At 37.7% G+C, this 288,358-nt stretch overlaps 3 protein-coding genes and 1 pseudogene across 6 annotated transcripts; 3 read left to right on the top strand and 1 right to left on the bottom strand.

Moving 5' to 3' along the window:
* Positions 1-53,891: 53,891 nt before the first annotated feature.
* Positions 53,892-72,866, top strand: MMD2 (monocyte to macrophage differentiation associated 2). Its single transcript, XM_074203425.1, has 6 exons — positions 53,892-53,975; positions 57,926-58,086; positions 61,359-61,433; positions 63,345-63,446; positions 69,961-70,030; positions 72,597-72,866. The coding sequence occupies exons 1-6, from the start codon at positions 53,898-53,900 to the stop codon at positions 72,798-72,800; spliced, it is 690 nt and encodes a 229-aa protein (XP_074059526.1). The 5' UTR covers positions 53,892-53,897; the 3' UTR covers positions 72,801-72,866.
* Positions 72,867-94,117: 21,251 nt separating this feature from the next.
* LOC141498847 (large ribosomal subunit protein uL16-like) lies at positions 94,118-94,760 on the top strand (annotated as a pseudogene).
* Positions 94,761-116,025: 21,265 nt separating this feature from the next.
* RADIL (Rap associating with DIL domain) lies at positions 116,026-249,860 on the top strand. Of its 3 annotated transcripts, none has more exons than XM_074207002.1 (15): positions 116,026-116,087; positions 123,577-124,163; positions 161,282-161,598; positions 163,284-163,952; positions 166,578-166,615; positions 185,610-185,770; positions 192,449-192,561; positions 210,930-211,167; positions 225,570-225,742; positions 226,635-226,785; positions 228,847-229,034; positions 229,317-229,719; positions 232,349-232,488; positions 233,559-233,698; positions 244,140-249,860. In XM_074207002.1, exons 2-15 carry the CDS (start codon positions 123,611-123,613, stop codon positions 244,243-244,245), a joined length of 3,390 nt encoding a protein of 1,129 aa, XP_074063103.1. In that variant the 5' UTR covers positions 116,026-116,087; positions 123,577-123,610; the 3' UTR covers positions 244,246-249,860. The 3 variants fall into 3 exon arrangements, with proteins under 3 accessions (XP_074063103.1, XP_074063104.1, XP_074063105.1); XM_074207003.1 differs by lacking the exon at positions 244,140-249,860 and adding an exon at positions 235,929-237,578; XM_074207004.1 differs by lacking the exon at positions 163,284-163,952.
* On the bottom strand, positions 242,361-273,157 carry AP5Z1 (adaptor related protein complex 5 subunit zeta 1). Of its 2 annotated transcripts, none has more exons than XM_074207005.1 (17): positions 273,040-273,157; positions 265,817-265,954; positions 265,074-265,260; positions 261,579-261,723; positions 261,089-261,201; positions 258,532-258,700; positions 257,683-257,826; positions 256,634-256,671; positions 256,393-256,555; positions 254,631-254,809; positions 253,834-253,976; positions 250,978-251,118; positions 250,196-250,307; positions 249,270-249,367; positions 247,645-247,777; positions 247,288-247,502; positions 242,361-246,743 (listed from the first exon to the last, which is right to left on the bottom strand). In XM_074207005.1, exons 1-17 carry the CDS (start codon positions 273,078-273,080, stop codon positions 246,428-246,430), a joined length of 2,475 nt encoding a protein of 824 aa, XP_074063106.1. In that variant the 5' UTR covers positions 273,081-273,157; the 3' UTR covers positions 242,361-246,427. The 2 variants fall into 2 exon arrangements, with proteins under 2 accessions (XP_074063106.1, XP_074063107.1); XM_074207006.1 differs by having other exon boundaries at positions 257,683-257,823; positions 273,040-273,156.
* Between the last annotated feature and the right edge of the window lie 15,201 nt (positions 273,158-288,358).

The raw sequence follows: 288,358 nt of genomic DNA, 5'->3' as shown, positions 1-288,358 counted from the left end.
ACCAGAAAAGAGTTGCTATAATTTTGTACATATATGTCATTTTTTGTTGTCGTTGGGTTTTTTTTGGCAGGGGGATAGAGAGCTAGTAGTGGCAATGCTAGGTCAAAGGCTATGTGTTGTTTTTTTTTTAGGTTTTTGCAAGGCAAATGGAGTTAAGTAACTTGCCCAAGGCCACACAGCTAGGTAATTATTAAGTGTCTGAGGCCAGATTTGAACTCAGGTATTCTTTTCTCCAGGGTTGGTGCTCTATCCATTGTGCCACCTAGCCGCCCCTATGTGTGGTTTTATAACCCTTTAGGCATAGTTCTAATTTGCTCTATGGAATGGTTGAATTAGTTCACAACTCCACCAATAGTGCATTAATGTTCCATATATCCCACATCTATACCAACAGATGTCATTTTCCTTTTCTTTTCTATTATCCAATCTAATAGGTATGATGTAGTACCTCAGAATTATTGTAATGTGCATTTCTCCAATCAATAGTGAGTTATAATATTTTTATATGCTACAGATAGCTTTGATTACTTTATCAGGAAATTGTTCTTATCTTTTGATCAATTATCAATTGGGGAATGGCTTTTGTTTTTAAAAATTTGACTCAGTTCTCTGTATGTTTGAGAAATGAGGCTTTTATCAGGCAACCTGGCTTCAATTTTTTTTTCACAGTTACTAATACCTACTGTATTTCTCTCCATCCTATTCCTCCCCTATTTATTCCATTCTTTCCTTCCTTTTACCCTATCCCTCCTCAAAAGCATTGTTTTTGACTAACCCTTTGCCCAATATATATATATATATATATATATATATATATATATATATATATATATATATATGTAATCTTTTAACTGCTTTAATAATAAGAAAATCCTTGAGTTACTAGTATCATCTTCCTATGTAGGAATATAAAATGTTTAACCTTAAGTTCCTTGTGATTTTCCTCTCCTGTTTACTTTTTTATGCTGCGTTTGAGTTTTGTATTTGAAAGTCAACTTTTCTATTCAGCTCTGACCTTTTCGTCAAGAATGCTTGAAAGTTCTCTATTTCATTGAATGTCTGATTTTTCCCCTGAAGGATCCTCCTCAGTTTTGTTGGGTAGGTGATTCTTGGTTGTAATCCTAACTCTTTTGCCCTCCAGAAAATCATATTCCAAATGTGATCCTTTAATTTAAAAGCTCCTAATTCTTTTGTTATCCTGACTGTAGCTCCAAGATGCTTGAATTATTTCTTTCTGTTTACTTGCAATTATTTTCTCTTTGACTTGGGAGCTCTGAAACTTGGCTATAATATTCCTGGGAGTTTTCATTATAGGATCTCTTTCAGGAGGTGATAACTAGGTAATTATTAAGTTAATTAACAATTTCTAACTTACCCTCTGCTTCTAGAATTCCATGGCAATTATCCTTGATAATTTCTTGAAAAATGATGTCTAGGCTCTTTTTTTTTGCTCATGACTTTCAGGTAATCCAATAATTTTTTTTTTAGTTTTTGCAAGGCAATGAAGTTAAGTGACTTGCCCAAGGTCACACAGCTAGGAAATTAAGTGTCTGAGGCTGGATTTGAATTCAAGTCCTCCTGACTCTAGGGCTAGTACTCTAAGCACTATGCCACCTAGCTGCCCAATCAGTTGCTTTTTAAAAATATTTAATATTTATTTATTCTCATTTTGTACAAATAATTTTTTTATACATTAATAAAATATTCTTGTTTAAGAGTAAACAAAATACCCCCTCCTCCCAAAAAATATAGACTCGCTTGAGCGATAGAGTAAAGGGGAGAGAAAAAAATGAAAATTAAAAAAATAATAGTAATAATTGTGGGTATGGCCAGGTGGTGCAATGGACGGAGCACCAGCCCTGGAGCCACGAGCACCTGAGCCCATATCCAGCCCCATACACCCAACAATCACCCAGCCATGTGACATGCAAGTCACCCCAACCCCACTGCCCTGCAAAAAACAAAAAAAAAAGAAAAAAAAAGACCCAAAATAAAATAAAATAGTAATAATAGTAGGGGTGGCTGGGTGGCCGAAAGAATATTTACCCTTGAGCCAGGAGCACCCGGGTCCAAATCCAGCCTCAGACACCCAATGATCTGCTATGCAGCCCCAGGCATGCCACCCAGCCCCATTTGCCCTGCACCCCGCCCCCCCAAATAATAATAATAAAAAATGTGCTTCAGTCTTTGTTTCAACATCAACAACTCTGTCATGGGTGGATCACATTCTTTATGATAAGTCCATTGCAAATGTTATTTCCATATTTTTCCACCATTGCCATTGCTGATCGCAACTCCCTCCCTTCGCATTTCTCCACTTTCATGTACTATATTTCCTCTCTCCTTTCACTCTGCCTCTGCTGTAGGGTATCTGAGTGGTGCAGCAGACAGATCCCCAGCACTGGGGCCAAGAGGCCCCAAGCCCCCTTACCACCCCTTAGGCCCAGCATCCACCTGGCTCTATGGTCCCAGACAGGCCATCCAATCCCAGTCCCTTGCAAGAAGTAAAAAAGAAAATGTGTTATATCTGACCACTCTCCCCCCATGGGCCATCCTCTCCTCCATCATTCACATCCCCCCTTCCCCCTGTCCCCCCCCTCCTTCTTACTCCAGATGCCTATACCCCATTGAATATATATGTGGTTTCCTCTCCTAGCCACCTCTGATTAGAGCGAAGATTCCCTCATTCCCCCTTGCCTTCCCTCCTTCCATATCATTGCAATAGCTCATTGAAATAAAGAAAAATCTTATTATATGAAATATCTTGGCTTATTCCCCCTCTCTTTTTCTTTCTTCCATTACATTTCCCTTTTTTTCTATTGACTCCATTTTTACACCATATTTTATCTTCAAATTCAGCTTTCTCCTGTGCTTCAACTATAAAAGCTCCCTCTACCTGCTCTATTAACTGAGAAGGTTCATATGAGTATTATCAGTGTCATTTTTCTATGCGGGAATACATGCAGTTCATCATCATTAAGTCCCTCCTATTCTCTCCTTCTCTTCTAATCTCTGTGCTTCACCTGAGTTCTGTAATTGAAGATCAAACCTTCTGTTCAGTTCTGGCCATTCCAACAGGAACATTTGAAATCCCCCTGGTTCATTGAAAGTCCATCTTTTTCCCTGGAAGAGGACATTCAGCCTTGCTGGGTAGTTGATTCTCAGTTTCATTCTAAGCTCTTTTGCCTTCCAGTATATTATATTCCAAGCCCTACGAACTTTTAATGTAGTTGCTGCTAAGTCCTGTATGATCCTGACTGCAGCTCCACGATATTTGAATTGTGTCCTTCTGGCTGCTTGTAATATTTTCTCTTTGACTTGGGAGTTCTGGAACTTGGCTATAATATTCCCAGGGGTTGGTTTTTTTGGGATCTCTTTCTTGGGGGGATCAGTGGATTCTCTCCATTTCCATTTTGCCCTCTGCTTCTAGGATATCAGGGCAATTTTCCTGTACTAATTCTTTGAAAATGATGTCAAGGCTCTTTTCCTGATCATGACTTTATGATCATGAATTTATTTAGTAATTATTTAAAGAAATTTGAAGAGTTTATGGGGAGAGCTTAGATAAATCCCTGCCTCTACTTTGCCATCTTGGTTCTGTCGTCATCAGTGGGTTTTCTACCACAATGTTGCCAACCTCTACTTTTAGCCTTATGTTCTTATCCTAATTTGGTTTATTTGTAAAAGAATCTAATTTCTCTTGTCTGCTTCAATATAAAACTACCTCTAACATTAGTGGGTCATCCAAATGACATGCCTATTCCATGCAAATATCTAGTTATCTGGGACTTTCATGTATAATGATTCATTTTCCCAAACTAGCCCAAAGTGGAGCTCACTAAAAACACTGAATTTCTTATCCTGTTTTTGTGTGAGTACATATATTATATTAGTTTGAGATCAATTAAGTTTAGGGTTTTGTCTAGATTTTTTAAAATTCCTGAACCAGACTATTCACAGCAGTGAACAAAATGAATTGGCATATAATTTTTTAAAAATTATTTTTTAATTAGACCTAAAAACAATTTTTAATATTCATTTTTTAAAAATTCGAGTTTTAATTCCTTCCTCCCACTTCCCCCTCTCCCCTTATTGAAAAGACAAACAATTTGATATCAATTATACAATTCTGAAAAAAATTTCCATATTAGTCATACTAGGAAGGAAAACAAAGAACCAACCCCCCCCACCCCAGAGAAAAATAAAGTTTAAAGAAATATATGCTTTGATTTCTTGCAGACTCTGTCAGTTCTTTCACTGGAGATGAATATCATTTTTCATCATGAGTCCTTCAGAACTATCATGGATCTTTGTATTACTGAGAATAGCTAAGTCATTCACAGTTGATCATTGTACAATATCATTATAACTGTGTATAGTGTTCTGTTGGTTGTGCTTACTTCATTTTTCATCAATTCATGTAAGTTTTTCCAGGTTTTTCTGAAAAAGCATCTTGCTCATCATTTCTTGTATCATTTTAGTATTCCATTACAATCCTATACCAAAATTTGTTCATCCATTTCCCCACAGATGGACTCCCCCTCAAATTCTTTTTTTTCTTAGGTTTTTTTTGCAAGGCAAATGGGGTTAAGTGGCTTGCCCAAGGCCACACAGCTAGGTAATTATTAAGTGTCTGAGACCAGATTTGAACCCAGGTACTCCTGACTCCAAGGCTGGTGCTTTATCCACTACGCCACCTAGCCACCCCTTCCCCCTCAAATTCTAATTCCTTACCGCCATAAAAAAGTTGTTAATTTTTGTAGTATATGATTAAGAGATAAATTGTGCAGTAGTGCTGTTGGTCAGGGAATGGAGAGATCAATGGAACTGACATATTAGGGAGTTCATGGAGAAGTAGAACATAAATAAACTAGGATATGAGAAAATGGGTAAGAATTGATAGGTAGTGGGAGTGATGAGATATAGTTGGATGATGAGCAGTCGTTCTGTAACTATCAATAGGTTTTTTTTTTTTTAGGTTTTTTGTAAGGCAAACGGGGTTAAGTGGTTTGCCCAAGGTCACACAGCTAGGTAATTATTAAGTATCTGAGACCAGATTTGAACCCAGGTACTCCTCACTCCAGGGTGGGTGCTTTATCCACTATGCCACCTTTATCCACTAGCCGCCCCCCTATCAATAGTTTTAACCTTCTATACTTTCATGAAGCCTACTGTGAACTTTATGTATGTAATATGTAATATTATGTAATAATATATAATATGTAATAAATGGAGTAATATGTAATAATGGAAAGATCACTGAGTGGATAGCCAGGATTCCTAGTTTTGGTCATGTCTTGGTAACTAAGTGATGGATAAGGCATTGTAAAAGAAAATTGACTATGAAGTCAGAGAAACTGGATCCCATCTTTTATGATTATTGCCTCTGTGACCTTGAATGAATCATAACTTCCCTGGGCCTTAGTTTTGTTATTTGCAAAATTGAAGTGTTAACACTAGATTGATTATGAGACTCCTTTAAGTTCTAAATCTATGATCCTATCAATTTATTTATTTAAGAAGCAAGGTGATCTTGGCAAAGTTACTTTTCTCTGGGTTTTCATTTTCCAATCTATAAAATGAGGGGATTGGCCCATTTTGGCTGTAAAGACCTGAATTTATTAATACCAGTTGGTCAACTACAGCTTTGACATAAATATAATTTGTCTGGCCTCTTACTGATTTCTACCTGGAAGACTTGAATCTTTAAGAGCAGAGTTGAATGGAACTATGCATTAGATTTGAATATCAGATTTCTCTGCCAGAAATCTAATCACAAAGCAAAATTAAACAGGGAAGTATGATTTATCATTTCCTTCTCTAGCTAATTTTACAGATAAAGGAACTGAGTGACTTACCCAGGGTCTCACACTAGGCTAGATTTGAACTCAGAAAGATGAGTCTTCCTGCCTGCAGGCCCAGCACTCTATCCAAGATGTTCTGTCTATAGGCAATTAATTCATTATGATGAAAAAGTCCTCAAGCAAAAATCAATTGGTTCTAATCCCAGTTCTGCCACCAACTCCTGTGTAAGCAATCTTAAACGAAGTATTTCTGTACTATGGGCCTTGATTTCCTTCTATGTAAAATGAGGCATTCATAAGAAGGGAACTTTGAGACGAGGCTAGATGGCGCAGTAGATAAAGCACCGGCCCTGGAGTCAGGAGTACCTGGGTTCAAATCTGGTCTCAGACACTTAATAATTACCTAGCTGTGTGGCCTTGGCCAAGACACTTAACCCCATTTGCCTTGCAAAAACCTAAAAAAAAAAAATTAAAAAAAAGAGAACTTTGAGATTGCCTGGAAGGAGGTACCAATCCTGCTGAGTGCTGCCCAAACCAGATTAAAATGTAAATAGGAAATATTTGAGACAATAAATTAAAATGCAAACACAGGTAGTGTTAATATGTGGTTTTTAAAGTCAATATGAGGCCAGTTGGGATCTATATGTAGGATATAGTGGCTCCCATTTCTTTTTTTTAAATTTAAGGCAATGGGATTAAATGATTTACCCAAGGTCACACAGCTAGGCAATTATTAGATGTCTGAGTCTGGATTTGAACGCAGGTCCTCCTGCCTCCAGGGCCAGTGCTCTATCCACTGTACCACCTAACTGTCCTGTGGTTTCCATTTCTATAAGTTAAAGAGTTAGCTTCCTTCCAGCTCCTATATTTTAGGATATGTTGAAACCAGAAGCCTTCTCTTCATCGTGGCTTCAGTGATGCTTTAACAGATGTTGAATAGATGGTGAAACATCTCAGACCTTCTCCAGAACACCCACTGGTGTACTGAATGCAGGATATAATTAGAAGATTTCATACCCAGATGGATCCGGACAGAAACAAGAGGAAAAAACAACCCCTTTTGTCACTGATTGACTGAGGGTTCTGGAGTGAGCAGCTAAAATCTGCCTAAACTTTTGCCTTCTTTAGGATGTACAAATATCCTCTTTCTTGGAGTTCATTTGCAAGCTCGGTTTTAAAATTCTGGAGGGATGTTTCAGCTTCTGGGGATATTTCCTTCTGTTTTCTTCTATAGTTAGGAAGATTCTTCAATAGGAGAGAGCAATAAAATTAGAATTTGAGGAATCAGGAAGACTGCTGTTTGAATTTTGCCTGTGGCTAACTGTGTGACCATGTTTGAGTTTCTCTCTGACCCTCACTTTCCTAATTTATAAAAATGAAGATGATAATAACAATTATTACATAAATATATAAATGTTCCTTCTTGATAGGATTGTTATGAGGATCAAATGAGATGACATATATAAGTGGATGTGTCAAATAGCTGCATGCAAGCTGAACGCAGCCAGAACAAAATTACAGTGTATTTGAGAAATATCTGACAAAATAAATAAAAACATAATACAACATAGATAATATTAATTTGTGGTTTTCTGAGTCAATATGCAGCCCACAGAGATCTATTTCTAATTAGAGTTTGACATTACTTATGTAAAACACTTTAAAAACTTTAAGCACTCTATAAAAGTAGCTATTATCATTATTATTATTATTCCTTTGGTGTTTAAAAATGTATCTTACTGACTCCTATAAAATATTCTTCATCTCCTCCTATTCATAGCTTCATAGTTCTAGACCGGAACAGACAGTTTATCATCTTCTTTTCTTTTTTAAAGTTCAGTTTAATTTTATTTTCAACTCCCAATTATTTTCTCCCTTCTTCCTCCTCTGTCCTTGAGAAAGCAAGAAAAGAAAAACCTATTATAAATATATAGCTGAGCACAATAAATTCTTCCATTGACCATAGCCAATAAAAAGTCTCAATCTGCATTCCATCAGCTCTCTATCTGGAGGTAGGCAGCTTGTTTCAAGAGTTCTCTGGAATTGTGGCTGATCTTTGGGTTGTTTATCTTACTCTTCTAGATCCTCTCTCCCTTTCTTTCTCTTTTTGATTTTTTATTTCACCACCCCAAAATATACATTAAAAAATCCAAATATTTCACCAGTTCCTCCCAGGAAGTGAAATGAAGATGATTTAATGCCCATCTCTGACATTATACTGTATCTCCTTTTTTAAAACTTCATTGAAATTTTATTTAATTTTTCAAATTACATGCAAAAGTAGTTTTCAACATTTGTCCATCTGTAAGTTTATGAGTTCCATATTTTTCTAACATCCTCCTTCTCTTCCCCTCCTTCTCTTCCCCTCCATCACGAAGTGATGGAGAACAAACTGGTAAAAATTGTGCATATTCAATCGTGTTTAACATAATTCTATATTAGTCATGTTGTGAAAGAAGAATTAGAATGGGGGGGTGAAACATGTCTTTTCTCTCTTAATATTCATGATCCTGCTCTCTCCTGATTCTCCTCCAAACTGTCTGATAATTCCTTGTAAAATGAAGATGATAATATCAATTATTACATAAATATATAAACGTTCCTTCTTGGCAGGATTGCTATGAGGATCAAATGAGATGACATTTATAAGTGGATGTGTCAAATAGCAGTCCACTGGCTGCATGCCATCTGTAGCAACCTGAATGCAACCAGAACAAAATTATAATGTATTTGGTTTTCATCCTTTTCATGACCATTAACCCTAGATTTCTCCTAAAGCTTTGTACGGGGTTCTTTTCTCTTTTTACAATATTATATCTTATATTTAGTGATCTTATTGGCTCCCATGGATATAATCCCATGGATTCTGTTATCCTCTGTAACTCAGATAATTCCACAGCTAAGTGATATAGTGGATAGAGCACCAGGCCTGTATCAGGAAGACCTGAGTTCAAAAACTGCTTGATACTTATTAGCTGTGTGACCCTGGATGAGTCACTTGGCTTCTGACTGATTCTGTTTCCTTCTATGTAAAATCATACCTACATCTCAAGGATGTTGTGAGGGATTAGATGAAATAATATTCTTAAAGTACTAATCACAGAGCCTGGATCATGATAGAAGCCACATAAATGTTGGCTATTATTATTATTATTGATATTATTATTATTAACTATATTGTTGATCCTGGTCTCTCCTGAGCTGTTGCAGTTCCTTATCAGCAATTGCTTTTTATATACCTAGAATTAGATGTCCTTTAGGCATTGCAACAGATCCAAAATAATATTCATTATCTTCTGCTCTGAAACCCTAGACTCCTCAAAACATCTGTAACTGTTATGTACATAACCATTCTCCTATAACCCAAGCTTATAACCTCAGTGTCATCCACAACTCACTGCTCTGATTCACCTTACATCTATTGTATCACTAAAACTTTTAGTTTCAGGAGTAGCTAGGTGGTATAGTGGATAGAGCACTGACCCTGGAGTCAGGAGGACCTGAGTTCAAATCCTACTATCAAATCCCCTCTTTATCATATTACATATTACATATGCAATGTGTGTGTGTATATATATATATATATATATATATATATATATATATATATATATATATATATTCTTCTCTATCTATTTTGTCTTTCTTTGTATTACTGGTACTAAGCACAGTACTTGGTCCATATTCCAGATAAGGAAACAAATCTTTGAGAAGGCAAGCATAGATAATGATAGTTAATCTCAAAGAGATGGAAATTTCTCAATAGTTTAGAATTCTAAATAATAAAAGAATATGCAAGGTATTATGGAAATCCTCATGTGACCTTTCTAACCTGGGACCCACCAAACTTGTATTTGGTTTTATCAGCAAATGACTTTGGATCACCTATGTATACAGGCAACTGAGCTGAGTATGCAAAGTTTTAAGATGGGGTCTTTACCTGGAGTCAGGAGGACTTGAGTTCAAATCCTATCTCAGACACTTAATACATATTTAACTGTGTGACCTTGGGCAAGTCACCTAACCCCCATTGCCTTGCAAAAAATATGAAAAAAGTAAGTTTTCAAATTTAAATACAAAATGAAGGGGGGGGGGAGAAACACTGTCATGTACACAGCACAGTATTGGAGAGGATTCAATATAAAATAATAAATTTCTATATCAAGAAACCTATGTAATACATACCACACATTATTTTCAATGCTGTACAGCTTTGCTTCCTTATAGGTTTTCTTTTGTTATCTGCTGGGCACTTTTTACTTGATTATTTTCCTCTCCCTTCCCCCATCCCCAAGAAGGCTACAATTAAATGTGCCTATATACATACATACATGTGTATATATATATATATATATATGTGTATATATATATATACACATAAACACTTATATACATACATATAAGACTGTATAATGCTTATTTTCATTTGTCAGCTATTTCTTTGAAGGTGGATAGCATCTTCATAAGCCCAAATCTTTCCATGTTTTTCTAAATCAACCAGTTCATCATTTCCTAAACCACAGCAATATTCCAATCCAATACATTTTGAGAGATTGCCTATGAAAATGTTTTCCCCAATTTTCTGCATTCCTTTTATTATTGACTGCAGAGGTTTTATTTATAAAGAATATTTTAATTTAAAATATATATTATATATATTTATAATAAAATTATCCATTTTATACCTCAGCAATGCTCTTACTTCATAATACACTTTAAGATCTGATACTACTGAACCTATTTCTTTTATGTTCCCCCCCCCTTTGCTTCTTTGAAGTTTCTGACTTTTTGTTCCTCCAAATGAACTTTTTATTATTTTTCTGATTCAGTAAGTTTATTTTTAGTATTTGGTACAACATTAGAAAAATAAATTAGGTAAAATTGTCATTTAAAAAATTATATTGGCTTTACCTACCCATGAACAAAAAATATCACTCTAATTATATCTAATTCTATTTGTATAGAAGTGTTTTGTGTTTATGTTCATTTAGTTGATCTATCTGTTTCGGCAGATATTTAATACTGTCTAGTTATTTTAAATAGTCTAACAATATTGTATAAAGGGGTCTTTATTTTCTAGAGGCTCAAGTATAATTAAAGAGCACTTTAAAAATAGAGCTTTATTGACATATTTTTTACATTGCATATATTTATCCTTGTATCCTTTCCCTTACACCCCTAGAAAGTCATCACTTAAAACAATTATTTTTTTAAAAAAGGAAGAATAGAAAAAATTCAGTAAACAAGCCAATACATCAAAAAAAATTCTGACATCAATTTCAGTGTTTCACATACATCAACCCCAGTCTAAATAGGGAAATAACACTGTGGAAGTTTAAAAGATATAAGAAAAGACAGGCTGCTTGATTAGACTGGACAATTTGTTCTGGAAGCCTTGGGAAATCAGTTTTTTTCAGCCTATCCTAAGGTGATCAGGTCAACAAGATTGGTTGAAAAATCAGGGAAGCAAATTTATTCAATTTACAGTGGAAACAACCTGAACAAAGGTCAAGCCTGGACAGTGAGTTGGTGGGGTCCAAAACAGAAAAAGAGGAAGAGAGAAGGCTATGAGATATTATGAAGTGATTTTAGTTACCCTGAGCTTCTCCCCAAAACAAAAGTCCATTTTTTCTTAACATTAATGATCTGATGGTGCTATTATATGACTGTAATGGAATGCTATCATCTCTGAAGGATTCCTGTTGAAGATCACTTAAAGTACAATGGGAGAGGAACATGGTGGGTATGAGATGATAATATCACATGTCACCAATCAAGAATTAATCAAACAGAACACAATAAAGGAAGCATTCTTAATCTGAGGTCTGGGAATTTTAAAAATATTTTGATTATTGTATTAAATATAACTGGTTTCCCTTGTAACCATATTTATTTTAATATAACAATTAAAACTATTAATCTGAGAAGGGATTCATGGGGTTCATAAGACTGAATATATATGAGGGATATATACCTCTGAGAAAAAGGTTAAGAACCCTTGCTGAAGGGATATAGCTGAGAGATGGAAGCCTTGAAAAGAAGATGGGCCAATTACATGACAAAGGCAAATGATAGACAATACATTTCCACATAATTTAAAGACTAGTGGAAAGTCTCTAGCATGTTGGACCTACCCTGGAGAATTTTCATAGGAGGACATAAACATCCTTTAGGATAAAAAAACCCTGGATGATTTACATCATTGGAAAGAGGAGTCATACATCTTGAGCAAGTCACTTAACTCTGTCTCAGTTTCCTCATCTGTAAAATAAACTGTAAGATGAAAATGGTAAAACACTCCGAAATCTTTGCCAAGAAAACTCCAAAAGAAAAATTTTTAAAAAAAGTATAAAACTCAAATGGGGTAAAAAAGAATTATACATAACTGAAAATGACTAAACAACATAGAATTCCTAGTACCTAGGAAATGAATGAATGAATTCAGTTAAAACAACAAAGTTTTCTGTAGATTGTAAAACTTTATAAATATAAGCTATTCCCCCCCCCCCCCCCCATTTAATCCAAGTGTTTATTAAGCCTGCAATCCACTTAAGGCACTTTTTTTTTGCAAGGCAATGGGGTTAAGTGGCTTGTCCAAGGCCACACAGCTAGGTAATTATTAAGTGTTTGAGGTTGGATTTGAACTCAGGTACTCCTGACTCCAGGGCTGGTGCTCTGTCCACTGCACCACCTAGCTGTCCCTTAAGGTACTTTTTTTTTTAACTTTTAAAATTTATTTTTTATTCTCATTTTGTACAAATTTTTTTTAAATTAATAAAATATTCTTGTTTACAAGTAAACAAAATACCCCCTCCTCCCCCATGAATATAGATAGAATTGCTTGGGCAAAAAAAGTAAAGGGGAGAGAAAAAAATTAAAATAAAAAAAATAATAGTAATAATTGTAGGTATGGCCAGGTGGCGCAATGGATGAAGCACCAGCCCTGGAGCCACAAGCACCTGAGCCCATATCCAGCCTCGTAAACCCAACAATCACCCAACCGTGTGACATGCAAGCCACCCGATCCCCGCTGCCCTGCAAAAACCAAAAAAAAGAAAAAAAAAGACCCAAAATAAAATAGTAATAATAATAATAAGGGTGGCTGGGTGGCAGACAGAGCATAGGCCCTTGAGCCAGGAGCACCTGGGTCCAAATCCGGCCCCAGACACCCAAAGATCACCCTGCTATGTGGCCCCAGGCAGGCCAGCCAGCCCCACTTGCCCTGCACCCTCCGTCGAATAATAATAACAAAAAATGTGCTTGAGTCTTTGTTCCAACACCAACAACTCTGCCATGGGTGGATCACATTCTTTATGATAAGTCCATCACAAAAGTTACTTCCATATTTTTCCACCGTTACCATTGCTGATCACAACTCCCTCCTTTCTTATTTCTCCACTACCATGTACTCTATTTTCTCTCTCCTTTCACTCTGACTCTGCTGTAGGGTCATTGACTGGCTCAGCGTACAGATCCCTGGTCCTGGGGCCAAGAAGCCCTGAGCCCCCACACCACCCCTTAGGCCCAGAATCCACCTGGCCTTATGGTCCTGGGCAGGCCTTCCAATCCCAGCCCCTTGCAAGAAGTAAGAAAGAAAATGTGTTATATCTGACCACTCTCCCCCCATGGTCCATACTCTCCTCCTTTATTCACATCCCCACCCCTTCCCCCTGCTCCCCCCTCCTTCTTACTCCAGATGTCTATACCCCATTGAGTATATATGCTGTTTCCTCTCCTAGCCATCTCTGATGAGAGCAAAGGTTCCCTCATTCCCCCTTGCCTCCCCCCTTCCATATCATTGCAATAGCTCATTGTAATAAAAAAAAATCTTATGTGAAATATCTTGGACTATTCCCCCTCTCCTTTTTCTTTCTCCCATTACATTTCCCTTTTCTTTTCTATTGACTCCATTTTTACACCATATTTTATCTTTGAATTCAGCTTTCTCCTGTGCTTCAACTATAAAAGCTCTCTCTACCTGGTCTATTAACTGAGAAGGTTCATATGAGTACTATGAGTGTCATTTTTCTATGCAGGAATACATGCAGTTCATCCTCATTAAGTCCCTCATATTTCACCCCGCTCTTCCAATCTCCATGCTTCACCTGAGTCCTGTATCTGAAGATCAAACCTTCTGTTCAGCTCTGGCCATTCCCAAAGGAACCTTTGAAATTCCCCTGGTTCATTGAAAGTCCATGTTTTTCCCTGGAAGAGGACATTCAGCCTTGCTGGGTAGTTCATTCTCGGCTGCATTCTAAGCTCTTTTGCCTTCCGGTATATTATATTCCAAGCCTTACAAGCTTCCAATGTAGCTGCTGCTAAGTCCTGTGTGATCCTGACTGCAGCTCCATGATATTTGAACTGTGTCCTTCTGGCTGCTTGTAATATTTTTTCTTTGACTTGGGAGTTCTGGAATTTGGCTATAATATTCCTAGGGGTTGGTTTTTTGGGATCTCTTTCTTGGGGGGATTGGTGGATTCTCTCCATTTCTATTTTGCCCTCTGCTTCTAGAATATCAGGGCAATTTTCTTGTAGTAATTCTTTGAAAATGATGTCAAGGCTCTTTTCCTGATCATGACTTTCAGGTATTCCAAAAATTTTTAAATTATTCTTTCCTAAGTCTGTTTTCCATATCAGTTGTTTTTTTCAATGAGATATTTCACATTTTCTTCTAATTTTTCATTTTTTTGGTTTTGAAGTATTGATTCCTGATTTCTGGTAAATTCATCAATCTCCCTGAATTCTGTTCTTTGTCTGAAGGATTTGTTCTCCTCAGAGAGTTTTCTTATCTCTTTTTCCATCTGGCCAATTTTGCTTTTTAAGGCATTCTTCTCCTCAATAACTTTTTGAACTGTTTTATCCATTTGACCTAAGCTGTTTTTAGCATGCTATTTTCTTCACCATTTTTTTTGGATTTCCTTGACTAAGCTGCTAACTTCATTTTCATGTTTTTCCTGCATCGCTCTCCTTTCTTTTCCCAGTTTTTCTTCCAATTCCCTCATTTGATTTTCAAAGTCTTTTTTGAGCTCTGTCATAGCCTGAGCCCAACTTCTGTTTTTCTTGGAGTCTTTAGATGCAGGAGCTTGTGCTTCCTCATCTTCAGACTGAGTATTTTGATCCTTCTTGGGCTCATTTGCAAAATATTTCTCAATAGTCTTCCTTTTGTTTCTCTGCTTGCTCATTTTCCCAGCCTGGGCCTGGTTTTGGGGTGCTTCCTGAGCTTTTGGGACACTCCCACAAGGGTCTCAGTGTGTGAGGTTCTGTCCTCCCTCCTGGTCTGTGAATGACCATAAGCGCCCCCCTCTGCCACGGGGCCGAGGTGGGGGGGGGCCCTGCTGTTCTATGGGGGGGGGCCTAGACTGTGATCAGGATCTGAATGTGGTCAGAGCCCCTGAGTCCTGTTCCAGAGGCAGAGGACAGAGCTCTGCAGTCTCTCTCTCTTCACTCCCCTCCCTCAGCTCAATGGGCTCATGCCCTGGGGGCTCCTTCTTACTGGCTCTGCCTGCTTCTGTTTCCAGCTCTGGGCTGCAGAAAGACCAAGCTGCTCTCTGTGTGCCCTGAGGGCTGGGCTTCCACGTACTTGCTCTGACAGAGGTCCCCCGCTGTTCCCCCAGTTTGTGCCTGGTGCTCCTCAGGGTGCAGCTCAGGAGACTCCCCCACTGCTGTGAGCCGGGGCTCCCAGTGTCCTGGAGCTGCCTCCGGGAGACTGAAGTTCTTTGGCTCTGGCGGGCCACCCCTCTGGTGGGCTGCCTCTCCGACCCCAGGGAGCAGAGACTTTCTGCTCTTTCACAGGTTACCTTGAGTAGGAGAACTGCCTCACTGGGTCCCTTTGTGGGTTCTGTCTCTCGAAAGTTTAGTTAGAGTCCTTAGCTGATGATTTTTATCAGAGAGCTCCTAAGACTTGGTCCCTTCTTGTCGCCATCTTGGCTCCACCCCTAAGGTACTTTCTTAAAGAAAGATTTTATTTATTTTTAATTTTACAATTTTTCCTCTAATCTTGCTTCCCTCTTCCTACTCCCTCAAAGAAGGCAGTCTATTAGTCTTTACATTGTTTCCATGGTATACATTGATTTAAGTTGAATGTGATGAGAGAGAAATCATATCCTTAAGGAAGAAAAATAAAGTTATAAGAGATAGTAAAATTACATAATTAGATAACTTTTTTTTTTAAATTAAAGGCAATAGTCTTTAGTCTTTGTTCAAACTTCACAATTCTTTCTCTGGTTACAGATAATATTCTCCGTTGCAGATACCCCCAAATCATGCCTGATTGTTGCACTGATGGTATGAGCAAGTCCATTAAGGTTGATCATCACCCCCATGTTGCTGTTAGGGTGTACAATGTTCTGCTTCTGCTCATCTCACTCAGCATCAGTTCATGCAAATATTTCCAGGCTTCTCTGAATTCCCATCCCTCCTGGTTTCTAATAGAACAATAGTGTTCCATCATATACATATACCACAGTTTGTTAAGCCATTCTCCATTTGAAGGACATTCACTTAATTTCCAATTCTTTGCCACCACAAGCAGGGCTGCTATGAATATTTTTGTACAAGTGATGTTTTTACCCTTTTTCATCATCTTTTCAGGGTATAGACCCAGTAGTGTTATTGCTGGATCAAAGGGTATGCACATTTTTGTTTCCCTTTAGGCATAATTCCAAGTTGCTCTCCAGAAAGTTTGGATGAGTTCACAGCTCCACCAACAAAGTATCAGTGTTCCAGATTTCCCACATCCCTTCCAACGTTGATCTTTGTCCTTTCTGGTCATATTGGCCAGTCTGAGAGGTGTGAGGTGGTATCTCAGTGATGCCTTAATTTGCATTTCTCTAGAAAGTAGTGATTTTTGAGCAATTTTTCAGAAGACTATGGATCTCTTAAATTTAAGGCACTGTTCTAGGGGCTGAATCTGATCTAACTGCCAATATGAGTACCAAAGATCCCAAACTCTACACATTGTTCATATGGTCAAGAAAGAAGCTCAGGAAGCATATACCTTTGTGATACATGGGAAAGTGATGCATTTAGAATCAGAGGTCTTAGATTCAACTCCTTTCTCTACCACCTAGATATATTTCACTTAACATCCCTGGGCCTCAGTCTCTTCAACTGTTAAAACAAGTGGACTAGAAAAGATTTACCTTAAGGTTCTTTCTAGCTCTAAATTTTTCATCCTATGTACAAAAATAAACTCAACATAGAATGTGAGAAGGGCAAAGATGAGTTTCAAAGAACTCTAGGAAAATTAGAATAGATTACTAACCAGTTAGTAGCACCCTGGTAGAATACTGAGCATAGAGTCAGGAAGATTTGAGTTCAAATAAGACCTTAGACCCTTTGGGACCCTGGTCAAATAATTTGACCTGTTTGTTTTGAAGGCTGCTAGGTGATTTGGTGGCTAGAGCTGACTGGGAATGAGAAAGACCTGAATTCAAATCTGGTCTCAGACACTTATTGTCACATTATTTTACTCTATCTCAGTTTACCCATTTGTAAAATGGAACTGGCAATAAAAACATCTAGCTCTGAGGATTGTCATGAGGATAAAATCAGTGCTATTTAAATGCTAGCTAGTCGTCAATGAAAAGGCAAGTACAAGATTCAGTGGACTTGAGTTCAAATGTAACCTTAGATGCCTACTGGCTATGTGACTCTGGGCAAGTCACTTAACCTCTGTTTGCATGGGAGGCAACTTGGTGGTTCAGTGGATAGAGAGCTGGACTTGTAATCAGGAAGAAATAAGTTCAATTATGACCTCAGAGGTTTACTACCCCTGTTTGCCTTAATCTACTGGAGAAAAAAAAATGGTAACCCACTCCAGTATCTTTGCCAGGACAATCTTGTGGACAGAATTGGCATGATATTGTGCATGGGGTTATGAAGAATCAGATGTGCCTGAACAACTGAACAATAACAAGTGTTCAATGAAGTCTCCTAATTTTAGGTCTAGCATTTTTTTCTACCCCAACCTCCTTCACTTGTCAGCAGTCCATAACTTTGTAATGATAGATTGTTATAGTTATAATCAGGGCTAAAGCATTTATCTATTGTGATTACTCTTTGGACATATGGGAATTGTGAAAGAAAATTCAGATCCCTGTTCTTGTTAGAATGAATTTTAAAAGGGTCAACACACATTGGGAGAGTGTTATAAGAATGGGATAGGATGAGACCATGATATAGAGAAAATAATACAGGACAAGGAGTCAGGATCCTGGGTTCTTCAATTAACTAGCCATGTGACATTAGACAAGTCACTCTACTTTCTAAAGGTTTTAATTTCTTTCTCTGTAAAATGAGGAAATCAGTACTAGATAATATCTACCATCTCTTCCAGTTCTCATTTCCCAAGTTCTTTGTTGTGGAGTTTCTTCTAGTTCTGACATATTATTTTCTATTTTCTAAGGCCCTTTCCAACTTTTAACATTGTGTTTTGTGTTCTAAGGTTTCTCACAGCTATAACATCTTATGTTCAATGATTCAGTACTTCTGAGGCACTAATGATGAGGCATCAGCTTTGCTTGTTCATGTTATCCTTCCAGATCTGACACCACACTTGTCTTTACTTGTCATATGGACACAATGCTTTCTTAATCAATTGTCCCATTCCTTCCTCCCACCTGGCAGCTTAACTACTGTACCATTGTTCCCAAATTATTCTTGGCTGCAGTTCAGATCCTTACTTTGATATTTATACCCAGTAAGTTCAAAATCCCTGTGCACCATGCTGAATATCTTGTGCCTCCTAGACTAATAGATTTAGCTCAGATCTCAATCACTGACTGGCAGGACCCTTGCTAATGACTTAGCAGTTTTTGAAATCATGTTCTGGAAATTTTTATATTTTTTAATTACATATAAAAATAATTTTAACATTCATTTAAAAAATTTTTGGCATTCCAGATTTTCTCTCTCCTTCCTTCTTATTTCCCCTCATTGAAAAGACAAGTAGCTTCATATAAATTATACATATGCAGTCATCGAAAACATGAAATAACAGTAACTCACATTTCTTCAGTATTTTAAGATTTAAAGGTAAATCAGTTAATACAGTGAATAGGATGCTGGGCCAGAGTTAGAAAGATTTGAATTTGAATCTGACCTCAGCCACTTACTAGCTATGTGACCTATCCTAAACTAAAAAGTCATATAACCTCTGCTATCTCAAATTGTCTCATTTATAAAATGGAGATAAAAATATTTCTCAGGATAAGCAAGCTATGTGTGAAAGACGTTGCAAACATTAAAGTGCCGTATAAATGCTAACTATCACCATCATTATTACTAACAAAGCACTTTTCTCACTTATGGGAGAGGTTGTGCCAGTATTTTGTCATCCTTGTTTTTCCTCCCTAAGATGAGAAAATGAAGACCTAGAGAGCTTATGTGACTTAACAGCTTCAAACAGGTAATAATAACCACATTTTTCTTGACTCCTAGATCCAGAGTTCATTCCCATTATACAATGTAGTCATACAGCATCTATGATGTCTTGGGGTCAAATATTTTAAGATCTTTGACTAAGTCATTCCTCAGAAGAACAGAAGAATAAGGGTGGGGAAGAAAGAGGGAAATCACTATGTTTCCTCTCCCCCAATCCTTTCCCCCAAATCTTGCCATGGTTATTCAAGTGAACTAGATTTAAATAAATATCAGAAAATAGTCTTCTAAGGTGAAAGAAGTCAGAGAAGGTATAATGTGAGGGGCATGAGGGACAGGAGAGGAGATGTCTCTAGCCTGCTTTTTTTTTAAACAAAGATTTTATTTACTTTGAGTTTTACAATTTTTCCCCCATTCTTGCTTCCCTCCCCCCACCCCTTCTAGCCTGCTTTTGCTGTAATAATTGTGATGCTATTTAGTGTTATGGTGCCATAACCCTATGGGGGTGTGTGGACAAAACATGGGCTTGAGTCTTGCTTCCTAGATATGTGACTATGGGCAAGCCATTTAAGCAATCTGAGACTCAGTTTCCACATCTTTAATAAAAAAAATACTCAGATGGATCTGTGATCTTATTGAATCAGGAAATTCCCTCCAGTGATTCAGATAGCAAGTCAGCTGTGTCTGGGCATTCTGGACCACTCATCTGTGTTCTCCCAAAAGGTCACTCCTGGAGAATCCATCCCCCCCTTCAACAAGCTAGTGGTCTTCCTCTTCCCAAACATCTCAAGGGTGCCAGTGAAACCTCCTGGATTTTCATCTCCTGCTCTCATATGTAACCCAGTTCATCTTGTCTTCATACCATACAATTTCTCAGTAAATGTACTTTATTCCCATTCCTCTTTAGTTACATGCTGTAGCCTTTTCACACCCACCATATGCTTCTCCATGGTCTTTTATGGAATGTTCATTTTTAGGTGTCTGAAAGCAGTGGTATTTGATGTCACAGATGTAAAGACATAGTACCTGTAAAAATGGGAACTAATTCAATAATTCTTAGATAAGGGTTGTTGTGAGGAATCCCTTTTTAAACCCTAAATTGCTATAAGAATATAAAACTTTTCTTTTTTAGGGACTGGTAAGACATAGAAGGACCTTATGTTCTTGATTTTTTTTTGTTTTTTTTGTTTTTATTTTTGGTGGAGGGAAAATTGGCTGCCACACTAGCAGGAGGAAGGGGCCCCCTGAAGCTTGAGGTCCTATAGTATTCTCCCAAATTTGTTTTACCTTAAAGCAGGGGTTCTTGATTTATGTGTGTCATAGATACTTGTGTAGTCTAGTGAAGCTTAGAATGTTTGTAAATGTATGAAATAAAAGACGGACTTATCAAGGAAACAAATTATATTGAAATGTAGTTACCAAAGTCTTTTAAAAAACAAGTTCACAGATCCCAGGTCGAGAACCCCCTGCTTGAGAGAATGGCTTTGAATATTTGAAAGAAGGAAAGGGAATGGTTGTGTTTCAGATAGCCAGCTGGGGCCTCTTCACTCTGTGTGGGGGCAGCTAAGTGTGCAAAAACAGACACAGCTAATTGCAGAAAAATCTAAAATGTCATCTGCCAAAATATAGGTTACAGCGGAAATGTTCTCCTTCAGAGTCCTACGCAAAATCAAACAAAAGAGATTTTCAGATGGAATTTAGACCTTTGTGTTTCTTTTTCCTCACTATTTCTGTTAACCCAGGGTTGAGGGAGTGTCATCCAGCATGGTCCCCTTTCCAGGTCCCTCCTTTTTTTTCATTTTCAACTTTGATGCTCTTTGACAAGCAAGCATATCTCAACTTTTCATTCCTATTCCAGGCTCTCTCTAGTCTCCCTATGGCATCCTCTCAAGAATTTGGCTTTAGCTTTAGTTTCCCAAAGAGAGAACCATAATGAACTCTAGACCTGCTTGCTGATTAGGGGAGGAGATTTTCATTTGTGAATGAAAAAAAAAAAAGAGTGTGAGATGCTGAAAGATGAAGGAGGGGTTTGGGCTGAGGGAAAGTTCGACTTTGGGGCTTTCTTTGATTCATGAGACAGAGAGGCCTTTGTATGGTAGCCCAGTGGGTTTTCTTTAGCTCTCTGTCTCAGGGAAATGGGACTGGCATAAGACAGGCACCAGCCCAGGCCTGGAGGGGAACCCTTTAGCAGTCTTCAACAACCTGTGCATGTTAATTCCAGGGAGGGCTCTGAGCCTTTTTTCTAGTTTGACAGCTTCACAAAACCCAACAAGCTCAAAGGCAAGAGAGAAGAGACAGGGAGCTGGGTTGAACCACTCTCTCCTCAGCAAGCTGCATCAGTAACTGTCTGCTAGGGCAGGTTGGAGCATCAGGAGACAAAAGTCTGCCTACGCAGTGGGGGGAGGTGGAAGAAACTGTTCCTCATTGTGCCTAATTAAGCTTGTGCCTTATACTAAACCTGGTAAATCCTTACTCACAGACATCTGTCGGTTCCTCGGGAAGCCACTTGATTGAAACATATTTGTTTTTAGACATATCCAGTGCAGTTTGGATTTGACTAACTATGAATATAGGTTAAATGGATTTTATTTTTGTTTTCATTTTTCAGGGGGTGGGGGGGACAATAAGATTTGAAGGAGAGAAAAATTGATTTTTGTTAAACCAAGGGAAGCCACTTACTAGGAGTATCTACCTAGACAAATCACTTAACCTCACTTCACATCTCCTTTGTGAAACAGGGATGATTAATTAGCACAAACTTAGAGTGCAGTTGTAAGGATCAAATAAAATAATGTATGTAAAGTGCTTTGCAAACCTTTAAACATTGTGTAAACTCAAAGTACTATTATAAGCATGCCACATAATAGATAGAAAACTGCCTTTGGAGTCTGGAAGACTTAGATTTCCATCCTGCATTTGACACTGACTGTTGTTGTTTAGTAGTTTTTCAGTTGTTTCCTACCCTCTGTGATCCCCATTTGGGGTTTTCTTGGCAAAGATACTGAAGTGGTTTGCCATTTCCTTCAGTTTATTTTACATATGAGGAAACCGAGGCAAATAGGGGAAAGTGACTTGCCCAAGTTTGCACATCTAGTAAGTGTCTGAAAAAGAAGAATCTTTCTGACTCCAGGTCCTAGTGCTCTAGTCACTGTACCACCTAACTATATAAAGGACTATACCTTTAGACAAATCATTAACCTTTCAAAGTACCCAACTAACTCTCTAAGACTATAACCTACAGGGCAAGTGCTGATTTGCATTGGTAAAGGGAATTTTATCCCTGAAAGTTCCCTAAACCAAGAAATCACAGAATTGGGCCAAATAACATAATGACAACAACAATTGTATAATAGTGTCTAGGGGGTAGAACTTGAAATACCAGCCCTAATGTATGGAATGGAAAGTAAGAAGAAAGATGCACTAAAGATAGATCTATTGATTGAGGTTCCTAGGATATGATATCATCTAACACATATTGGCCAGCTTTGGACCAGACTGGAGAAGTGTGTAAATGCTGTGGGATGAGGGAGGAGGATGGGAAAGGGCATAGTGAACAAAACTGGAGGCTTCCAAGTCTTTACTTGTGGCTGCCTGGTCTAAGAGTTTTTCTCTTAGTGCTTATACTTAGGAGATGGTCGTTCATGCTGAGTAGGAAGGCTCTGTAAAAATGATTCTGGAAAGAGACCATGTGAGTGCTGGGTTGAGAATTTGGTCCCTTCCTTAGCTGATGCAGAGCACTAGGGCAAATCACAGCTAGGGGAGGAGATGACTAGGGAGATGGTAGGGAAGATAGTCTGTTACAATGAACAATAGGGTAGGAATGGCAAGTGGGAAGGGGGAGTTTGCTGACCTTTGTTCCTCATCCACAATTGCAGAACTGTTCCTTTGGGTTATAAAGGCTTCTCTTTGGCAAGATCTGGGTTCAAACCTTGATTTTGACATTTAGGATCTGTGTGACAGGTGCTTTCCTACACTGGGCTTCAAATACTTCATCTGTAATTTATTCTAATCCAAAAAGCATCTGCTAAGCATCCACAGTATATAAGTCACTGTGTTAAATATGAATGATAAAAATAAAATAACCAAGGTTATAAAATGAGGGGGTTAAACTAGATAATTTCTATGATCCTATCCAAATTTAAAGCTCATTTCATTCATTCATTTATTCTAGCTAATTCCAGAATTTCCTTCATATCCCATCCATAAGGATCTCTTGTCATCTGCTCTTCTGTTCTCTTCTTCTACCTCTTTGCTTTTACTGTGGAAACATTAATCAAGTCATTATTTCAATATTTATGGGAAGAGTTGCAATAGTCTACTGCCCTATGACTCATAATTCCTGTGTCTGTCTGGACCAAACTCTCTTTGTTGACCACCACATTATATGTGTCTGTATTGCATTCTCTTATTAAAACTGTAAGCTAGGTATGGCTAGGTGGCACAGTGGATAGAGCACTGGCCCTGGAGTCAGGAGGACTTGAGTTCAAATCCAGCCTCAGATACTTAATAATTACCAAGCTGTGTGGCCTTGGGCAAGCCACTTAACTCCATTGCCTTGCAAAAAAAAAAAACCTAAAAAAACCCTGTAAGCTACTTGAAGGTAAGAGATTTCTCAGTTGGGTATTTGTATCTTCACAAAGTGCCTGGCATATGGAAAGTGAGTGATAAATTGATCAAATAAATATTTATCAAATAAATATGCCAAGCATCTTGAAGGATACAAAAACAAAGCTAAAACAGTCCCTGCCTCAAGGAACTTACAGTCTATTGGATATATAGCTATATATCATAGCTATGTAAAAAGGATTACATTATAAATTGAGGAGGAAAGAAGAGGATAGAAGCAATCAGAGGGATCTGAACAGGTCTTAGAAAAGAATATGATAGCAAGGCAAATTAATGCTTTAGGAAACTCTCTAAGCTTGTTGTTATTGATTCTTCATCTTGAAGAGGACTAGTGACATCAGGAGGGTAATGTCTTGACCTGGATGTGAATTGGATTAGGACTGTGAGTTACAGAGGTGGTACTGACCTGTATTGGTAGAGGAGCTTCCTGAAATCACCAATCCAGTTCTTATTCCCCATATACTGATGGAACAACTAGGTAGATAGAACAGTAGGAGCTGGAGTCTCATCTCTTTCTCACTAGGAGGAAGACTCATCTTTCTGAGTTCAAATCTGACCATAGTTACTTAGTGTGTGACCCTGGACAAATCATCTAACCTTGTTTGCCTCACTTTACTCACCTGTAAAGTGAGCTGAAGAAGGAAATGGCAAATTCAGTATCTTTACCAAAAAATTCTGAATGATGTCACAAAGATTCTAACATGATTGAAATGACTGAACAATATTCCAGTGATAGGTAAAATAATAGACATGTTAGATAAATTATAGACAGACAGAAAAATAATACATTATAAATAGATAAATGATAGCTAGATGACAGATAATTGATAGACAGATGAATGGATGATTGATAAATGCTAGCTAGCTAGCTAGCTAGATTAAACTTTAGGTCTTATTTGAATTCTCAGAGAGGAGCACTAAATCTCTAACTACCAATTCTACTCCAACTTCTGGGGCCTTCATGAAAGGTAGGAAAAGGGAGAGGAGAATTAAGAGATATAGAGAAGAAATTCTGTACCTATATAACAGAGTCATCTTTTCTCATATCTATACTCCAAGTTGGTCTCTACTCTTACTGTACATGTGAATGAATAAGCATATGTGAATCATTTTCCATTTTCCTCAACCTCTATTATATGGGCATCTAGTTGTGTGACCTTGGGCAAGTCACTTAATCCTGACTGCCTCACATCCAGGGCCAACTCCAGTCATTCTGATCTATATCTAGCCACTAGACCCAGATGGTTCCAAAGGAGAAAATGAGACTTAGCATTATGCCCCCTCACTCAAATCCAATTCACTTGCCTATCATGGCATCACCTTTCATAGTCAATCTCATGATTCAGATGAAGATGCCACAGAAGAAACTAAGAGTGATCAGATAGGTAGGAAGAAGACTGGGATAGAGTAGAATTAGGAGAGAAGGGTGTATGACCTGGGGGGGGGGGAGGTCATTTACCTCCAAATGTGAGTTTGCTCATATTTCATATACATATATAGATAGATAGATATAGATATAGATATAGATATAGATATAGATATAGATATAGATATAGATATAGATATAGATATAGATATAGATATAGATATAGATATAGATATAGATATAGATATAGATATAGATAGATTGGATTAGATGACCTCTGAGATCCTTTCCAGCTCTACATCAAGGATCTCTAAGAGCTCCTCTAGCTCTCAGATAGTATAGGTATAAATCCTGATTCTGACTGCTGAAAGGAAGGTTTGGTGATTATCTTCTAGAGGAAGATAATCCCTCAGCAAGTGATTGTAGGTAAAGGGAGACTCCTAGGAGTAGTATTAGTGTATTGGAAAACAATTCTACTGACCTGACATGCCATAGAGTTTGAATAGAAATGGCTTGGCCTCTGGCTTGACTAGAACTCAGGAAGATACAGTTTCTTGAATCTGGTTCACAGGGATAAACCTTTAATCCTATCCAAGACTCTACCCTAGAGCCTTGAGTCAATGCTTTGGGTGAAGAGGACAACCAATATCTTCTTTTTTTCCCCCCCTCTGAAAGTAAAGGAATTAAGTGACTTGGCCAAAGTCACACAGCTAAATAATTATTAAGTTTCTGAGGTCACATTTGAACTCAGATCATCCTGACTTCAGATGCTCTATCCACTGTGCAACTTAGCTGCCCCTCAATATCTTCTTTACCTTCTGGGGCAGGAGCAGTCAGGGAGCTTTGTGTATATGAAGCAGTTAGGTAACACAGTAAGTACTGAATTTGGAAACAGGAAATCTTGAGTTCAAATCTGGGTTAAGACACTCCCTATCTATCTATGGGACCCTGAGTCACTTCCCTTTGCCTCAATTTCATTATTTGTTAAATGATAATGATAATAGCATCTACCTCCAAGGGTTGTAAGGATAAAACAAGATAACATTTATAATTCTCTTTGCAAACTTTAAAGTCCTAATTAAATGATGCTGCTACTGCTGCTGGTGGTGGTGGTAGTAGTAGTTGTAGTAGTGGTGGTAGTAGTAGTAGTAAGGAGAAACTCCAGACAGAGAGGGTTTTTAAAGTTTTTTAATAAGGTAATGGGGGTTAAATGACTTGCCCAAAGTCACACAGCTAGGTAATTATTGTCTGAGGTCAAATTTGAACTCAGGTCCTCCTGACTAGAGGACCAGTGCTCTATTCACTGGGCCACCCAGCTGCCCATCAGAGGGATTTTTTAAACTCAAGACTCTACTTGTCATAAGAAGAAGGTGTAAGAACTATTAATTACCATTCTTGAAAGGATCCTAAAGGTACAGAGACTGATATGAAGGGTTAATGGCACAAGTGAAACTTTTGGGATAATGGCAAAAAAAGGGAGATTGAGCAGATTTGTCCTGGAATGATCCCAGCAAAGGGTAAGAAAGGTCTGGCTTTCTACAAGGGATAAGAACTGAGAGTTAGGTGAGTTTACACACACACACACACACACACACACACACATTTTATAAAGCTCAGCTGACAGAGGGTCCACTAGTGAATTGGAAGATTGCCTTTCATCCTTTAATTAATGCAATTAGAGTTTCTGGGGCAGGTTCCTTCAGGCATCGTCTAGAGATAGGTGTGAGGCTCAGACAGAAGCTGTTGAGCAAGATATTAGTGATTCTGCTGTCCAGGGTCCTGGCAGCTTTTCAATGTTGTAACTCTAGACAGGTTATCAAGATACAGCACAGCGGGTTGAAATCACAGAAACCTCAAGTCTACAAGTTAGGTGGCAGTGGGTTGGGAGGGGGCAGGTGCTGTCGTACTTCTGTAATAAAATCATTCCTCTTGCCTTCATTTAATATGATGCTTTGAGATGATAGCTCAAGGAAGAGAGTCTTGAAGAGCTGGTTTGAAGAGGTGATGGTGGGAAATCATCAAATTACAAACTGTTAGCACTAGCAGAGATCTTAAGGATCACTTTCTCCACCACACACCCACCACACATACATACATACATATACACATTCATTTTACAGGAAAAGAAAGTGAGGCTCAGAATAATGAAGTGATTTAGAATTAGAAGATTATAGATTTGGAACTGGAAAACACTTTAGATGTCACCAAATACTAACCCTCTTTTAAAGATGAGCAAACAAAAGCTCACAAGGAGCTCACAAAGTCACAAAATGACTTACAGCAAACCACACAAGGAGCAGATCTAGAATTTAAACCTAGATTCTCTAACTCCAAATCCAGTGATACTGCACCATAACTCAGACTTTCTGATGCCCATTCTAGGGATTTTTTTTCTATTAGCCTATAACATGACCTTTTGGACTAAAATTGAGTTTTGCCACTAACTTTAATTTTAGACATGTCACTTTTCTTTGGACTTCAGTTTTCTTCATCTGTAAAATTAAGAGGGTTTGTCTAAATTAGAAATTCTTAAATTGGGATGTATAAGTTTGTTTACCAAAATATTTTGATGATTGCATTCCAAAATGACTGTTTTCCTTTATAATCCTATGTATTACATTTTATGTATTAAAAAAACTTAATTTGAGGAGGGATCCATAGATATCACCAGCCTAAAGGGTTCATGATGCAAAAAAAGGTCAAGCACTAACTACATGCCAGCCACTGTGCTAGATCCTGGGGATATAAATATAGAGAATGAACTAATCTCTATTCTAGGAACCCTTCTAGCTCTAAAATTCTATAACCTTTCAAGGTCAGGTCTGTATCTAACTTACTTTTTGAAGTTTCCTCCCATTTACAAATGAGCTGGGCACCTTATGAATGCACCTTTGGTAATCTGGCCCTAAATCTCTATGATCCTGTGAGAATGATGGTAATGTGGAAGAGGAGAAAGAATAGGAGGAAGATGATGGGGTCATTTCCAATACATGAGAGAAGTCACAGATGTCAAAAATGGGAGCAGGGATAAAGGGAACAATCCTTCCTGGGAACCTAATGCCATTTGGCCCCTTCCAAAGAAGTTGCCTTGAAACATTTGTCCTTGGTCTTGGCAAAAGGAGGCTCTGCTCATTGGTACTTCAGAGCTTGGCCCACAGCCCATGAGAGCTGCAGTTCTTGGCTCTGGCATATTTAGATGAATGAATCTCTGAGAAGGGATGGACCAAGCCAGTGACTAGATGAGCTGCAACAGTTTCCTAAGAAATCCTTTACAATTAGAAAAATTCTAATGCCTGTAGAACCTGTGGTCTAGTTTGGTCTGACAGTGAAAATAGTTGGCTACTTGTTGCTTTTATTTTTGGATTTTGGAAAGGCTAGAAACCTGGGAGTTGGAAGTTACCCCAACCTGCCTGTTCTTCTACTTGTTAGTTTAATCTTGAAATGTTTATTTCAAGCTTAGAGTCTATCAGGTTTGTCCCCATCTCTCATTTGAGGGGGGGAGATGAGGACATATATGCAGAGAGATATTAGTGGACTGACACAATATCACACAGTTAATGTGTATCTGAGGTGGAATAGAATTTAAATCTACCTAATTCCAAGTCTAATGCAGTCTGGACAATATCATGCTTCCTCTCAAAGATATGATTTATAGATTTTGGTTTTTCCTTAATTAGACTCACAGAAACTCAGAACCGAAAAGGGACTTTAAAGGTCATCTCGCCCAACTCAAATAGAAATAAGATCCCTGTGGACCTCATATAAACTTAGAAAACTATAACTTAACATTATTTATATTGTATTGTATTTTTACTTATTTTGTTAAACATTTCCCAATTACATTTCAATTTGGTTGATCCTTGAGCTGGAGTTTGACACCTGTGATATAGTCCAATTGGACCACCTGATAGTTACAAGGCATTTTATGGTCACAAAACATTATATATCTTAACTGATCTTCACATCCCTATAAGGTTGGCAGTTAAGGGACTATTATCCCCATTTTACAGATGGAGAAATTAAGACCTTGACAGATTAAATGACTTCTCCAAAGTCAAAAGCCTAGTTAGTTGCACAACTAGGATGCCTTAAAATGCAGATAACTTGGGAGAAAATATGGATGATCTAAACTCAATCCAAGATGTAAATAATTGATTTAAGGACCTCTGTTAAGAGCAAAGTTTGTTAGAGAGAAAGCAGGAAGGGAACTAAACATGGAAAGGAAAATTGGACCTGAGGAGGCAAATTGTCTACATAACAGATTGGCCCTGGACATCAACCCAGGTTATCAATTACCTGGAGTAAAGATTGTTTTAGAGGAGGATTCATGAGTTTTTCTCTATGCTAGTGAGTGGTGACCTGAATTGAATCTTCTTACATGACAGAAGTCACATTGCTTATCAAGAAACATTGTGATATGGTTGGAAGACAGTCCAGGAAAAAAAATCATCAGTAGATTTGATTTCCAATCTTAGCTCTTCTATTAGTACTGTGTGACCTTAGGCAAGCTGTTGTGAAATTCGAATAAGACATAAAATGCACTTATAAACCAGGATTTTATATATATATATATATATATATATATATATATATATATATATGCACATATATAAAATAATACTATATTATAATATATAATATAATAATATAATATTATTACTGATCAAAGACCCTTGGACTCTGGATTCCAGAATATAGAATCAAGGCTTTAAATAGTCAATCAAGAGACATTTTATTAAGTAACTGCTACTGTGGGCCAGAAATTGTCCTAAGCACTGGGGGATATGAAGAAAAGCAAAAGACAATCTTCCCTCTCAAGGAACTTACATTATAATGTGAGACAGAGAAGGCAAATTTTGATGGAGGAAAGGTAGGGGTTTTTTTGTTTGTAGTTTTTTTTTAGATAATACATTTAACATTTAAGTATATGTCTGCTCCTTCCTGCATACACTTAACTCCAGTCAGTTCCAAAGCTCCTAGTACTAACAAGAGGGTCTTTTCCACAGAGAGATTCCCTTACCTATTCCTTGTTAGAGAAGTGTTGTCTTCTTTTGAACTCATTTTACTCCTTCCTGTAAATTTGCCTAGTTTGTACAGATTGTAATCTTAAGAGTACTATCACTGAGTTTGAAGTTAGCTCTCATACATAATATCCATATGGTCTCTGGTAAGTCACATCACTGGACCTAAGTTTTCTCAGTTGAAAAATGAAGACATTAAAGCTAATGATCTTCAAAGACTCTTCCAATTCCAAAATTTGTGATTTTAGAATAGTATGGGCTTTCCCCCATTTTTAGGAGGTTGCCATCCAAGAAAAGATTTGAGTTAGACTTGTGCAGCACAGAAGCATCACCCACAGGTGTCATGTCAGAACATATCCACTGTTCTGTTATATATAATCAATCTTAGCCTTGTGGATGATTTTCTTCAAGCCTGTAGGCCTGTAGAGATTTTAAAAATATGATTCTTTTTCCTTAGAACTTCCCCTTCCTCACTAAACCTTCCCTTTTAACAAAGAAAAAAGCAGCGAAACAAAACCAATCAAAAGATAAAACCAGTCTTAGAGTAGATGCAATATTAACCCACTTACTTTCCCCACATCTCTTTTGAAAGGAGGAAAATATGTTTTACCAATAATTCTCTGATTCAAGATTGGTAATTGAAATTAATTAGTTTTTACAGCCCTGTAATTTTCAACTTATGTTCATATAGTAAATGTATATTGCTCATTTTTCTCTTTTATCAGTCTATCTAAATCTTCCTATATTTCTCTGAATTCCTTATTTTCATTGATTTTACAGGGCAATGCTGTTCATCAATTAATTAATCAATTAATTAATTAATTAATTAATTAATGAGAATTTATTAAGCACCTATTATGTGCTCCTGTGCCAGATGCTGGAAACATAAAGACAAAGAATGGAAAAATCTCTCCTTGTGAAGAGTTAACATTCTAATGATGGAGACAATTACATGTATAAGCAAAGATAGAATAAGTGTAAAGAGAATCAGTAAAATGTAGTTAATTATAATTGGCATATATGTGTATATATTTGATTTTTATTAAATCATATATATATTATATATATATGTATGTAATATATATATATTTCCCTTAAAGGTCCTCAAAGCACTTTATAAACATTACCACTTATCCTTGGTACAACCCTGGGAAGTAGATCTTTTTTTTTCTTATGGTTGAAGAAACCAAAGCAGACAGAAGCTAAGAACCTAGTAGGTGTCTGGAACCAGATTATAATCAGGTCTTCCTAATTGCAACTCTATTTCTTCATCCACTCTGCTAACTAGCTTGGAAGAGAGTACATTAGCAAGCTGTTTGGGGTAGGGGATAGAGAGTCCATGGGCACTCACTTTATTTCCAGTATTTTGCTAACTCAAAAAAAGTTTGTTTTTTTATTATATATGGAATCATCTCATTTTTTGATTGCACATATCTTTGATGAAATCATCTACTCAACTTCTCCTTGAAATTCCTTGTTTAGAATGTAATATGACCTACTCTCATTCACTGTATTTCTTCATTGTCATAGGAACATAAATGTGGAGTTGTAAAACACCTTAGAAGTGACATCAAGACAATTCTTCTCATTTTACAGATGAGAAAAGTTCATAGTAGATATAATGTTAGAAAAAGACAGACAGTATGGTAGAGGGGATAGATAGGCAACTTTAGAATTAAGGAAGCCCAGGAACTGCCTCTGGCCTGTATTCACTGTCTATTCATTGGTAAGACACTTAAACTTTCAGTACCTCAGGAAACCTTCCAACTTGCAAAAAGTTTGCTCGTCTGCATAAGTGGAGGGAGTGTTCACACTCAAAATTTCCCTGCTATGATATCACAGATCTTGACTGGTTCCCTTTTCCTCAACGTAGAAGAGATTTTAGAAGTTGAATAAATTAGAGCTACTCTGGATCTCTAAAATTCAGTCTCAATCTTAAAACCAACTTTGTATAGTTTATTAATTCATATACAAACCATCACACTAAAAGAAGTTATGTGCCTATCAACTCCTGCAGTCCCCTAGTTCTCACCCATTTATTCTGATCTATGAGAATCAAGACAGTACATTCTCCAGTATCTTATTCCACTTCCTCCATGATGGTACCTCACCTACTATGCTGTGCCCATGCCACCCAAGCACATAGTATGGCAGATCCTACCCTATCCACTACCTACCTAGTGATCCTTGTGCTGTTCATGATAAAGGTGGGGTTATGAGCTGTGGCTATGGTTGGGAATAGAGCTATTCTATATTCAGGAGGGCACCTTTTTCAAATGCACCAACAGAACTCATGGGCATCCTCTGGGTACATGTATCATAAGTAAGATAGATAAGATTGCACAAAGGGAAAGGAAAGGTCTTTAACGTATATGGTGAACAGCGGAATAGGAAATTGGTATCTATAGTATCAATTTGTTAATCATTTTTCAGAAAATAACTTTATAATTATAAATCATTTTCAATTTTTTTTATTTTTCAAGGTAGTGGGGTTAAGTGACTTGTCCAAGGTCATACAACTAGGTAATTAGCTGAGGGCAGATTTGAATTCAGCTCCACCTGACTCTAGGGCCAGTGCTCTATCCACTGCACCACCTAGTTGCCCCAATTATAAATCATTCTTCAGAAAAATTCCAAGTTACTTAAAATTATTTAATATATCTAGTGATCACAAATGAATAGTTTTCTTTAAATAAAAATCTGTTATCAGAGGGAAATTCTTGTATTTCAGTAAGTCCAACAAGAATATATTATTTGACATCATTAGAGTCTTAGGCATAAGACAGACTCTTACTTATCTGGCTGTTCCTGTGAAGAGAAGGATATCAACTTCTTTGAAATTCCTTGTTCAGAATATAATATGACCCACTCTGACCCAATGTATGTTTCTCCATTGTCATAGGAACATATATATAGAGCTGTAAAGCACCTTAGAAGTGACATCAAGGCATTTTTTCTCATTTTACAAATGAGAAAAGTTCATAATATATATAATGTTAGAAGAAGAGAGACAGTATGGTAGAGTGGATAGATGTGAGAAAATGAAGTTCATTTTTCCCTTTCTAGTTTGACTGGTCATAGTTTAAAGGCTGGCTTTGGAATCAAGACCTGGGTTCAAATACTTTCTCTTCTGCAGATTGGCTGTGTAAGCACAGACAAGTCACAAAATCTCTCAGTGCTCTGGGAAAGTCTCCATGACTCTAAACTGCAGATTAGGTACAGCCTATCACTACATCAATAGCTCATTAATTCACTATTTTCTCTTCCAGTCAGTTATATTGACAGCCAAGGAATGCTTTCCTATCAAATGACTAGGGAATGGTTTTTGCAAAATTTGAACTCTGCTTATTTCAATTCTTTGTTTCCGATTCTTTGCATCTATTCCATATCCTGAATCAGACAAAGAAAAGGCCCTACTCAAATACTGTGCCACGTTGACACTGAGCTCCAAACTGATTCTATATATCATGAAATCACAGGTCTGTTTCTGGAGCACATTAAAGGGGTTTTTAAAAGTTATTTTTATTTTTGAATTTAACAAACATCAACAAATGAATATTTTAATATACAAATAACAGAAAGTGGTGCTGTAAATCTCTATCATATATGACTTTTAAAAAAAAGCATATGTTCAATTTAACATGTTATTTCCAACATGGCCCCTTCTGAACTTCCTTCTGTTCCTTCTGTGCATGTTTTTTTTAATATTATGGATGCCCTTTTTTCTTTTTTTGATGTAACTATCATTACCATCCCACCCTCCCAACAAATCATTATAATACATATACAGTCAAGCAAAACTAATCTAGCCATTGACTGTCCAAAGTCACCCATTGGTTGGGTTTGAAGATGTCTCCTCTATCTCTACTCCATTATTTTTTCTTTGCCTAGAAGTTTGAATCATCTTAAGCCTTCTTGAACAGTGGTTGGTCATTGCTTTGATCATAGTTTTTAATTCTTTCACTATTTTTTCCTTTACAATGTTGTAATCATTGTATAATTTTTCCCCAGTTCTGCTCACTTTACTTTTTATCAGTTCAGTCAAGACCTCTTAGACTTCACTGAATTGATACCTTTTAAATTTTCTTACAGAACAGTAATATTCCATTACATTCATATGCTTTATTTTATTTAGCTAGTCCCTTAACTGATGGGCATTTCCATTGTTTACAAGTTCCATTCTACAACAATAGTCACAGATCTTTAATTGCTATTTAAGTGGCCATTCAGAAAGCAGTTAATAATCTAAGGATGTAAACTTTTCTCTATTTAGGACTTCACTTCAGGAGTTCTATTGCCAACAGAGTTTCAAAAGTTTTCAAGGTTACTGAAAAGGGTCCCAACATGGCATCTTGTGATATGGAGCAGTCCACTAAAGTCTCTGCTGAAGGATGGATAAAATCTTATATCTCTTTGGTTGTATTCTTAGTAGTAGTATTGTTCAGTCAGAAAGTATGCATTTTAGAAATAGTTCCAAATTGCTTTTTAGAATTGCTGGATAAATTCTGAACAGTGTACTAAAGTTTTCTGTTTTCCCACAGCCTCTCTAGCAACAAACATTTTCTTTATGAGTAATATCAGTGCCTAGCAGGTAATTCTATTTACCCTCACACCTCAGGGGCGCTCCAAGGAAGGTCAGACTCACTGTTAACAGCAGAGGCCAAATGACAGTTCCAAGTGAAGCTATACTTCTCTGCGCCTTCTTTATATGAATCACCTTGAGCTCCAACAGTTTGCCCAGAATCTTGATACCCACCCACCATGGCAGCTTGGAGCTCAATGCTGACATGATACCTTTCTTAAGTAGTGTCTTTTTCTTTTCTTTATCTGATCCTGGACATAGAATAGATGATACTCAACCAAGAGCAAAGAACTGAAATAAGTTCGAATTTTTCAAAAATCATTACCTTGTCACTTGATGGATCAGTAATTCATACCTTCAGGGAGTATCAATAAAACAGCGAGGAAGGAAATGGTTTCCTGTTTCTAGCCATAAAATAATACTAGATCTGGTAGAGATCCTGGATACATTATGAAAGTATTTACTCTGTATCAGGCTAAGAAGTTTGCAACTGTTATACCATATGATTCTCCTAACAATATTATTATAGGTGTTTTATTATTACTCTCATTCACAAATGAGGAAATGGAGGCAGGCAGAAATTAAGTCATATAACTACTAAGTGATGTGAACTCAGATTTTCCCGATTCCAGAGCTCTAATCACTATACCACAAAGTTACCTGTGAGTGAGACAAATTGTTATTCTTCAGAATCTTTTTATTTTGTCTTTATGATAGTGAGGACTGTGTCCTACAGTCCCTTTCAGTGCTTCAAGAACTTTTATAAAATGCTGAGCTCTTTATCTTGACCCAGGTCTTCTTCCAGAGTAGACTTATCTTTACCTCTTCTCTAGTCCTATTCCCTCTAACCTATTTATCTTTTACCCTATACTTTCTATTTATCATGACATTTTAGGCTTCTTTTAAAAACTACATAGCATATTAATAAAGTGCATGATTATGTCTTGCTTATGTAGTTATTTGTGTCTTATCCTTCCTATCATGTTCTATTAAACATTAAATCAATCTATTAAATCATACATGTCTCAAAGGTAGAAACCATATTTTATTTATCTTTATTGTCATATTCCCTACAGTACTCAGTGAAAGGCCTTGCATATAGCATATAGACGCAACCATTAAGTAGTTACTAAATGATGGTATTTGGGGGACCTTGAGTGGCCTCCTGAATGTTTAGTTGTTTTTCAGTAGTGGCTAACTCTTTGGGACACCTTTTGGGTTTTTCTTGGAAAACATACTGGAGTGGTTTGTCCTTTCCTTCTCCAGCTCATTTTACAAATAAGGAAACTGAGGCAAAAAGATTAAGTGACTTGCCTAAGGTCACATAGGTAGTAAGTGTCCAAGGTTGGATTTGAACTCAGCCTTCCTAACTGCTAGTCTGGCATTCTATCCACTGAACTCCTTAGCTGCTCAAAATGGATGCCTGAAAAGGTAGGTGAATTGTGATGAAAAACAAAGGCATAAATGGGAGAGAAATATCCATTTTCAGAGATTGTTGAGGAGTTCCTTTATAACCTTACATTACATTCCTTGCACCAAGAATGTATTACTTCAAATGTTATGTTTTATAGTTTTCAAAGAGCTTTTATGTCCAAAAAGTTCATAAAGTAGGTAGGGAGAATATTATTCTCTCCCTTTTGAAAGACAAAGGAAGAGGTCCAAAGGGAACAGTTAGTATGGAAGAATGACAAGAGCACTGAACTTGAGAGTCAGGAGGCCCAGATTCAAATACCATTCTTGTTCTTTGTATTTGTGACCCTGGACAAAGCATTTCATCGTTATTTCTGAAACTTCATTTTCTTATCAATTAAATGATTATAATACTCTAACTTGCTTATCAGACGGGGGTTGTGAGGAAAGTGCTCTGTAAGCTTACAGTGCTTTCCATAAATGTAGGTTAGTTATGAAGGTGCTTGCCTCTAATGTCACTCAAAGGTAGTAAATGGTTATACTATTTCTCTAGAACCTCTGGTTTTCCTTGTTTGCATTGGGGGAGGGAGTCATTTCATGGAAAATGTGACTCTTAGAAACTGAGCTTTGAAGGATGGGTTGAAATTGAATAAGTGAAGAGTGAGAAGGAGTCTATAGTTTAAGAATGAGGACAGCAAAGTTACAGAGAGAGAAATGTATGTAGTGTTTATGGAAGGAGGATTTCCTTTTTCTGGGTACAGGAAGACAGGAGCTGGTGGTGGGTTCTGATCCCAGCTCTGCAACTAACTTTCTATATAACCCTTTCTGGGACTCAGCTTCCTCTGATATAAATTTGTTGTGTTTCAGTAATGTCCGGTTCTTTTTGACCCCATTTGAGGTTTTCTTGGAAAAGAAACTGAGGAAAGTAAGGCAAAAGGTTTAAATGACTTCCATAGGATCACATAGCTGGTATGTGTCTGATGCCATATTTGAACTCAAGAAGATGAGTCTTCCTGACTGATAAAAATGGGGGCAGCCAATTAGATCATTTGGAAAGTCCCTTCAAGTGCTAACATTCTATGATTCTAGGCAAATGTAAAAGAAGATTTAGCTCTATGAATACAAATAAAAATAAATGATCCCCACAGAGCTTAAGTATCTTTAGCAAAGTGTTTTCATCCCTGATCCTCTTTGTCAAGTAAGACCCTAGTAAAACCCTGCAATTTGACTCCAGTCTATCTTTCCAATCTTATTTCACATAGCATACCAGGCACACTCACTGTGTTCTAGCCAGATTGTCACACTTGATGTTCCTCCTGTACATCATTCTATCTCTTATTTGGTCCATTCTAATTTTCAATGTGTTTGTGGTTTGGACAAAGTTTTGTCCCTCATATGCCAAGCTGTTAATTCCCTTTCAAATACTTCTATAGTATTATAGCATTATATACTATAGTATATAGTATTGTAGTATTAAATTTTTTCATTTCTTTTCCAATATTTTCCTCTAGACCCTCATTTTATTTATTTAAAAAAGTTAACCTTTTAAAAAAAACTCTTTCAGTAATTTTTGTGCCTGAGATGTGTATTTTGTTGTTGTTTTTTTATTAAAGATATTATTTGAGTTTTACAATTTTCTCCCAATCTTGCTTCCCTCCCCCAACCCCCACCCCACAGATAGCACTCTGTCAGTCTTTACTTTGTTTCCATGTTGTACCTTGATCCAAAATGGGTGTGATGACAGAGAAATCATATCCTTAAAGAGAACAGAATTCTCAGAGGTAACCAGATCAGACAATAAGATATCTGGTTTTTTTTTTCTAAATTAAAGGGAATAGTCCTTGTACTTTGTTCAAACTCCACAGCTCCTTATCTGGATACAGATGGTACTCTCCTTTGCAGACAGCCCAAAATTGTTCCCAATTGTTGCACTGATGGAATGAGCAAGTCCTTCAAGGTTGAACATCACTCCCATGTTGCTGTTAGGGAGTACAGTGTCTTTCTGGTTCTGCTCATCTCACTCGGCATCAGTTCATGCAAATCCCTCCAGGCTTCTGTGAAATCCCGACCCTCCTGGTTTCTAATAGAACAATAGTGTTCCATGACATACATATACCACAGTTTGCTAAGCCATTCCCCAATTGAAGGACATTTACTGGATTTCCAGTTCTTTGCCACCACAAACAGGGCTGCTATAAATATTTTTGCACAAGTAATATTTTTACCCTTTTTCCTCATCTCTTCAGGGTATAGACCCAGTAGTGGTATTGCTGGGTCAAAGGGTATGCACATTTTTGTTGCCCTTTGGGCATAGTTCCAAATAACTCTCCAGAAGGGTTGGATGAGTTCACAGCTCCAGCAACAGTGTAATAGTGTCCCAGATTTCCCACATCCCTTCCAACAATGATCATTATCCTTCCTGGTCATACTGGCCAATCTGAGAGGTGTGAGGTGGTACCTCAGAGAAGCTTTAATTTGCATTTCTCTAATAATTAATGATTTAGAGCATTTTTTCATATGGCTATGGATTGCTTTGATCTTATCTGTAAATTGCCTTTGCATATCCTTTGACCATTTGTCAATTGGGGAATGGCTTTTTGTTTTAAAAATATGACTCAGTTTTCTGTATATTTTAGAAATGAGTCCTTTGTCAGAATCATTAATTGTAAAGATTGTTTCCCAATTTACTACTTTTCTTTTGATCTTGATTACATTGGTTTTATCTGTGCAAAAGCTTTTTAATTTAATGTAATTGAAATCATCTAATTGGTTTTCAGTGATGTTCTCCAACTCTTCCTTAGTCATAAACTGTTCCCCTTTCCATAGATCTCACAGGTAGACTAGTCCTTGATCTTCTACTTTGCTTATAGTATTGTTTTTTATGTCTATGTCCTGTAACCATTTGGATCTTATCTTGGTAAAAGGTGTGAGGTGTTGGTCTAAGTTTCTTCCATACTAACTTCCAATTATCCCAGCAGTTTTTATCAAAGAGGGAGTTTTTATCCCAGTGGCCGGGCTCTTTGGGTTTATCAAACAGCAGATTACTATACTCCTCTCCTGCTTTTACACCTAGTCTATTCCACTGGTCCACCACTCTATTTCTTAGCCAATACCAAACAGTTTTGATGACTGATGCTTTATAATATAATTTTAGATCGGGTAGTGCTAAGCCACCTTTTTTTGCATTTTTTTCATTAAGCTCCTGGCAATTCTTGACTTTTTATTTCTCCATATGAATTTACTTACAACTTTTTATAAATCATTAAAGTATTTTTTTGGAATTTTGATTGGTAGGGCACTAAACAGATAGTTTAGTTTTGGGAGAATTATCATTTTTATTATATTAGCTCTCCCTATCCATGAGCAGTTGATATTTGCCCAGTTATTTAAATCTGATTTAATTTGTGTGAGAAGTGTTTTATAATTGTTTTCAAAAAGATTCTGAGTGTGTCTTGGCAAATAGACTCCCAAATATTTTACACTGTCTGAGGTTACTTTGAATGGGATTTCACTTTCTAGCTCTTCCTGCTGTTTCTTGCTAGACATATTTAGAAAAGTTGAGGATTTATGAGGGTTTATTTTATAACCTGCAACTTTGCTAAAATTGCTAATTGTTTCCAGTAGTTTTTTAGATAATTTCTTAGGATTCTCTAGGTAGATAATCATGTCATCTGCGAAGAGTGAGAGTTTTGTCTCTTCCTTCCCAATTCTAATTCCTTCAATTTCTTTTTCTTCTCTAATTGCTGATGCTAACATTTCTAATACAATATTGAATAGTAGTGGTGGTAATGGGCACCCTTGTTTCACCCCTGATCTTATTGGGAATGCCTCTAGCCTCTCCCCATTGAGTATAATGCTTGTTGATGGTTTCAGATAGATACTGCTCATTATTTTAAGGAACAGTCCATTTATTCCTGCACTCTCTGGTGTTTTTAATAGGAATGGATGCTGTATTTTTTCAAAAGCTTTATCAGCATCTATTGATATGATCATATGATTTCTGATAGGCTTGTTGTTGATATAATTGAGTATACTAACAGTTTTCCTAATATTGAACCATCCCTGCATTCCTGGAATAAATCCTACTTGATCATAATGTATTATCCTAGTGATGACTTGTCGTAATTGTTTTGCTAAGATTTTATTTAGGATTTTTGCATCTATATACATCAGGGAAATAGGTCTATAATTTTATTTCTCTCTTTTAACTCTTCCTGGTTTAGGTAACAGTACTATATTGGTTTCATAGAAAGACTTAGGCAGAGTTCCATCTTTCCCTATTTTTCCAAAGAGTTTATATAGGATTGCAACCAGTTGTTCCTTAAAGTTTGGTAGAATTCACTTGTGAATCCATCAGGCCCTGGAGATTTTTTTTTTTAGGGAGTTCAATAATGGCTTGTTGAATTTCTTTTTCTGAGATAGGGTTGTTTAGGTATTTAATCTCTTCTTCATTTAACCAGGGCAACTTATATTTTTGTAAATATTCATCCATTTCACTTAGATTATCAAATTTATTGGCATAGAGTTGGGCAATAATTTAGAATTATTACTTTAATTTCCTCTTCATTGGTGGTGAGTTCACCTTTTTCATTTATGATACTAGCAATTTGGTTTTCTTCTTTCTTTTCTTTTAATCAAATTGACCAGAGGTTTATCAATTTTATTGGTTTTTTCATAATACCAACTTTTGATTTTATTTATTAATTCGATAGTTTTTTTTTGCTTTCGATTTTATTGATTTCTCCTTTAATTTTTAGAATTTCTAATTTGGTATTTAATTGGGGATTTTTGATTTGTTCTTTCTCTAATATTTTTAGTTGCATGTTTACTTCATTGATTTCCTCTTTCTCCAATTTATTCATGTAAGCATTTAGAGCTATTATATATCCCCTGAGAGTCGCTTTGAATGAATCCCATAGGTTTTGGTATGTTGTTTCATTGTTATAATTATCTAGGATAAAATGGTTAATACTTTCTATAATTTGCTTTTTGGTCCACTCATTTTTTAAAATGAGGTTATTCAGTTTCCAATTTGTTCTGGGTCTATATCTCCTTGGCCCAGTATTGCATATGACTTTTATTGCATTGTGATCTGAGAAAGATGTATTAACTATTTCTGCCTTTCTGCAGTTGATCATTAGGCTTTTATGTCCTAGTTCATGGTCAATTTTTGTATAGATTCCATGTACTTAAGAGAAAAAGGTACATTCCTGTCTATCCCCATTCAATTTCCTCCATAAGTCTACCATATCTAGATTTTCTTAACAATCTATTTACCTCCTTAACTTCTTTCTTGCTTATTTTATGATTTGATTTATCTAGATCTGATAGCAGGAGGTTGAGGTCTCCTACTAGTAGAGTTTTGCTGTCTATGTCTTCCTGTAGTTCTTTCAGCTTCTCCTCTAAGAATTTGGGTGCTGTCCCACTGGGTGCATATACATTCAATATTGAAATGACTTTATTGTCTATGGTACCTTTTAGGAGGATAAAGTTTCCTTCCTTATCTCTTTTAACGCTATCTATTTTTGCTGCTGCTTTGTCTGAGATAAGGATTGCTACCCCTGCTTTCTTTACTTCAGCTGAAGCAAAATATATTTTGCTCCAGCCTTTTACCTTTACTCTATATGCATCTCTCTGCTTCAAATGAGTTTCTTGTAATCAGCATATTGTAGGATTCTGGTTTTTAATCCACTCTGCTATTTGCTTATGTTTTAAGGGAGAGTTCATCCCAAGGTTATGATTACTAATTCTTTATTGCCCTCTGTGCTATCTTCCCTCTGTTTGTATTTTCCCCCTTCCCCCCTTTTATCCATATTCCCCAGTATTTTGTTTTTGAATACCACCCCCTTCAGTATGTTTGCCCTCCTATATCACACCCTCCCCTTTCTTTCCCCTTTCCCTTTTTCCCCTTTTCCCTTCCCTTCCTTTTGTTATTTCCCACTTTTTCCCCCCACTCCCCTTCCCTTTCTCTGTCCCCACTCCCCTTTTCCCCTTTTAACACTTGAAAGGTTAGATGTTTTATAAGTTAACTGAGTATGTATAGGTTGACTTTAAGCCAAGTCTGATGAGAAGAAGATTCAGGTGTTTCTCCTCTGCTCCCTTCTTCCCCTCTATTACCATAGGTTTTTTTGTACCACTTAGTGTAATGAGATTTGTCCCATTCAATCCCATCCCTCCTCCTGTCTCCTTCCTTTCCCCCTTTTTAGGGAGGTATTTTTTTTTAGATAATTCTATCTAGGTCATAGAAAATTCTGAGTGTCTGTCCCTTCTAGTTCAGTATATTCTATTGGATAGAGTCAAAATTCCTGAGCATTATTAGAGTCTTTCTCCCAAGTGGGGTTAAAGCCAGTTACATCCCATTAGATAGCAGTCTCATGGATAGGTCATGGATGTCCATCATTTCTGGCTAGGTGTATTCTCTCTGTTAGAGTTACATTTCTCAGGATTTATGAGAGTCTCTTCCCCCCCCCCCCCCATGCTGGAATATAGCCAGCTTCAACTTACTGGATTGCATTTTTTTTCCTTTTACCGCCCCCTTTTTTTTTCTTTACCTTTACATGTGTCTCTTGAACCTCCTGTTTGATATCTAAATTTTCTGTTTAGCTTTGGTCTTTTCATCAGAAATTTTTGGAATTCTTCTATTTTGTTAAATGTCCATCTTTTTCTCTGGAAGAGAAGGCTCAGCTTTGCAGGAAAGTAGATTCTTGGCTGCATTCCAGTCTCCCGTGCTCTTCAAAATATCTCATTCCAGGCCCTTTGATCCCTTAACGTTGATGCAGCCAGGTCCTGCGTGATCCTTACTGTGGCTCCTTGATATTTAAATTCCTTCTTTCCGGCTACTTGCAGGATTTTCTCTTTTATCTGATAGTTCTGCAGTTTGGCCACAACATTCCTTGGTGTTTTCATTTTAGGATCTTTTTCTGGTGGGGATTGATGTACTCTTTCAATAACTACTTTGCCCTCCGATTCCATGATATCAGGGCAGTTTTCCATCACTAGATCCTGTAATATTAAGTCCAGGCTTTTTTTTCTCTTCAATGTTTTCAGGAAGTCCTATAATTTTCAGGTTGTCCCTCCTCAATCTATTCTCGAGGTCAGTGGTTTTGTTGATGAGGTATTTTACATTTGCTTCTATTTTTTCCATTTTTTTATTTTGTTTAACTGACTCTTGCAGTCTCATGGAGTCATTAGTTTCTGTAGACTCTGTTCTTTTTTGGGGGGAGGAGTTTTCTTCATTAACCTTTTGCAACTCCTTTTCCAATTGGTCAATTCTACTTTTGAAAGAGCTTTCCATTTGACCAATTGAAGTTTTGAGAGAATTAATTTCTTTTTGCATTTGTTCATTTGAGGATCTGAGAGATTTATTCTCCTTTTGTGTTTGTCCAATTATACTTTCTAAGATTTTGTTTTCTTGTTGCAAGGTATTAATTGTCACTTCTAAATTTTTTAGCTCCTTCCTTATTTCTTCAAGGAAGTCTTTCTGTGCTGGAGACCAGATTGTATTCTCCTCAGAGGTTCCAGGTCTCTCTGAGTTGGGGTCTTTCCCTTCCAGGAATTTTTCTATGGATCCACCTTTCTGCTGACCCTTCTTCATTATGCTAAGACCTTGAGTTGGGGGGGGGGCTGGTTCACCTGGGCTTGGGATCACTGAAGGCTTTACTGAGTGCAGTTTCTCTGGCTGTCCAGTAGGAGGTTCTGGTTGCCCTCTCTGGAGTGTCTGTGACCTTGGTTGGGAGGCCTTCTCCCTTTGCCAGAAGGGAGGAGTTGGAACTATTGAATTCTTTTGCCTTCAATCAATGGTGGGCTTTACCCTGGCCTGAGGTCATTCCTCAGCTGGGCTGGTTCTTCTGCTCACACACCTGGGCCTGAGGCAGAAGTAGTTTGCATTTGTTTGGGAGGAGGCCTCTGTGTGCAATGGAGGAGACTCAGAGTTTCTCAGACCTGAGGAGCCCAGGGATGGCATGCAGCTCTCCTGCACCAGACCTCTCCCTGCAGCCCCTTCCCCAAGCTCCAGGGGGACAGCACCAACACCAGCGCCTCTGCTTTCCCGTGGACTCAAGCCCCCTTTGTACAGCCCCACCACTGATCCAGCAGGTCCAGCTCTCAGGCCCTCAGACTCCTGGTTCCAATTCAGCTGTTAATCTGGCTGGTCCTGGGTTGATCTTTCCTCGGAGTCCAGACTCACCCGCCGGTACTCAGCCAAGGCTTCTGCTGGAGACAAATCCTGAGGTAGATTTTCCTCTCCTGGCTTTTCTTTCTGGGTTTCCTGGTTCAGAATTCTTTTAAGAGGTTTGTTTCATGTGATAGATGGGGAAGAGATCAGGAGACTTTAGAACTGTGCCTGTCTTCTCTCCGCCATCTTGGCCGGAAGTCCCCTGAGATGTGTTTTTGAGGCTTTGTATGTTTCAATCATTCTTTTCTGGGTTTGTGTGTTAAGGATCCTTGTTACCTTAATAAACTTTTTTTTTAATGGTGGTAGGCTTTTTTTTTTTTGTTTGTGCATCTTTTCAGCTTAATTCTTGAATTCACTTAGGTCCGGAATCTACTACACTTTTTTTTTTTAGGTATTTTTTTGCAAGGCAACCAGGTTAAGTGGCTTGCTCAAGGCCACACAGCTAGGTAATTATTAAAGAGTCTGAGGTTGAATTTGAACTCAGGTCCTCCTGATTCCAGGGCTGGTGCTCTCTCCACTGTGCCACCTAGCTGCCCCTCTATTACACTTCTGAAAGAAAGATTTGGGCTTGTCCTGTTTCTCCTTTCTTGGGGTTTTGAATGTTGTGTTATTCCAGGATCACAGGGCTAAGTTTTTAGTGCCCTCAGATTGTTCTGATTCAGGGCAAAGTATAGTTAGTGCCCCCCTGGTCTGAGCTCTGAGTTCCTGACCTGGCTTTGGATCTGGGAAATAGCAAGCTGATATTGAATCCAGCCTAATCATCTTTAGGGGAAGCTATGTTGATTCAAAGCAACAGAATTTCAGGAGGTCTGTGATTCTTGACCTGGTTATTCTTCTACATCAATCTGGTTTAAAAACTAGAATTGAGTGTCCATTCTGTTCCTGGGATCTTAGACATACTGCTAATGCTTGCTTCTGATCTTACTCCTTGCTCCATATGCAGCTTAGGGTCTATGACTGCTCCTTCTCCTGGAACCCTACCCCTGGCACAGATCTGCCTTAGAACTGTGTAGTGACAACAGGTCAATGCTACCTTTCCTTCTTTTCCTGATGCATATCCTCTCCCTGAGTTTTCTATGCAGCATGCTCCTGGCTAGATCCCTTCCTCAGAGTCCACAGATTTCTCTGTTCCTCTCCCTCTGCTGTCCTAAGCTGGAAAAATGACTTACTGTAACTTTTTCTTGAATTTCCCCATGAGGATTCCATCTGGTGCATTTTAAATATGTTTGGAGGGTTTGAGGTAGGGAAGCATACCATACTATTTCCTTCTTCATTATCTTGGCACTGTATCCCAAAATTCTCAATCTGTTTGAAAAAACCTCAGGTCATTCTCCTCATGGCTACCTTTGGGGAAAAAATCATTCCTATTTTTTTAAACTATGCATATAGTATATAGAACAAAAAAGAAGTATAGTATGGTGATGAAAAAGTTGTTTTCAGAGTCAGGAAGGTTTGATTTCAAGATCTGCCTCGGATATTTACTGTGTGACCCTGGGCAAGTCACTTAATATTTTAGTGGATCAGGTAACTAAGACTATAGTAGAGCCAGGTCCCAATCTATATTATTGGAATTAATAGAACCCTGATGTTTCCTTATGCCATAAGACTTGAGGATGGTGGCTGGCTCATATGTATGAAAAGGTGACTGTAGGCTGATTGGATGTTTCAGATTGGGCTTCCCAGGGTGACTGTATCTTGGTGGAGTCACCAGGATTGAGGGTTTGGTTTTCAGTTTCCTGTATGTTCAGTAACTTAATTATTACCAGTTTTCCTCAACAATGAGCAAGGAAATAATAGGCTTGATTTTTTAAAATTATATTACACATATGTGTATACATATCCACATATATATCCATACATATAATATGTATATGCACATATTTACAGAATATTATGAGTTATGACCCTGAACATAGGCATGTTAAAATCATATTTATCTAAAACATCTCACAATAATGCTGTGAAGTTAAAACTTGGGAGGAAACTGAGATGTTGATCTTTAGAATGAGATTATTGTAGAGCTGACATGAAAATTCAAAGTTCCAAGTTCCAGTCTCTACTTACTCCACTGAGCTAACTTGTCTTTCTCTTCTATAGCCATTTAGTGTATGTATAGTTTGGTGAAGAGTGCTCTGAGATTGAAGTAACCCAGCATACCAGATTTTTTCCCAATCCCAGACCCCTTCATATGAAGTGAACAATTGTTTTAAACAAGTCCTAGGATTTGGCCTCCGAATGGAATTCACTCCTCTAATGAGAAGGGGGGAAAAATGGATTTCCCTATTTCAGTTTCAAAGGAATGTTCTCAGTTCCTTAAGGTTATGGGAATTATGTTACCAGGGATTATTTCTCTACTTCATTGTTTCTGTAACTATCTCCCCTTTTTACTCTTGGATCTCTCTTTCTCTTTCTCTCCTCAATATTCCTTAGTGCCAACATTGGGTTGAGACAAGCAAGGTTTTGTGGAATGAATGAAGGAGTGAATGAACAAATAAATAAGTTAACTATCCTTCTGTTACCATGGAAACCATGATATCACAACAAAACCCTTAACATCTGACCTGTGTGAAGAAAGAGGATTAAAATTTTGTAGGAAAAAAAAGAATAAGTCCAAGAAGAAGAGTGCAAGAAAAAAAAAAGAAGAGAAGCCCCAAATTGAGTTGCAGGGAATGCAGGGTGGTTGCCTGGCAACCAGTCCAGTAGAAAATGTCCTGTTGCATGAGATTGTTCCACCAAGTTGGAAGAAAATGTTAACAAAATCTGTTCTCCAGCTGAGTCTTAGCCAGGTCTACTCAGGCTTTGTTTTCTTGGGTCTGACTTGGGAGTTTATTAAAAAAAAATATGCCTGTTTTTCTTAATACTCTGCTAGTAAAAAAGACCAGTGAAGGTTTTTCCCCCCTTTAAACATATTTCCCCGGCTTCTGCCTTCCAACTTCTAGCTAGATCCAAAAGGTTTTAGGAGGGTGACTGTAAGGTGGTTAGTTGTTTCAGTCCAGGTCTTCCAGGGTGACTGTACCTCATCATGTTAGAGAGTTGGTTGTTAGCTTCATCCATGTTCAGAAAATTTAATTATTACCAGTTTTCCTCACCTGGGGAAACAAGTCATATTAATCAAGTTTACAAGAGATGGGTTTATAAACATGAATTTCCTTTGTTATTTTGCAATGAGAGATATACATTACAGGTTAAGTGATGCTGATTCATTTATATAGAGCAACCCTTTTCTAGCAGACAGGTCCACTCAGGAGAGGATTTCCTGGCAAGCAAAAAGGTAAAGGAAATAATTTTCTGAAAAGATATTCACATCAAGATATGCATATATGTCACTCCTTCCTTGGGGAACACAAGATCATAGGTTAGGACTGGAAAGGACCTTGGAGACCATCTTAGTTCAGTTTCCTAACAAAAACTGGGGGTCAGGGAACCTGAGTAACTCAATCAAGGTTGAATTGACAGGAAATAGCAGAAGTGGAATTTGAAACTAGGGCAGACTGCCCTTTCCATTGTACTATACTGCCTCCCTTTGACTGTAAATAATTAATACAATCCTCTAGAAGCAAAGCATCCTGCTCCCCGGATAGTGCTAGAAACACAATGGCTAGATTTGTTTCTCACAGCTCTCTTTTCAATATTCCATAGTGATTGTCACCATTAACACAAATGGTATCTATTGGTATCAGTCTTCAAGGATTTGAAAGGATCTCAGTATACCAGGGGTTAGACTTATTCTGCTTGATTCCAGAGGAAACCACACAGGAAAAATAAATGCAAATTACAGAATCAGATTTAAGCTTGGTATCCTGAAGAATTTCCTTACAGACATAAAATAGATGGAGCTACCCTCCCTAAGTGGATTACCCTTCTCTAGAGGTCTTCAAGCAGAAACTGGATGATCATTTGTTGGGGGAGATTGTACAGAAGGGTTCTTAACTTTGTTTGTGAGTCAGATATGATGATAATATGCCTGCTCTCTCCGTTGCTGAGGTGAAGTCTGGTGGATTTCCTGAGCTCGGGAGTTATGAGTGGCAGTAGTTAAAATTGATTGGCTATCTACATTAAATCTGGTATAGTAAGTCCCTAGGAGCAAGGGGACCATTAGGCTGTCTAAAGGGAGTGAGCTGACCTAGTCTAGAAATGGGGCAAGTCAGAGCTCCTCTGATGATCACCAGTATGGTTGGGCTCATGATTAATAGCAGCTACCATGAAAGATGGAGACTGAATCTCCAAAAAACATAAGATTCCTTAAAATTCTAATCCAAGTGCTTTCACTTGGATCCTTTCTCAGTGTTTTGGATTTTTTTTGATCAACATTAATGACTGAAGGAAATTATAAACTTCAGTAAGAGGTAAATAAAAATAAAGATTCTTTTTTTCTTTATCATCTAAGTTCATGTACACTAAAAATCCATGAACTCTAGAGTAAGAACCCCATGTTATAAAAGGAATTTTTGCTCAGTAATAAAAATGCACATGTCCTGTCTTCAAGAGGATTATTTTATTTTATTTTTAGTTTATTTTTAGTTTTTTGCAAGGCAAATGGGGTTAAGTGGCTTGCCCAAGGCCACACAGCTAGGTAATTATTAAGTGTCTGAGGCCAGATTTGAACTCAGATACTCCTAACTCCAGGGCCAGTGCTCTATCCATTGTGCCACCTAGCCACCCCCAAGAGGGTTATTTTAAAAGATTAATAATATAAAGTAATAGGTGCTAAGAGACACATGCAGTAAGGGCTATAGCTTCAAAAGGATAGCTTACTTTTTATGTCACTTTCTTCACGACAACTCTATAAAGAAGACAGTACAAGTTTTATTATTCCATTTTACAGATTAATATAATGAGTCTTTGATTAAGTGACTTATTCATGCAACCTGTAGTATTGGGGTTAGATTTTGAATGCCAGTCTTTTCTGATTTCAATTTAAGTGATCTTTTCACCATACCACACAAACATACTACTTCTCAATTCAGGAAGAAATCTAACTTGGGTCATGGAACACCCAAATCTTCATTCTTTACAGTATCATTCCTTAAGATGTCACAATTCCAATATTAGTTTCCCATTTATTAAATTACATTACAAGCACTGTGGTTTAGTGGAAAGAACACCAATTTTAGTCATAAGACTTATATTTGAGTCCCTGGTCATATGTTACCTTTGTAACTATCAGCAAATTAACTTCTTTGTCCATTTGTAAAATGGGGATAATGATACTTGTTCTACCTCTCCCAGAATGGTTTGTGGTTTGTTTTGTTTTATTTTTTGAGACTGAATCTCTCCCTTGCTGGAAGTGAAGCAGCCTCTCAGGAACCAATATCCTTACTAATTGGCATGGAAGTTTGACCCACAGCATTTCCAGTCCAAGCCAGTTCGCCCTTCCTTTGGCAGTCTGGTATTCTCATCCCTGCTCCCAGGAGTTTGCCATATTGGTGCCAGACTTAATGCAGACATCCAAGCAGTTTTAGAACTACCTGAAATTCAGACTCCTCAGGTCAAACAATATACTAGCCTGTATATCATCGCACAGAACTCCTCAAAGAGGTGTAAGGAAAGCATTCTGTCATCTTTCAGTGACTGTATAAATATGAGCACAGGAGCAAAACTGCAGAGTTGGAGTCAAATGTGAGAAATGAACTTTGGCTGTTGCCAGCTTCATTTGGTTTAGAATAGAGAGATTATTTAGTCAAGGCCAGAGCTCAAAAACATATCTGGTATAATCTTCAAACTGGTATATCCCTTAGTGATATAGATTTTTCCTCATGTGGGAGAAAGTTCAGGCACAAATGTTGATTAAAGCTAAGGAATGATAGAACGTTGTGGTTACAGTGGTCTGGGTCCGAGCATTTTCTCCTTTCTACTTCCATTGTGTGTATGTCTTGGCTGTTGATCACTTTGGGAGAAGTTGGAAATACAACTTATATTTCTGGGTGTATATTTGTTCCCTTGATGTCTGTGTCCTTTTGTGGTCTCTTCCTGTGCTACTTGGAGCTCAACAGAGAGAAATAAAAGTGATGATGCCACATGTCACAGATTCAGTCTGATGCTGCTGCTTATTTGATATTCATCTGCTGAGATCACTCTCCCCATCTAGAGAGGATACTTGACATTGGGCCCCAGAACATGTCAGATTGTCAGCTTCTTAGTGAGATTGAAGGAAGTTCCTTAATATTATCAACAACACCTTTTCAAATCATAGCTTACTGTGAGCTACTTCTGGGTAAATTTTTGTAGATAACCAGTTCCAGCCAAGGTGAAGACTTCCTAATGAAGTAATCTGCCCTTGGATGCCCTGCCTTTAACTATCTTCTGTCCCCTAGATTTTACATTGACTTCATTTAAGAGGCTACAATTCACTTTCTATATAATTAAATGGCTTTTTGTGTTTGTCATAACCAGCTCTAGAGTCTAGAGACCTTAATAGAGACCTTAATAAGATTTGGGGTGGTGAGCTGCTAGTTACATTGCCTGCCCTTTGCCATCACCATACACTATAGAGTTATTAATTATCTAAGGTTCATTGCTGAATTAATAATCCATTCACTAACCCCAATTAAGTCAAATGCTGGACCTGGGATCTGTATGGTCTTTAATCCTATGAACCAAGAGCAGATAAACAATATCTAGCAGGTTTAATGAAGGTAAAGAAAGGGAATAAGAAAAACAAAGGGAGTTGTAGAGAATAAGAGAAACAGCAAAAAACAAAAGAGAAAAGGGAGCACATATGGTAGAGAGGGTTGAATTACCAATAAGAGTTGTTACAGGTGACTCTCTCTCCAGTGCCATATGTTACTTCCTCCTAGGTTAGGTTAGGATATGAATGAGTTGGTCAGCCCCAGAGAAACATCATAAAGGGAGACCTATAGTTTACCCAATCAGACTTTTTAAAAGGAAAAATTAAATGACATTGTGAACAAAGCAAAATTCTGTTAAGGGGCAGCTTATGGCATGTGAGATGTGATTATAATAAGATAACGAGATTGATGCTTTTTAAGAAAAAAGACATAATAGAATTTGTCCATACAAATAAGAGAAGTCTCATTCTGAAATACCCCCCTAGAGAGATACCTATATTTCAAATATACTCCCATTGTTCAAAATGCAGTTGGGACAGCCTCTTTGATAGTTGACTTCAGAGGTTTATTAGTGACAAACTAGGATGAGGGTAGATATGATTTTAAGAACAAGAGACAGCGAAGTCAAGCAGTGGGAAAAGATATATTATCAGACTTCAGGAGAATTAAGATGATGATGATGGTGGTGATGATGGTGATGGTAATGATGATGATGGTAGTGATATGATACAACAGTTTTGTCTAATTTTCTTGTGACATTTTCATAAGGGAAAAGTTCTAGCAATGTTCTCAGTTATGGCAGCATCATGGAAATAAGCATAAACTCTCCCAGCGTAATGACTTTGAAGATGAAACTTTCTGAGTATCTAAATATAGCATAGAACAGTAAAAAGATTACTAACTCTGCAGTTACAGATCCTGGAGTCAAATCCCACTTCTAATGTTCACTACCTGTGTGGCCTTGGGTCTTAGCTTCCTTTGATCTTAGTTTCCTCATCTATAAAATGGGGAGAGGAGTACTCTAGATATTTCTAAGAGAAGTTCAACTTAAGATCTATGATCCTATGCATGTTTGTTTAAAAATCAATCACACTGGCAGGGGGGAGGCAGGCAGCTAGGTGGCACAGTGGATAGAGCACTGGCCCTGGAGTCAGGAGTACCTGAGTTCAAATCCGGCCTCAGACACTTAATATTTACCTAGCTGTGTGGCCTTGAGCAAGCCACTTAATCCCATTTGCCTTACAAAAACTAAAAAATCAATCACATTACTTTATTATTATTCTTCAAATATCTGAGGAGTTTTATACCTTGTAGAATTTAGCCAATGGATTTGACCAAAGAGATGTAATGGCAAAGATAGGGATCTAGGCAGGAATCTTGCATATGGGAGCATTTGAATGTAAAGAAGCTCAAAGGAGTGTTATAGGATTATATTTTCAATGGCATGAATCGCCTGGGTGTTTCCTCTTTTCTGTTCTTGCATATGTGTGAGCCCCACTATCTGCTCCCTTGAGAGAATCTTGTTAGAAGTTTGGAGAATAAAAGTCAAGGGAGAGAATAAAAGAGAAAAGGGAAGCACAGATAGACAACACTGAGCATACCAGAGGGACAAACTATACTAGATAATGAAAGAACAGAATAACCAAGGAGAACTCTGGAGCATCTTACAGGATCTGGGACTTGGGATGCTAAGTTGTTTGCCTTGGAATTCAGGACAGAAGAGATTGTTAAAGCCAGAGTAACCCCAGCCTCCAAGCAGATCAATAATCCTGAGAGCTGTTGGCTTCTGAGTGGATGGGGGAAGTAAGAGTAGAGCTACTACTTGGTGCTTGGGGGAACCCGTATGCTGTGACGTCAGGTCCAAGAAGTCCCACTGTCATTATACCGTGTGGATGGCAGAGATGTGTTGGAACCTAGAAGACTAAAAGAAGACTCTCATCTCAGTACCAGGAGCTTCTGAGCAGGCAGGGATGAAATGCCATAGAGCATGCTGCTGCTGAAGGATTCTTGAAATTCAAGGTACGTATTTGAAGGGACAGCAGGGAAGATGAGAATGAAAAGGAAGGGAGAAACAGGCAGCTTGGTGTTTTGGGAAGAGGACTGATCAGGAAGTCAGAGGACCTGGCTTCCAGGCTTGCCTTGACTGTCTACTATCTGCCTGACCTTGGGCTCATCTGTCACTTTACTATGAGAGTCAGTTTCCTCATCTGGAAAATGGGGATAATACTGCTTGGGTGACTTATCTCACAGGGTTGTTGTGAGTGGGAAAATATTTTTGTTCTCTGCTACCAATAATTTGTCTTTTATATACAAAAATGGCACAGTGAATAAAGCACTGAATCTAGAGTCAGAAGACAAGTTCAAACTTTGCCCCTGCCCACTAACCTCAACTTCCCTGTGCCTCAGTTTCTTCCTCTGCAAAATAAAGGGATTGGTCTCTGAGGTTCTTCCATTTTTAATCTAGGCTCCTGTGACTCTACTAGCAACTAGGACAAGCTCCTTTGAATTATTTACTTTTTTGTAATTGTTTTCAGGAAAGATGATAGATTTGCATCAAGCAAGCTAAATTCGCCTCAAGCAAGCTAAACTACTCCATTCTGCTCTTTCCTTTTGGCATGTTTTTGACATGTATTTGAAAGATGGCTGGTGACCAGGGTTAGGGTTGCAGTTCTGTGACCATCAAACATGGTAAAATTACCTAGACTATGTGGGCATGAGGCAAAGATTTCATTAATCATGGATGATATAAAATCTCCTCACTGTGTGACAGATGTCCAGAAGAGACACCTTCTGAAACGATACTGGCATATAATGAATTTCAAGTTCTTTTTAATGCTTAATGATTGTGCTGTATGTTAAACTGTGCTTCAGTCCCTCAAATGATCAATGGCACATCTTCAGCCTCTCCAGCTTATTATGTGTTATCAATGGAGTTTACTAGGGTTTTTGTTTTTCATTCTAGGTTCATGAATCACAGGGTTCCGGCCAACAAAAGGTACCAGCCTACAGAATATGAACATGCGGCCAACTGTGCCACTCATGCTGTGAGTTTTCCTTTTTCATTAGTTAGGAATTAGAAGGAACAAGATCTGTCAGACTTTTTCCAGTGTGCCCTCTTCATGGATAGGAAAGGAAAATGTGTACATCAGGCTCCCCAGACATAACACTACATTTCAAAAGGAGGGGACTAGTCATGGTGACCACCATAAAGATAGGAACCATAAGGCCATAGTGGACCAGTGGAGTTCATCTGGTCTTTTTTGGTTCTCATCAGTTTCAGAGAAGTCAGTATAATCTTATTGTAAAGATGAACCCAGGTGAACCCAGGCCCAAGAGAAGCTTTGTTTTGGGTGGCAAAATTCTAACACAATGAATTTCTCAGAAAAGATCTTGATTTCATCCATCCGTGTTTAAGGGAAGAAATTATTATTATTATTATTATTATTATTATTATGTTTTTGCAAAGAAAATGGGGTTAAGTGACTTGCCCAAGGCCACACAGCTAGGTAATTATTAAGTGTCTGAGGCCAGATTTGAACTCAGGTACTCCTGACTCCAGGGCCGGTGCTCTATCCACTCACCATCTAGCCACCCCAGAAATCATTATTTTCAAAAAATTGAAATATACTCTTCAGGATGCTCACTCTTTCCCCTATTTCTGGAAAAATGAAATATTCCATTTTCATGGCAGGAGATAGGAGTCCATCATGGTTGGATCTATTTGGCTGAGAGTTAGGGAAAAGTCAGCAATATTTCTTCACAGGATGAATCCTTTTCTCTGATGATGGTTATTGGTTCTGGTCTCCTTTCATCTACAGTTTTACCAAATGTTTGACCAACCGTGCTTGCAAGAGTGTATTTCTTACAGTTGGAATTCTTGAGCTTTCTTAACATGCTTCTTTGAATTATTTGCCTGTCCATGCTACTGCTATTACCAATGTAAGTCCCTTGTTGAATTTGGGTCAATTGAATATCAAGAAAATGGTTCAAGGAATCATAGATGTTAGAGCTGGAAAAACATCAAGTTTAGCCCTTTCATATTACACATGAGAAAATTAAAGAAAGTGAGGTGACTTGCCTAATATCACAAAACTAATAAGAGGTGAATCTAAGATATATAACCAGGTCTTTTCAATACAGTGATCTTTTCACTATGCCATTAGGGAAGGAGGAACCACAGAAGGAGCTGTTTCTTTATAATTAAAAAAGGGGAGGATTCCACATTTTTTTTAAAAGGCTAGTAATTAGAATACCATATGGTTGCGGTCCAGATTGAAAATGAGAACAGGATCTGTTTTTAAATGCATCATTCATTTTACTTGCCATATCATACAATATTTCATAAACCTTGCCTAATTCTCTTTTCCTAGGAGACAGATGGATGAAAGGACAAACAAGTAGGTAGGTAGATAGCTGATAGTTAAATGGATGGATCTTAGGGATGTAGTGTTTTAAGTTCCAGAATAAAGACACTATAGTAAATGTAAGTAAATGCCTACCTGAGATAATGTGAACCACAATCACAAAAATTATATTTGTATGGTGTTTGGGGAGATTCAAGGGAGAGATGTTCCAAAAATACAAGATGTTTGTATTTAAGGGAAGGTTGGGAAAAGGGTATTCTAATCTCAATTCAACGTGTATTGAACAATGTATTATCTCTAAGACACTGATTGGTCAATAAGTATAAGATATAGTCCTTGACTTTAAGAAGTTTACAATCTAATTATAGTGACAATATGTTCACATATAACACTAGTACAAAAAAAGTCTAGAGAAACAGACACTTAAATGATGTTTAATAATTCCATATACCTGTATGTAAAGGGAATTAGGTGGCATAGTGCATACATGAATGAATTTAGAGTCAGGAAGATCTGAGTTCAAATCCAGCCTAGTTGTTGTGTAACCTTGGGCAAGTCATAACTTTTTTTGCTTCAGTTTTCTCATTTGTAAAATGAAGACCATAATAGTACCCACTTCCCAGGGATGTTATGATAAAGTTCATATATATATATATATATATATATATATATATATATATATATATATATATATGAAATCATCTATCTATATTGCTTCATTGACCTTAAAACATGCTCTATATGCTACTTACTATTATCTATTTCTTTCATATTCACTACTTCAACATAATACAGTGAAATGAGATTCTGGAATCAGAAGACCAAAATTCAGTTCCTTATCCTCTTAAACTTACTGCTTGTCTGAACTTGGATAACTCACTTAAAATGAGAGGATTTGAACTTCACGGCCTCTGAAGTTCCTTCCATCTTTAGAATAAAGATACTCTAACTCTTGTGAGATATAAAAGTTGGAGAATTCAGAAGATCAGGGTTTGAATGCCAGATCTGCTGCCATATCTCTGTGAAAATTTAGTGGTATCACTACCCTTCTCAATATCTCCATTTCCTTATCTCCAGAGTGGAATTAAAACTATCTAAAACTATCTACTTTACAAGGTTGTTGTAAGGATCAAATAGGAAAATGGACGTGAAGCACATTGTAAATCATAAATACTATACAAATAGAATAAATCAAAAATACTACACAAATAGAAATATACTATTATTATCTTCATTAACAGATGAAAAAACTAAGCCATTTTGCTAGCTAGGGTCAGAGTCATACCTGGGACCCAGAAATATTAACTTTAAGATGACTTCTTGTTATGAAGGATGCTCACTTGTTCATCAAGATGCTCACTTTTCCCCTATTTCTGGAAAAATGAAACATTCCATCTTCATGGCAGGAGATAGGAGTCCAGCATAGTTGGATCTATTTAGCTGAGAGTTAGGTAAAAGTCAGCAATAATTCTTCATGGGATGAGTCCTTTTCTGTGATGTTGGTTGTTGGTTCTGTTACCCATTCACCTACAGTTTGTAGAACCAACTGTGTAAGGAATCTTGTGATTCTTTTAAAAGTTTTAAGTTTCCTTTACCTTACTGAGAGACTTGAGTCTCCTTTTCCCCAGCTACAGAGGGGCTGATCCCTTACCTCTAAGGGTGGCAGACTTTGAGCTTTTTTATTTCCTTATTTTACTGGAATTCTCTCTTCCCAAAAATGAGGTAGGATAATATTAGCTACCCCCATTCTAGCCAACTGGTCAACAGTCATCCTCTTAAGATTGTTTCAAACAATGATTATGAGAGAAGGGGGAAAAATTGAAGGGTTTTCTATAACATTAAAGGCTTGGAATAGATTATTTCTAATCTTTTCTAGAAAAAAAATCAATCCATTATTTTAGCAACATTGTGGATAGAAAACTGGCCTCAAAGCCAGGAAAACCTGGGTTCTATTAGAGACCAATCCCTGACATATGTTTACTAGCTGTGTGATCCAGAGCAAATCACTTTATGACCCAGGCATCATTTTACTGGGCAGAATGGTAGATTACTGACCAGTGATATGCTATTAAAGAACATGCCTGAATGTGTTTTTTTCCTTCTTGACCTAGGTAAATCTTTAAGAATATAAGTTGCAGGGGCGACTAGGTGGGGAAGTGGATAGAGCACTGGCCCTGGAGTCAAGCATACCTGAGTTCAAATCTGGCCTCAGATACTTAATAATTACCTAGCTGTGTAGCCTTGGGCAAGTCACTTAACCCCCATTGCTTTGCAAAAACTAAAAAAAAAAAGAATATAAGTTGCTTGCTTGAGCAACTAGGTGCCACAGTGGATAGAGCACCAGCCCTGGAATCAGGAGGACTTGAGTTCAAATTTGACCTTAGATAGAATAATTACCTAGCTGTGTAACCTTGGGCAAGTCATTTAATCCCATTGCCTTTAAAAAAAAAAACCCAAAATGAATGAAAAAATTTAAGTTGCAGAGAGGGGCCAACCTTTATTGATAGAGGAAGTTGTTTTAACCAATTCCCACCACTGCTCCCACTCTATCAAGGACTGAGTCTGAGATAATTGGCTTGCATGCATGACCCATCTGTTACAGCCAACTGAAACCCATTCTCCATTTCCAGTTCTGGATTATCCCCAGCATCCTTGGCAGTTCCAACCTTTACTTTCTATCTGACGATGACTGGGAAACGATTTCTGCTTGGATCTATGGTTTTGGCTTGTGTGGCCTCTTTGTTGTCTCCACAATCTTCCATACCATCTCCTGGAAGAAAAGACACCTCAAGTAAGGCAGCATCTTTTCTTATAAGAAAACAAAATGGATAGGAGGGGACAGGGAGGTCTTCCCATGAAACAGTATCCTCTCCTCCTTAGTGTCGCTTGTCTTTCTTTCTTTCTTCCTTCCTTCCTTCCTTCCTTCCTTCCTTCTTTTTCTTTCTTTCTTCTTCTTCTTCTTCTTCCTCCTCCTCCTCCTCCTCCTCCCCTTCCTCTTCCTCCTCCCTCTCTTTCCTCACCCCCTCACTTTTTCCTTACTATCTCACTCCTTTCTCCTCTCTCTCTGCTCTCTCCCCTGTCCCCTCTACCTCCTTTCCTTCTCTCCCCCTCTCTTCTTTTCTCTCCCCTAACTCTCCTGGCACTCTTTCCTTTCTCTTTCTTCCCTTTCTCAATCTTCTCCCTCTCTCCCCCATCTTTCTCCCTCTATCTTCTCTTCTCTTTCTCTGTTTCTGTCTCTCTCCCCTTTTCTCCCCTCCCCTACCCGTGTTTCTTTCTGTGTCTTTATCAGTGTCTTGTTCTCCCTATCTATATTTTTATGAATGAATCATGGGGTTCCAAGAAGGGGAATGCTGATAAATGTATAGCAACCAGCTCTACAAAATTCACTACAGAATTTTTAAGTTTTATTTGTATTATTAACATGAAAATCAGTAAAAAAAAATCAAATCCTGATTTGTAGCATTTGACAATTTCTGAGGTATGAATGCTCACCCTGAAGATTTGAAAATCAGCTCACAAAAGGTAGTACAGGTTTGTTGTAGCATACTCCTGTTTCCATCCTATAAAAAATGTCAGTCATTTGAGATTATTTTGTATGATGTTTGATTTTGGAGAGGCAGAGATGGTATAGAGAATTATCTGGGAACCAGAAGACCTTGGTTCTAGTCTTGCCTTTGACATATACTGCATGTATGACTCATACTGGGCAAGTCTCAACCTTTTACTGGTTTAGATAACTCTCTTAAGAGTCTATGTTTCGGGGTGGCTAGGTGGCACAGTGGATCAAGCACTGGCCTTGGAGTCAGGAGTACCTGAGTTCAAATCCAGCCTCAGACATTTAATAATTACCTAGCTGTGTGGCCTTGGGTAAACCCCATTGCCTTGCAAAATATAAAAAAAAAAAAGAGTCTATGTTTCAGACTGTCAAATTGCTTTCTGTGGTAGGTGAGGGGAGGGAAGCAAGATTAGGGGAAATATTGTAAAATTCAAAATAGATGAAATCTTTAAAAGGTAAAAAGAAGATTCTATGTTTCAAAGAAGGTGCAATGGTAGAAGAGTTTAATTTTTCTAATGAAAATCCAGTCCCCACCCCATCCCTCATATGATCTATTTACTTATATGGGCACTTGTTTCTCCCTTGGAAAAAAAAGTAAGCTTTTTGAAGAAAGGAATTGTTCTATTTTTCCAATTGTAATGCCATTGTCTAGCATTAGGTGCTGAATAAATACTTGTTATGTTGAATTGAACTATTGTTGAGGTCCTCAGATGACCTGGAATTTCAAGACTGGAAGGGAGAAGAAAATTTAGATCATGTCACTGCCTTACTCAATAAACTTGAGTGAGTTTCTATACATTACTTTTAAGATGATAAAGTCCTCCCTTTAGTATTTAAAGCATCTTACAACCTGGTCCTACTCTACCTTTCTAGCCTTATAACCTTTTACTATCCTACTGTGACATACATTTATTTCACGCACTTCATATATTTACACACTACCTATGTTTACTGAATTAAAAATAAAACTTTGTTTTATTATGAAAATAGTTTTGCCCTCAGACCCCCCCCCCAAAAAAAATAGTCAAAGGTCCCTTATGGGACCACGGACCACACTTTGAGAACTGGTGCTTTAGATGGTTGGTAGGAGCTGCTGCTCTGTTTATTTATATAACTCTATGAAGAGGTATACAGACATTATATCATTTAATACTCACCACCCTTTGAGGGAAGTATATTATCACCCCCATTTTATAGGTGACGAGAGTCACATGATAGAGAAAAGAAGAATAAGCATTTGTTAAATGACTACTTTATGCTAGACACTATACACAAATATTATCTCATTTGATCCTCACAGCCACCCTTGAAAGTAGTTGCTATTATTATCTCCATTTTACACTTGAGGAAACTGAGTCAGATAATGGTTCTGCGACTTGCCCCAGGTCACATAGTTAGTAGGTATCCAAGATTGGATTTGAGCTCAGTTCTTTCTAATTTCCTGATTGTAATTATACATGATTTGAAGGACTACTCTGACACTTATTAGGTCTATGATTCTAGGCAGGTCTTTTGACCTTTCAAATCTCTTGTTTCTTCCTCTGGAAAGTGAGTAGAAGACTATTTGTACAACTTAAAACAGGCCTGTTTTGAGAAAAGTGCTATTTGAACCTTAAAGAATTACAGAAACATAAGCTATTATTTTTAATCAACATTTATTAAGCACCAACTATTTGCCAAGTAGACATCTAGGTGCTACAAATGACAGAGTACCAGGCTTGGAATCAGGAAGATTCCTGAGTTCAAATCTCAGCTCTGACACTTCCTTGCTATGTGACCTCAAGCAAGTCATTTCACCCTGTTTGCCTCAGATTTTCATCTATAAAATAAGCTGGAGAAGAAAATGGCAAACCCTTCCAGTATCTTTGCCAAGAAAACCCCAAAATGAGGTCATGGAGAGGGGGCAGTCCCCTGCAGCCCACCAAGTTGAAATCATGATATATAGCTCCCATGTAGTTCTGTAGTGAGGGAAAAAAGCACCCTGGAGGGAATGCTAAGGGGAGTCCATTCCCTGGCAGCCAGTCATGGGAGAAAGACCCTTCATAGGGAAGCAGAATAATGAGAGTCTGTGGTTAAGTTCATTTGTTGTCTCTCAAACTTTTTATAGCACACCTTCAAAGCAGGCTGGCTTCAATAAACATGAATAATAATATGGTAGAGAAAAATCAGTACTCTATTGTTTCATCTGAAGAGGGAATCTTTGTACTTTCTGTTCTTTTGTTAGTATACATTATGTAATTTGACAGATACTATAAATGGTCTATTTTGACATAGAACTATTTAATAGTCTATAGTAGAATTTTTTTGGGGGGGAGTGAGGGAGATTGGGCTCTAATTTGGATTTTCCTTTCATCAGGATGAGAATTTCCCCCATATAGCCCCTGGGAGTTCTGCTTCCCCCTTCAGAGCCCTTTTTATAACCCCTGTAATGCAATTTCTCATGCCTGGGTTTTCAGCTGCATTATTCCTCTCTTGCCCATACTGAACTGTCCTTTCTCTGCTCATAGGATGGTGGAACACTGCCTGCACATGTTTGACAGAATGGTGATCTATTTCTTTATAGCAGCATCCTACGCCCCCTGGTGAGTAGAGCTGGGAGTTTCAATCTGGTCCTCCAAGGCCACTGTTCAAGGTTTTCTTTAAAGCATCACAATTTTTTAAAAATTAAATTGGAAACAAATTTAATGATTTCTGAAGTAAGGAAACCATGGAGTTCCAAGATTCCATAGTACAGAGCAAGGTGTATGTGTATATGTTTATATATATATATATATATATATATATATATATATATATATACACACACACACACACACACACACACACACACACACACATGTAAATTTAAATTTATTCCCCCCCAACCCCATTTAGTAACTTTGACTTGAGCTTTTGGGTGGGAAGCAATGAGGAACAGGTTGGAAAAAGTTATATTTGCAAAGAAGGGGTAGAAAGGGAGGTTGCTGATTAATATAATTGATAGTTGAGAGCTAAAATTATACTAGTAACTTTACTGAAAAATCAGAAAGCCTAATTGGTTTTGAGATTGTTAAACAATACATACATTTCCTCTAGCTCCCTGCTACCTTCTGTTTCAACTGTATGGAACACTTGGATATAAAATAGAATTCTTCATGATAGTGAGTCAGAAGGTCAGGAAATCATATGAAAATAGGCTGCCTCAGTTGTGGCTAGAGAAAGAGAGCTGACCTAGAAGTCAAAAAAGAACAGGGTTCATACTTTCTAGCACATACTGGTGAATAACGCTGGGGAAGAAGACCTTAACCCCTCCTGTAAGAACAGAATTTATGGAGAACAGTCCTGCAGAGGGAGTTTCCTCATATGGAGATTCCCAATATTTATAAAAACCACAAGTTCAGTCCTTCTCACTATCAAAAGTAACAGAAAGAAGATAAACAAAAAAATCTAAATATTTTAAAAGGATTGATTAGTTATGATATGATAGGAAACTACCAGATAGCAGCTGTGGGTGAGTTGTCTACCTGCTATGCTCTTATTTGCCCCCACCCACCTCTCCTGGTACCCTTCCCAAGAATAGGTCATATGTGCCTCCTGAGTCTCTGCTGTCCTCTCGATTGAAGAATGCTTCACCATGATTGCCATGGACACCTTTTGTGGCACTTTGATCCAGGTACAAAAATTCCTATTTAATGAACAGGAGAAGAATGAACTGTCTCATGCCATTTCTCTACTAAGGCTTTTTAATCTCGTGGTTTTTTTCCTCCCCCTTGATTGAATGTATGCATTTTGAAAACAGGGATTGTTTCTTTTTTTGCCTTTGCTCTTTCATCAGGAAGAATTTTGAGAGGGTTGGGTTGAGGAAGATAAGGTCTTCAAGGGAGCAGTCATTGGGGGAGGGCATAGAGAATGGAGTATGAACATTCACAGCAGGATGTTCAGAATTACTAGGATGGGGTGAACATGACAGGGAAGAATTATGTTAATTATTGAGGAATGAATTCAAGTAGGTTATCTCTGACTATAGGATTTGGGCTTGAGTGCCAAGCAGCTTTAGGAGATTGGAACAGGATGGGGGATAGGGAGCATGCCAGGATAGAGCAAGATAATGAGAGAGTATCTGAATACATAGCACAATGCCATGGACATGGTAGACACTTAAGATGTGTATATTGATTGATTGAATGAATGAAAAGGCATTTATTTAAGCTTTTTCTTTTTAATCTATCAAGCCCTATGCTAGTTGGCCACTATAATCTATGGTGAGCCTAGACATAAGAGACACATTATTGAAGGATATGGACATCCTTTGAAGAGTAGGTAACTCTTCAAGGGTCAGGAAGTTTCCCTAAATATACCAGATTTTCAAAATAACCCATTCTAGATTTACTACTGCATTAATTTAAACAATGGAAAGTTTATCACTTTATAAAGGTAAAGGTATTATAAAGGTAAAAGCTCTATCCTGACAGGAGAAACTAAATTTCTCACCTCCAGACTTTCTTGTCCCTTAGGCTTAATCTCCGGGAGCTTGGTCCCTGGGCCTCTCACATGCGCTGGATTGTCTGGATCATGGCTTCTGTTGGGACCATCTATGTGTTCTTTTTCCATGAACGGTGAGCATTGACTATGGAAGTATGGGTGGGGTTTGTTTGCCTGAGACAAGGTAAAAATTCCTTTTTTAACCTCTGGGATCCCTGTCTGAGTAGGAGTTACTTGGGGGGAGGGGGGGTAGTCCTGTGCTCTCACCATTAAGTTAAAATCCATGTCTTCAAGGTAGCCTATGCTAATCCTATGAGATGACCGTGTAACTATAGATGGGCCAGCTCTAGAGACCCATCTGGTGTTCAGGATCACAGTTCTGTGGTTAATGTGTGTGTATGAGTATGTGTGTATGTGTGTGTGTGTGTGTGTGTGTGTGTGTGTGAGAGAGAGAGAGAGAGAGAGAGAGAGACAGAGACAGAGACAGAGACAGAGACAGACAGAGACAAACAGAGAGACAGAGAAAGAGAACCAAAGAAAGTCCTTGTCCTCAAAGAGCTTATATTCCTAAACAACGACAGGTATACTAATAGGTATACTAGAATGATAGCTGAGGGACATTTTGATTTAGAAAGTTACTTGAATCAACCCCTTTTAAAAACAATGCAGAACTGATTTGAGTGTGGGTCCTCAAAAAGGAGGAGAGGGCAAAGTGTGTCTCCTTCCATTTCTGTGAAATATAGCTGAGACCTGCCAGTGATGGTGAGTAAGACCAGGCAGCTGCTGTCACTCATCAGGACAGAAAGGGATGGGCCATAGCAGAAGTTTCAGAAATCGATGGGTTAACTTCTTTGGAATTCCAAGAGGACTTTGTATTCCCCTGAGGGTTTACCACTGATATGAGTCTTGGTTAGTCTTTCTATTTATGGAATTTTCCTCTTTTTTTCCACTTATTGTTCCTTGTGGAAAATTGAGATGTTAGATAACATGACCAAAGGCATATAGTATCTCATAGTTCCTGACTTGCCTACTGCTGGTGCCTATATTGTTGTTCATCCTTCATTCTCAGAGAGGACCAATGCCATCACAAGGGTAGTGACTTGTTTAAGACAGGCAAAGCTACACAGAATTACTAGCCCCGCTCTCTCCTCCAGAGTTATCGGAGTCTAGTGGCAAGATAAAAGACAAAACGACTTTAGTGCCTGTAATAATGATGAAAATAATAAGAGGCAGTTAGGTGGCACAGGGTAACTAGCATCAAAATAGAATGCCAGAACTAAAGTCAAGAGAATCTGAATTCAAATCTAGTTTCAGACACTAACTATGTAACCCTGGGAAAGTCACTTAACCTTATATGCTTCAGTTTCTCATCTGCAAAAAATGAGCTGGAGAAGGAAATAGGAAACTGTTACTCCAGTATCTTTGCCAAGAAAACCCCATTTGGGTCATGAAGAGTCATACACAACTGAAACAATTCAACAACAACAACAACAATATAACTCATAGTTATAGAACTCTTTAGGCTTTATTAAGTGCTTTATTCAGTACCCATGAGGGAAGCAGTACAAATATTATCACCCCCATTTTACAGATGAGAAGGCTTTAGACTAAAAGCCTGAAAAAGGGTAAGTGACTTTTCCATATTCACACAGCTATTTAGTAAGCTGTGTGGAGCTGCAACTTAAACCCAGATTTCCTGACTTCAAATCCAATGTTCTTTCAATTATACCTCACTGCCTTTCATATACCTTCAGTTATAGCTGTATTTGTAGATTTTGTTTTGTTTTGTCCTGGTTTTTAACTGGATCTGTGATTTTTATTGTCATAGGAGTAACTGATTATTCCCAGTAAGGAATTCAGATCAGTGCCTGGACTAAAATTTATAATTTTAGAGAACTGCCTGGGACCCTGAGAGTTTAAGTGACTTGCCTAGGGTCACACAGCCAGTATATTTCTCAGGCAGGACTTGAATCCAGGTCTTAGTGACTCTGAAGCAAGCTCTCTCTCATTAAGACACACTACACATATAGATGGAAATACAACAGTCAATTACTCAATTTATTTTAAATGATTTCTTAATCATTTGTTAAGTACCTCCTATGAGCCAGGTCCTTTTCATTAAGTGAAACAGTTTATATCTTCAAGGAGCTTAATTTTTAAAAATGTATATACATGGCATGTGTATGTATGTGATGGCATACATAATAGGGTATATATACAAAACAAATACAATGAATCTTTAGGAGGAAAAGCAGTAGTATCAGGAAAGAACAGGAAAGACTTCATTCAGAAGGGAAATTTTAGCTTGTAAGAAATCAATGATTCCAATAGGCAGAGATGGGGGAGATTGAGCATCCCAGACATGATAGACAGCCTGTGCAAAGACACAGAGATGGGAGATAAGAAAGTTGTACGTAAAGGGTATATAAAACAGCAAGAAGCTATTTTACATAGCCAGCATATGTGTATATGTATATGTATATGTATATGTATATGTATATGTATATGTATATGTATATGTATATGTATATGTATATGTATATGTATATGTATGTGTATGTGTATGTGTATGTATATATGTATATGTATAACAGAGTAATAGACATTGACCTTAGAAGCATTTGATTCAATGAGCCATAAATGTCAAATGGAAATGTTTGATATATATATATATATATATATATATATATATATATATATATATATAATTTTCCCCCCTCTTTTTTTTTCAAGGCAGCTAGGTAATTATTAAGTGTCTGAGTCCAGATTTGAACTCAGGCCCTCCTGACTCCAGGGCCAGTGCTCTATCCACTGTGCCAACTAGCTGCTCCTATATATATGATTTTTAATAGAAAGTCACTGGTGTTTATTGAGTAGGGGGTGATATGGTGAGACTGATGATTAAGAAAAATCACTTTGCTTGCAGTTTGGAGGATGGATTGGAATGGAGAGAGATTTAAGGAAGAGTAGGTTATTGAAATAATCCAAGTGAGAGGTAATGATGGTCTAAATTAGGTTGATTTTGGTTTGAGTGGAAATAAGGGAACAGTTATGAAATTTGTTGTGAAAAAAGAAATGAGAAGTTTAGTAACTAATTGGATAAGTGGGGAGAAGCAGAATGAGCAGTTAAGAAGGATGGTGGTGGCCTGACAGTATTTTGGATATTCAGAAGAGGTAGATTTGGAGGAAAAGACAATGAGTTCTGTTTTGGACATTGAGCTAAAGTGATCTATAGACACCCAGTTTGAATGGTGAGAGATTGGAGTTGAATCTGTAGATCTGGGAATCATCTTCATTGACATAGTAATTAAGTTCATAGGAGCTTGATAAGGAGAGAGAGAGCATAGTGAGAGAAAAAAAAAATGAGTATTCATTTCACAGGATAATTCCATTATGACATTTCTAGTTTGGGTTAAGTATTTTGAATTTTAATCTATCTCAATCTGGCTAATGCCATTTCAGGATGAAACCTTGGAGAACACCCATAGCTATGGGGAATGACACGGAAGATGATCCAGAAAAAGAGACTGAGAACAAATGATCAAATAGGTAGATCAGGAACTAAGAGAGAACAAAATCATGAAAACTCAGAGTCAAGAATTGCCAAAAGGAGAGAGTAGTCAACCATATGAAATGCTACAAAGAAGTTAAGAATGGGGTGGCTAGGTGGTGCAGTGGATAGAGCACTGGCCCTGGAGTCAGGAGGGCCTGAGTTCAAATCCAGTCTCAGACACTTAATAATTACCTAGCTGTGTGGCCTTGGGCAAGCCACTTAACCCCATTTGCCTTGCAAAAAACCTAAAAAAGATGTTAAGAAATGAGGATTAATAAGAGCTAACATCGATGTAGCCTTTAAAGCTTGTGAAATGCTATAATCTGTGTTAACTCATTTGATCCTCACAAAGGAGGTACCCCCAGGAAAATTAGTTGCTATGATTATCACCAAGGTTACAAATGAAGAAACCAAGGCACAGAAACGTTAAATGACTTGCCCACAGTATGAGGCAAAACTCAGACTCTGCAAATGACTCCAAATTCCATTTTCTCTCTACTGCACCCAGGTAGTTATGAGAAGTCAGTTTGATAATTTGGTAATGAAGCGATTATTGGTAATTATAGAGAGAGCAGCTTTAGTTGATTGAGTTCAGAAGTCAGATCACAAAGGATTTAGATTAGAATGAGAGGAGCTAGAGAGGCAGCATTGAATGTGGTCAGTTGTTATCAAGAAGTTAGACTGAGAATGAGAGATAGATACAGGATAATTGCTATTACAGAAGGCAGGATATAAGCAAGGTGTTTTGTTGTTGGGTTTTTTGGTTTTATAATGAAGTGATCCATAAAGAGCTAGCAGTCAGGAAGAGATTAAAGTCTGGAGCAGGGATAATATTGCTGGGGAAGAATCAAGGTTGCTTATAAAGAGGCCTTGGCCAAGAAGAATAGTTTCTTCATCAAATTGGAATAAAGAAAGTTTGGGGGAATGATGTCATAGGTCCCCGAGATGAGGAGAAGAAAATGTTAATGGCCTAAATTCTCTCATAGATTCTGAGGTGAGGTTCTCAGTTAAGAGGTTAGAGAAAGGAGGAGGTGTGCAAGGCTTGAGAAGAAAAAAGGCTTGGAACAGCAGCTGTGCTGAGTGGGATAAAAATTCAATTAGGGAGGAGTAAAAGGTTTCTTTGTTGCAGTAAGAACCTAGGCTGAGATTAAATAACATACATTTGTAGTGGACCCAGTCTGCACAGGACCACATGACTTTTTTGCAGTTCCGCTCTTCATTGCCATGAATAGGAACCGAGGAGGATGACAGTGGGAGTAATCCAGGCTTAGGGTTTGGTAAGGTAATAGCTAGTTTCATTGTATCAGACGCAAAGTAGAAGTTCTTTAGAATTTTAGTGTTAGCAGAAGGAGGGGGGACTGACTGAACACTCATTTCACAGGATGATTTCTTTACCACAGATATTTTCAGTATGGATTAGACATTTTGACTTTTAAGCTCTCTGAATCTGGTTCATACTATTTCAGTGAGGTTTTTGGTTGTGATTTTGAAAAAGTAGCAAATAGGAGGAAACTGAGAGTTTACTTATACAGAAATGGAGAAGAAACTTTGATGTGTAGGATCTTTAAATTTAGATGTTTATTTAAGTAGATAGAACTCAAGAGTATCCCATGATTCAGAGAAGACAGAGGACCTGGTTCAAATCCAAGCTCTGGTGATTATCACCTATGTGATCTTGGGTACTTAATTTCTCTGAGCCCTGGCTTCCTTATCTGTTAACTGAGAAAGGCTAAATTGTCCTATAACTATATAAAGCTATGATCCTATAAGAAAGGGTGATAGAGACAAGAACTAGGGTGACCTTTCTATCACTCAACTCAGCAATCAAAGGTCTGCACAAAGAAAGATTAGATTTTCAAGGCAAATGATTAGATTTTTTTCCCTCTATACTGAACTTTAGAAAACAGGAGAGCAAAGAGTCAAGGATACAACTGGCTTTCTGGAGAAGACTGAACATACAGGATCTAGACTTTGGGTTCACTGCTCTGTAGGCCCCACAAGAAGATGATTAGGACTGATGAACTAGCAAGAAGTATCCCTCTTGGTCATTCCTCTAAGGTTCAGGACAACTAGGCTGTCCCACATAGAAATATTATAGGAAAGTGGATCAGTTGGTTGTGTTTTTTATTTTTTATCCAGAAGGGAGAGTGGTTTTACTTAACTGATTTCCTACTTTTGATGTCACAGAAATTAGGAGCATCAGTTAACAAGGTTGCATATAGAATGGAACTTACCAGCAAGAAGATTCTAGATATGAGGAAAAGGAAGAAGGGGCAGGTAGGGCAAAGAGGAAGGAAATTTTTGAAAAAAAAACAGATTTTTTTTTCAAATTATTATTTAAGTTCAAGGTTAAGACAAAAATGTACAAAAAAGTTTCCCTTTTATTTTGTTAATATATATATAGTGAATATAATATATATATATATATATATATATATATAGTGAATTGATTTCCAACAATAAGACTTTAGAAAGCTTTCTTACTCTTATTTTGTATCAGATTCTGCTGGCAATTACATTGGTTTTTAAATGAATAAAATAAAATACAAGATTACAAAAGAAATTAATGATATTGAAATTGAATTGTGAAAATATGTTTTTAAAAAAGTTCATGGACACCCAGGTTAAAAGACCCTGACTCAGAGTCAAAGGATGTGGTTTCAAAACACATCTTTGACACTCAGCACTAGTATGAACCTTCTCTGGGCCTCAGTTTCCTCATCTGTAAAAGGAAGAGGTTGAACTAGATGGACACTAAAGTATCATAGGCTCCAAATTTATGGTTGGAGGATCCTATTTAACATTTATTAAGTTCCCAACCTACTTCATAAAGAAAGGCAGGAGTTTTGGGACAATACTTACATTTCTTTGCCCAGACATTTATTGAGCAAATCATCATTGGCAAAGGATTGCTCATTTGCTCATAACAAATAATACTCAGTTGGAAGATTAGAAAACCTGTCAAGGAGATAAGGATGAAAGAGTTGGGTTTTCTGTTCTTAATTGCCTCCACCTAGGATGTCATCACCATTAGATAGTAGGAAACTTTATACCAAAATCTGAAATTCAACACTAATCTTGTTCTTCCATACCAGATACAAACTTGTGGAACTGCTCTGCTATGTTGTGATGGGGTTTTTCCCAGCCCTAGTCATCCTCTCTATGGTAAGTAACTCCTGCCTAAAGGAAGGTCTCATGTTCTATCATTGATCTGGAACTCATTAAAACTATTCAGAAGGGGGTGACCAGAATATAAACATTTATTGCTAACTAGAATTAACTGACCAAGACATACAAGTTAATCTCTATTTTTTCCTTAGTTTTAATTCATGGTTAGACAGTATGGACTGTGTAGTGAATACAATCTAATTTGAGAGGCTACACCAAAAGAAAAAAAATGATGCCTCTCCTGCCCTTAGTTGACTTTTAATACAGGTTTCCAGAATCCTCAAGCAGGAAGTTTGTCTCTCTCCCACAGCTAGAACAATACACGCCCAAGAGGACCATGTCCCTTACTAAGAACCTTCTGTGAAGCAGAGGATTTCTGGGACATATGTATAAAGAAGGAGGGGGAAAATCATGAAACATACTTGGACATGTGGATTGCATATACACATGGCTTTCCTGCCATCCCCACCCTCCCACCTCCCTACAGAGGATCTGTTATACATTTTGTGGATACTGTCCTTTCATATATTGTCCTCTCAAAAAAGTCTGACAACCTCAATCCCCATTCCTATTTCTCTTGGAAGAGTTAATAGTTTTCTCTAATGAATCAATTAGCAAGCATTTATTAAGCACTTAATATGTGAGGCATTGTACCAATCCCCAAGAATGCAGAGAAAGATTAAATACATCCCAAAACTCAAGAAGCTCACTTTCTAAGAGAGAAACAACATGCAAATAACTAGCACATGAGAAATAGAGTAGATGGAAAGTAATCTCAGGGGAAAGACATTAGTCTTGCAGAGATGGGGAGTAGTAACTCATCATTACAGTGGAAACCCTCATCACTGATAATTACTGAAATAGACTGCTGGTAGATCTATCTGCCTCAAGTCTCTCCCCTCTCCAATCCTTCCTCCATTCAACCACAAAAGTGATTTTCCTAAAATGCAGGTTCCATTCAATAAACTCCAATGACTTCCTATTGCCTTCAGGATCAAATAAAAATGCCATTCAAAGCCCTTCATAACCTTGCTTCCTCATCCCTTTCCAGTCTTCTTACACCTTATTCCCCAATATGTACTCTTTGATTCAGTGACATTGGCCTCCTGGTGCAGTTGTTGTTTGTCCTTCACTCTTATCAGAGAGGTGATGGTGAATTGGTTTCAAGTTAGGGGAGAGCTGTGCAAAGCTATTGGGTCTCACTTTCTCCTCCAGAATCACTTGAATCAGGTATGGATCAGGACAACTAGAGATGTTCCCTGGATGCAGTGGGAGATCTTTGTCAGGTCTCAATTTGTCTGAGGTCATGACCATTCAGTAATTGAAGCTAGGCAAAACAGAAATGAAAACCCTCAGGATTTCTGGCCAAAAGTAATAAATGCTATTTTCATTGGGCTTGGCCTGAGACCTACTGTTGGCCAATCAATGAGAGTTCATCTCTCAGCTCAAGAACATTTTCTCTGGTTGTCCCCGATGCCTAGAATATTCTCTATCTTCTTTTTAGACTACTGACCTTCCTGGCTTTCTTTAACTAAATTTAACTAAAATTTCATCTCTATAAAAATCTTTTCTCAATCTCTCTCACTTTTTTCTTTTTTTCCTATTTATCCTGTTTATATACAAAGCAAGCTACATTTTTGTTTGCCTATTGTCTTCCCCATCAGATTGTAAACTCCTTGAGAGTAGGGGCTGTCTTTTAACTCATTTTGTATCTCCAGCCCTTAGCACAGTGCTACGCATATTTGAAAACTGGAAAAGTTCTCCTGTTAAAGGTGGGTGTGAGCTAAGTTTTGAAAGAAGCCAAGGAACTCTTTGGATATACATTGCTCTCACTGTAGAAAAAGACCAATATTCCTACTTAAGGATCTCAGTATCCTGTCTTCAGGATCAGCTCCAAATTAAAACACCACTGAATATGTTTGGGTATTACTTTGAAAAATATATTATTAAACCTTAAACAACATTGCCAATTAGAGGTGTTTTCAATTGTTTATTTCTCTGTATATTATGTCTATAACTGTTTATTAGTTATTCCCTCTAGGTCCCCTTCTCTTTGTCCATTTTTTTATGTTCTTATTTTTTATGTTCCTTTTATGTGACTGAAGCTAGGGCCTACACTATCTTTTAGTTTCACATTGTTTCATATTTGTCTTTCCATATGTTTTTCTGTTCCTTTAAAATCTGGAGTTACTTTGGGGAACAATTTTACTGGGGGATTTCCAGCCTCTCTTAAGGCTGGAAAAGGGAGGTGAATTTCCAGCATCCTTTGATCCCCTTACTTTTAACAATTCTAGATAGAAGTGCCTTCTTTGAGAATATGGTAAATGCTTTACTAACTTAAAGCCTATAGAAATGTGAGTAATTTTTATTGTAGCTATGCCCCTTTTAGGGGCAACTAGGTGATGCAGTGCATAAAATGTTAAGCCTAGAATCAGCAAAATCTGAGTTCAAATTTGACTTCTATGTGTCCCTGGCCTCTGATGGATTTCAGGCCTGGCTTGCTTCCCTGCCCCTCCATTCCACTATGCTACTGACTTATCCCCTCCCCTCCTCTTGCTGACAGCCCAACACTGATGGAATCTTGGAGCTCATGACTGGAGGAGTCTTTTACTGCTTTGGGATGGTGTTCTTCAAGAGTGATGGGAGGATTCCCTTTGCCCATGCCATCTGGCACCTCTTTGTGGCATTTGGAGCTGGAACCCACTACTATGCCATCTGGAGGTATCTCTACCAGCCCAACAAACTGGAGTCTAAAGTGTCCAAATGAGATGTCTGAGAATCTCACAAAGCGCCTGATGCCCTTGGAACAGAGTGTTAGAGGAGATATTACTGGGATGAGGCCCTGCTCAGAGGTTCCACTGCTGGATATTCTTTTGGATGGGTCCCAGGTCATGGCTAGTAGTTGCCAGAGACCTTAAAGTTCTCTGGTGCATAAAAAAAGGTACCAGAAGGCTTGATTTGGAGGGCAAAAAATTGATTAGATACTTTATGCTTTATAGAAGTGTTCCATAACAAAAATCAACATTAATGTCTTCAGGAAAGGGAAATGATCTCTTTCTGGAAACAAAAGGGCATGGCAGGCAAAAACTTGGTTCACAAGGTCCTGAAAACCTTTAAAATGACAATTATACTCCTCTAGGGAGAAAATCAGCCTCTGTGTGTGCAAGATCAATCAGAGCCCACCCTTTTTACAACCTGGCTGCTCAAACTGCCCTACTAAAGAACCAAACCAGACACTTTCAGGAGTGGGAAGTTGACCCTCTCTGGAACCAGGCTATACCCAGTCTAAACCATTTAAGAGTGAATTATTTCCTTTCCCACTCCCTCCCTTGCTTAAGTCCTTTTCAGATCCTAGGCTCATATCCTAGGGTATATACTGACATGGTCCTTTCTACCCTGACATTTTAGTTGTGTTGGGAAGTAGCTGGAGGGAGATTATATGAAGGAGCAGATTTAATCTCTAGATTCAATCTGCAGGTGGATCAGATGACTTCAGCAACAAAAAAAGACACTTTGTGCTATTGGGAGATGACTTGAGGGGAAGGGTCCTTAACCATTTCACCAGAAACCCAGAATTGGAAAGGCAATTTGGGGGAGGAGAATGAGCTTTATTTAAAACTGTCTTTACCATTCCCAAGTCCCAAATGAGACAAGAGCAAGTGGTGAATGATTCTCTTAATGGATGGGGCAGGAGTTAACTGAGAGGCATTTATAATACTCAAATTTTTTTTCCTTGTCCCCAAGTGACAAAATCTGATATTTTAAATTAAGAAATTGGGATTCTTTTCTTTCCCAAACCCCAAGTTTCCCAGAGGAAAATCCCATCGATGAATGTAAACAAGAATCCTGACAGAACTTCTAGACCAAAATCTCTTAAATCCAAAGACCATCCAGACTGAAAATGCTTCCAATAATACCAACTGGTAATATCTCATTCCATGGGCTGGGGTTCTATATGGATGTAATACCTCATGTGGCCACTAGAACAGGGGCATCCTGGCATAGATAAGTGTGCTGAACTTGCAGCCAGGGAGACAGAGGTTTGAAATCAACCTTTGATAATTTATGGCTCTATTATCCTGGGCAAGTCACTAAACCTTTATGTGCCTAAAGCTACTCTATAGGGGCTATTTTCCTAAGTAACTGACAGGTTGTGATGTCTGTTCATGGAGGTTCCACTTTGACCATCACAGCCCCTCCTGTCTACTTCAGGGCTTCTAGTACCAAGAAGTAGCAGGAAGCATGGACCCAATGCATTGGAAGACCTGATTCTAAAACACCTTATTCCCTACAGAGTTCAGAATGAACAAAGCCTTATACAGTGTTTAATTAAACTTGAATACATTCCAGGACTATTTTAGGGTTCCAGGCTATGGAATTCCTTTGGTCTAATTAGTATTAAATACCTTTGACCCTTCCATAGAGATGTGAGAAACTTTTGATTATGTACCTTGTGAGGAAATTGTATTAACTTGGCAGACTTTTATAGTTATTTCCCCAGGTTGAATTAGAGTGATGGAGATGATGCCTCAATATAGAGGCAGTTGGAAGTGCTCATTGTGTGGATTTTAGACTGGGATGAGGGACAGGGGAATTCACTTGTCCCGGGAGGATTTATACTTTGTTAAAGATAATTCCATGTTGTGAATATGGGCTTAATTTCCATTCTAGTAAGATTCTTCTTTCCTCTAGGACATGTCCTAAATTTCTTCATCTGTTAAAAATAAGGGGTTTGGACTAAATGATCTCCAAGGTCCCTTTCTTCTCTAAATATATGAGAGTATGATTATCCTATGTGAGAGAATTTCATCTGTACTCAGATCAAGACAATCTCATTGCACCTTCCAAGATATGACAATGGAGATAGTTCAAGACAAACAAGAAACAGAAAGAAATCCCAAAGAGTGCAAAGGGAGTAAGGTAATGCAGTAGTTATTGACAATATTTCCCTAGAGCACCTTGGAGAAACAAGTATACAGTCTGGGTAGAACTGCCCTGTGGCAGCTCTGTGATGCTGTCAAGGTTTGCTTCTGTCCCCTCCTATGACTCCTTTTATTGCCCATCTCCCCAGGATCACTGGTCCAGGAATTGGGAGTCTTGGGATGCAGTTCTGGCTGTGATAGTTACTTATATAGGTGACCTGGGCAACTAGCCTAAAGTCTCCTGAATTTAGTTTTCTCAAATATCTATTAGAAGCAGAGATTGAACTAGCTGGTCCCTTCTATTTCTGATATTCTTTGAGCTGCAGTGTGGTGTGGATAAAGTGAGCTCTGAAGGACTCAAAATTATAGCCCTGCTTATTCTGTGAATGACCTTTGGCAAGGCACTTAACCATTATAGACTTCAAGTTTCTTTGCCTGTAAAATGAGGAGTTTGGACTCAATGATATTTAAGGCCCTTTTATCTCTAAATCTGGAAGTCTGGGGCCTCTAAATCTTTTCTTATTTCTAAAGATCAGTTTTTACTCTCTGTTTGAGTTCCTGGCTTCCAAAGAGCCTTGACATATGCCCCTTTCCTTTAATTGGACTGTCTGTCCCAAGAACCAAAGTCCATCCCTTTTTCTAAGGTAGCAAGATAGAAAGCAACTGCCAACATCAAATGAATTAATATTTGTACAACACTATTTAAATGCTAGCTATTATTAACAACAATAGTAAAACAAAATAGAAATGAGGGCCACTAAATTGTAAATAAGAATGTCAGTGAGCACTTAGAAAACTACTCATGTTCATATATTTTTCCTTTATTATTACTTCAATACATTAAAATCAGATAGGACCTGTATTTAAATTTGATTCAGGCTGCACTCAACAGTGTTGGGAGGAGGATCCACAGTTATGGGAGCAACCTAGTGACTCCTTGATATAAACTCAGTGGAGGGCAAATGGATCAATTGCTTGCAGTCCTCTGCATTTAAAATCACTGGTACCCTCTTCCTCCTGGTTGCCTGTGGATACTATGTGATGGATCTCATCTCAGGGCAAAGAATCTGCCCACATTCTTGCTGACAGTGGCTTGATTGCTCAAGCAGGCCAAGTCTCCATCATCAGCAAGAGTCACATTTTTGACATTCCAGACATGTCAACTATTGCTCCCAAGCTGCCCATCCAATGTCAGGTGGACTGCTCCTGAGGCTGAATGATATGAGCAAGGAATAGAACTATTCAGCCTCCATAGCAACAGAGAGACATGGGAAAAGAGAGGAAGAAGGGAAACGGAGAAAACATAGCCTTACAGAATCATGGGATCTTAGTACTGAAAAGCAACCTTAGAGACCTTCTCTGGGGCACTTTGGTGCAGTAGAAAGGGTTCTAGCCTTGGAATCAAAGGGAGCTGGGTTTGAATCCTACCTTATACACTTGCTTTGTGACCGTTGGTCAATCATCAAACTTTTTCTGAGATTCAGTTTCCTTCTTTGTAACATGAGAGAACTGGATCTCTTTCAGCTCTCAAGTTCTTAGATTTCTAGTTCAATACCCCCTCTTTTGTGAACTTATTTCAATTAACAAGCATTTATTTTCTTCTCCCCTCCCCTTCCAAAAAGAAATTCAAAATCATTGCAATAATTAAGACTAAACTGAGCTTAAAGGAACTTTTGAACCCCTCAGCAACCACTTGCCCCATCCCCTTTGGTTTAACCAGCAGGGTTGAGGAGTAGACAGGAGTTAGGGTGGTAAGGAAGATGAACAGCTTACTTCTGTGGTTTGGATGTGGCAGCCCATGTTTTCTGGATGTTCCATATCTAGAGTTTGGCCTAATTGGCAGTTAAATCAATAACCCTGAGGTTCTATTGCTCTATTCAGTGTCATATTTGGCCTTTGCACTTGTTCATTTGATTAAAAATGACAACTGACAGCCAGATATGGAGAGAATTGAACTCTGTTCCCTCTCTGTTCATTCTAGATACTATTTCTCAGAAAGATTGAAAAGTAACCAGTAGAGTACTGAGGAGGTTTCTAACATTAGGATCAAATTGTAGGGCATCAAAGGATGGAAGAAAAGCCGGCTTCTTCAAGCTAATAACCCATGGAGGATGTCTGTGTCAAAGGGGAGACATGGATTGAAAGCAGGCTAAATGATCATTTATAAAAGCTTTTCAGTGGATTTTTAAGCCTAAAAATATCCCTTTTCTTTGGTTCCTTATACTGATTATTTTCCCATATAGAGTCTAAAAATCCCATGGGCATATTTTGAGGAACATCTGACAAAAAAAGGGGAATATTTCTCAGGGCTAATTCCACCTGGGGAGAGCTTAGATAAATGCAGAGGGTACCACACCTTTCTAAAAATAGACTGCTATTCTTTGTGAACCATGACAAAAATGAGATGTGAGGGGGCAGAGGGTACGAATGAGAAGGAATATTATCAGGTCTGCAGAGCACCCACAAAACTCTATCCTGCTAAGGATTCTGATCACATGGGCCACAAGGCCTGAGCACTGTTGGATATCAGAGGAAGAGGGAGTATGTCAAGGTTCTCAAGGCTAGATAGAAGAAGCAAGCCCATAAGTGTTGTGATTTGAGTGGCCAGAAAAGTCTGCTCCTAAATGGCTTCCTCAGTGAGGCCTGAAATTCTTTCATTAGTAATTCATATCTAGCTATCTTTGTTTTGAGCCCTATCCTGAAGTACCTGCTCAAATCCTGTACTTCTTTGCAGACTCAGCACAGATGCCTTGTCATCTGTGAAGTCATTCCTGACCTCCCAGATCAAAGCGTCTTCTTTCTTGAATTTTTCTATTTTGTCCTCCTCATACTCTACTCTGGAGAATATTTATCTGTCTGAATACTTTTCAAGGCATCTAGAGGTCAGAAGGTAAGAAGAACCTGAGTCAGAATCCTGCTTCAGGTCCCCACTAGTTCAGTGCCCCTGGTTGAGTCATTTTAACTTCTCCCAGCCTCAGTTTCCTCATCTGTAAAATAGGGATAAAAGGTAGTTGTGAGGATCAAATAAATGGATATATATATATATATACAATTCTTCCCAAACCTCAAAGCACTATGTGATTGCTAGATATTATTTATTGCTATTACTTCCATCATATCTCTTCAAGGGATGCTATGTAATCTCCTTGAGAATGGAGGAGATTGCTTCTCTCTCTGTCTCTCTCTCTGTCTCTCTCTTTCTCTCTCTCTTTCTCTCTCAAGATTATAGAAAGATAAAGAACATTTAAAATGGTAATATGGAGGAACCTACATACTTTTGGCAGAAAACATTTGGCAAAGCTTCCTCTTAAAGGGTTGTTAACTTTGTTAAATCCTTGTGTATATTTGTATATAGGTGTGTGTCTGTGTGTGTGTGCGTGTGTGTTTGTGTGTGTGTGTATGCATAGATATTACTTTTCAGTATATTTGGTTGCCTTTGCAATCCTTTATATTTCATTTTTATGCTTTTAAAAACATCATTCTGAGAAGGGATCTCTAGGGTTCATCAGATTACCAATGGGGTCTATAAAACAAAAATTTTTAAGAATCCCATCTTAAAGCATTGGTAGGAAGAATGAGGAAAAGACTTAAGTGGGAATTGGGGGAAACATAACTTTGTTGGACAAGAATCCTATGGAGTTCTCTCATCTCTTCCATCTTAGTGACTAATATATTTGGACTGCAAGCTTTGAGGTCATCCCAGGTCCTCATGTGACTTTACTATTACTCATTGGAAGCAGGACCTCAAAGGTCAGCTGATCCTGTGTCACTTCTGTACTAAGCAAGGGAAATAAAGGCTGATAGGTACAAGAGGCATTTAAACCCCTTCTCTCTCTCTCTCTCTCTCTCTCTCTCTCCATATTCCATAAAGATGTGAGATTTAGAAAGGAGATTTATGAAATAGTCACTTTTGGGGGGTTATTTCCATCATGGCCTATTTTAACTGATTCCCAGACTTGAAGTTGTTGGGCACAAGGGACAGGGAATTAGGATTCCTAAATCACATTCTTGACTGGGTCAATGCTGGAGATGGTAAGGAATCCCCCAGGAGAGACTTTGGATGGGAGTGATCAGATCATAAATAAGGAGGAAACTCTATGAGGGGTGATGGGGCCTCCCTATTAATTCTTAAATATTATAAAACATTTGATAATTTTAATCCCTATCTCCAAGCTTTGATGAGATTTAAATTCTCTGCTACACCCACAGCTTATTTTATTCCATTTAGGGAGTACTTAACTATGACAGAAGGTTAATGTGGGCAGTATTTGTCAGCATGCTGTTATTATTACTTAGTGATAAAATTTATGTTTCAGAATTCCCAGTGCAAAAGTGAACAAAAGAAATGGTCCCAGGAATTCATACTATTGCTTCATTGGTCCCCAAATTGGCTCTTTTTTTGTAATCCCTAAATCTCTTCTCCTAAACTTTGCATGGTAATGAACAAGAGTCCTAGAAATGTGTCCTGATTTCTAATCTATAGAATTTATTTTGGATAGATAGTGTTTAAATGACACTATCAGACTCTTTCGATTTTGTTTACCTTTATTCTAGGCACATTTCTAGAAGGGATAGGAGGGTCATTTTTTAAGGATTATCAACACAGAAGTTAAAACTATTTTCTTAAGAAAATTCTCTAGCTTTTCTAGGAAAGACAAGGAGCCAAGATTTCTTTGGTTCTTCATACTTCTCCCTTGTTGCCTCATTTGGCATCAAAGAAGTTCAACTTCCATTCATCAGCCAATAAATTTTGGGGAGGCTTCTTGACTTTAATTTTAAGATTTTTGAGCCTTTCACAGAATTTTAGAGTTAAAAGGAATCCTGAAAATAATCTAACTGGGGTGGGGGGGATTTGGGGGATCCAGAGGCCTCTAAGGGGGTCGATAATTGTGAATGGGAGAGAAAATGACATCTTTATTTTCTAATCTCAAACTGAAATTTAACATTTCTTTCAATGCTTTAAAAATATTATTCTGAGAGGAGGCTCATAGGTTTCACCAGATTGCCATGAAACAAACAAAACAAGACTAAGAACTTCTGATCCAGTCTAACACCCTTGTTTTAAGAAAGGAAGAGAAGGGTAAAAGAATCAGCCACTTTACAAATATTTTTATTTGATCCTCACAATAAATAGAATCAGGGGGTTTTATTATCTTCATTTTATGGCTGAAGAAACTGAGGCAGAGATTAAATAACTCACTCAAGCTAACACAGCTAATAGGTATTAAAGCCAGATTTGTACTTGGGTCTTCCTGATTCCAGACCTAGCTTTCTCTTCATTATGCTACCCAGCTGCTTCTAGCTTTTAGAGATATGGAAATGAAGCATGACAAGAAAAGAGACTTTGGAATCAGAGAAATCAGGTTCAAATTTCAGCTTTGCTATTTAATACTTATGTGACTTTGGTTAAGTCACTTAACTCTCTTGGACTCAGTTTTCTCCTTTATAAAACGAGAGAATTGATTAGAGTAGATGATCTCCAAGTTTCCCTTATAGCCAATGGTCTGTTGATATGTTTTAACAAATGGATCTCTTGCAGAGGGAGTGGTGGTAAAAGTATGCATGATATACTCTGAAGCTTAAGTTGTTACCTTTCTCCATTATTTTGTTAAGTCTATACAATCAACAAAACAATACATCAGGCTCTGAAATTGTAGCATTTGTGGGTTTTTGAGATACAAAAGCTCATCTCTGCATATAATTGTAAAATCCACCCAAGATCATAATTAGTGGGAGTAAAACTAGACCTCATGTCAACCTGGTGCCTATTTCAAAGCTTTTTCCATTAATCCTAATAGTTTGTCCTTCATCAGAGTTTCAGTACATCAGTACATATTATTCCATATTTCCCCACCTTTTTCAAGGGACTAAAGAAAACATAAGCACCTAAATTCATGTTTAAAACAAAACTATGCTCCTTCTCTTAAGAAGCTTCAGCTGTGACAACCAGCTGTCTAGCTAACATGGCTGTATAATATACCTGCTCATGTGTTTGATTATTTCAAGAGGGTGAATAAATATTCAAATATTTCTTCTAAATTTCAGATGATCTATCTCCTTCATGTTTTTCCCCACATGTTTCATCTACTACTTTCTCTTTTGTTTATTGGTGTTAGTTGATATGAACATGAGCAGTGTTGCAGGTGGCAAAGAACCCTAGACTGGGAATCATAATGACTGATTTTGCCACTAAGTAATTATGTGACCTTGGGCAAGATATTTGACTTTTCTGGGGCCTACTTAGCTGTGAAATAAAGGAAATGATCTACAACAGGCTTTTCCCAACCAATGGATCATTAGTTACTGAGGCAGGCAGCTCAATTTCCACTAAATCCAGAAGGCAGACCATGTGACCAGACTCCCTTTGAGGTAGGAAAGTATGATCTCCATTTTGTTGATTATTGCTGGCCCCAACCCCTGATGAATCCCTGAGCAGACTGTGGCTGGCTGTAGTAGCAACAAAGGTAAGGGTAGATTTTTAAAGGCCAAATCTGTGTCATATTCAAGAATGGGCATAGTCTAACAACTATTAGTTGAACTGAATTGAATAGATTCAATTAAACAGGAATTGGATTTATTTTGGTTGGTCCTAGAGGCAAATATTGGATGAGAGGGAAAAACTGCAAAGGGGAAAATTCAGGTTTGAAGTCAGGAAAAACTCCTAACAACTGGAATTAATCCTCAAAATATTATGATCTGCCTTCCCAGCTCTAGAATTCTTCAAGCAAAGACAAAAGGATCTACTATTTCTTGATTTAGGTTCGGGCTGGACTTCAAGTTGAGGTCTCTTCCAACTGAAGAGATCTCTGTGATTCTATGTAGATGACTTTATTTATATACCCAGTACCTAGCATTAGTCTTTCTTATCAAATGAATGAATGAATGGAGCTCATTATTCACTTTCTATTGTTAATGAACATTCTCTTCCACTGTTATCATTGGTTATAATAAAAAAATAAAAGGTAGTCTTCTAGGTTGGGAACCAAGAATGTCCAGCCCAGCATCAGTTGACCGTGACTTGACAAGCATCAACATTACCATTTCAGTGGTGATTTGAACCATTCCTCAGTAGATGAGATAGAAGTCAATCTTCCAGAACCTTAGGAATAGGTCAAATCTATTAGTAAAGTAAGAAGTTTTACTACCTGTTGTTTGACCTGAAAGTGAATGAGATTTGCCTATTCTGTACCTTAAGAGCTTTAGTAGGTAATTGTTTCTTGAAAATTGAGCCTCTTTAGCACAGAAGGGGAGGTAGGGAAGAAGTACAATTTAGAGAGCATTTGTTTCTTAATCCAAATTTCACCTTGTGTCCTGCTAAATCAGCAAAGGCTACTCTTTAAGTTTGAAAAAGATTAAATTTAATGAAATGCTAGTGTGAGATGGAGGATTATTGGCAGGTTTGTGCCAATTTATTGTATACATTTGGATGTTTGCTTTTTTCTACTTTTTTTTTTTAGATTTTGCAAGGCAATAGGGTTAAAGTGGCTTGCCCAAGGCCACATGACTAGGTTTTTTTCTACTTCTTGCTTGAATTAAATCTAGGTTGCTGGAAAGCAACTTTGCAGTATGGTATAGTGAGTAGCTGTAGTTCTAAACATGAAATAAGGATGACCTGGAATCCCACATTGCCTTAGGCACTGGCTAATTGTGACCCTGGGCAAGTGTCTCAGTTTCCTCAATTGTAAGATGCTCCTAAGATCCCAGCAAGCTCTCCATTCTGTTAATTCAGCAAATTTTTTGTTATTGTTGGTTTGTTTGTTTTTTCTTTTGGTGAAAGATGTCTAGATTATAACCCAGGTAAAGTACACTGTTTTTGATTGGTGAGTCGTCCTAAGGCAGCCTGCCAGTGTCAACTGTGACCATGTCTCCTGCCTCAGGGGAAATCTAGTGATATGACTCACTTCCTGGACTACTCTGGAAACTGTATTCCTAGCCCAGGAGAGAAGTGAGCTGCAATATTACCTTAGACCACTGTAGGAATTTGGTTAGGTTGGAGATGAATTTGCTGATCCATCATCAGTAAAAAGAAGAGATACTTCTTGGAAATGGAGATGATTCCCATTAGGACCAAACAGAAACTCCTTTATTTAATCTATGTTTCCACTTTTTCACATTACTGCCACCATGAAAAGTCTATGATAGTAACCTTCTTTCAGTTTTTTATATAACATTATCCATTTCCCATCTTGGTGCCTTTGTACTGGCTGTTACTTCATGACTTGAATGCCCTTCTCCATCTCTACCTCTTAGAATTTTTGGATTTTTTTCCCCCAGAATTGGCTCAAAGGTCACCTTCTACTGGGGTCCTTCTAATTTTTTTTTGCAATGTAATGGGGTTAAGTGACTTGCCCAAGATCATATAGCCAGGTAATTATAAGTGTTTGAGTCAGAATTTGAACTCAGGTCCTCCTGACTCCAGGGCCTGTACTCTATTCACTGGACCACCTAGTTGCCCCCAGGTTCTTCTAGATTAAGCAAATTGTTGCTTTCATTCTCCAGAGTTTCAATCCTCTTTGTGACCGCATTTGGAATTTTCTTGGCAAAGATACTGGAGTAGTTTGACATTTCCTTCTCTAGATCATTTTACAGATTACAAAATAGAGGCAAACAGGGTAAAATAATTTGCCCAGGATCACATAGATTGTGACTGTCAGACCACATTTGAACTCAGAAAGATGAGTCTTCCTGATTCCATGCCCAGTGCTCTATCCACTGCTCCATCTAGCTGCCCTTCATAAGCAAAGACCTGACTTCAAAGTCAGGCCAACCTGTGTCCAAATTCTGACTCTGACAAATACAAACTGTCAATCTTCTAGCCAACTCTCTAAGGCTATAGATTACAAAGGAAGGTGCAGACTAGCCCAGAATTTGCTATGAAGTCACAGCGTCTATCCCTACATCTCTTATATTGTACCCTTATTACTCATGTTATCCCCTTCATTAGAATGTAAGCACCTCTCAAGGACAGGTGCTGCTTTGCTTTTTCTTTGTATCCCCAGGGCTCAGCATAGTGCCTAGTACTGCTGGTGTTTAATGAATGATTTATATTGTACTTACCAAAGAGAGACTTCAAAGTTAAAAGAAAAAAGAGTGCATATCTCTCTCTCTCTCTCTCTCTCTCTCTCTCTCTCTCTCTCTCTCTCTCTCTCTCTCTCTTTCTCTTTCTGGTATTAAAAAAAAGACACCTCTAGTGGTCTTTATACTTCAAACCCATCACATTTGCTTGAAACTAATTAGGGACTGAGAAATGAAGTGAAAGAAAACTTACAGCAGTAATTGCAGCTATGTCTTTGAGTGCCTACTAGGATTGAGGTAGAAGGGAACTGAAAATTCAGTAATAATGTCATCTTATATTTCTATGTAAGATTAAATAAATATTTTTAAACATTTATTTAAAGAGCTTTTCAAATGTTAAAATGCATGTCAGTTGAAATTATTATTACATATATTATCTCATTTGATCCTCACAATAACGTAAATGGAAAACCACATGAGTGAAGAAGACCTCCATGAGCCTTATCTTTCTTTTGAAATGCTTTTCTAGGATTTTAGTTTCTTGTCATTGGTTCTATAGACAAGGTTTTGGTATTTCCTTAGTTCATTCAGCTAGAGGCTGAATTTAGATCAACTGCATTGTCATTTTTAAGGTCATGTGGACCCACTATTTCTGTTTGTTAATAAAGTCATTAATATAGATTACTGATATTGAGAAAGCAGGAAAGTTAGCTTCAGAATAGAAATTCAAAACATGGTTGATTCACAGTAGCTAATCCAGTGTTATGCTAGGCATACCTGAGTATTTAAGTAAATTCATTTGTTCCTTCATTCAACTAAGAAATATTTATTAAGTGCCTACTGTATGTAGAATGCCCAATGGGAGGCTTAAGTTTAGGCAAGATAATTGTAGTCATTGCTTTCATGGAGTTTACAGAATAATAGAACAAATAACTATAATTATCCTATATTTGCATTGAGAATTGGAAAACAGTGTGCTATGTGAGGTCTTTGGGAGAAGAGCTTTTCCAAGGAGCAAGAAATTTTACTGGACAAAATGGCATTTGAATGGGCCTTCAACAAGTGAAGGGAGGACCAGCTATTGAATGAAAAATTATAAAAAACCTTCACTGAGCTGAAATAAGGTCAAGATTCAATTGTTCCAGCACCCTATATTGTTATTTTTAGTGTTCTGTGCTGTTCCCCTTGGGGTCAGATCTTCATAAAAATTTCAACTTGCTCCTGTAATTTTATACTTGGAATTCTCAAGTGGACTATAGGTTTTACATGATTGAGTACAATCTTGGGAGATGATCCCAAATTTTGGCTTCTTATGAACCCACCCAAAATTCACTCTTAAATGAGTATCGGTCAACTTGGGCAGGTATATATTTTTTTCCTTCTCAGGCAGATATAAAAATTAAATCATTTTAAGGAAAGAAGTAATGCTAATTGTGGAAAGGCTATTCTCCCTACCCTATTGATAAAAAGTTCACAGTATCTGCATTAAATTGAATGGCCTTTCAAACTCATCTACTCTACCCCAGGGTTTGCCAAGCTCATTGGTCTACTTCCTTCAGTGCTAGGTCCTACTGTGCTTTATGAAGCTTTACTGTGAAATAAGAGTGAACTGTCTTTGATACTGACTTTTATTGACTTGTTAATGTCTATAATGTTGTGAATGAAATTTGCAGCTGTGATTTTTTTAATGTCTTGTATTGGATCACATCTAGATTGATGAAATCAGTATTTTGTATTTAACACAGTATTTAATAAAGGTTTGTAATAAGAATAACTATGGCCATGAATATATTCTTATTTCTGTGGACTAGGAATTAAATAAAACTTGATACCTCACTCTTACAAATTTGTCTTGACTGTTGCTTTGGGAGAAAAGATGATTCAGATTGGAATCAGCAGCATAATCTAGACTGATCTCAGTCAATCAACAAGTATTTATTAAAAATCAAATACCAGGCTCCCTATGTCTGGAATGTTTTTCTTTCACACCTCTCTGGCTCTAGGAACCCCTAGTTTCCTTCAGGACTCAGTACAAATACTACCTTGTTCTTGGGGCCCTTCGGGGTTCCCCTGGGAAGCCAGAACCTTCACAGTCAAGGTTACTTTTATTTGTTTTATATTTGATTTTCAAATATCTACATATGTGCAAGTGGTTTCTTCCATTAGAATATAAGCTCCTTGAGGGCAAGGACTTTTGTCTTTTATCTCTCAGCTCCTCTTTCAATATAGGCTCAATTTAGTCATCTACATACTCATCTATGGATGAATAACCTCTTAAGGTCCTTTCCACCTCTAACATTTTGTAATTCTAAAGGAAATTTATGGAAGTGTGTAGCAGGTATAGACCATCTAGAAAATAGACTGAACTACTCTCTATGTATTTTGCTAATTATGGGATTACAATGTTGTTCACAAATAGAGCTCATATAGTCCAGTCCCATTTTTTCCACAAAGGAAAAAACTTCAGCACCAAGGAGTTAAGTGACTTGCCCAAGGCCATACAAGCATTAAAACATCAGGGCTAGGATTTGAATATGTAAATACTTTGACTCCCCAAATCCTGCTCTGTTCCCACTGTACCTGCACTGTTACAATGTCTTCTGGCTTTTGTTGTTGTTGTTTTTTTTTTTTAATTAAGCAAGTTCATAAAGAATGAAAAGTTATTTCTAATATTTGATTGAGGAACACTAAAGACTTTCAGAGAAATTTCAAGCCCATAGTCACTGTCTTATTATAAAATGTAATTGTTTATGAATGTGGAATATGACTCCATCAAGAATATAATCAAGGAATGAATAGACTTATTTTGTCCATCTTTCTCTGACAACCCAGAAAAATTTATCATACTAAAATGAAATTCATAAAAGCCCCAGTTTTTGAAATTCTTCATCTGGTCCCATGATACTCCTTTTTTTTTTTTTTTACCAATTTTAGGTAACCTGCTATCTGAACATCTAATGGATTTTCATTTCAATTTGACTTGTACTATTCATTCATAATATTTTCAGGTTTTTAGTGCCCCCTAATGTTTAGCAAGCTAATTTCCTGATGAGTCTTAAGAAAATTTCCTAGAATAGACTAACTCTCACATCTTATTCCAAGATAAGGTCAAAATAGGCACAGGATTTAGACATAAAAGATAATATCAGTCAATTAAGAGAACAAGAATTAGTTTACTTGTCATATTTATGGAAAGGGGAGTGGTTTATGACCAAAGAAGAGATGGAGAACATTGTAAAAAGCAAACTGGATAATTTTGATTAAAGTTTTTGCACAAACAAAAGCACTGCAACCAAGATTAAAAGGAATGTAGTAAACTGGGAAATAATTTTTACAACTAGTGTTTCTGACAAAGGACTTGTGTTGGACAAATGCCACTTAAATAAATTTTGGAGCTCTCTCAAAGTATGAAGAGAAAGCTTTATTCATTTCTCAAGGAAAGGGCCACAATCAATTACAGAGATTGAGGCAAAAGCTAAAGGCCCAAGAATCACATTTATCCTAACTTGATTCCAGCCCCGCACTGACTCACCCTTGTTAATGAGGAATGCGATTTTACAATCTAGACCAGCAAGCTAATCTAGGGAAAAGAGCATAAAATTCAAACCAAAACCACATTATCTCTTCAGCCCCAGGGATTGAATGGTCATCCAGACTTCAACAGATAAAGCAGGGTCAGTTGACTGTTCACCAATATCCCAGAGGTTGCTTTGTCAAGGGAGGAGGGACACATAGTTAACTATTCTCCAATCTATAATATTCTACTGAAGAAATCTCAGACTTTATCCCACTCAGACTCATTTCTAAAATATATAGAGTCAAATTTAGAAAAAACACAAGATATTCCCCAATTGATAAATGGTGAGAGGATATGGAAAGGCAATTCTCAAAGAAATCAAAGTTATAGCCATATGAAAAATTGCTCTAAATCATTGATTAGAGAAATGCAAATTACAGCATCTCTGAGAAACTACCTCACACCTCTCAGATTGGCCAATATGACTAGAAAGGATAATGATCAATGTTACAAGGATGTAGGAAATCTGGGACACTAATGCATAGTTCATGGACTTGTGAACTGATCCATCCTTTCTGAAGAGCAATTTGGAATTATACCCAAAGTGCAATAAAAATGTGCATAACCTTTAATCCAGCAATACCACAGGGTTTATGCCCTGAAGAGATAATGAAAAAGGGTAAAAATCCCACATGAACAAAAATTTTCATAGCAGCTCTGTTTGTGGTAGCAAAGAATTGGAATTTGAGGGGATGCCCATCAATTGGGGAATGGTTAAACAAGTTATAGTAGATGTATGTGAAGGAATACTATTGTTCTATTAGAAATCATAAGGGATGGGATTTTAGAAAAGCCTGGAAAGACTTGCATGAACTGATAAGAAGAACCAGAAGAATATTGTACATCCTAACTGCAACATGGGATGATGATTAAGCTTGATGGACTTGTTCATAATTGCAGCACAATAATCAAAGACAATTTTAAGGGATTTGTGATAGAAAATGCCATTTATATCCAAAGAAGTAACTGTGGAGTTTAAATGAAGACCAAAGCTTATCTTCAGTTTTTAAAAATTTTCTTATGTATTATGTAATTTTGTTGTCTCTGGATCTGATTCTTCTCTCACAACCTTCAATTTTGTAAAGCCTATATCAGACTGCTTTCTGTCAGGGGATGTAGGGAAAGGGAGGGAGGGAGAAAAAACTTAAAGCCATGCAAAAAAAAAAAAAGATTGGTAAAAGCAACCATTATTTGTAGTTGGAAAAATAAATAAAATATTTACTTTAATAAAAGAAAATTTCCTAGTTTAAAAAGGGCATTTCTGACAGAGTCTGAACAAAGGACTGAGACCCAGAAATTCTTATATTCTCTTTTGAACGTGATACTTTTAAAATGTGAAACCTGGAATTTCCGGGTGTCAGAGCCAAGATGGTGACAAGAAGTGATCCAGTCTTAGGTGCTCTGTGATAAAACTTGAAACTAAGGACTCTAACTAAACTTTTGAGAGACAGAACCGACAAAGGGACCCATTGAGGCAGTTCTCCTACTCAAGGTAACCTGTAAAAGAGCAGAAAGGCTCTGCTCCCCAGGGTCGGAGGGGCAGCCCGCCAGAGCCGAGGCCCACCAGAGCGAAAGAACTTCAGCCTCCCAGAGGCAGCCCCAGGGCACTGGGAGCCGCAGCTCACAGAAGCGGGGGAGTCTCCTGAACTGTACCCCGGGGGAGCACTGGGCACAAAGTGGGGGAACAGTGGGGGACCTCTGCCAGAGCGAGCACATGGAGCCCAGCCCTCAGGGCACACAGGGAGCAGCTTGGTCTTTCCCCAGCCCAGAGCCAGAAACAGAAGCAGGCGGAGCCAGTAAGCAGGAGCCTCCAGGGCATGAGCCCATTGAGCTGAGGGAGGGGAGTGAAGAGAGAGAGACTGCAGAGCTCTGTCCTCTGCCTCTGGAACAGGACTCTGGGGCTCTGACCACATTCAGATACTGATTGCAGTCTAGGCCCCCCTATAGAACAGCAGGCCCCCCCCACCTCAGCCCCGTGGCAGAGGGGGACGCTTCTGGTCATTCACAGACCAGGAGAAAGGACAGACCCTCACACACTGAGACCCTTGTGGGAGTGTCCCAAAAGCTCAGGAAGCACCCCAAAACCAGGCCCAGGCTGGGAAAATGAGCAAACAAAGAAACAAGAGGAAGACCATTGAGAAATATTTTGCAAATGAGCCCAAGAAGGATCAAAATACTCAGTCTGAAGATGAGGAAGCACAAGCTCCTGCATCTAAAGACTCCAAGAAAAACAGAAATTGGGCTCAGGCTATGACAGAGCTCAAAAAAGACTTTGAAAATCAAATGAGGGAGTTGGAAGAAAAACTGGGAAAAGAAAGGAGAGAGATGCAGGAAAAACATGAAAATGAAGTCAGCAGCTTAGTCAAAGAAATCCAAAAAAATGCTGAAGAAAATAGTATGTTAAAAACCAGCTTAGGTCAAATGGATAAAACAGTTCAAAAAGTTATTGAGGAGAAGAATGCTTTAAAAAGCAAAATTGGCCAGATGGAAAAAGAGATAAGAAAACTCTCTGAGGAGAACAAATCCTTCAGACAAAGAATAGAATTCAGGGAGACTGATGAATTTACCAGAAATCAGGAATCAATACTTCAAAATCAAAAAAATGAAAAATTAGAAGAAAATGTGAAATATCTCATCAAAAATACAACTGGTATGGAAAACAGACTTAGGAAAGAATAATTTAAAAATTTTTGGAATACCTGAAAGTCATGATCAGGAAAAGAGCCTTGACATCATTTTCAAAGAATTACTACAGGAAAATTTCCCTGATATTCTAGAAGCAGAGGGCAAAATAGAAATGGAGAGAATCCACCAATCCCCCCAAGAAAGAGATCCCAAAAAAACAACCCCCAGGAATATTATAGCCAAGTTCCAGAACTCCCAAGTCAAAGAGAAAATATTACAAGCAGCCAGAAGGACACAATTCAAATATCGTGGAGCTGCAGTCAGGATCACACAGGACTTAGCAGCAGCTACATTGGAAGCTCATAGGGTTTGGAATACAATATACCGGAAGGCAAAAGAGCTTAGAATGCAGCCAAGAATGAACTACCCAGCAAGGCTGAATGTCCTCTTCCAGGGAAAAAGATGGACTTTCAATGGACCAGGGGAATTTCAAAGGTTCCTTTTGGAATGGCCAGAGCTGAACAGAAGGTTTGATCTTCAGATACAGGACTCAGGTGAAGAATAGAGGTAGAAGAGAAGGGGAAAATATGAGGGACTTAATGATGATGAACTGCATGTATTCCTGCATAGAAAAATGACACTGATAAAACTCATATGAACCTTCTCAATCAATAGAGCAGGTAGAGGGAGCTTTTATAGTTGAAGCACAGGAGAAAGCTGAATTCAAAGATAAAATATGGTATAAAAATGGAGTCAATAGAAAAAAAGGGAAATGTAATGGGAGAAAGAAAAAGGAGAGGGGGAATAGGCCAAGATATTTCATATAATAAGATTTTTTTTTATTACAATGAGCTATTGCAATGATATGGAAGGGGGGGAGGCAAGGGGGAATGAGGGAACCTTTGCCCTCATCAGAGGTGGCTAGGAGAGAAAACAGCATATATACTCAATGGGGTATAGCCATCTGGAGTAAGAAGGAGGGGGGAGCAGGGGGAAGGGGTGGGGATGTGAACAAAGGAGGACAATATGGACCATGGGGGGAGAGTGATCACATATAACACATTTTCTTTTTTACTTCTTGCAACGGCCTGGGATTGGAAGGCCTGTCCAGGACCATAGGGCCAGGTGGATTCTGGGCCTAAGGGGTAAGGGGTGGTATGGGGGCTCAGGGGTGCTTGGCTCCAGGACCAGAGATCTGTCTGCTGAGCCACTCAGCGACCCTACAGCAGAGTCAGAGTGAAAGGAGCGAGAAAATATAGTACATGGTAGTGGAGAAATAAGAAAGGAGGGAATTGCGATCAGCAATGGCAACGTTGGAAAAATATTGAAGCAACTTTTGCAATGGACTTACCATAAAGAATGAGATCCACCCATGACAGAGTTGTTGGTGTTGGAACTGAAGCACATTTTTTACTATTATTATTTGGGGGAGGGTGCAGGGCAAATGGGTCTGGGTGGCCTGCCTGGGGCCACATAGCAGGGTGATCTTTGGGTGTCTGGGGCCAGATTTGGACCCGTGTGCTCCTGGTTCAAGGGCCAATGCTCTGTCTGCCACCCAGCCACCCCTACTATGATTACTATTTTATTTTGGGTCTTTTTTTTCCTTCTTTTTGGTTTTTGCAAGGCAGTGGGGATCAGGTGGCTTGCATGTCACACAGCTGGGTGATTGTTGGGTTTACGGGGCTGGATGTGGGCTCGGGTGCTTGTGGCTCATGGGCTGGTGCTTCATCCATTGTGCCACCTGGCCATACCTACAATTATTACTATTATTTTTTTTAATTTTAATTTTTTTTCTCTCCCCTTTACTTTATCGCCCAAGCAAGTCTATATTCATGGGGGGGAGGGTTATTTTGTTTACTCTTAAACAAGAATATTTTATTAATATAAAAAAAATAAAATAAAAAAAAAATAAAATAAAATATAAAAAAAATGTGAAACCTGTGGCCTAATACCCCAAACTCTGGGTTTGCATGTATTGGGTACAATCTTCCTGAGTTCAAATCCAACCTCAGATACTTACTATTTGACCCTGGGCAAGTCAGTTCCTCATCTATACAAAGAACAAGGAAATGGCAAATCACTTCAGGATCTTTGCTTAAAAAAAACCCACTAAATGGGACTTCCAGCCAAGATGGCACTGTGCTAAGGTCTTCTTGTTTTCCCTCAGAAATAATATGAAATAAACCTCTTAGCAGAAATTTAATCAACAAAACCTGGAAAAAGAAATAGAGAAGAACATTTACCAACAAGGTCTGTCTCTGGGGAGCCTGGGGGAACCAGGGGCAGAGAGCAGAAAGTCAACCTAGGGGTGGCGAGGTGAGAATCAGGACTAATCTAAAATAAGCTGTGTAGTCTCTGGCTGTGGGAATGGTATTCTGGGGTGCTCAGTGGGGCTAGAGGGAGAGTTCCAACACAGAGAGTTACACAGTGTGGCTGGACATCAATCCTCAGCTGGTCTGGAGGACCATGGGCTCCATACTTTCATTGCAGCAGAGCCCTCTTCCCAGAACAATCACAGTAACAGCCCCCCTGCCCCAGGCTCAAGCATGGGTAACAGAGCTCCCTCAGCTAAATAAAGAGATTAACTAGGTAGCTCCAGGGTGCAGGTCACATTGTTCAGGGAAAATTCAGACCCTCCCCCCCACCCCCTCCAGGCCTAGGGAGAGGGCTGCAAATTAAGGTCACAGACACTCCAGAGGAAGCAACTAGCACCTTCTACTGGCCAGCCCACTTGGAGTTACTAAACCCAGTGAGCAAAGCCCCTAGGGATCTCAACAGCAAACCTCTGTGAACCAGCTCCTCCCCAACACAAGATCTCAGGAAAATGAAGAAAGGCCATCAAAAAGGGGGTTATATAGAAAACTACCTAGAAGACAAAGACCCTAATTCTGAGAGATCTAGAACTTATGAGGAGAATATGAATTGGTCTCCAGGCCTGTAAGACTTCTTAGAAGAGATCGGGAAGGAGTTTAAAAATCAAATAGAAAAATTGGGAAAAGAAACTCAAGAGAAAATCAACACTTTGTAACAAGAAAACCAATCCTTGGAAAATATAATAGGACAAATGCAAAAAAAAAATAATTCTCTCAAATCCTCAATTGGGCAAATGGAAATCTCCTTTAAAAAAATAGAATTGACCAATTGGAAAAGGAATTGCAAAAGGTAAATGAAGATTAGTCTTCTCTAAAAAAAGAATAGGTGTGGCTAGATGGTGCGGTAGATAAAGCACCAGCCCTGGAGTTAGGAGTAAATCTGGTCTCAGACACTTAATAATTACCTAGTTGTGTGGCCTTGGGCAAGCCACTTAACCCCATTTGCCTTGCAAAAACCTAAAAAAAATGGAATCTTTGTAAACTAATAACTTCATGAGACAACAAGAATCTGTTAAACAAAACCAAAAAATAGAAAAAATGGAAGAAAATGTAAAATACCTCATCTTCAAAAACCACTAACCTTGAGAACAGACCAGGAGAGACAACTTAAGAACCATTGGCCTCTCTGAAAACATTGAAGAGAAAAAAAGCCTGGAGTCAATACTACAGGAGTTAGTGACAGAAAATTGCCCTGCTATCATGGAACCAGAGTCCAAAGTAGTTATTGAAAGAATACATCAGGGCGGCTAGGTGGCACAGTGGATAGAGTATCGGCTTTGGAGTCAGGAGTACTTGAGTTCAAATCCGGACTCAGACACTTACTAATTACCTAGCCATGTGGCCTTGGGCAAGCCACTTAACTCCATTGCCTTGCAAAAAAATAAATAAATAAAACTCATTAAAAAAAATACATTGATTCCCTCCAGAAAGCGACCCCAAAATGAAAACACTAAGGATTATTGTGGCCAAATTCCAGAACTGTCAGATAAAATAAAAAATCCTGCATGCAGCCTGAAAGAAACAATTTAGCTTTTCACTGTGGTGAGATCCAGTCCCTGCTGGCACTAGTGCCATGGACCCTCATCCCACCCGCTGTAATAGTTATTGTAAAAACAAGTCATACCCCAAGTCCCGGTTCTGCAGAAGAGTTCCTGATGCCAAGATAAGAATCTTAGATCTTGGTAGGAAGAAAGCAAAAGTGGATGAGTTCCCATTGTGTGGCCACATGGTCGGATGAGTATGAACAACTGTCTTCAGAAGTCTTGGAAGCAGCATGCATCTGTGCCAACAAATACATGGTGAAGAGTTGTGGCAAGGATGGCTTTCACATCCGTGTGCACCTGCATCCTTTCCATGTCATCCACATCAATAAGATGCTTTTGTGTGCTGGAGCTGATAGGCTCCAGACTGGCATGTGAGGGGCTTTTGAGAAGCCCCAGGACACTGTAACCTGGGTTCACATCAGCCAAGTCATCATGTCGATTCGAACCAAGGTCCAGAAGAAAGAGCATGTGATTTAAGCTTTGCATAGAGCCAAGTTCAAGTTCCCTGGCTGCCAGAAGATTCACATCTCCAAGAAGTGGGATTTCACCAATTTCAGTGCTGATGAGTTTGAGAATATGGTAGTTCAGAAGTGCCTCATTCCTGATGGCTGTGGAGTTAAGTATATCCCAAGCCGTGGCCCCTTGGACAAGTGGAAAGCACTCCCCCAGTAAATGGAGTGCCCTGTAAATTCAACCTTATAAGGCATAAATAAACTAAATACTGCATAAATAAAAAAAAAGAAACAATTTAGATACCTTGCAAGGAGCCACAGTAAGGATTACACAGGACCTGGCTGCATCAACATTAAGGGATAGAAGGGCCTAGAATGCAATATTATTTTTTTTTGCAAGGCAAACGGGGTTAAGTGGCTTGCCCAAGGCCACACAGCTAGGTAATTATTAAGTGTCTGAGACTGGAATCAAACCCAGGTACTCCTGACTCCAGGGCCTGTACTATATCCCCTACGCCACCTAGCTGCCCCTAGAATGCAATATTCTAAAGAGCAAGGGAGCTTGGAATGCAGCCAAGAATTCATTATCTGCCAAAACTGAGCCTTCTCTTCCAGAGGAAAAGATGGATATTTAAATGAAATAGGAGACACTTACAACTTTTCCTGATGAAAAGACCAGAGCTAAATAGAAAATTTGGACTTCAAAGAGGAAACTAAAGAGACTCATGAAAAGGTTTAAAAAAGGGGTAAAGAAAATAACTGCTTTCCAATAAGATGAAACTGGCTATATCCTCACCTAGGAGAAAGATTCTCATAACACTTGAGAATTGTAACTCTATCAGAGAGAATATACTTAGTCAGAAGTAATGGACACTCATGACTTATCCGTGACTCTGATAGAATGATTTAAAAACATCTCCTTTAAAAGGGGGGACAGTAAAGAGACAGGAGGATGAAGGAGATTGAATGGGGTAAATCACATTACTTAAAAAGGTACAAAGGACCTATTACAACAAATGGAAAGAAGGGAGGAGGTGAGAACTTCCTGAATCTTACTCTCATCAGATTTGGATGAAAGTTAATATACACACACTCAATTAAGTAAAGAAACTTATCTTACCTTTCAAATGTTAAAGGGATAAGGGGGAGGGGGGCGAGGAACTAACAGAAGGAAGGGAAGGAAGAAGGGGCAAAGGGAAAGGGGAAAGAAAGGGGAGGGGGTTGGATATGAAGGGACAAACACACAGAAAGTGGTGCTATTCAGAAACAAAATACTGGGAAATATAAAGTGAAAAAAAGGGGAAAAATACAAACAAAGCAAAGATAGTTTGAAAGGCAATAGTTAGTAATTATAACTTTGAATGTGAATGGGATGAACTCTCCTGTAAAATATAAGTGAATTGTAGAATGGTTTAAAAATCAGAATCCTGGGGCGGCTAGGTGGCACAGTGGATAAAGCACCGGCCCTGGAGTCAGGAGTACCTGGGTTTGATTCCAGTCTCAGACACTTAATAATTACCTAGCTGTGTGGCCTTGGGCAAGCTACTTAACCCCATTTTCCTTGCAAAAACCTAAATAAATGAATAAATAAATAAATTAATTAATTAATTAAAATTCAGAATTCTACAATATTCTGCTTACAAGCAACTCATTTGAAGCAGAGAGAGATACATATAGAGTAAAGGTAAAAGGTTGGAACAAAATATATTTGGTTTCACCTGAAGTGAGAAAAGCAGGGGTAGCAATCCTTATCTCAGACAAAGCAGCTGCAAAAATAGATATCATTAAAAGAGATAAGGAAGGAAACTACATCCTCCTAAAATGAAGCAATGAAGTGATGGGGCAATTTCAATACTAAATATGTATGCACTGAGTGGTATAGCATCCAGATTCTTAGAGGAGAAGTAGAATGAGTTACAGGAAGACAGACAGCAAAACTCTATTGCTGGGAGACCTTAACTTCCCACTCTCAGATTTAGATAAATCTGACCATAAAATAAACAAGAAGGAAATTGAGGAGGTAAATAGAAAGTTAGAAAACCTAGACATGATTGACCTTTGGAGAAAATGGAATGGGGATAGAAAGGAATTAACTTTTTTTTCTGCAGTACATGGCACTTACAGAAAAATTGACCGTGTACTAGGGCATTAAAAACCTTATTATCTAATGCAGAAAGGCAGAAATAGTGAATACCTCCTTCTCAGATCATAATGCAATAAATCACATGCAGTAATGGGCCAGGGAGAGATAGACCTAAAATTAATTGGAAACTAAATAACCTCATTTTAAAAACTGAGTGGATCAATCAACAAATTATAGAAAGAATTAATGATTTCATCCTAGATAATGGCAATAATTAGACAACATACCAAAAGTTATGGGATACAGCCAAGGCAGTTGTCAGGGGAATATATTCTATCTTTAAAAGCTTATATGAATAAATTAGAGAAAGAGGAAATCAGTGAACTAAACATGCAACTGAAAAAAAGAAAAGAAAAAATTTAAAACCCCCAATTAAATATCAAATTAGAAATTCTAAAAATTAAAGGAGAAATTAATAAAATTGAAAGCAAGAAAACTATTGAACTAATAAATAAAACCAAGAGTTGGTTTTATAAAAAAAATTGATAAACCTCTGGTTAATTTGATTTAAAAAAGAAAGAAAACCAAATTGCTAGTATCATAAATGAAAAAATTGAACTCACCATCATTGAGGAAGAAATTAAAGTAATAATTTAGAATTATTTTGCCAAACTGCCAATAAATTTGATAATCTCAGTGAAATGGATAAATATTTACAAAACTATAAGTTACCCAGGTTAAATGAAGAGGAAATTAAAAATCTAAATAACCCTAACTCAGAAAAAGTAATTCAACAAGCCATTTTTTAACTCCCTAAGAAAAAACAGCCAGATGGATTCACAAGTAAACTCTCTCAAACATTTAAGGATCAGTTGGTTCTAATTCTATATAAACTCTTTGAAAAAACAGGTGAAGATGGAACTCTGCCTAACTCTAGGACACCAATATGGTGCTGATACCTAAACCAGGAAGAGTCAAAACAGAGAAAGATAATTACAGGCTTATTTCCCTATGAATATAAATGCAAAAATCTTAAATAAAATCTTAGCAAAACAATTACAGCAAGTTATCATTAGGCTAATACACTATGACCAAGCAGGATTTATCCCAGGAATACAGGGTTGGTTCAATATTAGGTAAACTGTTAATATAATTAACTATATCAACAATAAACTCTCAGAAAACATATGACTATATCAAATAGATGCTGAAAAAGCTTTTGACAAAATACAGCACCCATTCCTACTTAAAACACCAGCAAGCATAGGAATAAATGGATTGTTCCTAAGAATAAAAAGCAGTATTTTATCTGAAAACATCAACAAGCATTATATGCAATGGGGATAAGCTAGAGGTATTCCCAATAAGATCAGGGGTGAAACAAAGATGCCCATTATCACCACTACTATTCAATATCATATTAGAAATGTTAGCTTCGGCAATAAGAGAAGAAAAAGAAATCGAAGGAATTAGAATTGGGAAGGAAGAGACAAAACTCTCAATCTTTTTTTCAAGAATAATTGAGTTTATTTTATTTATTTTGAGTTTTACAATTTCCCCCCTATATTCCTTCCCTCCTCCACTCCAGAGAAGGCAGTTTCTTAGTTTTCACAATGTTTCCATGATATACATTGATCTAAGTTGAATGTGATGAGAGAGATATTATATCCTTAAGGAAGAAAGGTAAAGTATAAAAAATAGCAGAATTACATAGTATAATAGGTTTTTGGGTTCCCCCTGCCTAAATTAAAGGTAATAGTCTTCAGTCTTTTTTTCAAACTCCATGATTTTTTGTCTGGATACAGATGGTATTCTCCATCACAGATACCCCAAAATTGTCCCTGATTGTTGCACTGATGGAATGAGCAAGTCCATCAAGGTTGGTCATCACCCCCGTTGCTGTTAGGGTGTACAATGTTTTTCTGGTTCTGCTCATCTCGCTCAGCATCAATTCATGCAAAGCCTTTCAGGCTTCTTTGAATTCCCATCCCAAAACTCTTACTCTTTGCAGATGATATGATGATATACCTAGAGAATCCTAAAACATCATCTAAAAAACTACTAGAAACAATTAGCAACTTTAGCAAAGTTGCAGAATATAAAATTAACCTCAAAAATACTCAACATTTCTATATATGACTAGCAAGATACACCAGAAAAAGCTATCCATAGTCATATGAAATATTGCTCTAAATCTTTACTTATTGGAGAAATGCAAATTAAAGCCTCTCTGAGATACCACTTCATAACTCTCAGACTAGCTAATATGACAAGAAAGGACAATGAACAATGTTGGAAACCTGGGCCACTAATACACTGTTGGTGGAGCTGTGAATTCACCCAAAGTTTCTGGAGAGCAGTTTGGAAATATGGTCAAAGGGCAATAAAAGGGCAATAAAAATGTGCATACCCTTTGATCCAGCAATACCACTACTGGGTCTATACCCTGAAGAGATCATGAAAAAGGGTAAAAATGTCACTTGTACAAAAATATTCATAGCAGCCCAGTTTGTGGTGACAAAGAATTGGAAATCAAGTAAATGTCCTTCATTTGGGGAATGGCTTAGCAAACTGTGGTATATGTATGTCATGGAACACTTATTGTTCTATTAGAAAACAGGAGGGATGGAAATTCAGGGAAACCTGGAGGGATTTGCATGAACTGATGCCGAGTGAGATGAGCAGAACCAGAAAAACACTGTACACCCTAACAGCAACATGGAGGTGAAGATTAACCTTGATGGATTTGCTCATTCCATCAGTGCAACAATCGGGAACAATTTTGGGCTGTCTGCAAAGGAGAGTACCATCTGTATCCAGATAAGGAGCTGTGGAGTTTGAACAAAATACAAGGACTATTCCCTTTAATTTAGAAAAAGAACATATAGCTTATTGTCTGATCTTGTTACCTCTTAGACTTCTCTTTAAGGATATGATTTCTCTTTCATCACACCCAATTTGGATCAAGGTACAACATGGAAACAAAGTAAAGACTGACAGAGTGCATTTTGTGGGGGGGGGGGGAGGGAAGCAAGATTGGGGGGAAAATGTCAAATAATATCTTTAATAAAAAAATAAATTTAAATTAAAAACAAAGGTTTCTTTGATAGAGAAGCATGCATTTTTCTAAGAACAAATATTGAAGGGACTTCCAGCCAAGATGGCAGAGAGAAGACAGGCACAGTTCTAAAGTCTCCTGATCTCTTCCCCATCTATCACATGAAACAAACAGCTTAAAAGAAATCCAACCCACAAAACCAAGAAAGAAAAGCCAGGAGAAAGAACATCTACCTCAGGATTTGTCTCCAGCAGCAGCTTTGGCCGAATTCAGGTGGGTGAGTCTGGGCTCAGAGGGAGGATCAGCCCCGGATCAGCTAGATTAATAGCTGAATTGGAACCAGGAGTCTGAGGGCCTGAGAGCCATACCTGCTGGATCAACAGTGGGGCTGGACAACAGGGGCTTGGGTCTGCGGGGAAGCAGAGGGGCTGCTGTTGGTGCATTCCCCCCTGGGGCTTGGGAACAGGGCTGGAGGGAGAGTTCTGGTGCAGGAGAGCTGCGGACACCATCCCCGGGCTCCTTGGGTCTGAGGAACTCTGAGTACACACTGCCTCCTCCCAAACAAACAAATGCAAACTACTTCTGCCTCAGGCCCAGGTGTGTGAGCAGAAGAATCAGCCCAGCTGAGGAATGACCTCAGGCCAGGGTAAAGCCTACCATTGATTGAAGGCAAAAGAATACAATAGCTCCAACCCCTCCCTTCAAGCAAAGGGAGAGGGCCTCAAACAAGGCCACAGACACTCCAGAGAAAGCAACCACCACCTCCTACTAGCCAGCCAGAGAAACTGCACTCAGTAAAGCCTTCAGCGATCCCAAGCCCCCGGGAACCAGCCCCTCCCCAACTCAAGGTCTTAGCAAAATGAAGAAGGGTCAGCAGAAAGGTGGATCCATAGAAAAATTCCTGGAAGGGAAAGACCCTAACTCAGAGAGACCTGGAACCTCTTAGGAGAATACAATCTGGTCTCCAGCACAGAAAGACTTCCTTGAAGAAATAAGGAAGGAGCTTAAAAATTTGGAAGAGACAATTAATACCTGCAACAAGAAAACACAACCTTAGAAAGTAAAATTGGACAAATACAAAGGGAGAATAAATCTCTCAGATCATCAATTGGACCAATACAAAATGAGAATAATTCTCTCATCCTCAAATGAGCAAATGCAAAAAGAAATTAATTCTATCAACACCTCAATTGGTCAAATGGAAAGCTCTTTCAAAAGTAGAATTGACCAATCGGAAAAGGAGTTGCAAAAGGTTAATAAAGAAAACTCCTCCCACCAAAAAAGAATGGAGTCTATAGAAACTAATAACTCCATGAGACAGCAAGAGTCAGTTAAACAAAATCAAAAAATAGAAAAAATAGAAGCAAATGTAAAATGCCCTATCAACAAAACCACTGACCTCGAGAATAGATCGAGGAGGGGCAACCTGAAAATTATAGGACTTCCTGAAAACATTGAAAAGAAAAAAAGCCTGGATTTAATATTACAGGATATAGTGATGAAAAACTGCCCTGATATCATGGAATCGGAAGGCAAAGTAGTTACTGAAAGAGTACGTCGATCCCCACTAGAAAAAGATCCTAAAATGAAAACACCAAGGAATGTTGTGGCCAAACTCCAGAACTATCAGATCAAAGAGAAAATCCTGCAAGCAGCCAGAAAGAAACAATTTAAATATCAAGGAGCCACAGTGAGGATCACACAGGACCTGGCTGCATCAACATTAAGGGATCAAAGGGCCTGGAATGAGATATTTGGAAGAGCAAGGGAGCTTGGAATGGAGCCAAGAATCTACTTTCCTGCAAAGTTGAGCCTTCTCTTCCAGGGGAAAAAGATGGACATTTAACGACATAGAAGAATTCGGGAAATTTCTGATGAGAAGACCAGAGGTAAATAGAAAATTTGGACATCAAACAGGAGGTTCAAGAGACACATGAAAAGGTAAAAAAAGGGGGGGGCAGTAAAAGGAAAAAAATGCAATCCAGTAAGTTGAAACTGGCTATCTCCCAGCATGGGGGGGGGGGGTAAGATTCTCATAAATCTTGAGAATTGTAACTCTAGCAGAGAGAATTACACCTAGCCAGAAATGATGGACATCCATGACCTATCCATGAGACTGCTATCTAATGGGATTTAACTGGCTTTAACCCCACTTGGGAGAAAGACTCTAATAACGCTCAGGAATTTTGACTCTATTCAATACAATATACTGAAATAGAAGTGACAGGCACTCAGAATTTTCTATGACTTAGATAGCATGATCTAAAAAAAGCACTACCTCCTTAAAAAGGGGGACAGGAAAGAGACTGTAGGAGGGAGGGGACTGAATGGGGTAAATATCATTACACTAAGAGGTACAAAAAACCTATGGTAATAGAGCGGAAGAAGGGAGCAGAGGAGAAACACCTAAATCTTCTTCTCATCAGACTTGGCTTAAAGTCAATCTATACATACTCAGTTAACTTATAAAACATCTAACTTTTCAAGTATTGAAAGGGGAAAAGGGGAGGGGGGGACAGAGAAAGGGAAGGGGAGTGGGGGAAAAGGGGGAAATAACAAAAGGAAGGGAAGGGAAAAAGGGAAAGGGGAAAGAAAGGGGAGGGTGTGATATAGGAGGGCAAACACACTGAAGGGGGTGGTATTCAGAAACCAAATACTGGGGAATATGGATAAGGGGGGGAATGGGGGAAAAATACAAACAGAGGGAAGATAGCATAGAGGGCAATAAAGAATTAGTAATCATAACCTTGAATGTCAATGGGATGAACTCCCCCTTAAAACGTAAGCAAATAGCAGAGTAGATTAAAAACCAGAATTATACAATATGCTGCTTACAAGAAACTCATTTGAAGCAGAGAGGTACATATAGAATAAAGGTAAAAGTTTGGAGCAAAATATATTTTGCTTCAGCTGAAGTAAAAAAAGCAGGGGTAGCAATCCTTATCTCAGACAAAGCAGCAGCAAAAATAGAGTGTTAAAAGAGATAAGAAAGGAAACTTTATCCTCCTGAAAGGTACCATATACAATAAAGTCATTTCAATACTAAATATATATGCACCCAGTGGGACAGCACCCAAATTCTTACAGGAGAAGCTGAAAGAACTACAGGAAGAGATAGACTGAAAAGCTCTACTAGTAGGAGACCTCAACCTCTCACTCTCAGATCTAGATAAATCAAATCATAAAATAAGCAAAAAAGAAGTTAAGGAGGTAAATAGATTGTTAGAAAAACTAGATATGGTAGATTTATGGAGGAAACTGAATGGGGATAGAAAGGAATATACCTTTTTCTCTTCAGTACATGGAACTTATACAAAAATTGACCATGAACTAGGACATAAAAACCTAATGATCAACTGCAGAAAGGCAGAAATAGTTAATACATCTTTCTCAGATCACAATGCAATAAAAGTCATATGCAATACTGGGCCAAGGAGATATAGACTCAGAGCAAATTGGAAACCGAATAACCTCATTTTAAAAAATGAGTGGACCAAAAAGCAAATTATAGAAAATATTAACCATTTTATCCTAGATAATTATAACAATGAAACAACATACCAAAACCTATGGGATTCATTCAAAGCGACTCTCAGGGGATATATTATAGCTCTAAATGCTTACATGAATAAATTGGAGAAAGAGGAAATCAATGAAGTAAACATGCAACTAAAAATATTAGAGAAAGAACAAATCAAAAATCCCCAATTAAATACCAAATTAGAAATTGTAAAAATTAAAGGAGAAATCAATAAAATCGAAAGCAAAAAAAAATTTCGAATTAATAAATAAAATCAAAAGTTTGTATTATGAAAAAACCAATAAAATTGATAAACCTCTGGTCAATTTGATTAAAAGAAAAGAAAGAAGAAAACCAAATTGCTAGTATCATAAATGAAAAAGGTGAACTCACCACCAATGAGGAGGAAATTAAAGTAATAATTCTAAATTATTGCCCAACTCTATGCCAATAAATTTGATAATCTAAGTGAAATGGATGAATATTTACAAAAATATAAGTTGCCCTGGTTAAATGAAGAAGAGATTAAATACCTAAACAACCCTATCTCAGAAAAAGAAATTCAACAAGTCATTATTGAACTCCCTAAAAAAAAAAAATCTCCAGGGCCTGATGGATTCACAAGTGAATTCTACCAAGGAACAACTGGTTGCAATCCTATATAAACTCTTTGGAAAAATAGGGAAAGATGGAACTCTGCCTAAGTCTTTCTATGAAACCAATATGGTACTGTTACCTAAACCAGGAAGTGTTAAAAGAGAAATAAAATTATAGACCTATTTCCCTGATATATATAGATGCAAAAATCCTAAATAAAATCTTAGCAAAAAAATTACAACAAGTCATCACTAGGATAATACATTATGATCAAGTAGGATTTATTCCAGGAATGCAGGGCTGGTTCAATATTAGGAAAACTGTTAGTATACTCAATTATATCAACAACAAGCCTATCAGAAATCATATGATCATATCAATAGATGCTGATAAAGCTTTTGAAAAAATACAGCATCCATTCCTATTAAAAACACCAGAGAGTGTAGGAATAAATGGGCTGTTCCTTAAACTAATTAGTAGTATCTATTTGAAACCATCAACAAGCATTATATTCAATGGGGAGTGGCTAGAGGCATTCCCAATAAGATCAGGGGTGAAACAAGGGTGCCCATTACCACCACTACTATTCAATATTGTATTAGAAATGTTAGCATCAGCAATTAGAGAAGAAAAAGAAATTGAAGGAATTAGAATTGGGAAGGAAGAGACAAAACTCTCACTCTTTGCAGATGACATGATGGTCTACCTAGAGAATCCCAAGAAATCATCCAAAAAACTACTGGAAACAATTAGCAATTTTAGCAAAGTTGCAGGCTATAAAATAAACCCTCATAAATCCTCAACTTTTCTATATATATCTAGCAAAATACAGCAGGAAGAGCTAGAAAGAGAAATCCCATTCAAAGTAACCTCAGACAATATAAAATACCTGGGAGTCTATTTTCCAAAACAGACTCAGAAACTTTTTGAAAACTATTATAAAATACTTCTCACACAAATTAAATCAGATTTAAGGCAAATATCAGCTGCTCATGGATAGGTAGAACTAATATAATAAAAATGACAAGTCTACCAAAACTAAACTATCTGTTTAGTGCCCTAGTAATCAAAATTCCAAAAAATTACTTTAACAAGTTAGAAAAAATTGTAAGTAAATTCATATGGAGAAATAAAACGTCAAGAATTTCCAGGAGCTTAATGAAAAAAAGTTCAAAAGAAGGTGGCTTAGCCATATTATAACGCATCAGTCATCAACACTGTTTGGTATTGGCTAAGAAATAGAGTGGTGGACCAGTGGAATAGACTAGGTCTAAAAGTAGGAGATGATTATAGTAATCTGCTGTTTGATAAACCCAAAAAGTCCAGCCAATGGGATTAAAAACTCCCTCTTTGGTAAAAATTGCTGGGAAAATTGAAGTTAGCATGGAAGAAACTTAGATTAGACCAACACCTCACACCCTTTACCAAGATAAGATCCAAATGGTTACAGGACATAGACATAAAAAACAATACTATAAGTAAATTGGAAGATCAAGGACTAGTTTACCTGTCAGATCTATGGAAAGGGGAGCACTTTATGACTAAGGAAGGGTTGGAGAACATCACCAAAAACCAGTTAGATGATTTTGATTACATTAAATTAAAAAGCTTTTGCACAGATAAAACCAATGTAACCAAGATCAGAAGAAATGTAGTAAATTGGGAAACAATCTTTACAACTAATGATTCTGACAAAGGACTCATTTCTAAAATATACAGAGAACTGAGTCATATTTTTAAAACAAAAAGCCATTTCCCAATTGACAAATGGTCAAAGGATATGCAAAGGCAATTTACAGATGAGGAGATCAAAGTAATCCATAGCCATATGAAAAAATGCTCTAAATCATTATTAGAAAAATGCAAATTAAAGCTAATCTGAGGTATCACTTCACACCTCTCAGATTGGCCAATATGACCAGGAAGGATAATGATCATTGTTGGAAGGGTTGTGGGAAATCTGGGACACTATTACACTGTTGGTGGAGCTGTGAACTCATCCAACCCTTCTGGAGAGCTATTTGGAACTATGCCCAAAGGGCAACAAAAATGTGCATACCCTTTGACCCAGCAATACCACTCCTGGATCTGTATCCTGAAGAGATGATGAAAAAGGGTAAAAACATCACTTATACACAAATATTTATAGCAGCCCTGTTTGTGGTGGCAAAGAATTGGAAATCAAGTAAATGTCCTTCAATTGGGGAATGGCTTAGCAAACTGTGGTATATGTATGTCATGGAACACTATTGTTCTATTAGAAACCAGGAAGGTCGGGATTTCACGGAAGCCTGGAGGGATTTGCACGAACTGATGCTGAGTGAGATGAGTAGAACCAGAAAAACACTGTATACGCTAACAGCAACATGGAGGTGATGATCAACCTTGAAGGACTTGCTCATTCCATCACTGCAGCAGTGGGGACCAATTTTGTGCTGTCTGCAAAGGAGAGTGCCATCTGTATCCAGATAAGGAGCTGTGGACTTTGAACAAAGTTCAAGGACTATTCCCTTTAATTTAGAAAAAAACAGATCTCTTATTGTCTGATCTTGTTACCTCTTAGACTTCTTGTCTGTTCTTTAAGGATATGATTTCTCTCTCATCACACCCAGTTTGGATCAAGGTACAACATGGAAACAAAGTAAAGACTGACAGAGTGCTTTCTGGGGCGGGGGGGGGGGGGGGGGGGGGGAAGTAAGATTGTGGGGAAAATTTTAAAACTCAAATAATATCTTTAATAACAATAAATGTAAAAAAACTAGGGCTCAAAAAGCAATAGATAAGGGATAGAAGATTCCATGGGACATGAGAGAGTCATTGTTCTCTTTTCCTGTGCTTGAGGAAACCTGATCCAAGGATCCCAGGGATTGTTTTGAGAGAATACAATAATTTAGATTTTGAAACATTTAGACAATTAAAATCAGCAAGAAGCATTTACGGTAAAAAAAAAAACAACCAGTCCATATGTTTTGAATAAAATAGAAATATTAGGTAGACAAATATTAGCCCCAGAAGATTGGACCATGATAACAAAAACTGGTCTTATATCAGGAGATTACTTAATATGGAAAACTGAATTCTTTGAGAATTGTACTAGTCAGATTAAAAGTGAAGCACCAGGGTTAAGACTAACATTTGAAATGTTCTCTAGCACTGGTCCATGGGCAGGAGTAAATAATCAAGTTGGGTATAGTTTACAGGCACACAAACAGGCATGGCTAAAACTGCCTGAAAAAGAAGGTGATGGGAGTGAGAGATGATCAGACAGCTTGTTTGCTCATGGTTTGCTTATCTAGATCTTGAAGTTAACTGAGAGAGGAATTAAGAAAAAGCACTAGTTAAGAGAGAGAGAATTGTTTCATTAAGACTTGATAAAATAAAATAAAATGTTAAATTTTTATAAATGCAGATTAATTTCAAAAAGACAAGAAAATCAGGTTCATTTTAAAACACATAATTTGATTATTACAAAAAATAATGGAACGATTGAGGATTAAATAAAAAGAGAGACTCCCTCTCCCAGAAAAGATTTAGGGCTGTTGAAGTTATTTGGTTTACTCTAAGCTAGTAGGGGACAGGGAATATTGCAATTAGACTGAGGGATTTTTGAGTGACTGTTTGCCTTCTAAAAAGTTATAGTTATTTATAGCTAAAATCAAGAAGTGTTATATATCAAAACCTTTGGAAAAATGTATTGTGAAAAATGTAAGGTTCTCTGCATTTTTCTTTGCTTTCTTGGAAGATTTGTTACCTTTGGCGGTGTTATCCTGTTGTTTTTTGTCTTTGTATAATGTTTAAAGGGACCCTCTAGTGTGAGAGCAGAGGTGGGGTTTCCCCGTATTTGGGGGGGGGCCTCTCTGGTTCTAAATGCTCTGACTCTGTCTATGTGTCCATATGTGTTTGCTTTAAAATACAGGTAGAGAGGGGCAGCTAGGTGGCGTAGTGGATAAAAGCACCGGCCTTGGAGTCAGGAGTACCTGGGTTCAAATCCGGTCTCAGACGCTTAATAATTACCTAGCTGTGTGGCCTTGGGCAAGCCACTTAACCCCATCTGCCTTGCAAAAACCTAAAAAAAAAATACAGGTAGAGAGAAGTTCTCAGTTGTCTCTTAGGCCTGCTGTTCTCTGTGTTCTGATTGGCCAGTCTTCTTTCCAGTCTCTCTTTTCAAAATTGGATCTTCTTTTTTTCTAAAACTCACGATTGGTGCCAAAAAAGGGAGATTTTCCTGAGAATAATGTTATTTTTGGAGGAGAAGAGGTTCTATTATTTTCTCTTATTTTCTATTGCCTCTTTTCTGGTCTGATAGACTAATAGAATTTTATTTACTGATTTGGCCTATTGTACTTATAAGGGACCTAGGAGAAATTGAAATTGTCCCTAAAAATTTTTTTTTGGCTTGGTTTTAATTAGCATGATAAATCTATCTATCTATCTATCTATCTATCTATCTATCTATCTATCTACCTATCTATCTATAAAATAAAAAAATTTGGGGGTGAGCAAGGAATGATAAACAGCAAAGGTAAATAATTAGTGCATACTACCTTGATATCTCAAAATGTGAGGAATCTCCAATTCCCAGAACATCATTTTGTCAGTGAAGATAGAAAGTTCTTTTAAGTTAGAGCATTGAGAAGTTAGAATAGCACTATACAGATAAGGATTTGCAAACTTTTATATTTTGAAAAGGAAAATAATTTAATGTAATTTTGAATATGTTTGGAATTTATAGGATTAATGAGAACTTTAAAGAAAATCTTGTAAACATAAAAAGGAATTTTATAAACATTTGTCTCAAGAAATTTTTATATATTACAGAATTTTAGGAAGTAAAGGGAATATACATTGAATTGAAATGTGGTATGTATAATAAGTAAACTTTGTATAAGAACAGATTCAGACAATTTTCCAAAATTTTAATATTGTGTTACAATAACAAACAATGGATGAATTGAAGTATCATCCATCACCTTTTTAAAGATTTGTTATAAGAAAACTAGAGAATACCTTGCCAATAATGTTTCATTAAGACTTGATAAAATAAAATAAAATGTTAAATTTTTAAAAATTTGTTATAAAGATTTTTAAAGATTTGCTATAAGAAAACTAGAGAATACCTTGCCAATAAGGTTATATTTCTCAAGGTCTTTTGGCTCAGAGATTGTGAAAAGCTGTGCTCTTCCACCTACTGTTTTTTTTTTTTGCAAGGCAGATGGGGTTAAGTGGCTTGCCCAAGGCCACACAGCTAGGTAATTATTAAGCGTCTGAGACCGGATTTGAACCCAGGTACTCCTGACTCCAAGGCCGGTGCTTTTATCCACTGCGCCACCTAGCCGCCCCTCACCTACTGTTTCTTAAAGGGAATATTTATATATAAGATCAAAGTAACTTATTTAATATGTTATTTAAGAGGAAAATATATATGTATCCTGTAACCCAGGCATTGGTAAAAGTTTTACATTGAATTTTTTGAAATTATATATATAACTAAATTCATAGAGAATCTTTTTTTTTAAAATAGGAGTGTATTTAAACAAGAGGAAAATAAGTTTATAACACAAAGATAAGAAATTTATATGTAACAGATATTTAGTTATAAGGTTAACTTTAAGAAAATGAGATGTTAGCATGGAAACATGTTTCATGTAGGTTAAGCATTTAATGTTTAATTTTAAAAAAGCAAAAATGGTAACCTTAGAAGAAGGTTGTATCAGAAATTGGGAATTTATAGCTTAACTGCAATTATTTCCAATAATGCTTTGAAATGCTTTGAAAAATGATTGGGAAATTGAAAATTATGTAACCCTTTGTTAAGCAATTTACTGATGAGCAAGATGTTGAAAAGTTACATGATCTAGTTTTATCAACATAAGCTATTTTACTTTAATGATGTCAAAGCCTGGAGTTAATGATTGATTATGCTATAGAGGTAATGAGGGAAAATATCTGAAGTTATGACACTCTAGGTTTCCTGAAATTTTTGAACAATGTGATGGACCTTATTCTAGACCTGTAGGTCTAAGTTTAAATGCAATTAAAAAAAATAATTTTTTGATCAAAACAAAAGAATGAATTATATGCCTAATTAATGATATTAATAGAACAGCTACAAACCCTTAACATTTTTTACAGATAACTATAGTTATCATGTGGTCAGATATATAGAAACAGCTTTTTACTAAACATGGCACTGATGAAAAATTATATCAAGTCTTTAAAGAGTTACAAGAAGTTATAAGAGATAGATATAATCCTTTTTGAACACATACATTCCCACACTGAATTGCCTGGGCCCATATATGAAGGCAATCATAGGGCTGATCAATTAACCCTTCTACTTCTTATAAGCTAAGTAGAAGAGCAAGCTAGGCAGTGTCACAAAACATTTCACTAGAATGTCTCTTTATTAAGGAAAGAATTTAAAATCACCAGAGAGCAAGCAAGGAATATAGTAATATCCTGTCAACAATGAATTCTATATTTACCTACCCCTACAAATTATTCCAAGAATCCTAGAGGCCAGGTTCCTAATGAATTGTGGCAGATGGATGTGACTCATTTATACATCTTTTGGGAAAAATGAAATTCATTCATGTTACTGTAGATACATTTGGTTCATGTGCAATGGCAACAGCACAAAGTTCAGAGGCCACACAAGGTGTGATTGATCATTTATTCCATTGTTTTGCTATTACAGGGATACCAAATCCATAAAAACAGATAATGGTCCTGCATATACTTCTATGGCATTTAAACAATTCTGCCTATATTACAATATACAACATATAACAGGTATTCCCTATAACCCTACTGGTCAAAATTTAGTAGAAAGAAAACATAAAGATCTTAGGAGATTTCTGGAAGTGCGAAAGAAGGGGGAATATATAGGGACAAAGGGGAAACAAGGAAGGAGAGTAAACCCACCCCCTTATTTAGCATGAATTTTTTAACATTGAATGATAAACAATTAACATCTGCAGAAAGATTTTTTTTTAAGGATATGTAACATGAAGAGAAGGGCATGGTTACATGAAAGGATACTAAGACATCAACAATGAAAATGACTGCATTCATTATTAACCTGGGGTCAAGGGTATGCTTCTGTTTTTTCCACAGATGGAGAAACTATCTGGGTACCAGAAAGAAACATCAGACCATGCAGACCAGATGAATTAAGTAATACAGAAAATGAATAATTTACACTTAAGAAATCAAAAAGGAAAAGATGAGAGGAGAATACATCATGGATTCATGGGACAATTTATGACTCATGAACAATTTGGGAACTGTAAAAGGAATTGAATATTGGACCTAAGTTCAAAACCCTCCATGGGTCAGCACTCTACAATGGGGAGAGAGTATGGCTAAAATTGTATTAATTGGGGAAGATGCAGATTATTTGGCATACAACAAAGTTCCTACTGGAGATATTGAAGAAGAGATGCTGAGAAGAAAATTTAGGCATAATTTCTCTCGTTTAAATACTGACATACCTATATGTTTTTGTAAAACATGTATGGTTGAACCATGTGCTAAATTAAGTAAAACTAAACATTCAACTCATCCAAATATTTATAACATGGGAACATTTAGGACCTTAGAAATATCAGGAATTCCATTTGAAGAAGGTATTGAAGGAAGAAAGATATTTCCTACAGAATTTCCTTGTTTAAATTTACATGCTTGGAATTTCAAAAATGAATGTTTTTCACCCTGGGTTGCCTGTCGTACCCCAAATAGAAGAATTTATGATCATTCTATTTTGCTACAGGTGGGGAATTCTCCTGATAGAGTTGTTCCATGGGGTATTCCAGTCTATAATAAACCAATATACCCAGAAATAGGGTTAGCTAATTCAGAGATATGGAAGGCTATGGCAGCTATAGATGAGATAAAGTATATACAATGGAACAAGATGTTGGACAAAATATCTTATGCAGAAAAGAAATTGTCTGTGACTGTATGCACAGGACCAGATATTGCCTTCATGATAGGATCTTTCAAAGATATCAATATTATCAGAGAAAAAAAGGTGGATATAATCTTAACTCTTACAATTGCACTATTTGAGCATGTATAAGTAAGGAAGTGGAGGATGATGATGTTGTTTTCATGATAAGAAAACCAAAATCTGCTAAAATACCCACCAAGGTAGAAGGCTAGTTTATGTCTCCTGCTGATGAGTTCTTAGAAAAAACATTAAAGAGAATTAGGCAGAAGAAATGTGTTAGTTGCATTGTGTATCATAGCAATCATTATAACAGCTACTTTGGTGATTATTTCTGTACAAATAGGGAATAAAGAAAAAATTGGAAGCTAAATATATTCAAGAATTGTCAGAAAATGCTCAGGAGAGAATTAATGAAGATCTTTATTATTTGATTAATGCATTACAAACCTCTGTAATGAACCCAAGGGACGATTGCAATGTGATTATAGATTTTTCTGCTATTTGTGTTACTCCTTTAAAAATTTACCCAGAAACTTGAAAACTGGGTCTCTTTTAACCGGTCATTCCTGAGATAAGTTTCTGCTATAAAAAGTCCAAGTTTCCAAAAATAAAGTTGGTAGATTTTCACTTTCCAACCTTTTGTGTTTGTATATGTTTGTCTACCCTACCTGACTCTCAGAAATTCATGTCCAGACCCACACCAGAGCCATTGCAGGCGATAAAAGAAGAAAAAGATTAGGCGTAGGTGGCCTGTTAGAACCTATAAAGTTTTTTTTTTATGTTTAAAAAACATTTTATATTCTTCAAGTATCCATTAAATTAAAATTTCAAGAATGTAAAGAAAATTTAAAAAAAATTCATAGCAGCTATGTTTGTGGTGGCAAAGAACTGGAAATCAAGGGAATGTCCACCAACTGGGGAATGGCTGCACAAATTGTGGTATATGTATGTAATGGAACACTTTTGTTCTATTATAAATAAGGAAGGATGGGAATTCAGAGAAGCCTGGAAGGATTTACATGAACTGATGCTGAATGAGATGAGTAGAAGCAGAACACTGTACATCCTAACAGCAACATGGGGTTGATGATCAATCTTAATGGATTTGCTCATTCCATCAGTGCAACAATCAGGGACAACTTGGTGGCATCTGTGATGGAGAAAACCATCTATATCTAGAGAAAGAATTGTGGAGTTTGAACAAAGACCAAAGACTATTACCTCTAATTATTTTTCACAACTGATTTTTTTTAATACATTACTAAAATATTCTTGTTTTAAGAGTAAACCTATTACCCCCTCCTGCCAAAAACTATAGACCCTCATGAGAAATAAAGTAAAGGAAAGAAAAAAAAAAATGTGTTTCAGTCTATGTTCTGACACCATCAGCTCTGGGTGGATCACATTCTTTTTTTTTTAGGTTTTTTTGCAAGGCAGATGGGGTTAAGTGGCTTGCCCAAGGCCACACAGCTAGGTCATTATTAAGTGTCTGAGACTGGATTTGAACCCAGGTACTCCTGACTCCAAAGCCAGTGCTTTATCCACTATGCCACCTAGCCGCCCCTGATCACATTCTTTATGATAAGTCCATCATAAAAGTTACTTCCATATTTTTGCACTATTGCTGTTGCTGATTGTAATTCCCTCCATCCATTCCTCCCCACTACCATATATTATATTTTCTCTCTCCTTTCACTCTCTCCCTCTTCTAAAATGTGCTGTAGGGTAGCTGAGTGGCTCAGTGGACTGATCACTAGCTCTGGGGCCAAGAAGCCCCAAACCACATACCACCCCTGAGACCCAGCAACCACTCTGCCCCGTGGTCCCAGACAGGTCACCCAACCCTAGCCCCTTGTAAGAAGTAAAAAAGAAAATGTGTTATATCTGATTATTCTCTCCATTGATTTACTCTCTTCTCTATGACCCACATCCCCCTTCCCCCTTTCTCCCTTCTCTCCTTTTTACTCTAGATATTTATACCCTATTGAGTGTGTATGCTATCCAAGATATATAAACAATAAATAAGACCCAATGATAAGTGGTCAAAGGATATAAACAGTTTTCAAAAGAATTGTAAAATATTTAAAACCACACAAAAGAATGCTTCAAATCACTAATAAGTCAATTAAGAGCATATCAAAACCCTGGGATTTTTTATCTCAGATCTTGCAAATTGGAAAAAATGACAAAAGGTGGTCATAGTCAACCCGGAGGGGGTGTGGAAAATCAGCACATTAATATATTGTTGGAGGAGCTGGAAAATGGTATAACAATTTTGGGAAGCAATTTGGAATTGTTCAAATAAAGTAACCAAAATGACCATATTCTTTGAACTAGATTCTATTATTGGGTATCCTAAGGAAACCTTCAATAAGAAGAAAGTCTTCATATATTTCAAAATATTTTTAGAAGCACTTTTAAAAATAGTTAAGAATAGGAAATGAAGTAGGTGTTCAACAATTGGGAAATGGCTAAATTGTGATACATTAATATAACGGAATATTATTATGTTGATAAATACAGAGAAACCTGGTAAGATCTATATGAACTAGAAGTAGAGCCAAGAAAATAATACACAAGTAACCCTTTTTACTATACATACTAAACACAGAGAACTACATACTTAAAAATGAAAGCATAGGGGTGGCTAGGTGGCTCAGTGAATAAAGCACCGGCCCTGAAGTCAGGAGTACCTGGGTTCAAATCCAGTCTCAGACACTTAATAATGACCTAGCTGTGTGGCCTTGGGTAAGCCACTTAACCCCATTTGCCTTGCAAAAACCTAAAAAAAAAAATGAAAGCATAGTACAGTCATGAAGCAGGACTGAAATGAAGAGATATGAGTCTACCCCTAACCCATCCTTTCATGGAGGTGGTTGGTTCACAAATGTTACACACTGAACATGGTTTTAGACTTTGTTAATATTGATATATAAATAATTTTTTCCTTTCTAAAAAAATACTATTTATTATAAGGGATTGTTCTCTGGATGGGGAAGGAAAAAAGAAACTTAGGCTAACTATGAAACAGAAAGTGTCACACATTTTTTTTTGAATGATTGATATCAAGTCTTGAAGATAAAAGAGGGAAAAGAATACATTCCTTACCCTTTAAAGAGCATATATTTTCCTAGGGCAGTGGTTTCCAAATTCTTTTTGTTCTTTAAACCCCTTCAACTACTACCAAAAAAAATGCAACTCCCATGAGGGTAATTTAATGTACATAATATAATATTTGTGTAATATTTAACATATAACTTTAGATTAATTCATTATTTACAATACGTACAATAATGTTTGCCCCTAAATCTCCAAGTGAACATTTATAGTATTCTTATCAAAAGTAATTTTATTCTACCCTAGAATTATGAAAACTAATCATAAAACTCTCTTCATAAAAAAATCACAAATATGGGACATTTTGTAAGAATTAAACAAAGCAGGGGTGGCTAGATGGTGCAGTGGATAGAGCACCGGCCCTGGAGTCAGGAGTATCTGGGTTCAAATCTGGTCTCAGACACTTAATAATGACCTAGCTGTGTGGCCTTGGGCAAGCCACTTAACCCCATTGCCTTGCAAAAACTAGAAAAGAACCAAAAAAAAAAAAAAGAATTAAAGAAACCAGCAGGACCTGAAATGCTTACTATTTTTTGTAAGAATTCATATTGATTTATTGTACAGATTATAATAACCTTTTTAATGAAATAAGTCAACTTGGAAGATATTGAAAATAATGTAATAAACATAATTTCAAAAAAACTTGAACAAATTCGAACAAAAGTTAGCAGTATTTGGTTCAATTCAATAAACATTAAGCGCCAGCCCAGGCAACCCGCCCTGTGCTGGGGGCGGGGGGCGAGGGAAGATAAATCTTAGTCTTTGCCCCTTCGATGGAGCTAGCTGTGTGACCTTGGGCAAGTCACTTAACCGCAACCAAAAAAGCTTAAATATTATGTGGGGAATTAAGGAGAAACCCAGAGGCGGCGCGTTGGCTGCGTGGACTCTCCCCCGAGGCCGCGGGGTAAGCATGCGGCAGCACGCCCCGGGGGCCGAACGTGCCCCGCGCACGGTGACGCCCCTCCCTCCCAAGCCGCCCCCGCCCCGGCGCCGGTGAACCCCGGAGTATTCCGCGCCGAGGACTCTCCGTTTCTGTTTGGGGTTTTGCGGCCGTGGGGGTGACTGGCCCAGGCCCCGCGGCTGAGGCCGCACTTGAACCCGGCCCCGCCCTCCGGAGCCGCCGTGGCGCTCGGGGGCCGGTAGGCGGCGCCCACGCGCCCTCCGCGGGCGGCCTGGGGCGCGGGGATGCCGCGGGCTGCGGCTCTGCTGGCGCGCACGGAGGTGAGGGGCGCGGCGGGCCGGGCCGGGCGGGCGGGCGGGCGCGGCGGAGGCTCCCGGCCCGGAGGGCAGGAGGGGCGGCCGGGCCGGCCCGGGCCGCCGGCGGTAAGAGGAGCGGGGGCTCCCGGGGCGCGGGGGCGGGGGGCCCACGTGCCGGAGGAGAGGGGGAGGGGCGACGTGGAGCCGCGGCGGGGCGGCGGGGCGCGGGGCGCGGGCGCGGCGAGAGATGGCCGAGAGGGACCGCGCGCGCGCGTGTGTGTGGGCGCTTGTGTCTGCGGTGTGTGCGCGGGTACATGCGTGTCTGCGGTGTGTGCGCGGGTACATGCGTGTCTGCGGTGTGTGCGCGGGTACATGCGTGTCTGCGGTGTGTGTACGCGTGTGTATGTGTGTGCGCGGGTACATGCGTGTCTGCGGTGTGCGTACGCGTGTGTATGTGTGTGCGTGGGTACGTGCGTGTCTGCGGTGTGCGTACGCGTGTGTATGTGTGTGCGCGGGTACATACGTGTCTGCGGTGTGTGTACGCGTGTGTATGTGTGTGCGCGGGTACATACGTGTCTGCGGTGTGTACGCGTGTGTATGTGTGTGCGTGGGTACGTGCGTGTCTGCGGTGTGCGTACGCGTGTGTATGTGTTGCGTGTGTGATCTGCGCCTGTGCCCGGGGCGGGGGCCCGCAGTGACCCGCGGAAGCTCGAGCCCTGAAGATGCGGCCGGCCTGCAGGCAGGAGGACCCGGGTTCAAATCCGGCCTCAGACACGTATGATGACCTAGCTGTGCGGCCCTGGGCAAGCCACTTAACCCCACTGCCTTGCAAAAACACTAAAAAAAAAGAAATGCGGGTGATGGGCATGAAGGAGGGACCGAGTATGTGGGTGTGTGTGTGTGTGTGTGTGTGTGTGTGTGCCCAGGATGTGCCCATGGTGGGGAGGGGGCAGCCTCAGCTTCAGGAGTGCGGCTGTGACACTTTCTGCAGCCTTTCCACAGGAGCCTTTATTTTTTTCATCTGTATTCATCGATTCCTAAATTCTAGAAAAGTTAGATTTGGAAGAGACCGTAACTTTTTTTGCAAGCCTCCTTCCTGTTGTCTCCATCCCTGATTGAAGGAAACACTTAAAACTCAGTTAAAGGTTGGTGAGAATGAAGATGTGTTGGGTTTTTTCCTCTGTCCAGATTCCTGAGCCCCCAAGTTAAGAACTGCCACCTTACCCTAAGGCTGGGCACATAGTGGACATTCAGTACTGTTTTGTTGATTGACTTGTTATAGTCACCAATTCCCTATTTGATTCAAAGTCAGCCAAACATATTTAGCATATATGTATGTATTCTTATACATATATTTATATAAGGGGGACAGAAAGAAAAACCAGTATCTGGAAAGGGAGCAAAAACCAGTGTTTACTTCTTCATAATTAAGCTAATATTTAGTTCTGTGTGAAAGAAGTTTTGCCAAGTGGAATACCCTAGAGGAAAAGGACACCTGTTGTTCTGTCACATTTTCAAAGTAGATTCAGTAGTTAGCCCAAATGGAGCTCCTGATTTTTTTTTTTTCCAGAAAGAAACTATTGGTTCCTCTCTATACCAACCAGACATGTATTTCCAGGCTCCATGTCCATCATTTCAACAGAACAGAAGACCTGAAAAAATAGTAGGAAACAGACCCTGGATAAACAAATATCAGAGAACTACTTTGTTTAATTCCTGTAGAAGAAACAGGCATATTCCAATATCATGTCTAGCATCACACAAGCCAGACTTGGTAGTTTTGTTGTGTTTTTGCAAGGCAGTGGGGTTAAATGACTTGCCCCAAGATGACACAGCTATGCATTTGAACTCATCCTCCTGACTCCAAGGCTGGTACTCTATCCACTTCACCACCTAGCTGCCCCATGAAGTCTTTTAACTTTATGAATCGTATAATCCAAAATAGCTGAAAAGAATTTTTGATTTCTCTGAAATTTTTTTAAAGTGCTATACCAGAGATTCAGAACTTTCATTTCCAGGAATCAGTGATGATTCTATTGTTTTTATTTTAATCATCCATTTGAAAATCCTTCTAAATAACTAGTTTTTCATAACAATTTTTTTTTTTTGCATTTGATGAAAACAGCACCATTGCTGGAACCACAAAGATTGGGGATTTTAATAGTTTGAAAGGAACCAAAGCATATAAGACTATTTTTTATTTTCTTTACTGATTGAAATTTATAATGGGTTCCACATCATAGTTTTGGAACTGAGGCTTGCCTCCACCCATCTCATCTGCACAGAACATTGCACTAACTTCCTCTCCTCTCCTTTTACCCTTGGGATGATTTCAGTCTGTTTTTCATCAGAAATTGGACTCTCTTTCAAGGACATGAGAAAAACATTCTTTAAAAGTAGCGATTACAAGTTTAATATAGTCATCCTCTTTGTACCATATATATAAGGTTTAGGACTTTTCAGGGATGAGAGTATTCAGGACTCAGAAAAATAATCAGTTCACTCTTTTTAGAAATAAATCAGGTTACATAATGCCAACTCCATAGAGTTTTCATTGACTCCTCTTGCACTTTTCCTTTTTGAATCTGCAGTTTTTTTGACAAACAATAAGTTATGTGCAACTTGTAATTACTTAAGAAAGTAGACAGAAGAAATGGTAACTGCTCTCAGCAGTTCCTTTCTTAGAGAGTTGCAGTGAGACATTACTCCAAGATATACTTCCTGAAATATCTGAAATAGTCCCAATGGATATTGGTTTTGATCCTATTATTGTCAAAGACTTATGGATTTTAGCTGTTTTTTTTTTTTAGGTTTTTGGGTTTTTGTTTTTTTGGGGTTTTTTGCAAGGCAAATGGGGTTAAGTGGCTTGCCCAGGGCCACACAGCTAGGTAATTATTAAGTGTCTGAGACCGGATTTGAACCCAGGTACTCCTGACTCCAAGGCCGGTGCTTTATCCACTGTGCCACCTAGCTGCCCCTAGACTTAGGGATTTTAAAGGGGAATAATAGTCAATGAATAGCATTCCCTATTTTTTTTTACACCTTTTTTTCCTCCTGATACTGCCAAAACCAATTTAGCAAATGTCTGCAAAACAAACTGCCTAAAAGGCATGGTCCAAAAGAGCTCTTTGCTTTAGTGTAATGTCTCAAGAAATTTTTACTGTCTGTATTTGTTTTCTGACAATGACTTTTTCCTACTTGGAGGTGATTGATTGTTCAGCCTGTCAACAGTGTATAGGACAACATTGAAAGAATTCAGCTTGAAAAGCCATTAAGTTACCTACAGCAGTCCTTGCACTTGGAAGAGGCACTGCAGACCAAATGACATGTGTAGGATGTTTTTTTGTTCCAGGAATATAGCAAATCTTCAGGAATGCACTAAATAAGCATAGATTTCTAAGGAAGAAAAGAGTGAGGAAGTACACAGAACAACTTGTGAAAAAATTGAATTATGAAGCATTTTAATTTTCTGGTGGCTATTAAGCAATAGATGACGTAAGAGGCAGAAGCATTAGAAATTTAATATTCAGGTTCTCAAACTTTTCTTGTGGTAGTTAGGAAATTCTTATAAACTGATTTTACTACTTTTCTCAAATTCTGAATGACCAATTTTGAAAATTGATTCTGGAAACCTAAAATGAGATATGATTGCTCTTAGAATTGGGAGTACTTTGGAACTCTCAATATAATACACCGTCAGAAGACATGTGCTGTCCACAAGAATATTAAATAAAAATGTTTCAATTTTTGCTAAAATATATTGCAAAATAAATAGGGCCCTCCTCTTATCTAGTCACTGAGAAAGAAACCATGGCCAACTTGTGCTTTCCAGGATATGGGAAAGAAAACAACATATGCAATACACATTTCTTAGGTAAGCAAAACTTTTGACTGATTTATTTTTGAATTTCTTTCACATGTGCTCCTTCCTTCAACAAAAACAAACCTTCACGTACTCTGATTTGTTTTTGGTTTTTGTGAGGCAATGGAGTTGTGACTTGCCCAAGGTCATATAGCTAGTAAGTATCAGGTGTCTTAAGGTCACATTTGAACTCAGGTCATCCTGACTCCAGCGCCAATGCTCCCACAGTCTCTTTATTTTTAACCTATCTTTAGAATATCTGAAATACTGGTATTCAAGCAAGTTTTAGAAGTTTGGAAAGAGAGTGGACTCTGGAGTAGGGGGATTGATGTTCAAATTCTTCCCTGGACTTTTTTTTCTTTTAAAAAATTTTTTTTATTGTGGCCAACGCTTTAAATGTTTTTAAAAATAATTCTTTACTTTCCCCCCAATTACATGTAAAAACAATTTTAACATTTTAAAAATTTCTATCCCTAGGGCAACTAGGTGGCACAGTGGATAGAGCACCTGCCCTGGAGTCACTCACAAGAACCTGAGTGTTCAGATTCGTTCTCAGACAATTGATAATTACCTAGCTATGTGATCTTGGGCAAGTCACTTAACCCTATTGGCTTGTGAAAAACAAAAAAGGAAAAAAAAATTCTATCCCTCCTTTATCCCCTCCACCCTCCCTGAGAAGGTCAGCAATCTGATATAGGTAATATGTGTGAAATCATGTGGAATGTTTTCATATTAGTCATTTTGGGCAAAAAGACTTTTTAAAAAAGTAAACAATTGTATGCTTCAGTATTCAGATGTCATTGTTCTTTAGAGGTGCATAGCATCTTTTATCATGAGTCCTTTGAGATTGTCTTGAATCTTTGTATTGTTGAGAATAGCTAAGTCATTCATAGTTGATCATTGTTCAGTGTTATTATTATGTACAATGTTCTGGTTCTGCTTGCTTCACTTTGTTTTAGTTCATTTGAGTCCAAATTTTTTTGAAATCATCCTACTTGTCATTTCTTATAACACAATAATATTCTATTTTTTATAATCATATATCATAACTTGTTCAGCCACTCCCCAACTGATGGACAGACATACCCTCAATTTCCAGGTCTTAACCATCACAAAAAAGAGCTGTTATAAATATTTTTGTACAAATAGATTCTTTTCCCTTTATAAAAAATTCTCATTGGGCTCCATCCCTAGCAGTGGTATTGCTGGATCAAAGAGTAGAGCCCTTTGGACATAGTTCCAAATTTCTGGATCAGTTCACAACTCCACATGGTGCATCTGTGTCCTAGTTTTCCCATCTCCCCTCTAACATTTACAATTTTCCTTTTTTATCATATATAACCATTTTGAGCTTTCAGTCCTCATCAAGTCACAAAACCTCCCTGAACCTCAGTTTCTTAAACTACAGAATGAGGGGGATCAGACTAGATGACCTCTGAGGTCTTTTCTGGCTTTAGATCTGTGATCCTGAGCTAATATTTTTATAGAGAACTGGAGTATATAACCATGTACTACACCTACTTGTTTTCTACATAGTAAGAGGATTCATAATTGTGAGACCTAAGTAAGGAGTTAGGATTCGGGGGAAACTTCTCCTTAAGAGGTAGAACCTTTGGCAATTGGAATTCATAAAACTTAGGTAGGTGCTAGTACAGGACTTTCTGGTAGTGATCAGTTATATTATTTGGTCCTAATCACTGATTTTTAAGGAAAATGAAGACTGAATTACCAAAAGAATTTTCATGATATATTTGGCAGTAGGGAAAAATCCTTCTAAAAAATGTGATTGAAGAGTAGTAGTTAGCTAGAAACTAGGATCAAAGTAATTTTGTCATGTTATAATTTGAGAGTCATAGCTCTTAATATGCTTCCAGTTTCTAAGACTTAGAAAAGAGTCATTTCCCCTATCCCTCCCATAACTAAAGGCATTGTGGACTCCTTATGAAATTGAAATGTAGTAATGCAGTGTTCACTGGATTAAGAACCAGAAGATGCAGATTTGGTTCTTAAAATTGCCATCCTTTATGGTGAACTTCAGATATCTAATTCAAAAATGGAAAGAAAAAGATTTCTTCATGTCCTTACTTTTATACAGTTAGAGGGAATGAGATTGAAAAATGTTTCTTTAGTGCTTTGAATTTGTTAGAGAAATGTCCTGTATAATTATAATTTTTATAGCACTGTTATTCACCCCCCCCCCCCATCCTTCCCTCCAACAAAATATTGCATCCATCTAGCCTGGAAAAAGCCTAAAATGCCGATCTTGAAGCAGTGGGTGGAATGCAGAAATTCCAGTCATGCTTACATTGCTTCTGAAATAGCCTTTTTGTATCCTTTGTGTGTATGACTTCTAACATTCTGATGCACTGTCCTTAAGAAGCACCTCTTTGCCATGCTATAAGCCAGTTTCTTTACCCTAGAGGGTAAAGTGATATTTTTGTTTGCAATTTTGAATGACAATTTGTTTCTTCCATAATAAAGGAAGCAAGCAGGATCTGGGAAGGGAAGGGCACTCAAGGGGAATGACTGCAAAGGATTATTAAGTTTTTTGAGTCCTGACTAATTTCACTGTTCCCTAATTGAATTACAATTTCTGAGATGAGCATAGTTTCTTCAAATCCAGTGCCAGGTGGGCCCTTCTCAGCTTAACTAGGTCATTCTTGTTGAACTTAAGCTCCTTAATTATAATTGATACTTCTTTCATTCAGCAAATATCCATTGAGCTTCTTCTACATAAAAGGCATTTTTTATCAAGTGCTTCCTATGTCCTTAGCTAAATGTATACCCTCAGAGAAGGAGGTAATTGCCACTTTTATTGGGCATATTTTGTTTTGTTTTTCCCCCATTTTATTTTTCATTCAACAAGCATTTTCTTTCATCCCCATTCAGAAAGAAAAAAAATTTTTTAACTTATGCATAACCAAACCAAAGAAATTAATAGGCATATTTGTTATATAAATTTGGGGTTCGTGTTGAGACAGTCACCTGATAAGTAGTGGTGATGAGAACTCTAGTAGTTTCTTTTGGGAAAGGTATTTGAGCTCCTTCCTTTGATGCTTCATCATGATCTAGAAGTAAAAGATTCTGGAATACCTTGCCAGCAGATTCTGGCATGTTCCACCCAGCTGGAATGATGTTTTGTATGAGTATGCTGATGGACTATATGTCTGATGACAAGCCTTGTTTAGTATGGAGAGGTTCGTTATCAAAAGATTGGCCAATAAGTGATAAATATTTTAAACCATAGAAATTCCAGGCATAGAAAATTTTGTTTCTAATTTTTTTTCCATGTGGAAGGATCACAAGATCCTTGAAAAATTGAGCTGTTTCATAGCTTAATTTATTTCCTTCAGTCTTTATTTCCCTTGAAGATCAGGGTCATTTACTTGACTTAGATTGTGAGATCTCTTGAGAATTGAATAGTCCAGTTTTGTTTTTTGTTTTTTTAGGTTTTTTTTTTTTGTAGGCAGTAGGGTTAAATGACTTGCTCAGGGTCACACAGCTAGGTAATTATTAAGTGTCTGAGACCAGATTTGAACTTGGATACTCCTGAATGGTAGTTTTATTGTGCCACATTCTGCAGCTTCTAAAGCCTTAGTTGATATTCATAATAATATATATATATCTATCTTTATTCTTACTCTCTTCTAGGGAATCACTTGGTCGAAGCTCCAAGTCTTGTTCCATGACAACCTTTCCCACAATGTTTTATGGATCTCCTTCTACCATGTCCCCACCTAGCAAGAACAGACTAAAGCGTCAGAGTCGCCTGCTCTCCCACATGTTATCCCGAACACTGAGCTACAAGGACCGTGGCTCTGAGTCTACTTTTCCCAGTTTGGCTGTCAGTGATGACCCTGCAGAACTTTCCACACAGCTTTCTGCCCCAGGTGTCCTGAAGGTGTTTGGAGACAATGTCTGTATGGGTGCCCACTACAAAAGTGTCCTGGCCACGGCTAGCTCTAGTGCTCAGGAGCTGGTAAAAGAGGCACTGGAGCGCTATGCTTTGAATGCAGCCTCAACCAGCCAGTATGTGCTATGTGATGTGGTGGGACGATTTGGGGACTTAGGACAGCACTGGCAGGCAGAATGCCTTCGAGTGCTACAGGATAATGAGAAGCCCCTTTTGATTCAGGACCTGTGGAAGCCCCGGGAAGGCTTATCTCGGAGGTTTGAGTTGAGAAAGAGATCAGAGGTAGAAGAATTGGCTGCCCGGGATGTGGACACTACCACAGCAGGTGAGAAGGATAAGAGAATACAAAAAAGTCAGGTGGCATGAGGTTGGGGGGGAGGGGTCCTAGCCTAAAGAAAGGGAGAAAGAATACAAGGTTCCTACTTCCTCAAGAACCAGGTTATAGTAAAATGAAAAGGTCATTTTTTAGTGTATGTTGTATATTCACTTAAGTCCTGCTCCAATACCTTGTCTTGATATGGAGGTGACCATACATTCTTGAAATCTGTGTCTGGAGAGTACTGGCATTGCCACATACTGTCAAGCTAAGAAGGCTTGAATGTCCTCCCTGCATCTGTCTGATCTGAAAGGGAACCTGTTAGGTTTGGGGTGGTTCATCACCAGAAAATTGGCCACAAAGTAGTGAACTTTTTTGGTACAGCAACCTACAAACATTTGTTCCAGTGAAGAGAGTTTAGGATTTGTGTGGATTGAGGAGTACCTATATAGTAAGAAAAGGACAAGTTTGTGGAAGTTTGAAGAGAAAAGGTGTTTCTTCCAAAGAAATCAACAGGTATTTTTGTGGGATATGAAGATTTCCTACTATGTTTCTTGTGTGTTGTGTGTGTGTGTGTGTGTGTGTGTGTGTGTGTGTGTCGGGGGAATCCCTCTCAGTTTACTATATCACAAAATGAATGCTGGTGTTTATCCTCTGATGATTGAGAAAATTTTCAAATTTTTCAAAATTTCAAATTCATTTAATCTGTGAATCACATCCTAAATTCAGCTGTTTAGATGTTCTTTTTGAGTTCTTGACTATTTTCCCATTATTGGCCTGCTTTGTAGCTCTCTTTTGTCTGTACTTACATTTTCTTTTGGTTTCTTCCTGTTTGATTTCATGAAAACAGATTTTATGAAATTATCTTCGATAATTGTATTGCTGAGAATAGCTAATGGGTCATAAAATAGTTCTTCGTCATACAATATTGCTGTTGCTGTGTATAACACTCTACTGGTTCTATTCATTTCACTTGTAAATCTTTCCAGGTTTTTCTGAAATCATCTTGTTCCTCATTTTTTATAACACATTAATATTTCATTATAAGCTATACTAAAGGTTGTTTAACCATTCCCCATTGATGGGTATCCCTTCAATTTTCAATTCTTAGCCACCACAAAAATAACTACTATAAATGTTTTTGTACAAATAGGTCCTTCCCCCCTTTTTGGAGGTATCTTTGGGATATAAACCAGTGGTATTGCTGGATCAAAGGGTTTTGGGCATAGTTCCAAATTGCTGTCCAAAATGGTTGGATCAGTTCAGTTCTACCAGTTAATGGTCCCAGTCTCATGTTTTCTCATGTTCCATCCATTTGTTGGTCATTGTACTCTATTTTGAAAATCTTCATATTACATGAAAAGCTAATTATAACTATTATTTAATTTTTCTGTCTGTATATCTAGAGAGTTGTTATTTCTTCCTAACTACATTTTGCATAGTGTTTGAGCACCTTTGTTAACTAACTTCTATGACCAGTTTTGAAGGAAACACTAATGGGATCAGAAGACAAATGGAGAAATTATATTCTAATTGATGCTATACTTAAGTGATATTGTTTTGTTTTGTTTTGGGCAAAGTAATGGGGTTAAGTGACCTAAGGTCACAAAGCTAGGTAATTATTAAGTATCTGAGGTCACATTTGAACTCAGGTCCCTCTGACTCCAGGGCTAGTGTTCTATCTACTGCACCACCTAGCTGCCCTGTTTTGTTATTTTTGATAGCAGTACCACACTGAGCCATGATCATATTTAATCTGTTGTTAACTGGATAGCAAAGATAATATGGCTGTTAATTTTCCTCCTCCATACTGGTTTGCAGAGGATAAGAAAACTAGGTATACAAGGTATATACTTGGTCTGCAGTCAAGCTACCTAGGCAGAAAGCATCATATTTGCCTGGTTCTGAACATTATTTTTCTGTATGATCCAAACCTAGCTTTCTTCCAAGATTAAATATAACCTCTTAGAAAAGTATGCTTGAATTTTGAAGAGCTCATTTTGCTGGTATAGATCAATAGAACAGATGCTAGAAAGGTTATAACAGAAAATTGGAGATAAATTAATATCCTCAAACTCCTTTCTTCGTGGACCAGGCTTTTACAAAGAAATACTCCATAACTTGTGTAACTTCACTATAATTTTGACTTTCCAGTCTTGCCGATAAATTAATATAGTGTCAGTAAATAGGGTGTTGTCTCAAAGGCAGTAGAGCTAGTCATTGTATGCTAGTCATTTGTACACTATCATTGAGTATTTATAAAATACTTTTGGACATTTGCAAATTGTATGATGATTTTAATTAAATGATCTATCAGTTTTGACCAACTCACAAATGGAGAAAGGTCTCTGGAATACAATGTTAATTGACTTGCTCAAGAAATGTCACATAACAAGTCCATGAGAGAGATAGGATTAAAACCTAGAATCAAGTTCCTGTTTTAGCTAACAGCCCACATCTAGACTTTTTGTGGATCTTTGTAAGAAAAAATACATAAAGGTTCATAAACTCCTAAGTTTCTACTGGGAGCTATTGTGTTAATCCGAAATGATTTTTCTGTAGATTTTATGATGACTTAATCTAAAAATTACCTATGTCACCTATAGGACATTTTTGGAGATTATATAGTTCATTACCTGTCACAAGGAGCTTCATATTGCATACCATTTTGTAATCATTGCAAAGTTGTAATTAATGAGAACTCTGCTGAAAACCACATTCTAGCTTGTAATAACTAGTGTTAAGAGAACAATTAGTGCCTGGATTGTCTTTAATGAATTAGAAAATGAAAAGGAGTATGCTAAACTGAGAGTGAAGGAGGAATTATTCATGTTATATTCCCTTAATCCTTTCCATCTAATTTTTTGGATTTTTGTATGTTGTATTTTATCTTAATATGTGGTTAAGTAGCTGAATTGGAATTTTTTTTTTGCAAGGCAGTGGGGTTTGCAAGGCCCAAGGTCACACAGCTAGGCAATTATTAAGTGTCTGAGGCAGGATTTGATGAGCATGATAACACTAGTTGACATTTACATATGCTGATTCTAACTGAATAACTGGATAAATTACTTAACTTTCCTATGCTTCACTTTCCCCATTCATAAAATGTGAATGATAATAATTGCCATTCCTCAGGTTATGAGAATCTAAAGAAATAACACACCTTGTAAAAGGATTTATTGAAAGGAGACCTGTGTTTCAGGAATATCAGGGGTTTTTTTAGAGGTTTATATAGCATTTGAGGCTTTTTTAAAATTCTGAATTTAAAACACTAAATAAAATGATCATTTCTATATATATAAACAACAAAAAAGAGGTACATGAAACTGCAAATCTCTAATGTACAGCTTCCTTTCCTTTTAAGTATATAATAATTTATATTTTATATATAATTTATAAAATACAATCAAAATCCAAAGTTTTCCTGTGTATATTTTATTCTGGCTTTGATTCTCTTCTATGCATTTAAAAAAATGCTTCAGTGGCCCCATTTTTTTACTTTCTTTTTTTTGACAACCCTGTTGCAACCCCTTTTATATATTGTGAAATATAGACTATTTTCAAATTCCCACATTGGCCATGTCCATAAATGTATATACCTCATTCTGTACCTTGAGTCTTCTTTGTTAGAAAAGTGGTTTGAGGCTTCATCATTGGTTCTCTGGAATCTTGAGCCGTCATTACATTGTCTTTTAAAGTTTGTTTGTTTACAAAACTTATTGTTGCTGTTATTGCATAAATTGTTCTCCCATCTACTCAATTCACTCTGTATCAGTTTAAAACAAATCTGAGATTTCTCTGAAACTGCCCTTTTCTGTCAAGGACATTTTATCAGTGCTTCTAGGTCAATATTCACATACCATAATTTATTTAATTGATGGACTACCCCCTTTATTTCCAGTTCTATGCTATAACAAAAAGAGCTCCTATAAATATTTTTGAACATATGAGTCTTTCTCTGTTGATCTGATTGGGATATAGGCCTAGTAGTGGTATCATTGGATCAAAGGGTCACTTTTGGGACATTTCCCAGAATCTCTAGATCACCTCATAGTTCTCTTACTGGTGCATTACTGAGCCTTTTTCCCTTCAATCCTACAGCGTTATCATTTTTATTTTGTTGTCATTCTTGCCTTTATTTTGAGGCTTTTTTCATGTATTTCTTGATAATTTGGGATTATTACTTTGAGAACTGCCTGTTCATATCATTTGACTTTATTTAAGAATTACTTTAATTCCTATATATTTGAGTCAGGGTCTAATAGATAGCATGCTTTGAATTTGCTGTCTTTTTTAATGGACCTACGATTCTTTGGTGTAGGGAATATTTGATGAGGGACTACGTTTATCAGTGTAGATTGTCATATTCTCTGCAATTTATAGACTTGAGTTTCTGGGGCAGTGAGAAGTTAATTGACTTACCCAGGGTCATATAGCCAATATATGTGGAGCAGAACTTGAATGGCTATTGCTGACTATGAGGTTACCTCTCTATACATTATACTATGACACCTCTCTGGCAACGTTAGTTTGAAAATGCTCTGGGGATGGACTAGAAATTTGTAAGAGATTTCATATAGATCAGTTAGAAAGTTGTTAGTCCATGTGAGAGGTGATAAAGATGGTAACTTTGTGAGTAGAGAGAAGGGGACAGGTGTGAGAGATGTGGAGATAGAATTCTCATGAATTGGCAACTGATTGCCCATTGTGTGGGATAAGGAAGAGGGAAGATTAAGATTGACTCTAAAGTTCCAAATTAGGTGACTAGAAGCATGGTGATGCAATTGATTTAAATTAGGAAATTAGGAGGATATGTTTTTGGGGAGAGATAATGAATTCTGATTTAGACATGTTGAGTTTGACATGTCTATGGAATATCCAATACTAAATGTTCAGTAAGCAGTTGGTATTATGGGACTGGAGCTCAGATATGTACAAAAAACGAATTGATCCAGTCTCTGCTTTTAAACACTTTCCGTTTCCACAGAGCTTGTTTTGCTGTTGGATAGCTTGTTCTTTTATTAGAATGATCTTGTTGATTAACTGTGAATGATTTAACTATTCTCAGCAATGTGATGATCCAAGACAATTCCAAAGGATTTATTTTGAAAAATGCTATCCACCTCCAGAGGAAGAACTGATGGAGTCTGAATGCAGATTGAAGCATACTTTTAAAAGTACTTTATTTTTCTTGGGTTGAGGTTTTTTGTCTGTTTTCTTTCACAACATTGCTAATATGGAAATACGTTTTGCATGACAGTACATGTATACTCTATATAAAATTGCTTGCTTTCTCAGTGTGGGGGGGAGAGAAGAAGGGAGAGAATTTGAATGTCAGTAAAAATGATTGTAAAAATTGTCATTACATGTAATTGGAAAACTATATAAAATTTAAAGAATTGAAATGATCTTATGTTAAGATAAAACTTAAGTCCACTGATTATAGGTCAGCCTTGTGCTGAATCACAGACCAAGTTTGTTTGCTCTTCCCATATAACAACCTTTCAAATATTTGAAGACTTTTATCATGGCTTTCTTTAGCTGTTTTTCCTCCGGGACAAACAGGGTTCAGTTTAAGTGTTCTTCAATTGTTCTCCTTGCTGTCTTGACAGCTCAGTTCATTTTCCATGCATCACCTATTACTGAGGGTCACTCAATGGGATATAGAAATTATTTTCTTTTAAAGAACAAATTCTTATAGTATTTAATAGGATTTTGTCAAAGGTTTCATTGTTATTGATCTGTAGATAGAGGATTTATTAAACTCTTAGTATGTGCTGGATATCGTGAAAAGCACTAGGGATACACATACCTCCTTGTCCTTGAAAAGCTTACAACCTTAAAAGAGAAGATAATACTTTAAAGAAAGGATAGAAAAACAGGAAAAGGAGTTATGTGGTGTATCATGGTTTGGAGCTGGCAGCCTAGAAATGAGGTAGGTCTTGGTTAGCTGGCAAGATAGAGCAGAAAGCTCTCCTATCAGAGAGATAGGAGACCCTGGGTCCAAGTTTTTGGTGGGGATGATTAGAGTGGAGAGAACATGATTTGGAGCCAGAATTGTATTCCTATTGGAGTAAATCAGGCAAATTCCTAGAATGTCAGACCACTAGACAGGTTCTGGGATTTCTGTTTTTTTTTTTGTTTGTTTGGGTTTTTTTTTAGGTTTTTGCAAGGCAAACAGGGTTAAGTGGCTTGCCCAAGGCCACACAGCTAGGTAATTATTAAGTGTCTGAGACCGCATTTGAACCCAGGTATTCCTGACTCTAGGGCCAGTGCTTTATCCACTACACCACCTAGCCACCCCTGGTTCTGGGATTTCTAAGTTATTCTTTTTTTTGTTTCTCTTTCCCATATCCTAAAGAAAGTAAAATGTTTAGGTCTCCCACCAAAATGCCCATTTGCCCTCTGGGGTAATCTGATCTGAAAACAGTAGTAGAAAAATGAAATGAGGTCCATATACATAATAAATACAAAGAGATAAACTTTTTGTCTTACCAGTTTTCAAGTAAACAGCTATTTTATATAATAGTAATTTGTATGGTTATACTAGGATTTTTTTTCTATTCCCTCTACTAGCTTTAAGTAATCTCATTGACTGCCTCCCAAGCTTGGAATTCTCTTCATCTCTTTGGCTTCCTTCAGTTCTAAGCTAAAGTTCCTAGAACTCTTTCCCCTTAAAGCCTAGTGCCTTTCCTTTGAAATGATCCCAAATTTATCCTGTGGTATATCTTGTTTGTACAGAGTAGTTTGTATGTTATCTACCTATTAGACCATAAGCACTTTGAGAGTAGGGACTGTTTTTGATCTTTGCTTTCATGGTGTGTTAGTTGATATAGGCATGACACAAGAGGAGCTAATAAGTGTTCATTACCTTGGCTGGTTTTGAGGTGGGGTTTCAGGTTAAGCATTTAGCAAAAGTTAAATTTTTACTTCTCAGTTATCTAGAGCTAAATTTCAGCTTAAAATGGCAGATGGGGATTGAAGCAGTACAATACATTATTCCTGTTTTTATCTAGAGGAACTTGAATTAACAACATTATTAAGTAAGAGAAGTGGATGAAATAGATAATCAGATTACTTCTGTAAGCTAATGGTCAGGTTGTTTGGCTTTTCATTTCCCAAAGATGCCGCCTTTACCTAATTGCCTTTTTCTTTCATTTTTCCCTCCAGAGCATCACAATATTGTGTGTCTAGAGAGATGATGGAAAGGAGGGATGGAAGATTATGGAATCTGTTAGATTTTGTTTTTTCTTTAAGAGGACTGATATTTGTTGTTTTTTTTTTTTTTAAAGAGAACTGGCATTTAAAACCAATGACATGTTGAGAGAGGACCAGACCCTATCACTGAATAAAAGAGGGCAGTCACTTGTGTACATTTTGCTGTAGGGGGTAAGGGGAAGTGAATAGTATGATGTCTGACTTTTTTTTCTCAACCGTTTGGGAAAGGCAGAGAATGCTACTCATATTTTAAATTATGCTCAGGTCAGATAAAATTAAATTAAAATAACATATAATTCATATAAGGCATATTGTATTTAAGATAATCTTGTGAGCCAAACAAATACAAGGACATCCAACAATCACATAAGTCTCCACTGGCTTTCTGAGTTTGCATTACTGAATATTGAAAACTGTAACAGCAGGCTTTGAGCAGAGGCAATGCCTCTGTAATCACTGACTGCATGTGGAGCTGAACTATCTAGTCCAATCCTTGCTTAACCAAGAATTCCTTCTAAGACATTACTGACTGATAGGTGTGAAAACTTCTGGTCAGTGGAAATGTTCTACTAAGTAAGTCAGTTCATTCTAATTTTTTACAGCTCTAATTATTTGAAAGTTCTTCTTTATATCAACCTCTTCATATTACAATCCTTCAGATTACTTTAAAGATAATTATTTTGTTCTACTTACGGCAAACTGCCACTTTCTTCAGTCTCTTTATCATCTTGATTATTCTTCTCTGGACTTTCTTCAGTTTATCAATATTCTTCCTAAAATTTTTCTTAATAATTTTAGTTCCATTGCTTTTTTTTTTAATTTTTCCAAATAAACTCTTTCCTATATCAAATCTCTGATCTTGTTCCTAAGGTCTAAGTTGAAAGTATTCTGATCCTCTAATAGTAGGATGGAGAAGATGACCATAATTAGGTATTAGAATCATTGGAAAAGTTGGGAAAGTGACCTGGAAGTTAAATGATGGCAACAGGGATATGGAAAGATTAGTCTAAACACTGCAGAGACTGATTCTGCTTCTTACTACCTATATGAACTTGGCTAAGTCACTTGTGGGTTTTAGTTTCTTTATTTCAAAGAAGAGAATTGAACTTCTGAGGTCCCTTCTCATTATCTGATCCTAGTTTTAAAAGCTAGCATGCAAAGCTTTTGAAAAGGTCTTTCCCTTTAGGGGTTAGAGAGGGTAATGCTGTCTTGTAACTCCTGAGAATTGTGCATGTTCATGAGTGCTTAATGTTCCCTTTTCTCCTTTTGTCTCGTAGACCCATGTTACAGGCATAGCTTGTTTTATTGCACTTTGCTTTATTGTGCTTCACAGATAAATTTTTTTTTTACAAATTGAAGGTTTGTGAAAACCCAGCATCAGCCAAGTCTAAAAGCACCATTTTCCCAACATCATGGGCTCACTTTATGTTTTTGTCACATTTTGGTCTCAGTATTTCAAAGTTTTTCATTATTGTTATATCTGTTATGGTGATCTATGATCAGTGATCTTTGATGTTACTATTGTAATTGTTTTGGATGTGCCATGAACCACACACATATATAAGATGAGAAGCTTAACTGTTTATGTGTTCTGACTATTCCACTGACCAGTCACTTCCCTGGCTGTCTCCCTTTCCCTGAGATATAACAATATTGAAATTATGCCAATTAATATTTCTACAATGGCCTCTTAAGTGTTCAAGTGAAAGGAAGAGTCAGTGTGCCAAACTTCATTGTTGACTTATTTTAAGAAATTGCCAAAACCACCCCAACCTTTAGCACCTTGATCTGTCAGCAGCTATCTCCATTGGGGTAAGATAAAAAGAGTGTGACTTGCTGAATGTTCAGATGATGGTTAACATTTTTAAGCAATAAAGTATTTTTAATTATGTACATTAATTTTTTTAAAAATATGATATTATTGTACATTTAATAGACTACAGCATAGTGTAAACATAAATTTTATATGTATTGGGAAAACAGAATTCTTGAGACTTACTCTATATAGATATTCACTCCATTGTGATGATCTGGAACTGAACCTGCAGTATCTGTAATTGGAAGTAAATACTCTACTTAGTCTTTCCCTCCCTGGCTTTTGGTACAGAGCCAGAGAGTGGCCCAGACTGATAGGTTTTCAGCAAACATTTAAGTGCCTTCTGGGTACAGGACACTCTGCTGGGCTTTGGGGGAAAGGATCAAAGTTTAGATAGAACATTCATTGGACCTCTTGAAACTTAGAGTTGATATGGGAATTTGACATATAGGTGTATATATACACCTATATATACACCTATACAAGCTATGCCTGTAATATAGGTGTATATATACACCTATATTAAATATGTAAAAGTGTTAAATACTCATGTGTTAAATATTTGAGTATAAAAAAAAAGACAATATAAAATTGCTTTACAAAAATGCAAAACAGTGTTTCATGAGACCCAAGGAAGAAGGGTTATGAGTAGATCCAAGAAGGCTTTGTGATGGAGAAGGCATTTCAGTAGTTCTTAAAGGATAAGGAATTTCACAGATAAAGGAAAAGGGAGCAGCAAATCATCCCAGATCTAGGGAGCATGTAAGGAAAAGCAAAGAGGTGAGAAAGCTCAAGGTGACTTTGGATAATAAAGGATAGTCTATTTTTTTGAGAGCCTACGGAATGTGGTGTGCAGTGGTGTGAGACAAGATTGGAAAGAGAGTCTGGCCCCATTAAATGCAGGCAAAGGACTTATAGCTTGGTAGGTAGTAGGGAACCACTAAATCATTTTGAATAGGGGAATAACTTGAACAGATCTCTGCAAAACAAAGATTATTCTAGAAACATTATTAAAGATGAAAATGTAAATATGAAAATATATGTTCAGAGTTTCTCACAATAACCCAGACTGAGAACTTGTTCTTAGGGGGTAGCAATGGGAATAGTGAATAAACATATTATAAATACCCATTGTATGCCAGACTTTGGAGATACAAAATAGCAAAAGACTGTTCCTACCTTCTAAGAAACTCACAATCTCATGGGGGAGATAATAGGCACAGGCTTGTGTGTGTGTTTGTGTGTGTGTGTGTGTGTGTGTGTGTGTATGATATGTGCAAACAAGTTAAATACAAGACAAATAGGAAATAAGAGAAGGCATTAGAATTAAGAGAGGTTTAGAAAGAATTCCTGTAGAAGATAGGATTTCAGTTAGGATTTAAAGGAAACCAGGAGGCCAGAAAGCAGAGATGAGGAGGGAAAGCATTCAAAAACTGAAAGATGACCAGAGAATATGCATGGAGATGAAAGACAAGAGTGTCTTGTTCATGAAAGAATTAGGAGGTCAGTGTCATTGGACTGAAGAGTATATGTTGGTGAGCAAGGTGTAAGAAGACTGGAAAGGTAGGAGAGGCCTAGATTATAAAGGACTTTGAATGCCAGAGGATTTGTATTTGGTCCTAGAAGTGATAAGACCCCTTAGAGTTTACTGAGGAGGGAGATAACATGATCCAATCTGTACTTTGGGAAAATCATTTTGTTGGCTGAATGGACTGGAGATAGATGGGAGATGGATTGGGGTATCGGGGGAGACTTGAGATAGACAAACCAGCAGGCTATTGCAGTAGTTCTTCAGGTATAAGGTGATAATGGTCTGCCCCAGGGTGGTGGCAAATGCTCCTTTGAGAGATATCACAAAGGTTAACAGGCCTTGACAACAGCTTGGATATGGAGAGTAAAAGATAGGGAAGAGTCAAGTATAACACCTAGTTTACAGCCTGAGAGACTGAGAAGATGGTGTTGCCCTCTATAATAAATAGAAAAGATGAGGAGGGGGAAAGTTTTTGGGAGAAAGATAATGAGTTCTTTTTTTTTTTTTTTTTAGGTTTTTGCAAGGCAAATGGGGTTAAGTGGCTTGCCCAAGCTAGGTAATTATTAAGTGTCTGAGACTGGATTTGAACCCAGGTACTCCTGACTCCAGGGCTGGTGCTTTATCCACTGTGCCACCTCTAGTGGCCCCAAGATAATGAGTTCTGTTGTGGACATGTTTCAGATCTACTAGACATAAATTCAAGATGTCTGAAAGGCATTTGGAGTTATGAAAGTGCTTAAGGAAAGATATGTAGATTTGAGACTCATCAGCATAGAGATGGAATTAAATCCTTGAAAGTTCATGAGATCAAGTATTATAGAGGGGAAAAGAGAAGAGGCTTTAGGAGAGAATTTAGTGGGATACAGGATGGAGTGGATGTGAAAGAATGTGGGGATAGAATCAATGGGGGGGCTTTTGTTCATTTGTTTTGTTTCAGTCTTGTCTAACTCTTATTGGAGAGATTTGCCATTTCCTTTTCTAGTTCATTTTAAAGGTGAGGAAACTGAGGCAAAGCAGATTGGGTGATTTGTCTCACTAGCTGTTACATACCTAGTAAGTATCTGAGGCCAGATTTGAACTCACAAGGCCTGGCACTCTATTTACTGTGCCACCTAACTGTCCTCAATAGAGTTTGGTAACATTGGTTTAAAAATATAGTGGTGGGATATTCAGATGAAGTTGTCCTAGGTCTACTAGAGGCTAGAAATGGTAGATCTAGAGCTTTAAATAAAAGTTAGGCTAGAGATTTTTTTTAGGGGTCATGATTGAAGGCTAGGTGTGAACTAAATAAGACAGAAAAAAGAGAGTCAACAGACTCTTGGGAACATTCAACCTTAAGGGTATTGGGAACAAATTAAGGATCCAGTGAGGAAAAGGAAAACGAGAAGCTAGAGAAGTTAGAGGATCCAGAGTTTGTGTTTCTCCAGAAGTTGTGATCAGCAGATCAAATCCTTCATAGATAGTTCATTAACAATCATTCAAAAAACTGTAGGTGTATTGGTATACCCCAAGTTTCCTCAACCTACTTAATGAAATTACAGCTAATAAACATATAAGGATTTTCCCCTTCCAGACTGAAGGGGCTCATTTGTAAAGAATGTATCCCTCTTTTGAAGTTTGGTAACATAAAGGAAGTGTTTATGCTTCTTTTTTCCTTTAGGAAGTAAGAAAAAAGTTCCTCAATCAACATGATGTAATTATTATTAATACAATTAACCATTGGCTAGTTGTAGGATCAATCATGCCATTGTTGTTTTAAAAAGCAAAAGCAAAGGGCAGAGCCAAGATGGAGGAGGGGAGGCAGAAATTCCTACAAGCTCCTCCCCATACCACTCCAAATACCTTTCTTTCTCTCTCTCTCTCTCTCTCTCTCTCTCTCTCTCTCTCTCTCTCTCTCCCCCTCCCTCCCTCCCTCCCTCCTTCCTCCTGCAGTGAGGTTAAGTGTCTTGCCCAAGGCCACACAGCTAGGTAATTATTAAGTGTCTGAGGCTGGATTTGAACTCAGGTGTTCCTGACTGCAGGGCCTGTGCTCTAGCCACTGTGCTACCTAATCGCTCCCTCCAAATACCTTTAGACAGTGAACCAAATTCTAGAGTGGCAGAACCCACAAAAAAAGATTAATTAAAACAATTTTCCAGCCCATGACAACTTGGGAGATCCACAGGAGAGGTCTGTTACACCGGGGTCCAAGCAGAATGGCTCCTACCTTCCAGGAACAGCCTGTGGGGTGCCTAGGTCCCTGGGGGCACCTGGGTCCATGATTAAAGCCACAGATAATTGGAAAACTCTTCCACAGCACAGTGAGCATGAAACCCAGTTCAGTGCAGGCCTCAACCCAGATCTAGCCCTTGGGAACCAGGAAGAGCCACCTGGCAGCAAGCCACCAGCAGCTACTTCCAGAGCACTCAGTCCACAGACAGTAAGGGGGATTGGGGGAGACAGCAGGGGTCTCTTTGCTCTCCCTGAGGCAGGATTCTGTTGCTTTGCCCATATTGAGATCCAGGTTGCGGTCTGTGGCCCCAGTCTCAGAACAAGAAAGAAGCTTTACTGCCTTAGTGGAGTAGGGACCCTCCTCATAGTTCAGGGCAGAGGGGAGTGCTTGTGGTCATCCATAGACCAGAGCACAGGCCAAGAGAGCAGTCAGGGTTTCTCATAAGACCTTGAAGGAACTGAGGTCCCTGGGGGGGGGGGTGTCCCTGAAAACAACTGCAAAAGCCCTCAAAAACTTGGGACAGTTCACCTTCCACCCTGGAAGCAGAGCCCCACCTTAATAAAGAGCTAAAAATAAAGTCATAAGCTGGGGAAATGAGCAGACAGAAGAAAAAGAATCCAACCATAGACAATTAATTTGTTCCTATAGCAGATCAAAATACACATTCAGAAGATGACAAAGTCAAAGCTTCTGTATCTAAAACCTCCAAGAAAAATATGAATTTGTTTCAGGCTTTTGAAGAATTCAAAAAAGATTTTGAAGATCCTGTAAGGGAGGTAGAGGAAAAATTGGGAAGAGAAATGAAAGCGATGTGGGAAAATCATGAAAACCAAATCAGCAGCTTGGTGAAGGAATTACCAAAAAATACTGAAGAAAATATCATCTTAAAAACTAGTTTAGGTCAAATGGAAAAAGCAGTCCAAAAGGCCATTGAGAAGAATGCCTTAAAAAGCAGGATTGGCCAGATGGTAAAGAAGATAGAAGAGCTTTCAGAAAAAAAATTCCTTCAAATATAGAATTGGAGCTAAGGGAAACTGATGACTTTGTGAGAAATCAAAAAACAAAACAAAAAGAATGAAAAATTAGAAGAAAATGTCAGATATCTCATTGGGAAAACAATTATCCAAAGAGAGATAATTTAAAAATTATTGGACTACCTGAAAATCATGAAAAAAAAAGGCATGACTTCATTTTTCAAGAAATTCTCCAGGAAAATTGCCCTGATATCCTATAAGTAGAGGGCAAAATAGAAGTGAAAGAATCCACCAATTACCTCCTGACAGAGATCCCAAAATAAAAACTCCCAGGAATATAATAGCCAAATTTCAGAACTCAAGTGAAGCAGCTAGAAAGAATGAATTCAAATATTGTGGAACCACAGTCTGGATAACACAAGATTTAACGACTTCTACATTTAGGGCTTGAAATAGGATATTCTGGAAGCTAGAAGAGCTTGGATTACAATTGAGAATCTCAATTACCCAGCAAAACTAAACATACTTTTTCAGGGAAAAAGATGGATTTTTCAGCGAAATAGGGGACTTTCAAACTTTCCTGCTGTAACAACCAGAAATGAAACAGAGAGTTTGATCTCCAAGTACAGTACTCAAATGAAGTATAGAGAGGGTGGACAGGAAAGGGCAGATTTGATTTAATGTTGAATTGCTTGTATTCTTTCATGGGAAGATGAAAACTCATATGAACCTTCTCATTTATTAGGGCAGTTTGAAGGAATACATATAGAAAAGGCACAGGAGGGAGCTGAATATGAAGGGTAATATGAATATAATAAAAAGATGGAGTTAATGGGTGAGAAAAGAATGTGCTGAGAGAAAGGTAGAGGAGAGGTAGAATGGGATAAGTTATTTTACATAAAAGAGGCCAGGAAAAGCTTTTGCAATGTGGTGGAAGAGAGGGGAGAGAGAGAGAGCATTGACTCTGATTGGAAACAGGTCAGAGAGGAAATAACATACACATTCAATCAGGTATAGAAATCTATTTTACCATAGAGGAAAATAGGAAAGGGATGGGAGAAAGAGGAAAGGGAGGGGGGCTTTAGGTGATATAAGAGAGGGAAGATTGTGGAAGAGGGTAGTCAGATACAACACACTTTTGAGGAGGGACAGAGTGAAAGAAGAGAGAATAGAGTCAATGAGAGTGTGTGGGGGGAAATAAGATGTTGGAAAATACAACTAGCAATAGCAAATGTTGGGGAAAAAATTGAAGCAATTTCTCTGATGGATTTAAAGAGCAGATGATGTCTGTATTCAGCACACTTTTTGCTCCTCACATTGTTTTTCTTGAGGTTTCTCTTTCTTTGTGGGAGGGGTAATTATGTCTACTTTTACCACAAGACTATTGTAGTAATGTGTTTCATAGTTACACATTTTTAACCATCAGGTAACTTGTTTTTCAATGGGAGTAGTGGGGTGGGAGGAAGGGAAAGAATTTGAACTCAAAAGTTTTGGAAGTAAAGGTTGAAACTTGTTTTTGCAAAGAGCTGGGGTAAAAAAATTTAAAAATAGAATATCATCAGTCATCTCTTGCAGTTTAGGAAAGAGGATGCAAAGGAAAGAATCTAGCTCTTGAAAGGCAATTGTTTGTTAGTCACCTTTTTTCCTCTTCTAGAGTCCAGGGGGTTGAAGGAATATTTCTTCCTCCACTCCCCTTCAGCAGGTGTGTTTTCTAGCAAAATAGGTTGCCTAAGAGGAAATGCTACATCTAGTGGAGAGTAATTCCAGAGAGACAGTTGTGGATTCCAGTTCAGCTTTGAAGAGAAATAGGCCCAGGAAGTCCAAAAGAGCAGTCTAGTTCTTTCAGTGCCAGAGGTGTGAGTTTTTTTGACTACATGTATGGTATGTGTGTTTCTGAACTTCTCACTTATGCTGTGCTTATTTGTGGGAAAGTGTTGCCCATGTGTATGAGTTATATTAACACTATTGATGCTATACCACCACTTCAGTAGCCAATGCATTAACTTTGAGGTAATTGCATCAGCTTTTAAAGGTATGTGCTTGTGAGCTCTAGTCTTAGGTGTATAGACCCAGAGTGCTTCAAAACTGGGGAGTTGTGAGCCAGTTAAACATTTACCCTGTGCAAGAATGATACAAAGACAAAAATGAATATTCTCATCCTCAAAGAGTTTATGTAGACTATGTAAATACAAAATAAATACATGGAGTTTTGTTTGTTTTTGTTTTTTTAATTTTTTTTTTCAGGGAAGGGAAGCACAAGTATCTTTAGAAAGGATCTGGGTAAGGCTTTCATATAGGAGGGAGTCTGAAGTTAGGGATTCTAAGAGAAGGGGGAATACATCTAAATCATGTTAGTCAGCTAGTATAAAGGTATAGAGATGGGAGATGTAGCATCATATAGGAGGAATAGCCAGGAGGAGGAGTAAAACCAAACTGAAACAGATTTAAAATGCCAAATGGAGGAAATTGTATTTGATCCTAGGCAATAGAAAGCCATTGGAGCTTTCTGGAGAACGGTATGGTCAGATCTGGGTTTTAGGCCTAATCAGTTTGTCAGCAGTGTGGAAGGTGAATTGAGGAAGAGAATGACAAAGTAGAGGGGTCATTGAGGAGGCTATTGCAATAATCCGAGTGGGAGATGATGAAGCCTCAACTAGGGGAATAGCAGTATGACTGAGGAGAAAGGGACAGATGTAAGAAATGTTGGAGAGATGGAAATGATAATAGTTGGTCACTGATTAGATATGATGAAGAGTCAGTTGATGCCACTGAGATTGCAAATCTGTGTGACTGGTAGGATAGGAGTGTACCTTTCAGAAATAGGGAAGTTTGGGATGGGGTAGATTTTAGAGATGATAATTTTGGACATGTTGGGTGTGGGATGCCTACAGGAAATACAGTTTAAAATGTCCAGTAGGCATTTAGCTGTGGAATAATGGATTTCAGTAGAGAGAAGAGGACTGTATCTGTTTAGATCTGAGAATCCATTTCCTAGAAATGAGAATTTAATCCATAGAAAATAATGAGGTCACCAAGTGAGAGAGTATAAAGAGAGAAGAGGTTACAGATAGAAATTTAGGGGTATAGTCACATAGTGGAAAGGATACTGAAGAGCAGCCAGACAGGAGTAGAAAACCAAGAATGAGCAGTCACAAAAGCCCAGAGAGGAGAGATTAGTCAGTAGTGTTAAATTCTGCACTTGGGACAAAAAAGAATGAGCACTAAGGAACAAACCATTTGGCCTCAGACACTTAATAATTGCCTAGCTGTGTGACCTTGGCAAGTCACTTAACCCTATTGACTTATATTTTAAAAAAAGATCATTGGAATTGGCAATTAAAAGATCATAGGTAATTTTGGAGAGAGTGATTTCCTTGGAATAATGAAATTGGCAGCCATAATGCAAGGGGTGGAAAAGTGGAGACAAACAATGCAGACAGTCACCAGGGGTGACTATTAAAGGAAAGGGGGACAAAAGTATTTTTTAAGGATATAAGGTATTTGGTTTGTTACATTTATAGGCAACAGGGAAGACAAGTGGATTTAGAGAAAATGAAGAGGAAAAAACTGATTTGGGGAGAAAGTCAGCAGGAGGACATGGAAAGAAGGGGATGAAACTAAATGTATGAGTAGAAGTGTTGACTTTGACGAGAAATGCTGCCTCTTTGTGACTGGAATAGGGGAGAAGAGAAAAGGAGATCATATCAAAGCATTTTGAGAATTGAACATTAGGGAAAAAGTAAGCTCATGAGAATTTCTATTTTCTCAATAAAATATGATTTCAGGTGCTCCACTGAGAAGGTGGAGGCATGAGGGTCTGTGGAAAGTTTGAGGAGAGAAGAAAGTTTGGATTTACCTTTGTGGGGAATACAGTTGAGAGTCTTGTGGTTCAGTTATGTTCAGTTATTCAGTTGTGTCTATGTGTGACCCCATGAGGCTTAGCATTCAAGATCCTTTTCTCCTCCACTGTCTCTCAGTATGTTGAAGTTCATATTAATAGTTTTCTTGACGTTACCTATCCATTCATTTCTTTTCCATCCCCATTTCTTTTTGCCTTCAGTCTTTCTCACCATTGGGTCTTTACCCATCTTCTCATTTTACTTGAGTTTCAACTTTAGTAATTGACCTTTTACTGAATACCCTGAATTAATTTCCTAAAGTATCACTGATTTTATCTCCTTGCTATCAAAAGGACTCTCAGAAGCCTCTTCCAGCACCACAATTCAAAAACATCACTTCTGCACACTAAGTTTCCCTTATAGTTCAACTCTCTCAGTCACACATTGCTACTAGAAAAACTATAACTGATCATATGGAGTGATTGATTTTTTTTGTTCTTTGTTCTCAAAGAAGATCATGACATCAGGGAGGTGATGCCATGAATAAGGAGATGCTATGCTAAGTCACCAGCCTTACTTTCTCCTCCAGAGTCATCTGGACCCAGTGGCCAGATAGGAATCAGGATGTGCCCTGGAAATGATCCTGGATGCAAGGCAATCAGGGTTAAGTGACTTGCACAAGGTCACATAGCTGGTAAGTGTCAAGTGTCTGAGGCTACATTTGAACTCCTGCCCTGACTTCAAGGCCAGTGCTCTATCCACTGTGCCACCCAGCTGTCACCATATGGACCAGTCTTTAGAAAGAGTAAAAAAAAAATTGTGCTCTGTGTGAACCCACTTGAGCTAAAAACATATAAATTTGTAGTGGAACTGGTTAGCATTATTTGCATGATTTAGACACAACTTAATCTCAGGAGCAAAGAGAACATTAATGACCATTAACAACTGGTTAATTAACAACTGAACAAAAGGTTCAGATTTCTGATTCTCTTTAACTTGTATAGAGTTGTATCAAAGAACTGATGCAGCACTAATATGAGATAACTATCACCCATGAGATGTTGAACAATTGATTTCTCTGGACTATTGAAATTAGGGTATTTATCTGAGTTACCTCATTAGAAATGAGGGAGACAGATCCAGGAAAATTAACTCCATGTCTGCTACACCAAGGAAGTAGCTGGGAACCAGAGCTGTGCCTAGGCTTTAGCTCATTTTAGCTGTAGCATACACATGTCTTCACAATTTATATAAATAAAATTATCCACTAAACATTTGTATTAGGTAAAATTAATTTGATTTCCTGACCTTTTCCAATGATAACTGTCCTGAAGGAAATGAATCAGGTGGTGAGAATTACTTTGGGGATTAAGATGAGCACATTGGGATCAACTGGTAGATGATGATCAGGAGTAGCAAAGAGCTTAGGAATTCAAAAATGTTGGTTAATAAATCATTAAAATTGGTAGTTCATGGGATCAAGACTGGGCATTGTCTGAAATGTTGTTTTGGAATGGTATTGAGGGAAGTATATTGCTAATGGAAAATTGTGATAAACCTACTGTATAAGTCTGGAAAAGTTTCTCTTGGTTCAGTTAGGCATTTGTAATAATTCTTTTTTAGTAGCTTCCTAGACACTTATCCTGACAATGCTTTTGTCAGTCAGTCTTCATAATCTATATAGTCATATTGTGAGGGTATGCCAAAAATCACACACAAAGCTGAGAATCTTCTTTCCCATAATCAGAACCCAAGATCTGGTCAATAAAAAGCTTTCTAACAAATGACTTAGTTAAACAAGAAAAATGGAAATTAATGAAAGTCTTGTTTATGGAATCTTGTCATCCTCTGTCTTCCCTCCCAACTCTGACACATTCAGAAGCAATTATTGGTAAAGAAACCAGTTTATTTTGCAGGAGAATCTTTTTATGAAAGTAAATGTTTGGGGCGGCTAGGTGGCACAGTGGATAAAGCACCAGCCCTGGAGTCAGGAGTACCTGGGTTCAAATCCGGTCTCAGACACTTAATTACCTAGCTGTCTGGCCTTGGGCAAGCCACTTAACCTCATTTGCCTTGCAAAAAACCTAAAAAAAAAAAAGAAAGTAAATGTTTTCTGACTAAAAACTAATACTTTTATCCTGTGGGTGAATTTTTAGAGTGAATTTTGATTTTTATGCTATTTATTTACTTATTTATTTACTTATTTTATTTATTTCCATTTATTTATTTTTATCTGTAACCTCTTCTTTATACTCTCTCACTTGGTGACCTCATTAGTTTCTATGGATTAAATTCTCAGTTCTAGGAAGAAAATTCCCAGATCTAAACAGATACTCCAAAAACTCTCAAGTCAAAGAGAAAATACTAAAAGTTGCCAGAAACAAACAATTCAACTACCGAGGCTCCATAGTCAGGATTACACAGGATCTGGCAGCATCTACATTAAGGGCTCGTAGGGATTAGAATATGATATTCTGGAAGGCAAAAGATCTTGGTTTACAACTGAGAATCCACTACCCAGCAAAACTGAACATCCTCTTTCAGGGAAAAAGATGGACTTTCAGTGAAACAGAGGACTTTCAAACTTTACTATTGAAACAACCAGAGCTGAACAGAAAGTTTGATCTCCAAGTACAGAACTCTGGTGAACCATAGAGGGGGTGGATGAGAAGAACTAACTATGAGGAACTTAATGATATTGAACTGTTTGTATTCCTGCAGGGGAAGAAGATATTGATAAGTCATATGAACTTTCTCATTTATAAGAGCTGTTAGAAGGAGTATATAGAGACAGAACACGGGAAGGAGTGGAATATAATGGTATAATATAGTAAAAAGATGGAGTCAATGGGTGATAAAGGAAAGTATGGGAGGAAGGGAAAGTAGAAGCTAAGAAATTTCACATAAGAGTCAAGAAAAAGCTTTTTTCAATGGAGTGGAAAGGGGGAAGGCAAGGAGGAATGAGTGAGCCTTCATTCTCATCAGAAATGGCTCAGAGAAGAAATAATATACACACTTAATAGGGTGAGGAAATCTATCTTACCCTAGAGAAAAATGAGAAGAAAGGGATGGGATAAGGGGAAGGGGAATAGGTGATAGAAGAAAGGGAAGATTGAGGGATAGGGTACTCAGATTCAATACACTTTTGGGCAGGACCAGGATGAAAGAAGAGAAAAGAATAAATGAGAGTGGAGAGGAATGAATAGAGTGGAGGTACAGCTAGTAATAGCAACTGTGGGAAAATATTGAAGCAACTTCTCTGGTGGACTTAGGATAAAGAAAGCAACTCACCCCAGAGAGAGAGCCATTGGAATCTGAACACAAACTGAAGTACATTTTTTTCTCTTTCTCACTTTTTTTTTTTTGCAAGGCAATAGGGTTAAGTGGCTTGCCCAAGACCACACAGCTAGGTAATTGTTAAGTGTCTGAGGCCAGATTTGAACCTAGGTACTCCTGAATCCAGGGCTGGTGCTCTATTCACTGTGCCACCTAGCTGCCTCTCCTCTCTCACTATTCTTGAGGTTTCTCATATTCTTGGGGGAGGGGGGTTTATGTTCACTCATAACAAAATTATTGTAATAATAGTAATAATAAATTAAAGTTCACTTGAAAAAAATCAATATAGTTAGAGTAGAAGGGAATCAGCCAATTAGGAGAAATAAAATTTTGCATCAACTGTTTCTGAAAGAGGTCTGTTATCTAAGATATATAACAGAATTAGCACAACTATATAAGATCAAGAATCGTTCCTCAAAGGAATGCTAGCTGGGTCTACTACAGATTTATATTATCTAATCTCAAGGGGCCCTCACTGCAACAAAGCAATTCTTTTACTTCTCCTTACTTGATTTTTCCATCAGACTTTCAATATCTCTTACCATCTTCTCATTTGAGGTCCTCAGCTCATTCTTTACTCAATAGGTCATGTTGTTTGACTTAGACTCCCTCCTTATTTCATTGACATGACATCATCTCTCAATCTGTTTTCTCTCCTAATCCAGTCTGAAGGAGGAATGGCTTCTTTTTTTCTTTCCAAGATTAAGACTCTACAAATATTTTTTATCCCGTTCTCTCTAGGCTTCTCCAGCAAGTTGCCCCATCTGTTGATAATCTTTGGGGTTTTTTTCTACTGGGTTCCTTTTTGGGGGCTTTCCTCCACTAGAAAGCATTAAGTATTAATTGTTAAATCATTAATCTATTAAATGTCAGGTCTGATGCATTTCTCAGTTTTATCATTCTTGACCTTTCTGCAACATTTGGCACAGTTAATTACTTTTTCCCCTAGTTGCTTTCTTCCCTGAGTTTTCATGACACTGGTTCTCCCCTTCTACCTACCTGATTGCTCCTCATCCGAGTCATGCCTAAAAACTCAGGATGAACCTCAAGACTATCTTAGGCCCACTTTTCTTTCTACGCTCTCACTGGGGACCTTATTAGCTTCCATAGATTGAATTACCTTTATCAAAGACTCTTAGGTCTATTAACCCTAGTCTCTCTTGTTAGCTTAGTTTCAGCTTTATATGACCAACTGGATGCCTATTGGAAATTTCTATTTCATTGTTTCATATCCAAGCTCACCATGTCCGAAACACAATTCATTGTTTTCCCTCCTACATCCACTCTTCCAAATTTCCCTATTACTGTTGAGGTACCATCTTCATTCCTGCCACTCTGGTCTGCATCTTTGTTGTCATTCTCACCACTTGAACTAGTGCAATTGCCTTCTTTTTGGTCTTCCTACTTCAGACCTCTCCATTCCAGTCTATCTTTCACACAGCTGTCTAAAGGCAGATTTAACTGTCACAACTTCCCCTGACCCTCCCAGTAAACTCCAGTTGTTATCTGTTATCTGTGATCAAATAGAAAAGATTTTCTTTGGCATATAAATTTCTTCATAACATGGCTCCTTTCTAACTTTCCAGTCTTTTTTTTATACATTACTTTTCTCCAAACAAACTGCCTTTTTTGCTTTTTGGGACATTTGATACTATCTCTCATTTTGATACCCTGGTGTTGTCTGTCCTGCATACTTGGAATATATTCCTGTTCTTAGTACAGTGTTTGATCTGTTCTTAATAAATGTGGATCAATGACATAAGTAGTGAAAAGATGGGACAAACAGTTCTCAAAAGAAGTTGTTAACTCTTTGAAAGGGTGCTTAAGGTCACTTAAAGTAAGACATATGGAAATCAAAATGGTTTCAGCCAAAGGTGACAAAAGATGGAAATGATCACTGTTAGAGAGGCACACTAGTATATTGTGAGTGAATTGGTGAATTGGTCCAGCTGTTCTAGAGAGCAATTTGAAATTATGGCAAGAAGGTTCTTAAAATGTCCTAATATTTTGACCTAGAGACCACACTGTTAACTGTATTACCTTAGGGAGATGATGAAGAGCAGAGTTGAAAAGAGACTTAATTGGGATATAATGGAAGGGAGACTGGCTTGGAAAACAGGAGACCTGGGTTTGAACCCCTCTTCAGAAGTCCTCTATCTGTTCTTAACAGCACATTACTGAATCTTTTAGAGTTTCTGTTTCCTCATCTGTGAAATAACAATAATAATATTACTATTATTACAAGGTTTTTGTAAGGAAAGTGCTTTGCAGAGTTTCAAGTGATAAATTCAACTTGACCATTGCATTTTATATGAAGTCTTTCTAGATTCCCCACACTGACAACAATGACTAAACTACCTTGTATTTATTTTGTATTTACTTAAATCTCTGCATCTTGTCAACTTAACCCCCATCCTTCCTCCCTGCATCCAAATGTAAGTTCCTGGAAAGCAGGGACCATTTCATTTTTTACTTTATATTCCCATCTCTTAGTATAGTGGGCATTTTATTGTTTCTTGATTTCTTACAAAGTTATCAGCTTCCTTTAGTGCCATTCTACATTTGAAAGAATTATTTTTTTTTCAAGGCAATGGGGTTAAGTGGCTTGCCCAAGGCCACATGGCTAGGTAATTATTAAGTGTCTGAGGCCGGATTTGAAACTCAGGCACTCCTGACTCCAAGGCCGGTGCTCTATCCACTGCGCCACCTAGCCGCCCCTGAAAGAATTATTTTCTTCAAAGACCTTTTGTATCTCTTTTTCCATCTGACCAGTTCTGCTTTTTAAGGCATTCTTCCCTTCATTGGTCTTTTGGCCTGCTTTTTCTGTTTGACCCAAACTGGTTTTTAAGATATTATTCTTGGGGCAGCTAGGTGGTATAGTGGATAGAGCACCAGCCCTGGAGTCAGGAGGACCTGAGTTCTAGTCCAGCCTCAGATATCTAATAATTACCTAAGTCTGTGACCTTGGGCAAGTCACTTAACCCCATTGCCTTGCCAAAAAAAAATTGTTATTCTCTTCAATATTTTTTTCTATCTCCTTCATCAAGTTGCTGACAAGGTTTTCATGATTTTCCCACATCACTCATTTCTCTTCCCAAATTTTCTTTTATGTCTCTTACTTGATTTTCAGAATCTTTTTTTTTTTTGAGTTCTTCCATAGCCTAAGACCAATTCATATTTTTCTTGAAGGTTTTGGATACAGAAGTTTTGACTTTGTTATCTTTTGAATGTGTTTCTAGATCCTCCATAAGACCAAAGTAATTGTCTATGTTGGATTCTTTGTCTTCTGTTGTTTGTTCATTTCTTCAGTCTATGACTTGATTTCAACTCTTTGTTAAGGTGGGGTTCTGTTTTCAGGGTGGAGGGTGCATCGTCCCAAGCTTTTGAAGATTTTTGCAGTTGGTTTTAGGCATACCCTCCAGGGACCTTAGTTCCTCCAAGGCCTTATGAGAAGCTCTGACTGCTCTCCTGGCCTGTGCTCATCACTCACTGCCCTGGAGTTGTGAGGACGGTCCCTGCTCTGCTGCAGACCATTAACTCTGTTGTGCTTCTGCTCCTTTCCCTAAAACTAGAACTCTAGCCTGGGACCTATATTTGAGAATGGGTGAAGCAACAGAGTCTTGCCTCAAATAACAGAGAGACTTCTGTAATATCCCCTGACCTCTTTACCATCCATGGGCTTAACCATCCATACTCTAAAAGCAGCTGCTGGATGACTCCCCAAGTCTGCTCCTGGTGAGAGGTCTGTGCTGGACTGGGCTCTGTTCTCACTCTGGTGTGGCAGTTTTTCCTGCTAAACTTCTCAGTTGTCCTTGGGAATTCCTGGACTGGGAGGTCTGGAAACTGGCACCACTGCCATGACCTAGATACCCTGTGATCTGTTCCTGGATGACTGGAGGTAGTTCACTCCAGAGCCACCCTAGGCTGTGCCACTGGCTCCTTCTAACCCCAATGCAAAAGACCCTTCCCTCAATATTCCAAGTCATCTTGGGCTGGAAAATTGTTTCATCAGTTTTTTTGTGGGTTCTTCCAGTCTTATAATTTGATTAGAATCATTATTTAAAGATACTTGGAGTGGTTTGGAGGAGAGCTCATGGGAGTCCCTGCCTTTACTTTTCCATCTTTGCTCTGCCTATAGTGGGCATTTTATAAATACTTGATTGATTTTCACCTTCTAGACTGTTCAAACCTTAGGCATTTTGCAGAATTCTTTTATCTGCACTGCAGAAATACTTCTTTTTGATCTGAGTTTTCATACCAACTCTTGCCCATGAACATTAGTGTAGTTACTCATCTTTCCTTTATTTTCTACTTCCTTCCTTTACTCTTCCCAAGCCAAAACCAAACTCCTTAATAAAAAGCAGCCCTTTGACAAGCTCCATCTAAAGACTGGCAAAGAGAATCCCTTTAGGGTAGACAATACTTATTATTTCTTTTCTTTTCTTGCCTAAGGTCACACAGCTATGTGTCTAAGGCCGAATTTGAATGCAGGTCCTCTTGATTCCAGGGCAGGTGTTCTCTCCACTGCACCACCTAGCTGCTCCCTTATTATTTCTTAACTCAGAATAGTTAAGGCAGTCTTTATGTGCTTAGGTACAACTTCTGGTTTCACAACTAGTTTTATCATACAAATTTTCCTTTGGCATAATCCTGGAAGATTCTATTTTCAACTGTGACCTCCTAACAATTGGCTTAAGAGTTTTAGCTGCTTAGTTACTGTTATCCTAATTAATTTATTAACTGCCTGGAGGAGAGGGGAGAAGAAAAGAGAGTTATTCATTCTGTGTCACTAATTATTATAAAAATCTCACAGTAGGAAAAATAATTTTACCCTGGATATAAGACTTTTCACTTCTTTTTTTCCCCTTCCTCTACAGGAAGAACAAAAGATTCATAGAAATTTGCTTTTTTTTTTAGGGACAATTGAATATATTGGATACTTATTCATTTGTTGTAGATAGAGGCAAAAAATGCTATAATAGCAGATACATGAGTCCTCTACATTCCCTTGGGGGGAGTTATAGAGGTGTTAGGAAATTATCAGCTTTGATTATAATGAAATTGGCCAGGATAGAGAAGATATGGAGCTATAAGAGCAGGGCTGAGAATTAGTGTGGGTGGCTGCTTGGGCATGATGCTTAGCAGCCAGACAACTAAATGGAAATGTGCTAAGGGAAAATAGAAGCAAGCTTTGTGAAGTTGCCAAATAGAGGGAAGTGTCATTCTATTCATTAAGGATTGCCCAGTTGTTTTCCAGGTAGCTGCTTATATATTGTAATGTGTAGTTGATGTGTGCTGGCATGGAGGTATTTGAGCCCACTAAAGGATCACTGCCCAGTTATGGGAAGAAAATTTGTACCTTGTTTTTGTACCTCTCTCACTGGGTCCATTCTGTGAAGCTTTTATAATACTTCCTCAGTGCTCTTTTCTTATCTGTCACTACATTCTTTTACCTCCAAATAAAATTCCTCCTTCATCAACTACTTGGATGATCAAGCAAAGCTTTTAGCCAGGTCTAAAAATGCATGTAGTGTTCTATATCTTGTGTTTGTCACCTTTCCAATAATAGGTTCAACATATGTTTTATTATGAGTCTTTTGAAGTCATTGTTTATTTCTGCTTTAAAGTTGTAAGGTATTTTATATCTCAGATTATTATAATTATTATTATAGTCATTGTATAAAATGTTCTCCTGGTTCTACTCACTTCACTCTGCATTAGTTTATACAAGTTTTATCATATTTATCTGTCATTTTTTATGATGTAATAAACGCCATTAAATCCATATCTTGAACAATTTCTTCAGCCATTTACCAGTTGTTAGGGACCTGCTTTCAGTTCTTTATAACAATAAAAATGCTACTATAATAGATCCTCTTTCTCTGTCTGTAACCTCCTTAGGGTACATGCAATAATAATAATAATAATAATAATAATAATAATAATAATAATAATAGTGTGGGTCAGGTTTAGTAACTTTTTGAATATAGTTCCAAATTGATTTCTAGAATGGTTGAACCATTTCACAGCTTCAGTGTTAGGTTACTAGTTTGCCTGTACTCCCACAATCCCTTTCACAATTGCTTTTTCTCTCTCTTGTTACCTTTGCTAATCTGAAGAATGTGAGATGAGTTAATTTTAATTTGCATTGCTTTTATTTGGAGCATTTTTCATATGGTGATTCATAGCTCACAATTTTTTAAAAATTTTTTTCAGTTTTTTTGAAAACCACTTTTCATATTCTTCTTTGATCACTTAACTGTTGAATATGATTCTTATACTTAGATTTTTGTGTCAGTTCTTTCTATGTCTTGGCTAGTAAACATTCATCAGAGAAATTTGCTTTGAAAATTTTTTCCAAATTATTTCTATTGTGGTTCTAACTGCATTTATTCTCCTCATGTAAAAATTTTTAGTTTTATGTGATTAAAAACCAATTTTCATTTAATTATCATTTCTGTCCTTTGTTTCAGAAGAATTCAATTTTTTATATGATCTTTATATTCAATTCATTGATCCTTTGGAGTTTATTGTAGTATATGAGAAAAGATGTTGATCTAAAAACCAAGCTCTGCTAGTGTTTTTACAAGCAATTTTTATCAAACTGGGAGTCCTTATATTGGTATTTAATTTAATTATTGGTATATTTTCCATTAATCAACTTGTCTATTTTTAATTAGTACTAGATTTTTAAAATAATTATTGTTTTATAATATACTTTGAAATATGTAACAGCAAAGCCCCCTTTATGCTCTTCTTCCCAACCCCTTTCTCCTTTCCCCATGATTCTTGACTTTTTGTTCTCTAGATATATTTTTGTCTAGATTTAGAAAACAACTTAATAGTTTGATATGGCACAAAATCTGTAAATTTATGTGTTGACATTTTTATAATATTGGCCTGATTCAACCATGAACAATCAGTATCTTCTTTGTGTGTCTTTATTTTTGTATAAAGTGTTGTATAGGTGGTGCAGTGGATAGAGCACCGGCCCTGGAGTCAGGAGTACCTGAGTTCAAATCCGGCCTCAGACACTTAATAATTACCTAGCTGTGTGGCCTTGGGAAAGCCACTTAACCTCATTGCCTTGAAAAAAAAAAAGAGTGTTGTATAGTCGTATTTATTTAAATCTTGAAACGTATCTTGGTAGGCTTCCCAAATACCTTATATATGTGTTATAGTTTATTTTTCTAGATTTATTTTTCAATTTCTTCCTCTTGGGTTTTGTTAGCAATATTCACAAATATTGATGATTTTTGTAGATGTTTTCTATCTTGCCACTTTAAATTATTGTTTCAATTTTTAGCTGACTTGCTAGGGTTTTCTAGTTAAGCCTTTTTATCGTCTAAAATTATGACTCTTTCTTTGCTCTTGTTTATTTTAGTTTTGTTTTCTTATTGTTGTAGCTAGCATTTCTAGAAAAATTTTAAATAACAATGCTTATCCAATGAGATAATAGGTACCAAGCTTTGCAAACCTTAAAACTCTTTATAAATATTATTATTATTATTATTGATAAAAAACATCCTTGCTTTATCCCTGATCTTACTGAAAAAGCCTTTAGTATTTCTCCATTACAGATAATACTAAGTCTTGGTTTTTAGTAGATGTCATCCACCATTTTGAGGAAAAGTTCATTTATTCCTCTGCTTTCTAGTGTTTTTTTTTATTTTTTTATTTTTTAGGTTTTTTGCAAGACAAATGGGGTTAAGTAGCTTGCCCAAAGCCACACAGCTAGGTAATTATTAAGTGTCTGAGACCGGATTTGAACCCAGGTACTCCTGACTCCAGGGCCGGTGCTTTATCTACTATGCCACCTAGCCACCCCATAGTGGTTTTTTTTTTAATACAAAGAAATTTGCATTTTATTAAACAACTTTTTCTGCATTTCTTGACATAATCATGACTTTTATCTTCTTTGTTATTATGATCTAATATATTTGTAATTTTCTTAATGTTGAACCATCCCTATATTCCTGGTATAAATCCAACTTGATCAGAATGGATAATCTTTTGAATATGTTGCTATAACCTCTGCTAATATTCAGCATTTTTCATAGATATTTATTAGAAACATTGATCTATAATTTTCTTTTATTTTCTTTTCCTATCAGGATTGTATTTTTCTTGTAAAAGGTATTTGGTAAAATGTGTTTTCTCTCTCCTCCACCCAAATTATGTAGTATTAAAGTTAAAGAATACTTAATTTGGTTCTGTGTGTGCTCGATTCCCTGAATATATTTTGCTTCAGATTAATCCCCCCAAAAGTGTCTGATATTGGATAAATAGGGAGGTTCCTAGTTTTTGCCTTCTTGTAAGATGCTAGCGTAAGGAGCATGATTGATCTTGTAGTGCAAATTATTCTGTCCAGTATTCTTTTTGAGGTAAACAACTTGGTTTAAATTCAAGACCTATGGGGCAGCTAGGTGGTATAGCACTGCCCTGGAATAAGGAGGGCCTGAGTTCAAATGTGACCTCAGACACTTAATAATTACATAGCAGTTAGATTGGCAAATCACTTTAACTCTACTGCCTTGCAGAAACCCCAAAAATTAAATAAATAAACAAATAAATAAATAAATGACCTATGAAGGTTGGCTATTGAATCACTACAAAGGGCTGTTTTTTCCAGAAATAGAGAGGTCCTTGCCTAACCTGATTCATAATATGACTATTAAGCAACTCTTAAGAGTCCAAATCTATTTTAATCCTTAATTAGCAGATTTTGGTAATTAGTTATCTGCTTCTCTCCCAGCTAAAAATTCTTCTACAACTTCTGTTTAGTCAATAGTAAGTGAAACTTTATGTCTCCTCCAGAGACTTCTTTGGCAAAAATGGCACAAGCCCCAAGAAGCCAACTGAAGGAACCCTGCTGGTATGGACTTCAGTTGTTGACTAGGTAGATCCTGGATCAGATGCTCTTTTTGATGTCTCTTTCATTCCCATGTGTAGGAACTAAAAGCTTTTTCATGCTTCAGCAGAAGGTAAAATGGGGTGGGAGCTGAGTGTCGAGGTTCTTTTCTTCTAAAGAGAGACATTTTGAAGAGAAAGAGGTAAATTTGTCAAATTTTTGACAGCGTTCTCCAAGAAAAATCAGCATCCCAGTTCCAGTAGACAAGGACTAAGCTTAATTTTAAAATGTTCTTTCAATTGGCAACTTATTCATATAGACTTCTAGATATTTAAATAGAATTGACACCAAAGACTTGGTAAAAAGAATTGAAGAAGTTTCATTGAAATATTAACTTCCAAGAATACCCGTTTTGACCTTCAGGATAATACCTGCTTGTGTTTTATGGGTGAATGGGCTTGACATAGCATTATTCTCACATTCTGGGAGGGTCCTCATGAACTAAAATAATTCATTTCAGGTCCTTATACTATGGGACTATTGTAAGATTTATTTGAAAAAAAGTGTGGAATGCTTTACAAACCTTACAAGGGCTTTAATAAATGTAAGCTATTACCTTAAATCTTTTGGGTTTAGAATGACTTGCCCAAGGTCACATAGCTAGGCAATTATTAAGTATCTGAGGTGGGATTTGAACTCAGGTCCGACTGACCCCAGGGCCCGCACTCTAACCACTGCGCCATCTAGTTAACCCCTTCAGGTCATTTTCTACTTCTGGTGTTGGAGTTAGGCATTAGAAACCTTTCAAAATTTTGAATACTTTTTCAAAGCTAGTTATAGCACTGGGAGAAAAGATGAAAAATAGGAACAGGATAGTAAAAACTAAAGGCTAAGTAAGGTTATGTAGAGGGACTTTGTTCAGGAATAAAGCTGTGTTTATCTTTCCAATGCAGTTCAGTAGCTGGAACATAACTTGCGACAGTTAGCTCTATCTACTATTACAAGCTATTTTTCAAAGCTAATTTTGCCATACAAAATAAATACGGAAGTTTCCTTTCATCTAGCTAAGAGAACATTAATTTTACTGTGGGATGGGGGCAGAGCATCTTTTTAGCAAAAATATTTTTACTGTCCAATCTTTTTCTCCCCTCTCCTAACAGCCCCATATAGACATAGATAGAAAAGGGATCATTTATTTTCTCCCTGCAGAGTGAACTCTTCTAGCTTGTCTCTTGGACAGGTGAAGAAAGCTAGCTAGAAATAGTTCAAGAGAAAATGAATCCCAGTGTCCTTTTAGTTCTTTTCACTAATATAAAGTCAGGATATATTAAGGTCTGACATAGTTATTCCTAAATTTGAAAGCATTATTTTGGAATTTTCTATCCTGGTGACAGACAGTAAAGTGCCTAACACTTTTCTGAATAGAAGAAGAAAGTAGAGCTAAGTCACATTGAGCAATCAAAGGGGGAACCATTAGGTGTTGTGCTTTGTTTAAGCTATTACCATGCATACTGGTTTACTTCAGTTGCAGGGAAGGTGGGAGAGGAATTATTTTGCTCCTAATTGTCTATTTTTTTTAAGCACTGACAAATGTTTGACAAAAGAAAGGGAGATATCTTTTATCCTCCTTTGGAGAAGTGGTATTCCAGCATAGCTGACTTTTGATTATTTGAGCTTAGCTTATCAAGTTTGCAGATGATCTGAGTACATCTTTCTTTTTCCTGAAAGACCATTTTACTTGTTAGCGCAGTTCACCCATCCTACCAAAAATTGTTATCAGGAAGAAGAGATGAGCCTCATATAAGTGCACTTTTTTTTTACTAGACATATGATTCCTTCATAATAGAGAAATTCTTATGAAGAAATTCCTTATACCAGTACACCTCTACCGCACTTCCTAATCTTAGAGAGCTACCTAGGTCACTGAGAAGTAAAATAACTTGGCCAGAGTCATATCCAGTGCATTTCAGAGTGTAAGTTTGAGCCTCAGTCTTCTTGGGTTTTTTTTTTCAATAAACATATTGTATTTTTCCAGTTACATATTATGAAAGTTTTTCAACATTCATCCACATGCATGTGCATATTATATTAAATTACATAATTTTCTTCCATCTTCCCTTCCCACCCCCCCTTCCCTCAGTGGCAAACAGGTGAATAATGTACATGTCAAGTGAATGATGTACATACATATTTGTGTTTAACATGTTTACAGATTAGTCATTTTTGGTACGAGAAATTAGGATTTAGGGGAAAGAAAGAAAAACATGAGATAAGGAAAGAAATACAACAGAGAAATTTTTTAAAAGTGAATGTAGTATACATTCATATTCTGTAGGGTTTATTTGGTTTGGTTTGATTTTGTTTTTCTTCCTCTGAATGGGGGATAGCATTGTCTATAGCCAATCTCCTAGGGTTTTCCTAGTTCTTTGAACTGCTGAGAAGAACTGCATCCATCAGGGTCAATCATCTCACAGTGTTGTTGTTGTTGATGTGTACATTGTTTTCTTGCTTCTGCTCCCTTTGCTTAGCATCAGTTCCTGTAATTTGTTCCATGCTTCTCTAGAATTTGACCATTCATGATTTCTTATAGAACAATAGTATTCCATAATATTCATATACCATAACTTGTTCAGCCATTTCCCAAGGTATCCCCTCAATTTCCAATTCTTTGCACTATAAAAAGAGCTGCTATGAATATATTGAAAATGTGGGACTTTCCCCATTTTTTAATAATTTCTTCTGGACATAGGTCTTGTATTGGTATTGCTGGGTTAAAGGGTATGATAACTTTTATTGCTCTTTGGGTATAATTCCATATTGCTCTCCAAGTCTTCTTGATTTTGAGTTTAGCTCTCATGTGAGCTTTACTTATTATTTTTTTAATATTGCCAAAACTTTTGTGGGAGCTTGAGGCTAAGAACTAAAGGAGGTCTTTTGGACTGTTTTTGAATTTTACTTTTCCCTAATTTCCTTATTATTATAAATAATCAAGAGTTGAGCCTAACAAATGAGTCGTACTACATTAAAACTGATTCCTAATATGTAAAGAAATAATTAAAGACTAAGTTAAGCCTGGAATTTGATCTCTAAAGGGTACCTTTTCCAAATCCACACATATTATTTATACAGTATTTAAGATGATACAAAGTAAAATAAAAAAATGTCTTGTTCTTAGATTTCAAGAGAGTACAACATTAATACTTGTAGCTACAGCAAAAAGTTTGTCTTTTACCCTTAGGGCTTTTTCTGCCTTTAGGGAACTTTAATATCTAGGAGGAGAGATATATGACACAAATATCTATTATAATCTTACTTGTTGGGCTCCGGTGTTAGTTATATATTTCTGATTCAAATCTAAGAAAACTAATGCACTCTTTTTCTTTTATTTTGTTTTATCTTAAATACTGTGTAAACAATGTTGTTGAATTCTTGGTTTAATATTGATTCTTCAGGACCCAGTCCAGTGCTGTCTGAAAGTATAAGGTGCTTCTTAAGTCAAAAATTTGGAGCTTGAAGGGAACCCAGGGTTACCTATCCTAACCCCTTTCATTTTATAGATGAAGAACTGAGGCCCAGAGAAGTGGAGCAAATTGGTTAAGATCACATAGAAGTTAAAGAGCAGGAATGATATTTCTGTTGTACTATACTTTCTGTTATACTATACTTTCTCCCTGTTCTGAAAATATTCATCAGAATAAATTTTGGAAGAATTCACTTGTGTCTATCTCTTAAGATGTATTTTTATCACTGTTAATGAAGTGATCAAATTGAAAATGTCAAAAATTGCCAGGATTTTGACCCAATGATATAGGTATTTAGTATAGAACAACCCAAAACAACAGATTCTGCATCTTAAATCAGGAACCCACTCCCCCACTCATATTTGTCAGTGAAGCTAAAAGGTTTTTCAGAGCACCAAGTTTTAAACTTAGAACATTTTATAATCCGCAAATAAGCTCTATTAGCTACTATTAAAGATCCCAAGGACAACTGTAATTTGTTATCTTCCTAGGTGATTTCTGGGGGAAAAAGTTTGGTTTTGTTTCTAACAGTTGAATCAGAACTGTTATTTTTTTCCTTCTAAGGATGAATGGCACATCTTGATATGATGTATTAGGAATCAGAGCACTACTTGAAAGTGTGTGTGTGTGTGTCTATAAAGAGTTGGAACTGCTTTTATTTTTACAACCTGTGTTATCAAAGAGAAAACTATAATTCCTAATGATCATTTAACTGTGAGCAATCTCCCAACTAAGATCAGAATGGATCTGTGCTTACTGATTCATATCATCATCTCTATGGATTTATACTTTTCTATTGAAGGACCAACTCCCAAGATTCCCAAGGCAAAAATCTGTCAGGCTACATTTAGGAACTTTCCATTTATATCTTCTCAAAGGGAAAAATCCTCATTGTTTCATGTTTCTACCAGAATTATATTGCAAATATTTTTATTTTTTGAGAGTTCAATTCAAAGCACCTGCCAGTCAAAATATTTCAATACTATAAATAAATTTCATCCAGTAGTTAACAGTTTTAAACTTAATCTGTTTCTAGACTTCCACTTGTCAGGGTCCCTTTAAGTATTTAGCAGACCTGAAAATGTGGACTCTGCAGAGAGCTGTTGTCTCTGGCATAGAGGAATATAGTACATTCTGCTCTGAGTCTTCAGATTTGGAGATATGATCCCAGAGGAGAAGCCTGTACTAACAAATACCCTATCCTACATGCATTCACTGGGCTTCATGCCACATAAAATGAAATTTGGAAATTAAAGAGAAAAAGACTATTTTTTTCCCTTAAACTTCCTTGCTGATTTTATAGCTTCATGACTTCTAAAAGGTAATTTTTATCTTTTCCTCTTTCATAGAAATCTTTTTTATTTTTCTTTTCTTTTTTTTACTATAACTGTACTATTTAAGAACCTTGTTCTTAGATTCAGAAAAGGTTGAAAGATAAAATACCATTTTTACGTTTCTTAATTTACATTTATTTCTTTGTGCCTCACAGATAATAATATTTAGTAAATGCTATCAGTCCCAGAAGGGAGCTGAATCTACCATTATTTGGGATAGATGAAACAGATGGACAGAAGGATGATTAACTTATAATTGGGTTGAACGCTCTATGTTGCCCTTCTGTCTCACTCTTTTGACTGCTCTTCTGAATTGATACCCAGAAGTTAATTAAGGTCTGCTCTGCAGCAGGCAGTCTCTGAGATTCCTCATACTGCAGTCTGCAGGTTCAGGCAGTTGGCATTCTCACCCTGCTCATTGGCAGAACTGATGATCATCCAGTACAGTTCACAAGCCCCTGTCTTCAGTTGTATGGTAAGGAATGAATCTCTTGTCCTTAAGCTTTGTGTCTTGACATTTCTTTTATTTATTTTAAATTAGCATGACTCTAGGCAGATAACGTTGCATATTTTGATTTGGTCTTCATATAAGACTAAAATAAGCCTAAAGGGCATTCTGAAGGAGAAATGAAGCTCAGGGTTGAAAAGAGAATGCTTAATAATGAATTTGGGGAGCATTTAAACTTGGAGCTAATTTTCACATACTGCAATTTCTCATGTTTTCCAATTATTCTGAAAGATCTCTGATTTTGTTTTTATAAATATTTACAGCAATATTTTTAGTTATTTTGACTAAGGGTTATTTTTATATAGTAGTAGAAGAAGAGTCAGTCGGTCTTAAGATCCAGGGAACTTAATCTTATTTTCTATTTTGTTTTTTTATTCTTCCAACCCCTCCCCCCCATACCCTTTCCACATTTTTACCCCCTGTTTTTTGGTAATAAAAGACAAGCATAAGCAAAAGGTACTAGCCAAAAGATCTGGGTTTTATTTCCTTGCTTTGTAACTTTACCAAGTGAACTTTGACAAATAGCTAAATCTCTCTGAATTTTTTTCTTTATCTATAAATTGGGAATAATGTTAGTCTTATTTTATGAAGGATGAGAAGCTCAAGTGAAGTAAAATAAGTACTCTGAAGACCATAAAACTCTTTGAAGCTGAAAGGTGATGCTATGATAATATGATAATTATGATGAATGGATGTTGCTTCCCTATGATGATGGCATTTTTCCAGTGACTTCTGAGGGAAAGATACAAGTTAATTTACAGGAAATTTTATGAATGCTAAATATAGATGATGTGATATACTTGTGGACCCTAGGAAATAAACTGATCAGTTGTATTGGTGCTGTTACTGAAACCTGGTGGTAATTTCAAGGAGAAGCCCTCATACAGATTTTAAAGACAGGGTTCATCAAATATACTTTGGATCTAGAATCTAGCCATCAAATTTAGAAGTCATTTTAATGAGATAATAAAAAGAAAGGGAAGTGAGAAGAAAACTATCATGTTTCTCCAGTAAACTGGTATTGTTTAAGTTTAGGTTCAGACCCAAATTAGGATCACTATACATCTGTAGGCAGCTATAGAAAGATCTTAAATCCTTTTTGAAGACTCAGAGGTAACTGAGCATTTCTGGCCAAGGAGTTTTATTGGTCCACTGAATGAAAGCAATGGAAGCCCACAGTGTCTGCCCACTTTTTGACTGTGTCTTTGCTTTTGTCTGCTGTTGTTATTACTGTGAGAATTTAGTGACAAGTAAATTTTTCAAAGTCCCAAGTGAATTTCCCATTGTTTCAAGCAAATTCCCTTCTGAGATAAAATTGACAAATAAGTTTAAGTCAGTTTCAATGTTCAGATCTATTTTCTGAGTTGAATAAGGTACAATGATAGCTGAAAACCAAAGAAGCCAGTTCCCTACCATTGCCAACATTGAGTGATCCTGTCCTGTGTAGTCTTCTTTTGAAGTTATCTTAAATGCTATTTTAAAAAAAGTAACCAGGTAAGCTTGGCAGGCAGTAATTAACAAACAGGCATTTATGCTTCTTAGTTTTCTTTAGTCTCTTGTCTTCTCCATTAGAATGTAAGCTCTTCAAAGGAAGGGACCATTTTTTCCCCTTGTATTATCTAGCAGTGACCAGTACATTAGTATGTACTTAATAAATGTTTTTTCATTTGTTTTATTACCAGAACTTGTTGAGCTTTGTCTTAAAGGAAAGCTCCAAGGGTGTGATGGTGGAAATGGACTATGAGCATGTTTATATGGTCTTCTATATTTGAAAGATCTACCAGTAGAAGAATGATGGTGATGGAGGAATGCTAATATTTTGGAGGCATAGACTCATTTGAGAAAACTTGTCTCAGTTAAAAAGGAACTTGTTTAGCTAGATTGAGAACCTGAAGGATAATGAGAAATTAAGTCCTGAATTAGAACCCCAACTATTTTAATTCTGAAAAAAAGTAATTGTTTGAAAACAATTTGCTTTTCATTTTAGGGATCAATGCTCAGGCACGGAAACTCCAGAAGAATCGTGCAAAGGGTGCTACAACTCTGACAGCAGGATGTAAAGGAAATCCCAGCCCACCTGTACTTCGGCGTACAGTTAGTGAAACCAGCTTGATTCATTCTAGTACACAAGAAGAGGAGTCAAAGGGGCATTATTCTACTTTGATGGACCCCAATCGAAGCCCAGAGGACCCAGGCAAGGAGTTCCAGGACCGTGTTTTGAAGAGAAATAGCAGTAGCAATATGCGATACTCACTTTACCAATCGCCTCACCTTCTCCTTCTACAGGGCTATAGTCAGCAGCATGTACGTATCTCTATTCTCTCATGAAACTGACTAGGGAAGCAGTGCCTAGACTTGGGATAAACAAAATTTACCTCTTCTTTCAGTGTCTTCTTTGAGTCTTTAGTCAAGTGATCTTCCTTGTAAGGATAATTTATAATTTATAATCCCTAGCTAGGAATTGAAGGGATTGGGAATGGAGATGCTCATTAGTGTGTGCAGGTTGGCTTGAAGATATTTTGAAGAAATACATTTGTCATGTTAATAATGATTAGGAAGTTTGACAGTTCTTTTCAGGTAATGCATAATTGTTCCTACCCTTTACAAGATGAAGAAGGCTGACTCCAGGTAGCAGTAATAATAACCACCCCTATTTAAGATTTTTAGATTTAGAAAATACTTTGCATAACCCCCTGTGAGGTAGTTGATGTAAACATTCTTGTACTCATTTTCCAGTGAACACTAAGATTCAGAAAAGTAAAATTACCTTCTCTCAAATACTCAGGTAGAAAATGTGAGAACCAGAATTCAAACCCATGTCTACACTCTCCAAAAACAGCCCTTGATTTTATTCCCCAAATGGAGAATGCTAAGAATCCTCTTTTATTTCTTAAGTTTTTGGCCAGAGTCTTCTATCAAGTTAGCCCCAGCCCCTTGAGGTGACTTGCCCTTTCACAATGAGGAAAAATGCTATTCAAATGATAACATTTGCCAACAGTGTGCTCAAGGAAAATGTGCTAACAGAATTTCATGTATGCCTATTTTAGTCATTTGAACCAAAATAGGATTGGATTCCATAATGATCCCTCATAGTTCTTAAGTTTTCCACTGAATTCAGATCATTTCTCAGAGAGCTTCATGTTTTGGCTTCTAGGTGGACACAAAGGATTGTTTGACTTCATCTTAAGAGGTGAATAGGTATAATTGGTAGAGCTAAGAAGAGCCTCTTTTTTTGGCTTATATGTTGACATTCTTAGTCTATGGAATGAAGCATATTTCTTAAGGGATGACTCTGGAAGCAGTTACCATTTGTGTCATCATTGAATATACTTTAGCCAGAAATTGATGCCTTACTCCTTTGATCCACACTTAACATGCTTTCTACAGATAAATCTTCATTTTCCTCTTTATCATTTATTTACTCAGCAGCTTTAATTTATTTTCCTATTCTATTTAAGAATTATATCTCATTAAAACTAAAATAGAAAGTTTCAGATTCTCAAGTATTATGGGAAATATCAGATTACTTAACTGGAAGTAGAGAAAGATATTGGATTTGCACATTAGAAGGAGGCAGTGCTGTGTTTCACCTGGGGACAGTTTAGCAGTCATGGGCATGTGGTCAGTAAGCCATTCTCTCTATCTTTCTAGGTCACTTGTCATCCTACCACTGCAGATTCAAAGGTGTTAGAATGAAACAGTCTCTGAGTCTCAAGTCTGTTGCTTATTGTCCTCTGGGACACTAATCTCTGGGAAGAAAAAAAGAAAGTTACTCAATCTAAGAGTAGGTGCTAAATGTGGGGCAGGTGGAGGGAAAAATGCAAATAAAGAGATCCCAAGGCTCTTCAGCTTTAAGTATGCTCAGGGCCCTTGGGACAGTTCTTGCATTGAAGGCTTAAATGACCAGAGTGCCCTTTTCCCTGGTGTTTTTCCTGATTAAGTTGCCTGAAACCTTGACTTGTCCCTGAAGTTTTATATTTTCATTTCAGGATAGCTTAGTTTATGTGCTCAATCACGAACAGCACACAGTGGGCCAAAGGACTCCTTCTAGCAAGCCTAGCATCAGCCTTTCAGCACCAGACATTCTGCCCCTTCACTGTACCATTCGTCGGCTCTACCTCTCCAGCCATTCAAGAAATTCTCAAGCAGAAGAGAAGCTTATTCTTGAGCCAATACCTGGGGCTAAGATATCTATCAACTTCTCAGAGGTGGGAAAGACTATGGTACTCCACCATGGAGACCTTATCTCCTTGGGGCTTTATTACCTGCTGCTTTATAAGGATCCTGTGCGAGCCCATGTTCTCCCCGCCCAGACTCTGGCACATCTCAAAGCTGTCCCCCGTACCTTAGACCCTGTCACCTGTAGAATGTGTGGGACAGTGCTCAGGGATAGAGCATCTTCCTCACCCCAGAGGCATGGAGCTCTGCCTAATCAGAAGATCTCTCGACGAAGGCTTCATCTGGAGTTTGAACCAGGAGTAGAGGATGTGCTAGTGAAGAGGATCATGACATTGATTGAGCCAGGGGGTGATGACCATAAGCTGACACCTGCGTTCCTACTCTGCCTCTGCATCCAACATTCTGCAACCAACTTTGAGCCAGGAGAATTTGGGCAACTGTTGCTTAAACTGACCAAACTGATACAGAGGACAGTCTGGGTCAGTCAAAAAAGGGCTTGAGGGAGGTTGGGCTCTGACATATATGACCATAATGCTTGGGTTTAATTGCCTGACTCTTTGTCAGAGACAGAGTTAGTTCTAGAACCTAAGGCATCAAGAAGCAGTACTACGTTAGTGGTCCCACTCTTCCTTCTTACTTCCCTATCCATAAATTGAGCTAGAAATGCTAGAAACTTTCCTCAATGGGACATTGGAATTTATTAGAAGTGGAACACTTGACACGAAACTTTTCTGTTTGTCTTCAGTTCCTAACTTATTTTTCATGTTTCCAAGCATATTAGGCAAGCAGATAAAACTTTTGGAAAATAAGCAAAAGGATACCAGATTCATCTTGCCACAACTCCAGTTTGAGGGAATCACAGCCAGAATGAAAATAAATCAGCATTATTTTTGCTTTACATGCTTAGGTTCTAGACATATTTTCCTCCAACCTTTTTAACTGTCATAGATTACTTTTGGATCTCTCATTTGGAGTCTTTATGAAGAGTAGTGTTGCTACTGGTATATTCTGAATTGAGAACTTAGATCTAGCAACATGACTGATAATCTTTCATGATAGTTCTGTAGGAGTCCTCAGAGTTATCTACAAACAGTTTTTTGCTGGCACCTTGCCATTAGCACAAGCATATGCTGCCCATAACTTTGTTGCTTCCTACATGTGAACACAGGTGGTAAAATCTGATGGGAGCAAGGCTAGATGTGCTGTTCATCTTCTTCCAATAGATGATACCAGCATTAAAGTCTTTCAGTAATGTGGTGGCAGAGGCAGAAGGCTAATACATATGAAGTAGTCATTTTTTAAATTAAAGTAACTTTATAGGAGGCCACCTAGCATCTGGGATAACTTCTCCTTGGAAAATTGACACCCACTTGGAAAGTCTGAACTATGTTTGGAATTGACTATTAGCTGACTAAGAGGAGATATATGCAGGGCAGCTAAGTGGCACAGTAGAAAGAGCACTGGCCCTGGAATCAGGAGGACCCAAGTTCAAATTCAGCCTCAGAAATTTGATACTTATTAGCTGTGTGATCTTATATGTCACTTAATCCCATTGCCTTACAAAGGAAAAAAAAAACCAAATGGGAGTTATCTGAGTTGTATCTATCTACTAAATGAGAAAGTACTTACTCTTAATCTCATTGAGAGAACTAGAGATCCTTTTAGTTCAGATTGATCATTCTGGGTGATCAGTCCTATGCTCCTTAAGTCAGTCTATGTCTTAGGGCAAACGTGAAAAAGGCATATTTTTGTAGCATTTCTTTTTAGAAAAACTGACTTGGTTTTTTTTGTAGCTATTGACAAGTAAAGTTTAATGTGATTGGTTAAGGTTGGCAATATATATCTTATAGTTAACCCTCAATACCAAGGACATTGTAATCTGAGTACTGTGTCAAGTGTCCTAGAGTTCTCTGTATGAAATTCAGTATTATGATTTCTATAAGCAATAATCACATTATACTCATGGAGAACCAATAATATCCATTGGTTCCTGGTGAAATCAATTTAGTGTAAAATGCCTACATATTATGAATAATTTTAACATTTAAAATATTTTCACTTTAAACATTTTTATTTTATTTAGTCAAAAAATAAATAGAATATGGAGTTGAAGCCCAAATAAAAAAATGAAATCTGTATATTCATATTTTTAAATAAATATGAATTATAATAAAGCTCTCAATAATACTGATCGGTAGATACTAATCTAAAATAAGACAGTTGGACTTGATGACCTGATAATATTTTTCAATTCTAAATCCTATGATTCCTCTTCTAGACTTTTTTTTTTTACTATCTTTTTAGGAGCTTTTTGATCTCCTCCTTTCATATAGTTGCTACAAAATTTGTTGATATAGGATAGGATTTTGGAGTTGGATGGAACCTTAGAGATCATCTATGCCAATATCCTTTTACAAGTGAGGAAACTGAGGGTCAGAGAAGTTAAGTGACTTGCCTAATTATTTGGTTAATTAAATGGCAGAGTTAGGTTTCAGGTCTTCTGAATGCAAGTTCAGGGTTCTTTAATCTCTGCTGTAATGACTAGATAACCAAATATTGGTTAATATGGATAGTTTGAAGACTAACTATACTTATGAATTATAGATCTGTTTACCTTTTTAGGTCAGTAGTTAAAATTAGACTTGAGTCTTCACTTAAAGTCTTTTAAGTTGTTAGCACTGCAAATATTGGTTGAACCTGGGTACCTGATGTTAACATTTAAATATTTCTAAAAATTCAGATATATTTTGATTTACTCATAAATCACAGAATTGCAACATTTTAAAAATACATAATTAACAGTGAAAAAAGCAAACTCAGAATTCTAATTTATAAATGTGATAAGTATTTAGTCTTTAGTAATTGTCATGGGGAATGAGTGATTGTGAGAGTGCCTGCTTTAGTAAATATGTAGGTTAGTTTGAAAAAGGGGAAGAAAAAAAATTGAATGAGATATGTTGCTGGTTTTTCCAACATAGTTCCCATATAGACTGATATGATTGTTTCATGTTTCTGATATTGATAAGAGTACCATAGGTATTGGATATAACTATAAATATAATCGTATATTTTCTCATTTTTTATTTTTATTCTTTTGCTTTTAGGAAAAAACCAAAGAACTAGCCGAGAAACAATCTCAGCTGTAAGTATAATAGTTAAATATGGTCCCTGATGTACTCATAAAACATGAATAAAATCAATTTAGAGGGCATTGGGATGCATCCTTAATTCCCCCTTGAGGTTTGGCATGGTGCTCCCCCCCCAATTATATATAAACAAAAATTTTAAACATTTAAAAAAAATTTTTAATTCCAAATTCTCTCTCCCTTTGTCCTCTCCTCATTCCTTGAAAAGATAAACAGCAGTTTGATTTAGGATATACATATGCAGTCATGGAAAAAATTTCCACATTAGCCAGTTTGCAAAAGGAAAGAGACTAAAAATAAAACCAAGAATAATAAAGAGGGTAAAAAAATGTGTTTCAACTTACATTTAGACTCCATCCATTTATTCTCTGAAGGTAGATAAGCAGTTTTCATCATTAGTTCTTCAGAATTGTCTTGGTTCATTGTATTGCTAAGAATAGCTAAGGCATTCAAAATTGATTATTGTATAATTGCTTTTACTATGTACCTGCACTCCTGGTCCTATTTCACTTTGCATCAGTTTATGTAAATCTAACTAAGGTTTTTCTGAAAGTATCTTGTTCATCATTTCTTAGAACACAATAGTATTCTATCATATATGACAAATTCATCAGCCACTTAATAGCTTTGTGACCTGGGAAAGTCAGTTAACACTCTTGACCTCATTTCCCTCATCTGCAAAATAGACTGGAAGAAAAAATGGCAAACCACACTTGTGTCTTTGTCAAGAAAATCCTAAATGGGGGAAGAACTGGACACAACTGAAATACTGAGCAGTAATCAATAGCAATTCAAAGTATTTTTTAATATGATTATAGATAACTTTGATTTCTTCTCCTGAAAACTGCTTATTGTATCCTTTGACCATTTGGGGGGAATGACTCATATTCTTATAAAATTGACTCATTTTTCTATATATTTGAGAAATGAAACTTTTTTTCAGAGAGACTTGCTATAAAAATTTTTTTCTCAGTTTCCTATTTTCCTTCTATTCTTGGCAGAAATGGTTTTGTTTATACAAAAACCTTTTTAATTTGATGTAATCAAAATGACACATTTTACATCACAATTTTCCTGCAGAAATTCTTTAAAAATGAAGTCAAGGTTCTTTTCCTGATCATGACTTTCAGATGGACCAATAATTTTTAAATTATCTTTCCTGGATCTGTTTTCCAGATCAGTTGTTTTTTCAGTGAGATAGTTGACATTTTCTTCTAATTTTTCATTCTTTTGGTGTTGAATTATGGTGTCTTGATTCCCTGCAAAGTCATTAGCTTCCTTCACTTCCATTCTGCATCTGAAGGGTTTGTTTACCTCAGAGAGCTTTCTTATCTCCTTTTCCATCTGGACAGTTCTGCTTTTTAAAACATTCTTCTCCTTGATAACTTTTTGAACTGTTTTATCCATTTGACCCAAGCTGGTTTTTAACATGGTATTTTCTTCAGCATTTTTTTGGATCTCCTTGACTAACCTGCTGACTTCTTTTTCATGTTTTTCCTGTATCTCTCTCATTTCTTTTCCCAATTTGTCTTCTATCTCCCTTACTTGATTTTCAAAACATTTTTTGAGCTCTGTCATAGCCTGAGCCCAACTTCCATTTTTTTGGAGTCTTTAGAGGCAGAAGCTTCTTGGACTTTCTCATCTTCTGATTGTGTGATTTGGTCTTCCGTTGGATCAAAGTAATTGTCTATGGTCAGGTTCCTTTTTTTCCCTGTTTACTCATTTCCCCAGTTTGTGTCTGGTTTTGGGGTGCTTCCTGAGCTTCTTAGTATTATTGGGACACCCCACCCCAAAAGGACCTCAATGTGTGAGGCTCTGACTGCTCTCCTGGTCTGTTGAATTACCATAAGTGCACCCCTCTGCCCTGGGATTGTGAGGAAGGTCTATGGGGGCCCCAGACTGCAACCAGTATCTGAATGTGATCAGAGCCCCAGAGTCCTGTCCCAGGGACAGGACAGACCTCGGCAGTCTCCCTCTATTCCCTTAACTCCTGTGGGCTGAGCATTCAGGGTGCAGCTGCCTGGAAGCTCCTGCTGGGCAGTTCCACAGGTCTGCTTCTGTTTACTGGGATCTGGGCTGTGCTGAGTGTGCCGCCCTGAGGGCCTGGGCTTTGCACTTGCTCTGGCAGAAATCTCCCTGCTGATCTTCCAAGTTGTGCTTGGTTGCTCCCTCGGGTGCAGGTCAGGAAACTGCTTCTGCTGAGAGCCGGGACTCCCAGGTGCTCTGGGGCTGTTCCTTCACCCTGGTGTGGTGCTGCCCCTCCAACCCCATGGAACCGAATTTTCCAGGTTACCTTGGGCTGGAGAATTGTCTCACTGGATCTTTCTGTAGGTTCTGTCTCTCAATAATTTAGTTAGAGTTATAATTTTAAGGTTTTTTGAAATATTTTGGAGAGAGCACCTAAGCGAGGCTGAATTCCTGCCACCATCTTGGTTGCACCCCCCTCCCCAGTTTTCTTATTAATATAATTTTCCTAATACTCAATCAGCTCTGCATTCCTATTATAAACCCCACTGTTCAGTGTCTGTGACTTTTGTATTGTGTTGCTATAATCTACTTGCTAGTATTTTATTTAAAATTTTTGTATCAACATTCACTAGGGAAATTAGTCTATAACTTTTTTTTTTAGGTTTTATTTTTTGCAAGGCAAACGGGGTTAAGTGGCTTACCCAAGGCCACACAGCTAGGTAATTATTAAGGGTCTGAAACCAGATTTGAACCCAGGTACTCCTGACTCCAGGGCCGGTGCTTTATCCACTACGCCGCCTAGCTGCCCCCATCTATAACTTTTTTCTCTGTTTTTCTTCTCCCTGATTTTAGATGTCAGCACCATCTTTATATGATTAAAAAAATCTGGCAGTATTCCTTTGCTAATTTTTCTAAACAGTTTATATAGTGTTGTAATCAATCTGTTCTCAGTGTTTGGTAGGCTTCACTTATGAATCCATATGGTTCTGGGGATTTTTTCTTAGGGAATTCATTGAGTTGTAGTTCAATTTCTTTTTTTAAGAATAAGGTAATTGGGGCAGCTAGGCAACACAGTGGATAGAGCACCGGTCCTGGAGTCAGGAGGACCTGAGTTCAAATCGACCTCAGACAGTTAATAATTGCCTGGCCGTGTGACCTTGAGCAAGTCACTTACCCCCATTGCCTTAAATAAATAAAAAAAATTTAAATAGGGTTATTTAAATATTCTTTTTCTTCTGTTAATCCCAACTATTTATATTTTCTAAACATTTATCCATTTTGCTTAGATCATAAAAAATTTTGGCATATAATTAGGTAAAATACCTAAATAATTGCTCTAATTTTATTTTAGAGGTGAATTCACCCTTTTTAATTTGGGGGGATTGTATCAATTTTTAAAATATTTTTGAATTTTACAATTTTTCCCCCAGTCTTGCTTCCCTCTACCCACCTCCACAGAAGGCAGTCTTGTAGTCTTTACATTCTTTACATGCTATATACATTTATCAAAATTGAATATCTTGAGAGAAAAATCATATCCTTAAGGAAAAATAAAATATAAGAGATAGCAAAATAACATAATGCTTAAGATAACTTTTTTTTAAAATTAAAGGTAATAAAGTCTTTGGTCTTCCTTTAAACTCACCAATTCCTTTTTTGGATACAGATGGTATTTTCCATTGCAGATACCTTAAAATTGATTATTACACTGATGAAATGAGCAAGTTCATTAAGATTGATCATTAACCCTATGTTGCTGTTAGGGTGTACAGTGTCCTTCTGGTTCTGCTATCTCACTAGGCATGCAAGTCTTTCCAGGCTTCTCTGAAGTCTCATCCCTCCTAGTTTCTAATAGAATAATAGTGTACATATACCACAATTTGTTCAGCCATTCCCCAATTGATGGACATTCACTCAATTTCCAGTTCTTTGCCAGCACAAACAGAACTGCTATGAATATTTTTGTACAAGTGATGTTTTTACCCTTTTTCAAGATCTCTTTAGGATATAGCCCTAGTAGAGATATTGCTGGATCAAAGGGTATCATATTTTTGTTGCACTTTAGGCATAATTCCAAATTACTCTCCAGAAAGTTTGGATGAGTTCACAACTCCACCAACAATGCATTTGTGTCCCAGATTTCCCCACATCTCTTCTAGCATTGATCATTGTACTTTCTGGTCATATTAGCCAGTCTGAGAGGTGTGAGGTGGTACCTCAGGTATGTTTTAATTTGCATTTCTCTAATCCGTAATGATTTAAGAGCAATTTTTCATATAATTATAAATTGCTTTGATTTCCTTATCTGTAAATTGCTTCTGCATATCCTTTAACCATTTGTCAGTTGGGGAATGGCTTGTCTTTTTTTTTTATAAATTGACTCAGTTCTTTCTGGATTTTATAAATGAGTCCTTTATCAGGATATTAGTTGTAAAAATTTTTCCCAATTAACTACCTTTCTTTTGGTCTTGATTACAGTGGTTTTGTTTATGCAAAAGTTTTTTAATTTAATTGAATAAATGTTATCTAGTTTATTTTTAATGATATTCTCCATCTTTTCCTTGGTCATAAACTGCTTCTCTTTCCAGGTAAACTAGTCCTTGATCTTCTAGTTTGCTTATAATACTGTTTTTTATGTCTAGATCCTGTATCCATTTTCATCTTATCTTGGTATAAGGTGTGAGATGTTGTTCTATTCCAAGTTTCTGCCATACTAACTTTCAGTTTTCCCAATAGCTTTTTTTTTTGCAAGGCAATAGGGTTAAGTGGCTTGCCCAAGGCCACACAGCTAGGTAATTATTAAGTGTCTGAGGCCGGATTTGAACTCAGGTATTGCTGACTCCAGGGCCAGTGCTCTATCCACTGCGCCACCTAGCTGCCCCCCCCCAGAGTTTTTTTTCTTTTTTTTGGTTAATATGACTTTATTTACACATTACTAAAATATTCTTGTTTAAGAGTAAACATAATGCCCCCTCCCCCACAAAAATATAGAACCTCATGAGAAATAAAGTAAAAGAAAGAGGAAAAAAAGTGTGTTTCAGTCTGTGTTCTGCTACCATCAGTTCCATCTCTGGTGGATCACATTCTTTATCATAAGTCCATCACAGAAGTTACTTCCATATTTTTCCACAGTTGCTGTTGCTGACTGTAATTCCCTCCATACATTCCTCCCCACTACCATATATTATTTTTTCCCTCTCCTTTCACTTTATTCCTCTTCTAAAATGTGCTGTAGGGTAGCTGAGTGGCATATTGACAGAGCACTGGCCCTGGGGCCAAAAGAACCCAAGGCCATATGCTACCCAGAGACCCAACAACCACCCGGCCTCTGGTCCTGGACAGGCCACCCAATCCCAGCACCTTGCAAAAAGTATGTGTTATATCTCACTATTCTCTCCTATGTCTACCCTCTCCTCCATCACCCACATTCCTCCCTTCCCCCTGTCCCCCCTCTTTCCTTTTTACTGTAGACATTCATACCCTATTGAATGTGTATGCTGTTTCCTCTCTGTCATTTTTGATGAGAGGGAAGGCTTTTTCATTTCCCCTTGCCTTCCCCCCTTCCATATCATTTCAAAAAAAAATCTTTTATATGAAATATCTTAGCCTATTCCACCTCTCCTTTCTCTTACTCTCCATACATTTTCTTTTTAACCATTGACTCCATTTTTACAATATATTATATCTTCAAATTCAGCTCTCTCCTGTGCCTCATATATAAAAGCTCCTTCTGCCTGCTCTTATTAAATGTGAAGGTTCACATGAGTATTATCAGTATCATTTTTTATGCAGGAATACATGCAATTCATCATCATTAATTCCCTCATAATTTACCCTTCTTGTCCACTCTCTGTGCTTCACCTGAGTCCTGTACTTGAAAGTCAAACTTTCTGTTCAGCTCTGGTTGTTTTAACAGGAACATTTGAAATTCCCATTTTATTGAAAGTTCATCTTTTCCCCTGGAAGAGGATGTTCAGTTTTGCTGGGTAGTTGATTCTTGAATTGCATTCCAAGCTCTTTTGCCTTCCAGAATATTATATTCCAAGCCCTACAAGCCCTTAATGTAGTTGCTGCCAATTCTTGTGTGATCCTGACTGCAGCTCCACAGTATTTGAATTGTGTCCTTCTGGCTGCTTGTAATATTTTCTCTTTGACTTGGGATTTCTGGAACTTGGCTATAATATTCCAGGGGGTTGGGTTTTTTTTTTTTTGGATCTCTTTCTCAGAGAGATTGGTGGATTCTCTCAATTTCAATTTTTTCCCTCTGCTTCTAGGATATCAGGGCAATTTTCCTGTAGGAATTCATTAAAAATGAGGTCAAGGCTCTTTTCCTGATCATGATTTTCAGGTATCCCAATAATTTTAAAATTATCTTTCCTGGATCTGATTTCCAGATTAGTTGTTTTTTCAATGAGATGTTTTACATTTTCTAATTTTTCATTCGTTTGGTGAAGTATTGTATCTTGACTTCTTGTAAAGTCATCAGCCTCCTTTAGCTCCATTCTACATCCGAAGGATTTATTTTCCTCAGAGAGCTTTCTTATCTCCTTTTCCATCTGGCCAATTCTGCTTTTTAAAGTATTCTTCGGGGGGCAGAGCCAAGATGGTGACAAGAAGGGATGGAGTCTTAGGAGCTCTCTGATAAAACTCATCAGCTAAGGACTCTAACTAAACTTTCGTGAGACAGAACCCACAAAGGGACCCAGTGAGGCAGTTCTCCTACTCAAGGTAACCTGGAAAAGAGCAGAAAGGCTCTGCTCCCCAGGGTCGGAGGGGCGGCCCGCCAGAGTGAAAGAACTTCAGCCTCCTGGAGGCAGCCCCAGGGTGCTGGGAGTCTCAGCTCACAGCAGCGGGGGAGTCTCCTGAGCTGCACCCCAAGGAGTACTGGGCACACAGTGGGGGAACAGCAGGGGGCCTCTGCCAGAGCAAGCATGTGGAGCCCAGCTATTGGGTCACACAGGGAGCAGCTTGGTCTTTCTGCAGCCCAGAGCCAGAAACAGAAGCAGGCGGAGGCGGTAAGCAGAAGCCCCCAGGGCATGAGCCCATTGAGCTGAGGGAGGGGAGTGAAGAGAAAGATGCTGCAGAGCTCTGCCCTCTGCCCCTGGAACAGGACTCTGGGGCTCTGACCACATTCAGATCCTGATCGCAGTCTAGGCCCCCCCACCTCAGCCCCGTGGCAGAGGGGGGCACTTATGGTCATTCACAGACCAGGAGGGAGGACAGAGCCTCACACACTGAGACCCTTGTGGGAGTGTCCCAAAAGCTCAGGAAGCACCCCAAACCAGGCCCAGGCTAGGAAAATGAGCAAGCAGAGAAACAAAATGAAGACCATTGAGAAATATTTTGCAAATGAGCCCAAGAAGGATCAAAATACTGAGTCTGGAGATGAGGAAGCACAAGCTCCTGCATCTAAAGACTCCAAGAAAAACAGAAATTGGGCTCAGGCTATGACAGAGCTCAAAAAAGACTTTGAAAATCAAATGAGGGAGTTGGAAGAAAAACTGGGAAAAGAAAGGAGAGAGATGCAGGAAAAACATGAAAATGAAGTCAGTAGCTTAGTCAAGGAAATCCAAAAAAATGCTGAAGAAAATAGCATGCTAAAAACCAGCTTAGGTCAAATGGATAAAACAGTTCAAAAAGTTATTGAGGAGAAGAATGCTTTAAAAAGCAAAATTGGCCAGATGGAAAAAAGAGATAAGAAAACTCTCTGAGGAGAACAAATCCTTCAGACAAAGAATAGAATTCAGGGAGATTGAGGAATTTACCAGAAATCAGGAATCAATACTTCAAAACCAAAAAAAATGAAAAATTAGAAGAAAATGTGAAATATCTCATTGAAAAAAACAACTGATATGGAAAACAGACTTAGGAAAGATAATTTAAAAATCATTGGAATACCTGAAAGTCATGATCAGGAAAAGAGCCTTGACATCATTTTCAAAGAATTACTACAGGAAAATGCCCTGATATTCTAGAAGCAGAGGGCAAAATAGAAATGGAGAGAATCCACTGATCCCCCAGAGAAAGCAATCCCAAAAAATCAACACCTAGGAATATTATAGCCAAGTTCCAGAACTCCCGAGTCAAAGAGAAAATATTACAAGCAGCCAGAAGGACACAGTTCAAATATCGTGGAGCTGCAGTCAGGATCACACAGGACTTAGCAGCATCTACATTGGAAGCTCGTAGGGCTTGGAATACAATATACTGGAAGGCAAGAGAGCTTAGAATGCAGCCAAGAATGAACTACCCAGCAAGGCTGAATGTCCTCTTCCAGGGAAAAAGATGGATTTTCAGTGAACCAGGGGAATTTCAAATGTTCCTGTTGGAATGGCCAGAGCTGAACAGAAGGTTTGATTTTCAGATGCAGGACTCAGGTGAAACATGGAGATTGGAGGAGAGGGGGAAAATATGAGGGACTTAATGAAGATGAACTGCATGTATTCCTGCATAGAAAAATGACACTGATAATACTCATATGAACCTTCTCAGTTAATAGAGCAGGTAGAGAGAGCTTTTATAGTTGAAGCACAGGAGAAAGCTGAATTCGAGGATAAAATATAGTGTAAAAATGGAGTCAATAGAAAAAAAAGGGAAATGGAATGGGAAAAAGAAAAATGAGAGGGGGAATAGTCCAAGATATTTCACATAAGATTTTTTTTTATTACAATGAGCTATTGCAATGATATGGAAGGGAGGAGGCAAGGGGGAATGAGGGAACCTTTGCTCTCATCAGAGATGGCTAGGAGAGGAAACAGCAAATATACTCAATGGGGTATAGACAACTGGAGTAAGAAGGAGGGGGGAGCAGGGGGAAGGGGTGGGGGTGTGAATAAAGGAGGAGAGGATGGACCATGGGGGGAGAGTGGCCAGATATAACACATTTTCTTTCTTGCTTCTTGCAAGGGGCTGGGATTGGAAGGCCTGCCCAGGACCATGGGGCCAGGTGGATTCTGGGCCTAAGGGGTGGTATGGGGGCTCAGGGCTTCTTGGCCCCAGAACTAGGGATCTGTCTGCTGAGCCAGTCAACGACCCTACAGCAGAGTCATAGTGAAAGGAGAGAGAAAATAGAATACATGGTAGTGGAGAAATAAGAAAGAAGGGAGTTGCGATCAGCAATGGCAACAGTGGAAAAATATGGAAGTAACTTCTGTGATGGACTTATCATAAAGAGTGAGATCCACCCATGACAGAGTTATTGGTGTTGGAACAAAGCCTCAAGCACATTTTTTGTTATTATTATTTGGGGGAGGTTGCAGTCCAAGTGGGGCTGGATGGCCTGCCTGGGGCCACATAGCAGGGTGATCTTTGGGTGTCTGGGGCTGCATTTGGACCCAGGTGCTCCTGGCTCAAGGGCCAATGCCCTGTCTGCCACCCAGCCACCCCTACTATCATTACTATTTTATTTTATTTTGGGTCTTTTTTTTTCTTCTTTTTGGTTTTTGCAGGGCAGTGGGGATCGGGTGGCTTGCATGTCACATGACTGGGTGATGGTTGGGTTTACGATGATGGATATGGGCTCCGGTGCTCGAGGCTCCAAGGCTGGTGCTTTGTCCATTGCGCCACCTGGCCATACCTACAATTATTACTATTATTTTTTTTTATTTTTAATTTTTTTTCTCTCCCCTTTACTTTTTTCGCCCAAGCAAGTCTATCTATATTCATGGGGGAAGGGGTATTTTGTTTACTTGTAAATGAAAATATTTTATTAATGTAAAAAAAATTTGTACAAAATGAGAATAAAAAAATAAATTAAAAAAATAAAGTATTCTTCCCCTCAACTTTTTGAACTGTTTTATCCATTTGACCTAAGCTGTTTTTTAATATGATATTTTCTTCAGCATTTTTTTGGATCTCCTTGACTAAGCTGCTGACTTTGTTTTCATGTTTTTCCTGCATCTCTCTCATTTCTTTTCCCAATTTTTTTTCTATCTCCCTTACTTGATTTTCAAAAGCATTTTTGAGCTCTATCATAGCCTGAGCCCAACTTCTATATTTCTTGGAGTCTTTAGTTGCAGAAGCTTGTACTTCCTCATCTTCAGATTGAGTATTTTGATCTTCCTTGGGTTCATAGACAAAGTATTCGTCAATGGTCCAGTTCCTTTTTTTTTTCTGTTTATTCATTTCCCTAGCCTGTGCCTGGTTTTGGGCTGCTTCCTGAGCTTTTGAGTTTTATTGGGATATCCCCACAAGGACCACAGTGTGTGAGACTCTGATTGCTCTCCTGGTCTGTGAATGACCACAAATCCACAAATGCACCCCTCTGCCATGGGGCTGGGGTGGGGGTCCCGGTTCTGTGGGGTGGCCTAGACTGTGATTAGGATCTGAATGTGGTCAGACCCTCAGAGTCCTGTTCCAGCGACAGAAGACAGACCTCGGAAGTCACCCTCCACTCCCTTACCTTCCTTGGGCTGAGCACTCAGGGCGCAGCTGACTAGAGGCTCCTGCTTGCCAGCTCCACAAGCCTGCTTCCATTCCCTGAATCTGGGCGTGCTGAGTATTGCGATCGGCTGAGGGCCTGGGCTTTGTGCTAGCTCTAGCAGAGGTCTCCCTGCTGATTTTCCAAGTTCTGCTTTTTTGCTCTCTTGGGTTGCAGGTCAGGAAACTCCTTCTGGTGCTGGGAGCCATGGCTCCCAGGCACCCCAGGGCTGAAGTTTCTTCATTCTGTCCGGCCACCCCTCTGACCACTATTTTCCAGGTTATCGTGGACTGGAGAGTTGCTTCACTGAAGCTTTCTGTGGGTTCTATCTCTTGAAAATTTAGTTAGAGTCATAATTTTAAGATTTTTGAAGTATTTTGGAGAGAGCTCCTAGGAGAGGCTCTTCTGCTGCCATATTCAGGAATTACATTTTTTACTAATTCTTCCTGAAGTAGCTCTCTCTCCTGTATGGGGGGAGAGAGGGGAAAACACTCTGGCAGTACAGAATCATGGAGGACAGTCCCCAAGAGTTTTTAAGAGAGAGTTTTTTTATCTCAATAGCTGGACTCTTTGGGTTTATCAAACAACAGATTACTATAATCGTTTCCTGCTATTGTGCCTAGTCTATTCCACTGGTCCACCACTCTATTTCTTAACCAATACCAGACCATTTTGATGACTGATGTTTTATGATATAATTTTAGATCTGGTAGGGCTAAGCCACCTTCTTTTGCACTTTTTTTCATTGAATCCCTGGAAATTCTTGACTTTTTATTTCTCCATATGAATTTACTTACAATTTTTTCTAACTCATTAAAGTAATTTTTGGAATTTTGATTGGTAGGGGCACTAAACAGGTAGTTTAGTTTTGGTAGAATTGTCATTTTTATTATATTAGTTCGACCAATCCATGAGCAGTTGATGTTTGCCCAATTATTTAAATCTGATCTTATTTGTGTGAAGAAGTGTTTTGTAATTGTTTTCAAAAAGTTTTTGAGTCTGCCTTGGCAGGTAAACTCCCAGGTATTTTATATTGTCTGAGGTTACTTTGAATGGGATTTCTCTTTCTAGCTCTTTCTGCTATATCTTGCTAGTCATAGAAATGTTGAGGATTTATGAGGGTTTATTTTATATCCTGCGACTTTGCTAAAGTTGCTAATTATTTCTAGTAGTTTTTTAGATGATTTTTTGGCATTCTGTAGGTATACCATCATGTCATCTGCAAAGAGTGAGAGTATTATCTCTTCCTTCCCAATTCTAATTCCTTCAATTTCTTTTTCTTCTCTTATTGCTGAAGCTAACATTTCTAATACAATATTGAATAGTAATGGTGATAATGGGCACCCTTGTTTCACCCCTGATCTTATTGGGAATGTCTCTAGCCTATCTCCATTGCATATGATGCTTGTTGAGCTATGCTTTTTTTTTTCCCCAACCTACATTCCTGACTTTGGACTTGATATTTAGAATTGTACTTTGCTGCACTTTTGGAGGCTGGACTGATCCTTTATTGCATTCTTAGGGTATTGAGTGTTGTTTTATTTAAGAATCTGAGGAGCAGGTAAGGGGAACCTGCATATTTTACTGTTTCAGAGTGATATGATCCAGGGCAGTGTATTACTGCCTCTTGGTTTTGAGCTCAGCAACTCTGAACTATAGGTTCCGCTTTGGTTAAGGTTTTCTATTCCATTTATTCCTATGCAAGCTGGACTAGATGCTGCACTTGGGAGCCTGCTCTCCTCGTGAGGGCTGAACTTCAATACAATTGCTTGCTTCTGAACTTCTTCTTTCTCTATCACAGCCCACCCCTACCAGGGAGCAGTAGAAGTTGTCTTGTCTGCTTGTAAAGTTGTGACTTGGAATCATGTAGTAGATAACAAAGCTACCAGTTTGTATCTATCTTTACTTTTGGAACGTCTTTTTGCCCTGTGTCCCTATTGTCCCCAGAACTCTCAAGCCTGTTTCCCTCTGCTAACATGGGCTGGAAAAATTACTCACTGTGACTTTTTCTTGGATAGTTTTTCAGCTTCTGCTTACTTTCACTTTGCATTAGTTCATAAGTCATCCCATTCTTCTCTGTTTTAATAATCTTCCTTGTTTCTTAAAGCACAGAATTCACTACTTTCATGTACCACAACTTGTTTAGCTATACTCATGTTGATAAGCTTCTGTCTTGTTTCCAGGTCTTTGCTACTTAGGTATTTTTGTATATGTGGGACCCTTCTTTTTGCAAATAAATTTCTTGGGTTACATGCCTAGCAGTTTCAGTGAACTTTTCATTGTTAAATCCATTGTTAAATCAGTATTGATCATATCCATTCCAAGTTCTTTTCCCACCTATCTAATTTCTCCTCAGGTTCTTTTTGTTGATCATCACTAATATTCAGTCTCATTCTTCTTGAATCTATAGGGGGTTTGTCCACAATTGAGTTTTGTATTAATCCCATTATACTGTTCCACCATAGTTTGTGCATTATACCCTCCAGTTAGTTGTTAGACATTTAGGTTGAATTTATTTAATTTTAATTTATATTTATATATTTTATATTAGGGCATTTTAAAGGTGATTATTTATTTATTTATATTTATCTATTTGCTTATATTCTTTTAAATTTTGTCTACTTATAGTCTTTGTCCACATGACATAGTATTTCTAAAATTCAACTTAATTTTCAGTTCCAAATTTTCTCCCTTTCTCTTCCCTTTCCCCTTCCATTGAAAAAAAAAGCAAGAAAAATGAAAACATATGTATAGTCATATAAAATAAATTCCTGCATTAGCCATATCCATAATAAAAATAAACAAAAATATGTTTTAATCTGCACTCTTGAATCCATTTGCTCTCTATCTGAAGGTCACTAGCATATTTTATCATGAGTCCTTTGGAATTTTAGTTCAACTTTGTTGAACAAAATTCCTAAATCTTTCAAAGTTATTGTATTATTGTTATTGTATAAAGAGTTTTCTTGGTTCTACTCACTACTCTTTTTATCAGTTTATATAGTTGTTCAGAAACTATGCCCTTTGTTGTTTCTTATAGCTCAGTAATACAGTATCACATTCTATACCTTCAAGCATTATCAATTGGCATCTCCTTCGATTTCAGTTGTCACTACAAAAGAACTGTTTTAAGTATTATAAATATTTTCCTCTTTCTTTGATCTTTTTAGGGTATATCTGTAGTAGTTATACCACTGAGTCAAGAAGTATGCAGTTTAGAAGCTTTGCCAGCATATTTCCAAATTGCCAGTTTTAGTTGTATCCGTTTTGTTTGTGCCAATTTTTAATTTTATATATTCACAATCATCCATTTTACCTCAGTGAGCTTCTCTTTGTTTGCCCATGAATTGTTCTGACTGATAGATTTATCTTGATATTCAAATTTATGATATAATTTTAGATCTGGTAGGGCTAAGCCACCTTCTTTTGCACTTTTTTTCATTGAATCCCTGGAAATTCTTGACTTTTTATTTCTCCATATGAATTTACTTACAATTTTTTCTAACTCATTAAAGTAATTTTTGGAATTTTGATTGGTAGGTGCACTAAACAGGTAGTTTAGTTTTGGTAGAATTGTCATTTTTATTATATTAGTTCGACCAATCCATGAGCAGTTGATGTTTGCCCAATTATTTAAATCTGATCTTATTTGTGTGAAGAAGTGTTTTGTAATTGTTTTCAAAAAGTTTTTGAGTCTGCCTTGGCAGGTAAACTCCCAGGTATTTTATATTGTCTGAGGTTACTTTGAATGGGATTTCTCTTTCTAGCTCTTTCTGCTATATCTTGCTAGTCATAGAAATGTTGAGGATTTATGAGGGTTTATTTTATATCCTGCGACTTTGCTAAAGTTGCTAATTATTTCTAGTAGTTTTTTAGATGATTTTTTGGCATTCTGTAGGTTTAAACCATGTTTAAACCATGCATTTATTAGGAGCTTATATTTGAATATAAAGCAAAATATTAGTATGTACCTAATTTTGACTAGACTGTTCAGTTTAATCAGTAGTTTTTGGTGAACAGTGAGTTCTGGCTGCCAAAGTTAGGATCTTTGGCTTTATTAGATAATGAGTTATTATGTTCTTTTGTTTCTATTATTGTGTGTGTTCCACAGATTAACCTATTTCTTACTCATTGCCAAATTGTTTTGATAATTAAGTCTTTGTAGTATAGTTTAAGATCAGATATTGCTAGGCTTCCTTTTAGAGCTATCTCCATTTAAAGTGTGTTTTATAATTGCGTTCTTGACATGTAGACTCTAATATTTTATATTTTCTCCAGTCACTTTAAATATAACTTTTCTCCCTCTGATGGATTTTTTTGGTAATTCACAGACATATGTTTATTTTGTGCTCTGCAACTTTGTTTATTGTTTTTAATTGTTGCAGTTAGATTTTTAGTTCAGACTCTAGGGTTTTCTAAGTAAATTATCTCCAAAAAGTGATAGTTTTGTTTCCTTTTTGCTTTTGGTTATTCTTTCAATTCTTTTTTCTTTTTTTACTGCTTTATAGCATTTCTAATATAATATTGAATAACTAATGATGATATTGGATATTCTTGCTTACCTCTTGATCTTATTGGAAAGGCTTATAGCTTATCACCATTACAGATAATCCTGACTTTTGTTTTTTTTCTTTTTAAAACCATTTTAATTTATTATTTAATTTTTACATTTTGAATTTTTATTCTCTTCTTCCAACTGAGTGAGAAGACAGGCAATATGTTTGTTATCAATTATACATGGGAAGTCATATAAAACTTTTTTTCATATTAGCCATAATTCCAAAAAAAACAGGAAAAAGAAAGTGATAAAATTATACTTCAATTTATGTGTAGTTCATCAGTTCTCTCTGGAGTTGGATAGCATTTTTCATCATGAGTCCTTTGGAATTATCTTGTATTAAATTATATTAATCAGAGTAGCAAAGTCTTTCACAGTTGATTATTACAGTGTTGCTGCTATTGTGTGCATTGATCTCCCAGTTCTTCTCACTTAACTATATCAATTCATATAAGTTTTGCAATGTTTTTTCCCTGAAACCACCCCCATTTCTTATTTCTTATAATAATACTCCATTACAGTCATACACCACAACTTGTTCAGCTCATCCCCAATTAATGAACATGCCCTTGATTTACAATTCTTTGCCACCAGAAAAAGTCACTACACATATTTTTGTATATATAGGTCCTTTTCCTTTTTTAAAAAAATTATCTTTGGGATACAGACCTAAGTAATAATATTGCAAAGTATACTCGGTTTTATAGTCCTTTTGGTATAGTTTCAAATTGTTCTTTAAAATTGTTGGACAAGTTCATTACTCCACCCATAGTTCATTAGTATACCTATTTTTCCCTCATTTTCTCTAGCATTTGTTATTTCTGATAGGTGTGAGGTGGTATCTCAGAGTTGCTTTAATTTATATTTCTCTAATCAGTAGTAATTTAGGACATTTTTTATATATCACTATAGACAGCTTTGATTTCTTCTTCTAAAAACTTCCTGTTTATATCATCTGATCAATTATCAATTGGGAAATGACTCTTGTTTTTATAATTTTGACTTCAGTTGTGTGTGTGTGTGTGTGTGTGTGTGTGTATTTCTATGTATATCATTTGATAAATGAAACCTTTATCAAAAAAATCTGATGTAAAATTTTTTGATATTATTTCATTTCACTTTTTAGCTAAAAGTAGTTTACGTGATTATTGCTTTTGCTTTGTCTGAGATCATGATTGCTACCTCGCTTTTCCTTTTTTCCCCTTCTTCTGACACATATTACATTCTGCTCAAGTCCTTTATTTTAACTCTTGTGTCTATCTGTCTCTTGCAAATAGCATATTGTTGGATTTTGGTTTCTAATCTATTCTGCTCTCCACTTCCACTTTATGGGTGAACTCTTCCCATTCACATACATAGTTTTGATTACTAACTGCATTTTCCTCCATTCCTTTTTTGTTTCGTTATTTTTCTCTCTCCTTGATCCCTCATCAAAAGTCTATTTTGTATGGAACTATGTTAAACATGATGCATATGCATCAGATTATTTGCTGTCATAGGGTGGGGGAGCAAGCCGTGGAACTCAAAGATTACAAAAATATGAATGTTGAAAACTATCTTTGCATATCATTGAAAAAATAAAATAACATTTTAAAAATGTCTATTTTGCTTCTACCATAATCTGCTCTCCTTTTTAATTACTCCTCCCTCTTATCCCCTTTTACTCTTATTTTCCTATTGGGTAAGTTGATATAACTGAGTATGTTTACTTCTTTGAACCAATTCCAATGAAAGTAAGACTCAAGCACCTTTTCTGTTCCCCCACCTTTTCTGGCCTCACCTCCCATTTTCCCTTCCACTGAAAAACTCTTCCTTGCATACTTCTTTTATGTGAAAAAACTTTGCCCATTCTACCTCTCCCCTCTCCCTTCTCTTTTCTCAAGTTTATCCCTCCCTTATAAGACCCTTTTTTGGGAGATCATTCCAAAATAATTAACATGTACTCTGTCCATGTAAACTCCTTATTAACTATCCTAATAATGATAAAGTTAAGAGTTAACTATATCATCTTCCCATATAGGAATGTAAACAAGTTTAGCTTCATTGAGTTTCTTATGATTACTCTTTCATTTTTACCTTTTTATGCTTCTTTTGAGTATTCTGTTTGAATATCAAGTTTTCTTTTCAGCTCTGGACACTTCATCAGGAATGCTTGAAAGTTCTCAATTTCACTAAATATCTATTTTTTTTTCCTCCCTGAAGAATTACATTTAGTTTTACTGGGCATTCTTACTTGTAAAACTAGATCCTTTCTAGAGTAGCTCATTTCAAGGTCTTCATTAGTGATGACTATTAAATCTTGTGTGATCCTGATTTTTGACTCCTTAGTACTTGAATTCTTTCTTTCTAGTTGCCTGAAGTATTTTTCCCTTGCCCAGGAAGTTCTGAATTTTGACTATGCTATTCTTGGGAGTTTTCATTTGAGTGTTTCTCTCAAAAGGCTCAAAGATATCTTCCAATTTCTTGAAATATGATGTATAGGCTCCTTTTTTGGTAGCTTTCAGGTTTCTAAATGATTTTATATTACCTTGTATCTATATTTTCTAGGTCAGTTGTTTTTCCTAGTTTTTCAGAAATTTTCCTTTTATTATTTTTCAAGTCTCATGTAATCATTAGCTTCCATTTGGCCAATTTTGATTTTCAGAAAGTTACTTTCTTAATAATGTTTCATATTTTTCCATGCTCTAGCTTTTCTCATTTTTTCCTCTATTACTCTCATTTGGCTTTTAAAATAATTTTTTAGCTCTTTTTAATCTCTTACTCTAGGAATCCTTAGACTTCTGTCCAGGCCACATTTTTTTTCCCTTTTGAGGCATTGCTTGTAGATATTTTTATTATCATTCTGTGTTTTTGTCTTGAGTTTCCTTGTCACCATAATAACTCTAAATCATGAGATACATTTTTTGTTTGCTCATTTTTCCAGTCAATTTCTTCATTTTGAACTTTATTAGTATTGGGTTTTCTAGGGGTATGTCCGACTTGATTTTCTGTTATTTTATATCTTTCTGCTACTTTCTTAGCTCAAGCTGAGAATGCTATCATTTGGAGCAAAGTCTATTTACTTCACTCCTGTTCTCAGCTCTCCAAGTTCCTGACTCAGGTTGAGTCTCTCAGCTTGTCCTTGTTCAAGAGTTTTAGTGAATTGTTGTTGGATTCAGTCACGATTAGACTGCTGGAAGGCTGTACTCATTCAGAGGACCTGACCAACTCCCCTAGGACCCTTTCACTGGTTTTTTCCACCACTTCAGCCTTACATTTAAGGCTTAATTGGATTACCATGCTGCTCCTAGAATCAAATCTATATTGCACTTCTGAAACATAGTCCTTGCTTTTATACAATTAGAGGCCATGCTTGAGACCCTCTGCCCTAGCTTTGTGATTGGGAACTGGATAGTGCCAGGTGACACCCATTCCTCTATCCAGCAATTTCGGGAATCCCTTGGGAATCTCTCTGCCCTAGTGCTTCCAGCTCTGATGCCCTATCTTGATCCTCTTTCACGTTCCTGGATGCTCTGCACTGCATGAGCCTGGCCAAGCATTGTCCCTAGGGTTCATATTCTCTCTGTTGTCTATTAACCTCTCTATCTCCCAAAGCCAGCTTGGACTGGAAAAATGCTCTTTGACTTTGTCTTGCCTTTCTAGTTCTTAATTTTGTAGATTGAGGTGAGTAGTGATGAAAAGCTAGGCTATACTACTTCCTCTCATTCTGACTATAATTCCTCATGATATAAACAACCTTTGAGTTAATTGCAAATTATAATATCTGTATTAATTCCTTCCCAGGACTATAGTTTATAAATCTTAAAGTACTCTGTAATGTACTATGTAATATAGAGAAGAGAGTGAGAGGGAGAGTTAGAAGGGTTTTCTGGGACTTGGGCTGAGAAAATGAGAGCATAATTAACATTAGAATGTAGATATTTCTCTTGAATCTTTATGTTATTAGTTCATTTATAATTCAAATGTTAAGTTTTTATTTGTTAATATTTGTCATCTTATGGTTCATTTTAACTAACCATTCTTCTCCCTTTTTGTATTCTGTTAGCCAGGATCCTATCTCCCTTTCCCGGCTCACCATTGCTGACCTACTACCAGACCTCCAGCATATTGTTTTCTGGATGTCTAACTCCATTGAGCTCCTTTATTTTGTTCAGCAGAAATCTCCACTCTACATTCAGAACATGGAAGAGGAGCTGGATGTCAGAGGTAGGACTTTTCTGTGCTGATGTTACTGTTTGGACACTGATTGGGGGGCTTTAGTTGCTATTACTTTGACTTGAGTGCTGGAAGACGAGAAATTTGCTCAATTGACAAATTCTGAAGAAAAGATTGCCCAGAATATGCATAGTTTAGGAGTCTTTCTATGGAACCAAACATACACATCTACTCAGCTCTATTAAAATAATCATCTGATCTAGTCAGACTACCTTTCTTTCACAGAATTATAAGCATGCTAAGCCTGTTATCCTCTTAACATTCATTTTTCAATTGTACAAAATCAGACAAAGAGAACTAAAATGTGATATAGCTAAGGAAATTCTGAGCATCTTAACTGCCATTGACTTAACTGTGCCCTCAGTCTGTATATACAGCTGAGGATCCCTGAGCCAAGTCAATAGAGCCATCTTGGGGGCAGCTAGGTGGTGTAGTGGATAAAGCACCGGCCTTGGAGTCAGGAGTACCTGGGTTCAAATCTGGTCTCAAACACTTAATAATTACCTAGCTGTGTGGCTTGGGCAAGCCACTTAACCCCATTTGCCTTGTAAAAAAATCTAAAAAAAAATAGAGCCATCTTGGAGAGCTTAGTAAAAACAAATAAACCCTGAGTGCTCAGCATGCCATACATAGACACTCAGTAAGGTTCTGGATTGCTAAGTACCTGATGAAGGAACAGAGCTGTTAAAAATAATTTCAGTGACTATAGCCTTGTGACTGAGTCTGGCTCTGTGCACTTGGCACCAAAAAGAAACAGATTTCACCTGTTTGTGGCAGAATCATCAACTGAGCAATTGAGAGCATTCTTCCTGGATACCTTTGGAAGCCATGATTCGGTGTAGAGACTGCCATAGGCAAGGGAAGCTGTCAAATCATCTACAGAGTTTACTGATTTCTCTTGGTAGAGTCTATGGCTCAAATGCATTCCCTTAGACTTATATACCTAGCCAATAAAATAGGTGAAAGAAGAGTTCAAGGAGACCTAGGTCAAGCTAAGTGCCAGCTAGAAAGTTGTTTATGACTCTTGAATTCTGCTAATTTCATTTTCCAAACTGTGTGAAAAGGCAAACTGAAGAATGGCAAACTAGTTTACTTAGCAATAGGATTGATACTTTATTGGTCTTTGATAGAGACTTTGGAACCTGGAAAGACTTATATGAACTGATGCTGAGTGAATAACCTGGAGAACATTGTACACCTTAAGAGCTGCATTGTGAGATGATCAACTATGATAGTCTTAGCTCTTCTCAGCAACACCGATCAAAGACAGTAATAAAAGACCTGTGATGGAAAAATCTCATCCACATTCAGAGAAAGAATTGGATGGTTTCATTTTTTATAAAATTTGATTTTTGCTTTTTCCTTCTGTGGTTTTTTCCTTTTTGTTTTGATTCTTCTTTTACAGAATGACTAATATGAAATTATGTATAACACAATAGTACACATATAACCTATATAAGATTATTTGCTATTCTAAAGTGGAGGGAGGAAAATGTAGGAGGGAGAAAACTTTGTTTTTGCAAAGCATTGGGGTTAAGTGACTTGCCCAAGGTCACACAGCTAGGTAATTATTAAGGTCTGAGGTCAAATTTGAACACAGGTCCTCCTGACTCCAGGGTTGGTGCTCTATCCAGTGAGCTACCTAGTTTGCTCCAAGGAAGAAAACTTTACAAAAATAAATGTTGAAAATTATCTTTACATGTAATTGGAAAAATAAATAATAAAAACTTAAAAAGAAAGAGACTGGGGCGGCTAGGTGGCGTAGTGGATAAAGCACCGGCCCTGGAGTCAGGAGTACCTGGGTTCAAATCCGGTCTCAGACACTTAATAATTACCTAGCTGTGTGGCCTTGGGAAAGCCACTTTACCACGTTTGCCTTACAAAAACCTAAAAAAAAAACAAAAAAAAGAGCCTTTTAGGAAGTAAAGAAGCTGATGTGGGGGTTAAGTAATTGCTCTGATCAAATGGAAAATGACAGATCCTAATTACTGGGAATGATTAGGATTAATCAGGCTTCCCTGCCCCCCCTCAGTGTGTTGTGGTTCCTCCCCCCCTTTATTTGTAGTTAAGGAATAGAGACTGCACAGCATTTTGGCTTCCAGGATTTTAGTTTTCTGGGTTTTCAATACTGATATGATTTGTAGAGGAGGGGAGGGCATTCTTTCCATATGAGAGTTTTAACTTTCCCACAGGCTACAAATATGTGGTGTGGTAGAGCTCCAGACCTGAAGTTAGGAAGACTCATCTTCCTAAGTTCAAATCTGGTTTCAGACACTTACTAACTGTGTAACCCTGGCCAAGTAGCATCACCCTGTTTACTTCAGTTTCTTCATCTGTAAAATGAGCTGGAAAAGGAGATAGCAAACCATTCCAGTATCTCCACCAGGAAAACTCTAAATGGAGACACAAAGAGTCAGACTCAACTGAAACGACTGAACAATAAAAAATATGTAGTGCTGAACTAAAGTCTGCCAATGGGTGGTGAAATCATAGAATGATCCTTCATATTCAAAGACTTTAAATTTTTTGAGAAAATTTGTTGAAGAAGTTCAAGTTTGGGCTACCATTTCAAGTAAAGCCTTTGTTGTTCTAGAAATAATTTCTGCCTTTTTTCCCCTTCTATGGGGAGGTCCAACCCCCTAGAAATTTCATGTAATTACCTGACATCCTAAGAATTTGCCCTGCCTACTTTATGGAGATTATTCTACTTCAGCTTTTAAAATCAACAGACATTTAATATTCTTCATATCTTAAGGAGTAGCTCTTATTTCATCAAAGACCATCTGGCCTTCTCGGGAATGGATTACTTTTGGAGCCCTTTAGATACCCCAGCTCTGAAAGAGATACCAGTTGAGACCTCTTGCATCTTAGAAGCAGTATCTGGCTGAAGAAAATTTATATAACCCCAGATTGTTAAAGAAGGATGTGATGAAATGTTTGTGAGAGTATTATTTAGGTACTTTGGATCCAAATGAGGGAAGATGATAGTCTTGTAATATTGAGAAAGTGATAGCAAAATCTCTACTTCATATCCTAACAAGTTCTGGATATGGGATGCCTTTTTTCCTTTACACTTAAAATTCATAAACTTTCATACCAAATTTCTCTTTTATAGTCCTTTTCCTGTTGCTATTCTGCAAGACACGGTAACCTAGGACAGGGCTCTTGAAATGATTTTTAATTGGCCTGTCTTGGGTTTTGCCTTTTCTTACTCAAGGAGATATTGTATTTCCCCATTATAAGATGCACCCTTTTTTTGACAAATTTGGGATATAAAAACTGGGAGCGTCTTATATGGTGGTTGTAGATTTTTTTAACCTGCATTTCCTGCTTTTTTTGAGCTTGTGGTCTTTGCTCATTGTATTTGTGCTCATCGTTTCTGTATGTTACCAGTATATTAGGTTACCTTTTGCCACCTTCTGCCCAGAAATGTCTCAGAAGAGATTTTCATTCAGTGCTGAATTCAAGTTCAGAGTAATCCAGTTTACAAAAGTGAATGGAAATCATGCTGCTGATCATCAGTTTGGTCCTCCTCCAAACAGGGAAAACAATCTGAGACTGGCAATGGGAAGGAGATACCCGACTGAAAACACCATGGCAGAAGAAGCCCAGGAGAGGCAAGGCAGCCAAATGGCCTGATAAAGAGAGGGAATTGAAGAGATGGATTGAAGAGCAAAGGGTCATTGGAATGGCCACAAAGATGGTTCAGCAAGAGGAGGGAAGAACTACTTATGAAAAAGAAGTTCCTGATTTCAAAGGAGGACACAATTGGTGCTTCAGGTCCATGAAACGGAATGGACTGAGCATGTGTTCTCACACCAGACTTGTGATCAACCACAGACCAGAATACAGACAGGAGAGCAGTCAGAGCCTCTCTAAGACAGTGATGAGGACAAGCTAATGGATGGGAGTTTTGACAGTGATGAGGAGTTGTATGAATTTTATGATGAATAAAATTTTAGTTCAATAACTTTATGGTAATACATTTATTTTCAAATTTTGGGCCCCAAAATTAAGGTGCATCTTATACATGGAGAAATATGGTAAGTGGTGAATTTTTTTGGACATAAGGTTTACTATTTCTCATGGGAAAAGGATTTCTTTATAAAACTGAGGAGTCAGTTGTTTAGTGTCAGGAAAAAGGTCAGTTTCTTCAGTCAGTTTTTTTTTTTTTTTTATCAGGACCTCTACCAAGAGAAGAAAATCATAAATACTGTCAGGGAGATTATTCTTGGGTTTATGACTTGAATAGGTTTTATAAAGATCTTTATAGATTGTGAGATAGCAACTTGCTGGTCTAATCATTTGACCCTCAACTCTCATACTCAGTAGGGGAAACTGTGGAATAAGGGAGGCTTATGAACATGGAAATGGAATGGTGGGAATTAGGCATGATCTTTGGAAGTGAGGCAAATAAATGTTACTATCATAGCATCCTCCAAAGAGCTCAGAAGAAAAAATAACGACAACAAGAGGGTGAAGGAAAGGTTAAAATCAGCATTTTAGCCTCTTGACCCACAGGAAATATCTGGAAAGAATTTTAAAAACAAAGATGTCATGTCCTGAGAAATAACATTAAAATACCTTTACAATTAAAAAAATTACCCAAAGTGTTGGTCTAAAACTTTTGTAAGAAGGAGCTCTTCTTTTATATACTTTTACATAAAAAAGAGATTCATCATGTTTATTTTATGTTTTTGGCACATCTTTTATGGTTTTAAGCTCCTTTAGATCACTCCTTTTAGCCCTTATTGCTGATTTATTTGGGCACTCTAAAATTAGTCAATTCTTAAATGTAGTTCAAGCAATTGATCATAAGGGACAGCTAGTTGATGCAGTGGATAAAGCACCAGCCCTGGAGTCAGGAGGACCTGAGTTCAATCCAGCCTCAGACACTTAATAATTGCCTAGCTGTGTGACCTTGGGCAAGTTACTTAACCCCTTTGCCTTGCAAAAACCTTAAAAGAGAGAGAGAGAGAGAGAGAGAGAGAGAGAGAGAGAGAGAGAGAGAGAGAGAGAGAGATGGGAAGCAGGTGTGAGTGTGGTTTTATCAAGTGTGAGTGAGGTTTTATCAGATTGTGGAAAGAATGGGGTTCAATAAAGAATCAGGCAGTCAGATAGTTGAATATATTTCAATGAAATGATCTGTTTCTGAGATAAATATTTCTGATTAAGCTGTTAATTTTGCTAGATCCAGTTCTTTTAACCTTATCTATTCCTTTCACATGATATAGTAATTTAGTAGATTTTGAATTGAGCTTCTCAGAAGGTTTTACAGGGCTGAAAAGCATGTATTAATGGAATAAAATAGGGAACAGTTTACCCTATATCCAAAAAGTATATTGGCCCCTCTATACCATATTCCATGGTATATGAATTTTGTGTTTTAGATTATTAGAATGCTGGATTCACACTTGTGAATCAGTCATTTGTACTTATGCTAGCCAGCAACAAATATTAATTTATCAGCTTTCTTCAGGTGGGGTGAAGACCAATGGAAGGGTTATTTGAATTGAGATTTAACAGTAGGATGCTGCAAACAAAATGAGCTGCAGCAAAATTTCTGCAGAAATCTGACATGAGATGGTTGCTGGCTGTGCCATTGTGGAAAAGCTCAGTTGGATAATGGAAAGGAATGTGCCATTTGGCTACATAGGGAAAAACCAAGGGTGGGGCCAATTGGCCCGCTTGACAGGACCAGCTCCCTAGTGCTTCATGTGTGCTGAGTGAGGAAACAGTGTTCTGCAGAGCCGCTGGAATGAGCTGTGGGGATTGGGATAGGGAGAGGTCACAGTATCTACTCTGAGGTGAAAGTGCTGTGAGAAGGAAAACAGCATGATCCGGATGCACATGGGATATAGTGAGTGTCTATTAATATTGTAACAGTCCCAGGATTTGACTGTTCCTTGTTGACCACTTTAACACAGTATTCCTTTTTTGTTAACCAACATCAAGTAAGTTAGAGTTTCAGTTCTTCATTGGTATTCTGGTTTAAGTCATTAAGGAACCAAATAGTTCCAGCGATCCTGTTACATATTTGACATCCCAGTTTGACTTGAGAGTTGCCAGGAAAAGCAGGAAGAACCTTGGTTTTGCTTCTGATGCTACTACTAACTCCTTTTGTTATGTTAAGAGGATCACATCTTTTGGAGAGATGCCATTTCCCTTCTGAGAAGTAGAAATAACATCATCTGCTAAAACCTTACAAGTTTAAATTTGAGGATAAATTAAAGAATTAAAAAGAATTAAGAATTATTAAATTCTCAATTAAAGAATATAAATAAAAAGAGGTTGCCTTTCCCCCTTCTTTCAAGTTTGATGACTTATTTTGAGACCATTCATTGTATTTCTTTGGATCATATGACCATAATTGAAGTTCATCTTTTTTAGCAGTATTTATCCTGATTTTCAGTCAAAATTTTGTCCCCTATCCAACTAGTAGAATGAATTCATTACACAAAAATGCATGAGATTCAGGTGGGGCAATGTATTTTGTTTTTAATTTGCTTATTAGTATCTTTTTCCAGTGTTAGGTTAAGCTGACACAAATTGGGTTTGGTCTGGTTGTGGCCAAAACTACTTTCAGCCCAGAACTTCTTTTAACTCATCCTAGAGAAGTTTGATCCTTTCTTCCTACCCTCACCCTGTGTATTTGCTGTTTCTCTTTAGGTTCTAAGGAATCACTGTTTTCTTCAACCATCACAGCCAGTGAGGAAGCCATGACGGTTTTAGAGGAGGTGATCATGTACACATTCCAGCAGAGCGTGTATTATATTTCTAAGGTATTGTCAGCTTATTTCAACTTCACAAGGGTTATGGTTCTCTAGTGTGATGCATTGGACAGTTTCTTAATTGTGTAGACAAAAATTTGAAACATAGAAGTAATTATGGAGAAACAGACTTTATAACAAAATCCATATAAGCTTGAAACTGACCCAAAAACTCTTTGTTATTAATTCAAAAACTCTTTGTTATTAATCTCTTATGACAAAATTGAGTCAGGAACAACTTTCATTTATTCCAACTCTACTAGAATTTCTTGGGGGTGGCGTGGCTAGTTAGCACAGTGGATAGAGCACCAACCCTGGAGTCAGGAGGACCTGAGTTCAAATCCAGTCTCAGACACTTACTAATTACCTAGCTGTGTGACCTTGGGCAAGTCACTTAGCCCCATTGCTTTGCCCCCCCCAAAAAAAAGAGGGTCAAAAGAATTTCTTTGAGCAACCAAGGAAAAAAAGAGACTCTACTTCTCTTTCTGATTCTTTATCTCTTGCCCCTCCCCAATACACATATTGTGGTCTATTGTTAGATTCCAACATGTTTTTCCTCTCTCCAAAGTCGACATGCTCTTTAGATTCAATGTATGAATGATTTTAAGAAGCATAAAACAAGAAAGAAGCAAATAGTGATTGGTTAATCTGATTACAAATCCAGACCTGCATATGATACTGTAGAAGTCAGACAAGGACATTGTTGATGTACATTCTATATGGGATATATTTTTTGGATGAAACTTTTTGAAGAAAATGAATTATTTTCTTTATAATTGTTCCTATTCAAGCAGAACTTCAAAGAGGATATTATTGACTCTAGTCATCTGTCTTTTGGAGAAAAACAGTCCTCCTATTGTCAACACTTGCAACCCTCCATAAGTCTTCTTTCCAGCTTATGTTAATGAAGAATCTTTTGATATCTGTAAAAAACCAATGACCCTCCTCTTAGATCCCATGAGCTTACTCTTCTTTTGTGAATCATTATTTTATTTCCAGAAAATTTCTCAAATTTTATGAGAGCATAGATTTATAAACTCTAAAATTCTATCTTCAGAAATATAGGTCATGACCACTCACTATAGCAGTTGGAATGAGAGCTCTTTATGTAATTTTTGAGTTTTAAAATGGGAAGAGACTTTATTTTTACTATCCATTTCAATATCTACATTTGACAGCAAATACTTCTCCAAATGAGTGATTTTATAACCCAGGACCCACTCTGTAGTCAAGAAAAAGGAGGAATCTAACAGACAAGACCCCAGTGTCTTAAAAAGATCCATTTAGAGGATATTCTTAACAGTTGGCTAGAGGCCAGAACAGGATGTTGTAATATTCCTCCTATTCAGTTCCCAGATTAGGGTGTTGATAGTCCAGTTTCCTCAAAGATGGTTTTCTACCTCTTTTTGAGAGGGAAAGTTCCATTTCTTTTTCTGAGCTGATCCTTTTAGGGAGTTGGGGATGGTGGTTTGTGGAGAACTAGGTGTTATCTGCCACTTCTACTTTCAGATCTAGTCTTGGGGATCTCTGATCTCAGTAATTGGTTAAAGAGAATGAAAGTATCGAAGTGGAATAATTCCCACCTTAAAGTTGATTAGAAAGAAGGATGTATAAGATTTTTTGCATTCTGATGAAATGTCATAGTATAACAGATTTTTTTAATCCTTTATTTTAACTGTGTGAATCTCTGTTTAAAGTGTTTCTTTTTTTTAATTTTTTTTTTTAGTTTTTGCAAGGCAGTGGGGTTAAGTGACTTGCCCAAGGCCACACAGCTAGGTTTAAGTGTCTGAGACCGGATTTGAACTCAGGTGCTCCTGACTCCAGGGCCGGCGCTCTCTCCACTGCACCACCTAGCTGCCCCTAAAGTGTATTTCTTCTTTCCTTTTCTCTTTTATGGGCAAGTTCATCTTATTCATGGCTATGATCTTTAATTGAATATTTATTTTTGTCTTGTTCTCTTATACCAGAGGTGGGGAAATCTTTTTTCTGCCAAGAGCCATTTGGAGATTTAGAACATTATTTGAGGGCCATGCAAAATTATCACTTTAAAAATTAGCCTTTTATATTTGTGTTTTTTTATTTTAACATTTCATTTGTTTTCCAATTATATACAATAGTAATACGTATCCATCATTTTTTGCAAGTCTCTGAATTCTACAATTTTTCCTCCTCCCTTCCCTCCCCCCCAAGGCTGTCTGACAGTCTCTACATTGTTTTCATGCCATACATTGATATAAATTGAATGTTATAAGAGTAAACATAAGAATAAACATAAACCCCCTCCCCCCCAAGAAGATGGGAAAACCTCACAAATGGTGGGGGGTGTACTTTAATCTGTGTTCAGATTTCAATGGCTCTGTCTCTGGGATGAGTTGCTTTCCCTATCATAAGTCCTCCAGAGAAGTTGTTTCAATATTTTTCCCTCAGTTGCTATTACTAGCTGTACCTCCACTCTGTTTCTCCCCACTCTTATTCTATTTTCTCTCTCTCCTTTCATCCTGGCCCTGTCCAAAAGTGAGTTGCATATGAGTACCCTCTCCCTCGGTCTTCCCTCTCTTCTATCACCTATTCCCCCCCCCCCTTCCCTTCCCCCATTCCCCCTCATCCTGTCCCTTTCTTCCCATCCTTCTCCAGGGCAAGAGATTTCCTCACCCTATTAAATATGCATGTCATTTCCTCCCTGAGCCATTCTGATGAAAATGAAGGCTCACTCATTCCCCCTTGCCTTTCCCCCCTCCACTACATTGAAAAAGCTTTTTTTTTTTTTGACTCTTATGTGAAATCTCTTAGCTTCTTCATCTCCTTTTCCTTTCTCCCAGTACTTTCCCCCATCACCCATTGACTCCATCCCTTTACCATATTATACCATTATATTCCACTCCTTCCTATGTCCTGTCTATATATGCTCCTTCTAACAGCTCTTATAAATGAGAATGTTCATATGAGTTATCAATATCTTCTTCCCCTGCAGGAATACAAACAGTTTAACATCATCAAGTTCCTCATAGTTAGTTCCTCTCTTCCACTCCATCTATGGTTCACCAGAATGCTGTACTTGGAGGTCAAACTTTCTGTTCAGCTCTGGTCGTCTTGTTAAGAAAGTTTGAAAGTCTCCTGTTTCTTGGAAAATCCATCTTTTCCCCTGAAAGAGGATGTTCAGTTTTGCTGGGTAGTTGATTCTCGGTTGTAAACCAAGATCTTTTGCCTTCCAGAATATCATATTCCAATCCATTCGAGCCCTTAATGTAGATCCTGCCAGATCTTGTGTAATCCTGACTATGGAGCCTTGATAGTTGAGCTGTCTGTTTCTGGCAGCTTTTAGAATTTTCTCTTTGATTTGGGAGTTTTGGAATTTGGCTATAATATTCCTGGAAGTTTTTCTTTTGGGATCTCTTTCAGGGGGTGACTGTTGAATTCTCTCTTTCTATTTTACCCTCAGCTTCTAGGATCTCAGGGTAATTTTGCTGTATTATTTCTTGAAAAATGAAGTCTAGGCTCTTCTCCTGATCATGGCTTTCAGATAGTCCAATAGCATCTTTTCTCAAAGTCGGTTGTTTTTCCAATGAGATAGATATTTCACATTTTCTTCTAATTTTTTGGCTTTTTTGGAAGAGTTTTATTTCTTCTTGCTTTCTTGCAAAGTCATCAGCTTCCTTTAGTTCTATTTTGCATTTGAAGGAGTTATTTTCTTCAGAGAGCTTTTTTATCTCTCTAGATGACCAATTCTGCTTTTTTAAGGCACTCTTCTCCTCATTTGCCTTTTGTTTTACTTTTTCCATTAGGCCTAAACTTGTTTTTAACATATTATTTTCTTCAGCATGTTTTTGTATATCTTTCACCAAGCTTTTCATTTGGTTTTCGTGATTTTTCTGCATCTCTCTCATTTCTCCTCCCAAATTTTCCACCACCTCCCTTAATTGCTTTTCAAAGTCTTTTTTGAGCTTATCCACAGTCTGAGCTCATTTTCTATTTCTCTTGGAGGTTTTGGATACAGAAGGTCCGATTTTGCCATCATCTGAGTATGTGTTTTGATCTTCCATAGGACTGAAGTAATTCTCTTTGGTTAGATCTTTCTTTTTTCTCTTCTTTGCTCATTTCCTCAGCCCAAGGCTAATTTACAGCACTTCCAAGGCTTTGGGTTTTTTTTGAGAGGGACACCCACTGGAACCTTTATTCCTCCAAGGTCTTATACTCTCTTGCCTGTGCTTTGATATGTAGATGATCACAGCACTGCCCCCTGCCCTGAGGCTATAAGGTGGGATCCAGCTATCATAGTATGGAAGCTCAAACTGCAACCTGGGTCTGAGTGTAGGCAAATAGCAGAGTCCTACCCCAGGGAGAGCAGAGAAATCTCTGCAGACTTCCCTTACTGTCTCTGGGGGTGCATAACCTTTTATATTTGGTCAAACATTTAATTAATTAATTCCTTTAAAACTAGATTTATTGAATTTTGAGTTCCACTTGGTGGTGTTTGTCCTTCATTATTGTAATATTTTCTCTTGGACTTGTGAGTTGTAGACTTGGTTATAATATTCCAGGGGGTTGGGTATTTTGGATATCTTTCAGGAGGAGATTGGTAGATTCTCTAAATTTCTATTTTGCCTTCTGCTTCTAGGATAGCAGGGCAATTTTCTGGTAGAAAGTCTTTAAAAATGATGTCAAGGCTTTTCCTGATCATGACTTTCATCAGGTAGGCCAATAATTTTTAAATTATCTCTTCTGGATCTGTTTTCCAGGTCAGTTGTTTTTTCAGTGAGATATCTCACATTTTCTTCTAGTTTTTCGTTCTTCTGGTATTGAGTTATTCTGTCTTGATGCCCTGCAAAGTCATCAGCTTCCTTTAGCTCCATTCTATATTTGAAAGGTTTGTTTTCCTCAGAGAGCTTTCTTATCTCCTTTTCCATCTGACCAATTCTGGGCTGGGGGTTGGTTTTTTTTTTAAACTGAAATTTCATTTTATTTTTCCAATTACATGCTATGGTAGTATTTCTTTCTTTTTTTATTAAAGATTTTATTTGAGTTTTACAATTTTCCCCCCAATCTTACTTCCCTCCCCCCACCCCCCACAGAGAGCAATCTGTCAATCTTTACTTTGTTTCCATGTTGTGCCTTGATCCAAATTGGGTGTGATGAGAGAGAAATCATATCCTTAAAGAAGAGACAAGAAGTCTAAGAGGGACCAAGATCAAACAATAAGATATGTTTTTTCCTAAATTAAAGGGAATAGTCCTTGAACTTTGTTCAAATTCCACAGCTCCTTATCTGGATGCAGATGGCACTCTCCTTTGCAGACAGCCCAAAATTGTTCCCGATTGTTGTACTAATGGAATGAGTGTGTCCTTCAAGGTTGAACATCACTCCCATGTTGCTGTTAGGATGTACAGTGTTTTTCTGGTTCTGCTCATCTCACTCAGCATCAGTTCATGCAAATCCCTCCAGGCTTCCCTGAAATCCCATCCTTCCCGGTTTCTAATAGAACAATAGTGTTCTATGACATACATATACTACAGTTTGCTAAGCCATTCCCCAATTGAAGGACATTTACTTGATTTCCAATTCTTTGCCACCACAAACAGGGCTGCCATGAATATTTTTGTAGAAGTGATGTTTTTACCCTTTTTCATCATCTCTTCAGGATATAGACCCAGTAGTGGTACTGCTGGATCAAAGGGCATGCTCATTTTTGTTGCCCTTTAGACGTAGTTCCAAATTTCTCTCCAGAAAGGCTGGATGAGTTCACAGCTCCACCAGCAGTGTAATAGTGTCCCAGATTTCCCACAACCCTTCCAACAAGGATCTTTGTCCTTTCTGGTCACATTGGCCAGTCTGAGAGGTGTGAGGTGGTACTGCAGAGAATCTTTAATTTGCATTTCTCTAATAATTAACAATTTAGAGCAATTTTTCATATGGCTATTGATTGCTTTGATCTCCTCATCTGTAAATTGCCTTTGCATATCCTTTGACCATTTGTCAACTGGGGAATGGCTTTTTTTAAAAAATATGACTCAGTTCTCTGTATATTTTAGGAATGTGTCCTTTGTCAGAATCATTAATTGTAAATATTGTTTCCTAATTGACTAGATTTCTTTTTATCTTGGTTACAGTGGTTTTATCTATGCAAAAGCTTTTTAATTTAATGTAATCAAAATCATTTTGTTTGTTTTTGATGTTTCTCTGAGGTACCACCTCACACCTCTCAGACTGGCCAATGTGACCAGAAAGTATAATGATCCTTGTTGGAAGGGTTGTGGGAAATCTGGGACACTATTACACTGTTGGTGGAGCTGTGAACTCATCCAACCCTTCTGGAGAGCTATTTAGAACTATGCCCAAAGGGCAACAAAAATGTGCATACCCTTTGACCTATCAATACCACTCCTGGGTCTATATCCTGAAGAGATGATGAAAAAGGGTTAAAAACATCACTTGTATAAAAATATTTATAGCAGCCCTGTTTGTGGTGGCAAAGAATTGGAAATCAAGTAAATGTCCTTCAATTGGGGAATGGCTTAGCAAACTGTGGTATATGTATGTCATGGAACACTATTGTTCTATTAGAAACCAGGAGGGATGGGATTTCAGGGAAGCCTGGAGGGATTTGCATGAACTGATGCTGAGTGAGATGAGCAGAACCAGAAAAACACTGTATACCCTAACAGCAACATGGGAGTGATGATCAACCTTGAAGGACTCGCTCATTCCATCAGTGCAACAAGTGGGAACAATTTTAGGCTGTCTGCAAAGGAGAGTGCCATCTGCATCCAGATAAGGAGCTGTGGACTTTGAACAAAGTTCAAGGACTATTCCCTTTAATTTAGAAAAAAACGGGTATCTTATTGTTTGATCTTGGTCCCTCTTAGACTTCTTGTCTCTTCTTTAAGGATATGATTTCTCTCTCAAGCATTTTATATTGTCTGAGGTTACTTTGAATGGGATTTCTCTTTCTAGCTCTTCCTGCTGTATCTTGCTAGACATATATAGAAAAGTTGAGGATTTATGAAGGTTTATTTTATAACCTGCAACTTTGCTAAAATTGCTAATTGTTTCCAGTAGTTTTTTGGATGAATTCTTGGGATTTTCTAGGTAGACCATCATGTCATCTGCAAAGAGTGAGAGTATTGTCTCTTCCTTCCCAATTCTAATTCCTTCTATTTTTTTTCTTCTCTTATTGCTGAAGCTAACATTGCTAGTACAATATTGAATAGTAGTGATGATAATGGGCATCCTTGTTTCACCTCTGATCTTATTGGGAATGCCTCTAGCCTCTCCCCATTGAATATATTTCTTGTTGATGGTTTCAGATAGATAGTGTCAATTATTCTAAGGAACAGTGCATTCATTCCTACACTCTCTAGTGTTTTCAATAGGAATGGGTGCTGTATTTTGTCAAAAGCTTTTCAGCATCTATAGATATGATCTTATAATTTCTGATAGGTTTGTTGTTGATATAATTGAGTATACTAACAGTTTTCTTAATATTGAATCAACCCTGCATTCCTGGGATAAATCCTACTTGATCATAATGTATTATCCTAGTGACAACTTGTAATCATTTTGCTAAAATTTTATTTAAGATTTTTGCATCTATATTCATCAGTAGATTGGTCTATAATTTTCTTTCTCTGCTTTAACTCTTCCCAGTTTAGGTATCAGCACCATATTGGTTTCATAGAAAGAGTTAGGGAGAGTTCTATCTTTCCCTATTTTTCCAAAGAGTTGATCTAGAATTGGAGCCAATTGTTACTGAAATGTTTGGTAGAATTCACTTGTGAATCCATGAGGCCCTGGAGATTTTTTCTTAGGGACTTCAGTGATGGCTTATTGAATTTCTTTTCCTGAGATAGGGTTGTTTAGATATTTCATCTCCTCTTCATTTAACCTGGGAAACTTATATTTTTGTAAATATTCATCCATTTCAGTTAGATTATCAAATTTATTGGTGTAGAGTTGGGCAAAATAATTTTGAATTATTACTTTAATTTCCTCCTCATTGGTGGTGAGTTCACCTTTTTCATTTATGATACTAGCAATTTGATTTTCTTCTTTCTTTTTTTAATCAAATTGACCAAAGGTTTATCAATTTTATTGTTTTTTTCATAAAACCAACTTTTGGTTTTATTTATTAATTCAATAGGTTTTTGCTTTCAATTTTATTCATTTCTCCTTTAATTTTTAGAATTTCTAATTTGGTATTTAATTGGGGATTTTTAATTTGTTCTTTCTCTAATTTTTTAGTTGCATATTTAGTTCATTGATTTCCTCTTTCTCTAATTTATTCATGTAAGCATTTACAGATGTATAATATATCCCCTGACAGCTGCTTTGAGTAAATCCCATAGGTTTTGGTATGTTGTTTCATTATTGTCATTATCTAGAATAAAATGATTAATTCTTTCTACAATTTGTTTTTTGGTCCACTCATTCTTTAAAATGAGGCTATTTAGTTTCCAATTGGTCCTGGGTCTGTATTTCCTTGACCCAATATTGCATGTGACGTTTATTTCATTGTGATCTGAGAAAGATGTATTCACTATTTCTGCCTCTCTGCAGTTGATCATTAGGTTTTTATGTCCTAGTACATGGACAGTTTTTGTATAAGTTCCATGTACTGAAGAGAAAAAGGTATATTCCTGTCTATCCCCATTCAATTTCCTCCATAAGTCTACCATATCTAGTTTTTCTAACAATCTATTTACCTCCCTAACTTCTTTCTTGCTTATTTTATGATTTGATTTATGTAGATGAGAGTGAGAGGTTGAGGTCTCCTACTAGTAGAGCTTTGCAGTCTATGTCTTCCTGTAGTTCCTTCAGCTTCTCCTGTAAGAATTTGGATGCTATCCCATTGGGTGCATATATATTCAGTATTCAAATAGCTTTATTGTCTATGGTATCTTTTAGGAGGATATAGTTTCCTTCCTTATCTCTTTTAACACTATCTATTTTTGCAGCTGCTTTGTCTGAGATAAGGATTGCTACCCCTGCTTTTTTCACTTCAGCTGAAGCAAAATATATTTTGCTCCAACCTTTTACCTTTACTCTATATGTATCTCTCTGCTTCAAATGAGTTTCTTGTAAGCAGCATATTGTGGGATTCTGGTTTTTAATGCATTCTGCTATTCGCTTATGTTTTAAGAGAGAGTTCATCCCATCAATGTTATGATTACCAATTCTTTATTTTCCTCCATGCTATCTTACCTCCGTTTGTATTTTCCCCCTTTCCCCCTTTATCCATATTCCCTAGTATTTTATTTCTTAATACCACCCCCTTCATTGTGTTTGCCCTCCTATATCCACCCCCCTTTCTTTCCCCTTCCCCTTTTTCCCTTTTCCCTTCCTTTTGTTAGTCCCCCCCTTTTTCCCTCCCCTTCCCTTTCTCTGCCCCCCTCCCCTTTTCCCCTTTTAGTACTTGAAAGCTTAGATGTTTTTTAAGTTAACTGAGTATGTGTGTAATTTGACTTTAAGCCAAGTTTGATGAGAAGAAAATTTAGGTGTTTCTCATCTCCTCACTTCTTCCCCTCTATTACCATAGGTATTTTGTACCTCTTAGTATAATGAGATTTACCCCATTCATTCCCCTCTCTCCTCCCATCTCCTTCCTGTCCCCCTTTTAATGGAGTAGGCTTTTTACAATCATTTTGTCTCAGTCATAACAATTCTGAGTATCTGTCATTTCCAGCTAAGTACAGTCTATCTAACAGAGTTAAAGTTCTTGAGAGTTATTAGAGTCTTTTTCCCAAGTGGGGTTATAACCAGTTTCATCCCATTGGATAGCAGTCTCATGGATAGGTCATGAGTGTCCATCACTTCTGGCTAGCTATATTCTCTCTGTTATAGTTACAGTTCTCAAGAGTTATGAGAATCTTTTTCTCCATGCTGGGATATAGACAGTTTCAAGTTATTGGATAGCAGTTTTTTTTCTTTACTCCCCACTTTTTTTTTAATCTTTTCATGCATCTCTTGAACTTCCTGTTTGATGTCCAAATTTTCTATTATTCTGGTCTTTTCATCAAGAATTTTTGGAATTCTTCCATTTTGTCAAATGTCCATCTTTTCCCCTGAAAAAGAAGGCTCAGCTTTATGAGGTCGTGGATTCTTGGCTGCATTCCAAACTCCCTTGCTCTTCGGAATATCTCATTTCAGGCCCTTCAATACCTTAATGTTGATGCAGCCATGTCCTGCATAATCCTTACTGTGTCTCCTTGGTATTATTAAGTCCAGGGTTTTTTTCCCTTCAATGTTTTCAGTAAGTCTGGTAATTCTCAGGTTGTCCCTTCTCGATCTATTCTAGAGGTCAGTGGTTTTGCTGATGAGGTATTTTACATTTTCTTCTATTTTTTTCTATTTTTTGATTTTATTTAACAGGCCCTTGCTGTCTCATGAAGTCATTAGTTTCCACAGACTCCCATTTTTTTTAGGGAATTTTCTTTATTTACCTTTTGCAACCCCCTTTTCCACTTGGTCAATTCTACTTTTGAAAGAGCTTTGCATTTGACCAATTGAGGTTTTGAGAGAATTATTTACTTTTTGCCTTTGCCCAATTGAGTATCTGAGAGAATTATGCTCATTTTGTATTTGTCCAGTTGAAGATCTGAGAGAATTATTCTTATTTTGTATTTGTCCAATTGTATTTTCCAATGATTTGTTTTCTTGTTGCACGGTGTTAATCTTCTCTTGAGTTTCTTTTTCCAAATTTTCCAATTGATTTTTAAACTCCTTCCTTATTTCTTCAGGGAAATCTTTCTGTGCTGAAAACCCAATCATATTCTTCTCAGAGGTTCTAGGTCTCTCTGAGTTAAGGTCTTTTCCTTCCAAGAATTTTTCTATGGATCCACCTTTCCGCTGACCCTTCTTCATTTTGCTAAGACCTTGAGTTGGGGAGGGGCTGGTTCACCAAACATCTGTTTGGTGTTGGTATTCCTAGAGGCTTTATTCACTAAGTGTAATACCTCCATCTGGCCAGTAGGAGGTGCTAGTTGCTTTCTCTGGAGTGTCTGTGACCTTGATTGAGGCCTGCTCTCTTAGCCTGAAGGGAGCAATTGAAGCTGTTGAATACTTTTGCCTTCAATCAGTGGTGGGCTTTACCCTGGGGTGAGGTCAAATCTTACCCTATTGTCAGCTGGGCTGGTTCTTATGCTCACACACCTGTGCCTGGGGAAAATGTAGTCTGTAATTCTGTTTGTTCTGGGAAGAGGCTTGTGCTGCCATGGAGGCTTGGACTCAGAGTTCCTCAAACCTTAGGAGCCCAGGGATGGTGTCCGCAGCTGTCTTGCACCCCAGCCCTGTGGGCCAGCTCCAGAGGGTGAGCACCAACACCAGTGCCTTTGTTCCCCAACAGACCCAAGCCCCTACAGTCTAGCACCACCACTGCTGATCAGGCAGGTTCAGCACTCGGTTCCTCAGGCTCCAATCCAGCCCCTAATCAGGCTGATAGGCAGCTGATCCACCCTCTGGGCCCAGACTCACTCAGGACTGCAGGAGACAAATTCTGAGGTAGATGTTCTTTCTCCTGGCTTTTCTGTCTGGGTTTTGTCGGTTGGATTTCTGTTAAGAGTTTTGTTTCATATCATAGATGGGGAAAGATCAGGAGACTTTAGAACTGTGCCTGTCTTCTCTCCACATCTTGGTCGGAAGTCTGTGGTGCAATTCTGTTTTTTAAGGCATTTTCTCTTTAACTTTTTTGGATTGTTTTATCCATTTGACCTAAACTGGTTTTTAATATGTTGTTTTCTTCAACATTTTTTGGATCTTTTTGACAAAGCTGCTAACTTGGTTTTCATGTTTTTCCTGCATCTTTCTTCATTTCTCTTCCCAATTTTTCCTCTACCTCCCTCTGTCATAGTCTAAGCCTGACTCCTATTTTTTTTGGATGCTTTGGATAGAGAAGCTTGGACTTTTCATTCTTGTGTGTACTTTGATCCTCCATGAGATCAAAGTAATTGCCGATGGTCAGGTTCCTTTTTTCTTTTCTGTTTACTCATTTCCCCAGCCTGTTCCTGGTTTTGGGGTGCCTCCTGAGCTTTTCAGTATTATTGGGACACCCCTGCAAGGACCTCAGTTCCTTCAAGGTCTTGTGGAAGGTTCTTCTTCCTGTGCTTTGCTCTGTGGATGACCATAAGTGCTCCCCTCTACCCCTGGGGCTGTGAGGAGGGTCCCTGTTCTGTGACAGTATGGGGGCCCAGACTGTGACCCCAGAGTCCTTTTCCAAGGATAGAGGAGAGACCTTGACAGTCTTCCCCCCCGCCACTCCCTTACCTTTTGTGGGCTGAGAGTTTTGAAAGCAACTGCCGGTGGCTCCTGCTGGGCGGCTTCACAGGCATGCTTCTGTTTCCTGGGATCTGGGCTGTGCTAAGGGCATTGACCACACTGAGTAGGGCCACACTGGCCTGGGCTTTGAGCTTTCTGTGGTAGAGGTTTCCCCACTGATCTTCTAAGTTGTGCGTGGTGCTCCCTGGGTTGGCCGGTCAGGAAACACCTTCTCCTGCCAGGAGGTGCCCTGATGCTGTACCTGGAAGCACTGTTTTCTTCTGAATGCTGTTGTCCCCTCCAGCCACACAGAACAGAGCCTTCCCATTATTTTCCAGGTTACTTTGGGTTGGAGAATTGCCCCACTGGTTCTTTTTCTGTCTCTCAAAAATTTAGTTAGAGTCATAATTTTAAGGTTTTTGAAATATTTTAGGGAGAGCTCCTAGGAAAAGTTGTTCTCTTGCTGCCATCTTGACTCCACCCCCTTGTCCTTCATTCTTGAAGAAGACTATAACCTCAGGGAGGTGATATCATGACAAGCACATGAAATGAATTTTGAGTGGGGGGGGCGGGGAGGGGGGTGATGTGCTAAGTCACCAGCCTCACTTTCTCCTCCAGAAACATCTAGGTCCAGTGACCAGAAAAGGATTAAGACACCTGATACCTGGAGATGGCCCTAGGTATAAGGCAGTCAGGGTTACACAGCTAGTAGAAGTGAAGTGTCTGAGACTAGATTTGAACTCCTATCTTCCTGACTTTAAAGCCAGTGCTCTATTCACTGTTCCACCTAGGTGCCCCAAAGTTTTCTTGGTCTTTGAGTTGAACCTGCAGTTGCCATGGCAACACCAGACTAAATCATTTTTTTTTGGACCTTATATGGCTGGCACTCAGTGCTCAATATAATTTGCTTCTGCTTCTGACTCTTCTTTTTTTCCTTGCATAGATAACCAAGGTTCTTACCTTTCTTTCTCTCCCTTTCACTTCGTTGTCTCCTTTTTTTTCCCCTTCTTTCTTTTTCTCCTTCCCCTTTTCCATTCTTCTCTTGTTTTCTAGCTTTAGATCTCTGACGGGGTCTAGAGCCTGAATATAAGACTGCCCCTGTGAATTAGCTACAGAGCTGCTCTGCTTCTGCTCTTGCTTTTTATGAGTATAGATTCAGGCCCGCAACCACTCTTTGCTGTGGTGTGCAGCTGCTGGTCAGCTACCCAAAGCATTGGTAGCTTTTCTGTCCATACTGGATAAATGACCTAATTCTGATGTCAGAGCAACATAATAGTCCATTGGCTCCCGTTCCTGTTCCCTACATATTGGATCTGCAACTGCTTCTTATTCTACTGGATTTCCTTGAAAATAAGACCAGGTCTTATATTAATTTTTGCTCCAAAAGATGCATTAAGGCTTATTTTCGGGGGGGGGAGGTGGTATGGTATTGGATTTTTTTCCTCAAAGTACAACAAACAGTCTGCATTTATTCATGTCAAAAAAACCTACGTTTATTCAAATATGATCATGTAATCTTCTTCTGGAACATTGTCATAACTCTCCAAAATCCAGCCAGAATTTCTTGCAACTCTGTTTCCTATAGAAACATTGGCCTCAGTCTCTCTTGTCCAGTAATAGAGCTCTCCTTAAATGCATACGTCTTATCCGCATACGTCTTGTCCACGTACTCTGATCTTAGTGCATTGGCAACACAGCTGTCAGTGATTTTATCCCATGAACTTTTCACCCAAGTTATGACCTCTTGCAGGCTGGGCTCCATAAAGGTTCCATGTTGATTTCTCACCATTCTGTTTTCAATATCATCATTGATTTCCATGCGTGAATGGTCCTTGAATGACTTACTTATTGCAATATCAAGAGTCTGAAGATTGACTCCTGGGCGAATGATTGTTGATCTCTTCTCTCTACAAGAAGTTCTTCACATCTTTAGCACAGTGACTGCTGGCTAAATCCCAGACTAGCAGACCTCTTTGGCCACCTCACAAAATAAGTGGCAGCATTAAATTGACCCACTTCTTCTGCTTGTGTGCACCAGACATTTTTGGTTTCAAGAACATAAAATGCCTGAAACACATTCAATCTTATCTTTCTCGCCCTTACTTATGATTAGAGGTGGGGCTTTCCATCCAGATGTTATCAAATGTGTATGTTATTTATGCATTGTGTCTGTACTCCAGTTGGTCATTTGGCAATAAGTTTTGAGTTCATCTTTTTTATATAAGCATTTACCTCTAGTCCAAAGGTGTCCACTTGGGTATTTACAAATACTTAATTATAATTTATATCATCATTTATTTTAAATATTCATGTCAATAATATTCTTTATTTTATATTTCAATATGTCTGTTGTGTGTTACATCAGATTATTAAATGCATCTGTCTGGCTGATGAACTTAACTATGGAATATTTTTGGAGTAGAGCTTATGTAATGAACATCCTGAAAAAATCATGCTAGGACTTATTTTCCAGTTAGGTCTTTTTTTGGGGTGGGGGGGCGGAATACGGTAGTTCATAGCTTTAGCTGGAAGGCTGATCCTTCCTTGCTACACCCAGTCCTTGGGGCCTGGGGATCTTTATATGTTTATATTTCCTTGTTGATCAGACTAGAAAAATGACTAAGTGAAAAGCAATCAAAAACTATCAAGCAATTAAAACAATCAAAACTATATCTTTAAAAAGAATAATAGCTAATTATTATACTTGGGGTGGGGAGGGAATTGTCCCTCTTGGGTACTTGTTCAGTGCCTGGAAAAAAAGATCATGAGAATCAAAGGCCTTATGGAAATGCTTGTTTTTTTTTTTCTCTCAAAGGTCTGTATGTGGATGCTAACTTCAGATTTTAAAAAGGGAAGAGAGGGGCAGCTAGGTGGTGTAGTGAGCACCAGCCTTGGAGTCAGGAGTACCTGAGTTCAAATCCAGCCTCAGACACTTAATAATAACCTATCTGGGCAAGCCACTTGACCCCATTGCCTAGCAAAAAAACTTAAAAAAAAAAGGTGTGGCCTTGGGCAAGCCACTTAACCCCATTTGCCTTGCAAAAACTAAAAGAATAAAGGGGGAAAGAAAGCCCCTAAACTTATAATCTAAACAGATTCAAGTCACAAAGATCCTACCAAGATGAGAAAGGCTTAAATATTAATATTACATACATAAATGTGTGTAAGCATGTATATATTTTCTAGAAAATAATAACCCACTGATATTAACTCTGATTTTCATTCTCCAGTGTAAGAAAGACTGGTTTGTAGTTAGAAAATTTTGTCATAGAAACCATAACTCAGACACATGAATTATGAATGTAATTACAGTTCTGTAATACATGACAAAATGGATGAATTCAGAGAAGCCTAGGATGACCTGTATGAACTGATGTATAGTGAGTGAAACCAAGAGAACAGTTTATATTTAACAACAAAACTATTTTTCTTAGAACTAGAAATAAAATAACATTGAATTTCAGGGGAAAAATTATAGTTTCTCTTTTCCTGTTCCTGTCTTCCTTTGTGTCCCATCTAGTCCATGTGTCCAAAAGGGAGCAAGCCAAAACAAACTCTTCCTCTTGAGTTGGGTCCAGGTGGGGTGTGGAGCAGCTCTTCCACAGAACAGAAAGGGGCAGAACTTACTGGGATAAACCTGTTTATTTGTTCAGGTTTTCCCCTTGTTTGACATCTTGGGAACCACCCAGAGGTTAAACATTTAGTTTCCATTGGCCTGGCCAAGGCATAGGCCCATCTCCATCTGGAGGAGCTTCTCAAAGGATAGAAGGAAATTTTGAAGCCTTCGCATTTCCATAGAGAGTTTTCCCATTTGAATCAGGTTTCCTGGACCAGTGGCTCTCTTACATAGTTGCTGTCCTACAGAGTCCGAGTATGGTAACATGTACAGCAGGCAGACTGGGAATTGTTATATGAGTAGAAATTAGGGCTCATTTGTTGGGGAAGAAACATGTTTCCATGAAAAGTGATGTTAAAACATACTGTGACTTGACTTCATCTGATTATAATGGAGTTTAGGGTCTTACTCAGAATCATGCTAGGAACTTGGATTTTTACTTTTTAATTTACATGTAAATGTTTTCCTTGTCTCTTGATTCCTTTAGGGTATCAGTCAACAGACTGGGCTCTGGAAAAACAGAGCCAAGTCAGTCAATATCTAAAATATGGGGATACATTTTAAAATATGCAAAATAAATATAAAGTCATTTGGTGGGAGTATTTTGATACTTGGTGGATACTTTGTCTTCCATGAACACTGATCATCTTTTCCTTCTTTGCTTTGTGGCATGTATGGACTTTGGTGGATTTCTTAGTGAAGGTTTTTTTCCTTTGAAACCAGGAATTTTCTTATACTTCTGTTTTCCATTTTTCCAAAAGATCTACTTGGCTTGTGGTCATGAGACAGCCAGGAATGCTCGAGGAATTGTGACATTGTAGAACATCAAAAAGTATTCAGTAAACATGATTAAGCAAGTGCCTACTGTATGCTGGCCACAGGACCCTCCCCTGAGTTAGCTCATGAGACAGTGCTCTGACAGAGAGGCAGTGAAGGCCATGGAGAGGAGGAATGGGAAATCACTAATAGAGACAGTAGAAAGATGGGACTTTAGCCTAGGAAGTCAGTGGGCAGCATCTGAGGAGGAAGAACATAGAAAAGACAGTGCAGAGAGATAGAATGTCTATAAGGCCAGTGTCACAGGATCAAAGGGTAGTGCAGTGTGGAGTTGGATGGAGTAAGACCTAAAAAATAGGGGAGGCCTAGGTCATAAAGGCCATTGAGCACTAAGGAGCATTTTTTTGTTTGATCTTGGAAGTGATAAGAACCCATTGGAGCTAACTGAGCTGGGGAGGTGATGCAGTCCAACTTACACTTTAGGGAATTTCACTTAGCCAGCTGATTAGAGGATGGATTAAGGCAGAGACCAACTTGTGGGGGGGGGGGGGGACCGCCAACAGGCTTGTTCAAGAGCCTAGACATTCATGCTAAGGAATCTTGTGATAGAGTTTCATAAGTGTTAGGAGGCACACTGGGGAAAGGAGCCAAGTTCTACAAGCCTTAATAAATAAGCTACTTCTTTTCTGTTCTTAAGTATTTTTCTCTGCAGTGCTGTGTGAAGCTTCCATATTTTTGATGGCATGAATGTTTTCTCCATCCTCTCTTTGGTATCAGACTTTATCCCCTCAAACTATGCCTATTTTGAGTCCAGTTGATTAAGTAGGTAGATGGATAGCCTCTTGGTGGGGAAGGGAGGGGAGGAGTTTCATGTCTAACTGTTCATGTCAGATGAATAGTGAAGAGTAGTAAAATACTATTTGTTTTTTTTTAATTAACCCATCATGAGGAGAGAACAGGCAAGGAACAGTTTCAGGTAAGCTGCTCAGTTCAGGGCACATATTTATATGGTTTGGTTCAACTCAGAGTAGAAGGAAATACTTCTGTTTATCCCAGGATTATAATATTTTAATTAGAAATTAATATGGGGGGGCAGCTAGGTGGCGTAGTGGATAGAGCACTGGCCCTGGGGTCAGGAAGACCTGAGTTCAAGTCTAGCCTCAGACACTTAATTTCCTACCTGTATAACCTTGGGCAAGTCACTTAACCCCATTTGCCTTAAATAAAATTAAAATTAAAAAAGAAATTAATGTAGTGAACCCTCATTTAAATATGATAACTTTTTTCCCCCTGGAAAAACAAGCTTAGATCTCTCTTTCCTATCATGACCACTAGTGAAGTATTCTCTAGCTCCTTTTCACAGAATCCTTTTTTCTCTTGTGCTAAATTCTAATTTTTTTTTGGTTCTGAATTCCATCTCTCATCAGATGAAGAAACTGAGCCAGAGAGAACTTAAGTGACTTGCCCAGGGTCTCATAGCTATGGAATATTCAAGGAAGGATTTGAACCCAAGTCCAGAATTCTATCTACAGCACTATCTATATTATATACAATTATATGGTTAAACAGATAGTTTGGGAGGAAGGACACTAGAAATATGGGTAGGGGCATTGTCGGGGGGGGTGAATCAAGAAAGGTTTCATGCAGAAAACTTGCTTGAATTGATCTTCAAAATAATTTCAGACTAAGATAAATCTCCATAGTTTGTTCAAAGGCAATGCTTATGTTTCTTCTCCCCCTCCAGTCTCTGTACGTCTCTCTGCCCATTCTACTGGAGTGTGTCCCTTTCCAGAATGAGAGCCGAGAAACTTGGTGCTCAGCCCCACAACTGCCTGAGGAGCTCAGACGTATTGTGTCTATCTATCAGGCCACCTTGGACCTCCTCCAGCAGTTTGAGGTTCACCCAGAGATTGCCTCCCAGATGTTTGCCTACCTCTTTTTCTTCTCCAACACGTTGCTCTTCAATCAGCTCTTGGACAAAGGTGAGGTGGGGCATGAGAGGGTTGGTTCCTCCAGGGGTACTTGATCTCTGTTTTTCCCTCTTAACCTGTGGACTAACTCTGAACAATAGGAAACCATCACAAGAAAACGTTATTGAGAAATGTCTAATGCTTGTAAAATGCATAAAAAGCAGAGTATAACACATGGGAGTAAGTGGAGGTTAGACATTCGGCCGAGCTTTCAGACCACCAAGGTTGTAAGATGTGAGAATTCATTGCCAAAAAGGTTTTTGGAGTTGTCTTCTCTGCAGTTATTTGAAATGTATTTCTTTTATTATTCTCAATTATGCCCAGCCATGTTGTCAGCCTTGGATTATTAATCTAACCATTTGACACCTTTTGCTCCTACACACTTGCTCCTTAATAAGGATATAGAAACTTGTACAGCTTCTCTGATTGGATCCTCTATAAATTTATGTTGCGCAACTTCAACTAGGCCTTTGCTGCAGTTAAGCAATCCTACTCTACCTGTTTTATCAACTTACTATCCTGCTCTCCACAGTGACTCTTCTGGTTGGTTCTTGTCCTTTGTTATCGAAGAAGACCAAAACAACATCACTACATCTGAGACAAATTACAGTGTGTCCGATTGTGTCTAATAAGCCCAATACAAGCTCGGAATGCTCTACCACAGGTTGGGCACAAATAGTCCATGTGAACACCTGGGGTGGGGTTGGTACTATGAACTTACATATGTCACATTTCCTTTGAAGCTGCTTCAATTCTTCCTTCTTCATAGAGTGCAGCCCCCTCACTGATGGGGACATGCCATGCTGGATGGTCCTATGCCAGGGTCTCCCAAGCTGTACAGTCAATTCTAAAGTTCTTCAGTGAGTCCTTCAGGGTGCCTCAGTTTCGCTTCTTCTGACCCCCTTGTGAGCACTTAATTGTGACTATAATGAATGCTGTATGAGTTCTCCATAAAAAGTAGTCTTTTTGGCAAGTGTATGTCTGGTATTCTTACAAAGGACCCAGTTCATTGTGGTTGCACTTTTTATAGTAATGTTGGAATAGTTTAGCTTGAAAAAGGACTTCATTGTCTGGTATCTTCTTCTGTCAGGTGAGCTTCAGAATCTTCCTAAGAAAATTTAAATGGAAGTGATTCAGCTTCTTGACATGGCTCTGGTAGACTGTCCAGGTTTCACAGACAGCAAAGAGGTCAGCACAATAGCTCTGTAGACCTTCAGTTTGGTAGTTAGTCTAATACTTCTCTCCTATACTTTTTTCCAGAGCCTCCCAAGTACTGAGCTAGCTCTGGCATTGTAGGTGTCCACAGTACTCAAAACTTCTCCATTTGCTGTAATCAATGGTTCCACATACTAATGGTGTGGTGCTGGCTGATGGAGCACCTGTATTTTCTTGGTATTAATTATTAGACCAAAATTAGTACAAGTATAGAATTGATCCATGCATTGTGGCATCTCAGCTTCAGAAGCACTGATTGCATGATCATCTGGTTTGATCTTGGCTTGTAACCTTTTCAAGTTGAAGAATTTGCCATCAGTGACCTTGAGGCCTTGTTTATCATGTCGATTATATGGCTGAAAACATCTTGCCAACAAGCACGGGAGCAAGGACATCCTTGTTTTACTCTATTGGTTACTGGAAAATCTCAGAGCATCTTCCACTACCCAGAACCAGGGCAAACACATCAAGGAACTGATGTACAATACTGATAAACTTCTCCTCTGGACAACTAAATTTTGACATAATTTCCCATAAGTCCTCACAACTGACAGTTCTGCTTCTGGCATTTTTCCTGGAGTTGTTGGACAGCAAACACCATATCAACTGTTCCTTGACTCTTTCTAAAGCCATGCTGGCTCTCAGAGAGGTAAGCATCTTCCAGGTGAAAGATCAGCCTATTGAGAAGGACTCTGGCAAGAATCTTACCAGCAATGACTAAAAGAAACACCCCTGTGATTGTCACAGGTCAGTCTATTCCCTTCATCTTTATAGAGATGGACAATGAAGTCATCCTTGAATTCTTTGGGGATAACCTCTTCATGCCATATAACCTAGAAAATTTCAGTTAGCTTGTGGATAAGCAGTGGACCCCCACACACACACCTTCTAGATCTCAATTAGAATAGAATCAGCACCTGATCCTTTGCCACTTCAATGGAGCCTAATGACATTCAAAGCCTCTTCTTTAGCTAGGGATGGATTGACTTCAACTTGAAGTAAAAGGTCAGTGACTTCTGCATTGTTTGATGAGAGTCTGTTAACACTTAACTAGTGTTAAGAACATGTTCAACCCATCTCTAGGATCATGTCCCTTTCTTTCATCAATGTGGATCCATCAGGACTAAGCTATTGAGATGCACCATAGGTCTTTGGCCCATAAATAGCCTTCCAAGCATCTTTTTTTTTAGTTGGTTTTTTTTTTTTTTAGGTTTTTGCAAGGCAATGGGGTTAAGTGGCTTGCTCAAGGCCACACAGCTAGGTAATTATTAGGTGTCTGAGGTCGGATTTGAACTCAGGTACTCCTGATTCCAGGGCCAGTACTCTATCTACTGCACCACCTAGCCACCCTTTTCCAGGCATCTTAAAAGCACTTTGGTTTTGTTACTATCTGCATAAAAATTGAATTTTATCTGCCTTCTTAGTGAATCAAGAGTTCTGCATCTCTGCAAGCTTCACTTATACTTGACTGTTGTTAGAATTAAATGCTGCCTTCTTAGAAATGGATGAATTATCCTGCTGGTAAATCCTGTGGAGTCCTAGTTTTTCATTTTGCAGCTTCTGTATTTCTTCATTTTCATCACACCAATCTTGTAAGTGTTCTGACTCAGGTGAGCTAATACGGTTCTGTACATCAGATCTTTGAAAATTGCCCATTCTTTTTCTGCTCCACCATTGCCAGCTGTGTTTTGGCTCTGCTTTCTCTCCAAGTTAGCCACAAACTATTCCAGTTCAGAGAGACTCTAATCTCTTGACATTAATTCTTCTAGTAGTTATTTTTAGCCTTGGGTTGCCACTTTAGTTGAGTGTGAATATTTAACTTGAAGAAGATGAGTCTATGATCAGTCCAGCACTCTGTACCACACTCTTCTAAACCTTCTTAAATCTCCCATGACTCTTACCTGAGAACCCTGCCTCATATTTTACTGGAATGCTCAAAGCCATTCACTGTGAAATCCCTCTTCTCCCTCCTTCCTCAAATCCTTCTACCACTGTTCTCCTTTATTTAAGTTTCACATGACTAAGTAGCTCCTTACCAAACTAATAATACCTCTATTTATTAAAGCAATCCCTTTTCTCCTGTCCTCTGTCATCCTCTACTCTTTCAGTATTTTCAGTCTTTTCTCAGTCCTTTTATCTTATAGTCTGACCTTCTACTTTATCATCCCACCAAAACTGCCTCTCCAAAATTACTAATGATCTCATAGTTGTCAAATCCAGTGTGACCTTTTCTCAATCCTCATTCTCCTTGATCTTTCTACTATCTTTGACACTGCTGATCACCCTCTTTTCTACAGTCTCTTCTCTCTAGGTTTTTATAATGCCATCTCTTTTGGTTCTTCTCCTACCTGTCTGGGCACTCCTCTGTCATGTTTGCTTCAAATCACAGCTTCTAATTGGAGCTGTCCCTCAGGATTCTGTCCTTGACCTTCTCCTCTTCTATATTACTTCATGCACACTCACAGTTATAATCATCTCTTTGTTGATGACTCTTAAATAAGTTATTTTGCCCTAAGCTCTCTGCTGACTTTTTTTTTCTGTAGGTTTTTGCAAGGCAATGGGGTTAAGTGGCTTGCCCAAGGCCACACAGCTAGGTAATTATTAAGTGTCTGAGGCCAGATTTGAACTCAGGTACTCCTGACTCCAGGGCCTGTGCTCTATCCACTGCACCACCTAGCCACCCCCCTCTGCTGACTTCTAATGTCCCACATCTCAGATTGGATTTTAAGCTCTTTGTGTCCAAAACAAAATTCATTATCTTTCTCTCTACAGCCTATCTTCCCTCTCACTAAAGAGCAATACAATACTGTCCTCCTAGTCTGTCAGGCTTGCCACCTAGGAGTCATCCTGAACCTACTCTCTCAGCCCCCACACCCAGACTGCTGCCCAACTTCCTTGCTGTCCCATCTCAAATCCCACCTTCTAATGGGAAGTGTTCTCCACCCTTCCATTAGTCACTGTTTCCTCCTCATCCTCTATACAGCTTGCTCACCTCTATTAAAGCACAGGCTCCTGGAGGGCAGTCAGGGATTGTCTTTGGTCTGTCTGTCTCTCTCTCTCTCTCTCTCTCTCTCTCTCTCTCTCTCTCCCTCCCTCTCTCATTTCCCCAGCACTGTTCACCTAGCACATCATGGACACTTAATAAATGTTAATTGATTGAAGTTGGAGGACACACTAGTATCCTTTCAAAGAACTTTGCCAATGAAAGTAATTCTGTGTGTTACCTATGTGTCAAGTTGGTACCAAGCATTTGAATTTTTCTGGGCTAAATAGGAGCAGAATGCAGTCAGGGAAATAAATTGATATACACATTGCCAGAGCTAGCTCAGTGTTTGGGAGGCTTCACAGGAAAGTATGGAGAGAGATGGTATTGGACCTACTAAACTGAAGGTCTAGATCTGCTGATCTCATTGTATGCCTGTGAAACCTGGACAGCGTACCAATGTGCCAGGAAATTGAAATACTTCCATTTGAATTGCTTTAGAAGGTGTCTGAAGATTGTCAAGATAAGGTACTAGTCACTGAGGTTCTTTCTCTAGCTGAACTTCTAGGCATTTGAACTCTACTGCAAAAAATACAAATCTAATGATCTGGCTACGTTGTTCAAAAGTTAAACACATTTGCCTAAAATATTATTTTATGGACAGCTCATGTAAGGCAAGTGTTCACTTAGGAGTCAGAAGAAATGATACAAGGATGCTCTAAAAAGTCTTTCTGAAGAACTTTGGTTTGATCATGAGACTTGGGAGATACTAGCCTGGAGCATCCAGCATGGCATGCCTATGTCAAAGAAGGGACTGTGTTCCATGAGTAAAGCAGAGTTACAGTAACTCAAAAGAAATGTGCAGTGTGCAAATTTAGAGACATCTTCACTCTAAATGTTTTCCCTGTAATATAGCTTTCCAAGCCTGTATTGATCTGAGCAGTCATAGTCGGGACATCATTTTGGTCTTTTTTTTAGTAGAAAGGACGAACACCACTAACTCTGAGGTTTACTTCATTTCATCTAGGGGATCCTTACCCACAGTAGTACATGTAATGATTTTATCCATTCCTGTCCATTTAAGTTTGCTGACACCCAGTTGTTGATATTTAATTTTTCCATCTCTTATTTGGACACATCCAGCTTTCCTTGGTTCTGAGATCTCACATTTCAACTATGCAACATTGATCTGGTAGCACTGGACTTTTCTTTTGTCTCCAGATACAACAGCAGCTGAGCTCCCTTATGACTTTGGGTTAGCTGTTTAATTAGTACCTGAGGGGCTTGTCATTCGACATCATGTCTTTTTTCAGTTCAATACTGTCCTGAGGGCTTTTCATGGCAAAGATATTAGAGTGATTTGCCATTTTCTTTAGTGAATCAACTTTTGTCAGAACTGTCTATTATAATCTGTCCATTTTGGGAAGCCCTGCATGACATAGCTTAGTTTCATTGAGCTATATACAAGCCCTTCTGCCATGAAAAGACAGTAATTTGGGAGGGGTTTTTCCAGTAGCAATGTTTGACTTTAAGAGTTGGACTATAAAAAAAGAAGAGTGTCATAGAATTGACAGTTTGAATTGTGCTAGAGAGCACTTTTGAGAGTCCTTTGGACTGCAAGAAGATCAAATCAGTCGTTACTTAAAAAATTAATTCTGACTATTCACTAGAAGTTCAAATACTGAAGCCAAAGCTTAAATTCTTTGGCCAGATAACAAGAAGACAACTGATTGGAAAGGCTCTGCTTCTGGGAAAGATTGAAGTTTGGCAGAAGATGCAATGGATAGATAGTGGCATGAAAACAAGGAAAATAAAATTAGACAGATTTCAAGAGATAGCAGAGGATAGAAGGACCAGGTATTCTATGGTCCATGAGTTCACAAAAATTGGACATGATTTGAGCAACAAATTCTCAAAACAGTCTGGTACAGACTAAGAAATAGAGTGGTAGATCAGTAGAATAGATTAGGTACATAAAGATCCAAGCTTGGCAAAAATTACTGCAAAAACTGGAAAACAGTTTGTCAGAAATAAGCAACAACCTATAACTCACACCATATATTAAAGTCACAGTCAAAATGGGTGCATGATATAGACATAAAGGATATATAAGCAAGTTAGGGTTGCATGGAAAATTCTACCCATTAGATGTATAGGTGAAGGAAAAATTTGTGACCAAAAAAGATAGATTTGTGGGATATAAAATGGACAATTTTGATTACATTAAAGTTTGCATAAACTAACCAATGCTGCCAGACTAGAAGGAAAGTAGAAAACCAAGAAAAAAATTTTAGCATGTTTCTGTAAGGAAGAAGACTTCAGTTCTCAAATATTCAGAGAACTGAGTCAGATTTATAAGACTGCAAGTCATTCCAGTTGATAAATGGTCAAAGGGTTTGACCAGGCAATTTTCAGAAGAAGAAATAAAACTGCAGTCTATATAGGCATATGAAACTATAGTCATATGAAAAAAATGCACTAAAACACAATTATTGGTTGGAGAAATACTAATTAAAGAAAACATTGAGATTCCATCTCATCCTTGTCAGATTGACTAATATGACAGAAAGGGAAAATGCTAAATGTTGGAGGGAACCTGGGAAAATTGAGATACTGATGCAGTGCTGTCCTTGGAATTGTGAACTAACCCAATCATACTGGAGAGCAATTTGAAACTATGCCCAAATGTTATTAAAACTGCACATCTTTTGAACTCAGCTTTACCATTACTTGGTCTGTATCCCAAAGAGGTAAAAGGAAAAGGACTTACATGTACAAAAATATCAATAGCAGTTATTTTTGTGGTGGCAAAGAATTAGATATTGAGACTATATCTATCAATTGGAGAAGAGCTGAACAAGTTGTATTTGATTTTGATGGAATACTGTATTGTGTTATAAGAAATGATGAATAGGCTGCTTTTTAGAAAATAGAGAGCAAATTTGGGAGAACATTATACATAGTAACAGCAATATTATGCAATGTTCAACTGTATATAACTAAGCAATTTTTTTCAGGAAATATTTATTTTTCCAACTATATGCAATGGTAGGTAGTTTTCAACATTTTCTTGCTAGGTTTAGAGTTTTACATTTTTCTCTCTTCCTTCCCTTCTCCCCAACAGAAAATAATCTAATATCTAACATAGGCTTTGCATGTATAACCATGCTAAACATAGAGCCATATTAATCATATAACTTAGCTATTCTTAGCAATATGATCCTCCTCCAGAGAAAGAACCAATGGACTTTGAATACACATAGCATTTTTTAAACTTTATTTTTCTTGGGGCGGCTAGGTGGCGCAATGGATAAAGCACTGGCCCTGGAATCAGGAGTACCTAGGTTCAAATCTGATCTTAGACACTTAATAATTACCTAGCTGTGTGGCCTTGGGCAAGCCACTTAACCCTATTTGCCTTGCAAAAACCTAAGACAAAAAAAAAAACCCTTTATTTTTCTTGAGCGGTTTTTTTTTTTTTTTGAGGAGGGATTGTCTTTGTTTTCTTGCAAAGTGGCTAATGCAGAAATGTATTTTGCATGACTGCATTTGTATAATCTGTATGAGATTGCTGACTTTATCAAGTAGGGGGAAGAAGAAAGAAGAAGAAAATTTGGATCTCAAAATTTCAAAAAATTTAGTCTAGAGATGTGGCACATTATTCCCTTTTCCTCCTCTTTTTTCATGACTTCTAAGATAGAGAAGAAACTTGTTCTCAAGGTTCCTATCATTTCCTCTTCAGCAAATTGTACTTCTTTCTTGTTGATAGGAATCCAGTCTGGAATGGCAATTCCCACTATAATTTCTTCCAAATTTTGAAGAAGGAAGTTAATGTTCAGAAAAGACATTAAATTATTAGCTGTGTTTTGGACATAGAGCTTCAGAAAATATTAAAATAGTTGACATTCCCCTTTGAACAGTGCTATGCAGCTGGGTAGTTTTGTGATCAGTTTCCTAACTCTTTATATAATTCCCCATCCTACCTGTTGTCAGAATTGCTTCTGTTTCTGTCTTCATTGATTCAAATATCTTTTGTCGTGTTTTTTCCCTGCTTGATTCTAGATTTCCTCTCATGAATTTATTTTCTGACTACACAGTGTACAGTATTTGTTCTCTTGGTTCTTTTTTCATCATTTTTCCACATTATAGTCATGAATATCATTCTACCAGCTCTCAATGATTATACCTAGAAGAATTAGTTTGCCTACTTGTGTTCTTTGTGCACTGTACAGAGTAGGTACTTAGTGTTTATTGATTTAGTGATACTTTGTGCCTTTGTACATAGATCTCTTGAGGTCATGAATTTTATTGTATCTCTTTTTAAATATTGTTTCAAGAATTAGTTTTTCACTAGGACTTCCAGCCAAGATGGCGAAAAGAAGTCAGGCACTGTCATAAGGTTTACTGGCTTAACCTCAGAACTAACATGAATCAAGCCTCTTAACAGAATTCAAATACATGAAATCCAGAAAGAGCAAAGGAGAATTATATCTACCAACAAGGTCTGTCTCAGAGAAACGTGGGTGAGCCTGGGGCAGAGAGCAGAAGGCCAACTCAGGGGCAGTGGGGTGAGGCTTGGGGATTAACCTCAGAACAGCCAGAGAAACTTTTGTCTTTGGAAGCAATCAGGAGAGTTCCAGCACACTGACTGTACATCAGTCCAGTCAGCTCTGCTGGCCTGTAAGACCAGGACCATGTGCCCCGTATTGTGTAAGAGGAAAGGACTCTTCCCAGAGACAACCTCCCTACCCCCTGCCCCATACCCCAGGCTCAGGTGTGGGCAGCAAATCTCTCTCAGTGCTGAGAGAATAATGAGATTAACTATATAGCCCAAGGGCCCAGCACACATGTTCAAGGATGATTCAGACTCTGCTTCTCTCCCCACCCCACCCCCAGGCCTAGGGAGTGGGCCTCAAGTCAAGGTCACAGACACTCCAGAAAACAACCAGCACCCACTACTGGCCGGCCCATTTGGAGTTAATAAACCCAATAAAATTGAGCAAAGCCTCTAGGGATCTCAACACTGAACCTCTGAAGCAGCCCCTGCCCTAACACAAGATCTTAGGAAAATGAAGAAAAGCCAGTGAAAAGGGGGGTCCATAGAAAACTACCTAGAATTCAAAGACTAACTCAAAGAGATCTAAAACTTCTGAGGAGAATATGAATTGGTCTGCAGCCCAGAAAGACTTCTTAGAAGAGATCAGGGGGCAGCTAGGTGGCTCAGTGGGTAGAGCACCAGCCTTGGAGTCAGAGGTACCTGAGTTCAAATCTGGCCTCAGACACTTAATAATTACCTAGCTGTGTGGCCTTGGGCAAGCTACTTAACCCTGTTGCCTTGAAAAATCTAAAAAAAAAAAAGATCAGGGAGGAATTTAAAAAACAATTGGAAAAATTTGAAAAAGAAACCCAAGAGAAAATGAACACTTTGCAACAAGAAAAAAAAGCCTTGGAAAATACAATTGGACAAGTGCAAAAAAAAAAAATTCTCTCAAAACCACAATTGGGCAAATGGAAAACACGTTCAAAAATAGAAATGGTCAATTGGGAAAGAAGTTGCAAAAGGTAAATTAATATTCTTCTCTTAAAAAAATAAGGAATGGAATCCGTGGAAACTAATGATTTCATGAGACAACAAGAATCTGTTAAACAAAACCAAAAAATCCCCTCCCCCCAAAACAATAGAAGAAAATGTGTAAAATACCTCATCAGCACAACCACTGACCTCAAGAATAGATCCAGGAAAGACAATTTAAGAATCATTGGGGGGCAGCTATGTTGCACAGTGGGTAGAGCACCGACCCTGGAGTCAGGAGTGCCTGAATTCAAATCCATAAAATGTAAGTGAATATCAGAATGGATTAAAAACCAGAATCCTACAATATGCTTCTTACAAGACACTCATTTGAAGTAGAGAGATTATATAGAATAAAGGTAAAAGACTGTAATAGAATATATTTTGCTTCAGCCGAAGTGAAAAAGGCAGGGGTAGAAATCCTTATCTCAGACAAAGCAGCTGCTAAAATAGATTTGGTTCCAATTCTATATAAACTCATTGGAAAAATAGGTGAAGATGGAAATCTGCCTAACTCCTTCTATGACACCATTATTGTGATCATACCTAAACCAGGAAGAATCAAAACAGAGAAAGAAAATTATACACCAAGTTCCCTAATGAATATGGATGTTAAAATCCTAAATAAATCTTAGCAAAGCAATTACAGCAAGTTATCACTAGGATAATACAATATGAGGAAGCAGGATTTATTCCAGTAATGCAGCATTGGTTCAATATTAGGAAAACTGTTAGTGTAATTGATACATCAATAACAAACCTAACAGAAATCATGATTATCTCAATAGATGCTGAAAAAGCCTTTGAGAAAATATAGCACACATTCCTACTAAAAACACTAGAGAATGTAGGAATAAATGGATCTGAAACCATCAACGAACAATATATGCAATGGGGATAAGCTTGTGGCATTCCCAATAAGATCAGAGGTGAAACAAGGATGCCCATTATCACCACTACTGTTCAGTATTGTTTTAGAAATGTTAGCTTCACATGGAAGGATTTGCATGAAATGATGCTGAGTGAGATGAGCAGAACCAGAAAAACATTGTACATCCTAACAGCAACATGGGGGTGATGATCAGCCTTGATAGACTTACTCATTCCATCAGTGCAACAATCAGGGACAATTTGGGGCTCTCTGCGATGGAGAATACCATCTGTACCCAGAGAAAGAATTGTGCAGTTTGAACAAAGACCAGAGACTATTACCTTCATTTTAGGGGAAAAAAAACATTATTTTATTATGTAATTTTGCTATCTCTTATATTTTATTTTTCTTCCTTAAACATATGATTTCTCTCTCATCACATTCAACTTAGATCAGTGTATCCATGGGAACAATGTAAAGACTAAGAGACTGCCTTCTATGGAGGGTGGGGGGAGGGAAGCAAGAGTAGGGGAAAAATTGTAAAAGTCAAAATAAAATCTTTCTTAAAAAATGTTAGACTTAATAATTACCTAGCTGTGTGTTCTTGGGCAAGCCACTTAACCTCAATGCCTGGGAAAAAATAACCTAAAAAAATGTTAGCTTCAGTAATAAGAGAAGACAAAGAAACTGAAGGAATTAGAACTGAAAAGGAAGAAACAAAACTCTTGCTCTTTGCAGGTTACATGATTGGTACATCTAGAAAATCCTAAAAAATCATCTAAAAAACTGCTAGAAACAATTAGCAACTTTAAAAAAGTTGCAGGATATAAAATAAACCCTCAAAAATCCTCAGCATTTCTATATATTACTAGCAAGAACTAGAAAGAGAAATCTCATTCAGAGTAATTTCAGACAATATAAAATACTTGGGAGTCTACCTGCCAAGGCAGACTCAGAAACTATGAAAACAACTGTAAAGCACTTTTCACACAGATAAAATCATATTTAAATAACCAGGCAAATATCAACTGCTTGTGGATAAGGCTAGCTAATATAATAAAAATGACAATTCTGCCTAAATTAACCTACTTATTTAGTGCCTTACCAATTAAACTTCAAAAAAATTAATGAGCTAGAAAAAAATTGTAATTAAATTCATATGGAGAAACAAAAAGTTAAGAATTTCCAGGGATTTAATGGTTAAAAAGTGCAAAAGAAGGTGGCTTAGCCTTACCAGATCTAAAATTTTATCAGTCATCAAAACTCTCATTTTGGCTAAGAAATAGAGTGGTGGATCAGGTGGAATAGACTAGGTATAATAAAATAGCAGGAGATGATTATAGTAGTCTGCTGTTTGATAAATCCAGAGTCCAGCTTCTGGAATAAAAACTCTCTCTTTGATTAAAAACTTGGGAAAATTAGAAGTTAGCATGGCAGAAACTTGGATTAGACCAACATCTCACACCCTATACCAAGGTAAGGTCAAAATGGATACAGGATTTTAACATAAAAGACAATATTATAAGCAAACTAGGAGATCAAGGAATAGTTTACCTCTCAGATCTCTGGAAAGGGAAGCAGTTTATGACCAAGGAAGAGATGGAAGACATCATTAAAGGCAAATTAGATGATTTTGATTACATTAAATTAAAAAGCATTTACACAGGCAAAACCACTGTAACCAAGATCAAAAGAAATATAGTAAATTGGGAAATAATTTTTACAAGTAGTGTTTATGACAAAGGACTCATTTCTAAAATATACAGAGAACAGAGTCAAATTTATAAAAACAAAAGAATGACATTCTCCAATTGACAAATGGTCAAAGGATATGCAAAGGCAATTTACCAATGAGGAAATCAAATCTATCTATAGTCATATGAAAAATTGCTCCAAATCACTAATTAGAGAAATGCAATTTAAAGCATCTCTGAGGTACCACCTCACACCTCTCAGGCTGGCCAATATGACCAGAAAGGACAATAATCAATGTTGGAAGGGATTTGGGAAATCTGGGATGCTAATACATCGTTGGTGGAGCTTTGGAGAGCAATTTGGAATTACACCCAAAGGGCAACAAAAAAGAGCATACCCTTTAATCTAGCAAGACCATTACTTGGGTCTATACCCTGAAGATATCATGAAAAAGGGTAAAAACACTTATACAAAATATTCATAGCAGCTCTGTTTGTCGTAGCAAAGAATTGGAAATTGAATGATTGTCCATCAATTGGGGAATGACTGAACAAATTATGGTATATGTATACTATGGAACACTATTGTTCTATTAGAAACCAAGAGGGATGGGAATTCAGAGAAGTCTGGAAAGACTTGCACTTGCTGATGGCTGAGCGAGATGAGTAGAACCAGAAGAACATTATACACCCCAACAGCAAGATGGAGGTGATGATCAATCTTAATGGACTTGCTCATTCTATCAATGCAATAATAAGGGACAATTTTAGAGTATCTGTGATGGAGAATACCATCTCTATCTAGAGAAAGAATTGTGGAGTTTAAACAAAGACTAAAGTCTTTTACCTTCAGTTTTTTTTAAAGTGTCTTATTGGGCAGCTAGGTGGCACAGTGGATAGAGCACCGGCCCTGGAGTCAGGAGTACCTGAGTTGAAATCCAGCCTCAGACACTTAATAATTACCTAGCTGTGTGGCCTTGGGCAAGCCACTTAACCCCATTGCCTTGCAAAAAAAAAAGTGTCTTATTAACATAATTTTGCTATCTCTAGTATTTTATTTTCTCCTTAAGGATGTGATTCCTCTCCCAACACATTCAATTTCAATCAGTGTGTGTACAGTATGAAAACAATGTAAACATTATCAGACTGCTTTCTGTGAGGGAATGGAGGGTGGAGAAAAGTTGTAAAATTCAAACCCTTACAAAAAATGTTAGGTAGAAACTACTATTGTATATAACTGGAAAACATAGAATACTTTAAAAAAAAAGAATCATGAAAAACTTGAATTCTTTGAAAAAAAATTAGTTTTTCAGTTTTTAGCTTTGCCATGCCCTTGGTTTTACCAGATTTTTCAAATCTACATAGGCAGTTTCCTCCCCTTCTTTTTCCCATTTAAAATCCTCCTGAATTTCCATAAGTTTGCCTAGTATATTTTACATGTGGGTTGTAAGATTCCCTTTTGCTCTCTTAACCAGAGAATGAGCACTACCACTAGCTTTTATTTTTAAAATTTAAAATTTACACCCTAACAGCAACATGGGAGTGATGTTCAACCTTGAAGGACTTGCTCATTCCATCAGTGCAACAATTGGGAATAATTTTGGGCTGTCGGCAAAGGAGAGTACCATCTGTATCCAGATAAGGAGCTGTGGAGTTTGAACAAAGTACAAGGACTGTTCCCTTTAATTTAGGGGAAAAAAAACAGATATCTTATTTTCTGATCTTGTTACCTCTGAGAATTCTGTTCTCTTTAAGGATATGATTTCTCTCTCATCACACCCAATTTGGATCAAGGTACAACATGGAAACAAAGTAAAGACTGACAGAGTGCTATCTGTGGGGTGGGGGTGGGGGGAGGGAAGCAAGATTGGGGGAAAATTGTAAAACTCAAATAATATCTTTAATAAAAATAAATTTTAAAAAATTTAAAATTTAATTCTGAGGTGGTTGGTGAGTTTCTGGCAGGAGGATATATCGGGGAAGAATAATTTGTATCTCTTTATTTCTCCATATTGTAGCCTAGGACTTTTTTCCCAGCTCATTGGGGTCAGAGCTTCACTCTTATTCCTCCTCCCTCAGGACCTACACTAAGCTGCTTCCACTGGCCAAAAGGGGTACAGGTTTGTGCTCGCTTACAGCAACTCCTGGAATGGACACAAAGTCTGGGCTTTGGGCCACTGGCAGAGCAATTTTTCAAGAAGCTTTCCTGCACAGTAAACCTATTGGCTACACCCGGTGCTCAGCTGATACAGGTAGGTAAAGAATGATGATGGGGAGGTGAATGGAAGAGGAAGAATCACCAAGATCATGTTGCCTCATCTCTGGAGGTCATTCTGTAGTGGTTCTTAAAGGGCTCAGTTTTTGTGTGTATTTGTTTTTTTTTAAGTAATTCTATCATTGGCTTAGGTTTCTATACCTAAAGGGCATCAGACCCTAAATATATAATTATATAAACACCCACAGAAAGGTTTTGTAATATACTTCAAAGTAACTAGTATGATAACTGTTTTCCACAGCTTAGTAGCAAAAGTTAACATACTCTGGAGGGGTGGGCCATCTGCTTACAAAGCTCATCCTCACTAAAATCAAAGTGCTGGATTGTTTGGGAAAGTTGACTTTCCATATCAAGTAGGTTAGGCAGCTTTTCTCAGCTAATCACTAATTGAAAATTTTCTATAGAAATAATGGGGGAATTTCTCCTAAATGACTAGTTTAAAAGTCAGCACACTGAAAGTAAGTCTTTCAGATTATTACCAAAAATTGACTGCACCACATTTCTCCAAGAATCATACAGAAAAATAGAACACATGAAAATAGCCTTTTCTATTTGTCCAATAAAGGACATTATCTTAAACAAATGTGTAAGTGTTACACCAGATATTCCCCATCCTCTCTCCCTCTCAAGCACACAATCAAATTAACTAGTGATACCTTGTTAAAATAATCTTCCAGTCTTAATGGCCACCTGCCCATATCTGAGCCATTTTCTTTTCTGAGATCTAATCTCTCTCCCTAAGTATGCCTGCAGATAAAAATCATGAGGTTACAGATATAAATGTTGATATACCCCTTGATGGTCTAACACCCTGCTTCCCTCATACCATTTTGAGGCCCTGACTCCCAGAGCTTCCTCTTATCACTCAGATGACCTGGTCATCCCTGAGGACTCAGTTTCCAGAACTGAGCCCTGCCCAACTGCATCGGCTGTTGACTCAGTACCAGCTAGCATCTGACATTGGTTCTGTGACTGCTTGGGAGCCTCTGGATGAAGACAGGCCCAAAGCCTTCAGAACAGGTGAGTTCCTGACCATGTCTGTTTTTTATTACAAATGGAAAAGTGTATATTTGTTACCTTTCAGGATCATAGAGCTAGAACCACAAGGGAACTTAGAAATCATTTAGTTCCACCCTCTTGACTTGACCAGGATGACACAGGTGTTAAGTGGCAGAACCTTAAATTAAACTCTGGCCCTGTGACTCTACATTTAACATCTGTGGGGTTGCATTAGGCTTCAACCACATCCCTAGGGAGAATTCCTTTGCAGATTGAGTATTAAAAAAACCTACATTTTAATGTGAACTTGTAATCAAGGACCATCAGAATCAAATTCACCCAGTTGTATTCTGATTCCCCACTCTCTAAAGCAGTAATACTTATAACTTCCCTTTCTTGTGACAGAGAAGGATGATAACAAGGATTTGTTGACTCCTCCTCTAGAGGAGTTTTTTAAAGCATCAGGCACATGATTATGATTGTTTGTCTACCTCTTTTGTTACATGGAGGTCACCCTCAAAGGCTATGCTAGAACATGACAGAAAAGTTTTGAGAGGCTCATCCCAAGTAGTATGACCACTAGATGATGAATTCTTTGACCACGGGAAATCATGAAAGAGCAACATATGGGGCAGCTAGGTGGCACAGTGGGTAAAGCACCGGCTCTGGAGTCAGGAGGGCCTGAGTTCAAATCTGGCCTCAGACACTTCATAATTGTCTCACTGTGTGACCTTGGTCAACCCCATTGCCTCAAAATTTAAAAAGAAAAAGAAAGCAATATAAAGGGACCCTCAGTGATTTTTACAGCTTCCTTGAAATTCTACAGTGATGAGCAATCAAGTGAACTGCTTCAGAGATGCATGTGTGACTAGGCAAAAGAAGTGTGAAACATAGCCTTCATCAAGATCTCTGCTATCATCAGGGAAAGGTGAAATCAGAAAAAAAGCAGAACCAGACCTGTATGACAGGAGTAAGGAATGACAAAGGTCACTTGTCTCTTATCCACACTGGCATCCATGAAAATCAAAAACAAGAACGTCTCAAGCACATTAGATAATGCTCTGTAGGATCCTGAGAGACCTTGAACTAGAGTTGGAATTGCAGAAGAGGAGGCTTAGGTAGGTTGTGATCTGCACTATTAGAGGAAATGCAGGTCTCATAGAGATCATAAAACCCTTGGAGTTTTACCAACCTTTTTCGTTTATCTCACATGCCTTTTATCTCATACAAATGTCATATGACCTCTCCTGCAGGAATGTTAGGTAGTACAGCAGAAGCTACAAGACAAAGGTTCTTAATGCTTGATCTGGTCACCTCACACCCTGCAAGTGGTTGAAGGCAAAACAAGGTGGTCCTAGTCACTGGACAGATTAGCAAAACAATGCTTTATTGGTGAAGGTATAAATCTCAAAACTACAATACTACAATAATGTAAATAAAAAGAGGAACCTCATAATTGTAACAGATAGTATTAGCACTGAGAAAAAAATGTGAGAATGTACCTTTGCTCCTCTTTGCAAAGGTGAATGAATTATAGAATTTGAATACATAGTATTCTTTCTGTCTTGATTGATACTTTGATTAATTTTGCTGGAATACTGTTTTTATTTTTTGTTAATAAGGAATAGGTTTTTGGGGGGAGGAGGGAAGGGAAATATTCCGAAATTTAGAAAAAGATGTCATCAGTAAGAAAAAGAGAGGTCTAAGATCATTCCTTTTTTTTCCCCCCCTCTTTCAAGTGAGGATTGGTATTCAGTGACCACCCTTGAGGCTTAGTTCTGATCTAGTTAGGAAAATATAGGTCCACAAAGACGAACCAAGGATGCCTTTACCTTGTACCAGCCTTGTAATAGCTTGTTTGGGTGGGGAGCTCTCTTGATTGAGTGTGGCTCTTGGTTGGGCTGTAGGTAAGGACCATTATTTAATTTAAAATTTTTTATCTTATTACCTACCATATTGCCTTCCTACACCAAAGGTTCTTAGTAAATTATTAAATCTGTAAGGCTTATTGTAGTGTATATTTGACCCTTTTGCAGTTAGTCTTGTCTGTGGACTTGAACTTTGCCAATTTTCTCTTTACAGAGGATGTCCTGGAGTCTTATGATAATCATCCACCTATTGTTCTGCCATGTGGAGGGTTCAAAGTAGACTTGGAAGTAGAATGCCTAGATGATAATATTTACCGGCACCTTCTTTACATCCGCCATTTCCTGTGGAGCCTACAGAGCAGATCCTCCCATTCTCGAGGGTCAGACCCAGAAAATCTGAAGGTAATCTTGGTGGAGCCTCCTCTAGAAAGGCATCTGTTTTGTTGCCTTTAGTAGAAAGTTTCAGGCCTATGGCCTCAGGTTCTAAGAATTTCTCAATTAGGCCAACTGGGTCTGACCCTCCCATTATGTTTTGAGCAGGGTGAGATGGCCACAGACTTACCTGTGGTCTTTTTCAGCTTAACTTTCACAAAAACCTTCATTATTTTAAGCTTCTTGATAATTCTTATATTCATTTTAATCTCAAACCTGTGATAGAATTGACCTATTCCTTTTCTTCTTCAGGGTTTTCATCACTCTATTCCTGAAGGGAACCCGGAGAGTCTAGTAACTTCCCGGGATGCTGGGGCTTCACTGGATTCAAAACATTCAGGGGGCCCAGTGGGCAGGGCAGTTGGAGAGGCAGCTAAAACCCTGTCTACTTCTGCCGGTGGGGTTCCCCGAGTTCAATCCCCTGGCAGAATCCCTCTACAGGAGAAGCTCAAATCACAGAACAGCGTGGGCAGGAACGGCCCCAAGATGAACCCGCCTCAAGGGGAGTCTTCCTGTCTGCTGACCCCTCCCAATACACCCCTCAACTTTGAACCCAGAAGTCAGGATTCCCCCCAGCCCAGTGGCAACTGTGAAAAAACCCTGGCAGAAGTGAAGAGGAATGGGCTGAGTGCTGCCCGGAGCACAGCACAGGAAGGTGGGGTGGCCCAGGGCTGAGGACGGGCTAGAATAAACAAGTGTGCAAGTTTCCATTAGACCCATCCACCTCAGGAAAACGAGAAACAGTTCTTTCCACTCATGGAACTTAAGGGAAAAAGGTTGTTTCCAGGAAATTCAGGGCTTTATTACTGAGCTTTGTGTCATCATATAGGAGAGGAAGTGTTCTCCTTATTAGAGAGAGCTTTTTATAGAAAGAGTTGCTTTTAGGGATCTAGATCAGTTTAGCAGAGTTACAGAGACCTAATGCACATGGAGCATTTTGTTCATCATGTCTAACTATGAATACTCAGAACTTCCTTGGATTGACAGATAGACCTATCAGATTGGGAGAGAAATAAACCAGGACTTGGCCCAGTTTTTTTTGGTGATAGAGTCATTCTGACTGAATTAAGATGGCCCGACTGACTAGCCTGCTTTTAGATGGCAGAGGGTCCCTGCAGCCCAAGTTCTTTTGTAACAGCCAATCATCTCATGGGGGTAAGAAGACTGTGAGATTTCCTCAGAACCAGAAAGGGAAACCTGAGTCTCTTGGATTAATTATTTCTGATTTTTTTCTGCAAGCCAAGTTATAAACTTTCTTATTCTAAAAAAAAAAGATTATTTTACTTCTTAGGGACTGTGGTTTGTGTAAAACATTTGAGTAAGAATTAGTGGAGCGAGAAATACAAAAATATGTCATTTGAAGGGAACTATATGATCACTGGAGTTCAGGAAACAAATCACATACTTGACCTGGATGTAGCAAAAGGGTAGCTCAAACTACCACTTATCTTCTGGAATACCCCTTTATGCCAGAAGTGGAGTAGCCAATACATTCATGACCTGTGGTGAACTATTTCTCCTCTGGAGAAATCTACTGGTTGTTGAAGTAGAAATGATAAAAATATTAGGAACAAAAGTTGCTCCACATCAGCTTCTGAAAAGAGAAAAAAAATGTTGGACATAATCTCCCATTTGCCTTAGATTTGGAGAGAGTATATTTATTTTGAATTTTACAATTTTTCCCCAAATCTTGCTTCCCTCCCCCCCACCCCCCCACAGAAGGCAGTCTATTAGTCTTACATTGGAGAGAGTAGATTTTAAATGGTCTAGAAGAGAGATAAATGGTATATTGGATACCAAAGAATCAACCTTAGAAATAGAGGAAAAGGGCTAGAAAGCAAACATTTCTTATGAAAAGGATCTGGAGTTAATTTTTCGTTGAGTAATAATAGCTCAATATGAATTGTGGCATGAGAATGCTAGTGGTGTGCTCCTGTATGTTGTTTTGAGAGTCTTTGAAGAATCTGCAGTAGGAAATTAATGACAATGCCTGCCTTAAGCAAACCATATATGGAGAAAGAGCTGTGTTCACTTCTGGGGACCACATTTTGGAATGGCATAGGCAAGCTGTAGTCTGTACAGAAAAGGGCCCAGAGAAGACTAAGAGGCCTAAAGACCATATGACATAGAAGAGAAGTTGAAGGAACTGGGAATGTTTAAAGGAAAGTTGAAAGGACATGAGAGCACATTTGAAGCTCTATGATAAAAGGGATTGGCCTCCTAGGGGAGACTGATGAATGTCAAAACCATCAGAGATGTTAAACTTGGACTAGTACCAAATTAAAACATAACTGAAAAATGTTCAACTGCAGCATTGATAATGTTAATTAATAATGTGGTTTTCTGAGTGAATATGTGACTCAAAAGGATCCGTTTTTATTTGAGTTTCACACCATTGCTGTAGAGAAGGAGATTTAGGATTGATGTAAAGGAAACTCCCTAACAATTATTGATCAAAAGTGGGAGTAGAATTCTTAAAGTAAAGACCAGATGACCACATAGCTGCAGCTCTGAGGTTCTGTAAAAGTTTGCGACAAAGAAAACAAAATCTTAACTATGTCAGCTATTTATTAACATCTGGGAAACCCTGAGAGAAAGCAGTCTTGGGAAAATAAAGGAATGGGGGGGGCTTCTCTGTGAAAGTAATATCTATGAAAGTAGTGAACACAAACAACTTGTGTAAATTGAACACAACAAAGGAAATTTCTTATTTGGATTGGATTTTAAATTAAAGCAGGTTGTTCCTTTCCCCAAGACAAAGCAACTAGAGAAACATAACTCTCCAGAATAATTTTGCTTCCTAAACAAAATAAAGATCTAGAAGGATATATGAATGAGTACCTAAACTTTTGGATAGCCAGCGTTAAGTTGCTAAGAGTATATACACTAAAAAGAAAGTAAAAACAAATATATGGAAGAAGTAGTAGTGGGGCATCCACCAAGCATCTCTGAAATATTTTCTGTAACCTGATATTTTAATAGGAATAATAACTGATTTAATTGAATTTAAAGAGTTTTACATTGTCTCTTTTTCTTTGATCAATCTCTAGAAAAAGCTTTGAGGGTCAGAGATGGCCAAAAGGTAGGAGAATTGGGAAGTCTGGAGAACCATCCAGTTTACTATACTTTTATCTTGTGTTTTTTGCATAACTAATTTAACTAATAGCCCATAAGGTCTTTTATTTATATGTTTGCATACAGAATTTTCTTCCCTTCATATTCATTTGTGCTGCTGCTTTTCATTTCAAGTCATCTTTTTTTTTTTTTTTTTTTTGGTTATACAGGAGATTCTCCCACCCCCTTTGATTATCCTACTCCTGCTTCCTCCAGCCGCAGTTCTGCCACTGATGACTTCTGTTATGCCTTTGTGGTAGAGTTGGAAAAAGGACCCATTGGTTTAGGGATGGGCCTGATAGATGGGCTGGTGAGTAAATCAAAGGCAGTCCCAGCAACTACCTTCCGGCTTACATATCATTTGAAAGAGATACACCTGATAGATTCTTGGATGTGTTTCTTTCACACTCTAGACAGCTCCTAGGGTTACCTGTTCCAGTTCTGGCAATTTATAACTCTTTTCTTTAAAAATGTTAAGTGTTTGTGATGTAGTTTAGTAGTAGTAGTAATATGTAGCCTTGTCCTCATACCTTCATGTTAAAAATTAATTTAGTCTAAAATGGAGAAGACCTTCCTCAATAAATGATTGACTGGTCATGATTAGTGCCTGGGTCTGTGGAGGAAAAAGGAAAAAAAAATCAAACTCTACTTAAAATTTGGTTTGGAAGAGGGACAGCTAGGTGGTGTAGTAGATAGAGCAGCAACCCTGGAGTCAGGAGGACCTGAGTTCAAATCCAGCCTCAGACATGTAATATATTAACTAGCTGTGTGACCTTTGGCAAGTCATTTAACCCCATTGCCTTAAATTTTAAAAAATAAAAATAAAACCTATTTTCAAATCTTCCATTCTGATTAAACCTTGTCTTCAGTTATCCATATTAACTAAATATTTGAAAATTTTGGAAAAATTTTTTGCTCTCCTCCTTAAAGCTTATATTCCTTTATTGACTCAGACCTGTGCTTTCATTGGTATAGGGAACTCTTAATGAGTAAACTGCCTTCCCCAGTGGAGATTAACAACTATTTTGCAGTTTTGAATCTTAGAAAGTCACCTGTTCCGCATAGCTACTGTGTATCAGTGGCAGGACTTGAACTCACATTCTGTTGGCTTAAAACCCCCTCTGTCCACTCTGCCACACTACCACCCACTCTTTTACTAGAGTTGATCCTATAGAATGAGACATCATTGCACTACTACTACTACAGTGGGACAGGTTGTGGGAGAAACAAGCCACAGCTTTTTTGAGAATGTTGCTATGTAATGTGTAGTAATGACAGGTTACACAGAAGTGAGAATTTTAGCCCAACTTTGTTGTCATGGAAACATCCTAGGCTTTGCTGCTCTCACACAGTGAGAGTGTGAATTCTTATCTTTTACAGCATACTCCTCTGAATGCTCCTGGTATCTACATCCGGACCTTGATCCAGGACAGCCCAGCAGCCTCTGATGGTAGACTTTCCTTAGGGGATCGAATTCTTGCAGTTAATGGCACCAGTTTGATTGGCACAGATTATCAGAGGTAGAAACTTAAATCATTTTATAAAATTCTTTATTCCTCAGAGCAGGTACAATAATCAACATATCTTAATCAATAGTTTTGGATGCTTAACTCTTCATTACAGGTCTTTTGTCAGCAGAAAAAAAAGAGAAAAAGTAAAATAATGCACTTTAAATGAAAACAAGCAGGTATATTAAGACAAGGCAGTAGGCCTCAAACAGACCTTAAGCAAAAAATAGGTCTTAAAATCCAAGACCAGATGATTCTGATACTGGTATAGCTTAGTCAATGAGATTTGCTTTATGCCAACCATTGGGCATACAAAGGAAAGTAAAACCAGGTCTTGTCCTCAAGAAATAGCTATCCTGATGAGAACATGTTAATAACTATGTGTATAGAAAATATATGTAAAATATAATAAGAGGTAAGCTAGAGGATGAAGACAATAGCAGACAGGGACCAGAAAAAGCCATTTGAAGAAGGTGAGCTGTCTTTTTTTTAATTTTTGGTTTTTTGCAAGTTTTTTTTATGTGACTTGCACAGCTAGGTAATTATTAAGTGTCTGAGATAAGATTTGAACTCAGATCCTCCTGATTCTAGGGCTGGTGTTCTATCCACTGCACCACCTAGTTACCCCATGAGCTGAGTCTTAAAGGAAACCTGGGAAACCAACAGAGGGAAGGGGAGAAAGCATTTCAGGCATGGGGGATAGCCAGCACAAAGATAGAGAGATGGGAGGTGACACAATGTTTTGGCAATAGTCCTGCATAACTGCATCATAAAGTACATGAAGGGAAATAAAGTATAAGATGACTGGAAAACTCAGAAAGTAAACTAATGATGAAGAAATTGAAATGCCAAGCAGGAACTTATGTTTTGTCTGACAGGTAATGAATGGTCATCATAGGCTCATTAAACAGGAAGGTACCATGGTCAGTTGTTCAGTCGTTTCAGTCATGTCCAACTGTTCATGAGCTCTTAATGCCATGGTCAAACAGACATTTTTAAAAAAAAAATCTTGACAGCTAAGTAGATCAATTGGAGTGGAAAAAAATTTGAGGCAGGGAAACAACCAAAAGACTATTCCAAAGGTCCAGACAAGAGGTAATATATCTTGAATTCAGGTACCCTTGCTGGTATGGGATTGAATATATGGGATGAAAATCAAAGCCACTGAAGTGGTAAGCCTGGGTACATGGATAATGGTGCCCTCAGTAGTAATAGGGAAGTTAATTAATTTAAGTTGCGTTTGGGAAATTTGGTTTGAACTATATTTCAGGAAAGACTGGGCAAGGATATGTAGGGTTTTTTAAGGTTTTTTGCAAGGCATTGGGGTTAAGTGGCTTGCCCAAGGCCACACAGCTAATTATTAAGTTGTCTGAGGCCAGAGTTGAACTCAGGTACTCCAGGGCCGGTACTCTATTCACTGTGCCACCTAGCTGCCACTAAGGATATGTAGATCTAAAACTTTTCTGTCTAGAGATGGTAATTGAATCCATAAGAACTCATAAGATCACCATAAAGGTAATATAGAGAAGAAGGTCCAGGACAGGCTTTCAGAGCACACATAGTAGGAGACATGACCTGAAGTTAGCAAAGGAGAGTAAGTAGCTGTCAAACAGAAAAATAGAAGAGATCAGTATCATGAAAACCTAGAGAGTGTATATGTGAAATGGTACAGCAAAGAAAAGAAGAATTAGAACTGAGGAAGAGGCCACTGAAGTGAGTAACAGATTGCTGGTAACTTTGAAGAGGGAAGGGTTCATTGGATGAAACTAAAAAGGTCAGATTCATTGAAGGGGGCAGATTCATAGAAGGGGTTAGAAGAGAGCAAGCCAGAGAAAGCTTATAAAGTTCTTCTCTCTTAAGTACCCCTTACTGTGGTGATTTACTGTTGAGGTGGCTTTCTCAATAAGTTTCTTAGAAGTTTTCCACTGCTACTCCAATTTCCCATTTGGATCGTCTATGGAGAAAAACAAAATCATCCAGATCACGGTTTTATAGCAGGAAATCTGGGCATGCTCATTATAACAGCAGAGTGGTAATACATTAGCTATACCATCTCAGCTATATAAGAAGGGAATTTAAGTCAGAAACAAGTCACAAAACTCTTTCTCCTTAGAGGTCTCTTCCAACTCTAAATACTGATAAAGGAAATTTTTTAAAATTTATTTTTATTAAAGATATTATTTGAGTTTTACAATTTTCCCCCCAATCTTGCTTCCCTCCCCCCCACCCCACCCCCCCACAGAAAGCACTCTATCAGTCTTTACTTTGTTTCCATGTTGTACCTTGATCCAAACTGGGTGTGATGAGAGAGAAATCATATCCTTAAAGAACAGACAAGAAGTCTAAGAGGTAACAAGATTAAACAATAAGATAACTGTTTTTTTTTCTAAATTAAAGGGAATAGTCCTTGCACTTTGTTCAAACTCCACAGCTCCTTATCTGGATACAGATGGTACTCTCCTTTGCAGACAGCCCAATATTGTTCCCGATTGTTACACTGATGGAATGAACAAATCCTTCAAGGTTGAACATCACTCCCATGTTGCTGTTAGGGTATACAGTGTTTTTCTGGTTCTGCTCATCTCACTCAGCATCAGTTCATGCAAATCCCTCCAGGCTTCCGTGAAATCCCAACCCTCCTGGTTTCTAATAGAACAATAGTGTTCCATGACATACATATACCACAGTTTGTTAAGCCATTCCCCAATTGAAGGGCATTTACTTGATTTCTAATTGTTTGCCACCAAAAATAGGGCTGCTATAAATATTTTTGTACAAGTAATGTTTTTACCCTTTTTCATCATCTCTTCAGGGTATACCCAGTAGTGGTATTGCTGGGTCAAAGGGTATGCACCCTTTTTTCTCACCCTTTGGGCATAGTTCCAAATAGCTCTCCAGAAGGGTTGGATGAGTTCACAGCTCCACCAACAGTGTAATAGTGTCCCAGATTTCCCACATCCCTTCCAACTATGATCATTATCCTTCCTGGTCATACTGGCCAATCTGAGAGGTGTGAGGTTGTACCTCAGAGAAGCTTTAATTTGCATTTCTCTAATAATTTATGATTTAGAGCATTTTTTTCATATGGCTTTGGATTGCTTTGATCTCCTCATCTGTAAATTGCCTTTGCATATCCTTTGACCAGTTGTCAATTGGGGAATGGCTTTTTGTTTTAAAAATATGACTCAGTTCTCTGTATATTTTAGAAATGAATCCTTTGTCAGAATCATTAGTTGTAAAGATTGTTTCCCAATCTATTACATTTCTTTTGATCTTGGTTACATTAGTTTTATCTGTGCAAAAAGCTTTTTAATTTAATGTAATCGAAATCATCTAATTGGTTTTTGGTGATGTTCTCCAACTCTTCCTTAGTCATAAACTGTTCCCCTTTCCATAGATCTGACAGGTAGACTAGTCCTTGATCTTCTGATTTGCTTATAGTATTGTTTTTTATGTCTATGTCCTGTAACCATTTGGATCTTATCTTGGTAAAGGGTGTGAGGTTTTGGTCTAATCTAAGTTTCTTCCATACTAACTTCCAATTATCCCAGCAATTTTTATCAAAGAGGGAGTTTTTTTCCCAATGGCCAGACTCTTTGGGTTTATCAAACAGCAGATTACTATAATCATCTCCTGCTTTTACACCTAGTCTATTCCACTGGTCCACCATTCTGTTTCTTAGCCAATACCAGTTTTGATGACTGATGCTTTATAATATAATTTTAGATCAGGTAAGGGCCAAGCCACCTTCTTTTGCACTTTTTTTCATTAAGCTCCTGGCAATTCTTGACTTTATTTCTCCATATGAATTTACTTACAATTTTTTCTAACTCAAAGTAATTTTTTGGAATTTTGATTGGTAGGGCACTAAACAGATAGTTTAGTTTTGATAGAATTGTCATTTTTATTATATTAGCTCTACCTATCCATGAGCAGTTGATATTTGCCCAGTTATTTAAATCTGATTTAATTTGTGTGAGAAGTGTTTTATAATTGTTTTCAAAAAGATTCTGAGTCTGTCTTGGCAAATAGACTCCCAAATATTTTATATTGTCTGAGGTTACTTTGAATGGGATTTCTCTTTCTAGCTCTTCCTGCTGTTTTAAAGTTGAGGATTTATGAGGGTTTATTTTATAACCTGCAACTTTGCTAAAATTGCTAATTGTTTCCAGTAGTTTTTTGGATGATTTCTTGGGATTCTCTAGGTAGACCATCATGTCATCTGCAAAGAGTGAGAGTTTTGTCTCTTCCTTCCCAGTTCTAATTCCTTCAATTTCTTTTTCTTCTCTAATTGCTGATGCTAACATTTCTAATAAAATATTGAATAGTAGTGGTGATAATGGGCACCCTTCTTTCACCTCTGATATTATTGGGAAAGCCTGTAGCCTCTCCCCATCGAATATAATGCTTGTTGATAGTTTCAAATAGATACTGCTAATTATTTTAAGGAACAGTCCATTTATTCCTACACTCTCTAGTGTTTTTAATAGGAATGGATGCTGCATTTTGTCAAAAGCTTTTTCAGTATCTATTGATATGATCATATGGTTTCTGATAGGTTTGTTGTTTATATAATGGAGTATACTAACAGTTTTCCTAATATTGAACCAGCCCTGCATTCCTGGAATAAATCCTACTTGATCATAATGTATTATCCTAGTGATGACTTGTTGTAATTGTTTTGCTAAGATTTTATTTAGGATTTTTGTATCTATATTCATCAGGGAAAGGTCTATAATTTTCTTTCTCTGTTTTAACTCTTCCTGGTTTAGGTAACAGTACCATATTGGTTTCATAGAAAGAGTTAGGCAGAGTTCCATCTTTCCCTATTTTTCCAAAGAGTTTATAAAGGATTGGAACCCATTGTTCCTTAAATGTTTTGTAGAGTTCACTTGTGAATCCATCAGGCCCTGGAGATTTTTTTTAGGGAGTTCAATAATGGCTTGTTGAATTTCTTTTTCTGAAATAGGGTTGTTTAGGTATTTAATCTCTTCTTCATTTAACCTGGCAAACTTATATTTTTGTAAATATCATCCATTTCACTTAGATTATCAAATTTATTGGCATAGAGTTGGGCAAAATAATTTCGAATTATTACTTTAATTTCCTCCTCATTGGTGGTGAGTTCACCTTTTTCATTTATGATACTAGCAATTTGGTTTTCTTCTTTTTATTAATCAAATTGACCAGAGGTTTATCAATTTTATTGGTTTTTTCATAATACCAACTTTTGATTTTATTTATTAATTCAATGGGGGTTTTTTGCTTTCAATTTTATTAATTTCTCCTTTAATTTTTAGAATTTCTGATTTGGTATTTAATTGGGGATTTTTGATTTGTTCTTTCTCTAATTTTTTTAGTTGCATGTTTAATTCATTGATTTCCTCTTTCTCCAATTTATTCATATAAGCATTTACAGCTATAATATATCCCCTGAGAGTTGCTTTGAATGAATCCCATAGGTGTTGGTATGTTGTTTCATTATTATCATTATCTAGGATAAAATGGTTAATTCTTTCTATAATTTGTTTTTTGTTCCACTAATTTTTTAGAATGAGGTTATTCAGTTTCCAATTTGTTCTAGGTCTATATCTCCTTGGCCCAGTATTGCGGATGACTTTTATTGCATTGTGATCTGAGAAAGATGTATTCACTATTTCTGCCTTTCTGCAGTTTATCATTAGGTTTTTATGTCCTAGTACATGGTCAATTTTTATATAAGTTCCATGTACTGAAGAGGAAAAGGTATATTCCTTTCTATCCCCATTGTTTCCTCCATAAGTCTACCATATCTAATTTTTCTAACAATCTATTTATCTCCTTAACTTCTTTCTTGTTTATTTTATGATTCGATTTATCTAGATCTAATAGTGGGAGGTTGAGGTCTCCCACTAGTAGAGTTGTGCTATGTCTTCCTGTAGTTCTTTCAGCTTCTCCTCTAAGATTTCGGGTGCTGTCCCACTGGGTGCATATATATTCAATATTGAAATGACTTTATTGTCTATGGTACCTTTTAGGAGGATAAAGTTTCCTTCCTTATCCCTTTTAACGCTATTTTTGCTGCTGCTTTGTCTGAGATAAGGATTGCTACCCCTGCTTTTTTTACTTCAGCTGAAGCAAAATATATTTTGCTCCAACCTTTTACCTTTACTCTATATGTATCTCTCTGCTTCAAATGAGTTTCTTGTAAGCAGCATATTGTAGGATTCTGGTTTTTAATCCACTCTGCTATTTGCTTACGTTTTAAGGGAGAGTTCATCCCATTCACATTCAAGGTTATGATTACTAATTCTTTATTGCACTCCATGCTATCTTCCCTCTGTTTGTATTTTCCCCCTTCCCCCTTTATCTGTATTCCCCAGTATTTTGTTTCTGAATACCACCTCCTTCAGTGTGTTTGCCCTCCTATTTCACACCCTCCCCTTTCTTTCCCCTCCTTTTGTTATTTCCCCCTTTTTTCCCCACTCCCCTTCCCTTTCTCTGTCCCCACTCCCCTTTTCCCCTTTTAACACTTGAAAGGTTAGATGTTTTATAAGTTAACTGAGTATGTGTAGGTTGACTTTAAGCCAAGTGAGATGAGAAGAAGATTCAGGTGTTTCTCCTCTGCTCCCTTCTTCCCCACTATTACCATAGGTTTTTTGTACCTCTTAGTGTAATGATATTTACCCCATTCAGTCCCCTCCCTCCTCCAGTCTCTTTTCTGTCCCCCTTTTTAAGGAGGTAATGTTTTTTTAGATCATTCTAAGTCATAGAAAATTCTGAGTGTCTGTCCCTTATAGTTCAGTATATTCTATTGAATAGTCAAAATTCCTGAGAGTTATTAGAGTCTTTCTCCCAAGTGGGGTTAAAACCAGTTACATCCCATTAGATAGCAGTCTCATGGATACGTTATGGATGTCCATCATTTCTGGCTAGGTGTATTTTATCTGTTAGAGTTACATTTCTCAAGGTTTATGAGAATCTTTCCCCCCCCCCCCCCCCCATGCTGGGATATAGCCAGTTTCAACTTACTGGATTGCATTTTTTTTCCTTTTACCGCCCCCCCCCTTTTTTTTTAACCTTTTCATGTGTCTCTTGAACCTCCTGTTTGATGTCCAACTTTTCTGTTTAGCTCTGGTCTTTTCATCAGAAATTTTTGGAATTCTTCCAGTTCGTTAAATGTCCATCTTTTTCCCTGGAAGAGAAGGCTCAGCTTTGCAGGAAAGTAGATTCTTGGCTGCATTCCAGCTCCCTTGCTCTTCAAAATATCTCATTCCAGACCCTTCAGTCCCTTAATGTTGATGTAACCAGGTCCTGAGTGATCCTTACTGTGGCTCCTTGATATTTAAATTGTTTCTTTCTGGCTGCTTGAAAGATTTTCTCTTTTATCTTGGCCACAACATTCCTTGGTGTTTTCATTTTAGGATCTTTTTCTGGTGGGGATCGATGTACTCTTTCAATAACTACTTTGCCCTCCGATTCAATGATATAAGGGCAGTTTTCCATCACTAGGTCCTGTAATATTAAGTCCAGGCTTTTTTTCCTCTTCAATATTTTCAGGAAGTCCTATAATTTTCAGGTTGCCCCTCCTCGATCTATTCTCGAGGTCAGTAGTTTTGTTGATGAGGTATTTTACATTTGCTTCTATTTTTTCTATTTTTTGATTTTGTTTAACTGACTCTTGCCATCTCATGGAGTCATTAGTTTCTGCAGACTCCATTCTTTTTTGGGGGGGAGGAGTTTTCTTCATTAACCTTTTGCAACTCCTTTTCCAATTGGTCACTTCTGCTTTTGAAAGAGCTTTCCATTTGTCCAATTGAGGTTTTGAGAGAATTAATTTCTTTTTGCATTTGCCCATTTGAGGATCTGAGAGAATTATTCTCATTTTGTATTTGTCCAATTGATTGATGATCTGAGAGATTTATTCTCCTTTTGTATTTGTCCAATTGTACTTTCTAAGGTTTTGTTTTCTTGTTGCAAGGTATTAATTGTCTCTCCCAAATTTTTAAGCTCCTTCCTTATTTCTTCAAGGAAGTCTTTCTGTGCTGGAGACCAGATTGTATTCTCCTCAGAGGTTCCAGGTCTCTCTGACTTAGGGTCATTCCCTTCCAGGAATTTTTCTATGGATCCACCTTTCTGCTGACCCTTCTTCATTTTACCAAGACCTTGAGTTGGAAGGGCTGGTTCACTGGGGCTTGGGATCGCTAAAGGCTTTACTGAGTGCAGTTTCTCTGGCTGGTGAGTAGGAGGTGTTGGTTGCTTTCTCTAGAGTGTCTGTGACCTTGGTTGAGGCCTTCTCCCTTTGCTTGAAGGGAGGGGTTGGAGCTATTGAATTCTTTTGCCTTCAATCAATGGTGGGCTTTACCCTGGCCTGAGGTCATTCCTCAGCTGGGCTGGTTCTTCTGCTCACACACCTGGGCCTGAGGCAGAAGTAGTTTGCATTTGTTCATTTGGGAAGAGACCTCAGCAGCAGTGGAGGCGTGGACTCAGAGTTCTTCAGACCAGAGGAGCCCAGGGATGTTGTCCCCAGCTCTCCTGCACCAGAACTCTCCCCGCCAGCCCTGTCCCCAAGCTCCAGGGGGACAGCACCAACACCAGCACCTCCCCCCCCCCCCGACCCAAGCCCATCTTCCAGCCCCACTGCTGATCCAGTAGGTCCAGCTCTCGGACTCTTGGTTTCAATTCAGCTGTTAATCTGGTTGATCCGGGGTTGATCCTCCCTCTGAGCTCAGACTCACCCACCCAAATTCAGCCAAAGCTGCTGCTGGAGATAAATCCTGAGGTAGATGTTCTTTCTCCTGGCTTTTCTTTCTTGGTTTTGTAGGTTGGATTTCTTTTAAGAGGTTTGTTTCATGTGATAGATGGAGAAGAGATCAGGAGACTTTAGAACTGTGCCTGTCTTCTCTCCGCCATCTTGGCCGGAAGTCCTGATAGAGGAATTTAAGGGAATATTTTCAACTTTTTTTTTCCTATTTTAAAAGCAGCATTTCAGAAATTACTGATCTACCATGAGCACATATTCTAAGTAGGCAAGGGCTTAGGTCTGGAACACCTGTCACAAATATATGGAAGAGTTCACCATTTTTGTCCATGATTAAATATGAATAGATGGCTGATTGCTTATTAAACTTGCAGATAACTTGAAAATAGAAATAGTGAATACAATAGGATGAAGGAACTGCTATTCAAATTGGTATGAAGGATCAGCCTCTTCAAGTTTGGAACAGAAAAATGTGAATGATCTGAGAAAGGAGTTCTTTGCAAATGAGTTTCTTTGGGAGGTTAGACTGAGCCAAATCAACTAAAGAAAATTTGAGATACAACAATGACCTAAAAAATCAACTGCATAAATACGTAATTGGAAAGTCTGTTAGAAGAGAGAGCTACACTAGTTGAGTCAACAAGAACATTCAAACAGCTAATCCAATGCTAAGCTGTTTAAGGTGTGGCATTAGCACCTAGTAAAAGTAGGTGATACTTTCTCCTCATCAGACCATATCTGGAAGTGTTTGGTTAGTCTCAATATCAATAAGCTTGAACCCATGCAGAAGAGGATGATGGATTGGAAAGTAGACCACACTAGAATTGTTTGAGGAAACTGGAGCTGTTTAGTTGGAAGATTTAAAGGCAGTGGGACATTTTTCTTTATATCTGGAAAAGATGAAGTTTGCTTTATTTTCCTTGGGACAGAAGCAGGATCACCAGGAGAAGTCTGGGGAAGAGGTAGATTTCAGTTTAAAGCAAGGGAACAAACATTGTTCAAAACTGTAGCCTGGTTGCTTTGGTTAGTGGTAAGCTTCATCACTGAAGGTCATCTCATGTTTCAGAACATTATTTTGGTGGATATAAAGGGGAGATTCCTATTCAGGTATGGTTGGACCAGATGATTTTGAGATCCTTTATAAACTCAAATGCAGAGTAGTAGCACATTACCGAAGTAACTGCTGTTCTAGCAGCCAAACTCTACTGTTCTTCTGCTAAAGTTTGCACTGCTCTTTTGTGATGGGTATTTCCTCTGCTTATCAAAACTGTCCTTTTTTTAAAGATCTAGCTCATGTAGAACTTGACTCTTATTCATTTTGGCACTTACTATAAACTCCCTTACATTTTATAAAAGTAACTATCCTATTTCAGGGAAGACTTAGGACAGCAGCCAATTTCTTACCTTTTGCTATCTTCCAAAGGTCTTTCCTCACATATTAAGCAAAAAATGGAATGAGAAAAAACAACCCTCTGCTTAAAAATCAAGGGGAAAAAAAAAAACCAAACCAATATTGTGTGGACTTCTGAAATCCTTTAAGGGTAATGATGAATAAGATGTATACAGAAAGTATGTTTTGTCAAAAATATGCTGTTAGTGGGAAAAACTTCCAAGATCTCTCCTTAATTGACTTTCCCAAGCTGCTTTGTGCACCATTCATTTTGTACATAGCCTCAATTACAACCTAATAGATACTCTGCTGTTCTCTTTCAGTGCTGTGGACTTGATCCGATCTGGGGGAAAGAAGCTACGGTTTCTGGTTGCCAAGTCAGACATAGAAATAAGTAAGAAAATCAGCTCAAGCGCCTCTCCTTCCTAGGACTTTTGTTCCAGAACTGCTTTACATATCTGATTGTATCAAGGTTTTGTCAGGCTCTGATTGATAATGTTCCTAGAAGGTGGTAATTCAGGTCATAAGTCTTCTGTATCTGCTTTTCATGCTGCAGTGTTTCCTCAGTATTACAGCCTGTGTTTCATGCATAACAAATTATAGAATAAAGAACAGCAGAGTTTATAAAGTGGATAGGTACTACTGACTTGCAGTATGTGGGGACATCAGATGTGACAACTATTGCTTTTTCTGCCTCCTTCCAAAATGTCTGGTCCAGTACAAAATGAAGGGATTGTAGGGTTTTTAGGTGTCCCTTACTACGGTGACCTACCGTGTTACCAGAACTTTGTGTAGGCAACATTTTGGTTCTTTTTCTGCACATAGTTAATACATGTGAAAATACTAAACAGGATTGTTTATTAGATAATCTTTTCCATGTTTTTAAACTTTGCCAGACTGGTAGACATACTTGATTTTTACATATTGGCATTCTGTCAGCCAAAGATTTAAGAAATAGCAAGTATATGGGGCGGCTAGGTGGCATAGTGGATAAAGCACCCGCCCTGGAGTCAGAAGTACCTGGGTTCAAATCCAATCTCAGACACTTAATAATTACCTAGCTGTGTGGCCTTGGGCAAGCCACTTAACCCCATTTGCCTTGCAAAAAAAAAAAAATAGCAAGTATACTACTAGAAAGGGTACCAGTCTAATGAGATATACAGCAGTTATGTATAATGAGTTGAAATTACCTGTGAGGACTAGCTACTTCCCATAGCATTCATTTTTTACAAAGAAAAATAGTTTATGATTAAATATTAACTGATTATTTTATGATAAGAGTTTATAACAGATTTCCTTTATCTCTGGAAACAAGCTGGATGCATGACCAAGAACTTCTCTCACCAAGCCAGATGATGAGCCCTTAAACATATCTAGAATACTTTAAGTGAGATGATTTGGTATCAGAAACCTGTCCCTGTACATTTTTCTTGTTAGGCTGTCCCTTAGGTGTTACCCTAAGTGCCTTTTTGAGACAGTGGGTAGTGCCAAATTCAGTCTGACCTGACACCAAACATTCCCCTTTTAAGAATCTATTCATATTTTATTGAGGGTCTGACATCAGTGTTCTGCTTCTCCAGAACTTATTTAGCCAAAGGTAACAGTCAAAATCAATGTGTTTAGTTTCCACATGGCTAATGACCACCCATAACAAAGTAACTCAGTTTGGAGTGTGAATGAAACTAAAAACCATGGAGAATGGTTCCTTTGGGCAAGAGAAATAAACATGGGAGTATTTTACAAAGCTTATCCATGCTGAGCCTAGTAATAATGAATCAGGCAGCATCCTTATTCTTCGACAATATAACATGTGGGGCTCTTGTTTGGCAGTGCACAGTTGGAACGAATGTAGAAACCTGTTATCTTTTCTTTTATTCAGATGCTTCATTGACACTAGTTGTTCAATCTCAATCTCTCCAAAATAAAGTATAACATTTGTTTATTGAAATCAAATATTCCATTAAAAAGGTTGAGGAATGGAGGGGGGAAGAATATTTTGTTAAATTCTATTCTTGTATGTTGCCACCAGCAAGAAACTTATTTCTTCATTCTTGTTAATACTGTACATCTTTATGTATTTATCTGACAAGTAACAATATTAAATGGTGCAAATTTGTTTCAGAGTATTATATTTAAAGATTTAAGTGGAAAAAATAGCTATAATAAAACACCTACTTTAATATGCTAGTAATTGTAAAGAAATGATTTTACTTGGGGAACAATGTAAACTGCAATTTCATGTGCTCAAACCAAATATGAGTACACTCTGGCCAACCGAAGACTACCACCATATATACACCACTGAATGGACTACTGTTGTCTTCCCAAAGGAATCTGTTTTTTCCTAGTCACATAGGTAGATTCAGTTCTTGATTCTAAGAAAATCCTATCTCCAACCCCAGTATGAGTACAGCATCATTTCAATAGTCATCAAGTTCAAAAGTGAGACCACAGCTCTAGGGGTCTATTTAAAACAACACTACTCATAGTGTAGTCATAATAGGAAAGGGCAAATAAATAAAACTCTTCTAGCTCAAGAGAAGAGAATCATAATGTAAACCTCCTTACATTGGCATTTTTGTTATGTCTTTCCATTGCCATTAATACAAGTCTAGGACTCCAAGTCCCCCAGGGTGCACCGGTATCTATTGGTATCTTGCCCAGGCAGAAAGCCAGCTTCTTTCTCAACTACCTGGCTGACCATTCTAAGGGCAAGAGGCAAGGAGGTATTTGTGTCAAGGTGATAACGTGGGTTAGACACCTCAACAGATGGTGTCAGAACAAACTGAGCCACACTTGGCATTTTCAGTAAGTTCATCAATTCAGTGGCCCTGGTCAGGATGGTCTCTGTGTCTTCCTCACTATACACAGAGGTCATAGTAGGATTCTCAGCAAAGGATCTCACTTTGGACAGGAACAAGAAAACCCTAAAATAAAAAAAAAAATCATAAAATTAGAAGAACTGAAGGGGGCTTTAGAAGTCATCATACAACCCTTCCATTATAGAAGGGAAAACTTGGGCTAAGAAAGATTGTGCCTTAGATTGTACAATGAAATAAGCAGCTAGGTGGTGCAAGTGAATACAGCTCCAGTCCTGAAGTCAGGAGGACCAGAGTTCAAATCTGGTCTCATACATTATCTATCTCTGGGACTGTGGGCAAGTCACTTAACCCTGTTGCCCTGCCAAAAAAACAAAAAAATTAAAAATTAAATTGTACAGTGAAGATTTAACTAGTAGTAGGGAGTCTGGGTTAGACTCTTGCTCTCATCTGAAGAGATGCACCTGGCTGTAGATTTTGCTCAGAAACTGAAACAAACTTATTCATGGCATCCTAGAAGTCATCGGAAAAACAGCAATAACAAAGACATAATTTTAGTAAAGGAACAATTAACTTTAGCAATGTAATAACTGTACAAACTTTTTCCCACAAAAACTTAACATTTTCTTTTTCCCACTTCCTAATGATATACCTAGGAATCAAATCTTGACTCCGAGAGACTAGTTTGGTCAATGTGGTCATCAGAACTGTGATTACTCGTGGACAGCACTTGGGAAGTGTAGCAGAGGGGCGAAACTGGGTAATTTCAAACAACAAGGCCTCCAGGGCTTCAAAGAATCTGTTGATCAGCTCCACTGTGCATCGCCTGTCATAGAGCACAGATAGGTATTCTCCAACTGCCCAGACCTGTTATCAAACACAAAAAGCCATTATAAGGAACCTTGATTCTCAGACAGTTCACATGCATTCCCTCAAAACAAAATGCCACAGAATGCTGTCTGGCAAAAAGTGACGAAGGTGAGCTGCAACAGCTAAGCACGTTCCTTACCACATTGGTGAATAAGCTCTCTTTGCTGTGGATATTGCTGATGGTTCCTGTGAACTCCAGTAATTCCTTAGATAGTTCAACTACAAGAGAAGGATGTAGTTTACACAGGACCAGAAGTTGGGAGCTCATTACTCTGCCAGGGAAGAGGTGGTTACAATCATCAACAAACTGACATTCACTGGGGCTATTAACATTATGCTCCTATAAAATAGTAGGTTCTGGATCAATATGTAATTTCCCATAATATTAACTAGCTGTGGTTTTTTTCCTCTACTATCTTCTCTACTGCCTCACTCTATGACTAAAGCAAATATATCAGGTTTCATATGATGAATTTTTTAAAGGTTTAAGTAGAAAATATAATACGGTCCCAGCCAGATTTATCTATGAATAACAAGAATGAACAAAAGATTTGTAGCTTTGGGAGGGAGAAAATGGGAAAGAAGTGAGATACTCAAACTCTGGGAAGGCTGTAATAATTCAAAATCCCAACCATGATTATAAATTAGATTCTTAGGACCTCTGGAATATCCTGCACATTTATTCTCCAATAGCCAGTTAAGAGACTAGGTGGGTCTGTCTTAGAGGATTTTCAAATTGTAACTTTAGTTATCCCAGTTACATATTGAACATTTTTAAGTTTTGACAACCCTGTTTCTCTTGGGCATCAACCCACAGGTGAAAGGAAGGCAATGAGCTGTTTTCATTAAAACCAGAGTTGCATTTATTTTGATTCCAATGATGGAAATTTCTTTTGTGATTTGAGGTATCCATCTTGAGTGTTCTAGAGCCAAATATTGTTAAGTACATGAATGAGCTGTGCTTTATAAAAAATATTTAACAGACTTGCCTTTCTACATAGGTGTCCTGATACTAGACTCAGGATAAAGCAGAGAAAGAATTATCATGGTAATAAAATAAAAGACAGGAAAACCAGCTGTTACCAAGTTTTTTGTTTTTGTTTTGCCAGAGAAAAAAATTAGATGAGGTCCTGAATGCCAGTTTGAAAAAGTTTAGACTTATTAAGCCAAAGAGGAAATAACAATGAAAAATATTCTTTGTTAAAGTTTAGTCTAGAACTGGAAGTAAAGAAAGAGAAATGGGTTAGACTACTGCCTGGGTGTGAAGAGGAAGATTTCTTGGTTGCTTAAATGGTGATTGAAAAAGAGATAAATCCAAGAAACACTTAGGAAAAAAATAGGCTATAAAGATGGAGGTTGAAGGAATTGGTGGTTTAATACTCAAAACTTGCTTGCCTAGGAAATGGGAATAATGAATGTCCCATTAATAAAAAACTATGTAAAATCAGAACTATAAAGAAATATCAGGGCAGCTAGGTGGCACAGTGAATAAAGCACCAGCCCTGGAGTCAGGAGTACCTGGGTTCAAATCTGCTCTCAAACACTTAATAATTACCTAGCTGTGTGGCCTTGGGCAAGCCACTTAACCCCCCATTTGCCTTACAAAAACCTAAAAAAAGAAAATCAAGGAATTGCTGAAGAGAGATAGTTGAAATCTGTTGAAGGAACAAGTTATACAAGGGTAAAAAGACTAAGAAACCTGAAGAAACAGAAGGCAGGAAATTTAAGGTAAGGAGACAAAGGAACAGTAGGAGAGAGACCTACCTGTGGACAGCTGCTTTAAACTGGGGAACATCAAATAGCAAATCACTTCTTTCCAAGAGTAGCACTACCAGCTGGTTTATCAATGTTCCATCTGCAAACTGAGAAATCACAATGAACATCTGCAAACAACTAAATATGGTACAAAATGTATATGTACCAGGTATCAGTCTCTGTCCTTTACTAACTTATAAAAGCCAATTCATATTTAATATTGCTTCATCCTTGATTCATCTACAAGGAATTGGGATATGCTAAGCACAAAGAAAAGTTCCTGCCCTCCCCAAAAGATTACAATCTAACAAATAAGATTTATTAGGAAATAAGAAAACTATACAAGTAACTATAATTTAGACCAGAATGTAAGTGTTCAAGAGAGGCCCAATGGACTATGAATGTTAAAGAGATCTCTTCTAGTTGGGGTAATTAGGGAAGGCTTCATGAATGAAGTAGCATTTAAGATGAGACCTGGGGGCAGCTAGGTGGTGCTGGAGTACCTGAGTTCAAATCCAGCCTCAGACATTTAATAATTACTTAACTGTTTGGCCTTGGGCAAGCCACTTAACTCCACTGCCTAGCAAAAAAAAAAAAAGATGAGACCTGAAAAATCTATTTAATAACTGTCATCAATATGTCAGTTATTTTTCAGGTAAAAAAAAAAATTTAGATATATATATATTTTTTTTTTAAATATTTAACCAAAAAAGATTTCAGGTGAATGAAGCTCATGAGCAAAATGCAAAGTAAGTGTGGGAAGCCAAATAGTTAGACTATAACACAGAGAAGCCAGGGAGACTGAAATTGTATTGTGAAGAATCCTAGATGCCAGGATGAGAAATCCAGATTTCTCAGGAGTTTCAGAGGCTCCTAATTACCTAAGAAGGGAAGCTGATGTCTGCCATAAACAGCATCTGTGAGAGACGACCTACCTCAGTCACCACTGTAAAGAAAAGCTGTATTAAAATGGGGACGGTCTCTGCACACTGCACAACTCGGGGACAACTGGCCATGGGCTTCAGGAGCTGATGGAGTGGAGTCAACCTATGAGTAATAATCAGTATCAGACCTGCAATAACAGGTGCGTCATAATTAAAAACCAGCTCCTTTTCAAACCATCTTTCCCACAGTCATGAACTTTTATTTTTTTAAAAAGTATGGTCAAGGGGTGGCCAGGTGGCTCAGTGGATAGAGCACCGGCCCTGGAATCAGGAGTACCTGAGTGCAAATCTGGTCTCAGACACTTAATAATTACCTAGCTGTGTGGCCTTGGGCAAGCCACTTAACCCCATTTGCCTTTGCAAAAACTAAAGAAAAAAATATGGTCAAAAGAAAGGAGCTGATGGTATAATTTGTGGATTATTCAGATAATCTTTGCTCAAAGAAGGAAATCAAATTAATTCTGCTGTTTCTATGAGAGGTAGGTTTAGGGATCAGCAGAGAGAAAATATTTTTGGATCATCAAATTTTTTTTTTGTTAGCATAGTTTGGATATACAGACATTTCAGGCAATGTTCACTAGAGAAACCACCTATCCTGACATCCCACAAATAAATGCATCTCTCCTTAGCTATTAGTCCTGCAACCCTGATAAGATTTTCTAAGCCTTGTTTATCCTAGCATTTATGAGACAGCAAGAGAGAAAGGCCTTGCCACTACTCCCATCCCTAAGAACTTTCTCACCAGTGCAAATAAATCAGGTAGTCAGTCTTACCCTTTGATAATTCCCCTGGCTTTTGTACGCAGCAGGTGCTGAAAGAGAGCCTGGTAGTGAGGATCTCGGAAACCATCTAAGCAGCTAGTGGGCTTTAGGGTAGGATCCCAGAGAGGTTTCTCAGCTGTAGGACATGATGACCTAATAACCAAAACATCCAAATTCCAGAGAAAAGGATAAATTCTTAACTCATAAGAGCTCTTCACTTTCTAGAATTTTAGGACCTCATTACCAGAATCATCCTAAAAGGAACTCCCTTGGAAATTTCACTCTATAGTCATAGAATATTACTGCAACACCCTGCCCATTGCTTGCTCTGGCCTTATATTCCTCTCTTTTTAAAATCTTGACACAAATAGTTACAACCAGATTGACTTTTATCTTTCAATCCTTTGCCTATTTGTAGTTATATTATTGCTCTTCCCTTTCCATTCCCCCACTATCTACCACCTCCATTCCTACTCAAGCTTCTGAGCCCCCTGAAGAAGTCATATGAGGCAACTGTTTCCCAATTCTCTCATACTTTCCTAAGAAAATTGAAGTGATTCCTGAGGAGTCCCTCCCCAGATCTACACCTCATACCCTCTTAACATCATCTCTGCATTTATACATTTATACATGCACTTTACAAATGACACCTGATCCTCACAATACACTTGCTAGGCAGGTGCTGCCATGAACCCCTAGTGTCTAGGGTCCAGCATTCCATCCACTGGGGTCCCAGCTGCCTCTACACTGATCTCTACTAATTCAAATTTCACTTTTCAGCTCCCTGTAAGCTGGTTTCTGATCTTATCACTCAAGGGAAGCAAGCCTCCAGGCCTCTTCATAGCTACTAGTGATGACAGGTTGATAGAACTACACTTCATTTAAAGATGAGGACATCAAACACCAGGGAGGCTAAATAACTTGCCTAAAATCACAAAGAAAGTATGGAGAGGTGAGATATGAGCCCAGATTATCTGACTCCGAAATCAGGGATCTCTCCAATTTAGGTTGCTGTTTTGTAAACTCCAATAGCTTTTCATTGGTTCCTAGATTTTTTTCTGGGCTTCACCAACCTATTCTAGTTACTTTCTTCTATCTCTGTTGAATGATCTTACCTGGGTCCCACCCTCTTTGCAAAAGTGTACCCATGGCTTACATCATACGTTACTTTTTTGTCCCTCTTATATCATCTCTACACAGAAGATTCTCAAATCTATGTATCTAATCCTTTCTTTCTCTTCTGAGTACTAGTTCTATATCACCAACTACTTACTATGAACACCTCAACTACTATGTCCTACCATCATAAGCATTATCTAATCATATAGCATTTCTATAGGAATTAAAGATTTGCAAAGGGCATGTTCTCTCATTTGATTCTCATATCAATCCTGCAAAGGAGGTAATATTATCCCCATTTTACAGATGAGGAAACAGAATGGGAGGTGAAGTGACTTATCCAAGGTCACACTGCTATGACATGTCTGCTATCTAGCTGCCTATGCAATCAGGTGCCAAGTCCTGTTGACTCTATCACTTCTCTCTCCATTTCAAGACAACCACTAAAGATCGGGTCTCAGTCACATACATATTCCCTGAAACTATTAGAATAGCCTCCTAACAGGTGTCCCTACATCCAGCCTCTTACTACATTGATTCATCCTCCACATAAATCTGACCAGGTCACTCTCTTGCTCAAGAATCTCTACTACCTCTACAATAAAATGCCATGTTCTCAATTTTAAAATTACTTTTTAGTTTTTCCAAGGCAATAGTGGGTTAAGTACCTTGCCCAAGGTCACACAGCTAAGAATTATGTATCTGAGGCTGCATTTGAACTCAGGTCCTCCTGAATCCAGGGTCTGTGCTTTATCCACTGTGCCACCCAGCTCCCCTAGTCTACCTTTTTAGGAGGATTTTATATCACTTTCCCTTGTGCATCTTCCATTTGTATTCCAACTTATTGGCTGTTCTCTACATAAAACATTTATTGCGGGTCAGCTAGGTGGTTCAGTGGATAGAGCACTGGCCCTGGAGTCAGAAGGATTTGAGTCCCAATCCAGCCTCAGACAATAATTGCCTCGCTGTGTGACCTTAGGCAAGTCACTTAACCACCCCTGCTGCCATAAAGCATTTATTCTTTGCCTTCAGAAATTTCCTTCCTCGTCTATGCCATTTAGAATTCCCTGCTCTTTTCAAAACTCAAGTGCCATGTTTCTCAGGGCTTCTCCTGATGCTCCGAAACTGCTAGTATTCTATCCCTCCTCATCCCATGGGTTACTGTGCAATTAACTGCTTAATAAATGTTTTGAATTTGCCTATTTGGGTTCATGTGCCTATCCTGACCCTCAACCTCTTACTACCCTAAGATCAGAGACTGCTTTATTTTTGTTTGTATCTGTTGGACAATGCCTAACACATAGTATATCCTTAATACATACTGGACCTTGTTGAATTAAGAGCAAAAATAGCAACATCAATTTAATAAGAAGCTTGAATACAGGGGCTACTGAACACTGCCTTCAGACAGTCAAACTAACATTTCCTCTAAACCATATCTGTTCCCTCTTCATGAGGTAATTCTTATCCTTTATTCTGCTTAAGTGGTTAGGGCTGCTACTCCCTAAGGTCAATCACTTCTTTCAGTAATTCTTGCAGATTAGCATAAATAAAATGGAAGGTCCAATCTCACTCAAAGAAACCCAAAGCCCAAGTTTTATAAGGTATGATTTTGGGGGTAACACTAGCAAGGAAAGGTAAGTCCAATTCAAAAAGTCTTGTTGTTGCTCAAAAGATCACTTTTCTTAGTTATTGTAATGTGGCTTAAGTTAAAATGGTTTCACCTGACAGGATATGATCAGGACTCACCTAAGATATAGATCTAGAGCAGCAGTCAAACATGGCATATCAAGGAGGACATGGAGCATTTCAATGGCTGTGCTGGCATCAATGAAAACAGGAAGAATGTCCAGAAATTCTGAAATCAGGGATGCACTGTTCCATGCCAGGAACTATTAGAAAAGAACAAGACTAGTTGAAATTTTTAGTATATGAAGGGCATTTTTAGTTAAAATTAGAACTAAATGAGTACCAACTGACTGATTGGATTGAGTAGTCTAAGGTGAAAAAACCTATAAGCTACTTGGATAAAAAAGGTTATCTAGGTGTACTTTTCTTTGTGCAATAAGCTCCAAAGAGTTATGTACACAATTTATATTTCAAATGCACTAAGGAAATTTTCCATCCAAATTACACTGTAAATCATTTTGTAAAAATGAATTCTCTCTTAAATTATATATGGAATCAGGATAAGTATTCAAAGCAGGGTACCAGTCCCTAAGTTTATAGACATACATATATTCAGAATACCTACCCACTTCAAAACCATAGCCATTAGACATTACCTATAAAAAGTTAATATATGTAGAACCTACAGTAGAATGCTTTCTGTCACAGAGAGGGAGAAGAGGGAAAGAAGGAACATGTGAAACTCAAAATCTTAAAAAGTTATTGCTGAAAACTATCTTTGCATGTAGTTGGAAAAATAAAATGTTATTTAAAAAAAGAATAATAGTGCATCTTACATACCTGGTTTCAGCCTAAAAGGTTCCTGCTCTTTGAAGGCCCTGGTTCAGGAGAAGGGGACTTAGAACACATTGGTATACCTTGATGAGGTTTGGGAAGCTTGATTTGAAGATGGTGACATTTCCATTTAAAAAATGGATGTTTTCTCTGCAGAACTGGATGAACTCAAAGGCCAGAACTGAATTGTAGAATAACTCTGAAGGGATGTTGGTAAACAAATGCTGATAAACTGCTTCTGAATTAACTGCTGCAGCTTCACCTGGGAGAACACATCATGCCAAGTGGTGAATCTGGAGCCACTGACTTTGGACAGGTCATACTTGGGCTTCTTCTCTGGGCTGCTTATTAGCTTTCCCCCTTTGAAAAATCATTTTACTTTTCTGGGACTCAGTTCATACATCTGTATTAAGAAAGAGTGGTTGTAGGGCGGCTAGGTGGCGTAGTGGATAAAGCACCGGCCTTAGAATCAGGAATACCTGGGTTCAAATCCGGTCTCAGACACTTAATAATTACCTAGCTGTGTGGCCTTGGGCAAGCCACTTAACCCCATTTGCCTTGCAAAAACTAAAAAAGAAAAAAAAAAAAAAAAGAGTGGTTGAGCTGAGTAGTGTTCTAAGATCCCTTCCAGGTCTAACATCTTATTTACAATCCTACACACACACACACACACACACACACAGACACTCTCTCTCTCTCTCTCTCTCTCTCTCTCTCTCTCTCTCTCTCTCTCTCTCTCTGCCTTAGCTTTTAGAAGCCTGGCCAGTACAGTAGTACAGGAGTGTATATATGAAAGGTTCTAGAAAAAAAGTCATACTGCTGTAATATTTCTGAAATTAGGAAGGACCAATGTACCATGAAAAGATGACTTTTCTTTTTAAACTTAATAAACAGATGTGTTTTGTTTTGTAAGGAAATTGAGGTATCTGAAAATTCTGGAAATCATTCTTTACTCTGGCAATACAACCATTTTCAAATACAGCTGCACTTCAATAGGAATATATATGTATCTGCTACATGCAGCAGGTAAGAGCTGTTCTTTAGTAAAGGGGGCTTCTGACCTAGGAGTCAGTAGTGGTAGTGGTTCTCTCTGGGTCTCAGTTTCCTCACTGTAAAATAAGGAAATGAGATTGGATGATCTCTATGGTCCTTCTAGCTCTAGTTCTAAAATGCTATAAATAGAACTTGCCTCCAAAGACCAGAGACACCATGTCCAATCACTCTAGCCTTCTTACTATTCCATGTCCTGTCTCTACACCTTTGGAGTAGCCATTTCCCATGCCTGAAATGCAATAGACCAAATGCACCCTCACTGGTCTCCTTCCAGACTCTCCTCCTCAGCACCTGTTCCATGAAGCTTCTCCTGGCCTGCTTCCCCACATATCTGCTTACCAATTACTGCTTATGCCCTCTTCTCTCAAAGTTACCCTGGACCTAGTTTGTATTTACCTTTATAGGGATTTATTCTCTCCCCAAATAGAACATACATTATTGATCATATGGACTGCTTCAGTTTTTCTTTGTACTTCCATCACCTGGCACATAGAAAATGCTGAATAAAGAACACACGCCACATTCTGGGGATTGAAGGCCTCTGTCTATCATCTGTTCAGTCATTCTCAATGAAACAGCTAAAGTAATCAAAAGTCAAACTGTTTAAAGAAATGGAGCTGGCAAGTAAGAAAGAGCTCAACATCCTAAGCTTTCACATGAAGATTGACCAATGTGATCAGAAAGGATTCATAATGCTCTGTATAAAAAAGTTTTTAATACAGATTTTTAAAATGTCATCCCTGAGCAAAGATTGTACAAAATTAGGTTAAGAAGAAAAGCTAAATATCTTACTGTGATTCAAGAAGAACTGCGCAACTGGCAACAGTGCTCGAACATAAGCCAGGTCTCCACAAAGCCGGCCATGTAAGATCTTTAGACAAGTGAGAGTCCGGTAGATGAAGGAGGAATCCTGTCTACAGAGTAGATCCAATATAATCACAGCTTCACTTAGACACTGCAAAAGAATAGAGTATCCTCACCAGAGCAGAACAAGCATGATTTCCAAACCCCATTCAGCTTTAAGGATACTTACAGCTTTTTGCAATTCAAAGTCTGATTTCTTCAGAGCTCCTGATAGAAAAGAACAAATTAAGCTCATTTAGTCCCTCCAAATCATTCATGGAAAATGAAAGCATTAGTTGTGCAATGAATGGAGGATCTCAGCTCTCAGCATATTAAATGATTTTTATAGTCTCATCTTAAGATTTTTATAGTCTCTTTTAGAATCTAAAAGTTGAGATGTATGTAGGATATTATGTACATAGGATATTATGGAATCTGAGAACAATGACAACTCTTGTGTTACACTTCACATAATTTCCTAGAAAGAATCAGGAATAGGACTCAAGTAAAGAAAGGAAACAAAACTCTGTCACAATTAAAAGAACTCTCTTTGCCCCTTGAAATTTGTAACTTATTTTCTTTAAAAAAAAACAAAAAAACTTTGCAATGGATTGTCATCAATAAATAGAGTTCCTCTCCTATCCCTGTCTTCTTGTTAAAAAGAAACAAACACGTATATCTAAATGTAAGAACATCTCTCTTTGAAAGTGTCTATAGATTCTGGTTTAGAGACTTCTAAAATACTAGCTATGTTTATTTCCAGTATAGTGGTCTTTATGGGCCCAACATGTAACAGATCACTATAGCTACATGGTGATTAAAGATATCTTTTATTTATTTATTTGTTTATTTTTTTTTTTTGCAATTTTTCAAGGCAATGGGGTTAAGTGGCTTGCCCAAGGCCACACAGCTAGGTAATTATTAAGTATCTGAGGTCAGATTTGAACCCAGGTACTCCTGACTCCAAGGCCAGTGCTCTATCTATCCACTGTGCCACCTAGCTGCCCCCTTAAGATATCTTTTAATCAGCTTCAATGACATATTCATAAACTAAAATAATTTGCTTTTCCTAATACTTGACTTGTAGAGAATCATCAGATTTAAAATCCAATTCAAAAATATGAGTCCTAGGAATCATCTGCTAGTCAAAACTTCAAGTTCCAAAGAAGTCATAAACTTTTATATTTCATTAAAGAAGACCTATCTGAAAACATGAAAATCAGAGAAAATATAACTCACTCCGTGTACTCTGCTCAATGAGTCTCTGGCAGTACTCAAAGGCATTCTCTCGCAGGCGTTCCTTTGGAGGAAGTAGGCGACTAGAGGTAGAGGTAGCAGAGACCATAGACATAATAGATCCCTCAAGCTCTGATTTATCATCTGCTAGGAAAAATAACACAGATGCTTCAGTATTGGTAATTAACTCCACTCCTATCCTCAGCCAGGGAAATACAAACTAACAATTTAAAGACATGGAAACTTTATGAGGCAAAAAGAAAGATAAGATTTATACCAAGTTTTCAGGGGCAGCTAGTGATTAGAGCACCAGCCCTGGAGTCAGGAGGACTTAAGTTCAAATCTAAATTCAGACAATAATTGCCTAGCTGCGTGACCTTGGGCAAATCACTTAACCTCATTGCTTAAATAAATAAAATTTTTAAAAAAAGGATTGTTTCCAAGAGAATATAGTGACTATAACAATCAACAAATTAAAAAAGAAGTAATTTTTGTGTATCTCTTGCTCTAACCATAATACATTTCTGACATTTTTCATAAAACCTTGGCCCCACTATTTCTTTCAATCTTGAGCCACTGGATAAAGGGTAGTTTACATATTTCCAATAAATCATATGCTGTATACATCAAAGAGTACAAAACATCTTCAATCAGTGTCAACCAGGTACTTAATCCGCCAGTTTTGCAAATACCCTCCAGTTCTCAAAACAAATAAGGCAGAAGCTACTTTGAAGGCTACCTATAAAAAAAGTCTTCAATAAGACAAATTTTATTTCCTTTACAATCTGATATCACTTCTAGGTCTCTGATTAAGTCATTACTCTTATCCTTGGGGACTCCCAAAGCCAGTACCTGAATCTGGACTGTCTGTTCCATCGTTCCCACTATATAGCAGCCATTTACGCAACATAGAGAAAGCCTTCATGTTCAACCACTGATCTTCTGTGTAGTGCTGACCTACTGAAAGTACAGTGAAGAAGTCTGTGGCAACTGCACCATCTACCTCAGTGATGGGCGCAGGCTGTAGAATATAAGGAAAATAGGAAGTTAGAAATCTCGAGGGACAGAAGACTTCAGATAAGTCTTACATACTAACAGACACAAAAATCTAACAAAAGCATAAGTGGAATAAGTGGGAGTAACAGAATAACTTATATAAGAAATAAATTTGGTTTCTGCATTTTTTTCTCATTTTTGTTAATGCAAACTTAATCCCTGTACTAGATGAATGACCAAGAAAAACAATATTTACAACTACCTTCCAATTAGGATAATTATCCTTCAGATCCAAATTCACCCCCAAAAACCATGATATTAAATAGAGATTTAAAATAAAATCTAGCATTTCCAGTGTCAAGTTAGCAGACTGAGAAAGGAACTTTCTGAAGCCCTCCCAAATTTCCCTTTAAACCACTAGAAAATTGTCCCAGAATTGATGATCTAGGAGCAGGGAAGCAGTTGACCAGCCCTACAGGAATGGAACAGCCACCAAAAAAGACTGTTGCCACAGTAACCCAGCAGCAAGGTCACACCCCTGGAACACAGCAGCAGCTAAACTTACACCTAGGGGAAGTTAAAGTGAAGCCTCACCTTCCACCATCAATACAAGCCAGAAGGGAAGCCTACCTGCCAAAGAAAGCAAGCATTTAAACCCAGAAGGCCAGGGAAAATCAGCAGTAAGCCCCAAAACCCCAGAACAAAAAACTTGGGATGGTGCAGGATCAGAATTCAATTTGCATAAACATAACCAAATCACAAAAAAAGACAAACGAATGAGCAAAAAGGAATTTAACTACAGAACATTACCGTGGTGATAAAGGCAGATATTGAGGCATAAACTTAGAAGAGGACTACTATAGTGTCAAAATGGCTACATGTAAAGTCTCAAAGAAAAAAAATTCTTTTTGGGTCTGAAATCAAATTACTAAGAATTTTTAAAAAGATTTATAAAACAAATTAGAGAAATAGAAGAAAAACTGGGAAAGGAAATGAGAGTAATACAAGAGAATAATGAATATAGCATGGGTAAAGATAAACAAAAATTTGCTGAGGAAACAGACTCCCTAAAAAATAGAAGTGGTCTAATGGAAACATAAGCACAAAAGTTCACCAAAGAAAATAACTAAAAATTATAATTGAACAAGTAGAAACTAATGACGTCATAAGACAGTGGTGGGGAACATCTGGCCTGCAGGCCATTTGCCTAGTGTTGCCACATCAACATTAGGTGGGACTCCAAATTCAATAAGTCTAGGAGCTTTTTAAGGATGAAATAAATGTTTGGCAAAATATAGCAGGTGAATGATAGTATAAATATCCAAATGGCCCTTGCAGAAAAAAAAGGTTCACCAACTCTGCTACATATATAAAACATAAAGATATGATAAAAACAAAATCAAAAAAAGGAAATGTGACTTTCTCATTGGAAAAACAACTGAACTAGAAAATTGATCTAGGAAAGAAAAGAATTACTGAACTACCTAAAAATCAAGATAAATAAAAAAGCCTAGACAATATCAAGAAATTATCAAAGAAAATTGCCCTAATATATTAGAGCTAGAGGGCAAAATAGAAATTAAAAGAATCCAACAATCACTGCCTAAAGGAGATTTCAAAATAAAAGCTCCCTGGAAGATCATAGTTAAATTCCAGAGCTCACAGATCAAGGAGAAAGTATTGCAAGCAGTCAAAAAGAAAGAATTCAAATATCGTGGAACAATAATCAGGTTTATACAGAATTTGGCAACTTCCACATTAAAGAACTAGAGGTCCTTGGAATATGATATACCAGAAATCAAAGGAGTTAGGATTACAACCAAGAATCATCTATCCAAGCAAAAATAAATCTTTCAGGGGGAAAACTGAACATTTAACAAAACAGAGAATTTTCAAGCATTTCTAATTCAAAGATTGGAGCTGAATAAAAAATTTGACCTCCAAATACATGACTCAAGAAAAACATAAAAAGGAAAAACAAAAACAAAAAAAGACCCAAGAAATTCAATAAGGTTAAACTGTTTATATTTTTATATGGCAAGGTAATATTTGTAACTCTTCACAACTTCATTACTATAAAAGCAATTAGAAGGAGGATATACAGACAGAGGGTATAGATATAAGATGACTTTGATGGGTTGATATCCTGAAAACCAAAATAAAGGAATGAGAAAGAAAACTGCACTGGAAGAAGGGAGGGATAAAGTTCAGTGACAGAAGATGTAACAACTCTAGAATACTAGCAAGATAACATGATAATTTTTATCAATTTAAAAAGCTAAAAAACTGAATTTAATAAAACAAAGTTATCCTAGGCATCCTGGGCTCAGGGACTCATAAAGGGAACCAAGAGAGATGTTACCATGGTTATTAAATGATCAGATATTTAGACTCTGAAAACACCATGTCCTACCTGTCTTGCCCAAGGATTACTGAAGAAGCCTCCAGATGTCTGTGCAACTCCTTGCTGGATACTTGCATAACGAAGCCAGTCAATTAGTCTTTTGTTGAGGAGATTTATCTGGTCTACCAGGGTTGGGATCAAAAAAGTAGAGAAAAATCTATTAAGTTATTTGATTTCATTCTAAATGGAGATTCATGAGAGAAACCAGAATTTGTTAAAATTGTTCTCAGAAGGAGGAAAACTATTTCAAACATATATTCAACTCTTTCTGATTTTTCACATCCTTCCCTTAAAATGGCACAAGCTGAAAAAAAAACTTTCAAAACAATCTTAATACATTCACCACAATTTACATTCTTTGGTGTTCAAAAACACAGACTTTTCCTTAAAAGGGTTCAAAGGCAAAACATCTTTCCTCTTTTTACCCTACAATAACCAGTAACAAAAAAAAATACTTTTTTAAAGGAAAAGTGCCACCACACAGAGAATTCATTTTTACCTTCCTTGAGGACTTTTGGTGAGAGTGTAATGACCTTTGACAAGACAGGGAGAAGGTATCTTAAGCTCTGTCCTTCAGGCTGTCGGCTTTCAAAGATTTTTGTAACATGCAGTCCCACATCTCTGACCTCATCCTTTTTATTTCCCTTTAAATCAAACATAGATTAAAAGAAGATGTATTTCCCAGTCTCCATGGCTTCAAACATCTGCTGTACCTTCCTATCTATTCATGAAATTGCCATTATGATAAACATATATGTTCCTCAAGAAAGTGAACTGATAGAGTCTGCAGTATAAGAAAAAGGGCCACTGGGAGACAAGGACCAACAATATGAACACATATGAAAACCAGAAGCCCAAAGGGATCACTTCCCACAGATTATTTACTATAATCCCAGATGCACAGGGCAAACAGGATTTCCCATTGCCCCAGCTATAACAATGAATCAATCTTACTTTCTGATAAAGTTACCCTAAAGAAAAATCTGAAGTTTGAATAGAAATACATTAGCAATTTGGTGCTAATTGAAATTCTAGGTGGAAAGTAATCTGTAATAGAACTAGTGTCCCAATGGCATGAAATAGAAGTATATCTTTGCTTGGCACCAAGGATACAGTTAACAAAAGAAATTCAATAATTTAATGTTGTAATTGCAAAAAATAGCCTAGGATAAGGTATTGTAAATGCTGAACACTTGGGACCAAATAACCTTAAGATGGGATTTAAGATACTATCCATTTTTAGAGGCAATTGAAAATGAGAGCCAAAGTTGGAATCATACTGAATGACTAGATAAAATGTGACCTTTAGCTATATGCTGAGAAGACAGATGCCAAAGACTACGAAAGTTAATATGAGAAGGATCAAATAACTTTCCACTATACCAATACTTCAGTAATGCTTCTCTATAGCCAAAAGAGAAAAAAAAAAAACACCCAACATTATGACATTCCAGAGAAGCCACTTTGGAGACTTAGGTCATTCCTGTCCAAAAAAGCTTTTTAATCTCCAAAAATGCCTGATACTCAATGATTTGATAAGGCAACAACTAAGGACACAGACATATAAAAAACCCATTGCAAAAGGAAAAAATAAGTGAAGAGTAAAGAAATCTATCCTCCGAACATGTATAATAATACTATACAAGCACTACCTTATTTATTCCTTTTAGCTATCAAAAATAAATGTTCTAAATAGGTTGGATAAAGTCTTTTTAAAAGATTTACTAATAATGAATGAAGATAAAACTGCATACTTTTTTGCCTAGCTAATTTTAGTCTTGGTAATATGAAAAGATCATGTTGAATAGTAAAAGAAGAACTAGATGAAAGCTTAATAAATTTAAATTAACAAACACTATGTACTAAGTTCTACTGAGGTACTAGACAGTTAAAAAACAAAGAAGCAGAATGTCTTGGTTTTGAGGAATTTTTTTCCTTTAATTATTGGAATGAACTATTTAAAAAACATAAAAATAGCTTTACAACCTGAAAAAGCATGAGAAAACAACCAGTAAAGCACTCAACTGTATACCGGAGCTACACTTATTTGTAGCTAACCTAGATATGGGTTATCAAAACAAATCTTAAGTCGATTCTAACTATATAATCTTCCCCATGACTTTTCAGGGTCAGTTTCTCAAGTGATTTAGTAAGTGCTTAAGTAGAAACATGTACAGAAGAAGACTGATTAGTCCACATAGCTCCAAAGAGAATTAAGGAACATGAGTCCTAAATGGAGTCTCAAATCATTTTCATATTGGGGAGCTATGGGTTGTTTTCCTGATAAGAGTTCATTTCAGTCTTTCTTAGCCAATAGTAGCCTCTGGCGCCACCTGCTGTAACAATAGTTTTCTGCTTCTTAGTAGGTAAACACCTATCCAAAAGTCCCTAAGAGCCTAAAGGACAAAAAAAAAAAATCTATTCCCTCCTCTAAAATCACATAGCATATTTCCCCATGTATAAAAACACTCCCATGTATAAGACGCACCTTAATTTGGGGACCCAAACTTTGAAAAAAAAATGTCTTACTTAAAGTTATCGTACTCAAGTTTTATTCATCATGAAATTCAAGGTCCTCCGGCTAACAGCTTTCAGGCATCTTTTGGGCAAGTCTGGTGCATGGAGACATGCTCAGTCCATTCTCTTTCATGAACCTGAAGCACCATTTGTGTCCTTTGTAATCAGGAACTTCTTTTTCATCAGCAATTCTTCTTGCCTCCTGCTGAATCATCTCTGTGAACATAGGAATCCCAATGGCCCTCTACTTTTCAATCCATCTCTTCAGTTCCCTCTCTAAATAAGGCTATTTGACTGCCTCATCTCCCATGACCTTCTTCTGCCATGGTGTTTTCAGTAGGGTTTCTTCTTCCCATTGCCAGTCTCAGATTGTTTTCTCAGTTGGAAGAGAACCAAACTGATGTTCAGGAGCAGGACTTCCATTCACTTTTGCAAACTAGATCACTTTTAACTTTAACTTAGCACTATAAGAAAATCTTTTCTGAACCATTTCTGGGCAGAATGTGACAAGAGGTAACCTAGTATACTGGTAACAAATGCAAAGCAATGAGTGCAAAGACAACAAGCACAAAAAGGCGGGAAATGCAAGTAAAAGAATCTACAACCACTGTATAAGAAGTTCCGAGTTTTTAGACTCCAAATTTTTTGAAAAAGGATGCTTCTTATACATGGGGAAATATGATACATTTCTAGTTCTTTCTATGCAGTATAAGTAGCAATGAACATTAGAGAAGTTAGATCACTATCCCAGGAGGCAGTTATCTGTATGGCTTCCTGAACTTAACAGCTGATCTTCTATGAGAAAAGGTGCTAGAAAGCAAAGGCTGAGAGAGAAGATTCTTCTTTTAAATATTTTACATTACTCTATAAATTCAAAGTTTAAAAATTTCCTTAGAAGTATTAAGAAAGCAAAGGGTAAAAGATCATATTATCATAATAAAACTAAATAGCTTAAAGGGTTCTGTACAGGAATCACTGAAAAATTCATTTCAAGTTATGATAACAGTATATTTAAATGTCTAAATTTCAATAAAACTCTTTACATACAAAAAAAGTATGTATCCACCAAAACCATGTTATTGTCCTTCTTTTATGATTCATGCCATAAAGAACACTGCTAAAATTAAGCAATTTCTAATTTTAAAAAAATCTACAGAACTAGCCTTGCTAATTTATTGGGGTTGTCTAGTTCTAGGATTCAAAGTATTGTTGTAATACACCACCATTTATATATGCTTCATTCCTTTCTTCAGAGATTCTCCAACAGCTACATAGACAATGTTACTTTAGTAATCTCAATTCAGCAAATAGAAATATGGAGTCCATAGAGTGGGAGGTGTAAGAGATTTAATAACCAATGTCATAGGCAGGGAAGAGAATCTAACTTCCCATCTGTGCTCTAAAATAAACTGGAACAAAATATGACTAAGGGACTAGATGCAGATATAAAAGTAACAACAGTACAAGTTCAAATTACCTGAGCCAATAGGACCGATGAAACCAGGCTTAACAGCTTTGTATTTTGAATGTGGTCATAAAACAACGTCAAGTTATCAGAAGGTGATATTTCTCTCACAATGGCAGCACAGAGAACCTGAACCTGTTCAGGGGATTTTGGAAAATACAATGCTGACAGCAACAGCTCCACAAATTCCTTTTCAAGTCTGTAAAAACATAACCATGTCAAATTGAAACTAATGCTTGAACTCTGTATTTCAGAGAAGTCAGATACTAACCTACATCACAAACTAGGATTAGTTATGATCCCTTGGACATTAACTTTACTATAATAGCTATCACATACTTAGGATTCATGATCACTCCATATACTGCATTAGTTTGGGAAAAGAAATTAGGCATTTTGGGGGAGAATAAATCACCGAAAACATCAAGATCTAACTGACTTTCTGCCTGCAAACTCAAAACACCTTGCATGATGACAAAGGTTCTGGAAAACATGTCATAAGAGGGATAATTGGAACTAACTGGGGGGGGGGGGGGGGGGGGGGGGATTCAGAATGGAAAAGAGAACACTAAAGTGACAATATAACAGCCATCTTCAAACACTAGAAAAAAATGACTTGTTCATTGTTGCTCCAGAGGACTCAGAGGAAAAAGAACAAGGGTGGTATAATTTCTGAAAATTGACTGCTATGACATCAATAATCACTTTATACATTATTTGGTGAGGTAGAGGGAATACTTGCTATTTTTACTCACTTCCTAGAATATTTTGTGGCTGAGACAATGAGGAAGAGTCTTTGCAAACAGTTGATGGTCTCATTTCCTAAGTCTTCCTTCTGAAGCAGTCCTGTTATATGTAAACAGAATTTCTTTAGTTCTTCATCCTGAATCTCCCTAGAAAGAAAGAAAGATGGGAATATGTTAAGAATTCAATCAAGTAATACAAAAATGTTAATCTGAATAGGTATAATACATCAACTTTCTAATAAAACATAAAGTCAAATACATTTGCAATGAAATCACTGTTTTCATGATAAGACATAGAAACCATTACTGAACACATGGTGATTAAATAAATAATTTATTGACTCGAACCATCTTTTCTACCTGGCCCATTTATCAAACTTCATTTTGGCAGGGGAACTACTATTTAACATTAAGGGCTGTTTATGATTAATTCAGTTCAGACCACATTAACTTAGAGGCATATGTTAAATTCAGATATGATAATCAATAAAAAAAAGAAAAACTTCTTCCTCCACACATTTTTAGGACGACACTTAAAAGTAAAACAATTAGCCATAATTTGGTAGTACAGGATTTGCAGCTGGAATTACACTGAAATTTATCTAGTCATTTCCCTTAGAGTCTGACTTGCCCCCTTGACCCAAAATTTACAGGTAAGAAAACTGAGGCCCAGAAAATCAGAATTATTTTTCATTCTAATCCTTTGAAAGAGAATGAAAATCTTCTTCCTTAAGGATATGATTTCTCTTTCATCACATTCAACTTAAATCAATGCATATCATGAAAACAATGTAAAGACTAACAGACTGCCTTCTGTGGGGGTGAGGGAAGGGAAGCAAGATTAGGGGAAAAATTGTAAAATTCAAAATAAATAAAATCTTTCAAAAAAATAAAGAGAATGAAAACTAAAAAATAAAATAAAATTTTCACTTGATTGTTCAGTTTTAGAAAAAAAGAAAATGTAAGTAGTGACTTTAAGGGGAAAAAGGAGTTCCACAAAAATCAACTTTTTTATACATACATTCATACAAACACATATATGAATACAATACAAAATAATACAAAAGTCCATTCCAAATTGTTAGAAAATGCATAAAATACCTGGAGATCAACTCCCCCCCCCCCAGCAGCATGCAAAAGACTTAAATAGATTCAATTACAAAGCATTCCTTAAAGAATTAAAGAAAGCCTAAATAGCTAGAAGGATAGTCTGTGCTAATGGCTAGGCTATGCCAATATAATAAAAATTACAATAGTACCAAAATTAATGAATACTTTTAATGCTAAACCAATTTCCAAAGAGGAAACTTTACAGAGCTTGATAAAATAACAACAAAATAACATTTGGAAAAATCAAAAGATTCAGAATATCAAAGGAAATAGTGACTAGGATGACAGGTGGCAGAAGTCATCAGAACCTTCTAATATTGGTTTAAAAAAGAGATGAATAGAACAGACTAGACAAAGGAGTTCGAAACAAAAGAATTCAATAACCCAGTGGCTGATAAAGTAGGAAATGTTACCTAAAAAAAAATTACCTATTTGGTTAAAAAAAAAACAAAAAAAAAAACAATCCAAGCAGAAATTAGGCTTAGTGATAGAAGTTTGTGGAATCAAAAATAACAGTTAACACTACCAAACATTCCAGGCAGCTACCCAGGAGTCAGGAGGACCTGAGTTCAAATCGGACCTCAGACACTTAATAATTGTCGAGCTTCAGCAAGTCATTGTTAACCCCATTGCCTTATATAAATAAAATTTTTAAAAAAGATTCTAAATATTCAATAAGGATAACAGGTGAGAATTTCCCACTCTAACCAGTTATCAGGCAATCGAGTAAGGGAAAGATCAAGTAGTTTTCTCTAAACCCAGAACTGTTCCTGGCCCTGAAAATGCAAATTGGGAACAAACATGCTTCATGGTAACTTATGGTTGCCTCTGTGGTGAATTTAATAGGAGAGTAGAGATAGGACAGAGAAGCAGGAATGATTCGGTTGCAATGTATGTCAGTAACAGGAATAATTACATCAACAAAAGATAAAGTACAGCACTGGAATAACGAGGAAGTGGCAATAGTTCCCAGCATTATCTTAACATGAAATTATAAGTTAGTATAGCCTGAATTAAAGAGGAATTTAGGCAACCCTTAATGTTAAATAGTGGTTCCCCTACCAAAATATACACTGTAAAGTTTGATAAATGACTCATGCAGAAAAGGTGGTTCAAATCAATTAAGCATTTATTTGATCCCAACTGTGTGTTCAACAATGGTTTCTATGTTTATAAAAACAATGATTTTTACTTTGTGTTTTATTAGAAAGCTCATGAATACCTTGATTAAATTCAAAAATTTTGTGATGGATGAAATCTTAAGAGATCATCTATTTCAATGAAAACAAAGAAACTGATTTGCCCAAGAGCTAACAACTACTATGTCCTAAGAGCAATGATTATGACCCAGGTCTTCTGACTCCAAATCCAGGACTCTTTCTCCACAATGCCACCATACAAATGGCAAGTGCTAAATCACTTTGCTAAAGTCCCATTTACCTATTTCAGTTCCTTAAATAAAGGATATAAGCTGTGGAAAGGACTAAATCCCTAAATTAAATGTATCTGGATTTTTCAAATTTTATGACAAGATTTCACACTAAAATAATTATTCTGTCATGGTCTGTCCCCATCTTCCCCCCACCCCCACCAGGCTGTCCAGACCTCACAGATTGGAGACCACCGGTAGCAGGAGCTCTTCCCTCTCCTTTTATCTCTACCCTTTCTTGAACCTAGGTTGCCGAGTTTCATAGCAGAAGAGTATGGCCATTCAAACCTCTTGGATGAGCCTGGACTTACCAAATAATTACAAGATTTCCACTGAGATATAGAAGGACCACTAGGCCTTAGTTTCTGCCAGTCACTACTCTTAAGTCCTCCCAGTCTTAACAAGTTTTTTTAAAATACACACACACACACACACACACACACACACACACACACACACACACAGATATATATACACTGTACCAAGTGCTGGGAGATATATCTCCCAGCACTTGGTACAGTGTTTGGCACATAGTATGCCGAAAAACATTTATTAAGTTGTGTCACAGGCACTGTGTTAATGATAACCACTGGGGAGACAATTACAAAAAAAAGTAATGCCTGTTCTTGAAGAGTTTACAGTCTAATGGGGTAAAGACAACACATGAGGGGAAAGTTGAATGGGGGTGAGAGGAATTTCTGAGAATTGAGATGTCCCTCAGTCGGGGAATGGCCAAATAAGCTGTGGTATATAAAGTAATGGAACATTATTGTGCAAGGAGGATAGGCAGATTTCAGAATAACAATAACCTGAAAAGACTTGGATGAATTGATGCAAAGTGAGATGAGAAGAACCAAGAAATCCAAGTACACAATATCAGCAATACAGTAATGATCAACTAGGAGTACACAATATCAGCAATACAGTAATGATCAACTAGGAATGACTCAATTCATCTCAGCAACACAATGATCAAGCCTACCACACAGGACTCATGAAGGAAAATGCTACCCAAATCCAAAGAACAGACAGACTTTGAATGCAGATCAAAGCATATTTTTCAATCACTTTATTCTTACTTGTAAGTTTTTTCTTTAGATTTGTTTCTTCTACAATTTTACATGATAGCACACATATACTATATCAAACTGCCTATCATTTTCAGAAGAGGGGAGAAAAAGTTAGAATACAAAATTTTCAAAAATGAATGCTAAAAACTTTCTTGCTATGTAATTGGGGAAAAATAAAATACTATTAGAATTTTTTTTTTTTAGATTTTTCAAGGCAATGGGTTTAAGTGGCTTGCCCAAGGCCACACGGCTAGATAATTATTAAGTGTCTGAGGCCGGATTTGAACCCAGGTACTCCTGACTCCAGGGCCGGTGCTGCATCCACTGCGCCACCTAGCCACCCTAGAAATTTTTTTTAAAAAATTCTTTTTTATGTGAATCAATACAATTACTTTGGAAAGCAATTTGGAATTATGCATAAAAGGGACTAAAATGTTCACACCTTTCAACCCAGAGTTTTCACTGCCAGGTAAATTGTTTGAAGGAAGTCACTGATAAGAAAAAGGGCCTCATAAACATTAAAGAATTTAGAGCAGTATTTTTTGTTACAGCAAAAAGTTGGGAGGAATAGGCAAAGTCCATCAATGGGAAATGACTAAACAAATTAATATACATGAATATAATGGAATATTGTAAAAAAACTATAAACATAGGGACGGCTAGGTGGCGCAGTGGATGCAGCACCGGCCCTGGAGTCAGGAGTACCTGGGTTCAAATCAGGCCTCAGACACTTAATAATTACCTAGCCCTGTGGCCTTGGGCAAGCCACTTAACCCCATTGCCTTGCAAAAAAAAAAAAACTATAAACATGATGAATACAGAAATGCAAGGATTTATAAGATCTGATGACAAATAAAAGTCAAAAAGCAAATATTAAAAATGCATTCAAAACATTCAAAATTTTCCAATACATAATTGGAAAAGATACCCACAAAACAATCAAAAGTGAATGTTGCAAAATTACAAAGAACAGGCATGACTTCAAAGAAAAGATACAAGAAAATATCCCATGTTTGCTATTTTGTAGAGGTAGAAGTCCATAGGTGTAGTATAATGCATATATTTAACATGTTAAAATCAACAAAAATTTTTCAAATAAAAAAAAAGATTTTTCCACCATTCATTTATTTTATGTATAGGACTCAGGAAGAAAAACACAGGGACATTTCTCTGGATACAGATATCTAAAAAGAGTCAGGTTCTTCATAAAGAAGTACTGGGATAAATTTTATTTAATATTTGTGTTAATGATAAGTACAATATAAAATCTTGTGGACAGAAAACAGGAAGTTCTTCCAGTACTATAACCTCTTAGGCCATGAAAGTAAGAAACTTGTAACTTGAACTTCAGTGTAAACAAGTACAATTTCAACTAAAAATAAATATATGGTAGTATATTTAGGCAAAAATCATCCTAATTATACTCACTGATAGTTCAGAACATCGGTTAATATCCAGAAAAATTTATGATCAGGCTGCTAAGTCCAACATACAGACAAAACTAAAATAAAGTTGAACAACATAACAATGAATATAAGCCAAGAAAACATTACTTTATACACCTCTTCTTCCTTCTCTCCCTCTCTGCCATGAAAAGTTCCTGTTAAAAGTATGCAATTCTGGTCAAAATACAAGGTGGAGAATATAATCCAAATCATCAACATCATTATTATGATAAAGAAGCTACACAGATTCTTCAGTACTCAAAGATTAGGACTGAAAGTATATTACTGAATTACTGAAATACTGAAACTTACAAAATCAAGAAAGTTTGGCTTTAGAGAGTTAATTTTAGCAACTTTGTCAGATTAAGGAAAAATAAAATAAATAAATCTGGGGTTCAATGCTTAATCATTTGAAGTTTGCCACAAGCCAAACAAGGTTATTTACTCAATAGAATGACTAAATAAATCTGTTCATATTTTTAAAATATGTATGTATTCATTTTGTTTTCTTTTATGACTTTCTCCAAGACAGCTAAGATTTGTGGATCAAGAATGAAGACAAGAAAGTGGATACAGGTCTGCTCAGAATCAGGTAAACTTGAGTTAAGATCTGGGCTTGTGATCCTAAATATATCAATTAACTTTTTTCTCCCGCATTTTTTTTTAAATTTCTAAAAGAGGATTAATAATAATAATAACATCTGCTTTTCAGGGCTGTTCTAAAAATAAAATGAGATATTTTGTAAAGTGCTTTGCAAACCTTAAAGAATTATGTAAATGCTATGAAGAACTGACCTTGAAATTAGTTTAGTGCTGTGTTAAAGGTCTAACTTTTTTTTTTAAGGTTTTTGCAAGGCAAATGGGGTTAAGTGGCTTGCCCAAGGCCAGACAGCTAAGTAATTATTAAGTGTCTGAGGCCGCATTTGAACTCAGGTACTCCAGACTCCAGGGCCGGTGCTCTATCCACTGCTCCACCTAGCCATCCCCCAAGGTCTAACTTTTAATGCATACTAGGTGTGACCACTAACAAGTCAATGAAACTGAATCTTAAGCAACAAAAACCAGAAAGTACAGATAAATTAGGGATCATCCTTAGTGGAAGGCATATTTTTTTCATCAATGATATCATAAATTGGATAAAAAAAATTTATTTTACTCAATACTTCAACTTACTTGGCAAACTATTTTCTAAAGTCCTTTGAGAATTCCTTTACACTTTTTAGTAAAATGGAAAAGAACTAAGAATTTCCTACACCCAGAAATAGTGATTTGAGTTTGGTTTCGTGTACCTTGAGTTTGAAATTATGGAGGGATTTCTAATTAGAGGTGTCAGGTTGAGGAGATGGAGGAAGAAAGGCTTGTCCAGTGACAAGACCACTAGCTGTGGCAAAAGAGGCTCTGGGTCCATATTCTAACCCTTAACACTCACTGCCTTTCTGAAGCAGAGCAAGTTTTACTGGGCTTTGGTTTCTTCCTCTGTAAAAAAATGAGGGCAAAGCCTAATTAGACTTGACAAGCTCGACTTGGCTGCACCACACGCTCGTTAGCCTTTTCATCCCCTTAGTTCTATGTAGCTTGGGTGGTGCAGTGGGCAGCAGCAGTCCTTGAGTCCGGAGGCTCAAGGGCAGCTTCAGACACTTGGCACTCCCTAGCTGTGCGACCTTGGGCGCGTTACTTAACCGTGACTGCCTCCATCTGCATCGGGTCACGGGACCCAGATGGCTGCGGAGGAGAAAGCGTGGCTGGTCCCCTCGCTCGGATTCAATTCAGGCGCTTGTCACGGCATCACCTCACCTCCCTGACGTCAGGGTATTCTTTCAGAATGAAGGACAAACATCATCATCATCATCTCTGCTAGATCGCGGCTGATCCCAGACCTGTGTGTGACTGTGTCTGAGCCACAAACGGTCAGGGTTTCTTGCTCTGCTTTACAGACAAGTCTGGCGCGGGGCGCAGAGGGTCAGGAGGCCCGAGCGGGGCTGGTGACTCCGCCAGCGCCCTGGCAGGGCCCTCCTCAGGCTCCTCTTCCAGGGACGGGGGACAAACTGCAAGGCGGACAACAGCGGGGATTCCCCGGGGGGAGGCGCGAGGGGCCGATCCTCTTCCAGGCTGGGCGCCCCCAAGCCATGCCCGGGCCCACAACTCCCGCTCCGCGGGAGCGCTCCCCGAACCCCGCACCTGGCTTGCAGGAGTAATCTCTCCGTTCCGGCCGAGAACATCCCGCCGCCAGGAACCGGCCTTCACTTCCCAGCGGAAGAAATAAATCCCAGGAATCGCTTCCGCCGGAAAAGGAAATCTCGTGACACCCACCCACGTGCAGAAGAGGAGGGAGGAGCTTCCGTCTAAGGGATAGGTGAAAGGCAGGGGGCGGCGTTTGCCCCGGAATGCGCGTGCGCGCCTGAGCCGGCGCAAGCGTGATGGGAGCCGCCGCTCCCAGGAAGTACGGGAGCCGGGAGGCTGCTGCCCGGCGCCGCTTCCCGGCCCGAGCCTTTCAGAGGAAGTGCATTGTTTTCACTGGGGGCTCTTATAAGGGAAGACTCTGGCTTGCCCTCGGCGCCTCCTCCCCGGTCCCGCCTTCCCGGAGTCCCCCCGGAACCGCCCGCCGGCCTCGGGACACGTTGAGCCGCTGCGTTTGCTTCCGGGTCGAGGACCCCCTTCTCTTTTGTGTCCCCCTCGCTCGCCCTCTTTGTACTCACTAAGGCCCGGTCTGGCGGCCCCCTTCGCCGGAGCTTTTAAGGCGCTCGTCACCCAGGCCCAGAACCCGACCGCCCCACACTGTGTGACCCGGACCGCGGCCCCCTTGGCGGGAATGCATCCGTGACCCCACCTCCCCGCGCCGGTCGGTTTTCACCGGCCCCGTCCCACGAGGACGCCCTTCCTCTCGGCCTCCTGCCTCCGAGTCTCAGCCGGTCTCACCTGCAAGAAACCTGCAGTCGGAGGAACTGTAGGAACCAGCCCCAAGGCCTGGACCGCTGGGACAGCCACCCAGTTACCCCGCGAACCCCCCTCAGCAACCTCGGTGCCTTCCCTTTGAGACCACAACCTCCAGTCCTGAAGATCTCTGCCTTGGAACGTGTTTGGGGCCGGGAGAGAAAATGGAAACCGCACTTATTTTGCAGAATCTGAAGGGATCATCTGTACATCTTCTAATCCCCCGATGACCTTGCTAGAAAGTTCCCACCTCCAAGCCCGGACTCGATAAAGCCTAGTCTCCTCCATCCTGGCCAGTGTATTTACTGCCCTTGGGCTCCTTGCTGGGGCTCTGGGTGAATGTGTGCAGCAATTGTTTCTGTTCAGCTGTGAAACTTCTTGAGGACCTCCCCTACCCCCTCACAGATTCATTTTGTTTCTGACTGTGTAGATGTTGCCTCTAGTCTTATCTGTATTTGGCTACTGGATCCAGATGGCTCCAGAGGAGTAAGTGAAGTTGGTGAATGCACAGCAGCCCTTCGCTTAAATCCAATTTGTTTATGAGTCCTAGCATCACCTTCCTGATGTCATGGTCCTCTTCAAGAATGAACGACTATGGGGCAGCTAGGTGGCCTAGTGGACAGAACACTGGCCTTGGAGTCAGGAGTAGCTGAGTTCAAATCAGACCTCAGACACTTAATAATTACCTAGCTTTGTGGCCTTGGGCAAGCCACTTAACCCCATTTGCCTTGCAAAATCCTAAAGAAAAAAAAATGAAGGACAAACCACTGTCCAAAAAGGCTTCTTTCACATTTGTAAATTTGTCTCCTCGAACAAGGAATGTCCTTATTTTGACAATAAATCTTGCCACTTGTATTCCAAATACTCCCCTTTTCTCCCTTAACTGATTTCCCCATTTTTCTCATAGGAAATGCTTTATTTTTTCTACCCTGAATTGTTGCAGAAAATTGCTAACACTGAAAGGTTTCAAAAATTAATCTGTACCCCACTAATCTGAATTTGCTTTCAACAAGAATGGATTCCTTAGCATTCTAATATCTTTCAGTTTGAATTCCTATCTTTGACCCATAATCACTGGACCCCAAATGATGAGTCTGCCTTTCTCAACAAGTCAAGAGAATTCTCCAACAATCTAGAGATTGCAGCTTTATTTCCCCCGCTACTGGGAACAATGAACCTTGAGTTGGGTGTTGTTTTTCTCTTTTGTCATTCTTGGTATCCCCAGTGATCATTCACAGTGCCGGAGCCAGTGCTTAGACTTTTAGGAAGACTCTTCAGGCTTCAAATATGTTTCCCAATCTAGATTAGGAACAGGGAATATTTTGAGAAGTTGAAATTCTTGTAAGCAAGTAAATATTCTTCCATGTGAAATTGAAATAAAAGAAGCATGAAAATTTTCTGGGTCATCAGGTGCTGTTTTTATTTAGTCATAAGAGCTTTAACATTTTCCTCTAATTAAAGATAATCAGTTTTTGTAGTATTCCAAGACATCACTGTTTTCCTGAGCAAGCAGCCTGTTGATCTTTTTAAAAAGTCTTTTGGAGTATAAATGATATTTCACTAACAAGTTATTTTAAATCAATAAAGGAAACTTTTGTCTAAAAGTCACTTCCTTGCTTTTTATGTTGATGAGCTTTTAGAGAAGCAGTGAATGAAAATTAGGGAGCCTAGATACCTCTCTGTGGAAAAACTAGTGGTTGCCCACCAAAACTCATAATTTACCTTCCACCTATCTTTGTGAATTGATTTTATTTTTTTCATGCTCTATAACCCAGGATGGTTCTTGTCTGTGTTCTTCCATAGGACATGTTGGTCACCCATCAATCATTACTTTTCATCACAATCTATCTCCCACCTATCTTTTTTAACTCACTACTCCTCTTCATGTTTTTTAATCATATATTATTTTTGTCCATGTTTTCCCATGTATTCTCCACAAAGGATCTGCCCAAACTTGAAGCCTTTCTCTAGGTATTTTTTACATTTTAAGAGAACTAGTATATACTCTAGCTTGCAATCCATTCTTCAATCTTACCACATAATTGCCTCACTTCCATTTCTAATTGTTAATTTTCTTAATGATATCCCTAACATAACTTCTTGAACATAAATTAAAATTGTCAATGTACTTTGTACTTGAACTTATGAATTTCTTCATTCCTCTGTTTCATTTGGGATTTTCATCAGTCAATACGGAGTGTGCTAAGCACTGCAGATTTAAAGGCCAAAAAAAAGTTCTTTGGAGTCTTTGATTTCTAAATTCCCAAACCATCCAATATTCATTAGTGGAAACCTATTTATATGGAAATGAGTCTTTGTGCCAGAGAGTACCATGGCATTTTAAAAAATTTTATGCAGTCTTCCAAAGCAGTCCAGTCTGTTTTTCTCCTTCAGTTTTGAGCTCATGTGTAATAGCTAGCACAGATAATATAGGTAAGGACATACTACTTTAATGGATTGACCCATGTAAGTCTGGATTATAAGCATTTTTCATCCATAAAGGTTTTTTTTGATTAGTCAATTAGCATTAAGTGCCAATTGTGTACCACTATGCTAAACACTGGAGATACAAAAGCAAAAAAAAAAAGTTATTCCTGTAAGATCACTGAATATTATGGTATATGCTTGAGCAACTCAATAGAAAATGCAATATTAAAAGCTTTCCTACAACCATGAAGACTAATGCTATGGTGGGAATAACCTGTTTTGTGTAGGCTGAGCTGTTCCACTAAAGGGGTAGGAAAATCATTGAGCTTTCTTGCACACTTAAAGAAAAAAAAGGCCCAATCTATGAAAAGTTGGTATCAGAATTATTAGTGGAATTTCCACTGTGCAGTGGGAACAACTTTCTGATCTAGCAAGGCCAGATTAAGACAATAAATACAGAGGTGAAAGAGATTTTTGTCAATCCATCTCTTCCATTCCCTCTCTAAATCAGGCCATCTGGCTGCCTTGCCTCTCATGGCCTTCTTCTGCCACGGCCATTTTCAGTAGGGTTTCATCTTCCCACTGCCAGTCTCAGATTGTTTTCTCAGTCAGAGGAAAACCAAACTGATGTTCAGCAGCACAATTTCCATTCACTTTTGTAAACTGGATCACTTTGAATTTGGATTCAGCATGGTACAAAAATCTTTCCTGCGCCATTTCTGGGCAGAATGGTGCAAAAAGTAACCTAATATACCAATAACATATGCGAAACAATGAGTGCAAAGACAACAAGCATGAAAAAGTGGGAATGCAAGTAAAAAAATATACAACCACTGTATAAAATGCTCGCACTTTTTAGACCCCAAATTTTTCTAAAAAGCATGTGTCTTATATGTGGGGAAATATGGTAGTAGTCTTTGTGTCTCCTTCCCACTCCAACTCCTTTCCCTTCCTTCCTTCTGCTTAGGTTTAGTGCAATTGAATCCTCTCTTTTGGATAGATTTCCACCAGAATGGCATCAGACATTAGCTATAGTCCTTTCCATTTAAGATCACTATATAGACCTGGATATGTAACCTGTGAAGTTCTAGGGAAAAATTAAGACAACATCAGCAGTTGTCTGGGCAAACAAAGCTATCCACACAAATGGGTGTTCTGGGCATGATAAAAAGAGGCATCAGGCCTACAGAGGGTGGACAGAGGGTCTTTCCCATAAGCAGCTTCAGACATGACTTTTGAAACATGAGAAAGACAAGAATTGTGAGCTAACTATTGGGGGTGTTAGTAAAATTGTATTAAGAATTCCAGAATCAGATCAATAAGGGTCCTTCTGTCTCCCAGTTTAGGACTCTCCCAAAAGCCTCTATTCCATGAGATTGTTTCTCCATTCCACCAAGTTTTTCTTTTCAGATTTGGGGCACTATTGAGAAGGATCTTCCTAGGTTAGGGTTGAGGTTCACATAACATTTGGGCTAGTCATAATGGAGAGGGATTTAAAGTCATTTGGCCAAGACCCTTTGGTTTGGTAAGGGAGAGTGGTGTTATTATATATCAAGGGCTACTAGATTCTGGCAGCCAGGTTATCATTATAACAAGGGACTTTCAATGGTCCATAAGAGTTCCCCAAATTTCCACTTGTGGTTGGAGAGTTTGAATGCTGGGTATTCTTACCTCAGAGTCTGGTATTTTATCCTGCCATGTGATCTTCATAATCTTCCTAAGACAATTCAAATGGAAGTGATTCAATTTTCTGGCATGGTGCTAGTATACTTGCAAGTGTAAGTTCACAGCATACAATGATGAGGTTAGTACAACAACTCTGTAAATTGACATATAATGCTGATAAACTTCTGTGGGAAACCAAATTTTGACATAATTTTCCATAAGCCCTCATGACTAACTATATCAAAGGCCTTAGTCAGATCTACAAATGTTGTATACAGACCTCTATTCTGCTCCAAGCATTTTTTCTGGAATAGTTGGGTAAGCAAACACCATATTGCCCATTCCTTGACCCTTTCTGAAGTCACACTGGCTCTCAGGGAGATGATCAACTTTCAGCTGAAAGATCAGCCTATTAAAAAGAACTCTAGCAAGAATCTTGCCAGCATTGACTAAGAGAGGAAACTCCCCCCCCAACCCCCATCCTGTGATTGTCACAGGATAATCTATTCCCTTTACTTTAATAGAGATGCTCAATGGAGGGATCCATGTCAAACAACTTGGAAAATTTCAGTCAGCTTTTTTAAAAAAAAATGTATTTTCATCCCTATGTACATGCATATTTCCAAGTTACAAAATTTCTCTCCATCCTCCCTTCCCACCCACCCCCTCAGCAGGGAATAGATGGGTTAGCATTTTACATACATTGTTAATCATGTTTAAAAATTAGTAATTTTTGGCATGAGGAATTAGGATTAAGGGAAAGAGATACCTAAGAGATAATTTTTATAAAGTTCATCAGATTTGGAAAGGTTGCTTTTTTTCTGTGTGTTTTGTTTTGCTTTGTTTTTCTTCCTCTGGTTGAGGATAACATAGTCCATAACCAATCTAATATAGTTGTCCTAGCTCTCTGGACTACTGAGAATAGCTGCTTCCATCCAGGTTGTTCATCCCATAATGTTGTTGTTGATGTGTACATTGTTCTCTTGGTTCTGCTCCCTTCACTCAGCATCAGATCCTGTAAGTCATTCCAATGCTTCTCTAAAGTCCAACCATTTATGGTTTCTTATGGAACAACAGTTTTCCATAGTATTCATATACCATAACTTGTTTAGCCATTCCCCAATTGATGGGCATCACCTCAATTTCCCATTCTTTTCCAGCTACAAAAAGAGCTACTATGAATATTTTGGAACATGTAAGACTTTTCCCATTTTTTATTTCTTCTAAATATAGAGATAGAATTGGAATTACTGGGTCAGGATATGAACAGTTTTATTGTTCTTTGGGCATAGTCACATATTGCTCTCCAGAAAGGCTGGATCTGTTCACAACTCCACCAGCAATGCATCAATGTCCCAATCCTCTCACAGCCTCTTCAACATTGATCATCTTCCCTTTTTCTTATCTTGGCTAATCTAATAGGTGTGAGATGATACCCCATTGTTGTTTGTAAATTGCACTTCTCTAATCAGTAGTGATTTGGAGCATTTTTTCATATGATTATAGATAGCTTTAATTTCTTCATTTGAAAACTATCTGTATATATCCTTTAAACATTTATCAATTATCGAATGACTTGTAATCTTATAAATTTCATGCAGTTCTCTATATATTTTGGAAATGAGAACTTTATCAGAACTCCTGGTTGCGAAGATTGTTACAAACCTTTCTGCTTTCCTTTTAATTTTGGCAGTATTGATTTTATTAGTGCAAAAACTTTTAATTTAATATAGTCAAAAATCATTCACTTTTTTCAGTTTATAATCTGTGTTCTACTTCTTGTTTGGTCATAAATTTATCCTTTTTCCATAGATCAGATAGAGCATTTTTTGGTCTATTTATTTATCTATGGTATCGCTCTTTATATCTAAATCCTAAACCCATTTTGACCTTATTTTGGTATAGGATGTGAGATGTGGATCTATGCCTAGTTTTTGCCATACTATTTTCCAGTTGTCCCAACAGTTTTTGTCAAATAGTAACTTCTTATCCATTTTGTCAAATAATAGATTGCTGTAGTCATTTGCAGCAATTTCTTTTAAACCTATCCTAAGCCACTGATCCATTGCCCTATTTCTTAACCAGTACCAGGCAGTTTTGATGACTGCTGCTTTATAGTTTTAGGTCTGGTAGAGCTAGGCAACCTTCCTTTACATTTTTTTCCATCAGTTCCCTTGCTATTCTTGCCTTTTTGTTGCTCCAGTTGAATTTTGTTATTATTTTTTCTAGCTCAGTAAAGTAGTTATTCAATAGCTTGATTGGTATGGCACTGAATATGTAATTTAATTGGGGTAGGATTGTCTTTATTATATTAGCTCAACCTAACTATGAGCATTTGACAATTTTCCAATTATTTAGATCTGACTTTGGATAAGTGTGCTTTATAATTGTGTTCATACAGTTTCTGGGTTTGTCTTGGGAGGTAGATTCCCAGATATTTAATGTTGTCTACAGTTATTTTAAATGGAATTTCTCTTTCTGTTTCTTGCTCTTGGGCTTTGTGGTTCATATATAGAAATGATGACAATTTATATGGGTTTATTTTGTATCCTGCTACTTTGCTATATTTGTTAATTGTTTCAGGGAGTTTATTTGATGTTTTTCTCTGGTTCTCTAGGTTTACCATTATATCATGTGCAAAGAATGAAAGTTTTGCTTCCTCATTGCCTAGTCTTATTCCTTCAATTTATTTTTCTTCTCTTATTGCTACTTCTAGTATTTCTAATACTATATTGAATATTAATGGTGATAATGGGCATCCTTGTTTCATCCCTGATTTTATTGGAAATCTCTGAGTTTATTCCCATTGAATATAATATTTGTTGATGGTTTTAGATAGATACTATATATATTATTTTAAGGAAAACTCTATTTATTCTTAAACTTTATAGGGTTTTTAAAAAGAATGATGTTAGTGATCCTTGAGGACCACAGCTGTGAGATAACAAGGACAAATGTCTCCAAGACCCTCTTGCCCCTCTGTTGTTTTGCAATACTGCTGGCTTGGTATCTCAGGATACATGTGCCATCTATCCGCCTCTCATTCACCTTTTTAACTTCCTTCTAGTTTATTTTGTTGTTAGATTTATCTGTCTCCTTGAAATTCACTCAGTTTTTCCTCTAGGAATCTGGATGCTATACCACTAGCTATATCATGTTTAGCTTCATTACTAATGGTGGCTTTTAAGAAGATGTAGTTTTGGGGCTGCTAGGTGGCACAGTGGATAGAGCATCGGCCCTGGAGTCAGGAGTACCTGAGTTCAAATCTGACCTCAGACAATTAATAATTACCTAGCTGTGTGGCCTTGGGCAAGTCACTTAACCCCACTGCCTTGCAAAAAACAAACCAAAAAAAAAACACTAAGAAGATGTAGTTTCCTTCCTTATCCCTTTTAATGAGATTGATTTTTGCTTTTACTTTGTCTAAGATTAGGATGGCTACTCCAGATTTTTTTACTTCATCTGAGGCATAATATATTTTACTACAACCTTTTACCTTTACCCTATATGTATCTCTCTGTTTCAAATGTGTTTCTTGTAAACAACATATTATAGGATTCTGGTTTTTAATCAATTCTGCTATCCACTTCCATTTTATGGGACAGTTCATCCCATTCACATTTACAGTTAAGATTACTAATTCTTTATTTCCCTCCATGCCATCTTTCTCCTTTTATATATATCTCTTTCCTTTTCTCTTATTCCTCCTCACAATTTTTACTGCCTTTCCCCTTTAACTTTCCTTTTAAAATTTAACTTTCAGTTTATTTTCACTTAAACCTTTCCTTCCCTTTTATTAGTCCCTTCTTCCCTTATCTTTCCCTTTCCTAGTCTCCCATTTCCCTGTAGATTGTTAGATTTTAAAATCCGAGTGAGAATGTATCTTAACCCTTCACTGGGCTAAATCTATCAAATAGAATTTACTCAACATTCACATTCTCCCTTCTTTCCCTCTAAAATTATAAATCTCTGGAGTGGCTAGGTGGCACACTGGATAGAGCACCAGACCTGGAGTCAGGAGTACCTGAGTTCAAATCCAGCCTCAGACACAATAATTACCTAGCTGTGTGGCCTTGGGCAAGCCACTTAACCCCTTTGCCTTGCAAAATAAAATTATAAATCTTTGTGCCTCTTCCATTGGTATTATTTATTACTCTAATATTGTTAATCAGGTATCATTCATAGTTTAATTATTTGATTGCTTGTTAAACTCCTATTCTTATCAAGATATCATCACAGATTGTTTACTGGATTGCTTGATAGGCAGCAGTGATTCAAATTGCATCAAATTTTAATTATAATGATTTTTTACCTTACCCCCTTTTCAAGTATCTTTCAAGTACACACAATCCTCCTCATGCCAAAGTATAATCCAAAGCTATATCATTTCTTGAACTATTTGTACCCCTCCCCCAAGGCCAATTTTCTTTCACACTTTACCCCTCCACACACCCGGGGTACTTAACACCTTGCTAAGTGAAGCAAGGCCTATTCTCTCTCCCACTTTACCCCCACCCCACCCCCACCCCAGGTATTTAACTGCTTGTTAAGTGAAGCACCCGTTAAGTCAAATCCTTATCTAATTAACTGTAAGAATCTTAAAGATCTCTAAGTACTGGGAGACTCTGGAGGTCTCACCTGAGAACTTTACAAAGGATTGTAAGTTACAGATGCTAACCCAGGTCCTCTCAGTTTATGATGCTTAAAATGCTCTAAATACTTGGAGGCTCTGAGGGTCTCACCTGAAAACCTTACAACTTACTGTAAGTTACAGAGACATAGACTCAGGTCCTCACAGTTTATGATGCCCTCATTAGGCAAGATGCTAAGCACCATGTGATTAAAGTGAGTTAAAAAATAATGAGACACGTAAGTTTACAGTTTAACACTCCTGCTTTTTTTCAGGGTTTTTTGTCTCAAACATAGTAATATGATCTTGGACCTCCATAATGGAGAGGTAAGACCCAATTATACCCATATCCTTTAGGTTCATTCTCTTCAATTATATTCTGCCCTCTAATTATCCTTAGAGAAGTAAAGATATAAACAATAAGAAGTATTATATTGTCCCTTTTAGGGTTGTATACAATTTGATAGTCTTGACCAATATTTATTTTGTTTTGTTTTGTTTTTTCCTTCCCCCTTTCATTTACCTTTTGGGGGGGCGGGACTCTTGCATTGGGTATTTGGCTATTGAATTCTCTGTTCAGTTCTGGTCTTTGTGTCAGGAAATTCTGAAAGTCTCTATTTCATTGAACATCCATCTTTTCCTCAGACAGTATATGCTGAACTTTGGAAAGTAGTATATTCTGGGTTGTAATCCCAGGTCCTTTGCTCTCTGAAATATGCTATTCCAGTTCTCCAGATCCTTCAGTGCTGAGACTGATAGGTCCTGTATGAGTCTGATTGTCTTTCCTTTATATTTGAATTGAATTGTTTTCTTTTTGCTGCTTGCAATATTGCAATATTCTCTCCTTTATTTGAGGGGTCTGGAGACCTTGGAGTTTTTATCCTGGGATTTCTTTCTGGAGGGGTTCTGTTGATTCTTTCAATGGTTATAGTGTTCTAGTAGATTTGGGCAGTTTTCCCTTATGATTTCCTGCATGATGTTTTTCTAGGTTCTTTTGTTGGTCCAGGCTTTCTAGTAGTCCTGATGATTCATAGAGTGTCTCTTATGGATCTATTTTCCAGGTCATTCATTTTCCCTAAAAGGTACTTTACATTTTCTTCAATTTTTTCTGCCTTTTATTTTGTTTGATGGAATCTTGTAGTCTTTTGGATTCATTGGTTTCTGCTTGTTCAATTCTAATTTTTAGAGTTTTATTTTCTGCAATTAACTTCTGTGTTTCCTTTTTGGTTATTTTTACTTTTAAAGGAGCTGATTTCTTTGGTCAACTTTTCATACTTTTCCTGCATAGTTTTCATTTCTTTTTTCCATTTTCTTCTTCCTCTCTTCTTTGGTTTTTAAATTCTTTTTTAAGCTCTTCGATGAGCTTTTCTATTTGAGTCCAATTTATAGACTGTTTTGATACTTACCATCAGTGCTTTTTCACTGCTTTCTTCTTCAGACATGGCATTGCTGTCATTTTTGTCTGTAGTTTTCTATAGTGAGTGATCTTTTAGCTTTTTTGTTCATCTTTGTTGTTTTAGTTCTACTCCTGGGGGATAGGGAGTATAGATCCAAGTTTTTATTTTGCTGGGGCTGGGGTCTTATCGCTTTTTTGTTGTTGGCCAAGATGTTGCCTATGCAGTCTAGGTCTTGCCTTTGCAGAGGTTTTTTTTTCCTCCTTTATGTTCCAGGTTCTGACTTAACAGTGGTTTGTTCACAACCCAGTCCTGTCTTTTACCCCAGTGTTCTCAGGGTTCAGACTTTGTTTGGGACTGGAGTCCTCCCTGCTGGCTTCTTATCTAGCTGTCAGCTGTTATTATTAGGCTGTCAGGACCTGGATTGCACTGTGGCTAAAAGCCTCCTACTGGCTTTCCCTGTTCTCCCACCTCCTGGACTTTACTTTCCCTTTTCCCACAAAAAGACAGACCTTCACAGAAGATCCTCCATGATTTCTACAGCTGAAAACTTTTTTGAATCTTCTCTTTTTCCTTGGTGGGATCTATAGTGTGAATGTCAGAGTAGAGGCTTCATTTATCTTTGGTAGGGGAAAGATCCAGGAACATGGTTAGCTTCATGCTTTAGCTCCACTGAGAATATTTATCATGGAGAGGATAAGTCTATAATCAGTCCAACACTCTACAGCTTTTATATGAGCAATGGACCTTCCCACCTTGCAAATCTCATTTGGAATAGGATAAACACCAGATGCTTCAGACACATGAAAAGAGCCTCATAATTGCATTCAAAGCCTCTTTTTCAGTTGGAACTGCAACTAGGGAGGGATTGTCTTCAACCTGAAGTAACCAGTCAATGACTTCAGAACTGATTGAAGATAACTGTTGAGAACTATATGAAGTGTTCCATCTATCTCTCTAGGGTCATATCCCTATCACTAATCGATGTAGCTTCATCAGTGTGGAATAGTTGAAATGTACCATAGGTCTCTGGTGCATAAAGAGCTTTCAGGGCACCATAAAAACACTTTAGATTGTTAATATCTGATTTTTATTTGCTGTCTTACTGAAGCACGAATCCTGTATATCTCTTCACTTGCATTCACTTGCATTGAATTATTTTTCTGATAAATCTTGTGGAGTTCTCATTTTTCATTTAGCAATTTTTGTATTTTCCATCATTTTCATCAAACCACCTTTGATATTTGCAAATGTCTGACTCAGATGAGCAAATACAATGATGCACACCAAATCTCTAAAAGCTGCCCTCTCCTTTTCTTCTCCTCTGTTGCCACCTGTATGTTAGCTCAACTTTCCCTCCAAATCAGCCCTCAGAAAAGTGCTCTAATCTCTTGACATTAATTCTTCTTGTAGTCATTTTGCCTTGGGGTTGTAGTTCCATTGAGAATATTTATCCTGGAGAGGATTAGTCTATAATCAATCCAGCACTCTACAGTCACACATTGCCTTCATCACTCTCACATCCTGTCTGTTCTCTTTACAGTCACACAGTCTATTAGATGTCAAAGTTTGCTGGGAGGGCACATCTAAGAAGTTTTACTGTGTTAGGTAAATGGAAGACAGTGTGGTAATGAGGTCAATAGATGCATAAGTCTTCAGCAGTAAGTGACATTTGCTATTGCTGTTTTCAACTCCATTCCTCCCAAGACTCCCTGCCATGTAGTCACAGCCTACTTTAGCATTAAAGTCACCCAGAATTATAAGCTTGTTCTTTTTGGCATATTGATAAGGATCTCCAGGTCTTCATAAAATTTTTCTTTGACTTCATGGTGGGAGCATGACATTTTCCTGCAAGTGGCAAGCACATTGTGAAGAGCCTCTTGATCACTCCTTTTCATAGGTATACAAGCTTGATGACTAGACTAGTTTTAATTGCAAAACCTACACCAGCTTTACAATGCTTCCCTTCATCACAGTTACTCCAGAAAAACATTTTTCTAGCTTCAACTTCAGTAAGCTGACCTTCATTTGCTAGCCCTGTTTCACTCAGGGCTGTTATTTGTATGAGATACCTGATGAGTTGTCTTGAAATAAGAGCTGTTCTGGAGGGGCGGCTAGGTGGTGCAGTGGATAAAGCACCGGCCCTGGAGTCAGAAGTACCTGGGTTCAAATCCTGTCTCAGACACTTAATAATTACCTAGTTGTGTGGCCTTGGGCAAGCTACTTAACCCCATTTGCCTTGCAAAAAAAACCTAAAACAAAAAATAAGAGTTGTTCATCTTTCAGGTCCAGTGATTTTGTGTGGTCTATGAATATGTGCACATTTCATGTACTGATGATGAGTTGCATCATTTGTGCAAAAGTCTTTTTATATTTTTTTGTATTTTGACCACAGAATGGGATTCTTGCCTGCTGTGGTAATCAGAGCAGGGTTGGGTAAACAGACAATTTTTAGGGCACCTTTTCTAGCCCCTTCCTCCTTAAAAAGCTGCTCAGACATCCAGGAAGCTGCTGAATTCCACTGCTGCTTCCAGTGAGAAGATGACCTGCTCTAGGCTCCCTGTGTGCAGGGTTGTATCTACAGCTACCAGTGTATACTCACTTGTTACTTTGTCACTTGCCTATGGCCATATGCAATGGATAACTTTGGCATCTTTTATGTTTAACTAAACTCCAAGCACTGTTTCAACTTCCTTCATGGTTATTAGAAATTTCCCTATTTCACTAGGGATGTCTTCACATGCTTGGGGTAAGCACCCCCCTAACTCCCCAATGAGTTTGAGACCCCTCAGTTATCCTCAATCTTGTTTAGCTTATCTACTGATATGGTTTTATTAGATTGTGGACTTTGTGCACATGGAGTCACAGGTGAACAGCCACAGGTAGATCAGGTGAACACTGGAAAGCAGCCCTGTATAGAGCTCAGCAACCATCACACCAGAGGTAGAAGTCTTCCCTGAACACACTCTACACCTCATGGAAGTTCTAGGAATTGTCTTATGTAATTAATATTAATAGTAATAATATTATTATTGATAGATTTATTAATATATTAACAATAAAATTTATATTGGTATATTAATAATAGTTAATAATAGGAACTTTCCCATGTAGTTAATATTAAACAATACTGCATTGGGTGGAGGTGGCGAATGTGCAGTGAGACTACCTCCCTAATAATGTAGTTTTTGAAGACTAGAGTACTGTATTATACAGATCTCTTACAATAATTCTATGTGACCAGTGAAGAAGGTACATGGTACCAAATGACTTATGATAAATGATCAGTGGCTGAATACAATTATACTCATAGCTTCAGGGAACTCATGCCCCAAATTAAGTGGCAAGGAATTATTGATTTGATAATGCATTTTCATTTGTTCCCATGCTGAAACATTAGCAGTTTTCTAATCAGGAATTCAGTATCTTCACTGTTTTTCCTCAGAGTTACTTTAATTCTCTTACATATTGTCATAATTTGCTACTGTATTAATAACCAGGACAAATGAAGCCATACTTCAGGCAGAGATTGAAGATTAGATGGTGGTTCATATGAGATTAGGTAGGAGATCAGATCTAGAAGTAGTCTAGACTAGGCTGGTTTTAGCTAAATTTTGAGGAATACAATAGATGAGGAGAACTCAGAAGATTCGATTTAGTCCATAATTACCAACTGCCATTTGGTTCCCCCATATTCTAAAAAGAAAGCTCAGGATTTATTGGACTTTTCATATTCTGGAGAACCCATATTTCCTACCTGATATTTAGATAACTCTTATTTACTGACTTATTTGCAAATGTGATGACTCTCTGAAGTGGACTCCAAGTAGCCTAGCAAGACCTAAACAGACTATTCAGCAGTATCTCCCCTTGGGCTCTTATGATCCTATGGGACCTATATTCTTAAAAGGCTCTGTCCATAAGTCAGATAAAGTGGGATTTTTGACAGGAACCAAGCAGTCACCAGATTAAATAACCAATAGGCTTTTTGAATTTCAAGCTCCATGAAACATATTTCTTAGATCACTTTTGCTTGAAAGGATGATAGAGGATAATACTCTCACCTCTTTCTTTTTGCCCATTATTTATTGAGCAATACAAGATAGTCCTTCTAACAAGCTGAATAGATACAGGAAACCTTAATTGTTAATGGTCCATCATGCTCATCTAGGTCCTATAGATATTAGTGACCTTTATGAACAGATTATGATTGTGCTGGAAGGTCTAGTCCCAGACCTAATCCTATGCCATCTCCAATTGTCCAATCTGTCCTCCTCACCCTCTCCCAGGGACAAAATAGACAAGATTTTAATTTGTGATGATACCTCTGTGATGACTATGGTCTAGTAGAGTATTTCAGGACTGGGAAAGAAGAACTAACTGGACATTAAAAGGCTCTCTACTTTAAAATCAAGTCTAATGGAAGGATTTTTCCATGATTTTCACAGCT

The sequence above is a fragment of the Macrotis lagotis genome, chromosome X (assembly GCF_037893015.1).
Source record: "Macrotis lagotis isolate mMagLag1 chromosome X, bilby.v1.9.chrom.fasta, whole genome shotgun sequence".
Classification (NCBI taxonomy): domain Eukaryota; kingdom Metazoa; phylum Chordata; class Mammalia; order Peramelemorphia; family Peramelidae; genus Macrotis; species Macrotis lagotis.
Note: the sequence above shows the minus strand (reverse complement) of the source record. Positions and strands in the feature narration are given on the sequence as shown.

Bases quoted from the DNA above. Each gene is read 5' to 3' on its own strand.
- AP5Z1 (XM_074207005.1), bottom strand. From the start codon at position 273,080: ATGTTCTCGGCCGGAACGGAGAGATTACTCCTGCAAGCCAG. The intron at 265,261-265,816 runs GTGAGTAAAAAT...ATGTTTTTACAG, and splicing joins GCCACAAAATATTCTAGGAA to ACTTGAAAAGGAATTTGTGG. The intron at 247,778-249,269 runs GTAGGTCTCTCT...CTTCCCTGGCAG, and splicing joins TTTAAAGCAGCTGTCCACAG to AGTAATGAGCTCCCAACTTC.
- RADIL (XM_074207002.1), top strand. From the start codon at position 123,611: ATGACAACCTTTCCCACAATGTTTTATGGATCTCCTTCTACCATGTCC. The intron at 161,599-163,283 runs GTACGTATCTCT...TTTTCATTTCAG, and splicing joins AGGGCTATAGTCAGCAGCAT to GATAGCTTAGTTTATGTGCT. The intron at 229,035-229,316 runs GTAATCTTGGTG...TTTCTTCTTCAG, and splicing joins CAGACCCAGAAAATCTGAAG to GGTTTTCATCACTCTATTCC.
- MMD2 (XM_074203425.1), top strand. From the start codon at position 53,898: ATGAATCACAGGGTTCCGGCCAACAAAAGGTACCAGCCTACAGAATAT. The intron at 58,087-61,358 runs GTAAGGCAGCAT...CTCTGCTCATAG, and splicing joins TGGAAGAAAAGACACCTCAA to GATGGTGGAACACTGCCTGC. The intron at 61,434-63,344 runs GTGAGTAGAGCT...CTTGTCCCTTAG, and splicing joins GCAGCATCCTACGCCCCCTG to GCTTAATCTCCGGGAGCTTG.